This window comes from Sceloporus occidentalis, unplaced genomic scaffold, assembly GCF_023333645.1.
Source record: "Sceloporus occidentalis isolate IW3139 unplaced genomic scaffold, rSceOcc1.0.p SCAF_1, whole genome shotgun sequence".
Classification (NCBI taxonomy): domain Eukaryota; kingdom Metazoa; phylum Chordata; class Lepidosauria; order Squamata; family Phrynosomatidae; genus Sceloporus; species Sceloporus occidentalis.
The window spans coordinates 121,415,842-121,659,634 of NW_028316981.1; the positions used below are offsets into that span (position 1 = coordinate 121,415,842).

General features: G+C 42.3%; 5 protein-coding genes across 16 annotated transcripts; 4 read left to right on the forward strand and 1 right to left on the reverse strand.

The window, feature by feature from the left end:
• Positions 1-21,032: 21,032 nt before the first annotated feature.
• PIRT (phosphoinositide interacting regulator of transient receptor potential channels) lies at positions 21,033-29,921 on the forward strand. The gene is made up of 2 exons (XM_089506948.1): positions 21,033-21,082; positions 29,231-29,921. The coding sequence occupies exon 2, from the start codon at positions 29,266-29,268 to the stop codon at positions 29,707-29,709; it is 444 nt and encodes a 147-aa protein (XP_089363074.1). The 5' UTR covers positions 21,033-21,082; positions 29,231-29,265; the 3' UTR covers positions 29,710-29,921.
• A 21,803-nt stretch (positions 29,922-51,724) lies between these two features.
• LOC149322055 (transmembrane protein 238-like) lies at positions 51,725-52,243 on the forward strand. The gene has a single exon (XM_089522458.1). It carries the CDS (start codon positions 51,725-51,727, stop codon positions 52,241-52,243), a length of 519 nt encoding a protein of 172 aa, XP_089378584.1.
• Positions 52,244-122,683: 70,440 nt separating this feature from the next.
• RNF222 (ring finger protein 222) lies at positions 122,684-200,541 on the reverse strand. Of its 6 annotated transcripts, none has more exons than XM_089533886.1 (9): positions 200,377-200,541; positions 186,073-186,138; positions 185,927-185,980; positions 185,641-185,697; positions 185,487-185,546; positions 185,320-185,379; positions 185,157-185,219; positions 184,981-185,055; positions 180,051-184,797 (listed from the first exon to the last, which is right to left on the reverse strand). In XM_089533886.1, the coding sequence occupies exons 2-9, from the start codon at positions 186,092-186,094 to the stop codon at positions 180,224-180,226; spliced, it is 4,965 nt and encodes a 1,654-aa protein (XP_089390012.1). In that variant the 5' UTR covers positions 186,095-186,138; positions 200,377-200,541; the 3' UTR covers positions 180,051-180,223. The 6 variants fall into 6 exon arrangements, with proteins under 6 accessions (XP_089390021.1, XP_089390012.1, XP_089389990.1 ...); XM_089533864.1 differs by adding an exon at positions 199,273-199,340 and having other exon boundaries at positions 185,487-185,543; positions 185,927-186,138; XM_089533856.1 differs by adding an exon at positions 199,273-199,340 and having other exon boundaries at positions 185,320-185,376; positions 185,927-186,138.
• LOC149322057 (uncharacterized protein F54H12.2-like) lies at positions 175,631-177,762 on the forward strand. The gene is made up of 2 exons (XM_089522596.1): positions 175,631-175,916; positions 176,612-177,762. The coding sequence occupies exons 1-2, from the start codon at positions 175,631-175,633 to the stop codon at positions 177,760-177,762; spliced, it is 1,437 nt and encodes a 478-aa protein (XP_089378722.1).
• Positions 200,542-200,766: 225 nt separating the features above from the next.
• Positions 200,767-242,922, forward strand: NDEL1 (nudE neurodevelopment protein 1 like 1). 7 transcript variants are annotated; one of them, XR_016281988.1, is made up of 11 exons: positions 200,767-200,890; positions 219,149-219,240; positions 220,769-220,922; positions 222,084-222,232; positions 224,388-224,524; positions 226,038-226,211; positions 226,675-226,766; positions 231,395-231,546; positions 234,209-234,341; positions 235,245-235,269; positions 241,747-241,783. XR_016281988.1 is itself a non-coding variant. In XM_089533906.1 (10 exons), the coding sequence occupies exons 2-9, from the start codon at positions 219,155-219,157 to the stop codon at positions 234,306-234,308; spliced, it is 1,044 nt and encodes a 347-aa protein (XP_089390032.1). In that variant the 5' UTR covers positions 200,767-200,890; positions 219,149-219,154; the 3' UTR covers positions 234,309-234,341; positions 241,747-241,833. The 7 variants fall into 7 exon arrangements, 6 of the variants coding, with proteins under 6 accessions (XP_089390032.1, XP_089390077.1, XP_089390071.1 ...); XM_089533906.1 differs by lacking the exon at positions 235,245-235,269 and having other exon boundaries at positions 241,747-241,833; XM_089533951.1 differs by lacking the exon at positions 234,209-234,341 and having other exon boundaries at positions 200,769-200,890; positions 241,747-242,922.
• Positions 242,923-243,793: the final 871 nt, after the last annotated feature.

Genomic DNA, 243,793 nt, shown 5'->3' on the forward strand with positions numbered 1-243,793 from the left:
AGAAATCCCACCCCCAGAAGGCAAAAGTCCCACCCCCAGCACTCGAAGACACCCAGTGTGGGAATGCCACTGAGTTTGAGCACTTGGTCTCTAAAAGGTTCGCCATCACAGGATCTCATCACATGGGCCCTGGGGAATGGGCCCAGCATGGAACAAAAAGGGATGGGAAGAAAGCAGAAACAGGATTATTACCCGTTTACCACACACTGGAACACTGCCGCCGCCACTGAAAGTTCCTGTTCTGTTCCCCATCTGTGCCAGAGAAGCCAATTTTCAGGAACTGTTCTGAACAGTTCCTGAAAATTGGGCTCTCTGGCACAGATGTGGAATGGAATGGGGACTGGCGGCGGCGGCGGCATTCCAGCGTGTGGTAAAATGGGTAATAACCCTGTTCCGCTCCCTTCTCACCCCCTTTCATTCTGTGCCAGGCCCATTCCCCAGGGCCCGTGCGATGAGGTCCACTATTAATCCGTTACACCTTAAAGCATAGGAAATTTTATGCCTTAAAACATTGGTGGACTACAGTCCACTCTGTGCATCTGATGAGGTGATCTGTATTCCAAGAAGGTTTTTGTCATAATAAACTGAATTAGTCTTTGATATCCTAAAAGACGCTTTTTTGGATTTAAGGCAAGATCTTGAGTCCCTCAGTTATCAGCTATCAAGGTTGTGCATGTGGAGTCTTCATGGCAATTGAGTCCTTCCCTCTTTCCTTGCTTATGAGACATTCTGTGTAACACACAAGTCTGCTTAATTCTTTACCAAGAACATTCATAAATCCCCTGCACTGATGATTTCATAAGAGGAAGAGCAGCAGACTGTTTTTCTTTCCTTGACACTGAGTTCTTCTTTGCTGGGAGTCATACTGAAGCTGAAGGACAGCTGGAAGTCATTTAACATCCACTCACTCTGTTGATACTCTGAGAGCATGGAATCACTCTGTTGAAACCAGTCTTTCTCTCCCATGGGACCCTGCAAACTGCCACCTACTTCCCAAAGGCTTTTTTTATGAAACACTTGACAAAGTGACCTCATTAATTAATTAAATGGGCTAACGCTCTGGCCATATACTTTAGTTAATTGCTCTTTTGTCATCTGGGGAGAATTCTTTATGCCTCATTGATTATTCTGGGTTTTGCCTGATCAATAGTGCAATAAAGCATGGTTGCTTTAAAAAGTGATTAAAAAGATAAATACATGGGACACTCTGAAGGAACTGGGAGGCAGCTCAGGAGCTAAATCCAATGGCCAGGAATGACCTCCTTACCCCTGAGACAGGGATCTGCCCTTGGACCTCCAGGAAGCCCAGACTCTTTCAAGAGGACTCACTCTAACCTGACAGTACACACATTTTTCTTTTGGCCAAGGCATCACAACACTTGCGTGCGTGACGAGGCAATGCCTCATGACACAGGGACAGACTTAACTAGTAAGTGATGTCATGTCTGTGCATAATTTGCACATAGACGAATGTGTATGTCTGCTCATTAGATCTGACAATAAATGAAAAACTGTTCTTCCCTTTCTTTCTCAGTTAGCTCATCATGCCAACAATGAGGAGAGAATTTGTAGCTCACACCCACTTCTGTTCCTATCTCAGGGCGAGATAAATTCATCTTTATAGTTTTCATGCTTGGGTTCTCAGCTCGCTGAGTTCTGGGACCCAAACAAACTACCATTCCCAGAATTTCATAGCACTGAGCCATGACAGTTCAATCTGGATTATTTCTGCAGTGTCGATGCAGCTGTAGGTAACTAAATAGCTGATGTATTATTATTATTATTAACCTTTATTTATTAAGCACTGTAAATTTACACAGCGCTGTACATACAATATTTTTAACTGGACGGTTCCCTGCCCTCAGGCTTACAATCTAAAAAGACACAACACAGAAGGAGAAGGGAGTGGTGGTGAGGAAGGGGCCTCCTTAGTAGGATAATACATATAAAATACATAGCAATACAGGAAATGATTCAATAAACCAGACAACAAAAGAACATCAAATAGCAAGTGACAGTTATGCAATGCCTGGGAACACTTCTCTGAACAGGAGAATATCAGCATATTTGTTGTGGTCTTGATTCATCTCCCAGTACTGTAGATTCCAGAATGGTAGCAGGTACAGCTCTTTGGAGTCTCTGGCTAAACATAACCAATTGCTTCTCTATCTTTTCAACAGGAGGTGCTCCAGCTTGAACCTAGTCACCTCTGCATGCAAACCATATGCTTGGCGACTGAGATGCACCCAGTATAGGCACAGTTCAGAAAAGCAATGCCTGCAGCAGAATGGCCTGTCATTTACCACTTCAGAAAAGTGGCTACACCAGTCTCAGTCCAACCCAGCTAGATGATAAACCTTCCCAGTGGAGCAACAATACCACCTAGAGGCTAGGTGAGGTATGCCTATTTCATAACCATATGAATGCATCCATTTCTTTTTCTCCTTTATTCAACTGTCACTTCGCATTTTGTGAGAAAGATGGATTTGCTGCTCCAATTGTTATCAAGCCTTAAATCTTAAAGAGTTAAACCAGTGCCAACACTAAGCCTTTCTGCCTGCTGTTCTGCTGGCTGGTTGTTTACATTCACAGGTCATATTTTGCATTCATAGGTAAATTTGTCCTGCAGAAGAATTGGATGCATCCCAGCTGTGGTACAGAGTCTTCCCATCAAAATGGGAAGCTTTCTTGATGCCCCCATGTCATTGTCATAGCTGTTTTCTGGGTCTTCATTTAGCTGAGTTGTCATGGAAGCTCCTTTATGATGTTATAGTCAGGGTATCCACACTATACAATTATAGCAATTTGATCCCTCTTTGACTGCCATGGCTCCACTCTATGGAATTCAGAAAAAGCCGGGGAAAGCCCAGTATTGAATATACTGTAGTAAATGGGTTTTGAGGCAGCCCACCCTCCCCCCTGCAAACTACACCAAGTGCACTCAGTGCAAGTATAAACACACCATGGAAATAACCTGGGCCCGGTACATGTGGGCGGGAAGCGGAGTGCCGGTGCCAATTCTAGGGTTCGGGAACACACAGCAACCGCACACTCCCAAACCCTAGTCCGTACGGATGCCATCATCATGGCGGCCTCCCATCCATATGGGGGCTGCCATGATGATGTCGCTGCCTTATAGCGAACAGACATCAGTGGCAGGAAGTGGCGTCGTGGTGGTGCCCATTCCTGTTTGTGGTGCTGCCAAAAGAAGCTGTTCTAGGCAGCTTCTTTTTGGCGATGTGTTGGTGCTGCAGCATGCAGCCGCTGCAATAAATAAATAATAATAAATAAAACTTTTATTTATACTCCCCTCTTCTGTAGCAAGACAATCAGAGCAGCTCACACTAAAACGTCCACATACAATATAATAGATAAAATTACATAAAAAAGAATTAAATATATCACAATTAAAAGAGTTTTAAAATCAATTTATAATAAAGATAACATAGGCAGGGAAGTAGTAAATACATGGTGTGAAGGGGTAATCAGTCTGTGGCCAGGGAATTTATTCAGGAAAGACCTTTCGGAACAGATCTGTCTTGGCAGCTTTTTTGAAGCTGCAGCACCAACTCGGGGCAAAGACAGGCAGTGTGGAGCTACCCATCTGTCGAGCCCCCTGGTTTCCACACCGGGTTGTTTTGTGGTGCTCATGGGTTCTTTGTTGTTCACATGCATTTGAATACATCCAATTAATTGGGGGGGGGGGAGCTACTAAAAACCACTTAACCCAGGATAATCGATGTCAGGATGGGTTCTGAGGTTTTTTTTAAAGATTTGGATTCTTGGCTATATAAAGATTTGGATTCTCTGGCTATGTGAAGAAACCCAGTATAAAACGCTGCATGCCTTGAACATCATTCGAATACATTTGCAGCATCGACTCCATCTTTATTCGAATACTGACATGTGCGAGCAACCGAACTCACAGAGATGAGCATAGATGTGGTTCCATAGTGTGAACAACAAACCAGGAATGCATGAGTGGGATTATTCACATAGTCGTGCTAAAAAAAGCAAGGTGTGAATGATCCCTAGACTATGGAAGATTAGAGTTTGAAATCTTACTCAGCTGTGGAAACCCAATGAATGATCATGGGTAAGTCATACTTTGGAGATTATTGCACTACACTCTTATAGTATTGCTATTCCACTTTAACTGCTCTGATGCATTCTGGGGTTTGTAGTTCAATGAGGCCTAAGAGCTCTCTGGCTGAATATTCTAAATGCCCCTCCCTAAATAGCAAATCCCAGAATGCAACAGGAGGCAGCCAGAGCAATTAGGAAGACATGTTACAAAACCACTCTGAAGATATCTTGCCAAGAAAACCCCATGTGAGATTTGCCTTTGAGTTGCCAAATGTCAGAAACAACTTGAAGGCACACAACAACAAAAGGGATGCTTAATAACTGTTCAAGTGACACTAAGCTACAAAGTGGAGCAGGGACGTAGCCAGGATTTTAGGAAGGGGGGGTCCAGACTAAGTGCCAACGTTATAATGGGACTTAGGCGCAATGGCTCAGCAGCACGTGCCATTTGTTTTTCTAATGGAAGGAGGGGGGGTCCGGACCCCTCGGACACCCCCCCCCTTGGCTACGTCCCTAAGGGGAGTTAACATCAATGAAGACAAGATGACTTTCCAGATTCTGACTCATTCTGTGATGCTTGAATAGCTGTTTATCTTGGCAACAGTAGAAGCATAAACTCAAGAAACAAGAGAAGGAAGGCTGAAGGGAGGGAAGAAAGGCTCAGCAGCCCTATCTCACACTACAGTATTAGGCCAAGGAAAGAAAGCAGCCAAAGGCAGGGCCATATGCAGTTAACATGAGTTCATTTGAACTGACAATGGGTTTCCATATCTGAGTGGGGACTTGAACCCTGGTCTCCCAGTGTCCTAGCCCAACACTCAGACCACTACCGCATTGGCTCTCTGACTTCAGTGGAACTTAATTTTAAGCAGTTCATAGGGTTGCTCTGCTTCTCCATCTGAGAATACCAGTAATAAAATAATAAAATATTTATTTCTATCCCGCTTTTTGCCAGGCAATCAAAGCGACGAACAACAAGCTAAAATAATCCATATATATACATAGTGCCCCCTGCCCTTAAAACAAGATTAAACAATATAAGATTAAAACTAACATGCTAAAATCCAGTTAATCCAAATAATAACCATGGGCAGAGTTTGATAGATGGGAAGTCTTATTCATGGCCGAGTATTTTATTCTGGGAAGGCCTGCCAGAAGAGATCCATCTTAAGGGCTTTTTTGAAGCACTCTAGATTGGTAATTTGATAGATCTCGTCCAGCAGGCCATTCCATAAATTGGGAGCGGCTGCAGAAAATGTCCTCTGGGAGGTCTCAGTCAATCTGGTCTTTAAGAGCTGTAGTAAGTTCCTCCCAGAGGACCTGAGTGTTCAGGGCGGATTGTATGGAAGCAGGCGATCCCTTAGATAGGTTGGGCCCAAATCATGTAGGACTTTAAAGGTGATATAACCAACACCTTGTACTGTGCCCAGAAACTAATAGGCAGCCAGTGGAATGACTTCAATATTGGTGTTACATGGTCACTCCTTGCTGTTCCTGTGACCAACCTGGCTGCCATATTCTGTACCAACTGGAGTTTCTGGACTAGGCACAAGGGTAGCCCCATGTAGAGCGCATTGCAAAAATCAAGTCTTGAGGTTACCAATGCATGTACTACGGTTTCAAGGTCACCCTGTTCAAGGAAAGGGCGCAGCTGACATATCAGCCAAAGCTGATAACAGGCGCTTTTGACTGTTGCATTCACCTGATTCCTCATCTGAAGCGACGGATCAAGAAGCACTCCCAGACTGTGAACACAGTCCTTCGAGGAGAGCGTGAGCCCCTCTAGAACTGGAGGTTGCAGCCCAATACCTGGTTTGGGGGCCCATATCATAAATACCTCCATTTTATCTGGATTCAACTTGAGCTTTTCCCCCCCTCATCCAATTCATTACTGCCTGCAGACACAGGTTGAGGGGAGAGATGCCATCTGTCATTGTCGCTGATGACTGGGACATGGAGAAATATATTTAGGTGTCATCAGCATATTGATAACTCTCAGCCCCCTATCCAATGACGATTTCTCCCAGCGGCTTCATATAAATGTTAAATAGCATCGAGGACAGGATGGCACCTTGAGGGACACCTCAATTAAGCTCTGTTTTTGAAGAGCAACTGTCCCCGAGCATCACCCTCTGAAACTTGCCGAAGAGGAAGGAACGGAACCACTGCAACGTAGTGCCTCCAATTCCTAACTCTCTCAGGCGTTCCAGGAGGATGTTGCGGTCTATTGTATCGAATTCTGCTGAGAGGTCTAGCAGCACCAACAGGGTCATGCTCCCTCTGTCAATGCCTAGATGAAGGTCATCAGTTAGAGCAGGGGTAGGCAACCTGCGGCCCGCGGGCCGGATGCGGCCCAGCGAGGCCTTGGGACCGGCCCCAGCCTGGTTCTGCCGCCGATTGCCACCGGGGCCATTGGCGTCTCGTGCGAGGGGCACAGTGGGGCAATTGTCTATAGAAGCCTCAAAAACATGAATTTATCTTAACTTTTTTTAAAAATCAGCAAATTTTTTCGCGTGTCCTCCATTTTTCATTTTAAAAGTGCCCTCCATTTGAAAATTTTGTCCTACATTTGTCCCGGTTTATTTATTTATTTAATTTTTAAAAAATTATTGAATTATTTATTTTTTGGCTTCGGCCCCCCAGTTGTCTGAGGGACAGCAACCCGGCCCCCGGCTCAAAAGGGTTGCCTACCCCTGAGTTAGAGAGACCATGGCAGTCTCCACCCTATACCTGATCCTGAAGCCCGTTTGAAATGGATCAAGAAAATTGGCTTCATCCAAGACCATTTGGAGCTGAAGAGCAACCGCCCTCTCAATCACCTTGTTCAAAAATGGTAGATGAGAAACAGGCCTATAATATTTCATGTCCAGGGGGTCAAGGGAGGGTTTTTTCAAGAGTGGTCTAACAGTCACTTCTTTCAAAGAGGATGGTATATGGCCCTCCCCTAGGGAACCACTGATGATACATCTAAGAAGTGCCATCAATGCCTCACCCCCCCCCCCTGGACAGCCAGCCATGATGGGCAGGGATCAAGAGGGCATGTTGTCTTTTTTACCTTTCCAAGGATCTTGTCCACATCATCAGTACTCACTAGCTCAAACTGATCCAGTTTAATCTCATAAACGGATTTACCGGACACCTCAGTAGTTGGTTTTGCTTCAACATTGGAGTCCAAATGGGCTTTTATTTGAGAGATTTTGCCTGCAAAGTAGTTGTTGAAAGAATCGTAGCAGGCCGTTGTTGGGTTAAGTAGAGGGTTCTGGGTAGATGGCATCACCATCAGTTCCCTCACCACCCTAAACAGTTCTGCCGGACAAGACTTTGCAGACACAATATGGGCAGACGAAGAGAATAATAAATAATAATAAATAAAACTTTTATTTATATCTCACTTTTCTGTGATAAGACAATCAAAGCAGCTACAACATGTTAAAATCCACATTTACAAATTTATGTCCCAAATTCCCCCCCTTAAAACAGGATTAAACAAATTACGATTAAAACAGCTATTAAAAACACAATAAAATTCAGCGAGGACAGAGCGGTGGGCTGATACATGATGTGGGGGGCAGTCATTCTGTGGCCAGGCACTTTTATTCAGGAAAGGCCTGCCAGAAGAGATCCGTCTTGACAGCTTTTTAAAAGCTGTCTAAGCTGTCAATTTGACGGAACGTGTCTGGCAGACCGTTCCATAGTTTGGGAGCAATTGCAGAGAAGGCCCTCTGGGAGGTAGCAGTTAGTCTGTTTTTTAAAGGATGCAATAGATTCCTCCCAGAGGACCTGAGGGTGCGGGGCGGATAATATGGAAGCAGGCGATCCCTCAAATAGGTTGGACCCAAGCCATGTAGGGCTTTAAAGGTTATAACCAACACCTTGTACTGTGCCCGGAAACTAATAGGCAGCCAGTGAAGAGATTTTAAGATGGGTGTTATTTGGTCACTCCTAGTTTTTCCGGTGACCAGCCTGGCTGCCATATTTTGCGCTAGTTGAAGTTTCCGGACTAGGCACAAGTTTCTGGACTAGGCCATGTAGAGCGCATTACAGAAATCAAATCGTGAAGTTACCAGTGAATGTACAACAGTTTCTAGGTCCTTTACTTCCAGGAAAGGGTGCAGCTGGCGTATCAGCCGAAGCTGATAACAGGCGCTCCTGATCACCGCATTCATCTGATTTCTCATGTGAAGCGACAGATCTAGGAGCACCCCCAGACTTCGAACACAGTCCTTTGTGGAGAGCGTGACCCCATCTAGGACTGGAGGTTGCAACCCTATACCTGGTTTGGGGGCCCTTACTGTAAGTACCTCCGTTTTGTCTGGATTCAGCCTGAGTTTGTTTTTCCTCATCCAGCCCATTACCGCTTCAAGACCCTGATTGAGGGGAGAAATGCCATCTGTTGTCATAGCTGCTGATCGGGACATGGAGAAATATATTTGGGTGTCATCAGCGTACTGATAACACCCTGCCCCATGTCTGTGAATGATTTCCCCCAGCGGCTTCATATAAATGTTGAATAGCATTGGGGCAGTATGGCGCCTTGAGGGACGCCACATTTAAGCTCCGTTTTCGAGGAGCGACTGTCCCCAAGCATCACCCTCTGGAATCTACTAGAGAGGAAGGACCGGAACCACTGGAGTGCAGTGCCACTGATTCCTAACTCTCCCAGGCGTTCCAAGAGGATGTCGTGATCTATTGTATCGAAGGCCGCTGAGAGGTCTAGAATCACCAACAGGGTCACGCTTCCTCTGTCAATGCCTAGATGAAGATCGTCAGCCAGAGCAACCATGGCAGTCTCCACCCCATATCCTGTCCTGAAGCCGGTTTGAAATGGGTCTGGATAATCGGTTTCATCCAAGATGACTTGGAGTTGAAGGGCGACAGCCCTCTCGATCACCTTGCTTAAAAATGGCAGATGGGATACAGGCCTGTAGTTCTTCATATCCAGGGGGTCCAGGGAAGGTTTTTTCAGGAGCGGTCTGATAACTGCCTCCTTTAAGCAAGGTGGAACACAACCTTCCCTAAGGGATGCATTGATGACATCTCTGAGAAATGCCATCGAGGCATCACCCCCCTGGATGGCCAGCCATGATGGGCAGGGATTGAGTGGGCATGTCGTCTTCTTCACATTTCCAAGGATCTTGTCCATGTCCTCGGTATTCACAAACTCAAACCGATCCAGTTTAACCTCAACAACGGGTTCACTGGACACCTCATCAGTCAATTCTGCAGCAATCCTGGCATCCAGGTCGGCTCTTATCTGAGAGATTTTATCTGCGAAGTAGTTATTAAAAGCATCACAGCAGGCCGTTGTCAGGTTAAGCAAAGGGTTCTGCACAGCTGGAACCTATGTCAGTTCCCTTACCACCCTAAACAGCTCTGCTGGACGGGACTCCGCAGATGCAATACGTGTAGAGGAGAAAGATCTCTGCACTGCCTGTATCGCCTCTCTATAGGAACGAAGAAATTTCCTATGACGAGTTCTGTCAGATAAGAGTTGAGTGTCACGCCACTTGCGCTCTTGTCGTTGTCCAACCCGCTTCATTTTCCTCAGATCTTTGGTGTACCATGATTTACGAATCAGAGCGGGTTGGAAAGGACGCTTGGGAGCAATTGTGTCGATGGCCTTGGCGATATCGGTGTTCCAGGTATTAACCAAAGCTTCGACAGAATCACCAGCATTACCAACCAAGGAACCCTCTAAGGCTTTCTGGAATCCAGTTGGTTCCATTAACCTTCGAGGGGCGGACCATTCTAATGGGTCCTCCACCCCCGACGGGGCAGACTGTGGTTCTTAGTTCAGCCTTGACCAGGGAATGATCCATCCACGACAGTGCAGTGGTACTAGTTACCTCCGCCCACAGATATTCCTGCTCCGTACTGAAGACCGCATCAAAGGTATGACCTGCGCAATGTGTTGGCCCGGAAACCAATTGGGATAGGCCCATGCCTGTCATGGAATCCATGAACTCCCGAGCCGCACCTGTTAAACTGGTCTCGAGTGGGATGTTGAAGTCGCCCAGAATTATAAGTCTGGGCGACTCCAACAACAACTCCGAGACCAGCTGTGTCAGCTCGGATAGGGAGTCTGTTGGACAACGGAGTGGACGGTATACTAACAGAATCCCTATACTATCCTTGGTTTTCAGGCTGAGGTACATACACTTGAAGTGGTCAGTTTTCCGGATAGGTATCCTGGTCAAGGTGAGATTATCTCTGTGGACCAGAGCCACTCCGCCCCCTCGCCCACTTTCCCTTATCTGCTCACTGACAGAGTACCCGGCTGGGAGGGCTTGATTCCAGGTGAGGGCACTGTCATCCCCCAGCCAGGTATCTGTGAAACAGGCCAGGTCAGCTTCCTCATCCACAAAGAGGTCGTGGATGATGTGGGTCTTATTCTTTACCGACCTGGCATTACAAAGGAGCAAGGTAAGATTCTGTGGCATGGTTGGTAAGCCCCCCAATCTATTCTGGGTAACAGAGTGAGCTGAATGTGGGATCGCTTTTAAACATTGATCCCACCTTCCTTTGTAACATAACCTCACTCTGTTGTCGCCATATTTTCCTTTGCCCCACACAACCTCAATTCTTGCTCCCAGTTTAGTCCCGGTCAACTCATCCCCCTCACATCCCATTGGTCTTACTATTCTCTGATCCCAATGTTCTTAGGGAGAAGAATAGCTGTGCTGCACTCCAGAACCTCTCTTCATAGGCCTGCCTCCAGAGGGACCACACCCTCTGACTGCTGTCCTGCCTCTGCTGCCTTCTTTGCCCCTGGTGGAGTTGGGGAGAGAGAGGAAGCTGCTTCAGGCTTGGCTGCTGGTCTTCCTGAGGGCTGGGGGAGTGGCTTTTAAGCTTACCACTCCTGCCACGCCCTCCTGCTGCTGCCTGGCCTCTGCTGCCTTCTTTGCCTCTGGTGGAGTTGGGGAGAGAGGGAAGGCTTGCTTCAGGCTTGGCTGCTGGTCTTCTCTTTGCTGCTTTAATTGCCTCTCCATAAGAACAAAGGAATTTCTTATGGTGAGTTTTGTCAGATAAGAGTCCAGATTTCCACCAATCACGCTCTAGTCGTTGTCCCACCCGCTTCATATTCTTCAGCTCTCTGGTATACCAGGGCTTCCGATTTGAAGCGGGTCAGAAAGGACGCTCAGGAGCGATTGTGTCAATGGCCTTAGTAAGATCGGTGTTCCACATATTCACCAAGGCTTCAACAGAATCACCGGCATCATCAACCATCAAACCCTCTAGAGCTTTCTGGAATCTGATTGGTTCCATTAGCTTTTGAGGGCGGACCATTCTAATGGGTCCTCCACCCCTGAGGGAGCAGACAGTGGCTCTTAGTTCTGCCCTGACCAGTAAATGATCCATCCATGACAATGCAGAGGTATTAACTACCTCTGCCCATGGATATTCCTGCTCCATACTAAAGACTGCATCAAGAGTATGACCCGCAAAATGTGTTGGCCCATTGACCAATTGGGAAAGGCCCATGGTTGTCATGGATTCCATGAACTCCCGAGCCGCACCTGTTAGACTGGTCTCGAGTGAGATGTTGAAGTCACCCAGGACTAAAAGTCTGGGTGACTCCAACAGCAACTCCTGAGATCAGTTGCATCAGCTCAGATAGGGAGTCTGTTAAACAACGGGGTGGACGGTATACCAACAGAATCCCTATACTGTCCCTGGTCTTCAGGCATAGGTACATACACTCGAAGCAGTCAGTCTTCCGGACAGGTATCCCAAGACCTCTTTGAAACCTGAAGCCTGTCTCGTCCCCCTTAAGGTCAGAGAGTGTCTAGTCCATTGCAGTGTACACCAAGAGAGATGGAAGCAGTGTGGAAGTCACATCTTGTCTTCTTCAACACTCCTCTCTTTCAGTACCTATACGGAGGATGGAGAACATGAGGGGACATATCTACAAGGATGGAGATGTTAGCAGTCTTTTTATTGCTCTGTTTTTATTGCCTTTCCTGTTCTTAGCAGGCCCAGGGCCCTAAAGGTTTGGCTTGACAAATCAAATTTGATAGATTGCAGACCCTTCTTTACTTCTTCTTCTTATTATTATTATTAGTAGTAGTAGTAGTATCTTATATCCCGCCTTTCTCCCAATATAGGTACTCAAGGTGACATGCAGACTACAATGTCACTCCTCCTGGTCTCCTCTACGTGCATTTAACAACAACAACAACAACCCAAAGAAACATATTTGACTCATGAAGAAAGATTGGGTTTTGAAAGCTTGCACAGTGACTTTTGTGCCTCTTCAGTTGGCTTTGTAACAGTGTTACCACTATACAGACTCTGGGGTTTGTTTTATGCTCAGCACAGCTACCTCTCCATTCTGATGGCCTGACTGGAGAAGTCACAGCAGCAAGTAAGCAACACGATGGCTTGGGAGTGTCTTAAGGAACACCCCACCAAGACTCAAGTAGCTGTGTCCTGGCTGGCTCAGGAATGTGTCTGATGACCAATTAAACATATGATGCGGTGTGTGCGCGTGTGCGTTTGTATGTGCAAACGGGGGACAGGAAAGAGACACAACCACATCCTATCTTTAAGACACTTGTCTTACACCCCAGAAGTCTGGGCTGCTTCATATGTGCAAGTATTCCACGTCTCTCTTCTTTCATCTTCCTCTCCTGTGGCTTGCTGCATCCATTGCAAATGCCCATCACCCAAAGGAGAAAAACAAAATTAATAATAATAATTATTATCATTATTATTATTATTAACCTTTATTTATATAGCGCTGTAAATTTACACAGCGCTGTACATACAATCTTTTAGTTAGACGGTTCCCTGCCCTCAGGTTTACAATCTAAGAAATTACAATCTAATAATCTTGTGCTTTTCATTGTAAACTGCATCAGGCATAGCTTGTCCATTTCCCCCAATATTGATGTAATTGGTCATCACTCACATTCCTGAGCCAACCAGGACGCTACTGCTTGACACAGCCCCTCCCTTGCCCTTCCTAAGGAGCCTCAGTATTAAGTTACCCAAACAAGCTGGAGAGAGGGCAGGCAACTGATGATGAGCATCCTGTCTGCTGCCAGCAAACCACTTTTGTGGTACATTCTGGGCATACTGAATGGCAGGAATACATTTGAAAGGAGGTTCACAGTGCTATGAATCTACTTTCTACAAGCTCTCTGTCTGGTGGTATACCTGTCTATAGCAGTTCTGCAAAAATGAATGCTGCTGTGGAGCCCCTAGTTGGCCTCTTAATCACTTTTGTCACCTCACCTCCTCTTCCTTCTTCTCCTCACCTTTGGCCAAGCTGGTTTGGGATGATGGGAGCTGGGGTTTAGTATGATCTGGAGTGAAGGCCATAAATTTCCTTGCCCTAATCTAAGACATTTTGCTGTTGGAATAGGGATGCTTTCTTTCTAAGCAGGAGAGGGAAGAAGTAGCGGGAATGAGAGGGGATGCAAGTAGCAGGGGAAATGGAGTGCCTTAACAACCAAACATGTCTGTCAGCCCATTCATCCTTCTCTCTCTCTCTTAATTACTCATTCCCATGTCCATGGGTTCGCTTTGCTATGTACACGTTTTTAGTACACAACTATCTCTCTCCCCAAGAGTAGCAATCATGTGGCCCTTCAAAAGTTGCTGAACTGGACCTCTGGCATTCCTCCTCACTACTGACTATGCTGGCTCAGGCTGCTGAGAGTTACTGTCCAATAACAAGATCTCTTGTGACATGTTTAAAAGCTTAAAAACAGCAGTGGAAGAGCCTGAACTGATTTTTCCAATTGCCAACTATGGGGGCATAACTTTGCATAAACTTTGCTTGTACTAGCTTGGATGCAAATTTAGAGCTTGCAACTATTATTTAAATAGAATATATATATATATATATATATATATATATATATATATATATATACACACACACACACACACATACACATACACTGTGGTGACCAGTGTGTGGCTGGCTCTGTCTGCCTCTGTCCAGGTGCTAACTGTTGATGGACAACATCAAGGCTCCTATTATTCATCTCATAGTGTAGCCACACTAAGTTGTGGAAGAAAAGCATGTTTCTCTTTCTGTCTCCCCAGGACATCAAACCACTTTCCAGAAATGTGGAAATGTGGGGGAGAGGTATTCATAAAAATGTCCCTTTTGCCAAGCTGGAAAATTCCTTGTGACAAGAGGGTCACTTTTACCACCCTTTCCCTTGTTTTTACAACTGGAAGAGAATGAACAGGCTTCGACATCATTTTGCTAGCTGGGCATTTGTTTGCAATGCTATAAGGCTTTAAGAGGTGGGGAGCAAGTGTGGTGTAGTGGTTTGAGTATACTACTATGACTCTGGAGACCAGGAGGGTTTGAATTCCTGCTCAGCCATGGAAACCAACTGGACAAATCACACTGTCTCATCCTCAGAAGAAGTCAAAGGCAACCCCCCTCTGAACAAATCTTGCCAAGAAAACCCTATGATAGGGTCACCTTAGGGTTATTTAGTTGGAAATGACTTGAAGGTGAGGAGCAACAACAACACTAAGAGCACTTTGATACCATTTTAACTGCCATGATTAGATCCTGTGGAAAATTTAGGTTTGTAGTCTAGTAAAATGTATTTAGCATTTTTTGCTCTAGAAAAGTCTATTTAACTCCCCCTACCCACCCAACTACAGCATGAGGGAGGGAGGGAGGGAGGGAGGGGGAGAGAGAGAGAGAGAGAGAGAGAGAGAGGCTCCTGAGGCTTAGTCATATGGTTTGGGGTGGAGGCTCCCCTTTCTGGATATTCTAGCCCCCACCTCTAAATTTTCAGTTAAAGTGAAACTGCATTTTATAGTAGGTAAGTAATTTTTCACTGCTTTTCTTCTCAAAGGAAGCAATTAGTCATTTTAGCCATTTTTTTCCCAGGGTAGTCTTTGAAAACTGTGCATTTTGGTGGCTATTTGCAGTTCGGGACTTATTCTGCACAAAATTCTCATGTAGTTGTTTTGAATGGAAAATGACATTTTCTGTGCAGAAAACATGAAGCATAGCCCCCCCTACCCCCACCTCCATGGCATCTATCTCCATCTGGCTTGGGAAGGAGTGAAAAGACAGGCCCAGCGCCATCGGGCCTATCCTTAAGAAGAAGAGCCCTCCCTCCATGGCATCTGACTCCATCCAGCCTGGAGGGAATGAAAAGACAGGCCCAGCACCATCGGGCCTATCTTTAAGAAGAAGAGCCCTCCCTCCATGGCATCTGACTCCATCCAGCCTGGAGGGAGTGAAAAGACAGGCCCAATGCCATCAGGCCTATCCGTAAGAAGAAGGACCCTCCCTCCAGTCCATCTGCCTTGGTCCAGGCCTCAGAGGGAGAGAAGAACCGCTGGACCTGATCCCCTTTCCCACCACCATTCCCTTCTCCTTTTGTGTTGTGTCTTTTTAGCTTGTAAGCCTGAGAGCAGGGAACTGTCTAATTAAAAATAATAATTGTAAGCCCCTCTGATAGCCATTTGGGCTGAAGAGTGGGGTATAAATATCATAATAAAAATAAATAAATAACATTTTTCTGCACTGATAATGCAAATTTGAGTAGAATAATCCTGAACTGCAAAGATTCTTGTCAATCCAGGTTGACACCTGACAGATACATTTTCCAATCATTGCTTGAATATTTTGGAATATTTTTCTTATCCCTACTTTGCAGTGGCATGCCCCAAGTCCATGGCACAAGGACAAATGCTCTCTGACCAAATCCAAGTTTCATTTTGTTTCCTTTCTTACCACAAGATGGCAGCAGCACTCCAAACAGCCCCATAAAAACGATGTGTGATTATGGTACAGGCCCATGTTTCTCAGACCCATAACTAAGCAAGTGAATTGAAAGATCCACCATAATATGCAAGTGGTGTATCAAGTGGCCATCATGAGGTAGTACTGTTGTCAGAGGCTCCCATCTCTTTTTCTCTCTTGCACTGCTTGGATGGTTGAACCTTTTCTGTCTGTGATGTCATGGCTGATTTATTACCATATTCCTGGGACATCCCGGGGAGCAGGAGCAGGAGAAGGCTCATGCTTTCATGTCTTCATGGTGGTGACTGGTGTTGCCTATGTCAATGAAGCAGTGAATCCACTCTTGAGTTTTACTTTGAGGTATCTGAATCTTATTTAGAGGATAAGGCTCACCTTCTTGGACAGCTCCTTTAACATTTGGACTAAAATCAGGAGGCAATTCACTGCCCCACTAGCACCAGAACCACAGGTTACACTGCTCCCTTGTGGGCATCCCAGAAGCATCTGGCTAGCCACTGTGGGAAGCAGGATGATAGGCCAGATTGGGCACCCAAAATGAGCCAGGCAGGGATGTTCATATTGCTTGAGCAAGTAAATGTAATAGGAAAAATACAGTGGACCCTCAATATCTGCTGCGATTTGGTTCCAGGACCTTGGATACGAAAATCTGTGTATGCTCAAGTACTATTATATACAATGATGTAATAAAATGTCATCCCCTATACAGTGGGTCCTCGGTATCCATAGATTTGCTATCTATGGGTTTGAGCAACCAGGTATTGAAATGAAAAAACATTTTTTTAAAAAAATCTATGGCCAGGCTAAAACACAATCCCAGGGCAATAGTGGAGGCTGCTGCTGCAGCAAGATCTGGGCAACCTGATATCTCACTCCCGCATGAAAGTCAAACTCCCCCACAAGGCCACAGTCGAAACTTAAACCTCACTCTCTTTCCTACCTTCACAACGGTGATGCCAAAATATAAACTCTTGCTTTACTCTGTTTCCCATTTTCTTGCAAGGAAGCTGAATTCCAGAATTTAAAGCCTTTTTATGCTGATACACCTCTTTGCCCCATTTCTTCCACTGCCCCATCCTGAAGTGGATCAATTGGCAAAGAGGTTTAAAATCTGGCAAAGGCTTTGTTATGGGAAGGTTGAGAAGATGGGAAACAGAGTAAGGAAAGGATTTAAATTCGGGCACAGCCTTTGTGATGGAAGGTGGGAAACAGTGCAGGGAGAATGCCTTCCTAACGCCCAGATCTTGTCACCCAGGTACTGTATATACTCATGTCTAATGAATTTCAACAGGAAGAACTGACCTTATGACAGAAAAATGAAATGATAGGATTGGGGACACCCGGCTTAATGAGACTACGTGTGAAAGGGATCTAGGAGTCCTGGTAGACCACATGTTGAATGTGAGTGAACAGTATGATTGTGTCAGCTAAAAAGGCCAATGCAATTCTAGTCTGCAGCCATAGAAGTACAGTGCTCCCACGTCATGTGCGGGCGCCTTTTACACGGCTTTCAGTTTATGTGGTGTACCATTGCAAACCAGTCAGTGCGGCTTTCAGCAGAAGCTGAAACCCACTGGGTGACCTTGGGTGAATCATATACACTTAGCCCCAGAAAACCACTTAATAGGTTTATCTTAGGGTTGTCATAAGTCAGAAATTACTTGAAGGCACACAAGAACAAGAACAACATCAACAATGACTAGTAGCCACCTTATCTTCCATGAATTATCAACAAGCATTGCACCTTCTCCTGTAATCCACATAAAAGAAATCTTGAAGGGATTGGCTTTGTTTGCTGGAATGAAGGAGGGAAGATTTAGGTGATGTTGGAGGGTGCATTGTGTACCTTGTTCTAATTCCTAGGGCTCCAAATAAGCCACGAGAAATTCAGAGAGGGAGAGAGAGTGCAGAGTGTAGCAAATGATCCAGTGTCTTCCTACATTCTTATCTCCCATACTTCTTTGCAAGCAAAACTCTAGTCAAGCTGCTGATCTCCCTCTCTATTACCCCCACCCTTTTCTACACACCTGGAAAAGAGAACATGTGGCTCTCCAACAATTGCTGAACTACAGCACCTATCATCCCTGACCAATGGCCATTACAGCTAGGGCTGATGAAGTCCAATAACATTGGGAAAACTACATGTTCCGCATCACTGCTACACAGGTAGGCCTGTGTGTATATTCCTTGCTGCTTATAGAGGATGGTTTGGACCACCATCTTAATATAAAACAAAATAAAAAGAGGAGTGAAATTCTGACATTCACAGTACTAACTGTTCACTGTATTAAAGAAGGTGGTATGTGCCACCATCTTCAGGCCATATGAAGATCATGTGTGTTAATACACAAAATGGCAAACTAAATACTGTCTTCCATCCCACTGTCTCCCATTCAGCTTCAGATCCCTGCTTGATTCTAAACAAAATGCTGTTAAATTATGTATCCTAAGCCACCTACTGTCTGAGGTCCAGTAAAGTTCCTCTCCCGCTTATATGATGCAAAAAAAAAGTGGGGAGGAGGAAGAAAAAGAATACCATTGAGGTCTGTCTAACTTCATCAGCAGATACAATCATAGAGTTGGAAGAGATCACAAGGACCATAATATGCAAGTGGTGTATCAAGTGGCCATCATGAGGTAGTACTGTTGTCAGAGGCTCCCATGCAGGAACTCACAATCAATGCACCCCCAACAGATTTCCATCCAGCCTCTGTTTAAAGACCTCCAAAGGAGACTCCACCACTCTCCGAGGGAGAGTGTTCCACTGTCAAACAGCCCTTACTGTCAGGAAGTTCCTCCTAATGTTGCAGTGGAATTTTTTCCCCTGTAACTTGCATCCATTGTTCCAGGTCCTATTCTCTGGAGCAGCAGAAAACAAGCTTGCTCCATCCTCAAGAATAGATGACATCCCTTCTAATATGTAAAATGGGCTATCGTTATCACCTCTTAACCATCTCTGCTCTAGGCTAAACATACCCAGCTCCCTAAGTTGCTGCTCATAGGGCATGGTTCCCAGATCTTAGCATGGACAACCTGGAGCTATTCAACTGCCAACGCTCCTGCAGCAGGTCCCTTTGTAAATTATAGTTATAGAACAGGATAAAAGAGATAGCATGAAGCTAACTCTGGTGTTAAATAGCAGTTGAAATTCAGTTTCTTGCAAAATACCGTTACCTGATGTCTGCTTTTCTCTTCGTTGGTCACAATTATTCCATATGTGTAAACAGGGAGAATTTACATCGCCTTAATGTATAGGGCTACACTCCTATAGTCTCTTACCATTGGCCATGCTGTTTGGAGCTGATGACCAAAGGTTCTCCACCCCTGTATTAGCGTATTGGGGGATATGTGGGAAGGCTTCTCCCCATGCTTTTTTTTTTAAAAAAAGAAAGAAACAAAGAGGAGATGTGCTATTAGAAGACACATATTTCTGACATCAGGTCTAATTTCACCCTTACATGAGAAGCAATACTTAAATTTCAGGTAAATGGCTGCCCATAAAAATAGTTGGACAAAACAATAAAGTACTTAAAGGAGCATATTGTGTTCTCTTCTCTTGATCATAAGATGAGTTTGCTTAATACAGCATTAAATTGTCCAGAGAGAGTGCTGAACACCAATGCAACTGGCCAAATTACAAAGAGCACATTCACTGAGCTTTTTGCAAACACAGGAGAAGCAGAATTACATTTGTTATGGGTTTGCCCGGTAATAGAACTTCATGGCAGGAGGTAATTAAGCATATTAATTTTGTTCTGCACTCAGTTTGTAGCTTCTTATCTCTGTACATCATATTGGCTTAATTCCCAATAATTTGAATTTTCAGGAAATAGAAGGAGTCTGGATGTGTTATACTGTTTTGATGGGTACCATGTGGCTTCCAAGGGATTATAATGTAGAAAATTCTCACATACAGGAGCCTGGCTGAATTAGTTCTTTACATGAAAGGGGAGTCTGGACCATTCATACATATTTCATATTCAATATGTACTTTTCTGAAATGTTTTGACCCATAGGGTTCACTGAGATGCCTGGGGTGTTGCTACCTGCTCAGGTACATTCATATTTCCCTGTTCATTTGACATCTGGTTTCTGTCATAACTCATTCTGGAGTTGGAGGGTTCAGGCAGAGAGGAGGAGGCAGATTGCTAGGAATTTGCAGCTACTAATAACAAGAATCTTGCTGAGTTTGCAGAGCCAGGAGGAGCTGAGGCAGGGGGGATCCTACTCCCCAGCAGGAAGCTGCAAGTGCTAGAGACCTATTGCCATCATTCATGGAGTGACAAAGAGAGATTGCTTCATTCTCAATGTTTGTTAATGCTGGCCTAATGAAGCACCTGGTGTTTTGGAGACAGATGACCATAAATGTTCTAGCAGCTCCTTAGCCTCTCTGTTACTCACAACCATCTTATCTAGGTTACTGACAGTATTCTTGGCATTCCTGATTTCTTAACCTTGGTCTGATTACCCATTTATGACTCTGTTTTACTTCTTGCTAGCTTTGTTTATGTGAATTACTGGGTTTCTGAACGACTCCTGGACCAGCTAACGGCCAGTCTGTTGCTTCTCCCTTCATCCTGCTGGAAAACCTGTGACTGACCTGGACTGAATTAAGCACCTGATTCCAGGAACACTTGCTGACTGGAACAGAGGACAGTTTCTCTGAATCTTTCTATTTATAATCCAAAGAAAATAAAAAGGATTTATCCAGAAATTAGTCAAAATATATTACACATGTGTAATTAAATTGAATAGTAATTGAAAAGTACAATGGTGGTTTCCATAAGGAATAGTCATAACTGCTTGGTTCTAGTATGAAAGATGTGCATTTGGTAAAAGTCAAACTTGTAGGAGAAGGGAGCATTCATGTTTAGATCCCACACTCCTGACTTGACAGAACCACTCCCTGTGCTTCAGCTGCTCTTTCCTTTGTCCCAGGTAGGCTAGCACCACCTGTCCCACCTGTCCTCCTCTGCAGTGCAGGCCAATGGCATTGTTTGCTTTGCTGAATAAAATAACTGGCAGCCCAGCCAGGGAAGGGTTAAGACAATCCATTGGCTGCAGCCTAAGCGGGTGAGCTCATCTGAGCTGGAACAGGGTTTATGAGCCACTCAGTGCAGATGATATCAGAGAAGGATAGCTGAGGCTGGCAGCAAAGCTACTTAGGAAATCAGCAACATCCACTTAGGACACATTCCATGCCTATACAGAACAGCAAGACGACTTCAAGAAGCCTCCAGGCATCATGTGAGTAGAAATACTGGCTATTGTAATTGCAGGCTGGGGTATCAGGGAATCCCTGTGGTGGGCACCAGAATCTGGAGGACCTTGAAACACAAACTATTCCTCTAAATTCTCAAAGTGGACCCTCTAAGAAATAAAGATGGCTTCCATCACTACCACCACCACCCTGGTTGTGATCTTAGCTGATTTCATCTTGTTTTGCTTGAAGCTAATCACTGAACCTTGAAGTTGGCATAACATTCATTCCCTGCATAGGCTGAATGGAGCTGGGCATCGCTAGGAGGTGCTCAGTGTGGAGAAAACTCACACAAGGAAATAAACAGATCCTCTTCAGCCTCTGAGTCCCCTCCCATACATCCCTTGCACAAATGTCATTTTTGATGTGGATTGCAAGCCCCAGCCAGGGCAAAATTGTGCTTGATGGAGTGCCTGTGCTAGTGTTAGCCCACAGTTCAATGCTGAATTCTAGCAACGGATAGCATGGAAAGTTTCCTAGAGAAAGATGAGGGTGCTTTCTCCTATGACACTTGCTCCCCAAGAACAAATGTCAGACTTTGGTAGACTAGTTAGTTACAAGAATAGCAGTGATGTGGGTACTGAGGTGGGGGAGCAGACTTCAGGCTGTTGGGTTTTGTTTTTTTACCTAGAACTGTGAAATTATTATTGTTATTATCGTTATCAGTTTCACAGTCTACCAGGTGTTGCCAACTGGAGTTTTGGACTCTGAGTGATTCAGGTTCTGTCCAAGAAGCTAAGATTCAGGGCAGCAGCATCAGATGATGTGACACATCCCAAACAGTATCACTTTTTGTAACTGTGCTACAATTTTATTCACATGTTTTGTTAGTCAATTTGGAAATGCTTATTGTTCTTGTTATTGCCATTTTTATTACTATTATTAATCCTAATATCACAGTCTACTGGGTGATTATGACTGAGATCTAGAAATGATAATAGTAACAATACTTCTAGAGATTGAGGTGGGGGAAGAGGAGGGGGATGATAACATCCCTGCCAAAGTAGTACAATGTGATAAAAAGGAAATGTGAAGAAAGAAAGGGACTAATACAAGTACAAGAAACAAACAGTCCAGTTACATATAATTTGAATACACAAAATTTTAAAGAAAAATTAAACTGGAGCTCAGAAGACCACAAAAGTTTTAAACTGAGTTTTAAAAACAGTAATTGAAGAAACAGTTTACACCAGAGCTAGATGCAAAAGACAAATACTTTGAATCACAGAATTTGCAACCCAGCTATTTGTTTTGAACACCAGGAGTGAACTGAGTTCACAGTCCTTCCCCACAAAAGTCCATGTCTGGTTGTCTTCAGCAGTATAGCTTAGGGCGTGGAAAGCATCATATTTGTTGCCGTGGTTATTAAACAAATGGGAGTCAGAAATCATTGCCAGTCTACTGCAAACCATCCAGGAAACCTATCAGTCAATCCTAATTAATGACCTGTCCATCCAGTGTAGTCAAGACTGTGTTCTGAACTGTGCAGGGACTGCTTTAATGGAGCTTTGGATGACTCAAGGGTGATTTTTCATGCAATTTCTCTTAATCCAAGGAAAGATCTGAAGGGATGAGGATGCCTGAGGGCTGCATCCGGGGGGGGGGGGGTCCATAGAGGGGGCCACAGTTCACACTTTCCTCACCCCTGACCTGTGGAGACCATAACCAGTGGACAGCTCTGCCTATCTGAACTGCAGAGGCTGGATGTCTCAAACCAGAGATTGTGAGCCCCCAAAATGGACCTTTCTAGGCAAAACTTCACATTACCATCACCTACTGAACTGGGACTGCAGAGTCAGGATAATCCTGTCCAGCCTCTGCTTCTATCCGTGACATTTCACAGTGGATTGAGGAGAATGATGCATCGTGAGCTGGAGAACAGAGGATGGGTGAGTGCAGCTGCTCTCATAGTAAAGGGCAGATAAGATTCCCTAAGTATCAATACCCAGCCTGGGCAGTTCCTCCTTTGGGACCTTTACCAATTGACAGGAAAGTTTCTTGAGAAGATTGTGTGAATATTCAACTCATATTTAAAATTAGTATGGAACCTGAGATTTGCTAAATTATAATTATTGCTAAAAAAATTGTGTGGGATAAACTGGAAGGGAAATATTTGTCCATCTAGGGTTTTAAGCGCTTAATCCTTAAAAGTCTAGAAGTGAGTCATTTTTGAAGAACTGACCAAAATGTGCATTTTTTTTCTTATTTGTCAGAAAAAGAACTTGAGGTTTAAAATACCTGAATGCAGTTTTGAAAGCAAAACTATCAGTTCCCCACCCCTCTTCTGGATTTCTTAAGATCCTAGGTCTTTCAGTCCTGACAGTCTTTGTGCAGTCCATTGACACTTCCCTTTGAAATGAGACCTCAACTGTCTCTTCTCTCACATATGATAGGGAATCAATCATGTGGCCCTCCAAATGCCACTGCACTGTAACTCCCAGCATTTCTCATCACTAGCCATGCTTCCTAGGGTTAATGGTAGTTTCTGTTCTGCAACACAGTCTGGAGGGTCACATTTTGCCAACCCTTTTGCCATTTCCAAGCCATGCATGCCAACAGAGTTAGTGATTGCCAGATTCCAGGGCCTTGCCCTGAGCATCCAGTTTTCATGGGCAATTTCCAAACAGGAGACAAGGGTGCAAATTCTCCATTTTTGATAGCCCAGCTCTGAACAAAAAGAAAGGGCTGTATACAAATTCATCGAGTTCATCAAGTACAGTGCCTGTTTGCTCCAGTTTGCAAGCTTCATTTGTTGATGCAACTTGCAAAGACTCTCTAAGTGATCTCATGTATACTTATTTAATTTGTTAGTCCTTTCCTCGTCTTGGTGCCAGGACCCACTCTCCAGTCTGGTTGGCATCTATCTTCTGGCTAAAAGCAAGTAGGCTAAATTAAATGTTCCTTACCCTATCTCTCTAAGTATGTAAGAAACAACAATCCTTTCATTTCACTTTGATCTGAGACCAGCATCTTTAGCTCAGATTTCTGTCTTAACAGGAAAAGATTGTGTGTGTGTGTGTGTGTGTGTGTGTGTGTGTGTGTGTGTGTGTATTTGACTGACAAGCTGTGAATAGCTATAGTTGTAACTTAATGTATAACATTTACTGACATCACCAGTAGCCATTCCTAGGTTTCAAGTTTTGGCCAGGAATTCTCAAAGCCTGGGATGAACCTGAACTGGCAAATCTATGATTATCAATTTATCTATATATCCTATTGGTCTTTCAGTCCATACATCCATTTGATTTATATCATTCCCTTCCTCATAAGCACTCAGAGTGTCTCGCAAATCTGCACAAAAACATAGCTAAAACAGAAAATGACTAATATCTGAAATCACAGATCAAAAGGTCAGCCAAAATACAGTGCAAACAATACAAATGAGATTGTACATATGAAAGTATGTTCTTTACTGGTACCCAAAACACAAAGATGGAATGAAGTGAGCTTTGCTAGACTTTTGATTTCAAGGAGCCATGGTTCTCACTGGATCACAAGGCTCTGCCTCCCAATTATAGTCACATTCCTCCATGTTTAACTGCATTAAGTCCTAGTCATTAGGACCTAGTCAGAGCTAGTGCCTTGCTGTGGGGCTCTAGAAGTGGAAAACCATGAAGCCCTTTCAATGTCCTTGGAATATTAGTCTTAGCAGCCCTGGACAACATGACCAATGAGGAACACTGGGAGCTGCAAGTTAACATCATTTGGAGGCCTTCATGGGTCCCACCCCTGACTGAGATCTTTGCCTCCTGGTTCCCCAAGAGGTGCGGAACTCATTTCCTATGGTGCATTTAGTCAGGCCACTGGTACCATCCACCACCCTACAGAAACCAACCTTAAGGTAAGGCCAGAAGCACTAATAGTGGGAAGGATAGTTGGAGGGATTAGGCAGTTGCAAGAAGCTAGGCTTTGAAGGAGGGCAGGGAAGTTTAAATAAAAAATTTCAGAAAAGGCTTTCTAACAAGATAAGGAGAGCACATGAAAAACTCTGGCTGTTTTCAATCTCTGCGTGTGCCTGTTGCAATAAGGGGAGTCATCTTCCCCTAGGTGATGTGAAATGTGCCAAGTGGAAAGGGATCAAAGCACTACCCTTGTTCCCACTCTTCCCTGTTGATTAACAAAGCCAAGTTGCAGGAGTTGCTGTCAGTCACTGTTACCAGAAAAGATTTCCACAGCCTTGGCACTGCTGGAAAATTTGCAAATAATCATGGAGACTGTGAAACATCAGTCTAATTCTGAAAGGTGGTGTATTTCCCAGTGTTTTAGGCTCAGTACAGGCATGCATGCAGACACACACACAGGATAAGCCATACTCCTTCAGCCATGTGATTATAGCTGGCAAGAAAATGAGACATTAGGTTTGCCAACCATATACCTTCAGGCAGCACAATACCATAATGCATAAATTTGCCCTTAAGATCAAACTCAGTCTTGGAACTTCCAAGGCTTAACACCAGGTATCTAATTTTGTTATTATTGTGTGCCTTCAAGTCGTTTCTGACTTATGATGACCCTAAGGCAAACACAGGTTTTCTGGGGCTGAGAGTGTGCAACTTGCCCAAAGTCACCCAGTAGGTTTCCATGGTTGAGTAAGGAATCAACCCCTGATCTTCAGAGCAGTGGCATCACTACCTATGGTGACACCTGGTTTGGAAGGCTGCCAGGAGGGGGGTAGTGGTGGCAGCTTGCTAACTCACTTGTCTGCCCCTTCAGCCTCTGTGTCGCCCTGGTTGAGCAAGTGAAGCCGAAGTAGGGGACAGAAGAAGTACATTCACTCCTCCTCACTGAGTAAGCCCAGTGATGGAGAAGCCAGGAAGGGTGAGTGGTCACCCCAGGGAGAAAGCCCAATGACAAAGCATCTGGAAGGGTGAGCATTCACCCCTTCTGTCCCAAAGGGGGAGGAGGGCCTAACCCCAGTGCATCTCACCTCCACCCCCAGTGGTGCCACCTCTCTAGAGTTGTAGTCCAATGCCCAAATCACTGGCTCTCACCATGGATGGAACCACTATGCTGGCTCTTTTCTAGGAGGTAGATGCCTGAGATACACAAAAAGAAAGAAAGAAAGAAAGAAAGAAAGAAAGAAAGACACTTCTTTTTAGCAGCACACTCCTCTCTCCTGCTCACCTTGCTTTTAAATGGATAGATAGAGTGGATAGATAGAGCCCTCCAGTTGTTAGACTGCATCTCCCACCAATCTAGCCAATGGTGTGAAATGAAACACACTGCAGTTCAACAGCACAAGCTGCTCACTCTTACTTCAAGGAAAATTGAGATTGAATCTGAATAGTTTCAGGATGTGCTCCCAAGTGAAGGGTTCTTATCACTCCTTCCAATGGATGCTCTTCTGCTGGACAATAAAAGCAGATCTCCACTGACTGCTCATGCCTCAAGGGCTCTGTGCATGTGTTCATACGCATGTCACTCTGTTCCATCTACACACTGATAGTCAAATGCACAGCATTGCTCCTCCTCTTTCTTAATCCTTACACCCACAAACACTTCTTCTGAAACCCATAGTTTTTGGTAGCATTTTAAAACCAAATTCTGTATGTCTTTCATTATTATATTTTAATTTTTAAAAAGTACCTGCAGCAGCCAAGTGCAATTAAACTGCGGCATTACCTTTCAGCAAATGTGGTTACTGTGGGACAATAACTTTAGACTTTTTAAAAAGACAAACTCAGTTTCAAATTATTTTTCAAAATGAGGGTGGGAAACTGGAGGATGTGGTGATAACTTGTTCCTCCTTGTCCTGATATTTGAGGAGGCTCCTATCTTGACTGTTTCTTTTCTTTCTTTTTCTTCAAAAGGACAATGGAATGATGCATTTAAAACTGGCATGTTATGTGTCAGTTTAGCTACTTGTCTCTTTAAAAATAAAAATAGGCAGGTCTTATGCAGATTTGGAATGCCTTGATCCAGCATAGTGAAATTTTGATATAAATTAAGTGCCAGTAAGAGTTTTGTAAGCTTACAAGCTGGTCCTACAGGTATTTACTCAAAAGCAAATTCTCCCAGGTTTGGTATGGACTTCTCCCTGCTTCATAAGCTCAGAGAAATATCAGGAAAGGGGAAAGGACTTACTTTGCAGGACACGAAATGGCTCTAGAAATAGAACAACACAGTGTGTGACAGAGAAAGAGGGGACATCCCCAACACGTACTCCACCTCACAAAGGGAGATCTACTCTCACTCTGCATCAACATTACACTTTCCTGTCTACACCTCATGAAAAATTTAATTACTGTTGTGTTTTTCGCCTCCTTCTGGGATTTTTTCCTTTTTCCTTTTTCCTTTTTTTTTTTGGTAGGGGGAAGAGACAGAAGACGTGAAGGGAAAATGCAAGCATATTATAAATTGAGGGCAAAGATAGCTGCCCCAAACTCTGAGTAAAATTCTGTGAATGAAGCAAAGGGGACTGCAGAATAAAACCTTGTTAGGAACCACCCCAAAATCCTATCCTAGATGTCACAGTCAGATCTGTTTCTTCCTACCCAAAATCAAGATTGGACTCCACTGTCTGAAAGAAGGATAACAATGAAAACTCTGGGGAAACTGGCAGGGAGGGAAGTGTTAGAACAGTCTACATTTGGTAGTGGATGGGAGTCAGGGTGGGAAGCGGTCCATCCTTGCACAACTTTTACTTCTAAGGAAATCAGATAAGAACAGTTTTGCCAAGAAAAGTTACAGAAAGCAGAGAAACCACTGGTGAATACCACAGCTTTAGACACCATGACTGTCGTGTACAGGATTACTTCTCAAGCTTTAGTGATGAACTGAATTTAGAAATTTAGAAACTGGAATTTAGAAATCTGGTAGAAAGCCCTCGCATTTGCTTATATGCTGGCAAAACTGGAAGAGTTGATAGGGAATGTGTCTGAAAGGGTTCCTGGTGGTGGGAGATAATATTACTGTATTTTCTGGCATATAAGACTACTTTTTAAACCAGGAAAATGTTCTCAAAAGTTGGGGGTCGGCTTATACTCTGGATGTCGTCTTATAGGGCAGGCTCTGAAACTTCTGAGCTGGACTGGAGAATCTGCGGTTGCCATATATGGTGTGGGAACTCAAAAACAGCCACGGCTGCATCTGCACCATATGTGGCAACTGTATGAAAGCAGGAAGGGTGGCGCTGTACAAGTATGGTAGAAGAAAATCCACTCACAAGGATTCGTGGAAAGAAGTGACTTAACACGGTCCTGATGACAAGGTGAGGGGTGCCTCACCGGGAAGGTGTAAGTGAATGGCGGAGCAAGCTGCAGGCTTCTGGAACACCCGGAGTATGGGAAAAAGAGCCATGTTTGCACTACCGCTCTGATAGTCTTGGAGACAGTGAGGGCTGGGCAGGCAGGGAGAGCTGACCAGTCCAAGCAGGCTTTTAATAGAACATGTTTTCCTGCTAAGTACCTGCATGTCATAAGCATTTGAATTAAAATTACCATATTGAAATCGAATCTGATGTTTTTTAAATTTTTATTTGGTGTGCGTTGGAAGAGGGGTAGTCTTATATGGCGAGTATATCCCAAACTCTATATTTTAACTGGAAAAGTTGGGGGTTGTCTTATATGCCCAGTTGTCTTATACGCCGGGAAATACGTAATCTTCTACAGATAAGGAATGGTGGCCCCCTAGATATTGTCGGACTGTGCCTCTTAGGGGTTGTAGCAAGCATGGCCAAGGGAGAGGAATTCTGGGAATTTTAGTTCAACAACATTGGGAGGACTACCTAATTTCCATCCTTTATGTATATTAAAGTACACCCTCCAGGATTAGGTCAAATGGAAGGTCACAAAAGGCAGTTTCGGGAAGCACCAAGGCTTACATGGCCTTGTAATCTATACCTAGGATGTAACAAATATGGCCAGTGTTGGTCACATCATAGCTTTCACTTGCGCAGAAACATCATGGCCCAAAAATATGAATGGGAGTTGAAAGTTAAAAATCTATATAGCAAACATTTGGGGATAGAAGCCAATTTACTCAATATATTTGTATTCTATTTCTGAATATTTCTGGACCTTTTTTTTTTTTTTTTGTCTATGTTGTATTATTTTAAACCAATACAACTATTTAAAAAAAGAAAGTTACAAATATGTCCCTCCATCTAATCTTCACTTTTCTCTCCTCCCCCATAGAGATTTAATGCTGTGAGTCTGTAAACCTGGCAGTCATGGAAATCCAACCAAGAGACATGGAGGAGGGAGATAAGTCCCCTGAGTCCAAGGACCTGCTGACCAGTCAGACAGCCAGCACCCTGTGTATCAGCTCACGCAGTGAGTCTGGATGGAGTGCTCCACCACAGAACAAGTGGGATGTTTACCATAAGCCAGTCATTGTATTGTCAGTGGGTGGAGCAGTGTTCCTCTTTGGTGTGGCTATCACCAGCCTGACCTGCCTCACTATGGACCAAAACAAGACCATGGAGAACAGCACGACAACTGATAAAAAAACAACCAAGGAGATATTTAAACTGTGCGGGCCAGCCTTCCTGTCACTAGGCCTCATGCTGCTTGTGTGTGGGCTCGTCTGGATCCCCATCATCCGCAAAAAGCTGAGACAGAAACAGAAATACCACATCCTTCAGAGCATTAAGTCTTTCTTCCTCAACCGCTGAAGGCAGCCCTCGGCCACAAGGAAGAGGACTATATGTGATCAGCACAAGGCCTGGCCTCCATTCTAGGAATCTACAAGCCCAGTTGTCACTGCCCTGAAAGGGAGTTGACTCTAATCCCCTATTCTTCCTTCTATTTAAAAGGAATTGATAAGCCCAAGCCAGCGGACCTACAGGATCATTTGGGGCCCTTAGTTCAGCAAATAAACTACACATTCCCCACAAGGATATTCTAAGTTAAAGGCACTAACAGTGGCAGAACAGATGCCAGACCAGTTATTTCAACTAACTGGTACTTTATTATATAGAATGTTGTTTTAAAGGTACTTAAAGTTTAGATAGCATTCAATAGAAAGCTGATGCTGGAGCCTGTGGCCAATATTGGCCCCAATGTGACTAGTGAATACTTCTCTGAGAAAGCAGTAAGATATTTCTCTTATATAAAATGGATTTGGGTTTTTAAAAACACACACACCAAAATTACTTGCAGAAATGGTGCTGAGAAGGTTTCCAAGAAAATTCCAATGGCTACTTTTGTTTCATTTTGTTTTGTTTCATGAGAGGAAGCTATTCTGCAAGCAGACAGTTCTATGTGAGTAAAAATATTACTTGTACAATTTCTCAGACCTGGCACAAGAGAACATCGGACATTTCTCAGTGGGTTGTAGGCATACTTATCAAACTCTGAACTCTCAAGTAAAAAACAAATACTCTCAAAAGGAGAGACAATAATGGTTAAAAGTTTCAAAAGACAGGGCCTGGAGGTATACTATTACAGCAAAAATAGCTGATTGTTTGGTAAGGAAATTGGATCTGTCTATAGAATATTTCATGTTGTATGAATCTAGGCTAATGCTGGCTACCAGTTACAAATTCATAACTGTATGAAAAGAGATCTTGTAGCACCTTTGAAACTAGGGAGATTATCGCATGCACCATAGCCTGTCTTTTCCCCAATGGGATACATACACATTTAACTATCAATAATGGATCTTATCATATTCGCCTGAGGATTTTCCTGTCCTTGAAAAGCCACAGGATAAGCTCTGGGTTGCATATGGGCTGTATACAGGCTGTACATTCCTGCCGACAGAAGAATGTGATAAAATCCATTATTGACAGTTAAACATGCATACATCCCATTGGGGAAAAGACGGGATAAGTCAGTCTGCTGAATCCTAATCAGCTCCTGCTGCTCACTGTGACTGATGCCCAGTAAGTCAGGACTGGGCCAGGAGACACTATTTAATTTATCCGTAAAAGTAGCTGATCTAGGATTTCAGACATGGTCTCCAGCAATGATGCAACACAAACCTCTGGTAAACTGAAATAGATCCAAGGAGAACTTGTAAAAATCAGGAACTTGCCAAACAGCCACTTATCCAAGAAATATACTGAAAATTATGACAGTGAAACCAACTTTCCATGGGCATCTGAAAGGATTGAAATGTGCAGGTGTTTAGAATAGTGCAGTCAAAGGCTTTCGTGGCTGGCAGCCATAGATTTTTGTGGGTTTTTGAGGCTATGAGGCCAAGTTCTAGAAGAGTTTATTCCTAATTTTTCACCAGCAGCTGTGGCTGGCATCTTCATTCTCTGAAGATGCCAGCCACAGCTGCTGGCAAAATGTCAGGAATAAACTCTTCTAGGATGTGGCCTCATAGCCCAAAAAACCCACAAAAACTCTAGCTTTCTCCAGCCATTTGCATGGCTTTTCCTCACTCTTTGTGGACAGGTAGAAAGAATATCATTACCAGAGTCTAGTGATCCAGTGAGAACCATGGTTCATTGAAATCAAAAGTCTAGCAGAGCTACTTGAGCTTTTAAGATTCCACAGTACACCTAGACCAAATGCAGAGAGAGGAAAAGAACAGAAAGCGAGCGTAAGAGAGAAATGCTTTGGATTTGACAAATACAAAGGAAATTTAAAGTATTTGTGCTCTGGACAATAGGTAAGCATGGTGAGAGATCTACACAGAGGTCACACTAACATCATCACTGGATATTATCTCAGAAACTGTTTCAAAGGCTATTGAAGTGTTCTGTTTAGACAGCCCTGATAATAAAGCATTAGGATATTTTTAGAACAAATCAGAAGTACATGCCAGAGACTCTAGATGCTACTCCATAAAGAAGCCTTTTCTGTAGCTGCCTTTTAGATATCATTCTGATTCATGGATGATACCAAAGTGCCTCCTTTCAGTGCTGCTTCATGTATTCTATGCCTTCCAAAATGCAGCTCTCATCCATTCCCACTTGCATTAGCTGAGGAAAACAACACATGATTTCCCAGCACTATGTCAGCTGATCCCAACCAACCTACCGATGTTTCCAATCCTTTTTAGACTGTGCATAAGGAAGGGGAAGGCAGTTCTCTTATGGTTCATTTCTGTTCCATTTCTACCACACAACCCAAAGTTAAGTTTTCAAATTCTCCAAGACCTAGTGAGACACAGAAGAGGTGGTCTTGCTGTTTGAACAGATGTCTCTCCAATCCCCATACTCCTACCAATCAACAGGAGGACATGCGGTATACTTAGAGCCTGCAAGGAGGGACATTTGGTGGAAAACTTGATGGAGATGTCTCCAACTCTGGTATCCCCTTTGCTTTGCCTGTAGTGAGCCTGCTCTACTAGCCCCAGTGGGTATCAGTTGCCACTGGTTAAACCATGCTGCTGTCTGTAAATTCTGTCTTACGCCATTAGTCACGGAAGAAATAGAGAAGCCCTTTTCTTACATAACATACCCTCCCCCAACTCAGTAACACACATGCAACCTCCTCTTCCTCCTCCTCCTCCTTCTCCTTCTGTCAGTGCTGAAATCAAGATGGTAGAAAATGAGACACTGATTTACTCATTTCTAGTCTCTAAATAACTCTGAGGTCTATGTTACATTCTCTGTTTAAATCTCCTAAAGTCCTGAGCAGCCAACAGATTCCAAGAGCTATTCCATGCAAGTGGAGAACCCTATCACAGTTATATTTTACACTTCTCATGATACTTCTGCAAACCTAGATTTGCCACCAATAATGGCCACCCTGGACCTGTGAAAGGGTTGACTACTTCCTCGTTACAAACAGATGGCCATGTTGTTGTTTACATTTTAAAAACAATGTGCATGGGGAACCACTGAGTGTCCAGAATAGACAGAATAAGAGTGTGTATAGTTAGTGGAGAAATTACAAAATATAGTTGTAAGGGAGTACAGAGGACAAGATGATAGTCCTTAAAGAATTTTATGTGATATATACCCCATTGCTGAGGTTGCATGGTGTGGAAAGTCGAAGTCAGTCAATGTATGAAAAGGAAATTAAAATAAAAAGTACACAAAATGGCACTGGTTTGCTGACAGTGGTCATTGCATCCAAGACTGGGGCCAAAATGCTCCTGAGGTACTTTCATGCCCTATCTGCACTGGCAGTAAGCCTGCAGCCAGTGCTAGAGCATTGTGCTCCAGAACTGACCCTGGATTGGCCACAATGGTGGCCAGACACACTGAGCCAAACCCGGTGCAGCAGTGCATCATGGTTTACATGGGCCAGCCAGGCTCACACTGCATCAGCATGGCTGGCCCATCCCATATCCCCAAAGTAGCAGCCACCACCTCTGTACCTGCAGGAAATCTGTGGTCCAGTGCACCGCTGCTTCTCCTGAGAGTGGGCTCGCCTGTGTAACCATCCAGAAGTGAGAATAGAGGGATTCCCCTGGTTACATGGTTGAATCCATTGAGTTCCTGTAGGTATGGCAGTAGCATGGCTCCAGGGACAGTTCATCCCCTGTCCCTACACTGCTCAGTGTGGAGAAGGAGGATGGCACAGCACCTGGTGTGCAAATAGTAGGCCGGACTGATTTGGGCCCGATCCAGCTATTCACACACCACAAAAACCCATGCTAATCCCAGGGTTTGGGGAAAACACTTATGCAGACAGGGCTATAGAGTCACAAGATGATGGTCACCATAACACTGCACATGCTATCTGGAGGAAGGATCAAATATGTCTAGAATTAGAGAAATGTAGAATCTCCCTAACAGGATCACAAATCACAATCTGTAGAATTTGTAAGACAGAAGAACAGAAATGAGTATGAAGCATCATACTTTACCATCAAAAAGAAGTAAAAGAGCTGGAACCATTTCTAGTAAACAGGAACAACTAGAGCTGCTTGCTTCCAACTGTATTCTGCCATTGTCACCAGCTCAACACCAGACATACAAAAATCTATATCAGAGCCAAAATGGCAATTAATGAGACTCAGAAATATTAAAAGACTTACTTAGTTAAGTAGAACTCTATGAATTCAGAGGAAAACCTCATTCAGTTCAATTCAATTTACTCTACAGTAAGTGTGTGGGGGATTATATCACACTCTCCTACAATCCCAGTTTGGCAGATAGAATCCAATTAATCCTCTGGTGCCCCACTTCTGCTTTTAAAATATCTCTGGCCCAGTACATACGGACCCTTTGCAACGCCTAGTCACATGCTAGTTTTGCCATCTTGACCACCCCCACTGTTTGTTGGCCATCAATGACCTGATTTTCATCTGTATAATATTTGAGGATATATTATACCAGGGCTAGGCAAAATAGTGCTTGCGGCCAGTTCTCCCACTCATGCACTGTGGGCTGAACCAGTGTAACTGGAAAGTGACATGAAATATATCCTGCTTTACATTTCTATTATACTTGACTCATGTGGGGCCTGTTTACAGTTAAATTGCAAACTGCTTCTCCAAGAGATGAGGTTTATCATTTGAGGTCTTTTTCCACACCCTCCACTTCCTCCCCACAAAAAAAATTCAGTGTCTGGCCACTTTGGGGTATCAGGATCTAGGGGCACAAAGGGATATTGGGGGTTGCATGAAGCCCAGAGACCACATGCTCCCCATCCCTGGATTATAGCCTCAAATGTAGACTGGCTTCATGGTCCAGGCTTTGGGGATAAAGAACAAATTGATAGTTTATATGATTTGTATGGTCAATGTGTCACATGATGCTCTAATAGATCCCTTTGTCTTTTTTTTTAAGTGATTCCATAACTGTGCATAGTTTCTCTTATGCTGCTATCAACATGAGCCTTACTGATGCAATCTCCCCTTAAAAGAGCTGATCTTAGTGGGAAAGGGTGGGGAAGGCTAATGGGAGTATGTGGTGCATTTTCAGTAACTCTCTGGGAAAACATGATGGGATTTGGCACTCAGAGGCAGCAAAATTTCAATTCAGGAGGCTGGCAGCTGCTGAAATCTGAGCACGCTAAGTGTTTCCTGATGCTTACCACCACACAGGCATCACTGCCACTCTCCTGGGAATCAAGGCTTTTGAATTACTGCACTACTTCAGCCTGCATGGTCAGCTATTAAATCAAGCTCAGAAAATCAAGCTCTCTTCTTTTGGGGGCTTCAGAAAGAGCTGGGTCACAACATCATTGCAATGGGAGGGAGCAAACTAGATCCCTTCCCCCGACTCTGATCAGATGGTCAGCCCAAGGTATTTTGCTGCCTGAGGCAAAGGAAAAGGTGGCTTTCCCACCATTTTATGAACATGAACCTTACATTTTATGTCGAGAGATCGTGTAGTACCTTTAAGACTGAAAGAAAGAAGTTGGCAGCATGAGCTTTCATAGATGTCTATGAATGCTGCCAACTTCTTTCTTTCAAGATGTCTCTACATACTGATTCTACAGACTAACACAGCTATATCTTTGAATTATTACATTTTATAAAAGGAATGAGAAAGGATCCTTCATTACACTTCCCTTGTGAGGTACTGGACAGGCTGTTTAGCTATGCAGACCTCTATCTTCCAAAAAGGGGAATGACCAGGGAACTCTCTGAAAGAAGAGCGAAGTCACTGATGCCCTCTTTCCCAGCATCTGCCATCTGAACAACTGCCTCTCAATAGCTAATGGTTCTAATCTGCAGGGCCAGACTACCTATGAAGGTTGGGGCAGCCCTGAAAATAAAACTTATGGACTGTAGGTTTGTCTAGGCTGGTGACAATCAGGAAAATTGGATTAAACAAAACAAAGCTCTGGTTTGAAATAATTAACTGCAATCTCTTTGTTGTTTTTGTGTACTTTCAAGTCATTTCCCACTTATGGCAGCCCTAAGGCCTATCATGGGGTTGTTTTGGCAAGATTTGTTCAGAGGAGATTTGCCATTACCTTCCCCTGAGGCTGAGAGTATGTGGCTTGCCCAAGGCCACTCAATGGGTTTCATGGCCAAGCAGGGAATTGAATTCTGATCTCCAGAGTTATAGTCCAACATTCAAACCACTATGCCATGCTGGTTCTCAACTGCAACCTCTACAGAAGGAGAATTTCAGCTAACTACACCACTCCCCATTAGTGATTCTTTCTAGAAATCCTCAGTTTACCTTTCTAAGATGGAATGCTGCTGGAGCCATGTATTTTTTGACTCCCAAGGCTAGTCCTGCCATTAGACAGAGTGAGGCTATCTGACAGGAAATTTAGAGAACCACAAAACAAGTAGCAAATGGTTATTTATTTTAGTGACTGACTTATTTTTAATGATGGAAGCAGTGACTTGTGCAATATTCTGCCCCATGTTCCATGGAAACGGCTTGGCTGAACTTAGGGAAGGGAGCAAGCTCAGCAATAAAATCTCTTGAGCTTGCTTTGATGATTTTCCTTGGAAGCTCCTTTAGTAGTGCCCCTCCCTTCTCTGTTACACTGTACACTCCCAAAATTAGCAACTCAGTTCCTAGAAAAGAACCAGAAGTGAATAATGGTTTGTTGATTTGCTTGCATTTTCATCCAGACCTTCATAAAATTATAGAATGATCCAGTCTAACCCACTGCTGTGCATGAACATATCATCAAAGCATTCCTGACAGATGAGCATCCAGCCTCTGTTTAAAAACCTCCAAAAATGGAGATTCCCCACATTCCAAGGGAGTGTGTCCCACTGTCAAACAGCTCTTACTATCAGGAAGTTCTTCCTACTGTTTAGGTGAAATCTCTTTTTCTGTAGTTTGAATCCATTGCTCCATGTCCTAGTCTCTGGCGCAGTAGAAAACAAGCTTGCTCCATCCTCAATATATTATCCCTTCAAATATTTAAATTTTCCTCCAAGGAACTCAGGGTGTCATCCAAATTCTGTCCCTACCAATGTTATCTGCACAACCACCTTATGTGGTGGGTTAGGCTGAAAAATACTGACTGGCCCAAGGCCATATAACCAATTTTGTGTCTTGCAGGGATTTAAATCTGGTTTTCCCAGTCTTAATCTGACACTCTAAATGCTACTGTGTCACAGTGTCTCAAGCATGTTTGCCCTTCCAGCCAATCTCTTTTCCTCTAGTTTGAATCCATTGCTCCATTGGGGTGACCTTGTATTTTGGACAACTGAAGGTGCCACACCTCATGAGGTACTCTAAACTGTGCTGCTCTAAAGTTTCCCATTGCTCCCAACAAAAAATGCAAAAGCCTTAAATATGCTACCCCTCTTGAATCTATTTTAGTTGGTGCTTCTGTTGAAAATGTTTGTTTCGTATCGGTGGCAGCAGTTGTACTGAGAAGCTAATAAATCCTTTGCTAATGAACTTTGTACTGTTGGTGCCCATATGGTGTGTCTTCTTGTATTCTTATCTGTACAGGTCATAGTGGCAACAGCCTGAACTATTTAACAGGTCCAAGACAGACAAAGAGAGGATTGGAGACACAAGTTTTATTAGAATTGGTCATGGCAATTCTGCAGGTCCTGACCCAGTGATCTCCATGCTGCTTTTTATCAGGCTTCATATTCTTCTCTGTCATTAATAGTAATAATAGGCAGAAAAGTTAAATATTTCAGGGTAATAATGACCAAAAAAATGCAGATTTGTTTAACAGTAAATACAAGAAATGTTGGGCAAAAATAAAGGAAGATCTAAATAAACGGAGGGAATTAAATTTTTCTTTTCTTGGCAGGATTGCTGCGGTAAAGATGACAATCCTTCCGTGAATATTATTTTTAAACCATTCCTATTATTCAAAATAATTCTGTATTTCAAAATTGGCAAAAAGACATAAATTCTTTTCTTTGGGAGGGGAAAAAACACGAATCAGGCTAAAATATTTGCAAGATTCTAAAGAAAGAGGAGGCTTGGCCCTCCCAAACCTTAAACTTTATTATGAGGAATGCGGTTTATTTTGGTTAAAGGATTGGTTAGATTTACAAAAGGCAAGCCTACTTAAGTTAAAAGGCTCAAATCTTAGGTTTGGTTGGCATATACTCATTCTACAATAAGGTGAAAGCTAATAGGGACTTTAAAAATCATTTTATTAGAAATGCTCTTTATATGATTTGATGTAAATATAAGAAATTAATATGTCCTGTGATCCCATTGTAGTGTTCCCCACATGAAGAGTTGTTAAAGACAGACCCTTGGAGAAATGAAAAATGGTTGAAATATAATGATTTGTTAAGACCATCGCAAGGATCTTTTGATATGAAACCTATAGATTACCTTAAAAAGAGAAGGTAAAGTGAATAATTGATTCTAATATTGGCAACTCAAAGAGAGGTTCAAGGCTGATCTAAAAACAACTGGGATAGGTATCAACAAATCTGAGTTAGAAGACATTCTATGGTCAAAGAAAGGTGTTACAATATCAGCACTTTACAAATGTATATTAAAATATTATACTGAAGATGAAATTGTGAAGGTAAATATGGTGTCATGGGCACAAGATTTCAGTAGATCATTAGATTTAAAACAATGGGAAGATACGTGGCCCAAAAGAATAAGTTATATTAAATTATGTGTCAAGACATAAAAGAAAACTATTACAAAAATATGTTACTGATGGTATTTGACATCAGAAAAAAAAATTGTAAAATATACGGGAACACCAGTAATAAATGCTGGAAGTGTACCAGAAAGAAGGGAACATTATACCATATGTGGTGGACGTGCAGGAAAGCAGCAAAATTTTGTTCTAAAATCCATAGAGTAATTAACAAGATATTGAATATTAAATTAGAAAATAAGCCTGAGATATTTTTGTTAAACATGATAGATTATGATTTGGAAAAAAAATACAGATGTGTTTTATTTTATATGATTTCAACAGCCAGAATTACATATACGAAGTATTGGAAAAATAAGAAGGTCCCGGACACTGAGGAGTGGTTAAGAAAGCTGTATGAGGTACTGGAGCTAGACAAATTAACAAGAAAGCTAAGTGATGAAAAATCGGACAAATTTCTGGAGATATGGGGAAAAGTCATAGATTACTTAGAAAGGATTGGGATCACCTGACCACAAAATTAATCATGGCTTGAAAGATCTGTAGTTTATTATAACGAAAAGAAGGAGACACAGAAAATAGAGGTAGTTTTGCTTGAAAAAATATCGTTGTTGTTTTTTTATGAAGGAAAAAAATTACAGTGTTGGTTACAACATTTTAAACTTTTTATTTTAAAATTAACAAGTATGTAATATAATTGTAAAAGATTTATCAGTACACTGGTAAGACTCAAAAATAGTCAAAATAGACCAAATAGAGAATTAGGCATTATTGTCCTTATTTATTTTTGCTATGTAATATAGCTTACCTTATTACTACTTAATTAAAATGACAATACATTATACTAATGTAGGTGTAAAATGGGTAAATAAAGTAACAGGAAGTAAATTTTCTTTGAAGTAATTTTCAACTTTCAATTTTCTTTGAAACCATTCAGGGTTTTATCAAAAGGTAGATATCATTGAAACATTCTGCTTGTACATGTACTCAGGAAATTTTGTCTACAGTTTTATGTTTTAACGGTTTTGTACAGGGGTAGGCAACCTTATTGAGCCGGGGGCCGGGTTGCTGTCCTTCAGACAACTGGGGGGCCAAAGCCAAAAAATAAATAATTAAATATATAAATAAACCAGGACAAATGTAGGACAAAATTTTCAAATGGAAGACACTTTTTTAAAAAAAAAATGGAGGACACGCAAAAAAATTGGCTGATTTTTTTAAAAATGTTAATATAAATGCATGTTTCTGAGGCTTCTATAGACAATTGCCCCCCAAAGGCCCTGGCGGCAATCGGCGGCAGGACCAGGCTGGGGCTGGTCCCAAGGCCTTGCCGGGCCGCATCAGGCCCGCGGGCCGCAGGTTGCCAACCCCTGGTTTTGTATGTCATGTTTGTCCTGTGTAATGGTCTATGTTGTAAGTGTAAGTCAGATGGTGTAATGTTTTTTTATTCCAATAAAATAAAATAAAAAATAAACAGGTGACCCTGGCTGTGGTAGACACATTGGGTGGCTCAGCAGGTTGTCTGTGCATAGAAATGGAGAACCAGGTAATAGGAAGATTAGGGCAGCTGTGGGGCGTTGCAGACAAGTCTTTGGTCTACCTTCTCAGGTGCAAGATACTGCAGATACTGAAGATGCCCCTTCATGAGAGTGAATCTTAGAAGCTTATCACACTCACAGTTTTCCTGTTAACAAAGTGGACAGATCATGAAATGGGATGAGGACTAATGCTACCTCATCTAGTGTTCTTAGCAATATGTTAATGTGATTAGAACGATTGCTATTGCACACCGTTAAGGGGGAAGATGACCTGTTATCATTCTTGGACCTGGCTATGAACAGATATCACCGCACAGCCAAGTCCCATCCCAAATGCACTCCGTCCTTCACCCTTTTTCTGCCCATGCGTACTTGAGAAATAGAATCTGGCGCAATTTTCAAAGGGAGCTTAGGGCAGTTCCACAGTCCCTGATTATGCAGTATAATAAAATATTTATTTATATCCCGCCTCTCTCTTCTAGGATCTAGGCGGGTAAAAACAGATATACAGGCAATAATAAAATTTCCCTAATCCCCTTAACTCTCCCTGCTTCTGCTAAAATTGCACATAAACATCAAGATACAATACAATATCCCCAATACAGTGTACTTAGTTACAAATTTTGTAACTAAAGATTGACATAGGTCGAATTATTACCATCAGGAGAGATGGTGAAAGAGTGAATGGATCAGTTTGGTTAATTCAGCTGGAGCTTAGTCTGGAAAGGCCCACCGGAATAGATCCGTCTTTATCACCTTTTTAAATGCCTCCAAAGATGTAATATGGTGGATCTCTTCCGGCATGTCATTCCATATTTTAGGAGTGGCAGCTGAAAAGGTCCTCTGGGAAGCCACCACCAGCCTGGTTTTCTTTGGCTGGAGTAGGTTCCTCCCAGAGGACCTGAGTTCACGGGAAGGATTGTATGGGAGGAGGCGTTCCCTCAAGTATGCTGGCCTCAAGCCACGTAGGGCTTTATAGGTAATAACCAACACCTTGTACTGAGCCTGGAAGCTAATAGGCAGCCAATGAAGAGATTTCAATATAGGTGTAATAGGGTCGAATTTAGCTTTACCTACGACCAACCTGGCTGCCATATTCTGAATCAGTTGCAGCTTCTGAGCGTGGCACAAGGGTTGCCTCATGTAGAGTGCATTATAGAAATCAAGACAAGAGGTTACCAGTGAATGTATAATAGTTTCTAGGTCCCTCTGCTCCAGGTAGGGTCACAGCTGGCATATCAGCCGAAGCTGATAACAGGCACTCCTAGCCATCGCATCAACCTGGGAAGCCAGCTGAAGCGACGAATCCAGAAGTACCCCCAAGCTGCAGACACAATCCTTTAGGGGAAGTGTAACCCCGTCCAGGACTGGTGAACAAATCTCCATACCTGGCGCAGGGTTTCCTATAGTGAGTACCTCTGTTTTATTTGGATTCAACTTAAGTCTATTTTCCCTCATCCAATCCATTACTGACCTCAGACAGTCATTCAGAGGGGAGATACCTTCCTTGGTCACTGAAGCAGTCAGAGACATAGAGAAACAAATTTGTGTGTCATCAGCATATTGATAACACCCCGCCCCATGTCTCCGGATGATCTCACCCAGCGGCTTCATGTAAATGTTAAACAGCATTGGGGACAGAATTGAACCCTGAGGGACGCTCAACTTGAGCTCCCTCTTGGATGAATAACTGTCCATAAGCGACACCATCTGGAATCTGCTCGAGAGGTAGGGCCAGAACCACTGCAATGCACAGCCGCAGTTTCATAACTCTCTCAGGCATTCCAGAGGGACACCATGGTTGATGGTATTGAAGGCCACAAGAGGTCCAAGAGCACCAACAGGGTCACACTTCCCCTGTCGATGCCCAGATGGCGATCATCGACGAAGGCAACCAAGGCAGTCTCCCCTCTGTATCCTGACCTGAAGCCAGTTTGAAATGGATCAAGATAATCGGCTTCATCCAAGACTGCTTGGAGTTGGTTTTGCAACTGAGAGTAGACCTGCGAGTGCAGGATGGATTGTATGGAGGAAGGCACTCTTGCAAGTAATCTGGACCCAAGCCATGAAGGGCTTTAAAGGTTATTACCAACACCTTGTACTGTGCTCAGAAACAAATAGGTAGCCAATGAAGAGATTTTAAGATTGGTATTATGTGGTCACCTCTGGATTTGCTGGCAACCAGTCTGGCTGCCATATTCTGAACCAATTAAAGATTCCAAACTCGGCACACGGGCAGCTCCATGTAGAGCATGTTGCAGAAGTTAAGACATGAGGTTACCAGCGTGTGTACCACTGTTTCTAGGTCCTCCAGCTCCAGGTAGGGCTGCAGCTGGTGTATCAGCCAAAGCTGATAACAAGCACTCCTGGCTGTTGCATCTATCTGAGCTGAAGGGACAAGTTCAAGAGTACTCCCAAGCTGCAAACACTGTCCTTCAGGGGAAGTGTGACCCCACCCAGGACCGGTTGACATATCTCCATACGGGTATGTATTAGGGGCCCCTATAGCAAGTACCTCTGTCTTACCTGGATTCAGTTTTAGTCTGTTTTTCCTCACCCAGTCTATTACCGCTTTAAGGCATTCATTCAGAGGAGAGATGCCATCCTTAATCACTGCAGCAGTCTGAGGCATGGAGAAATATATTTGGGTGTCATCAGCATACTGATAACAACCCCCCCCCCCGTGTCTCTGGATGATCCCCCCAGCGGCTTCATGTTAAATAGCATTGGGGACAGAATGGCACCCTGGGGGACACCAGATTTAAACTCCCTCTTACAAGAGGAACTGTCTCCAAGCATCACCATATTGGAGGCAGTTCTGCCTGAGAGATAGGATTGGAACCCCTGCAATGCAGTGCCCCAACTCCCAACTCTTGCAAGCATTTCAGAAGGATACCATGGTCGATGGTATCAAAGGTAACTGAGAAGTCCAAGAGTACCAACAGGGTCACACTTACTCTGTTGATACCCAGACAGATATCATCGACTAAGATGACCATAGCAGTCACAACTCCATCGGGCCTGAAGAGGAAGAGCCCTCCCCTTCCTCCTTCCAACTGTCATCTTCTGGCCTGGGAGGGAGTGAAATGACAGGCCCAACACCATCAGGCCCAGCCTCAATTAAGAAAAAGAGCCCTCCCTCCAGTCCATCTGCCTTGGTCCAGGCCTCAGAGGGAGAGAAGAATGCTGGACCTGATCCCCTCCCCCTCCTCACCATTCCCTTCTCCTTTTGTGTCATGCCTTTTGAGATTGTAAGCCTGAGGGCAGGGAACCATCTATTATCCCCTCTGTTGTAAGCCGCCTGGATTCCCAGTGATTGGGCGGCATATAAATAAATCCTATTATTATTATTATTATTATTATTATTATTATATCCTGACCTAAAGCCGTTTTGAAATGGATCCAGATAATCTGTTTCATCCAAGACTACTTGGAGTTAAATTTCAACAGCTCTCTCTATCAAATTGCTCAGAAATTAAAGGTGAGAGACTGGCCTATAGTTATTTTTGTCCAGGGGGTCTAGGGAAGGCTTTTTTTAAAAAAATAATTTTTATTGAGAATTTTGTATGTACATAAAAAAGAAAAGAAAAACGATAGAGAAAAAGAAAAAAAGGTATATACAGTGTATGTTACAGTATACATATACATTACACAATTTGGGTATACTTATACACTTCACAATTTGAGTGATCTATATCATAGCATTGTCAATCAATTTATTACTATTTAGTACCAATGTCAAAGGCAGATCAAAAGAGATCTGGAAACCTATCCATTCCAACCATCAACCTGCCCAGTCTCAAGTCAAAATTGAAAATGAACTTGGGAGTTGATAGAAGTGAAAAGGTGGCCCTGCCATAACTCATCCAGAAAATAGTCTAGAAAAGAGAGAGAGAGTGGGATCTCTGAGGCACAAGAAAAGATTGGAAAACAGGAGAGGGCAAAGTCACTGCTGTTAAGATTCCTGAAGTTAAAAGAAGAGAAGATCAAAATAAAAGCCAAAGGGGCTTATAGGGTATTAGGTACAGTGCTGGGCAACACCAAATACAATTCAGTTTAAAAACACGAGACAGCTCTTATAAGGGCACTGCCGCTAAGATTCCTGAGGTAGGAAAAAAAGGTGGAATAACAGGAGAGGGTGAAGGATCTTCCAATTAAGAGACCACAGAAAGGTGGGAACATGGAATAGGGCTATTTGAGGTATTGAAATTAAAAATTAAATTAAATTTTAAAAACCCAAAATCAAGGACAGGAGTGAACACAGAGGCCCATGGATTTATTTGTGGCTTTAGGTAGGGGAGCTTGTTTCAGCTAGTACATAAATAACAGCTCACAAGGTGCAAGAATCTGAATGGATCATTGCTTAAGCCCAGCAAAAGGCATGGGTAATTTCCTCTCTCCATTTACTTTTAACAGGCCCCAGAAAAGCTTGTTCTTCATGTTTTCTTGCTAAATGCTAGCCTGCAGGCACCTCAAGGCCCTCAAGGCTAAAAACAAGGGTGAAAGGTGAAATGGCTGCAAGGGGAGGAAGGGGTGGTGTTTGATAGACCAGTTGCACTGGATAGGGACAGATACACACACTTCTGGGAAATGATCGCCACCAGGACAAAATTGCTATAGTAGGATAAGAGAGAGAACCACAGGAAGATCATATTGCATATTTCAGCTGTAAACAATGCTCTTCCTAGCTAAACACAGACCATCTCTGCAGATCCATTAGCAAGGAAGCCACTGAGAGCAAGCAATTCCCTGAGGGACGCTGGCTTGCTTTGCAGTTCTACAAAAGGGGGCAGAGGTTCAATGCGTCACTGACACTTCTCTCAGCTTATCTGTTTACATGCAAGCCTCCTCTGTCTGGAATTTGGTCAGGGGATGAGAGGCTGTCACCTTCTCCAGTACTTTCCAGTGACACCTGGTCAAAGTCGGTCTTCAATAACGCTTCAGAAATAAATACTACCCAAGGTATTTTGATTCCCTGGGGAAAGACATAGAAAGCCATGAAGCTGAAGGACAGGGGGCATTTTATCAAGCTGTTAGTGGGTAATCTGCATTTTCAAATAACACACAGGTATATTAGCTGCCTAAATACCATAAAGGCACTAGATCCTATCTCATCTTGGAACCTAAGCAGGATCAGCCCTGGTTAGTACTTGGATGGGAGACCACCAATGAATCCCAGGTCCTATTAGCTATATTTCAGAGGAAGGATGTGGCAAAATCACTTCTGAGGATTCATTGCCTAAGAAAACCCTATGAAAAATTCATGGGGTCACCATGAGTCAACAAGCGACTTGAAGACACACACACACACACACGTAAATTAATATGACTTTACAAATGTATACAATTAAATTTTGTCTGGCTATTAAAGGATAATGTGCATTTTAAAATAATACACAAGTATATAAGTGTAAACTCTAGTGCTAACCAACATATGCCAACAAATATGAAAACAAAACAATGGCCAACAGATTGGAAGCAATCAATATACATCCTCATCCACAAAAAAGGAGACACAAGAGACTACAGCAACTATAGGACCATTGTTCCTCTGCCTACAAAGAGGCTTGTGGCCTCACAGGAATGGAGACATATTGGATTGCAAAAGAAGAGTCCTTGTTGATATGCAAATGAACTTTAAATTTCCTGGACTTTGAAAATCTCCCTATTGCCACATGGCTAGAGGAGAAGGTGCCAGCCTGCTAAAAAAAATACCCTCCCCGTACAGAAACCACAAAATGCAGGCATCTTAGTCACCTCTCCATTTTTTTTCTCCTGTTTGGTATGTAACATCTTGCCTGATGAAGAAGCCCGTGGGACTTTGAAAGCTTGCAACAAGTATATTGTGCATTTCAGTTAGCCAATAAAGGTATCACTGGGGGATTTTTATAGGACCATAGCACTGATCTCCCACACAAGCAAAATCATGCTCAAAATTCTCAACATAGGCTCCAACCATACATGGAAAGAGAGGTCCCAGAGGTCCAAGCAGTGTTCAGGAAAGGAAGAGGCACTAGGGACCATATCGCAAACATACAATGGTTAATGGAGCACACCAAGGAATTCCAAAAGAAAATCAGCATGTGCTTTACGGACTATAGCAAAGCCTTTGACTGCATAGATCATAAAAGACTATGGAACACCCTTAAAGACATGGGTGTGCCAACACATCTGATAGTCCTGGTGAGGAATCTGTACTCAGGACAAGAGGGTAATGTTAGAACAGAACATGGAGAAACAGAATTGTTCCCAATTGGCAAAGGGATCAGACAAGGCTGCATCTTATCACCCTATCTGTTCAACTTATATGTAGAACATAAAGTAGGGAAACCAGGCTTGGACACAGAAGACAGAGGAGTGAAAATAGGAGGAAGGAATATCAACAATCTGAAATATGCTGATGATACCATAATATTAGCAAAAAACCTCACAGATCTCAAACAACTACTAAGGAACATCAAAGAAGAAAGTGCAAAGGCAGGCTTACTGTTGAATATAAAGAAAATAAAAATAATGACTGGAGAACTTATCATATCTACTCGTCTATAAATCAAAAAAATTAAGCCCAAAATTGGGCTCCAAAATACTGGACCAATATATATATAGGTCAATATGGTAATACTGCTCCGATGCCAAGACCGTGAGCATTTGAAAAGCTTCTGGAAAAGAAAGGGAGGAGAGAGAGAAAGGGAGAGAAATTGGAGGTTTGTGTCACCCTTTTTGCAAGTCTTGATCCATTTCAAACTGGCTTCAGGTCAGGATACAGGAAAGCTGGTGGGGAAGGGAGGGAGGAGAAAGAGAAAGAGAAAGGGAGACAAATTGGAGGTTTGGCTCCCCATTTTCTATGCCAAGACTATGACCCTTGGGAGAGGTCCAAAGAGGTAGAAGGAGGGAGGAAAGTGCTTTTTTGTTTTCCACTTTAGATCCTTTGTTACATGCCCCAGAGTTTGACCCTTGACTTATCCACGATTCATATCAAAATCCATGATTTTGGTCCCTGTCCTTGACTTATATATGAGGTCGATTTATACATATGATACATAAATTCAAACTAGACAATGAGGAAATAGAAGCAGTAAAAGAGTTCTCATATCTGGGCCCGAAAGTATTGCAGCCAGAAAATCAGAAGAATATTAAGAATGGGAAGAGCAGCTATGAAAGAACTAGAAAAAATCCTAAAATACAAAGATATACAACTCAGCAGAAAACTTGGAATCATACAAGTCATTGTGTTCCCCATTACAATGCATTGACGTGAGAGTTGGACAATTAAAAAAGAAGATAGGAAGAAATCAGTTTGTTCAAGATGTGGTGTTGGAGAAGAGTGTCGAGGATCCCACGGATGGCCAAAAAGACAAACAAATGGGTCCTAGAGCAGATCAAGCCAGAAATCTTGCTGAAAGCCAGAATGACAAAACTTACGCTGGTGTACTTTGGACATGTCATGAGAAATCATGAATCATTAGAAAAAACAATAATGCTAGGAAAGGTAGATGGAAGCAGAAAGAGAGAGAAGGCCACATGCTAGATGGATGGACTCTATTAAAGAGATCATGGGTGTGAGTTTCAGGGCAGAGCAGTCGAGGGTAGGGGGTCGTGGAGAAATCTCATCAGCAGGGACGCCATGGGTTGAGATCGACAGTAACAAAAATATAAATGTATATGCTTTTATAAATTTATAGAAATACAAATGAATAATAGACTTGTTTATTGGGGTTCACCTAAAAATACATTTAAAAAAAAAGAAAATGTTTCTTTCACAGTAAAATGTTTCCACACAAAAGGAAGAAAACTTACTTCTTTTACTCCCAGGTTGGCACAATGCTGCAGTTGTGTTATTTCATCGGCAAGGGACCAGAAAGCCTTGGATTCTTAGGATTAAACTGCAGTTGATCCTCTGTATCTTTCGATTTGTTATCCATGGATTTAACTATCCACAATTTGAAAATATTTTTTAAAAAAATACAAATTCCCAAAAGCAAACTGATTTTGCCATTTTATATAAGAGACACCATTTTACCAAGCCATTTAATATAATGGGGCTTAAGCATCCACAGATTTTGGTATCCATGGAGGGACCTGGAACCAAACCCCAACGGATACCAAGGCCCCACTACATATACAATATTAACTGTATGAATTCAATAAATGTTGCAAATTTTTTGTAAAAAAAAATAGTATCAGCCATCAGGATAGCAAGAATCAGGACTGAGACTGTAGCAAACAGAGGGCAAGTTCAACTCCTCTTCCTTTGCTGTAGTCCCAGTAAACATCCTCTTCTAAAGTTACTTTTCATCTTGGAAAGGAGCTTCACATCAATATCAATTGTCAACAGAAGACTCTGTCCTGGTGAAAACAACAACCTTAAGGGAGGCAATTGTCTTTGTGATTGTGGTGGGGCTAGATGAGTGTATTACACTCCCCTGTCTACATAATGCAATTCTGTTCCTAATCTATCCAATCCCATTCTCAAGGCTGATTAATTTTTAAAAAACCTGACACATGTATTAAATTGATACAATCAACATCATATCTAGTTTTAGCATAAGCACAAACTGAAAATAATAATAATAATAATAATAATAATAATAAATTTATTTATATTTCCTGCCTCTTGCTGTAGATCGAGGCAGGATTACAACCAGATAAAATGCAGTCATCAATACCAATAAACAATAATAATTCAACAAAAACCTTAACCATCCCACAATACAATAATAAAATTAACAGTTAACATTCTCATCTTATCTAAATATCCCCATATGTAAGCCTTTGAACACATTCAGAGTGTTTTTATCATCATGAGCCATCTAGCAGGACCAAAGCTTTCAAGCACTTTGTTGTTCAGGCAGGAGAGCAATCCGTGCTGCACGCTCAGTATGCTGCAGCCTTAAACCCAATCTCCATCCCACTTGCGGCTGATATTTACACGTTTAAATCTGTGGATGTTAATAGCAGTTGAATAAACAGCATTATCTCTACTGCGGCCTTTGAAAAAAGCGGCAGATATACCAAAAAGATAACAGTCAATGGAGATGAATTAATAATAATTAGTTATTCATCAACACCCTTTAATTTGGCTCATTAAGAGGGTGATTAAAGAATTACAAAGAGATGTGTTCTACGACCCTTTGGCTGCATGTTGATGAGTGGCCATGAGCTTCTGACTTGTGTTTGGAAACCTTAGCACTGAAGTAGCATGAATTCCAGATTAATTAGTATGGATCACAATGAAGGCATGACTCTGTGTGGGTGGGACATGGGTCAGTGAATAAATGAGGTGCAAACCAGTCTCCCAGTGAATGAGCTATTAGGGCGTGTATGTAAACTAATATTGCAGGGATTCATTATCTGTTCATACCCATTAACCAGCCAGTTGTATTCATAATCATGATAATTAAGCATGACGAAAGCATGGGTTGTTGACTTTTTTTTCTCCTTATTTCTCCCAACTCTTTCCTTGGTATGCACTGAGATAATGAAAGTATCTGAAGTTTCTATTCAAAGTTAACCAGCACCTTCTGTAAAAGAGACCTGGATCTAAGGGTTCCTCCTCTTCTCTCTTTCAATATTGTATATATTCCAATATTTGAATAACCCTACAAACCTGTTCATGTTTTCAGAACCTCTCTCTCTCTCTGTCCTATCACCCTCACATTTGGGAAACACAGAAGGAGGCCGAGTGGCTGCCCCCAAGCTCAGAACTCCCTTCAGTACAACTGTACTTTTAAAGGACAATAATATCATACGCAGAGCCTCAGTGCATTTACCTGCAGGTAGTTTCATGTGGCTGAAGTGAAAATTTGGTAGATGTTTTTAAAAGAAAATGTTAAAATAATAAAAAAAAATATCTAAAATTGTTTTTTTAATTACAGTTGTCCCTGCATATTTGCTAGGGTTAAGGGAACAAGACCCCCATGAATATGGAAAAACCACAAATAACAAAAACACTGTTTTTCCCTGAGAGGACACCCCTCTAGGAATCTCTAGGTCCTCCAGGGCAACTCTGTGGCCAATGTCCAACATACACTGACCACTGAATGGCACTGGAGTAGCTACAAATGGTCTTTCAGTGCAACTTTTAGTTAATGTTGACCACAGAGTTGCACTGGAGGACCTAGACAGTCTAGAGAGAACATATTAATGAAATCCGTGAATAATCAAATCCGCAAATATCAAATCCACAAATATGGAGGGATGACTACATTTTAACTTTTAAAAAATTAATTTAAAAATCCTGATGCCTCCTCTCCTCCCTCCTCCCACTGAGCCTCACTCCACTCCTGCCTTGTCTCCAGCAAACAGGCGAATGCCAGTGCCTGTTTCTGCCCAAAGGCAGATGTCTGAGGAACGCTGGTGTCACCCCACCTTAGGAAGTCACCTGGTGTGGCCTGAACCCCCCACATGCCCTTAGTCTCGCCACTGACTACAACGCTCAGCTAGCCTGGCCATATGCAGGATAAGCCAGAGAGCCTTTGGCTTCCATCTCCTTCATTCTGCAAAGAACACAGCTGGGGTCATTGAACCCAAGGGTGCAGCTCCAGGGCGAGCAAAATAAGGACGTTGCCCCCTCCATATAAGGATTCTTCCCCTCCCAAGTGATACTTTATTTCAGTCTCCAGATTTCCAGAGCCAGGGTAGGGTCATGGTTTGAGCCTTTGAGTAGGACTCTGGAGAAGGGGCGGGTTCCAATCTCTGCTCAGCCAGGGAAACCCAATGGGTAACCTTAGGCAAGTCACACTCTCTCAGCCTCAGAGGAGATGGGAATAAAAAAAGGCTGATCCCCTCTGAACATAAATTGGAAATGACTTGAAGGCACACAACAACAACAACAACAACATCCCCAGATCTCAAGCATGTTCATGACTGTTTTAATGGTTTTAATTATATTTTATTACAGTTATTGTTATGTTGTAATTTTTATGTTGATTTGGTTTCAGGAGGGAGAGGATAGTTGGATTTATTTTTATTGTATTGAATGGATTTCATTATTGATGTAAGACGCCTTGATCTTGTTGGAGAGGCAGGTAGAAATAAATGTTATTATGATTGTGGTTATGATTGCAGTGACTTCCCATTTCAGCCAAGTGTCATGGTCTGAGCCTTGGAACAGGGCTCTGGGGAGAGCAGGGTTCGAATCCCAAGTGGGCCATGCAAAAGACTAATGGGGGAGCTTGGGCAGGTCACACTCTCTCAGCCTCAGAGGATGGCAATGGATGAGGTGATATGATAGCCCTGTTTAAATATTTGAAGGACTGTCATATTGAGGAGGGAGCAAGCTTGTTTTCTGCTGCTCCAGAGAACAGGACCCGGAACAATGGATGCAAGCTCCAGGAAAAGAGATTCCACTCAACATTAGGAAGAACTTCCTGACAGTAAGGGCTGTTCAACAGTGGAACAAACTCCCTCGAAGTGTAGTGGAGTCTCCTTCCTTAGAGGTCTTCAAACAGAGGCTGGATGGCCATCTGTTGGGGATGCTTTGACTGAGATTTCCTGCATGGCAGAAGGGGGTTGGACTGGGTGGCCCTTGGGGTCTCTTCCAACTCTATGATTCTATGATTCTATGACTCTGGTGAAGAGCTGGGTCCCAATCTCTGCTCGGCCAGGGGAAACTAGTAAGTGGCTTTGGGCAGGTGGCACTCTCTCAGCCTGAGAGGAGGAGGAGGAGGAGGAGGTTTTTTGAAAGGGCAGAAGCCTTGTCCGCCAGTGCCAGGGCTGCGGTCCCTGGGGAATGCTGGCGGTCGAGGGCCTTCCCTGGGGCGGGGCGGGGGCGGGGGCGGGGGCTGGCGCCGTGTCCCTGCTTGCCTGTTCGCCTGCTCGCCGGCTCCTGCTGCTGGTGCTGGTGGTGCTAGGGGGCATGGGCCTGTGGTGGGGCGGGCGGTGCGCGGCCTTCTTGGTGGCGGCGCTGGCGCTGGACGCGGCGGGGCTGGGGCTGGTGCTGGCGGGGGCGGTGGGCCACCCGAGGCTGGAGGACGGCGCCTCCTTCGAGGACTTCCTGGTGCTCTCGGGGGCCCTGCTGCTCTTCCTCTCGCTGCTCTGCTGGCTCTTCTGGTACTCGGGCAACCTCCGCGGCATCCCGGAGCCCGGCCAGGAGGCCCCCCTCCGCCCCCCGCCCAGCCTCCTCCGCCTGGCCGCCAAGCTCTCCCAGCGCCTCTCCCAGCGCCAGCCGCCCCGGGCCCCGGGACCCCCGCCCCTGGAGCTCAGCCAGAGGAGCCCCGCGCTCGCCGGACCCCAGGAGCGCCTGGTCTGAAGCAGCAGGTGAGCAGCAGCAGCAGCAGCACGGGCCCCCCGGGGATACTGGCCCCAGAGAACCCTCTGGGCTTGAAAAGCCCCGCGCCTGCCCTCCCTCTGGGCAAGGCAAGGAGCAGGCGCCTGGGCTTCTCCTCTCCTTCTCTCTCTGGGCCAGGATGCTCCACTGACTCTCTGGGGGCTAGCCTGCTCTTCCTAGGGGCAAGCACTGCCAATTCTTTTGAGGATAGCTGGCCCTGGTTTACTTCAAAGGGGTGTTGCCCTGGCCATCTTCTCAGGCTGAGAGCGTGTGACTTGCCCACCAAAGTCCCCCAGTGGTTTTTGTTTTGCTTTGCTTTGCTTTTTGTGCTTGAACAGGGAATCATAAGAACCATAGACTCATAGAGTTGGAAGAGACCCCAAGAAGGGCCACCCAGTCCAACCCCCTTCTGCCATGCAGGAACTCTCAATCAAAGCCCCCCCCCCCCCCCGGGGACAGATGGCCCTCCAGCCTCTGCTTAAAGACCTCCAAGGAGGGAGAGCAGAGGGCAGTGGCAAAAGGGACTGCCCCAACGGAGCTGGGAACTTATAGCACTGGCAGCACAGGGAGACTTGCCTGTACAATTGAGGACTTCTTATATTGCTGCATGCCTCCAAGTCATTGATGATGGTGAGCCTATTTTGGGGTTTTGTTTGCACGTTTCTACCCAGGGAGGTTTGCCATTGCCATCCTCTGAGGCCGAGAGGGTGTGACTTGCCCAAGCTCACCCAATGGCAGGAACCTGGTCTAACTGGGATTCACACTCAAACCACTCAACCATGCGGGCTTTCTACTGGGCCAGGTACTAAACAGGTACTAAGCCAGTTAAGCAGCCCTCCTTTCTCTCTCCCCTCCTTTCCTACTGGTTATGTATGGGAATGGAGCTAGAGCTGCTGCAGAAGTTGAGGAAAGTGATTTGTTGGACTGGTTGGGAGGCTTCCAGGGCTGTATCCACACTGCAGAAATAATACACTTTTGGCACTGCTTTAACTGCCATGGCTCAGTGCAATCTGAGGTTGTGGGGACTGTAGTTTTGTGAGACATTTAGCCTTCTCCAGCAGAGAGCTCTGGTGCCACTTGTTGTTGCTCTTGTGTGCCTTGAAGTCATTGAGGACTTACAGCAGCCCTAAGGTGAAGCTGTCCTGGAGCTTTCTTGCCAAGATTTGTTCCAAGGTTTGCCATTGCCTTCTCCTGAGGCTGAGAGAGTGTGACTTGCCCAAGGTCACCCAGTGGGTTTCATGGCCAAGCAGGGAATCAAACCTTGGTCTCCAGAGTCACAGTCCAACACTCAAACCACTATCATTGGCTGTTTACTACACCATGCTGGCTCTCTACTGGCTCCACAACAACTACAAATCCCAGGATATCATAGGATGGCGCCATGGCAGTTAAGGCAGTGTCAGATTGCATTACTTCTGCAGTGCAGATGCAGCCAGGAAGTTGTCTCTAAAAAGTAGTCTTTCCTAGTTCTACTGAACTCCAGTCAGAAGTGGCTGGGCAGCCAGCACAGTCTGAAAAGATTCCCCTGTGGACTTTTTTTCTTTGTTCCTTACCTTGGCTAGTTTTTAATACACTTGGGATCAAACAGGATGGTTTGATGTACTGGTAGGTCCTAGGAACAGCACCATGACCTCTTCCAACCTCAGTACCGCTCTTGGTAAAGAGGTAAATAATGTGCATTAATAGCCTTTGTCTATAGGCCTTTCTCTGCAGAACAGAATACAGTTGATCTCTGTATCTATATCCGTGGCTTGAAAATATTCAAAAGATATATAAATTCCCAAAAGCAAAATCTTGATTTTGCCATTTTATATCAGGAGCATCATTCTATTGTGCCACTGTATTTAATGGGACTTGAGCATCCATGGATTTTGGTATCCATGGGGAGTCCTGGAACCAAACCAAGGGCCCACTGAAAAGTCACTTCGTTCTCCTTCCTGCTGAATTCAGCAGGGTTGAGAGACCCTGGACATACCTCCACCTTTCTCTGATTTCAGAAATTATTTTAGCTTGGTCCTAGTTGCTACTTGGATGGGAAATCACTGGGGCAACCTCCAGGCAGGTGGAGGAAAAGATCTTTCCTGAAAGCTTCAAGAGCTACTGCCAGTCAGAGTTGACAATACTTGGCAAGATGGACCAATGGTCCGACTCAGTGCAGGGCACTTTCTTAAGCTCCTGTGACCTCCAGAAGCTGATTGCAGCTGAAAGAAAACAAGAGATGCCCCAAGAACATGTGCCAGGGGTTTTTTCTTCCCTGAGTAACCCCAGCTTGTCTGCATACATGCGTAAGATCAGAAGGAAGAAGCAAGAGGAGGAGGATTGTTGGGGGGGAGGGGATGTCCGCAGGTGAATGAAGTCAGTCCCATCATGACAGGGTTCAAGCTTAACATAAAGCCTTACTGATATTTCTTTTCTACATTAAAACCTTTAATCTGTGAATTTTGCCTCAACAGGATGCTTGAGTGTCTTGTCTATGTATAAGATTTCAGTAGCTTTATACTTATTCATTCTTTTCCTCCTAGAAATAAATATTTTTGTATTATTAAATAAACATTGAGAGCTAGCATGTCATAGTGGTTTGAGTGTTGGGCTATGACTCTGGAGACCAAGGTTCGATACCTAGCTTGGCTGTGAGACCTTGAGCAAGTCACACCCTCTCAGCCTCAGGTGAAGACAATGACTAACCTCCCCTGAACAAATCTTGCCAAGAAAACCCCATGATAGGTTTGCCTTAGGTCACCATAAGTTGGAAACAACTAGAAGACAGACAACACACATACCCATTTTATAAAATAAGTCCACTTTCCATTCAAGCATACATTGTTCTTACTGCTTCCTTTTCTGTGACTCAAAACAATCCTGTGAGGTAGGTCAGACTGAGAATGACAGCCCAGATTTCCACTGCTTGTGTCGAAATTTGAACCTGGGCTTTCTCAATTGCAGAGTCTTGTGCCTCATGGCACACTCAGCCACTTCCTTCTCCATGAATGAAGGTTTTCCTTTGCTGTGTTATTCCCTCTGCTTATGTTCTTTGTCCCCACAAACTTTGGAGTGTATGACGGATACAGGTGTGTAGAGAAACCAATGAGGTTGAAGCATGGATGTGTAACAGTGCAGTTGGTACAGTTGGAGGTTGGCACTGCTCAAAAATTGTGAGACCTCTGCAATAATAAAGTACGTACCTGGCCTGGCTTTGGATTCATCGTTCCTGTTGGTCAAGGCCAGCCTTCCTATTAGGGTTAGGCATCTTGGGCAGCAGATTTTGGGGGGTAGCATATAAGGGCTGGAAATGGTTGATTATTTACCGGTAATTTGTTATTTTTAATGCCAGAAAGGGAGGGAGAATCACTTGTAGGAATTTCTGCCATTTGTGCCCCAGTAACTTTGCTGATTTAAAGTACTGTATATACAGTTGGCTGCTGTGACTCATAGCAAAATTTCTTGAGTCATCCATGCTGTTGGTCAGCTTGTCTGTCTTGCATTGCACTATACATTATGCTGGCAAATATCGCAGGGCTTGGCTCGTAAGGAAGACACACTTTCTCTCAAGTAACTTCCCTTCTCCGTTCTGTCTGTGAAAGATTCCATTGCCTCTGGGAAGAAAGCACTAAGCACCTGTTAGCTGAGTGTTGCAAATTGCTTCTTTCCTTGGGCAGCAGTTTCCTACTTATAAATGATTCTCTCTTCTTGCCTTGCCTTGCCTGTTCCTCAGCTGGGTGCTGCTTGGCACAAGTGATGTCACATTTACTTTAAACTGATGTTCCCTTCAAGAACAAGAAGTGACCTTGGACAGGTCACACTGTCTCAGCCCCAGAGGAGGGCAACAAGGGCATACCCTCCTCTGAACAAAGTCTGCCAAGAAAGCCCTGTGATATGTTCGCATTAGGGTTGCCATAGGTCAGAAATGGCTTGAAGACACACAGCAACAAGAGGTCTCTGCCATCTCCAAACCTTTGGTGGCCACCAAAATAGAAATCATAAGGAAAATGGAGACTTATGAAAGGGAGAGGGGAAATCATCGCTGGATGTGTGATTACTTGACCTGTTTACTTTGTTTCACTTGTGCATATTGTTAGTTTTGAATTTTAAAAATTGCTGGGACATTTTGAAGTGCTCTGATTTTTGGTGGTGCAGGAACCTGTCCCTATTCTTTCCATACCTGCATTTGCACAGCAGAAATAATCCAGTTTGACATGACTTTAATAGCTATGGCTCAGTGCTGTGGAATTCTGGGAACTGTAGTTTTGTCAGAGAGTTCTGATGCCACAACTCCTAGAATTACACAGCATTGAGCCATGGCAGCTAAAGTCGTGTCAGACTGGATTATTTCTGCACAGCGGGTGCAGCCCATGTTGTTTCTGCTTCTGATACCAAATTCTCTCTCAAGGAAGTAATGCCCAGGTACACAACTACTTTGTTAATTAGGGCATGCCTTACTTACATTTTTGTTTCCTTCATTTCTCTTTCTTCTCTTTCATTTTTTCAGTATTTGATGTATGGTATCAGTGACACACTGATGAAATAAAGCAAAAGGTCTATTGAGGCATGACTCCCTTTTATCATTTGTGTCACTTGTTGGCAGGTGCCACCCCAAAGATTAAACACTGAGTAAGGGAGTCTGCTATATTTGTTCCCTGTGACCTTCCCTATTCATGGTCTCCCCTCTTCTTTCCTCCTGAACCTCTGTACTCAAAAACATTGAGGCTTGAATTCTTTCATTGTCCTAGCTAAAGTAGAACCATTAAATCAATGGGAGTTTACATAAATATTGACTCAGCATTCAACAATTAATTCAGTGGATCTTTTGCAGTTGAGCCTTTCAATAGGATTCCATTAGAGTCACAAATTCCATTTTCCATGTTGTTGTATGCCGGCAAGCTGTTTTTGACTTAGGGTGACACTAATGTGAACCTATGGCAAGGTTTGTTCAGAGGAAGTTTGCCATTGCCTTCCTCTGGGGCTGAGATAGTGTAACTTGCCCAAGGTCACCCAGTGGGTTTCCATGGCTGAGGATTCGAATCATGGTCTCACGAATCCTAGTCCAATGCTCAAACCACTACATCATGGTGGCTCTCTTTCCATTCCCCATGCCTTTCTACAAAGCATGATTTCAGTGTGGATTTCAAGACTGACAGGCAAAACTGAAATGGCCTCTTCACATTGGTTAAGCTGTGGCCTCCACATGCTTTATCTTTTGGACAATGTATAATCACTACACAAACTGCATTACTCCTCTAAAAGCCCTCTCATTTTGATTTCTATTCTTCTGAGCAAGGGAGAGTTCTACTACACCCGACAATCCTTCCTATATTGTAGCCATCCTCCTGTTTTGTGAGTCACAGGTTCCCTAAGGGAACAAAGTGTATGGGAAGGGGGCCAGATGGATCTTCTCCCTTTCAGAGAGTAAATGCATCTCCCCTCCTTTTGTTCAAGATTCACAGGAGGCAAGCAGAAAATCAAGTCATTTTTTTTTTCAAAGACTTGATGGATTTCAGTAATGGATTTTCAATGGCTTGATGGAGAATTGAAATCCTATTTGCAGTTTACTGCTGAGTGTAATGGGTAATGAGTGGGGATGTACCATCAAACCTTCTGAAAACAGCCTGAATGTCCCTTCACCTTGATCCCTTGAAACAACTTTTCAAAGCTCTAGAGCAATAGGTACAGCTGCAAGAAAGTTTTTCTTGCCAATTTGCAGATGTCAATACTTTATCTAAAATTGTGCTGGCATGGACAACTGTAAATACCTTTTAATGACTCTGCTTTGGTGATGCCAGTCCACTGCTGGGCCTTTTGCTTCTGTCCATTCTAGACATTCTGTCCCATTCTATCTACATCACATTTGTCACTTGCTTCTCTATCCTACGCTACATGCCAGTGTTGCATAACAGAATGAAAGCATTTAGGCAGTGTGCTGTGTGAGGATGTTGTCCCTTGAGGAGCATATGACAGGATCCAAAGAAATTATCCTTGTTCCTTTTGAGATGCACAGCATTTATGGCTCTGCACCCAGCTCCCAAAGGTTGTGTAGAGTGTAACAAAAAGACTGCATGATTCCAAGATGGAGGCAAAAGACAGAGGTTGATGCCAAACTTCTTTTTAGGTTTGCTGCAGATGATTGAAAGATCAGCATGGGTGGTACAAGAAAAGTGAACTAATTACCATATACACCCAACTATAAGTTGACCGCATGTATTAGTTGAAGCCAAGTTTTGGGGCAAAAATTATGGATTTTGGTATGACCTGTGGATAAGATGAGGGTAAAACTTATGGGTATGTAACAAAGGATCTAAATGATGAAGCAAAAGTAAAAAAAAAATGCCAAAAACTCACAGCAGGCATAACTGTTTGTACTCAACCTAAAGGCTGGATGGATGAGAGGTGTCCATGCCCCCAGGACAGATTATGCTGTTGCCCTTTACCAGGGGATGGCTAATTTTTAAATAAGAGTTAAAGTACAGCACTTACATTGTCCTGTAGATAAGTCAACTCAGAGTTTTTGAGGTCAATTTTTGACTAAAATTTCTAGACTTATACATGTGTATATACAGTACTTCTCTCCTTTTCTCCCTCCCTCTCTCTGCTTGCAGTTTCATTTCCAAACCTCTTTGCCCAAGATCTGTCTTTCTTCCAGTGTTTGTTTGTGTTGTGTGTCCAACTTACGACGACCCTAAGGAAAATCTATCCTGAAGTTTTCTCTGCAAGATTTGTTCAGAGGAGGTTTGCCATGACCTTTCCCTAAGGCTGAGAGAGTGGGACTTGTCCAAGATCACCCAGTGGGTTTCATGGCCAAGCTGGGAATCAGACCCTGGTCTCCAGAGTCATAGTCCATGCTGGCTCCTTTCTCAGCCGCACTCCAAAATGTAGTCCTCTCTTCTTTCCTCTTCCTGTCATTATGTGTTAAAAATAAATAAATCTGAAAAGCATTTTGCTGCCTGTTCAATAAGTATCAAGAAGATTTTCTCAGTTGTAAGATAAAGTGACATTTACACAAGAGCAAAGAGATAATTACCTCTGAGGGAAGGGGCATAGACACTGATGGACTGATAAGCTTTTGGCCAAGCTGGTTGCCCAATGTATTAAGTGTTCTCCTTAACTGAACCGCAGCTTCTTTATACTTCTATACCTTCTCCTGTTTTTACTCAGACTTTTCCATAACAAAGGCCTGAACTTGTTTTATGCCTCTTTCTAGATCGTTTTAACACTAGTTTAAGATGTGCAAAGCTGAGGGCGAGAGAAAAGAAATGAAGCTGTATGCTGTGTAAAGCATGCATCTTTTCAGCTGTCAATACCCGAAGGTGGTGTAAATATTTGGGGTTGTCTGCCTAGATTCTATTGATCATATGCTTTTTACTTAGGGTGGGATAAAGTTCTCTAGTTCGTATAAGAAAGTCTCTCTCTTTGGATTAGGCAGTTTATGGTGACTCCTGGTATGCCCCACTCAGGGCAGGCAGTGAAGCAAGAAAAACAAGACAGGGTCCTTGGGAGCCTGTTGACTGAAGCAGTTGTCATGCTACTGAGAGGGAAAGATGATGTGCTCTTTTATTAATATGGGGAGGAGGGAGACTGTGGGCTGATCTGTGCAGTAGAAATAATCCAGCTTGACAGTGTTTTAGCTGCCATGGCTAAATGCTATGGAATCCTGGGATGTGTAGTTTGTTGTGGCACCAGAGATCTCTCTGACAGAGAAAGCTAAATATCTCACAAAACAACAAACTCCAGAATTCCACAGCATTGAGCCATGGCAGTTAAAGCAACATCAAACTACATTATTACTGCAGTGCAGATGAAGCCTGTATTGCCAGCAATTCTCACCTACTAGCATGAGTGGCTCATGGATTGAGTGACAGAGGCATCATGAATTGAGCATTTCAGGGAGATGGCAGCCCCCTGCTTGGTCCATGAGTTTCCCCTGTCTCAAGTGTCCAAGTGAGTGCTCATATTCCAAGTGAGTATGTGGACATACTACAAAACAGTGATGTTTTCTTTTTCCTCCTAGGTCAATGTGTGGCACTGCCTATCCATGTGCCAACCCACAGGACACCATGTTGATATTCATTGGCAGAACTCCTGCCTTGTGCCACAACTGCTGGAAGAACCTGCTATCTTGTATGTCAGGGATTTCTTTTGTTTTGCCAAGGACTCTTCTCTCAAAATATTGTACAGCCCCCTCTTTGAATGACGTTTACACAGAAATCACCTGCAGTAACTTTGGAACTTGTCTGATCAATGGAGTCAGTCACCCTTGAACTGCAGAACGAATTGGTGATGCTGAATTCCCATGAAGGATTGTCACTGTGAGCTTTGCTGCTGTGTTTTCTATAGCACTCTATGGTGATTTCTCTGCCCAGTAGGGCTATGTATTTAAAATCTATTAAGACTCTTGTTGACCTACACTTGTTAAGCTATGCGAGTGAACTGGCATCCCCTTTGGTACCTCTTCTATACAAGATTTCGGGTATGGCCGGTTTGTGCAATGTGTGCTTGTTTACAAGAAAACTGAAGAATATAGTTTTCTTTTATAATAAAATAACTTTTTTATTTTTAACAAAGGTGTATTCTGTCTGGTTTTGGGTGGTCTACATTGGCAAGGTTTTGGTGTAGTGCTTTATCATTGAGCTCCTGACTTGAGGTGAACTTCCTTCAACACGGTAGGTTTTCAGAACTTGGTTTTCTGCTTCTGTTATTCCATTGATATGACATGCATTATCCTTTATCCCTTCATGGTTCAAATTGATCTGAGTGCATAACAATTAGAGCCTAACTATTCTTTTTGCTTTTGCGCCAACCAATCTTTAATGTGAATACTGGCTTAGAATGCACATTTGACTTCAAATGTGTTCTTTTCTAATATATTATTGATGAGTAAACATGGCACAAAGCATGAAAGAGTCAAAGACAATTCATAGATTCATATGTGCAAATTACTGCAGTCCTGAAATTCATTGCACTGGTCATTCATATGGACTATATTATCTGTTACTTGGAATGTACATGAATGGATCACATTTTGTTAAAACATAAAGAAATGGGGACAAGGGGACAATGTTGTTGTTGTACAACAATCTAACAGTCTCTCCCTCTCAGTTTACCCTGTCAGGATTATCTTATCCCCAAATGGCCATTTGCCCCTGCGGAGGAATATTAATGTCACTCAGGGAAAGCAGCAGCTGATTGAAGAAAGGAGGATTTTGATGAGGAAAGCTGCAATTTTTCTTGCTTTGGTTAAACTTACCACTCCAACGCAGTTTTTACTTTTTAAAAAATGAACAGAAAAACTCAGTAGATCAAATCACACATGTGCCACATAATGATTGGCATCTAGCTAATGTGAGATGTTGCACAATATATGAAAGTGCAAATTATTAAGGACAGTGCAACAGATGTATTTTGGTAACAGTGGTAGAAATGGAGTTGAACTTACAACTGCATTGCAGTTCTGCTTTGCACATTGTTTACTGTTTATTTTACAGTGACACACAGTCATCAGTGTTGCTATTCTGCATGGGGGTTACATAGTGCTGGCATAGCACATCTCCACATGCAGATATTTACAGTGCTATGGGGAAGTTGGATTGCAGCCCAGGTTTGCCTTGGCTAGAGCCCCCCTCCCCCAGAGACTTATTCTGTAAATATGGTTTTAGCTCAAAAGCACTGATCACTTTGATTTGATTTAGCATCCATTGCCGTCTCCCTCATGTGATGTTCCATACAGTGTATTTTCTGATGTACCCATTTATCATCTGCATCTGGAACTGCAAAGACAGAGGCCTGTATGACTGACATATGACCTGCCTGCCTGCCTGCCTGCCTGCCTGCCTGACACACACTTCTTCATTGTGCCTTAAGTCAGTGAATCCAGTACATGGGAATAGTTTGCAGTAAAAATTAAGTTTAAAAGAATGGCTTGTAGTGACACAAGGCATCTTGAAGCAAATGGTTCACAGTGCTGCCCATCAAAAGATATTATACAGCTGTTCCATCTCACCCTCTTTCGGTGTGTGTGTGGGTGGGTGGGTGTAGCAAGCAAAATGTACTAGGGACCAGCAACATATTTGTGCTCATTGGCTACAATTGTTTCTTTTTTTCCTGGAAAATTGGTAGCCAGTGGCTCAGGGACCAGCACTGGTCCAGGAGCCACCACTATGGGGTTGTTCTCACTAGGTGAAACCCCGCGTTCTGAATCGAATCCAAGGAGTGGCGTTCCTATTAGGATCCAATTTAAACCTAGAACGGTTCTAGAGCAACCCGCAATCGTCTCCACTACAAATCGAATTGTAGAGCGGAATAAAATTTTGATTCGAGTTTTCCTCATTTAACGCGTGTTAAAAAAACACTAGGGTCTGACCTACGTTTTTCCATTGATTCGATTTAGGAACCGGAGCATTTAAATAGGAACGACAGCCTTTGAAATTGCGTTAGATGAATGGGAGGAGCGGAGTGCGATGGGGCTGTCCTTGGGGGAGTTGCCCTTTCTGTCCCCATCCGTCTGGCTGTCGCCATTTTTGCTTCCCTCACCCCTTTATCCGCTGTGGTCTTTCAATAAGAGATAAGGATTATTTTTATTTTTTATTTTAATGGTTTACAGGCGCTTAATCTCTTCAGTGCTTTAAGCGCCTGAAGTCCCGGCTGCTCAAGCGCCTGCATCTGCCAAAGGAGTACAAGGCTTCCCCCGGTGGATTGCAACCTCCCCTCTGTGTGGGGAGAGCCCATTTCTAACGGAGGAGAAGCAGGAAGGGAAGGCTCCTCTCAAAGAGGCATTCCCTGCCCGCTTGGGCACTGATCTTGCCCAGGCAAGGAAGGGAAGGCTCCTCGCGAGGAGGCATCTGATCTCGCCCAGGCAGGGAAGGGAAGCCTCCTCACGAGGAGGCATCTGATCTCACCCAGGCAGGGAAGGGAAAGCTCCTCGCGAGGAGGCATCTGATCTCGCCCAGGCAAGGAAGGGCTCTGATCAATGGGGGGGGGGGGGATAGAGCCTTTCTCCCTCCATTTCTCAAATGGAATCTGCCTTCTCCTCCAACCCTGGAAAGAGAATCTTTGGGAAGAGTGCTCCCTCCCTGCTTTTCCAGCAGCCTCCTTCATTGATCTCTGTGCTCTCTGAAGGGATTCTCCCTGGCTGTCTTGGGAGACAGGATGCTGCCCTCCAAAACCTATCTCATAGTTCCTCTGGAAAGAGCTTCGCTTTTTGCCAGAAGCCTCTCCCATTGATCTCTGTGCTCTCTGAAGGGATTCTCCCTGGCTGTCTTGGGAGACAGGATGCTGCCCTCCAAAACCTATCCCATAGTTCCTCTGGAAAGAGCTTCGCTTTTTGCCAGAAGCCTCTCCCATTGATCTCTGTGCTCTCTGAAGGGATTCTCCCTGGCTGTCAATGAAATGGAAACGATGCCAAAAGATAAATCGCTTCCAAATATTCCGGATTAACGTTACGTCATTCTGACGTACTATTGATTGACAGCTCCAAATAAGGTATGGAGGAGAAGAATCGCTTTATTTAAACACCGATTTCATGCCAAGTAGGAACGCTTGCAGGTAAAAACTTCGATTTAAACAACCAGATGGGAACGATGAACAAAGCGATTCGGATAGCGGGATAAGAACAGTGTTATTTTGAATCGATTTTATTAAAAACGTTGTATTTTAAATCGTTTCAAATCTTAAGTGGGAACAACCCGTCTGAGAAGCACTGATCTAGGACAGCCATAACATTTTTTGAATGAGGGAGCAATTGCAGAATAAAAGCCTTGCTAGGAAGTACAGTTTCAAAACACAGGTGGAAGACTTTTTAGCAGCAGGATCTCTCCCTCCCCATTGCCTTCTTTCACTGGATGTTTCCAGGCCCATTGCCCAATGTTTGACAATCATATGATTTTTAAAATAGATATATTTGGAATGGATTACTGCTATTGATAAATCCAGGAATGTGGGCAGAATCTAGCCAGAATCCAGCACTTTAATTCCATCAGTTTAAAACAAGCAGACATAAAAGTGCTGAATTTTGGCTGCATCATAATGAGCTTTAAATTTAAAAGAACCATTTGCACACTAACCCATTAAGGCTTCCCATTTGTCACATGTGATACTTAAGTAGTGTATCCTGTTACACACCAGACTTACAAAAGTATATGGAATGTACAAGAACAGATCTCAAAACATATTTTCTTCCTTTTGAGTCATCTGAAGCTGAGATGACATTAGAGCACAAGAAAGAAAACTCATGGCATTGACTGTAGCCAAAATCTAAACTGGATTTTTTTTTCTAAAGGAGGGGCCTGTAGCTGACAGGTTCTGCTCCTTGGAGACTTCCTCTTCCTCCCCTCCTACCTCAATTAGGATAGTGCTGCTGGTTGTTTTTAAAAGTATATCCCAGAGGTTTGTTGCTTCTTTTTGTTCAATTTGCAGCCTGTTTATCTGGTAGCCTGACCCACTGAACCAGATCTTGGCGCCCAAATGCCAGCAACAAGAGGAAATACACAAACTTCTACATGACCTGAAAACTACAAGTTAATGGGCGTTTTTTCCTCTACGCAGAAAAAAACAAGAGGAAAGTGCCTGGGGCTCTTATGCCTAATAAAGAAACGAGAGGATCTAGTGATAAGTATTCGCCAGCTCATCGTCAGCTGACACAAACTGCCTTGTCACACCACACTGTTAAGCACTATATTCCACTTTAACTGCCATGGTAGCATCCTGTGGAACTCTAGCTGTTTGTAGTTTAGTGAGGCTGAAAAGCTCTCTGGTTGAGAATTCTAAATATTCCTCCCTAAATTGCAAATCCCAGGATTCCATAGGACATTCCCATGGCAGTTAATATGGAATATAGCTCTGGTAACAAGTTTGACCCAAATTTTGTCTGCATGGACCAAATAAACTGGCCTCTTCCTGGCCTCTTGGCCTGGAGTCTGGATGATGCAGGGACCAATCTTTATTCTTGTGTACTCTACTATGAAAGAGACTTTGGCCTCATTCCCACTATGTTTTAAACCAGTTTGCAAATAGGCTTGAAGCAGTTTAAATTATCCTGGTTTGCATTTGAACCAAATAGCTGAAGCAGTTCGGAGAGGGGGGGGCATGCACTAGAGCCATTTAACCCACGTCATTTTGACGCTGATTTTTTTTTGATAAATCGATTCCATATAAATGTGAACCAAATGTGGATCAGAATTGATTTGAAGAATGGAATTCATGAATCGATTCAGTGTCAATGTGAATGAGATGCAGATCAGAATCGATTTATTATGACGTGATAACCTATGTCCGCCCACCCTTCTACCCTCCTCCTCTCTCTTGGCCCATTGCCGGAAGTACATAAATGTGATTGCAGTGATGAACAGAGAAAAAAAAAATCTGGCTGAAAACACTTCAAACTGAACCGATTCATTTGCCAATGTGAACTACAAGTGGGTTATTTTGAGAGACTCCTGCAGGAAATGGTTTAAATTGAATTGATTTATTCATCAATGTGAACTGCAAGTAGATTATTTTGTTTTGTTTTACAGCAAGCAAATGCGATCGGGGCAAATGTAGTGTGAACCACATTCCACTGCTGAACCAATCCATCGATTCAGATCACAAAGATTTATTTGTAAGTGGGAATGAGGCCTACTTGTATACATGTGAATGCACCCTCATCCACACCATTTACAGTGCTGACTTGTCGAAGCAGAGCACCACATTGTCCTTATATTTCTTTTCCTTTTCTATCCAAAAGTGCAACCATTACTGAGTTTCTCTCGAGACCATGAACTTGGTTTCATAAGCGTGGAAGTCTTCTTTATGCATCCTGAGCTTTCTCATTTTGTCATTAATCTGTACTCTTGGCTTAAGCTTTTGTTTTGAAAATGTCACCTTTATCAAAGCTAGTCCTGTAGCAGAGTGAGGAATGGTATTAGCTTTGAGCTGGAAATACTGATTCAAAGCCTATGTCAACAATGTACTAAATGGGCCTGTACAAGGCATTATTTTTCTTGGTGTTTAACACAGGGATCTTTATAATGTGTATGAAAACAAGTTTGAATAATAGAAAAGTGAGGATTGGGGTAGTACAAATACTGCACATTGCCATATTTTGTTGCAGGTCCCACTTGTAGAGTCAAAAGGTGCCTTGACAGAGCCCTGGTGACGCAGTGGTTAAATGCCTGTACTGCAGCCACTCACTCACAAACCACAGGGTTGTGAGTTCAGTACCAGCCAGGGGCTCAAGATTGACTTAGCCTGCCATCCTTCTGAGGCCACTAAAATGAATACCCAGCTTGTTGGAGGCAATTAGTTTACACATTGTAAATCGCTTAGGGAGTGTTTAAATGCACTGATAAGCGGTATAGAAATGTACTTGCTATTGCTAATTTTGTGTAATGTCAATCATGCTAGTGGTATAGGTTACATCCTCAGACATGACAATCACAGTCTACTCTTCCCATTTGCAGCTTTGACTTATGTGCATTTGATTATTCATGAATTTAATATGTTCTCTCTAGGAATCTGTAGGTCCTCCAACATGACTCTTTGGCCAACTTTTGCCAGAAACTGCACTGGAGGACCTAGAGATTCCTAGACAGAATACTTCTCTAAGCATTTGTAGGTAACAGAATTCTATGGTCAACCTCAAATAGATATTGACCACAGAGTTGTCCTGGAGGACCTAGAGATTCCTAGAGAAGTGTCTTTCATTGGGGGTCCTATGTCCCTAACCCCAGCAAATGTGGAGGGCCCATTGTATTGCTATGAAAATTAATCAGGTGATCCGCTTGAATAATTCAGAATTAGTTTCTTTTGAACAGTGAATTGACTAGAAGGCCTCTGGAGAAACTCTACAGCTTACAATTAGTATGGTGAAGTGATTAGATGTTGAACTAGGACTCAGGAGACCAGTTTTAAATACACACTTTATCATTAATTTTGCTAGGTAAGCATAGATCAGTCTGTCTGCCTCTTTTTTCTCTGTCCCTCTAACCTACCTTTAAAATTTTTTCCTGAGGAGAGAGTAATGGAAAGAAGATACTTGTGTGTGCCAGGGTGGTCTCCTTGGTGGGAAGGAGATAAAGCTCTAAAATGTAATAAATTAATAATATACCCTGTGTGTTCCAATGACACTCAGGCATGTGTGCTTCATGCTCAGCCCTCCAATTTGGCAAAGTGTGGTGTATGGATCAGGCAACAGATTTAAGATGTCATGAATGCCCAGTACAATTGTTAGGAATTTAAATTTAATCTTATTTTATTTTTACTGCCAGATTTTAGGAGAACTGTTTGTGGAATTTTTTGTGTCATGTACCAGAATACTTTGTCTGGCTTTAGGCTTCCTTACACATATCATGAATTGAATGGGTGGTATTTGCCATTCCTTGTTTTTCCTCAGGCAGCAAAATGCCTTGGGCCAGCCCCCATTTCCTTCATTATAAAAGTGGAAGAGCCGAGGCAGGAAGCTGACTATATTGTCAAACAAATAAAACAAAAACCTGCAAGTGTAGTAGACCCAAGGATACCAGCCTTTTTGCTCAGTGACAAGGAAAGAGAATGCTGCATTTATAGAAAATGTGTAGAGTTAAAATTTGTAGTTTCTAGTTTTTGGATGAATAGTTGTTAACAGTCCTTGAATTGACCCCAACTCATGTTGACCCTGCAAATGAGACATCTCCAAGACTCTGGCACAAAGTTGCCACTGCTCTGCTTAGGTCCTGTAAATTGAAACCTTTGACCTCCTTGATTGATGCCATCTGGCATGAAGACTTCCTCTCTTTCTACTGCCTTCCACTTTTCCTAGTATTATGGACTTTGCTAATGAGTCATGCCTTCTCATGATGTGGCCAAAATATGGATGTTATCAGACAAGGGAAATTGGAAGTATAATCCAATGGCAATCTGAACGCAATCATGGGGTTTAATGTTATTGCGTGATAGACTACCACATGCAAATTCAGGCAATGGGAAGTCTGTCTGAGCACAATCATGGGGTTTCACATTATTGCGTGAGAGGTGATCACACGCAAATTCGGGCAATGGCATGCCATTTTCAGGCAATGGGAAGCCAGTTCAAATGCAATTCACATTCACGTAAGTTCGCCGAACTTGCAAAATTGGCCTGTTTCGCTGCTACCATTTTTGGGAAAGGTGATCGAGAGAGCGGTTGCAATCCAGCTTCAGGCGGTCTTGGATGAAACGGATTATCTAGACCCATTTCAAACTGGCTTCCGGGCGGGCTACGGGGTTGAGACAGCCATGGTCGCCTTGGTCGATGATCTCCGTCTGGGCATTGACAGGGGAAGCGTGTCCCTGTTGGTGCTCTTGGACATCTCAGCGGCTTTCGATACCATAGACCATGGTATCCTTCTGGGACGCCTGGCAGAGGTGGGAATCGGGGGCACTGCGCTGCAGTGGTTCCGGTCCTACCTCTCTGGGAGGTCCCAGATGGTGCAGCTGGGAGACGTGTGCTCCGACGAGAGGCCCCTTAAAACCGGGGTCCCTCAAGGGGCCATTCTGTCTCCCATGCTATTTAACATTTACATGAAACCGCTGGGAGAGATCATCCGGAGACATGGGGCGCGGGGTTATCAGTACCCTGATGACACCCAAATCATTTTCTCTATGTCTCCGACTGATGCAGTGACTGGGGATGGGGTCTCTCCTCTCGTGGCGTGCCTGGAGTCAGTAATGGGCTGGATGAGGGAAAACCGACTCAAATTGAATCCAGAGAAAACGGAGGTACTAGTTATAGGTTCCCCTGGTCCAGGAATGGCGGTGGTTCCACCTGTCCTGAACGGGGTCACGCTCCCTGTGAAGGACTCCGTGCGCAGTCTGGGGGTGCTTCTTGACTCGTCGCTTCACCTGACTGCTCAGGTGAATGCGACGGTCAAGAGCACCTGTTATCAGCTTCGGCTGATTCGCCAGCTGCGCCCATACCTGGCCCAGAGGGACCTAGAAACTGTTGTACATGCTCTGGTAACCTCGAGATTGGATTTCTGCAATGTACTCTACATGGGGCAACCCTTATATGAAACTCGGAAGCTGCAAATGGTTCAGAACATGGCAGCCCGGCTGGTCACTGGTGCTCCCAGGACCAGCCATATAACACCGGTATTGAAAGATCTCCATTGGTTGCCTATCCGCTTCCGGGCCCAATATAAGGCGTTGGTTATTACCTATAAAGCCCTAAATGGCTTGGGTCCAGGTTACCTAAAGGACCGCCTCTCCCCGTACATTCCGCCTCGCACCCTCAGGACATCTGGGCAGCAGCTACTGAAGGTGCCTGGGGCTAGATTGTCCTCCACCACAAGGAGGACATTTTCCACTGCTGCCCCAGCCCTTTGGAATACGCTGCCCACTGAGCTCCGCTCGACTACCACCCTGGCCCAATTCAGGAAGGATTTGAAGACCTTCCTGTTCCAACAGGCATTCCCCGATTAAAAATCCTGTGGGCCTCCCTCCTCTTTCGTGGCCAAGAGGAAGGGCTTTGGGGCTTTTTTGCCTGTATTTTTTATTATTGTTTATATGTGATGTATTTTGGATTTTATTGTATGTATTGTTGTTTGAAATTTTATACTGTAAGCCGCCCTGATCGAAGGAAGGTGCGGGATATAAATAAAAACTTTATTTATTTATTTATTTAAAATTCACGTAAATGCGTTCTGGCCCCACTTTCTTTTCATTCGAAATTAAGAGAAATTCCTCCCATGTGACAAAGTCCAAAACCAGCTTTGGTTTCATTATCTTAGCTTCCTGGAAGAGTTCAGGACTGATTGGTTCAAGCACCCATCTGTTTGTCTCTTTGGCCATTCACAGTATCCTCAACACTCTTCTCCAGCACCACATCTCAAATGTTTTTCTTCACTGTCCAGCTCTCACATCAGTACATGGTAATGGGGAATATAATAGTTTGGATTATTCTAACTTTAGTGCTCAGTTACATATCCTTATCGGATCTTGTCTTGTCTTCTTTCCTAGCTGCTTTCCCATTCCTAGTCTTATTTCTTGACTACAGTTTCCATTCTGATCAATGTGTGATTGAAGTTATGGGAAATCTTTTAACTACTTTGATTTCCTCATTTTCTAGGTTTCAATAAATAAGGTTGTTCATAGTATTACTGGAGCAGCAGCAGCATTACTCCCTTGTAGCTCAACCCCACACTGTTCTAGTAACATTTAGATGACTCATATTATGGGTGTGTCATATTGCAAAATTCCCACGTCACCACTACACTTCCCTAGGACTGGTGACTCTGGTGTGAGCATTTCACGTGGTCTACTCCCATTTAACTGCAGTCATTCAAACACTGCTGGAGCAACATGGGGGTTGTTTTAGCTATGAGAGAGTAGCATTTGCAACATTCTGAAGGTTCCCACAAAATTATTGGATTTGAAGTGAGAATAACACAGGCTTGAGTGCCTTCTCCAGATTTTATGGATTCAAATATGATTCAGCTGTTCAGGAACCAGTCACCACCACTACCACCACCACCACGACCACTACTACTCCATCGATGATGATGATGATGATGATGATGATGATGATGATGATGATGATTTATCCTACTTTCCCCCCAGAATTGGAACTCAAAGTGACTAACAATCTGAAAGAACAATATTTACAAACTTACCAAAAGTGAGCATTAAAATAGAATTAAACTTTTACAGTATTAAAAACATCGCTCATTAAAAGAATAAAACGCAATTTTAAAAGATAAAAAGATAAAAGGGCTTAAAACACTACAGCCCTCCCAGCCCATTCTTTAAAAACTGTCTGTTTTAAAAGCCTGTCTGAATAAAACAGTTTTAGCCTGCCAACAGAAAGCCAATAAGAAAGGGGCATTCTGGCCTCCCTAAGACAGGACTTCCAGAGGACAGCCACCAAAAAGGTCCTTCCCCAACCATCGTGCTTGTGATGGAGGTGGAACTGAGAGAAAGGCCTCTCCTTGATGATTTCAGAACCTGGGCTGGCTCATATATAGCAAGATACGGTCTACCAAACAGTCTGGACCTGAGCCATATAGGGCTATATAGGTCATAACCAGCACTTTGAATTGTACCTGGAAACAAACTGGCAGCCAGTGGAGCTGTTTCAACAGGAGTATTGTGTGATCTATGTAGCCTGCCCCAGTTAACTGACCTGGCGTTACATAGGAGCAGAGAGAGGTTCAGTGGATGGGTTGGTGCAATCTCCAGTACTTTTGGGTTAACAGGATGAGAGGAAGACGGGATGGATTTCAAGCATCGATCACGTCTTCCCCTGTAACGGATGGTCAATTAAGAACAAAACTCATATTTTATATGATTTGTTTTCTGATGAAGATCCTGATCTGGCATGTAAAGCGGAAACCTGGCTGGGGGATGATAGTAATGTAACGTGGACGCAAACTCTCCCAGCTGGATATACCATCAGTGAGCACATCAGGAAAAGTGGGCGGGGGGAGGAGTGGCTATAGTCCATAAGAACAACCGTATCTTGACCAGGATACCTCTCCGAAACTTAAAACACATCGAGGCTATGTACTCTAAAATGAAGGCAAGGGATAGTCTAGGGATCCTGTTGCTATACTGACCACCCTGGTGCTTAACAGATTCCCTAGCCGAGCTGACAGAACTGGTCTCAGAGCTGATGTTGGAAAGTCCCAGGCTTATCATCCTGGGGGATTTCAACATCCCCCTCAAAATCAGTTCTTCAGATATAACAGGTGCAGCTCGGGAGTTCATGTGTGCCATTACCAACATGGGCCTATTCCAGATTGTCTCTGGGTCTACGTATTGTGCAGGTCATACCCTCAGTGCAGTTTTTTGTTTGGAACAGGAACATCCATGGGCGGAGGTCATTTCTATCTCCGCTCTGTCATGGACGGACCATTTCTTGGTCAAGGTTGGACTTAAGGCCACTCTCCAGGGCCCCCCTGGGGGTGGTGGACCTATTAGAATGGTCCGCTCTGGAGGCTCATGAAACCTACTAGGCTCCAGAAAGCCTTAGAGGGTTTAATGGGTGGTAGCAACGGTGATTGTTGAAGCCTTAGTATCCACCTGAAACAACGATCTTACTAAGGCTATAGACACTATCGCTCCTGAGCGTCCTTTCCAGCCCGCTTCTAATAGGAATCCTTGTAATACTGAAGATTTTAGAAGGATGAAACGGGCTGGTGGTTGTACATCCACTGGCAACCTCTCATCTTGATTTCTGTAATGCGCTCTACATGAGGCAACCCTTGTCCCACGCTCAGAAGCTGCAACTGATTCAGAATATGGCAGCCAGGTTGGTCGTAGGTAAAGCTAAATTCGACCCTATTACACCTATATTGAAATCTCTTCATTGGCTGCCTATTAGCTTCCGAGCTCAGTACAAGGTGTTGGTTATTACCTATAAAGCCCTACATGGCTTGGGGCCAGCATACTTGAGGGAACGCCTCCTCCCATACAATCCTTCCCGCGAACTCAGGTCCTCTGGGAGGAAGTAAAAAAAAACAGGCTGGTGGTGACTTCCCAGAGGACTTTTTCAGCTGCCGCTCCTAAAATATGGAATCTTTGGAGACGTTTAAAAAGGCGATAAAGACGTATCTCTTCTGGCGGGTCTTTCCAGACTAAGCTCCAGCTGAATTAACCAAATTGATCCATTCACTCTTTCACCGCCTCTCCTGATGTTTATGTGTATTTTTAGCAGAAGGAGGGAGGGTTAAGGGAATTAGGGAAATTTTATTATTGTCTGTATGTCTGTTTTATTGGACTGTTGTTACCCGCCTAGATCCAGGAAGGGAGAGGCGGGATATAAATAAATATTTTATTATTATTATTATTATTATTATTATTATTATTATTATTTATTAACAGTCTAGCTGAAGCTCTGTCTTCCTCTCACCATTGCCCTAAATTCTTCTTCATGCAATGGATTAACAATAGCTTTGTTTTCAGAAATTACATGACTGATCATTTTCATTTCTGTGCACAAGTGTGAGATTTCATTCCAGTTTAACATTGAAGACAGTTGGTATGGTGTTCAGCAGTTCCCAGTATTTGCAGGCTACTTCCACAGTCTGTAAAAATAGGAATTATTCCCTAAGTCATAAGGTTTTTGCAAGGTTGGGAGGTGGAGTGATTTCAATGTGTTTTGCACTGCTGAAAAAAATATATGAAAAATGAATATTAATTTTAAAAACACAAACCCTTCTTTTCACTTGTAAAAATGTTGGAAGCAAAGAGGCATCAAGGCTTGTATAAAAAGATTAATGAGAGAGTGGTCTAGATACTGCCTGCTCTTTGTTTTCACCTCTCTGTATCTTCCTTTGGTCTATCTACGCTTGCTTTTTACCTACAGATATTACTTTCTCTTTCTTTTAAGGAGTTGGCCTCTTTGTTTTTCCATCATTTGGAAGGAGCATCCTTGGGGTTTCAACCCCAATAATAGATGCTAGCTTACACCCACACAAGACAGGCAGCTTTTAGGGACTCTTCTAACCAAGTATAGGTGAATTTATTTTGATTGTCTTCTTTACTATCCTAAGATGGAATTCCTGAGATAATAAACATATTTTTCTTTTCTCTTGTAACCTTACAAGAGCATACAGAGTCATTTTCCTATTTCTACCACAAGTTCATGTTACATTAGCCCTGCTTGACTCTGCTTAATAGAATATGAACATTCTTACAGAAAACAGGTGCACATATATTTCATGCAGTTTGTGAAAGCTTCCTGGTGATATAGTATCAAGAATAGGTCTCATATTCATTAATCACTTCATTTTACTGCTCATTCTGTCCCATATCTGCCCCACATTATACAGGAATAATCCCAGTGCTGGGCTTTGACCCTTCATCAGTTTTCCACTGACTAATCTACCATTCTCACATAAGAAAATGAACCATTTCACACATCCCTGCCCTGGAGATTTGCACTATTTTTAAAATGGCTTTCTCATTGTAACACATTTTTGCACAAATCTCATGAAGTTTTGAACCCCCCACCCACCCAACATTGTTTTCTTCAAAAGGCAACATTGTTTACTACTGATGAAGATGATGATTATTATGATGTAAGAAATAATGTTTTTTATCCCACTGTTATGTAGAGGTGAACAATCTCATAGTGGTTGACAGCCTCACCACCACTCCTTTGGGGTAACTTGACATGTCTCATCATCTTGGGCTGTCTCACCATCAGTAGTTCTGCAGATACTACAGACTACCAAAAAAGCCTAATACATGCATCTGAGAGCCAATCGAGCCTGAACTCTTCCTAGAATCCAAAATGTAATCTGAGGCTATTACACCTGGGCACATCATGGGATGGCATGGGTCACTGGGGAAAAAGAAAAATGATCAACAAAATGGAAGGCTGTAGGAAAAAAGAAATCCTATAATACACATGGATTGATTCAATCAGTAAAGCCACACTTTACAAGACCTAAACTGGGCTGATGATGGGTTCTTGGAGGTCTCTCATTCACAGCCTCACCTTATGTTGAACTTGACACTGAATAAAAATCTTGACATGCCACTCTGGATAGCGATTAAGCCATACTATTTATGGGGTGCAATTTATATTTTCCAGGGTGTTAACCCTTTTAAAGGGAAACAAAAATAAGCAAGTATGAGAGTCAAACCTGTCAGAGTCTAGCTTTCACTAGCAGTACAGCAGAAGTGTGAGTAAGATTATATTTTAACATGCTTTCCTAAAAATAAAGACTAACTCAAAGAAACAACAAACATGTAGTTTGTGGTTTAAAAACAAATAATAATGGATTTAATAAATATATACATAACAAAACTAAAACCTAATCTAACTAAAGATAATTATACTGTATATAGCAAGAAGATTGAGAGAGAGAGAGAGATGACTAGCAGGCAGGATACAGACACATACCAACTGTAAGATTAACAGTTTAAGATCTTGAGATAAAGACAGTCTTAAAGAGGGGGGTGGGGAGGAAGGCCCTATGTATATAATGAGAGCAAAGAGAATGCACAGGTTTCTTCCAACACTATTCAATTATCTGAATTTTACCCAGGGCACATTTACTCATATTTCTTTCCTCCTTCCATGCTCATTTCTACAATCCCAAATAGCACAGAGCAGTTTCACTTCCTTCCCATCCCTTGCCTGCTGAGTGGTCTGTACTCCTCCTCCTCCTCCTCCTCCTCCTCCTCCTCTTGCTCTTCTTTCTTTCCATTTGAGGATGTGTTTGGGGTGTGTGTGGACTCATGGAGCACTGAGGCAGATTAGTCACTGGTTTGTACTCCTCCAGTTCATATATCTCTATAGGTGGGAATCTTCTGGATGTCCGCATGTTGTTGCACTGCATCTTTCAGCAGTGCAACCAATTGTAAGGAATACTGGTAGCAGCAGTCCAACAATACTTGAAGGCCCATGTGGTTCTCATCAATGGGGTGGGGCAAGGGATAGTTTTGATAATAATGGTCTTAGAGTGCTGCCTCTTTCTGCATAGATGGAATATAGCTCACTTCTCCTCCCCATCCAAGGCATAAATGTGTTCCAAGGCAGACTGTTCATATCCCCCAACTTTTCAAGATGAGCAACAATCAACAAGGATCAAACAAACATAGCCATGGGACAAACAGTCCATGTCCTTGGGCTTGAGCAATTGAAACTTATCCAGTAAAATCAGATAAACTAACAGATTTATCACCTGGAGACTAGATGAGCAGTTGACAATCTCTCCAGACAAACTTTCTAAGGGAGTCCAGCTTTTTCCCCTCTGACATTTATATGGCTTTTTCTTATTCTTTGAAATGTTTTAGGAAAAAGTTCTGGTACTGTTTAAAAAGGTCTATCTCTGTTCTGATAAAAGGTTGTTAAAAAAAACCATCTGGAAAAATGCACAATAGTACAATAGTAAAACATGCATGCCCATCCTAAGCCAACCAGGCCCGAGTCTAAGACCTGGAGAAATGTGGTGCAAGTGCTCTTTGCTGAGTTCTGTGAGGGGAAAAGGAAGGATCTACAATTAAGAGACCTGGATTTATGGTTTGGAAGGAACCAGATAATGAGTAACAGAAAACAACTGATAGTAAGAAAGTAATAAAGAATGACTATTGTATTGAGGGTGTCATGAAGTTACATTTAAAAGAATAACATAACAAGCAGGGACAAAGTTCTTTACTGGTGTAATACGCAACCTTTTCTAGTTAGTTTGTAAAGCTACTTTAAAAGTGCATTTTAGAGACATTTTGAAAGATATATTTCATGCTTTATCCCATTTTTAAAAAATAAATTCCCACCTATGTGTATGTGTATAATGAAAAATATTTTTAAAAACCAACACATAATGTGAGCTTCTTGTTAAACACTGTAAGAGTGATGGAAATGAATTACTTCTGAAACACTGAGAAAAGCAACGAACTTGGAAAATAACTTTCCAAGATCTGTTTACTGTATACTTGACCCCAACTTCAAACCCTGAAAGCATCTCTCATGTGCCTCTTTGCTCTCTCTGGTAGCTGGTTTTTCCTCTGGGAAGGAAAAAAAGATTACATTGGGATTAGAATTATATGGCCTTCTAGATGTTGTTTAACTGCAACTCCCAGCATTCTTTATTATTACTTATTCTGGCAAGGAGTGATTTGAGCTGCATTCCTGGCATATGCAAGAAGAATATGGCTAGCCTAGTGGCCAGAATCTTGACAAGAATCAAGTTAACATTGCGATATTTCATTGCAAGTCCTAAACAGAGAAATGATTGGCTGACAGTTCCCCAATAAGAGGCCAGGAATCTGAGTATCACATACAAGAAACTCTCCTGCTTCCCTATCCCAAGTTATTTTCCATTATAGCTGACACTCTTTCAGTAGCTTTTGGACTGCAAAACCCCCTCCACTTTGCAAAGGTGAAATTCCTCCAGCCAGTGGGTGAGGATTTTCACAGTCTTGACCCAACTTTGCAGTTTTGAATTTAGAGAGAACAGGGAAAAGGTGAGATTTGCAGAGGAGTTCATAAATGTGTGTCATGTCGCAAGAAGACAAGTCACGCTTCATTGATGATCACATCAATGATCTTAACGGGGATTTTGAAAAACAGGTTCCTCGACCTGATTTGTGGTTTTTGAGCCGTGTTTCTACCCCCCCACCCCCCACCCCACCCCATCCCATACGCACACATGCACGCAGTTGCTTTGGAGCCACTTGCTAGTGATGTGACTATTCCATGTAGTTGGAGTAGAGTTTGGACTGTGGCTGTGCTGATCTTATTGGACCACATCTCCCATCATCCCCAGTCCTCAGCTGCACTTGCTAGGGGCAGATAAGAGCTACAGACCAGCAGTATCTTGAGTGCTGCTTTGGTCCCCCACCCCATACTCGATGTGTGAACACCAGAATGGCATGAGTTGGGCTGTTCACATAGAATATTTCCTCTGAGGATGGTACTGGGCTGACAGGGAGTCCGCACAAACCCTGCACAACCCCCTGGATTATTGGTTTGGTGGTCCAGTGGGCCGAGAAACCAAAAGGCAGTTGTTATTCTTATAGGTTTTCATTAAGAAAGAGAAAGAGAGCTGGAGAGGAAAGGAGCTGTGATTTTTCAGAGTAAGAATTAGCCCCTTGTCACTTTGAATTAGGTAATAGTTTCAGTTTATGAGTGTAGAAAGGAATATGGTATTATATTTTTGTATCTGCCCTGTATTTTTATTTAGGGATATAAGGTTTTTACCTTCAAGAACCATTGATCTTTGTATCTTGAACCTTCCTGAAAGCAAGTCCTTCTCTGGGGTCTTAAGGGGATGGAAATATGTATTGGGAAATATGTATAGTCACTTATGGAATGTGTTGATTTTTGACCAGTATTATGAAATGTAGTGGGATTCCCGTGTCTTTAAGTACATTCCATAGCTTTTCATTTTAGAATTGTAGAATCCCAAAAAGAGACTGGTGCATTTAAGTCCTCCCTTGCCTCTACCTAGACCAGGGGTAGGCAACCTTTATGAGCCGGGGGCCGGGTTGCTGTCCCTCAGACAACTGGGGGGCCGAAGCCGGGGGTGGAGCTTCCACCCTCCAGGGGTGGGGTCGTGTGTTGGGGGTGGAGCTTCCACCCTCCAGGGTGGAGCCGCATGCTGGGGGCAGAGCTTTCACCCTCCAGGGGCCAGGCCTCCTCCTCTTTGCCGGCCCCTTACGGGGCCCTAGGCCTTGTCACAGGCCAGGAAAGAGCCAGCGGGGGCCGCCAGCGCTGGAGGCCTCCTCCACTTTGCCGGCCCCTGACGGGGCCCCAGGCCCCGTCAGAGGCTGGCAAAAAAGCTGGCGGGGGCCACCAGTGCTGGAGGCCTTGTCTGGCAAAAAAGCCAGCAGGGGCTGCCAGCTCTGGAGGCCTCCCCCTCTTTGCCGGCCCCTGACGGGGCCCCAGGCCCTGTCAGAGGCTGGCAAAAAAGCCGGCGGGAGCCGCCAGTGCTGGAGGCCTCCCCCTCTTTGCCGGCCCCTGACGGGGCCCCAGGCCCCATCAGAGGCCGGCAAAAAAGCCAGCGGGGGCCGCCAGCACTGGAGGCCTCCTCCTCTTTGCCAGCCCCTAATGGGGCCCCAGGCCCCGTCAGAGGCCGGCAAAAAAGTCCTAGAGGCCCACTGCCACAGCCGGAGCCCACTTGGAGGGCCCCAGCCACCACAACAGGCCTCCCAGAGGCCTGCTGCCACCACCGAAGCCCTCTTGGAGGGCCCCGGCCACCGCAACGGGCCTCCCAGGGGCCCGCTGCCGCCGTTGGAGCCCTGTAGCAGGGCCCCGACGACCGCAACGGGCCTCCTGTTCGAGGGTTCCGGCGGCCGCATGCTAGAGGCCGCCGCCAATGGCAGCGAAGTCTCGCGCGACCTTTCCTGTGGTCGTGCAAGACTTTGCCTCTAGGCTGCCGCCATTTTGTTTTTCAAAATGGCAGTGAAGTCTTGCGCCACCACGGAAAATGTCGCACGAGACTTCGCTGCCGTTTTGAGAAATAAAATGGCGACGCCTAGAGCGGCGAAAAGCCACAATCGGCAGCGGTGGCGGCAGCGGCAGGAGTTAGCAGGGGCCGGTCAAAAGGCCTCCGCGGGCTGCATCTGGCCTGTGGGCCAGAGGTTGCCGACCCCTGACCTAGAGCATGGTGAACATGCTAGGTTCTTCTTTGCTCCTTAGAAACAGCGAGTGTGCAAGAAAACCAATTGGGATGGGTGTTCCCCGCCATCACCAATCCTCAGCCCTGGTTGGCTGCCAAAACCCTAAGTACAGGGACAGTTGGGGTGGATGATCCTCCTTCCTCCTGGCAAGATCCAGGTCATGTGGTCAAGACCTCAAAATCAGCTCTACCCATGTATTTGCATTCATATTCACACACCAAAGCAACAATGGTTGTATTATTGGGGGGCATTTCCCAAGAGTGTATAAAGGAAGGGGATTTCCTGTCCAACTAGCAAGAAAAGTCAGCAGCCAGGCTATTTGGTGCCCTCCCTGGTGGCTATACCTTTCTATGAGAGCCTCGCAACCACCACTACCATTGCCTGTAGAGCTGAAATTCCCTTCACAGTCTTGTTCATGCTCCTCTCATACAAAGCAACATGATCCCAGTGGAGAGTGACTGGCCAACCTGTCTTCATAGGTACTGGAACTCTAGTTTGGTTGGAAAAACCAAGGGCAGGACAGAATGTCACCCTGGTAGGTGACAGTGCGGCTTCTCAGTAACCCAGTGATATGTATAACCATTTAGTCTAGGGGTAGGAATCACGTAGCCCACCCAATGTGGGTGGAAAGCAGTTCCCAGCAGCCATAGACAGTGGTGAGGAATGCTGGGAGGCCACCAACATCTGGAGAGCCATATGATTCCCAGCCCTAATTTAATCAAATCAGTTTCCTGTATTGATGAGCTACCTGGGGCCTTGGGCATATCCACAGGGGTCAGGGTAGATGTGGACACAGAGGAGAAGTGGGTGTCTGGCTGGAAACACTGCTTTTTTGGACTATCACTCCTCCAATCTCTCCAACTTGTTTGGCCATTGCAATAATCCACGATGATTTTTTTTCTGTTTCGAAAGCAATCAAAGGCAGAACAAGCTGGATCTGGGTTGAGCTGGCTATACTGTTGATGAAGAATGTTAGTCGCACACATGATTGGCTGGAGGTGGTTTCCAAGAGGTGATTTCTGTCTGTCAGAAGGAGCATATGGCAGACTGCACTGGGCATCCTGGCTGATTTGTAGCCCAGCAACATATGCATAGGAGATCTTTATTATGCCAGAATTAAAGTGAACATGGAATAAAGGGGTATCCTAATAGAGCAAAAGCAAATCACTGATGTCTGTGGAGAATTGCAATGAAATGCAATTTTATACAAAATGTACCCCAGATAAAACAAAAGACACCCCATTTGTGCTATGCTCTGTTTCAGGGGTGGGAAAAGTATGACTCTGGGTCTGCCTCAGTTCCTCCAGTCTTCCTAACAGAGGAAGATGATGATGGACAGAAGGATAAAGAAAAAAAAGAAGAGGCAGAGGAATTCCATCTCCTGGTTTATTCTTCTGATTTTTTTAAAAAATGTATAAATTGAGGTATGCAAGGTGAGGGGTTTGCAGTATGCTGAAGTTTAAAAGTACAGTACAGGAATTCCATCTTTTGTTTCAAGTGATCACCTTGTTCCTCCGCTGCTATCAGTAGCCAAACACTTTTAAAACTAAATAAAAAAGAAAGTGCTTTTGAAGGCAAAATGGCCACACCCAGCGATGTTATCAACATTCACGTTGCAACCACCTGATTAAATATTGATTCTTCCCATCACCACCCCAACAGTATGCCTTTAAAAGGTTGGCGTACAATAGTTGATAAACACTGTAAAACTACAAATGGAATCTACTTCTGTAGCCATGGTTTATAATTTTACAGCAGGTATGCACACAATGAGTTGCCAACTGACCAGATAAAAGTTCCTTTCAGAACTGCTCTTGTGCCTTTTGTCAGAAGCACAATCTGGGGGAAAAACAGCATGGCGGGAGCAGATGGCTTCCATGTCAGTAGGATGGAGAATCTGCTCTGGGTTCTAGTCCAAAGTTCAAAGGAACTATCCAAAGTGCCAAGCCCTAGCTGTAAAATAGGTTCAGCACCTTGATCAGCTCCTTTAAATTTAAACTAAAACACAGAGTGCATACTTATGTGCTACAGTTGGCTATGAAAAGTTTACAACATTACAAATATGTAATATGATCTTACTGGCAAGTAATACATTCATTGTTACCAGCAATATTTCTGGTTGCTGTTGTCTCAATACTGAGCCTCCTGCAGTATTGCACTAATTTGGAGCCAGGAGTCCAAGGCTCACTAAACAGAATATGCTGGAGATCCTGCTGGCTTGTCACACTCAGAAGCAATTGGATTAGCAAACAGGCACAGTGACTTGGGGACCAAATTTACACTGAGATTTGAAAATCTGAAAATATGATCTTGCCATGTAGAGGCTTGAGCCTCCCATTGACTATCACTGGAAATCCAAAAATTTTCCTCAGCTTTTTTTCTGTGTGTCAAACTTAGATGTATTATGCAGGCATACCAACTCTTTAGGAGGGGATTGAGTCTGGTGAATTACACACAAGTAGGGCAGGATTTTGTGTTATGTACCTTTAACTTTTTTTATACGGAATGACAATATTTGGGGGGGGGAGACTTGGAAAAATTGTAGATATAATTGTTTCCTTTGAGCAAAGCTGCACTACCATTTTTCAGCTGAGTAGATGCAAAGATTTATGTGCATGAGCAACTTTTTCTATTTGGGGGTAACATCCTCCTAGGTTCCTTGCAGACCAGTGTTCTGAAAATGAGAGTGTAAAAGGCTCTCCAAGGAGCAAACCAGAAGGTTTTGAGCAAGAGTCTGTGTGGAAAGAGAATTTGGGGTGTACTCTTCCTTCTCACCATGATTTTGGGGACACTTGTATGAAAACAGAATACTGTATCAAACAGATGTATCTGGACAATGAATCTATAAAGTTTCATAAGGACTGGTAAAAAGCCTAGAGTTATAATGCTTAAAAACTGACAATTTTATGGAATAAAAACTCTTTCAATAAAAAAAACCTGTTGTTGTTGTGTGCCTTCATGTTGTTTCCCACTTATGGTGACTCTAAGGTGAACCTATAATGGGGTTTTCTTGGCAAGTTTCTTTGCCTTTGCTATTCTGTGAGGAGAGTGTGATTTGCCCAAGGTCACCCAATGGGTTTACATAGAGAAGCTGGGATTCAAACCCTGGTCTCTAGAGTCATAGTCCAATGTTCAAAGCACCACACAACACTGGGTCTCCATTTAGAAACTAGATCATGATCATGAAGGTGAGGCTCATCCATTGCACTTTGGGGGTGCTGACCCCTGCGATCTCCCCAAATGTGGGAAGGTCCACTGCATAATTTGTGGTAGTCTTTTTAAAAGCGGCAGTCTTTTAAAATAGCGGTTTCATTCTTGTCTCACCACATACTTCCTTTAAAACAAATTAAAACATTTAAATAAGTCATAGACCTCAGAAGATGATCTTCTGACTTCCAAAAATTCTAATTAAAATAATCCCTCTGGACTGTGCGATTTCCCTACCCAGGAAAGAATTAAAAAGCTGGAATCAAGAGTTTTATCAGAAAACCTTCAAGCAGAGTCTAGCTTCTGTTCTTATAGCTTTAGAAGAAACCCCACTTTGTCTTGGGGAAAAATCTAACTAAACAAGTCATTTGGCTCATGTTTTAGGCTTTGCTTAAATCAGATGTACATTCTTGTTACAAATAAATATTATATAAAGAACATCCATGAGCCAATTAAGCCTAGAGACTAAAATTATCTACTTGCAACACTGCTTTCTTCTTGGCCAGGAACTCTAGGCCTTAATTTGATTTATGCTTCTGAACATACAAAACATTCTGTATTGGCAAATTCTCAGTTTTTCTGGAAAAAGGAAAAAGAAATATAAACAACATATAATCCATGCGGCCTAAGTAAGTCTTTAGTAGGTGCTGTTCATACAACCCACTCAAAGACATTTCCAACAGAGAGTCAAACTCTAGGGCAGATGTTTCTTTGTTATCATTATACTGTAATAAGAAACAAAGATTTCTTATTAAAGTATTAGTGGTGATACAGGACAAGAAGGAGTTAAAATACTGCCCAGGTCTATCTGCCTATTGTTCTGAGAGGTGTGTGTAGACATTTATACTTCCTCCTGGCCTATAAAAGAACCTAGATGTTTGGGCAGATAGTGTGAAAATACTGCAGGACACTGAAACTCAAATGTCCTCTCTGTTGAAGTTCCCCATGAGGAAGACGTTTGCAGTTATCATCTTCTTCGTGGGTCGATGTTATGGGATCTTCATTTTGGCTTTACTATGTGATGTGGTTGGATTCATCTTCCTTTTCCTAGGAATCTGGGACTACCTGGGATCATGGGATTTCTTTGTTTGTTCTGGTGTTCTGCTATTGGCATTTAGCCTGTTATTCTGGCTTTTTTGGTATACATTGAACATTGAGGTCCCCTTGAAGGAATTAGACATTCATTGAGTCACAGCCAGAGAAATAAGCAGATGGTACTATCAAGTCTAACCTTCTGGAGGCATATCAGCATTTTGCTGTCCAGTGAAAGGGAACACTCTGAGAAGAATTGCTGATGTCTTCTCTTTCCATATTAAGGTATGTATTGGTGGTGGGATTTTTGGAAAATAAATATTCCATGTTTAATAGTACTTGCATCTAGGGAGAAACACTTTTAAATGGAATGATTAAATTACCTGAACAATTTTGAAATGGAAAAAGGGTGTGTGAAAGGTCATACAATTTGGGGAGGGGGGAGATTGCTTACTTTTTCTACATGCACACGTACACAAACACACACACACTGTAAATATATTTCACCACCTGAAAATAAGATGGTGTCCACATCTCCAGTCCCATGCCACGTACAAAAAGACAACCAGACTGGCAGTTAAATTTTGCTTCAACAGTGAAAATGGGACCGCTTCTTTCTTTCACTTAAGATGAAGCTTCCTTTACTTAAGCTGAAGACATCTGACTAGCTTCAGAAGTGCAGGATTCTTTCTTCCAGTGCTTTCCTGTCTTCTCCCAGCTGCCATGAAGGTAACACTGGCCCTGCTCACATCTTACTCCTTACTGTGCTTAAATAATCCCTGATAAAGGTTTAGCCTGTATCTTTGTGAAATGAATCACAGATAGCCAATCGTTATGATGTGAACATATTCAATGTGTGATAGAAGTATGTCAACATATATAGAGGTCAACATACATGAAGAACATAAGACTGAGAAAGACTGCATCATTAGGTGGCTGTTCTTTAAACAGAAATTTGATACTTTAAATCCTTCCTGTATATTTTCAGACAACAAAGCCAAGATGGGTGAAGTGGAAACAATACTGAACACTCCATGGACTTATATAAACAAATGGTGGCCTGTAGAAAAAGACAGGGCAATTTCCTGAAGTCTAGGAAATTGTCCCCTGCTGGACCAGAGAGGAATGCACCAAATTTATAGGGTCCTTTTTCCAAAGGTACAGCCGCACCCAGGAGAAAGGGAAGGAAGAAAATAGCCTTGAATTCCTGGCCTTAGAAAGTCCTGGAGGTCAGAAACCTTGCAAAATTGTATCCCACAATCCCTAGAGAAGTCATTGTCATCTTGGTTGCATAGCCTATCAAGGGTTACTGACTGACATTTTGGACCATCAATGATTCTGATTCTATCCAAGAATGCAGAAATCAATGAGATATTATCAGATAATGTGGCACATTCCAAGTCATGTTGCTTTTTGTAATTGTGCCATTGTGATTGCATCAGTGATTTCATTCAGATTTTGTCAGTCTGTTTAGAATTGCTCCCAGAGCATATATCACTGCTGCTGCTCCTCCTGGTGATTAGGTAAGGAACATAGGGACACACTGGGGGCCTATGGGACCCAAATTCAGCAAGTGCTCCATTCTTTGTCTGCACCATGGCAAAGAAAGGCTCTGCACAATTCATATGCATACAGAAACAAGAAAGCACCTTGACATTGCAATCAGAGGACAACAGTACATGCAAAAGGGATCTAGGGGTCTTAGTATAGCAGAAGCTAAACATGAGTCAGCAGTGTGATGCAGCAGCTATAAAAACCTAGTCTGCATCAACAGGAGTGTAGTGTATATAGATCAAGAGAAATAATAGTACCACTCTATTCTGCTTTGGTCAGACCTTGCCTGGAATACTGTGTCCAGTTCTGGGGACCAAAGTTCAAGAGTGATATTGAAAAGCTGGAGTATGTCTAGAGGAGAGCAACCAAAATGATAAAAGGTCTGGAAACAGTGCCCTATGAGGAGCAACTTAGGAAGCTGGGTATGTTTAGTCTGAGTAAAAGAAAGTTAAGAGGTGACATGATACCTATGTTTAAATATTTGAAGGGATGTCATATTGAGGATGAAGCAAATTTGTTTTCTGTGGCTCCAGAGACTAGGAGCAATAGATTCAAGCTAAGGGAAAAGAGATTCCACCTAAACATGAGGAAGAACTTCCTGATGTGAAGTCGAAGGCTTTTATGGCTGGCATTCATAGTTTCTTGTGGAACACCTTGCAACAGAGAGTGGTGGTGTCTCCTTCTTTGGAGGTTTTTAAACCAAGACTGTATGGTCATCTCTTGGGAGTGCCTTGATTATGCATTCCTGCATGGGCAGGGGTTGGACTGGATGGTCCTTGTGATGCCTTCCAACACTGTGATTCTATGATTCTAGCTAACTCCCACTGTGTTAATTATTGTTGAATCCCAGATTTGTGTACATAGGATTAGAGACTTAAAAACAAATTTATTTATCTTATTTAAGGTGTTGTGGGACCTTGTTATTTTTGCTACAGTATGGACTATCTGGAGCATTCCTGATAGGATTGGAGTCTTAAAAACAAATTCATTTGTCTTAGTTAAGGTGTTGTGGGACCTTGTTTTTGCTACAGTATGGATTATCTGCAGCATTCATGATAGGATTGGAGTCTTAAAAATAAATTCATTTATCTTATTTAAGGTGTTGTGAGACCTTGTTGTGTTTGCTACAGTATGGATTATCTGCAGCATTCATTTTAAAGTGTCCCATCCCAATTTTCCCACACTTAGCCCATCCCAGCCTTCCCATTCTTCCACCTTATTCCCAGGGCCTCCTTTCTTGTGTGATGCTCTGTCACAACAAGCAACAAATACATCATCTGTCTTCTAGGAAAGCTTCCCCTGCATCTGCCTTTATTTCTGGCATTTGTCTGGCATCATTCCTGAAATGGCAGGGAGTGCAAATGGAGCATCTGTCCTACTACAACAGGGTGAAGCAACAGGGCAAATTCTAAAATGATTTTGCCAAGGGCTCTGCCTGGCACTATGGTTCAATGTTTAATCATTTACTAGGTGCCATAAAGTTTCCGGATCTGTTGCCAGTCCACTCATTATCTTCCTCATTGCAGCAGCTGCCTGCCAGATAAGTGGCTCATAATGATTTTTCATTGGGCATTTATAAAATGGCCAGTTCACAAAACCCTCCACTATATGTAATTTTATGAAACTTCCAATCACTCCTTATTACAGTGTTGGCACATTTCACAGCACCAATGGTGGAGAATTTATAGGCATGCATAATGAAAATCTAAAACAGATTTTAGCTAAAATGCCTCCAAATCCACACTGGTTGTACAACGAGGGCCCCTGTGAAGTCAATTTCCATTGGCTTCTGCAATAACACTCTATTTTCCATTACAAAACATCTTCAGAGGCATATTTTATATTTGGAATATGATGGGCATCCAAATAGTAGGCACGGTTTAGTCAATTCACAGTATAATCCTACACAGATACTTCTATGTCCCACCGAGTTCAGTATGGCTTGTTTTCTGGTATATGTATATAGAATTGTAATTTAAGTGTCTAACTGTCATCATGTCTTTTTATGCTGTTTTTCTATATGCCACAATGTAGCTCATATATAATACAGTATGCATGGCCAAAATCTGTCATTTCTGTTAATATAATCTGTAATCTATTATCTTTTATGCATTTCCATACATGTTATTTATCAATGTGATCAATATGATTCATATATGATCAATGTGGTAATCTCTAATATTAGTGTTATATAGAATACAAATCCAAATATATATATATATTTTTAAAAAACAAGACCAGGATCCAACTGGATCTTTGTGGTGATAGAAGAAATCCATGCATGGAACTTGGAAATTGCAGTCCCTCTCCTTTTTGCAGCCTCCACATGCCTCTATGGGACACTCTCTCCCTCCCCCACCCCTCAACCCTCAACATGACTTGAAATTCTGGTCTTAAGGGTCTCCTAGTCCTCCAGAACAGATGGTCCTCCAGGACAAGAGGAGGCTGTAGCAGGAAGGGTGGGGGAAAGGAATGGCATCCTCTGAGATTCACCGTTGGACTTAAATCTGTCAACACAAGGGACCAACTGGATTCTGGTCAGCAGATAAAATCTTATTATATATTATTTAATTATATTAGATTATAATTACAAATGTTATTATACCTGGCAATATGGTACCTGTGAGGTGCAGTCAAATTACAGTAAAATGTAAATTTCCCTCCTCTGTCTTATAGGATGTCAAAAAAATCCACTGCTGTCAGAAAACATGTATCTCTTGTTCAGTTACATTATGCAGAAACCTGCAGATTAAGCTTCACTCAATGAGCAGCCTTTCCCTGATCAGGGAACAGGTGTAGGGTGGCAGGAGGATTAGCCTTCCCAATTACCCAGTTGACTAGCATTTCCCCAACTTGGTGTCCTCCAGATATGTTGGACAACAATTCCTATAATCATGGCAGGAATTGTAGTCCAATCTCTCCCATAATCATGATGGGAGTTGTAGTCCAACACCTCTAGATGGATGGCATCAGGTTGAGGAAGGCTGCACCAGACCCTTTCAGCAGTAGTTTGAATGCATCATTATTTTTGTGTGTTTGTTCTCAGGGCACTCAAAAGCTGATGATCAAAGAAGTGATACAAAGGAAGCTGCAGAATCTCTCCAAGAGAGCTAGATGCATGCAGAAACCACAAGCTTTGGACACAACTGTATTGAACGCAGAAAATGGAGCTGAGGTCTCTCTCTTGCTTTGCTTCCTACACTCATTCTGCAGGGCCAGTTTTACCCACTGTGATAAGCTCAGTTGAAGCCATGCTGCCCTGGACCCTCAGGTAGAAACAATGCATAGAACTGAGAGAGAGAGAGAGAGAGAGAGCTCAAGTAAAAAGTAGCCTAGCACTGCAAAGGAGCCACATGTGTACACAGAGGCAGATATGACTCACTGGAAGGCGTTCTTTGCTGAACTCACATGGAGTCTGTAAAATCAGCATGATAATGCTGATAAATGCTGATAAAATCTGTCTTTGCAAATGCTGTCAATTCCAGGATGTTGTGCCATGTAGGGTGAATAAAATGTCATGCTAGGGTGCTGGGAGGAGATTGTGCCAAATGGGTCCACCTCATTTGATTGCTTCCTTAGGTTGCATGGTACACAAGGGAGCATCTCATGCAGCTGAGCAGCACCCTTGGGAGACAGAGTCTGTGCTTCCCTTCAGTCCCTCCAAAACTTTGGCAAGGACTTTACCTAAGGGCTGGTTCCTTCTCAAGGTGACAATGACCACTTTTGAACCAGGATGGTTTTTTCCTCTTGTTGTTTGTCTTCCTGCCCTCTAGATAGTCAAAAGGGAATGAAGCCAAACAGGGCACTCTGGCATCTTGTACATTCTGCCCAACTGGCGGTAGAGCCTGCCCCACCACATTCTGTGTCCCTGAAGATCTGCCTGGTCATTGTAACTGGTAGGGGAGTGCCTCAAGATACACACCTCCTCCACCAACCTGAATAGTGACTAGAAGAGTTCACACACAAGGTAGCTGGGTTGCCACCTCAGCCCAAAGAGCTTCCTAGGTAGCCTATGACATTTTGTTACCTGGCTGAGTGAAGAAGCAAATGTCTTGTCCCACACTGAAGTCAAGACCCATACACCACCCCAGGCACTCAGGGTCTGGAAAATGTCCTTGTTTGGATGACAGCTCCAGTGGCTATAGTGATTGGAGGATTCTGGGAGTTCTCATCCACTCAAGTAACTTTGCTGAGCTTTGCAAACAAGTTGTTTTGGCAGATGAAGTGTGGGGGGGGGGGAGTAAGTGCACAATGACAATTCTAAAATCCCTTCCATTTATACACATTAAGAAAAGTACATATATAAAGGAAAGTAAGAATTTTCCATGCTGGGGACTCATAGGGTCCTTTCCAATTACACAGTTACAGCATCATGAGTCCACTCTAACTGCTATGGTTACATCCTATAGAATCCTGGATTAGCTGTTTACAGGGAGGAACCTTTAACCACGAAACCCTTCTGGGGCCTCTGACCAAACTACAATCCCCAGGAGGATCCCACAGGAAGGATGCACCTATAGCAGTTAAAGTGGGATCATGATGTAGTGTGAAAGGGCCCCTAGAATTAGAGGGTTAGAATAATCTCAGGCACCCTTGTATCTAATGGTGATGTGTGCCTTCATTCGTGGAGATCAAAGGAAGCTTCTTGGAAAGGAAGATCTTTGTTGCAGTCTACTCTGTTGCCATGCTCAAACAAATGTTCAGTCACTGTGCAATGAACAGTGCATATATAACACCTATCCTGAGTCTAGCCTTGTTGTACTTTTATAGCCTTGCACAATGGCTGCTGTCTTTTTCAATAAACTGTGAAGAGTAAATATTAGATTCTGCATTGGAGGGAAAGGAAGCTGACAATCCATTTCTAGGGCCACATAAGGCCCATGCTACCAGCTAGAACTGGATTTGATTCAGAACGCTAGACCTCACAAAGGAATTGACACATATATTAGTCTGCCATGTTGGTTTCTCTCTCCTGGAGTAATGGATAAGAAAGGAGCAACCTTGAGTCCAGGTATTGCAGAGAAAGATGGGACATAAATAAAGCTGATAATGACAAAAAGAGGATCCATACTTTGACCTGTCCTCCATGCTGTGACAGATTAATCTGCTTCAGTGTCAGATTTTTTTAAAAAAATGCTTCTGTAGGGTGGCAGGGATAGTTGAGGAGATGTGTCAAGTTTCAAATACCAGCATACAGCACAGCACTTAACTATATGGTATGTGAAAAAATATCTTGTATTTTGTGTGTCCTCGATACCAGTGAGTCCTTTATCAGGCTCTCCATATTAGTCTGAAGATCTTACATAATACAGTATAGTGAAACTGATAAGACCCAACACTGGGCTTATCCATACTGACCCAAAGCCTCAAGATTTGGTTGGATTTGTACCTGTATTTATTAGGAGTTTCAATATGGGAGTTTAAAGTCCTGTCCCACTCTATTTCTAGTGGACCTCTGGGACTACCAACAATTTTTTTAAAATCCAGGACAAGAAGTGGTTGATTTGTTTTATTTTTCTGTCCAAGGAGTTTGCAATACAGGCAGGGATGTGTTCCCATGTATCCACGTCCACGGTCTCTGTTTTCTTTTCTTTTTTATTATTTTGTTTTTTATATTTCTGGGTAGTCCCACAGATGATGTGTTAAATAGAAGTGTAACCTTTGCCACAGAGATTTTCTTATGACTTCCCTTCCCTTATTGCATTTCTAGTTACCAAACTGAACACTTTTTCTCCACACCACCTCCGCCTTCTTTTACAGTTATAGCATGACTATAACAAACAAAAAATAAAACAGAAATGTGGCTGTTGGGGGAGGACCACAGGAGTGTGTAGAGCTCGTGGAGGGGAGGAAGAGGAGTAAAGAAAACCCCATCCACACCAGTTAACCTGCACCTAAAGCAAACAAGAAAGAATGAACAAAATCCTAGTATATTTGGGTCTTGATTGGATGCAGAAGCAGGAAGAACAATTACAAGACATGGAAGCTGGAAACAAAATAGTCTGACATTTCCTGGAACTATTGTCCACCTAAGGCATCCTCAATATCCCTTTTCCTCTGGTCTGAGCCCAGGGGGCAGGGGAAGAAAGTCCTTTTTAAAACACATCCTTTTCCATGCTGGCTCCTATTCTCTGGTATTCCTTCTTCATAGAGGTTTGCCAGATCAGTTCTGTGGTTACATCTGGAAGTTAGCAATGGCCTAATTCAGGGGATGAGGACAGTTTTAAAGAGTATTTTAAGCTATAGTCTGTGCATGCTTGATTGTATATATGTGCCTTCAAGTCACTTGTCTACTTATGGCGACCTGTACATTTCATAAAGTTTTCTTAGGCAAGTGACTTTTCAGAGATGGCTTTGCTAGATCCTTCCTCTGAAATATTGTCTATGTAAAGGAAGTTACTGGCAAATCCATCTCTGAGTATTCCTTACCTTAAAAAAAACCCTATGAAATTATGCATAATTATTTCTATCACCTTATATGTTCAACTTTTATGCAGAGGATATCATAAGAAGAGCAGGTTTAGATTCAGAAGAAGAACGAATGAAGATAGGAGGAAGGAACATCAATAATCTAAGATATATGGATGACACATACTAGTAGTGGGAAAATATCACAGATTTAGAGCATTTAGTAAGGAAGATAAAAGAAGAAAGTGCAAAGGCAGGCTTACTGTTGAACATAAAGAAAACAAAAATTCAGTCAGTCCTCCATATCTACAGATTCTTTATGCACAGATTCCACAGTTTGAAAATATTCCATAAATATATGAATTCCAAAAGGCAAGCCTTAATTTTCCCATTTTATAGAAAAGACACCTTTTTACTATGCCATTGTATTTAAATGGAACTTGAACATCCACAAATTTTGGTATCAACAGGTGATTATCACAGAGGATCTACATATGTTCAACCTTGATAATGAGGACATAGAAATAGTCAAAAAGTTCCTGTACCTTGGATCAAACATGATCAGAACAGAGACTGCAGTCAAGAAATAAGAAGATGACTAGGAATGGGAAAGGCTAAGACTAAGAATGGGAAAGAACTAAATAAGATCCTAAAGTGTAAAAATATACAAATGAACACCAAAGTTAGAATTGTCCAAACTATTGTATTTCCCATCACCATGTATGGATGTGAGAGCTGGACAATGAAAAAAGCAGATAGGAGGAAAATCTGCTAATTCAAGATGTGGTGCTGGAGAGGAGTGCTGAGGATACTATGGATGGCCCAAAAGATAAACAAATGAGTGAAAGCATCAGTTGAGTTAGAAAGATGGGGTTAGGGGAAATATAAAATATGATAATGCTGTATGATCTATGATGAGATATGATGTATTTTATGTAGAGATGAAATGTTAATAAAAATATTTAATAAAAAAAAGATAAACAAATGAATCCAAGAACAGCTCATCAGAACTCTCCCTGGAAGCCAAGATGACAAAACTGAGGATGTCATACTTTGGTCACATCAGTAATGGTAGGGAAGGTAGAAGATCATAGAAAAAGAAGCACACCACACACCAGACGGATAGATTCAGGGGCTATGCAGACCAACCCTAAAGAGCAGCCTGTAGCCACCTCCATTTTCGGCAGATCAGGGCCGCAGCAACAGCACACTGCAGCCTCAATCTGGTCTTACCAGGGTGTAAAAAGGAGCCGCAAAAAGGGGCTCTTTTTTGCCATAGCCTTGTAGTCCTGTGGATGCAGCACCGCTCGGATTCCCAGTGATTGGGCGGTATATAAATAAAACCTATTATTATTATTATTATTATGTGCGGCACACAGTGTTACACCACCATAGGGGCAGAGTCAGAGCACGCGTCATATGGGCACCAGGCCCTGACTCTGTCCCCAGGTCTGCACAGCCCCTCAGTTGGGAAGGCCACAGGCCTGAATTTACAGGACATGGGCAGAGCAATTGAGGACAGGGGGTCTTAGAGATGTCTCATCCACAGGGTCATCATGAGTCATGGTTGACCCAAGGGCAGTTAACAACATTTGCTAGTAAACATCAGCAAACCCAGTGGGGTGTACCTCTGAATAACTGACATAGGATTGTTCTTCAAGAGTAATTTTACTATTTTTAAATGAAAAAGGTTTTGTTTCTTTAATCAGACTTTTCCCATCTGGTGTTTTAGACATCTTTATTTCTCCATATTATTGTTAATTTTGTTGCAAGCTGTTCTGAGGAAAGATGTGACCATGTTGGTGAAGTATAACTCCAATAGGACAGCCAACAATTTGCATATAACATTAATTTCCACAAATAGTACTCTTCTGAAAATCCACCTTTGAACCTCCCTGTATCTTGAGAGCAAAGCTAAATATGATAATGCAGATATTCAAGGATTAGGTTCTCCTACAATCACATATACACATTGGCCAGCATCCTGTTAGTGATATATGAAAGTATAAGTCCACCTTGTACTATACTTACTTATGTAGCCCTGTTTAAATATTTGAAAGGATGTCATATTGAGGAGGGAGCAAGCTTGTTTTCTGCTGCTCCAGAGAACAGGACCCAGAACAATGGATGCAAGCTACAGGAAAAGAGATTCCACCTCGACATTAGGAAGAACTTCCTGACAGTAAGGGCTGTTCGACAGTGGAACACACTCCCTCGGAGTGTAGTGGAGTCTCCTTCCATGGAGGTCTTTAAACAGAGGCTAGATTGCCATCTGCTGGGGATGCTTTGATTTGGATTTCCTGCATGGCAGGGGGTTGGACTGGATGACCCGTGCGGTCTCTTCCAACTCTATGATTCTATGATTCTATGATTCTATGTATATTATTGGTCATTGAAGAAGCATGTGTTCTATTCCTCCGTCCATAACATCCGAAGTTCCTCGCTCCTAACTCTGTTGTGCTGCGATTGCTCCTTCCCCATGGCCATTTTGCTGGTAGAGAGTAAAGGGGATCAAAGAAGCATCTGGCTATGTCCCCATGCAAACAAATGGCATATACTGAGATCTGTGGAGGTTATTAGTGGATCTTGGTAGAAGAAGTTGTCAGCCTGCCCATAACTAAAAGGTTCCCCAATCCTTCCCTCAGCTCTCCAGCAACAGAATGGCTCTGGGAGGTTCTGGGGGTGGTGAAAGGAGAGCTATAAACCTTGGCCATATGTGACCTCAACCAATGTGACCTCAAGGCTGGCTTGGCTTGAATCTTTACCACTGGAGGAGAGCCTTTAATCTTTTTCTTTGCACCGTTTCCCTTATCCTAATCCATACCTCACTGCTGTCAATGGTCAGGCAGATGCTAGGGCCCTTTGCCAGTGGTGACAGAAGGAGGAAAGCCATGGAGGAGCAGCCATGATAGAAGTGAGATAATGGAGAACTGGACCGGTTGGAGTAGGCAGGTTTTGTGTGCCTTCCCCTGTCACTGCTATACAACTTTGGAAAACTGCAACTTCTAGCACAGTGTGCCAATAAGATTCCAGCATGTTTCTCCTTCTGAAGCAAAGAACAACTTTGGAGAGTGGATGAGATGCAAAAAGAGAGAGAGAGAAAGCACAGGGGGGAAAAAACAGTTAAGTCCTCCTTTGCCATCCATCACTCAGCCCTCTGTCAGATTTTGGCTCCCCACATACACACACTGCTACTCATCTCTGTTTAATATGAATGGATCTTCCCACATCATGTCTAATTTCACCCTGAAACATCCATTAGAAAAGACATGAGAGCTGACTGCTTTTCTAGACCATAGCATGCTCTGGATTGTTTCAAAGCTGAATTTGATCATTTCCACAAAGTGGTGGCACTTTATACCTTCCTGCCCTATCATGGGGGATAGTCCTTACTGGAGAAACAGTGTGTTGGGGTAGAAGTCTTGTGTCCACGTGGTGATTGGCTTAACTGCATATAAACAATTTACACACACACACACACTTCTTCCAGTGTTTTTCTCTCTTTTACACACAATTTTTATTAAAAATATAATTTGGTCCAGTAAAATCAGAACCAATCTGAAAGCAGGCAGGAGCCACCCCTACATGTAAACAGCTGCCTGTTTGCTAATGATTGATTTGATAATCATAGTGATTTTAAACCTCCCTTACACTCCTGCTATGAGAAATCTCCCCATGTGCTGCTCTTGCTGTGAGGAGAGGAAATGCAGTCAAGTGCACAGCATGGCACTTCAATGAGCCCTGCTGGTCTATTTGTCCATCTGTTACTTTGGGAGGGTGCCTTGTAGAGTTTGGTGGAAGCTTTGACAGGTAGAAAACAAATAGCAAGCAGAATTATGCAATTGGAGCCGGGAGTTTGCTAAGGCTAAGCTCCCAGAACTGGGTCAATGCACAGGCTCTGTTCTAGATTCTAAAAAGTGGTCCCAGAGACTAGAAATCTCTGGACATGGACAGAACATGTTTCCCCGACTACTGAGCAAACACTTGCTAATCTCCATATAATGGGGACAGAGTTTGGAAATGTTATCTTTTGGACTGCAGCTCCCAGAATCCTCAGCCAACCTGGCTGGTGATTCTGGGAGTCATAGTCCAAAAGGTACTGTTTCCAATCTGTGCTGGGATTACTGGGTATGGAGGCACTCACAATAAATGTCAGGATCCCAGATATTCTTTATTTGAGATCTTTCTTATGTTTAAAAGGATTTCCTTTTATAGGGAACTCTGCAGCTCCATAATATTTTGTGGCTTTCTGTTCCTGCACCAAAGAAATCTACTTGTTGCTGCTGAATCAGAAGGTTTGGTGAGATTTCAAAGTACTACTTGTCTATCTTCAGTAAGGCCTGCAAAGTAAATGTATGCAAGTATCTTTTACTATAAGAGGCCAGCATGGTGTAATGGTTTGAGAGTAGGACTAGGAGACCAGGCTTTGAATCCCAGCTGAGCCATGGAGACTCACTTGGTGACCTTGGTCAAGTTACACTTTCTCAGCTTCAGAGTATGGCAATGGCAACCCCCTCTGAAGAAACTTACCAAAACCCTATGACAGGCTCATAAATCAGAAATGACTAGAAGGCACACAACAATAACAAGCTGTTGCTATGATGCCTCTAAATATAAAGTTCCATCATCATATATTGTAGACAATCCGGGGAAATGTAGTTACTACTGCTCAACATGGATTCATTTCCTTGTTTTAAAAAATCTGTTTCAGTTTGCAGATAATAAGGAATGGGCGTGTATGGGTGCAAAGTTTGATCTAGCTTTTATTGGCTTTGTCTATAAGGGACAGATTTAAAGATAGAAAGGAATCTCCATGTCTTCAGGTGAACACAAATGGGTTCTGATTGGTTTTGAAAGTCAAGATAGTTATTTCCAAAGGGATAGCCTTATTGGTCAGCTGTAGCACCTTTCAAGGCCTCTGACATCTTAAAGACTAATAAATTTATTATAGCATAGCATAAGCGTTCACAGACTACAGCATACTTGATCAGATGTATGAAATATAAACGAGATTTTCAGGTATATATCAGTACTTGACAGGCGCAGGTAGGCAATGGCAGGAAAGAGGAATTGAATAGAGAAAATACAGTGCTACCCCTCTCCTCCACCCCTTGGGACAACAGATATTCCTTGCCCAGTCCATCTTCACTCTGGACTGCATTTTTCTGTTCCCCTACCCACCTATTCTCAGCAACTGCACAGCTTTCTTACAGCTCTGCTTGGAATACTCTGCTTTTATGGATTGCAACTCCTCAAATCCTTCAGCCAGCATGATCAGTGGCTGGAGATTCTATGTGCTGTAGCTGAAATGCAAGTTTTCCATTACTTTCCTTAGCCCCAATCTAAATATGAAAATCATAGAAAGATGAATCTGAAAACATACACGCCCTTCCACCTGACCAGCTGCTAATCAGCCAGCGGCCCCATGGCAACCATATCTTTTCAAAGCCTGAAAGTGGGTAGGGCCTGCTCTTTCTTCCGTCTATAATTTTTCTTCTTGTTCATACAGCACACACTAGCAGTATCTTCATTCACACACACACACACACACACACACACACACACACACACACACATCTGCATAAGTTGAACTTGCGGACCATACAGTCCTTTCTCTCTTTCTCTTGTCTCTGGACTCTTTCACATGGGAGAATGTCATTCAATCCCGAACAAAGGAAAAAGTGAGCTCAATTCAAAATTTTGTGAAATAACGTGGTTAGTTATCACACACAAAGACTTACACAGTGGCCAATGCGAAGTCAATCCAGCACTAGTTCGCAGGAAAGCATCACATCAATTCCTACACCGCGCTTTCCAGACTTCGAAATAACAAACTTGCGCATGTGCAGAGAGTGCAGGGTCTGTACACTTCCAGGTGAACCCCAAAGCTTCCTTCCTGTCCATTGTTTTGCATTGTTCATTTGGAGTTCACATTTCCCATTTCCCAACATGCAGGTTTCATCCGATCTCAGAACTATCCTTTTCTCTCTTTTTACCTGTATGCTCATATATATACACGCATACACAGAGAGAGAGACACAAAAGTAATAAAGTAATAAATAATCAAAATAAACATCGAGCATGCAAACTGTACAACCACAGCAATGGAAATACATATTTGCACTGTCATGACTGTCATGATTTCAGTCCCTCACAGTTGAATACCTGTGACTGTATATATCAGTGATGGTGAACCTTTTCAAGGCTGAGTGCCCAAATTGCAACCCAAAACCCATTTATTTATTGCCAAGTGCCATGTCCCTCTGGCTTTCTAGTAACAAACTCTGGCAAACTCTGTGCTGGGACAATGGCACATGTGCCCACAGAGAGGGCTCTGAGTGCCACCTCTGGCACGTGTGCCATAGGTTCGCCATCACTGGTATATATGTATATATGTATATGTATAAATATATATATCTGTGTATATGCATATGCATTTGCCTGTATCTATGTATGTATACATACATATGTATGCATACAAACATATAAGCATGTATATATACAGATATGTATGTATATATAGATATGTATACTTACACACACACATATATGTGCATATATACATATACACCTATATACATGTATTTATATTTATACATATATATGTGTGTGTGTGTGTATATACAGACATGTATACATATATATATATATATATACATTCATGTATGTATGTATGTATGTATAAACACACACACATATATATGTATGTATTTATATATGTATATACAGCTATGAACATACATATATATACACGTATGTGCATGTGTGCATATATATGTGCACATATATATGCATATATACATGTATATACAAAAAGTAATAACAATAAACTATAGGCTTGCAAGCAGAGCAACCACAGCAATGGAATTAAACATTTGCACATGACTGGGACAAGAGGTTGTCTGGCAAGATCAAGTGGAGGACCCCCCCCAATGCCCAGTTAGAGGTGGGCAATGGGGGCAAGAGGCATGAGCAGGTTCATCCTTGCCCTTCACCCTTCACTGTTTCCCCCTTCGCAACAGCTTCTGTTCCTCACGGGAGCTGGAGAAGTCCCTAGGTGACCCGGAAGCTGAGCCGCTGTAAAGGATCATGGGAATTGAAGTTTTAAATAATGGGGTTTATCCCAGGACAGAAGTGAAAATGTATTCCATACCAAAGCTAATTCGAACTGACTTTGAATTCGCATGCAAAAAAAGACTTATAACTTTGATGTTTTCCGAATTTACATGATCCTGGAATGACCCTTGGATGCGTCCACATTGGCCCCGCATTGCCTGCGATCTCGTGCGATCGTCTTTCGTGAAATAACGCAAACCTGATGGATAACACCGAATTGGTGCTACTTTAATCTTCCAATTTAACCCCGTTTGAAAGAGTCCTCCATATTAAGAATGTACCCAGAATAGTGTGCTTTCTCAGGCTGCTTCTAGATGGAAGCTTTGTCAACAGAAATCCATTGGGTGACCTTGGGCAAGTCACACCCTCTCAGCCTCAGAGGATGGCAATGGCAGACCCCCTCTGAAGAAACCTGCTAAGAAAACCCTGGGATAGGTTTTTGCCATAAGTCAGAAGTGACTTCAAGGCACACAACAAAACAACAATGAAGGTTTTCAGGTCCCTGGGCCTAGCTAGACCTTCATCTCCAGTCTTCAGGATAAGGAATCTAAGGGTGAGAGCACTGCCTTAAAAGCATATGAGTGTATATATCTCTTCCCCCCCCCCCTCCACTGTTTATTAGAACTGGTATTTTTAGCTGAATGGCATATTCAAAGTAACTGTGATGGACACTTATAGAATCATGCTTAATGACATCACCAGGACCTTATTTTCTGAAATCTCAGAGCCTGGTATAGTCCACAGGTGGCAAACTTAGTCACATGTCTAGTGCCTGGTGATTCAAGGCAATGATGGAAACGGATATGCTGTGTAAAGCAGCGGTGAGGAATGTGTTGTTGATACTTGTCACCACCGGTCAGGGTAGCTGGCAGGAGCACAACTGCCATTGGATGTGCAAGGCCCTTGTTTTTAAGGCAGAGCCAAAATTTCTAAGAAAAAATTGCAAGGTGGATCTAGACATTCTGGCTCCCGATGGGGGGCACCTTGCAAAATTGAAGAACCAGGACTTCCTGGTTACAATGTCAATGTGAGCTATGATCAGCAACCAGGATTTTGAAGGCTAAATGAATACACCCTATTTCACTGGGGAAACATGTTTATTTCATAGAAAAAATAAGTTCTGGTAAAAAGCCAAGAAAATACCTGAAGACCAACATGTTTGCTAACTTGTAAAATAATGCAATGGAATAGGAGTGTGAGTTATTGTGTTTTAGTTAGGGGGCTGTCAGAAATTCATGGACTTCTCCTTGGCTTTTCAGTGTACTGGCTGGGACCGATGTACGGGCTGAACTCTGCTCTTATAGGCCCTGCCTGTGGGTCACCTTTACCACTCTTGTGGGTGTATGCCCATCTTTGCTTTCAGTGTGCCTGGCACTCAAAAGCTGCATTAGAAACATGACAATTTCCATGAAGATTCCTGCTATTTAGAAAACAACAATAAATCAAGACAACAGCTGGAGAGCAGTGGCAGCGGCAGCAGAATATTTCAAAACAGTGACAGTACTGCAGAAAGAAGACAATGTTCTAATTACTACTTTCCTTTAACATAACATTTTTTCAATATTTCCACCACAGATTTATTAATCCAGCAAAGGTCACTATACCTATGTGATTAAATGACACAAGTGCAACCAAGCACCACCATGATGATTGTAGTGTATTAGCATCAAACTCCCAATAGTAATCATTGTCCTTTCATCGTGGTCATGCAGCTTTCATCATCAGGCAGAGACCCCTGCAGATGTAATGGGTGACTTCTTTCCCTGTAAGAGAGGGAACAGCAACAGCCCTCAACCTGGCAGGGATCCAAATGGCTGCTTAGGCAATAGTGCCAGTTGCTAATTGCTGTTCATTTGCAAAAAATATGTAAGACTCATCACTGGACTGCGGGGAAGCATAGCGGATATGATGATGGTTGCCAGACTCTCTGTGACTGGATGGGGAAATGTTAAGAATCAGTAGGCATGATGTTCCAAATGAAATTGGAAAAAAAGAAAGAAAAGAAAAGAGAAGAGAGGCTATGTAGGACAGTAAAAAAAGTATGATGACCACAGGTCAGGACAGGATCTTCAGGTCTGTGACACACTCCTTGTTGATTTCTCAGGAAGAAGACTGTGCTCCTGTGATGATGCTATATATCACATATGTCATGCCAGGGCATTTAGCAAAGACACAGCCTTTTTGTATTTATATGTGTTCCCTGATGACTGACATCAGTAGAATGACTGTCACCTCACTAATACAGATCTTGATCATCTCCTTCTGAAAGCAGAGAGATGGGAGTAATCATATGGAAATTACTTCCCTAAATTTTATCCTACAATTCTCCTATATTTTGGTCTAAATTTTGTCCTACATTTTGTCCCGGTTTTTAGTAGAGAATTATGGCAACCCTACCTCTGATAATTCTTCAGGACGTATCTCATTAAAGAGCTGACACCATATTTGCCTTTTCTGTGACTTAGTTCCTGTGCTGCTGGACCAGTGGGCCTGCTGAGTTCCTGTTCAATTATTCAGTGGCTGAGCTGTAAGGTGGAACAAACTGAGTGGCTCCTAATGGGTCTCTCCGGTACATCTCCTGCCACTGAGCAAACAAGGAAGCAACTTCCAGGCTTCATGCAATTCCCAGACCTGCCATAGCCAGACTAGAAAGCAGCCCTACACACACACACACACACACACCCAATTTCTCTATTATGGATGCTTTCCACTTCTATGGAACAGCAAGTCCATTAGCAATACACGTCTGGATTGTGATCGCATGCACACTGCTGTCCTGAATGATAAAGCCAGAAGGCTTGCATATTCGGCCACACAGAACCCCAGCCCTCCTCTGCTAGTTGCTGAATCATTTCCGACTTATGGTGACCCTAAAGCAAGCCTATCACAGGGTTTTCTTGGCAAAGTTTGTTCAGAAGGCACAGCTAATGCCTGCTGAATCAGTTGACAACTCAGTCAGTTGACAACAGAAGAAATGTAGTTTAGTGGGGGAGGAAAGGAATGAGATGTGAGCGAGACATGATAGAGTTCCACAAGTCATATGTTTACATAAAGAAATTAGCTCAAGCACAGTTTTTCTCTTGCTAGAACTGTCATAACATGGAAAGCCAGTTTTTCAATGAACGAAAATAGTGTGAGATTCAGAACAGATCCTCCCCCCCACACACACACACACACATACACCAGAGCTAATTCTTCATATGTTGCTCCTCCAAATGGGGCAAATTTGTCAGGAGATTTCAGGACATTGTGGTATTTGTTGCTGTTCTACTCAATGTTTTGAGTTTTTTGTTTTGTTGTTTTGTTTTTACAAAAAGTCCAAACAAAGTCCAAACAATGTTTCTTTTTTTCCCCCAGCCAGCAACTGTAATATTTTATTCCCACCCTTAAGAGGCTTTCTTTTTAATTCTAAAACATATAGAGACATCAAATCCCCCCTTCTCCTCCTTTCTTTCATTTCTTCAAAATTATTTAGGGATATAGTGCATCAATTCATCTGTACATCCATAAAATGGCATTTTTTCATTTTAACATTATAGGACCTCCTTAAGAAACCACCCTCTGTATGGAGGGATACACACACACACGTGTGTGTATGTGTATCCAGTTTGGGTCAGGACAGGATCTTCAGGTCTGTGACAACTCCTTGTTGATTTCTCAGGAAGGAGATTGTGCTCATGTGATGATGCTATATATCACATATGTCATGCCAGGGCATTTAGCAAAGATAAAGGCTTTTTGTATTTATATGTGTTCCTTTATGATTGAAGTCAGTAGAATGACTGTCACCTCACTAATACAGATCTTGATCATCTCCTTCTGAAAGCAGAGAGATGGGAGTAATCGTATGGAACTTACTTACTTCCCTTGAAGCAAAATGATTTTTGAGCCCCTCAAAAAGGCAGGATTAAAAGGCAGGCCAATCACCCATTTAGTTCTATTCCCCCTTTCCACACTCCTTTTGTATGTGTGTGCATACACACACACACACACACGTATAGATATATATTTGAAAGGGCCCTAGCATAAAACCATGAAATCACAACCTCCAAAAAATGGAATAGCAACTGGCAAAACCTGGAAAAATCCAAAGACATGCATTGCAAGAATTTACGCTTCTTTATATAAACTTGGAAGCACCACAGTCTACACTTAAAGCATGAACTTTGCTGATGGCTAACTAACATGAGCAGCATTAAGGCACAATTAGACAAATGTGTGGAGGACAAAGCTGTCAAAGCCTTGTAGAACTCATTATAGCAGCTCCAGATGTCCTAACCACAAAGGAGGAAAAGGCACCACAAAATGTAGGACATTCAAGAAAATAAAATACAAAATCAAAATTAAAAACACTCATCTAAATACAAATTCATGCTTCTTCATCATGTTCAAAATGGAGGACCTTATGGAATTCCTCCTGGACAGAAGGATGAAATGTAGGCCATGTCCTGAAAAAGATGACATCTAGTTACCCTGGACAGTTATCCACTCCTGGAATAGACAAAGGGGGGCAAAGTGTAGCCCTGGGGCCTCAGACAGCTGGCTGTATTTGTGGTCTCTGCTCCTCCAGGTTTCTGAACCACACTTCTTCTGTCTGGAAAAAAAGAGTAAATTGCCTGTATCAAAACTTCCAGAAGCAGTAATTCACTTTTAATAGGGTTACGGAACTCTTTGCACCATCAAACTTAAAATTCCCCCCAAAAAATCCAACTTGTTTTCTAAATCCAAGTTTACCTCTGACCACCTACACCCACACAGTGCAGCTTCTGATGGTTCCCAGGGGCAGAAAACTGGTCCCTGGACTTACTGCAATAAATGGCCCCACCACATAGGCAAACTGCAGTTGGGTAAGCATGTGAGCTGAGATGGGTGCTAGGATTCTGCAGCCTCCAGTGGGTCACTGGCCACATCCATGCCATTTTGGCAAATGTGCCCTGAAAGAACTGAGCAGCAGTGTTCTGGGCACCAGGTGTGTGTGGGTCAACTGAGAACAGGAGTCACCCAGCCCATTGTGGCAGATGGCAGATAACCCAATTAGCCTGACTGGGAGAGGCAATTACCAGAAGGTTAATGTTTTTACTGTTTTGGTACATCAGCTAATATTTCCATCAATTGAGTTACATGATACAAATGGGTTTTAAGTAAGCCTAGGCCATTTCCTGGGATTAATGATCTTCTATCAGGGCTCTAATGGTTCAGCATTGTGTCACATACCCATGCTTGTGAACACAGACACACATTTGTTTCATTGGTTCTCTGCCAGAAGGTACAGAGCTAGGATAACAGACCAGGAAGGAGGAGAATGGGGCTTAAGATGAACTAACAACCAGAATGGTGCAGCAGTTGAATGTGTTAGATAATAGTACAGTCCCCACACAGTGCCATGAAACTCACTGGGTGACCCACATGCTCACACAACTTAACCCACCTGTGGTGATAAAATAAGGAGATGGACAGTGATGCATGCCATCTTGAACTCATTAGAAAAATGTGGTACATAAATGTAGTGAACCAGCATGGTATAATGGTTTAAGCATTGGGCTACAATTCTGGAGACCAGTGCCCTGTTCAGCTACGGAAAGCCACTTGGTGACCTTAGGCAGGTCACACATTCTCAGCCTCAGGGTGGGCAAAGGCAAACCTCTTCTGAACAAACCCTATGACAGGTTTGCCTCAGGGTCATCATAAGTCAGAAATGACTTGACGGCACACAACAACAATAAAAAAGCAAGTCTTAGGATCCTTGCTGGTTTGTTAGGGGAGATACAATCTTTCAACTAGTCTGAAAGAGATATGGAGATACAATTGCTCAGACAGGATCACTCCCTTCTTTGCTGCACTCTCCCAGCTTTCCAGGTTCCAGAATAAACTAAAGCAGGCCCAGACAAGACATAACCTTCTCTTGACGGTGATGCCTGTAACGATGCATAAGGCCCTGCCAGGGTCTTCTTGTATCTTCTTTCAAGTTTAAATGAAGAGTGCACATTCCTGTAGTGCTAACTCCCAAAATGACAGACTCATTTTGAAACACACTTGATGTTTGTGATGGTATTGGCCATTAATCCTTTGCTTGCTCCTTCTTGTAGGTGCCAGCCAGTCTGTTAGACCAAGCACCTATGCCAGATATTCAAATGAATCATTCACAACTGTAGCAATTGCTGGAAAACATCAAGTGCCTCAGTGAACAAGTCTGATTATCCAAGATTCAGTAGCATCCATGTGATAACTGATATGAAACAAAGCTATTATCCTACCATAGAAAAATATTTTCCCCAAACAATCAAGATCTGTCTGAGTAATACCAATTGTGAGTCAATATTTGCAGCTCTGTGTGTGTGTGCGTGCATGCGCGCTTTCAAGTCATCTGTCAGCTTATGGTCACCCCATGAATTTTTCATAAAGTTTTCTTAGGCAAAGAATACTTAGAGGTGATTTTGCCTGTTCCTTCCTTTGAAATATAGCTTGATATTCATGTGGGCTCCCATCCAACTAATCAGATCTAACTCCGCTTAGCTTCCAAGATCGGATGTTATCTGGTGCTTTTTGGGTATTTGCAGCTAAGTAGCCTTTAATGTGCCAATTGGCAAGCAAGTCAGGCAAGGCTGCATCTTATCATCCTATCTGTTTAACTTGTATGCTGAAAATATCATATGTACAGTTGGATTAGATTCAGCGGAAGGAGGTATGAAGATTGGAGGAAGAAATATCAACAGTTGAGGATATGTGGATGACACCATACTACTTGCAGAAAATAGTACAGATTTGGAATGATTACTGAAGAAAGTCTAGGAAGAAAGTGCCAAGGAAGATTTAAAGCTGAACATTAAGAAAACAAAAATAATGACCACAAATGGTTTACATAAATTTAATATAGCTGATCAAGACATGGAAAGAAAGGTTTTCCATACCTTGGCTCAGTCATTAATCAGAATGGAAACTGCAACTGAGAAGTCAGAAGAAGATTAGGACTTGGAAGGGCAGTTGCAAAGAAATTAGACAAGATTCTCAAGTGGAAAGGATTTATCATTGAATATTAACGTTAGGATTGCCCATGCTATAGTATTTCCAATGTCCATGTATGGGAGTGAGAGCTGGACTGTGAAGAAAGCTGATAGAAAGAAAATCAACTCATTTGAAATGTGGTGCTGAAGAAGAGTGCTAGGATGCCCTGGACTGCTAAAAAGACATATGAAGGGCCCTAGAGCATATCAAGCCTGAACTGTTCCTAGAATCCAAGATGACTAATCTGAGATTGTTGTACTAAACCAGGGGTAGGCAACCTTTTTGAGCCAGAGGCTGGGTTGCTGTCCCTCAGACAACTGGGGGGCTGAAGCCAAAAAATAAATAATTAAATAAATTTTTAAGAAATTAAATAAATAAATAAACCGGGACAAATGTAGGACAAAATTTTCAAATTGGGGACACTTTTTTATAAAAAATGGAGGACACGCAAAAAAATGTGCTGATTTATAAAAAAATGTTAAGATAAATGCATGTTTCTGAGGCTTCTATAGACAATTGCCCCACCATGCCCCTCCGCAAGAGGCCAAAGGCCCCGGCGGCAATCGGTGGCAAGACCGGGCTGGGGCTGGTCCCAAGGCCTCGCCGGGCCGCATCCGGCCCGCGGGCCACAGGTTACCTACCCCTGTACTAAACTGAGATTGTTGTATTTTGGCCATATACAGTGCACCTGTGTTTTACGCAGGCGTGCCATATGTAGCTTTCAGCATACGCTGAAAGCTGCACCAGAAGGGCCCATTGGACGCCCTGGAAGAGCTAATGGGGCACACGCCCATGGCGCATGCGTGTCACTGCACCACAGTATGCCACGGGTGCGAGCCAAATTACTTCCTATGAGGCTTCAGCATACGCTGATTTCCCCTTATGCAGAGGGATCTGTAATGGACTCCCGCATAAGAGGAAGGCGCACTATAATATGACATGACTTGCTAGAAAAGACAGTAATGCTTGGTAAGGTCGAAGGCAGTAGGAAAAGAGGAAGACAGTTATTTAGAGTCAATCAAGGAAGCTACAGCTACCCTGAGTCTGTAAGACTTGAGCACTTGGAGGTATGTGATTCATAAGGTGGACAGAAGTCAACAAGGCAACAACAAAACCTTTAATAGTATGGTACCAGCCCTGTTTATACCAGAAAGCTTTTAGGAAACTCAACTGATACATCATAATGATGCACTGGTACCCTCTTGTGGCAACATAAAGTACTAGCAGCCAGGCATTATAAAAAAAATTGGTTAAATTAGGCTGAATCGTAAAGATAGGATAGAAAAGGTCTTCATTTCCATGCAGCCATGTGGGAAATGGAAGCTATTCTCTGCACACTGGATTTTAGAAAGTTATTTTAAAAAATAATTGCTATAATAACTTGTTGAAGCTGTCTGTCACAGACCAACAACAGAATGATTCTCTCAGGGACGTAGCCAGGATTTTGGGAAGGGGAGTCCAGACTAAGTGCCACCATTATAATGGGACTTGGGCGCGGTGGTGCAGCAGCACACACCATTCATTGTATCTAACGGGAGGGGGATCCGGACCCCCCCCCCGGCTACGTCCCTGATTCTCTAGGAATGAGAGCATCATCCTGCAACAATTCACTTAAAAATGGCTTCAACACATCATTACATGTGTGCCTAAGTGCCCAAAGCACTGCAACACTGTCAAATATAACCATTAGATTACAGACTTTGGACCTGAAGATAAAAGACAGATAACAGCAACTGGTAGATGAATGACAGGTTATTGGGCTCCATGGTGCACAGCTCTATGACTGATTTCACATTGGCTCCATGCCAGCCTACAATCAGCTCTGATGATTTGCCCAACAAAGCAGGGGCATCCTTCAGTGTAGTATCTTGTGTTTCTAAGATAACATCAGAACTTGTGACTTCCCCCTCTTCTTCTTCTTGTGCAGGAGCTGTGATAGCAGAAGGTGAGTCCTGTCCTTGGCCTTCACCGTCACCTTTGAGTCTCACTCTACAGAACAAACCACAGAATCCATTTGACCATCCACCACAAGCAGATAACAACAACAACAACAACAACAACCTGTCCCTAAGGCTCAAGGCAGGGTACAACGTACTTTTAAATACACAAAACCATTTAAAACACATTAAGTTAAAACACATAAACACAAGACACATTAAAATCATCCCACATAAAATTAAAATATCCCAATTTAAAATACAGTCGTCCCTCTGTTTGTGTGGACTTACTTGTAAGGGGCAAATGGAGGGACTTACAATGGGGCGCGCGCCACCTGCAGGTTCTGGAATGGATCCCCGCAAAAATGGAGGAGTGACTGTACATTGTTTAAAATTGATCTGGGTAGGCCTGCTGGAAGAGATGAACCTTTAATATCATTTTAAATTTAGACATCATGCTTAGCTGTCGAATCTCCCCGAATAGGTCATTCCACAGTCTAAGGGTGACTGATGAAATGTACTCTTGGTGGTAGTCACCAGACTAGTTGTGGCTGGTTTAAGTAAAAGTCCCCCAGGGGACCTGAGTGTATGGGCCAGATTATACAGTAGGCAGCAATCCTGTAGATAACCTAGACCCAAGCCATGTAGGGCTTTAAAGGTAATAAATGGAACATGTATAAGAAATGGAAAAATAGGGAAATCACCAAAGAGTAATTGAAACAAATTGCTAGCACATGTAGGGGTAAAGTCAGAAAAACTAATGCACAGAATGAACTCAGGCTTGCTAGAGAGGTTAAGAACAATAGAAAGGGCTTTTCTGGGGTATGTCCACAGCAAAAAGAAGAAGGAGGAAATGGCAGGGCCACTGTGTGGAGAAGATGGCACAATGCTAACAGGGGACAGAGAAAAGGCAGAATTACTCAATACCTTTTTTGCTTCAGTCTTCTCAGAAAAGGCAAAGAGTGCTCAAGCTGAGGATATTGGAGCAAAGGACAGAAAAGGGGAATTTCAGCACAGAATAAGTAAGGAGATAGTACAGGAATATCTTGTTATCCAAATGAATATAAGTCTCCAGGACCAGATGAACTACATCCAAGGGTACTAAAAGAACTGGCAAAGGCAATATTGGAACCATTGGCAATAATTTTTTAATAAGTTTTATTGGATTAAAACCAGGACAAAGAAAAAAGAAAAAATATCATCCAGTTAGTCTGACATCAATACCAGGAAAGATTCTGGAGCAGATCATTAAACAGAGTCTGTGAACATCTAGAAGGCAATGCCATAATCACAAAAAGTCAACATGGGTTTCAGAGAAACAAGTCATGCCAGACAAACCTTTCTTTGATAAAATTACCAGCTTGGTAGATGAAGGGAATGCTGTGGATATAGTATATCTTGATTTCAGGAAGGCCTTTGACAAGGTTTCCCATGGCATTCTTGCAAACAAGCTTGTAAAATGTGGGCTAGACAAAGGAACTGTTAAATGGATCTGTAATTGGTTGACCGGCCGAACCCAAAGGGTGCTCAACAATGGCTCCTTTTCATCCTGGAGAGAAGTGACCAGTGGGGTCCCACAGGGCTCTGTCCTGGGCCCAGTGCTATTCAACATCTTTATCAATGACCTGGATGGCAGAATTGGGAGCATACTTATCAAATTTGCAGATGACACCAAATTAGGGGGAATAGCTAATACCCCAGAGGACAGGATCAAGATTCAAAATGACCTGAATAGACTAGAAAGCTGGGCCAAAGCTAACAAAATGAAATTCAACACAGAGAAATGTAAGGTATTGCACTTAGGGCGGAAAAATAAAATGCACAGATATAGGATGGGTGACACCTGGCTGAATGAAACTACGTGTGAAAGGGATCTAGGAGTCCAAGTAGACCACAAGTTGAACATGAGTGAACAGTGTGATGCGGCAGCTAAAAAGGCCAATGCTATTTTAGGCTGCATCAATAGAAATATAGTGTCTAGATCAAGAGAAGTAATAGTGCCACTGTATTCTGCTTTGGTCAGGCCCCACCTAGAATATTGTGTCCAGTTCTGGGCACCACAATTCAGAAAGGACATTGAGAAACTGGAGCGTGTCCAAAGGAGGGCGACAAAAATGGTGAAGGGTCTGGAAACCATGCCCTATGAGGAACGACTTAGGGAGCTGGGGATGTTTAGCCTGGAGAAAAGAAGGTTAAGAGGTGATATGATAGCCCTGTTTAAATATTTGAAAGGATGTCATATTGAAGAGGGAGCAAGCTTGTTTTCTGCTGCTCCAGAGAACAGGACCCGGAACAATGGATGCAAGCTACAGGAAAAGAGATTCCACCTCAACATTAGGAGGAACTTCCTGACAGTAAGGGCTGTTCGACAGTGGAATGCACTTCCTCGGAAGGTGATAGAGTCTCCTTCCTTGGAGGTCTTTAAACAGAGGCTGGATGGCCATCTGTCAGGGATGCTTTGATTTGGATTTCCTGCATGGCAGGGGGTTGGACTGGATGGCCCTAGTGGTCTCTTCCAACTCTACGATTCTATGATTCTATGAAACCTGATCTCTTTTTTTGATAAAATTACCATCTTGACAGATGAAGGGAATGCTGTGGATATAGTATATATTGATTTCAGTAAGGCCTTTGACAAGGTTCCCCAGGACATTCTTGCAAACAAGCTGGTAAAATGTGGGTTAGACAAGGTAACTGTTACATGGATTTGTAATTGGTTGACTAGCTGAACCCAAAGGCTGCTCAACAATGGCTCCTTTTCATCCTGGAGAGAAGCGACCAGAGGGATCCCACAGGGGTCTGTCCTGGGCCCAGTGCAATTCAACATCTTTATCAATGACTTGGATGACAGAATTGGGGGTATACTTATCAAATTTGCAGATGACACCAAATTAGGAGGAGTAGCTAATACCCCAGAGGACAGGATCAAAATTCATAATAATAATAATAATAATAATAGTTTATTTTTACCCCGCTTTTCCAATGTGATCAAAGCGGCATACAGAATATCAATAAAATACATTACAATCCATAAAACCAATACACAGGATTAAAAAGAACAATACTCAGCCAGCTGAGTGGGGGAATCCAAAAACATTACAAGAGTCGTGCCAGGTGGAGGGCGAAAACCATATGATCAACAGTCATGGGGGGAAAGCTTGGGAAAAGAAGAAGGTCTTAAGATTCTTCTTAAAAAGATCCAAAGAAGTGGTGGAGCGGAGCTCATCAGGGAGATTGTTCCATATTCTTGGGGCCAAGATGGAGAAGGCCCGTTGTGAGGTCCTCACATAACGTGCATTTGGGACCTCCAGCAAATTTTTCCCTGCCGACCTGAGTGATAGGGAACCTATCACCAGTCCTTCCGTTTTCTCTCGATTCAGACTGAGTTTGTTTTCCCTCATCCAGCCCATTACCGACTCCAAGCAGGCATCCAGAGGAGAGATGCCATCCCTAGTCACTGCATCAGTTGGAGACACAGAGAAGCAGATCTGGGTGTCATCAGCATACTGATAACACTGCGCCCCGTGTCTCTGGATGATCTCTCCCAGCGGTTTCATGTAAATTTCGAATAGCATGAGGGACAGAATGGCTCCTTGAGGAACACCAGATGCAAGCACCCTCTTATTGGAGCACACGTCCCCCAGCTGCACCATCTGGAATCTGCCCGAGAGGTAGGAACGGAACCACTGGAGCGCAGTGCCCCCGATACCCAACTCCCTCAGGCGTTCCAGAAGGATACCATGGTCAATGGTATCGAAAGCCACTGAGATGTCCAAAAGCACTAACAGGGACACGCTTCCCCTATTCATGCTCAGACGGAGATCATCGACTAAGGCGACCATGGCAGTCTCAATTCCATAGCCCGCCCGGAAGCCGGTTTGAAATGGGTCTAGAAAATCTGTTTCATCCAAGATCACTTGGAGTTGGAAGGCAACCGCCCTCTCGATCACCTTACCCAAAAAAGGCAGCAGCGAGACCGGCCGATAGTTATTATAAATCAGGGGGTATAAGGAGGGTTTTTTTAAGCAGAGGTTTTACAACTGCTAATTTCAATTGTGATGGAAATCGTCCCTCTCTTAGAGATGTATTGATTATGCAGTGCAGCATAGATGTCACCGCTGTCCCCCCCTGAGCTGCCAGCCATGAGGGGCAGGGATCGAGAGAGCATGTTGTCTTCCTAACACTTCCAAGAATCTTGTCCACATCCTCGGTACTAACAAACTCGAAATGATCCAGTTTAACGGAGTCCACGGCAGCTCCGGACACCTCTCTTATAGGATCTGAAGAAACACTGGCCGCTGCCTGGGCAAGTGCCACGGGTGGCGCAGCAGCTGCGCAGAAGAAGGAGGAGGAGGGCGGCGCAGCCGAGGAGGAGGAAATGGTTGGCCAGCCAGCGCCAGCTGCATTAGCAGCCGCAGCAATGGCCGCATGAGCAGGCCCAGCCCGGAGACTGGGCCCAAACCCAGGATTTAGTGGGAACCGGGCCGGGGCAGGCCCGGTTCCCCCAAAAGCGTGATTGTCCCGGGAGCCGCTGGGATATGACATCCCTATCCAGAAGGATACCAAGGCTGTTGGTATTGAATGCTGCTGAGAGGTCTGAAAGCACCAACAGGGACACACTCTCCCTGTCAGTGCTAAGACAGAGATCATCCACTAAAGTGACCATAGCAGTCTCAACTCTGTATCCTGCTCTGAAGCCAGTTTGAAAAGGAGCAAGGAAGTGTGTCATCCAAAACCAACTGGACTTGAAAGTAACAAGAGCTTGATAAACCACTGCCTTATACTGAATTAGACTCTTTGTTCAACCAGCTCTATATTGTCTCCTCTAACAGGCAACGGGTCCTAGTCCCTTTCCAAAAATTAAACTATGATGAATCCACAGTATACCACACCAAAAACTTGCTCAACAAGTTTTAGGGCAAATTAGCTTATTGCCAGAGCTTGGAAAAGGTAGATTTTTGGACTACAAGTACCAAAATTTTAGAATTTTGGTTGCTGTCGATCTAAAATGTTAACTTTTCTAAGATTTTTTGTTGTTTGTTTGTTTGTTTGTTTTGCACTATATGTGTTGATTCAGTTACTGTATTTGGGCCACATTTTTTCTCTCTCTGTAGCCTTTCTATTACAGAGATGTGATTTTTTCCAAGAGCCTGTCTGATCTTGGAAGCTAAGCAGAATCAGACCTAGTTATTACTTGGATGAAAGACTGCCAATGAATACCAGGTGATGTAGGCTGTATTTCAAAGGAAGGGATTGGCAAAACCATCTCATAAGTATGCCCTGCCTATGAACTTTATGAGGTCACTATAAGTCGTCAGGTGACTTGAAGGTGCGCACGCATGCACACACACACACAGAGCTAAAGTAGCTAAAGTTCTCAGTATGTAACGAATGTGATTTTAGTGCAAGGGAATGCAACTGTTGTATTTAACAGAATTGATGAATTGGGAGAGACCACACACAACATAATTTCCAAAGGCAAAAATATTACAATAATGTAAACAAGAATTGAGGTATATATGTTTTTAGCTGACCCTAAATAAGGATACAAAAGGCCTGTACAGACCAGCCTAAAAGGCTGGCCTGTGGGCAGAGTTATGGTGCAGCATCCGCATGCTGAGTGCTATAACTCCACCCCTTGGGTGCTATTTTGGTACATGCCAGTCTACATGGTGTGCGCCATAACGCCCCTCCAGTGCTGCATCCACATGATACAACACCGAAGGGGCATCATCAAGCTGTTCTGCGGCTCCATTATGTGCTCTCTGGAGGCTGGATCAGGGCCATAGCATGCGGTGGGCGCAGCCCCAATCCAGTCAGTAGAGGGGCGGTTGCATGCCACCCACCTGTACAGGCCCAAAGCGTGCAACGGTTTGGTTGTAAGCAAATCTAATATGAGATGACAATTTCTAAAATATGGCAAAAGAGGGGTCCCTGTTGAGATGCAAATGGACTTTAAATTTCCTCGATTTTGAAAAGCTCCCTATTGATGCATGACCAGAAGGAGGAGGAGCCTGCCTGCAAAAAGATATCCCCCCCATCATAACAACATCACCAATTGTTTTTCTTCTCCTGTTTGGTTTGTAACATCTTGTGTGATGAAGAAGCCCATGGAGCTTCAAAGGTTTGCAACAAGTATATTGTGCATTTTGGTTGGCCAATAAAAGGTATCACTGATGGGTTTTTGTTTCTAATTGGCCAAATTATGTTTGGAACAAAAGCAAGGGCCTATGACAACAATGGAACTTATTGACGTGCTTAAAAATATTAAATTTGGAAATATTCCAGGTCCAGATTGATTACTGGCAGCATACGAAAACTGAAGATGAACCACTTCAACCATTAAAAATTGTATGTGATTAGTTATTGGGAAAGGGGCAGATTCAAGATTATTGGAGAAATGCCCATATTGCAGTGATTATTCAGGCAATAAAGAAAATACTGATGAGATGTTAAGAAAGAATTATTGACCTATATCACTACTAAATCTTGGCAAGCAGATTGAGAAGACACTTTTCACAGATTTTCCATGAGGATCAAAGTGTATTTGTTTTGTTTTTTGCCAGAAAGATAATTAAGGAATAATGTAAGAACTGTTCACAATATTATTAAATTTTTGAAACCTTGTAATGACAAAAAGGCCATTTTGATTTTTTAGATGCAGAGAACTTGTTTGATAATATTTCTTGGAATTACAATTGGCCCATCCCCTACACAGGGGATCCATTCTGGACCCCGCTGCATAAGGGGAAAAGCCCATAAACTTAAGCTCCATTAGAACTAATGGGACTCGTTCCTGCAGTAATTTAAAAGAAAACCTATATGAAATGATGTATGGATGATATCTAACCCCAAATAAGCTGTTGAAAATGGCCCAGAATTTTTTAAAATCAGTATTGGGGATGTCAAGATAAGGAGGGCTCCTTTTTTCATGTCTAGTGGCATGGTAAGAAGGTGAAAAGTTAATTGCTTCTTCCAGGGCTTGGGAAGTCTTTCCCGCATGGCTTCTAGCGTATGCTGGAAGCCGCATATGGTGTGCCCGTATATGTCACAGGTGCACTGTATTTATTTCAGGTACTGGAGAAAATGGACTTTGGGGCTGTAAAATGAGCCAAAAGAACCCGCCCGCCCACCCTACCCCAACCTGGAGTTGTCCTATTGAGAGGATATAGGCCAACAAGATAGCATAGGAATTGGTAGACCAGATGTCATTTCTGCAGATCTGGCCTGATTCTGGCCCAACTGGCCCTTAGCCTGGTTTTTAAAAATCAGCTGTTTCCAGTGGAATTCCCCAGAAATTCTGAAATGACAGCCAGCAATGCAGACAGCTGTGGACCCTCTTACCAGCTGTCACTGTGACCATTCTATGTGCAGGCCCTATTCCTAGCCTGCAATGCTGGAAGGGGGTGCCTGGTCATGTGGGTAAGGCCAAGTGCCCTGTTTCTGTCCTAATGGGCCATGGTGGAGCCCTGATGGTGTAGTGGTTAAATGCCAGTACTGCAGCCAATATTGCAGCCACAAGGTTGTGAGTTCAATCCCAGGGTTCCAAGATTGACTCAATCTTGCATCCTTCCGTAGGTTGCTAAAATGAGTACCCAGCTTGTTGGGGCAATTAGCTTACAAGTTGTAAACTGCTTAGAGACTACTTAGTTCAGTACAGAGGAGACCAGATGAAGAAGGCTTTCTGCAGCTTTAGTTTCACCTTTGGTGAAAATATTATTCAAGCAATAAGTATCTACTCAGTTCAAAAGGCCTTGATTTTAGTAAATGGCAATGCAAAAGAGTGCCAGACAAGGGTGTCTGCTCTCACCATTGCTGTTTATTTTGGCAATGGGGATTGTATTGAGAGATATTAGACAAGACAACAGAATCTATGGAGTGGAGATTTAAAAACGAACAGTATAAGCTACAGGCATGCAGATGATCTTATGAAAATAATACAAAACCCACTGAACTCAATGATGGCTCTTTTGGAGGGAGGGAATTTTAGGACATGATCCAGTTTTATAGTAATTGTGACAAAACAAAATTACTGATTAAAATATGACTTAAGAAGAGAACAATGAACTAACTTCTTTTTCAAATTTTGAAGTAGAAAAAAGGGGACTAAATATTTGGAAGGTACAGTCATGAAGAACAACAGTTTATTATTTAAAAACAACTATGAAAAGGTCTAGAAAGAAATTAAAGAAGACTTAGAAAAATGGGGGAAATTAAATTTATCCCTTTTGGGTAGAACTACAGTAATAAAGGCAAATGTTTTACCAAGACTTTTATTTACCTTTCTCTGGGGCAGTACAGACCACCCCTTTCAGGGCGGTCTGTAAGTGCCCATTTTTGGTCTGTAATTTTGGTTGCCGTAGCAACCAAACCGCCCGGCAACACTGTGGACCAAAAAAAGGGCTACATCGCAGCCCTTACGTCTCTTCCTTTGCATGCTGCAACACCCACACGTCATGCACACGCCCCCTATGTGGGTGGGGCAATGCTGTAATGGCACTGCCCACATGTAGTAGGGCTCAGAACCGTGCAGTTGGTGCGCAGTCCCAAGCCCTACTATCGCCACCAGGACGTCGCGTCCTGGCAGTGTGTACTGGTCCTCTGTTATAAGAAATGGACTACCTTCTGTGAAATGGCATAAAGAAATTTCTCGATTTGTCTGGTAGGCAAAGAGACTCAGAATAAAATCTAAAACACTGCACAATGCTAAGGAAAGGCCGGTTGTTTTGTATGGTATTAAAAGGCCGGTTGTTTTGTATGGTTGAAGTAATGGATAATGCCTAGCAATATGGGACTCTTGGAATTTGAAGGCCATAATTTATATTTTGGTTGGCATGTTTTGCTTTGGTAAATAAAGATAAGGCACATGCTGAATTTTAAAAATCATTGTATTAGAAAGGCTACAAGTTTGGTATAAGTGTGATGTGTAAGTGTATAAGTGATGTAAAGTGTAAGTATAAACAGAGATGTTTATCACACTATACTCTTAAAGTGCTACTATTCCACGTTGACTCCTCTAGCTGCCTCCTGCTGCATTCTGGGATTGGCAGTTTTAAGGAGGAGTATTTAGAATTCTCAGGCAGAGAAGTTCTGTGCCTGAGAATTCTAAATACCCCTCCTTAAAACTTCCAATACCAGAATGCAGCAGGAGGCAGCTAGAGGAGTCAACGTGGAATAGTAGCACTTTAAGAGTATAGTGTGATAAACATCAGAGAGTTTTTCTTAAGATAACATTAGCTACCTCACCACAAGAAGCCTTTTTAAAAAGAAAGAATTAGTTAAAAATTGGAGATGGTTGCGCTATGATGATCTTTTGTGTTTTTGACAAGATGACTGGAAGCTTAGATCAAGACAGATGATTCTTTTAAAAAGGTAAAAATCTCAATTAGTTTGCTTAGATGCAACAACTAAAGGACAGAGTTAATCAAGTCAAGAGAAATGCAGCCATATAGGTTAGAGAAAATGAATTTTATTTAGAGTTGTGTAAAGTCAATGGCCATATATTTTTATAAAGTATGTAAGTGGCTTCTGAAACTAGAGACAGATGATCAGCCTTTAAAAGAGTACATAAGGTGGCCCCAATTTTGGGGGCTTAATATTCATATGGATATATAAGGAAAATGTGGTCCAAAGATACAAAATTACTTTGTGCAGTAATTTAAAAGAAAACCTATATAAAATGATGTATGGATGATATCTAACCCCAAATAAGCTGTTGAAAATGGCCCAGAATTTTTTAAAATCAGTATTGGGGATGTCAAGATAAGGAGGGCTCCTTTTTTCATGTCTAGTGGCATGGTAAGAAGGTGAAAAGTTAATGGTCCGAGAAATAAATGTTAATTAAAAAAATTACAAAGGTAAATTTTGTAATGTCACCAGAAATGTTTCTGTTGGGCTTTGTGGATAAAGAACTGGAGATTAAATATGGGTCACTTTTACCACACATGACAACAGCAGCAGGAATATTGTTTGCTCAAACTTGTAAATGGACTGAAGCCCCAGTGACAGAAAAATGGATTGCTCCACTGGAAGTCTGATGGAAAAATGGATTATTAAGATTTGTGGAGTTAGCCCAATGGTTAAATTAATGTGGGTTCAAAAGGATAAGACAACTGAAGACTTTCTGAAATATTGGAAACAGTATGTGTACTTTTTGACCAATATGAAATCTAAGAATGTAACAATCTGTGGTTATGTTTATTAGTAATTTTAGCAGGATTATTTAGTTGGATCTGTAATGGTAGAATATTCTTTCTTTTTCTCTCTCTTCCTTTTCAATTACAGTCAAGATACAGAGTTCAGAGCCCAACTGTCTTAGTTGTATGGCTTCTTCATTTTCTTCTTTCTTTTTGCTGCTGCTGCTGCTTTTTCTTCTTCTTTTACCTCCAGTTTCTTTATCTTTGATTGTAGGTTATTTTGATTGTAAATTAGATTGGTTTAAAAAAAACTAATTTTTCACAATCTATTAGATAACATTCCATGTTCACAGTAGTTATATATTTCTTAGTGCAGGAGAGTTTAAAAAACAATATTATTATAGATAGTATATCTAAAATGACATCTTGAAGCAGTGCACTGAAAAAGTAGAAACAATTTTAAAAAACAGAAACAAACATGCTTGTATAAAATGCTTATCTGAAGGCTTTCACATCAAAAGACAGGGAGCTGGGGGCTTAGGAATTGCATAATTTTTGTCCATTGTTTATCTCTACACATGTTTCCCATTAGAAAACTTCAGTTCTTCTCATGCAACAAACAGCAACAGCAAACAGTGTAGATGCAATATTCATCACAATACAATACAGTTTAGGAATGTGTAGCTGCTAATTGTATATTAAAATGGGGTTTAGTGTCAAGAAAGTTGTACCTGTGGTATTTGAGCTGTGAGGCCTGAAGGGACCAGATCCCATTTGGCCTTGGAAGCTAAGCAGAGTCAGGGCTAGTTAGTACTTGGATGGGGGACCACCAAGGAATATTAGGCGCTATAGTTCTGTGCTTTAAAAGAAGGCAAACAATTTCTGAGTATTCCATACTCTCCACATTTTACAAGTATCTGGGTGGGGGGGGGGGGGGGGAAGACTGGCAGAGAATCAATCATAAGACTGTGCCTGCCAAATTGGCAAATTTGGAGGGTATGATATTTTTTGCTTTGGAAATCATGAAGTCTCTATAAGTCAATGGGCAATCTGGAGGCATGTACACAATTGTTGCACTCCTGTCATGCTAGTCATACCCTGATATTTCAGTGATGTTGGACAATAATAGTTATATCACTATTATTCCACTTTTACTGCAATGGCCACCTCCTGTGAAATTCTGGAGTTTTAGTAAGGGCTAAGAGCTCTCTGGCTGAGAATTGTAAATAGCCTTTGCTGAACTGCATTTTCCAGGATTCCATGGGAGGTAGTTGTTGCAGTTAAAGTGGAATAATGGAACTATAATAGCACTAAGAAGTTTTTCTACTCTGCATCTATTGCGTCTGCGAAGTCTCATCCAGTAGAGCTGTTCAGGGTGTCCCCCACTCAAGTGCCCCCCACCCTGAACTCTTTATTAGAACCTACAAAAGCCTGCTGTGATGCTTTTAATAACTACTTCACGGACAAAATCTCTCAGATAAGAGCTGATTTGGATGCCGGCCTTACGACAGAGGCAATAGAAGAGGTATCTAGCACCTCCGCCTATACTGTTATTCTGGATAAGTTTGAGTCGGTTGGTACCGAGGATGTGAACAAGCTCCATGGGAGTATGAAAAAGACAATTTACTCTCTCGATCCTTGCCCATCTTGGCTGGCCGTCCAAGGGGAGATACCATCAAGACGCTGCTAAAAAACATAATGCATCTTTCAGGGAAGGCTGTCTTCCATCTTGCCCCAAAGAGGCAGTGGTTAAACCACTTCTAAAAAAAGCTTTCCCTTGACCCCCTGGACAGAAACAATTACAGGCCAGTTTTTACCATTCTTAGGCAAGGTAATTGAGAGGGCAGTCGCCACTCAACTCCAAGCAGTCTTGGAAGAAACAGATTTTCTAGATCCATTTCAAACTGGATTTAGGACGGGTTACAGAGTTGAGACAGCCATGGTCCCCTTAGTCGATGATCTCCATCTGGGCATTGACAGGGGAAGTGTGACCCTACTGGTGCTCTTGGACCTCTCAGTGACCTTTTTTACCATTGACCACGGTATCCTTCTGGGATGCCTGGAAGAGTTGGGTATTGAGGGCACTGCTTTGCTGTGGTTCTGGAACTACCTCTCAGGCAGATTCCAGATGGTGTCGCTTGGGGACAGTTGTTCGGCCAAGAGGGAGCTCAAGTCGGATGTCCCTCAAGGTGGAATTCTGTCCCCAATGCTGTTCAACATTACATGAAGCCACTGGATGAGCACATCCAGAGACATGGGGCAGGGTGTTATCAGTATGCTGATGATACACAAATATATTTCTCTATGTCTCAGACTGATGCAGTGACTAAGGATGGCATCTGTCCTCTGAATGCCTGTCTTAATGCGGTAATGGACTGGATGAGGAAAAACAAACTCAAATTGAATCCAGGTAAAACAGAGGTACTTGTAATAGGGAGCCTTAATCCAGGAATGGATTACGACAGCCAGTTCTGGATGGGGTCACACTTCCCCTGAAGGATTCTGTCCGCAGTTTGGGGTGCTCCTTGACTCGTCTCTTCAGCTGACAACTCAGGTGGATGCAACAGTCAGGAGAACTTGCTATCAGCTTCAGCTGATACACCACCTGCACTCCTTCTTGGAGCAGGGAGACCTTGAAACAGTAGTACATGCACTGGTAACCTCTTGACTCGACTTCCGTAACACACTCTACATGGGGCTACCCTCGTGCCAAGTTCGGAAACTTCAATTAGTACAAAATATGGCAGCCAGGCTGGTTACTGGCACATCCAGAACTGCCCATATTACACCAGTTCTAAAATCTCTCCACTGGCTGCCTATCAGTTTCCGGGCAAGGTATAAGGAGTTGGTTCTAACTTTCAAAGCCCTACATGGCTTGAGTCCTGACTACTTGCGGAAGTGCCTACTTCCATATAATCCTCCCCGCACACTTTGGTCCTCTGTGAAGAATTTGCTAGAACTCAAAAAAGACCAGACGTTCAGCAGTGACCCAGAGGACCTTCTCATCACTCATGACGTGCTGGACGAGATCCGCCATATTACCACCTTGGAAGCCTTTTAAAAGGCAATTAAGATGGATCTCTTCTGACAGGCCTTTCCAGACTAAGTTAGATCCATTAGACTTGCCTCCCCCCTCTAATGATACCTCTATTGTTCTGATATCAAAATTGATTGATACCATCCCCCCATCCCCCCTAATTTCTTGCGCTAATCTGCCCAATATTTTAGTGTATTCCTATTGGACAGTTTTAAATTTGGATGTTTAATCTTTTTTATGGATTGATCACTGTTTTTATGATGGGGGAGGATTGGGGTTTGGGGGTTTTTAAATTATAATTTTTAATTGATTGATGTTTTAATTATACAGTGGGCCCTCTCCTTACGCACGGGATCCGTTCTGGGTCCCCCCGCATAAGGGAAAATCCGACTATGCTTGAGCCCCATAGGAAATAATGGGGCTCGTGCATGTGGTGGAGTGGCGCACATGCCATGGGTGCACGCAGTATTGTTTCCCTCCCCAAGCAGCTTCTGCATAAGCTGGAAGCTGCATAAAATGTGTCTGCACAAGGCACGGGTGCACTGTACTATTGGAATCCGCCTTGATTCCTTTGTGGAAAAGTGGAATACAAATAATAATAATAATAATAATAATAATAATTAGAATTAGAATCACAGAATCATGGAGTTGGAAGAGACCACAAGGGCCATCCCGTCCAACCCCTGCCATGCAGAAAATTTAAATCAAAGCATCGCCAACAGATGGCCATCCAGCCTCTGTTTAAAAATCTCTAAGGAAGGAGACTCCACTACACTCCGAGGGAGTGTGTTCCACTCTCGAACAGCCCTTGCTGTCTGGAAATTCCTCCTAATGTTGAGGTTGAATCTCTTTTCCTGTAGCTTGCATCCATTGCTCCATGCCCTAGTTTTGGAGCAGCAGAAAACAAGCTAGCTCCCTCCTCAATATGACATCCCTTCAAATATTTAAATAGGGCTATCATATCACCTCTTAACCTTCTCTTCTCTAGGCTAAACATCCCCAGCTCCCTAAGTCGTTCCTCATAGGACATGGTTGCTCGCTCTCCTTTGGACACACTCCAGTTTCTCAACATCCTTTTTAAATTGTGGTGCCCAGAACTGGACACAATATTCCAGGTGGGGCCTGACCAGAGCAGAATAGAGTACTATTATTAGAGTGCAGTATGATATTGTCAGTTTGGGAATGTTATTTTATTGGGTTACAATTTCCAGAATAACCCAGCCTACGTGGCCACTGAAGGATTCTCAGAGTTATCATTTATAAAAGTAACTTTTCCAAACTGTGCATTGAAGTTACACCCACTGTCTGCTTAATCTCATGCCATCACTGCATTTTGACAATTTAACACACCACTGAGCATTTCTATAGACCTTGGCTGGGACACATGCAGCCCTGCAGAAATTGGATTGCAGCTACCAGCATTCCTTACCAAAGGCTAAGGGCTGCTAGGACTTACATTTCAATTGTTTAGTCCTCTAGATGACCATGCAATTCCCACCTAAACTATCCTTCCCAGCCAGTGCCCTCTAGATGTGTTTTCATACCATCCCCATCATACCCAGCCAGCATCTGAAAGGTGTCAGGTTGAGGAAGACTACTGCCCTTAGAGGTTATAAACTGCATAGTCTTCTGATAGCACAAAGAATCCCTGTACATTCAACAACAAGATGCACAAGAACCAGGTAATCCTGTTTAGGCACAAACAAGTAAGGGTAGATTGGGGTGGAGGGAATGTATTAAGCCTGAGAATGAAAAGGCAATCTGGCAAAAACAGTCTTGTAATCTGAGACAGATCATTGACTAAGGATTACAACAGCAATGAAAGATTTTATTAATCTTAGTTTTAAACAATAGCAACAATATCAAAAGTAGAAAAAACACAGAAGTTACAAAAGCAAAATAACAACAAATTTAAAATAAATCATCAGAGACTGATGGTTACATGAAGTACACTGTTAGATGGTCTTCCTGCCACAACATCTGATGAAGGTTAATAACTGTATGGAAAATGCATATTATAAAAGCTGGGGCTGAACTGCAACCCAACTAGGGGTCCTTCTCTCACTTGTGCTGCACTCTGGATAAAAAGCTGGAAGAGCCTTTCCCCCACCAAACAGGAGAAACAGACATCAGTATCTATCCTGGAGTGATGGAGCTCTGTCTGGTGCAGAAGATGGAAATCCTTCTCAGAGCAATGAAGTCAAAAATCTAGAAGCTGTCTGGGCAAGAGGTGTTGGAATTGCCCAGGCTGTCTTTGCCTTCTTTTAAACACTGTCATTTATTTTTATAGTTATTGCCACTGGCATAACAGATGGGATTACATGGAGCTGGCAAGAAATGCTTCTGTCAACACTTCCACCTCCCTAGCAGTTCACCATTTGCTTCCAGAGGTGGCTAGAGGGTTGGATTTGGATATACAGAATGTGGATTCAGATCCCTGGTCATCTGTGGAATTTGACCTGGTGGCCATGGGAAACACCGCCACCACTCTACTTACCCTGTCTAACTCCCCAGGGGAATTGGGAAATGATAATGAAGTCCCTCTGAGTTCCCTGGAGGAAGGGCAAGACTATTCACATAACAAATAAATAATGCTCTTAACAAAATGATTAAACCCTTTCTCTCAGAGTCTTTCCTTGTTCTTCTTAACCATTTCTGAGACACTATTAATCTGGACCAAAGAGGAATGAAATCATCTCCTGCAGTTTCCTTCACAAATCTCCCATTGATCTAAGCCTTGCAAATCTTTGTATTTTCCTGATATTTCACATGGAGCAAGGCAAAAAAGTGGGCCATGAGGTACTGCAGGTCCACATGAGAGAGAGGAGGAACCTGCATATTAGGCCCATATTACAATTTCAATCCATCACATTCATGTTAGGACTCTAGAGCAGTTCTTCCACCATGTTCTTAGACTCCTAGGAAAGTCCATCCACCATATTTGTGTTATACTGCTTATAAAGTTCCTCCACCATGTTTTTAATTGGGCTTATAGTAAGTCCATTTACTATGTTCATATTACATCTGTAAGTAAGTCCATCCCCCAACACCATATTCATTCATTCTTTCTCTCAAGTAGTAGCCATGGGAGGACAGCCCCCAATAATGCAACAGCAGAGACAAGAAAAATGGCCAGCATGATTGGTGATCGGAAACATCCTACTATACCCAGAGACCTTGAAGATGTCACTGATCCTGCAGCTTCCACGTTGTTGTTCTGAGCTATGGCAGCACCATAGTTTTCCTCAATCAGTGGCATACCACACTGAGTGATAATGAAGATGTGGGATTCCCGCTCCAAGCTACCAGGTTGCACTATGCCAGGGCAGCCACACACACTCTGGTGGGTGTCATAACCATACAGTGGTGCTAGGAAATGGCCAGGCACAACTAAAGTGTTTGATGGACTTACGGGGACTCCACAGGCCAGAGATGCAGGTGACAGTGGTAACTCCAAAGCTGGAGGGTTCAGGGCTGGCTTCGGCAGCCAGCGAGCCCTTCTCCTGCAAAGAAAGGTCACGAAACGACAGATGGGACATGTGAGGGTGTTCTGGAGCCGACCTTCATCCCGTGACACCAGAAGGCACTTGACCAAACAGTCATGACAAAAGGTGTGCCCACAGCTCAGTATCCGACGTGAGACCTTTGGTGACTGAAATGGCTCATAACATACAGGGCATTCAGATGAGGTGGCAGTAGGACCATCCTTGCTGAGTTTGTTCTGAGACATCCCCACCCTCTTGATCACATGTGTGGCTGTGGCACCAAGCTGTATGAGAGACAGAACATGTGTTTTTGTTTATAGGAAGGCACTGTGCAAAAGAGAGAGTGGGTGGCTATGACCTCAGACTCCAGTGAGAGAGTGCTGGCACCACACACTGATGGAAACAGCCCCTTCCATTCCCTCCATGGATAAGCAGACATACCATTCAAATGACAGTGATAGCTACAAGACAAAAAATGTCAGTATTAAAACTATGGCCATTTCTCAAAATTGACAAAAATAACATAAGACGTTCAGACCAAAGGCCTCCCAAGTCCAGCATTCTGTTCCCATGATGGCCAATCAATTGTCTATGGGAAGCCAGCAAGAAGGACAAGAGCAGACCTGAGCCCTAGCAACAGATATACACAAACTGTCCAGGATGCTGGAGGTGTTATATAACCATCCTGACTAGTAGCCACTATTCTTTTCCTGTAGTTTTCTCCTCCATGAATTTATCTAATTCTCTTTTAAAGCTGTACAAAGTTGGCAGCTGTTGCTCTTGTGGCAGTCAACTCCACAGCTTAACTGAGCACTGTATGGATGTGGAAAAAGGAATGCATGCTCCACTTTTTTGAAAAAATTGTGAGGTTTTAAAATAGTTAAAGTTTTCCACAAACAAGAGAGGTTTCTTGCATAACGAAATAGTTTCTTATAATTTAGGCTAAACCCACAACCAAGCACACATAACCAAATATACACATGCCTTTTAAATCACACACCTTTTAAATTACGTTTCCTTGATTATATATTCAGTACAATGGTACCTAAGCACCCCAAAGCCACCAGATCCTATCTGATCTTGGAAGCTAAGTAAGGTCAGCCCTGATTATTACCTGGTGGCTGGGGTGAGGGCATAAAGTAATGCTAGGTGCTGTACACTAAATTTCAGTAGAAGGCAATGACAAACCACCTTTGAGTATTGCTTGCCTGAGAAAATTCTATGAAATTCATGGGACCACCATAAATTGACCAGTGACTTGAAGGGACACACACAGACATTTGTTGTTGGAAACAACCTGAAGGCGCACCACAACAACAAATCCTCAAGGTGGCTGATTTTACACACACACACACACACACACACACACCTGGACATTCTCTCTCTCCAACTATAAATATATAGCTATATACAGTCTATAGTAACAAAAGTGAAGCCATTTACAGTGTGAAATGTAAAAGATTTAATCCTATTCCACTCCCATTTGTATCAGTAATTCATCAAGAGACTGAAGTGTTACACAGATACTTACAGATCAATAGATGAGAAGGTATGTCTCATCCAAGAAAGTCATATGAAGTGCACCTTGCCTTCTGGGGCTTCTGAGGTTTCCAAGAAACCCCCTCTAGCATCCCAGCACCTTCCTCCCAAGCACTTTTCCTTCCCAGAGGCAGGGAGCAACCTCCTCTCTATTCACACAGGGTTTCTATGCCTGATCTTCCCAGGCTCCCAGTACCCAAGCCCCGCCTATATAGCAAGGGGTGTTGGATGGGTGGCTCACACTCTATCCATGCCTTTGCCTTGCGTAAGAACTTTAGGGACAGAAAGCAGGTAGGAGGGTGGCTCCCCAGGAGTGAATGTGGAGGAACTAGTTTGTGAATCGAAGGTTTCTTTCTCCTTCCAGATTTCAGATTTGGGGAGGAGTCACTCTGACTGGAAATTTGAATCACATTCTCTCAAAAACACCAGAGGAACTTTGTCAAGCATGGAAATCATGTGTTCTGCCTGTTGAATATGATACTGAAACAGAAATGTAGGTATATTTGGCCCACCTTTCCCATGGATTCCTTGAGAGTGGAGTGCTGTTTGCAATGGCCATAGATGACCAGGGATCTGACATATCACAAGAGAAGGCAACATTTTGCTAGAATTGATCCCAAAGACTATCATGCTGCAGCCCCAGAAATAATACCATTTGCAGATTGAAAACAGCTCCAAAGTTTCTAAACTGTTTAGAAGAGTGTGGTAAAGATGTTGTGCTGGAATCTGAGAAATCCAGGTTCGAATTATTTTACCATGGAATTAACCATGTGACCTTGGGCACTTCATTGCCTCTGGCCTGATCTATTTCCAAAGATTGTTGTGAAGATAAAGTGGGGAAGAGGAGAACCATATATGCTACTATGAGTTTATTGGAAGAATGGTGAAATATAAATATAACTACTGTACCAGTAATAACATATGTACATACACAAATAGCTGTCTGGTTGTTTGCTGGAGTTAAAACACAGAAAAGTGTATTAAGCTCAGTATTTAGGGAACTCTGCATAGGCTACCAAAGCTTATTTTCAAGTATTAATTCAAACTGTTGGATTTTGTTTGGACACTATTATCTTATGCATTTTAATTACCAATCTATTTCAATAACATTAAAGTTATAATCAGAGTATAGAAATTTTACTTTTTTGGATGATAATTCCCATACTCTGCCAGCCATGTTGGCTTGGCTAAGGAATTTCTGAAACTGTAGTCAAAACAGGTGGGGTTTTTTAAAAATATATATAATGTTGTTTTTTCCTTTATAAGAAAGCACAGGTCCATAGTTTGTAAACATCCTGATCCCAGACTGTCTCAAGACATATATAAGCAGCCCCCCACCCCAAACACATACACTTTGTCAGGCCCATCTTAATTTTAAAAGGTTTATCTTCTAGGAATGGGATGTTCTGACCAAAGACAAAAGGAGGGACACAGTGTGACTTCTACAAAGAACCAATTTCAACTGATGCTCAAGATTAAACTTCAAAATGTCCTCTCAAGAGTAGACGTCAGGGGAACAGCATACAATCCCCATCAAATAAGTTGATTTCTTAGTTACATTTAGATTTTTCTTCCAGTAAGCTCAAGGTGACATACATGGATCCACTTCCTCTATACTTTAACCTCATAAGCAATCTTTGTGACATGGGTCAGAATGATAGAAAGAGATACTGGTCCAAGATCTTCAAGTGAGTATGGTGGCTCTGAAGTGTCACCTACACTGCACTGCACTTCAGGACAGATGTGTTCTGAACAACAATTAGGGACTGATACATGACATTACTTCTGTGTATTCAAATGCTTGACATGTAGTCCTTATAAAAATGCAGAGAAGTTGGTGGGTGATAAATAATACCCTGATCTTTCAGGTGGAAAAATTCTCTGATGTCACTTGACTTAACAGTAAAGTAGAGTTCAATGAGGGCATTTCCCAGGTTGCAGTACAAGAAGGTAGCTATCCTATCTCAGCTCTGCCAGCTGTATTGGTTCTGTCAGGGATAGAATAAAGGACAAACTACAGGAAAACAAAGCTGTTTTAAGAGGAAGCAGAACTCAGAAGGTTACTTTTAAAAGAAATTTGTTAGAATTCACAGCTTATTACCATGATAGGGCTGAAACAGACAGCTCTTTTGCACTGCCATCCGGGTGGCTTCAGAGTGTGGCATTTATATGCCATATGTCCTGAAGCTGCCCTGAAGCCACCCTGGCTGTTTACACATGGGCAGCTTCAAGGTGCTCCAGTGGCACAGCATTTATATACCACCCACCACCAGAGCACCTTAGAGCCAGCTTTCAGCCACAACGAAGTGGGACAAGCTGGCTTTTGCCATCCAAAAAGGAGCAGCTCATCGCTGCTCCTTTTTTGGCAGAAGAAAAGGCAGATTGGGGCCATGGTGTGTGTTCACCATGGCCCTAATCAAACTTCAGAAGCCCTTCTGCCAATCTGTTTTGCCCCATAGTTACTGTTTTTTAAAAAGTAAATCTATTTCCCTGTTTCTCAGATAACTGTTTTTCTCAGATAGTTATTTTGGTTACTTTCAAATCTGAATACAAAACACTTCACTCGCTCATACATCTTGCTCTCTCCTCAGCAGCCACAACAGAGCACAAAGAAGTAGTATGAGGCATAGCACTGACCACAAGGCATAGTATGAGCCAACATTTAAAGTATGTGGCATTTGTTCTTACCAATTTAGTGAGGCCACACCACTCTGACTATAATAGCACCCAAAAAAAAAAAAAAATCAGTTACATAGGACTGAAACCTATTGGAGTGCTGTTATTCTTCATTCAATTTTAAGTGTAATGTGGTTATACGTCAATCAGTGGGCTGACAGTAATTAATTAAAAATAACTAGTAGTTTGTAACCAGTTACTTCCAAACTGTGAGGAGGGACATTTCTTGAACATTTTCAATCTGTACATCACTGACCCTTTTCATACCATCATCACACTGCCAGGACTGCCCAGTATGATTCAGGAACGAACAATAACGACAAGAGCAACTTCATATTTTCCAGTAAAACAAGAAAGAAGAGTCATGAAGCACTTTGAAGATTAACAAACATATCACAGTATGGCAGATATACCTGCTTTTTTTTTTGGGGGGGGGGGGTACTTGACCATGGTGGATGGGATCACTGTTCCCACTTCAGTCTTTGAAGGATTCCTTCTAAAACAATTACACAGAGACCTCTAACAAACTCACAAATACACATAGCTTGGTGTTGTAATATTAAGAGCTAAAAACAAGATAGATTTGGTGCATGATGGCATCTCTGGTTAAGTTTATGGATTGAAGGGCAAACTGAGATGTGAAGAAAACACTGCTGAGCTACCTTCTTTTTTGTGGGTGGTGAGGCTATAAAATTACCAGTACCCTTCATTCCACATTAAGCAGCCATTACACACTAAAGAATTTCAGGGCAAGATGAGGACTCACAATCTAGATCAGAGCTATGGTGCTGGAAGAGAAAATTTAATTCTTTCTCTACGTTACATTCCTGATTTACATTATCCAACCACAACCTACAATGTGCTTTTAATCCCACTGGGGAAAACATCTGAGTCTCCATATCATCTTCTGTACACTTTGTGGCTTCATACTACAGAATTATAGAGCCATGATTCCACTTTCATGGCATGGTTTCATCCTGTGGAACCCTGGGATTGGCCTTTTAAGGATAGACCTTTGGGATTCTCTGCTAGGGAGCACCTCTGGTGCCTCTGAACAAACTACAAACCCCAGAATGATCTCACAGGCTACAGCAAGGGCTGTCAAACTGGAATTACAACACTATAATTGTGCAGCTGTAGAGCCAGCATGGTGTAGTGGTTTGAGTATCGGATAAGGGCTCTGGAGACCAGAGTTTGATTCCCCACTTGGCCATGAAATCCACCAGGTAACCTTGGGCAAGACACATCCTCTCAGCCTCAGGGGAAGGCAATGGCAAACCTCCTCTGAACAAATCTTGCCAAGAAAACCTCTTTAATAGGTTCGCCTTCGGGTTGCCATAAATCGGAAACAACTAGAAGGCACACAACAATAACAACAATTGTGCAATGTGAAAGGGCTTTTGGTATCACATTTTCTGCAGCTGATTGTCCACATGCTTCTATATCTGCCTTGCTCAGATGGAATATTTAAGGTCTTTTTATACAGCACTGTGGAGGTTATTGTTCTCTTGGGACAAGCTGACCAAAATTACTCTTTCCTCTGCTAACCTCCATAATGAGGAACCCTAGTCCTTGTGCTCATGTCTTCAAGTATTCACACAGTGTGACCTCTCCTAACTACAATGTGACTCATTCTGACTCCCACCCTTCAGTGTCCCAGTCCCTGCTGGGGAAGACATAGATGTTAATAATCTAATGAAGAAGGTGAGTCACAGGCTGAGTATCTATAATTCTGGTAGGCAAGACTGGGATCTCTCACCACAGGGAGACTAGCTTGGGAAGCCTGGCCATGGGTGCACCTCCACTATAAAAATAATGCAGTTTGACACATCTTTAACTGTCATGGCTACAACCTACAGAATACTGGTGTTTATAGTTTGTGAGGCACCAGTAGTTTTTGACAGAAAAAAATAAAGACCTTGTTACACTACAAAAGCCAGTATTCCATTGCATCCACACAATGTTATCCAGTGGAGCTATCTGGAGAAATCAAGGGCCCTTTACACTTTGGCCCACAAGAAGAGAATAAAGACCACTCAACAGCTCATGGTGAAGAAATTGCAAGACACGTATTTTCAAGAAGTTTTGCAGACAAAATTGCTGACTGGGGGATTATTCAGATGGTGAAAATAATCTGGGTTGAATCATTGTTCAGATGCATTTTGGTTGCATCTAATTAAGTTCTTGGAGGGGAGATTGCCAAAAAGCCCTCTTAACCCAGTATAATCGATATCAGGTTTTTCCCTGAGTTTTTAAAAAAGATTTGCATCATCAGACAGTGTGAATAACCAATGCAAATAGAATGGGATAAACTGGGATAAAACTTTGCATGCCTTGAAACATGCTTAGAACGGATTCACATAGTTGATTCCATCTTTATTTGAATGCTGGCACATGTGAGCACTCGAACTTGCAGAGATAGGCATAGATGTGGTTCTATAGTTCTATATCAACAAACTTGGAATGCATGAGTGAGGTTATTTGCATAGGCGGGTTACAGACCTCCGCTTTGCGGCGGTTTGCCGCTGCCGCCATTTGCCGCACAGCGTCCGATACGTAAATATGGCAGCGGCCGTGTGGAACGGCCGCCGCCATATTGTACGTACAGAATACGTACTAGGGTTAGGGGGGTGCGGAAGCACCGCCCCTTCCTAACCCTAGTACGTATTCATTACGTACTAAATGGCGGTGTGTAACCCGCCATAGTCACGCTCAAAAAAACAATGAATGACCCCTTGGGAGCTATAGTTTAGACAGGTTCAGTGGATGCAATCTTGGTGATTGCTTGTCTTCTATTATTGGATAAATTTCAGTTTTGTACAGCCTGATGTGGACTGGATATGGACTGAAGCATTGGAGAAATGAGAGCCACCACATGTGCACTGGGTCCTTGCCCTCCAGGTTCATGAAAGCAGCCAGAGAGGGATTGGCCAAGTGGGTAAGGGGAGTGGTGAATGCCTCACTGCAGCAAGGAAAGTTTCCATCCTGCCTAAGGGAGGCTGTGGTGAGACCATTACTGAAAAAGACATCCCTGGATCCCATCATTCTGGATAACTATTGGCCAGTCTCTAATATTCCATTCTCAGGCAAGGTTCTGGAGTGAGTGGTGGCCTCTTAGCTGCAGGGATTTCTGGATGAAACTACTATCTAGATCCATTTCAATCTAGCTTCAGGTCTGGTTACAGGACAGAGATAGCATTGGTCACATGGGTGAATGACCTATGCAGAGAACTAGATGGAGGAGTGTGGGCCCGAACATTCAGGCCAAAATAAAGCTGCTTTGGGTCACTTTGGAGGTATGCTGTTTAAGTGATGCATGCATCCTAAGAGACCGGAAGCCACGCCAAAGCCATGCTTCAGTCCTAAGGACTGGAGCACGGCTTTAGCACAGCTTTAGCACAGCACCTCCTGCCTCTTTGGATGAACTCTCTACACTTCTGAACTCTTCCAAACCTGCTACCTGTCCTCTTGATCCAATTCCTACTCGTCTTCTAATTTCTGTAGCTCCCTCTTTTCTGCCCTCGCTTCTCCATATCTTCAATCTCTCTCTCTCTACAGGCTCCTTCTCGTCAGACTTCAAACATGCTCTCATTTCCCCAATTCTGAAAAAACCTTCTCTTGACCCCTCCTCTTTGTCTAGCTATCGTCCGATTTCTCTTCTCCCCTTTCTTTCTAAGGTTTTGGAACGGGTTGTTTATTCATGCTGTCTTGAGTTTCTTGAAGCCAACTCCATCCTTGATCCCTTTCAGTCTGGTTTCCGCCCAAGGCATTCCACAGAGACAGCTATCACTAAGATCTCGAATGACCTTTTACAGGCCAAGGCTAATAGCCTTTACTCTGTTCTCATCCTTCTCGATTTGTCTGCAGCCTTTGACACCGTTGATCACTGTCTCCTAATTGACATACTCTCTGACCTTGGGTTCTCAGACTCTGTTCTCGACTGGTTTAGATCTTACTTGTCTGGCAGATCTTTCGCAGTGGTTGCAGGCGGTCAGACTTCTTCTCCTGTTCCCTTATCTGTTGGAGTTCCCCAGGGCTCTGTTCTGGGTCCCCTTCTGTTTTCTCTCTACACACTGTCCTTAGGTAAACTCATTAGCTCTTTTGGTTTTTCCTACCATCTCTATGCCGATGACACCCAGTTATATCTTTCCACCCCTGACTTTTCTCCAAGGCTTGAACAGCAAGTCTCGATCTGCCTCACAGCCATCTCGCAATGGATGCGCCATCGGTGTTTGAAGCTCAACATGTCCAAGACGGAGCTCCTTGTCTTTCCTCCTAAGCCCACCCTTCAACACTCCTTTTCTGTCTCTGTAGACAATATTTCTATGCAACCAGTCCAGCAAGCCCGCAGTCTTGGTTTTATCTTTGACTCTTCTCTGTCGTGTATCCCTCAGATCCAGGCCACAGCCAAGGCTTGTAGATTCTTTTTGTATAATATTGCCAAAATCCGACCATATCTCTCTGCCTCTACTGCCAAGATCCTGGACCATGCCCTAGTGATCTCACGACTTGATTACTGTAACATCCTCCTGGCTGGGCTTCCTCTTTCTCACCTCCGTCCTTTAATTTCTGTCCAGCATTCAGCTGCACGCATTATCACTTCCACCCACCGCTCTGACCACATCTTCCCTGTGTTGGCATCCCTTCACTGGCTCCCCCTCCCTTTCCGCATTCAGTACAAACTCCTGCTGTCGACGTTTAAAGCCCTCCATGGGCTGGCCCCCCCTTACTTATCAGACCTTATTTCTCCTCACCTTCCCACTAAGGCCCTCTGTTCTGGTAGTCAAGGCCTGCTGTCACAGCCCAGGATTTCCTCTGCCCCATCCCGGATTCGCCCCTTTTCACTCGCTGCCCCTCACTCCTAGAACCTTCTTCCCCCGCGAGCAAGAGCCATCTCTTCTTTAACCAGCTTCAAAACGGAGTTGAAGACCATTCTGTTCAGGGCAGCGTTCCCAGGCATTGCATAATTGTCACTTGCTATTTGACGTTCTTTTCTTGCCTGTTTTATTGAATCATTTCCTGTATTGCTATGTATTTTATATATATTATCCTACTAGAGACGCCCCTTCCCCACCACCACTCCCTTCTCCTTTTGTGTCGTGTCTTTCTAGATTGTAAGCCTGAGGGCAGGGAACCGTCCAATTAAAAAGATTGTATGTACAGCGCTGTGTAAATTTACAGCGCTTTATAAATAAAGGTTAATAATAATAATAATAATGATGATGATGATGATGTATCATTTAAACAGCATACCTCTAAAGTGACCTGAAACAGCTTTATTTTGGTCTATCTGTTCAGGCCCTGTGTCCCTGTTGGTTCTGCTTGCTCTCAGCAGCTTTCAATAGCATCAACCATGGTATTCTTCTGGGCTGCCTCTCCGAGATGGGACTTGGGGGGCACTGTTATGTTGGCGACACTGGTTCTGGTCTTACTTGGAGGGGCGAACTCAAAAGGAAGTGCTGGGAGACTCCTGTTCGACTCCCTGGCCATTAACCTGTGGAGTCCTACAGGGCTCTGTTTTGTTACCTATGTTGTTTAACATCTATATGAAACTATTGGGAGAGGTTATCAGATATTGGGAGTGTGGTGTCACTAGTATACAGATGACACCCAAGTCTATCTTTCCTTTCCATCCGATTCCAAGGAAGTTGACTCCATGCTAAACCAGTCTGCTGTCTTTAATGGACAAACAAATTGAAACTTAATCCATACAAGACAGAGGTGCTCCTGGTCAGTTAAAAGGCAGATCAGGCAATGGGGATTTTGCCTGTGATGGACAGGGTTACACTCCCCCCGAAATCTCAGGCTCATAGCTTGGGTGTGGAATTCATAGTTTTTGGAATATTTTCAATCTGTGGATTCTTGAATCTGTGGTTTAAAAAATGGTGAATATGGATGGCTGACTGTACTCAAACTCTCCCAAGTTAATGCAGGCCCAACTCCCACAAGTGTGTTTCTTTCTCCTTTCCAGAAAAAAATATGATAAAAATGAAGCTGATAATGAACAATTTACTGCCCTTTTATGACTCTCAAAATCTGCTGCTTGTGGCAGTCACTTTGCCCAATAGATGGGCCAGTGCTGGAAGTACTTTATGTTTAAATATGGCACCATATAAAAAGTGGTACACAGAAGACTACATCAAGGACAAGAGTAGTGCAATATTCTTGCCCATGGCATGCTAGTTTCCATTGTGCAGAACATTTTTTTATAGTAGGGAACAACTACATTTTGAACAGGCAGTCTCTCACATGTAATCTGAAGTGGTATAATTCAGCAAGAGCGGTGACTGAAGTAATTTTCCTTAATTTTTTTCCCTCTTATAGTCTGGCCTCCCAGAAATTCTGAAATTAGTAAATGTTTCATCATCCTTTGACCCCATTTACAGAAGAGGAAATTTAAAAAAAAAAAAAACAGGAGGAAATAGGTTAGGAAAGATGCTGGGCTTTCTATACTGACACCAGCTAAGGCACTGGTGACTAAGGGTGTAGCCACACTGTTGAATTAAAGCAGTTTGAAACCACTTTAACTGTCATGACTCTATCCTACAGAATCCTGGGATCTGTAGCATGGTGAGGTATTCAGCCTGGTGTGTCAGAGACTCTGTTGCTTCACCAAAATAAAAATCAGTGGCAATCCTGCACCAGGTGTTACCCGGTGCAGGGGACAGGACTTCCGGCGAGGCTTCCAGGAGTGGGGGTGCATGGGAGTGGCCGTGTGGGCATGAGAAGCACCTGCACAGACCTGGGCAGCACCCGCGTGGCTCTGGGCAATGTCTGTGCGAGCCTGGGAAGTGCCCTTGTGGCAGGGGCCAACTGGATGTCACCTCCCCCCCGCTACTGTGGCATCACCCCTCTTCTGGGGTCTCACCTGCTGCAGCCGGCACCCCTCACACCCTTCCAGTGATGGTACTGCTAAAAGTCCCAGGATTCTGTAGGGTAGAGTCATGATGTCAAACTGTTTTAATTCTACAATGTGGCTATCCATCCCTAAGAGTGCTGGACCTATCAACAGGCAGAGCAAGGTGCTCCCTTTGGCTTTCATGAATTTGGACATTGCAACAGGGGAGCAAAACAAAATCATTTGATATGGCATTTTGGCTGACAGAAGTGAATATAGGTGACTGAAGGAGTTTCTGCCCCACGTGTCAAATAAGGCAGTTATCTTTGGGTATTATGCTGCTTGACTTGAGCATTAGTGCTGGGGAAGCACTGTCCCAGGCAGCAAAATGTCTTCATCTCTGGTCCTTAAAACTTCTGTCATTAATGAAAAGTTGGGTCCCTCATGGCCTGTAAAAATTCCAAGCAAGAGGCCCATTGATCTGAACCAATTTCTTCTCTCATCATGAATGTTGTACTTTGGCAGTACCATTCTTATAATCAAGATCTAATTCATTTTCTAGTCCATGGCTTAGTTCTCATTGCAGCTGCCCTCAGTTGGAAATTCAAAATGGAATATTCCTTCATTTTTGTGGTTGTTTTAAATCTACCCACTCAAGATCAGCGACTGTCCTTGTGATATTCTTATTTTTACTTTCAAGCAACCGCAAGGGGTGGGTCATTCTGGAGTAAAAGCAGAGCAAGAATATAATGGATAGAGTATTGCACTGGGACCAGGTTTGAGTCCCCACTGTCCCATGAAACTATCTGGGTGAACTTGGACCAATCTCTGTCTCTCAATCTCTCTGCCTTGACCAACCTTCAAGTCATACTGATGACGAAGCAAGCTTGTTTTCTGCTGCTCCAGAGAACAGGACCTGGAACAATGGATGTAAACTACAGGAAAAGATATTCCACCTCAACATTAGGAGGAACTTCCTGACACTAAGGGCTGTTTGACAGTGGAACAAACTCCCTCAGAGTGTAGTGGAGTCTCCTTACTTAGAGGTCTTTGAACAGAGGCTGGATGGCCATCTGTCAGGGATGGTTTGATTGTGAGTTCCTGAGTGGAAGGCGGTTAAATTGGATGGCCCTTGTGGTCTCTTTCAACTGTATGATTCTATGACCTTGTAGGATTGCTGGTATGAAAATAAAGACAGGGAAGACCCATTTATGCTGCTCTGAGATCATAGAGGAAAAGGCCAAATATAAATGCAGCTAATAAATACAAATAAAAATGAAAAAAGCATAAGGAAAGAGCTTATCACATGAACTTTAAAACTGGCTCAAGTCTCCCAGGCTGCAGCTGGGACACAGGATGGAGTTGGGGATTATCTCATGCTAAACTGCCACCTAATCGCCAGCTGCCATCAGCCTGGGTCCCAGCCACTCCGCCAGCACTTTTTAGAAGCCAGAAAGCTTCTGAGCCGACCTTGAAAAAGTGCCGGCGGAGTGTGGCTGGGACCCAGCTTGGACCCAGGCTGATGGGTGCCAGAGATTAGGTGGTGATTTAGCATGCGATAATCCCTGCCTCCATCCCATGACCCAGCTGCAGCCTGGGAGGCTTGAGACAGTTTTAAAATTCATGCAATAACCTCCAAAGTTTATTCCTTGTTTCCATGCCCTTTTCCTTCACTTCTTCCTGAACTGTGAATTGCATACACAAACAATTACAGACCGACATGTTAAAGTTGACAGAGGATCCAATCACTAACCTCTCTTGCTTCATAGTAAAAAGAGAGTTTAGGAAGAATTCCCCCTGCCCTGCCCCACTTCTGACATGTCAATTGACTGCTTATGTGGAAACCTATTGTTTTGTTTTGAATGAGGACCTTCCAGTTTGTGAACCTTGCTTGCAGTCTTCAAAGAGGTACAGCCTCAGTGAGAACTAGGCCAAAAAGAAACTATGAGCTCACCCTCAAGCACTATATATAGGCACTAGCTAAACAGGCCTGTCAGCTCCTGTCACTCTGGTAGCAATGGAAACTGAGATGCTTTGGCAGGTCAAGTACATACCTTCTTGCCACAACTGGCTAGTGTGGGTGGTGTCCCCATTCTCCAGGGCAGGTATACACCCCATCTTTTTTTTTCCAGAAGAAATTGAGGGATCTAAGAGGGAGAAATGCATTAGATAAACAAATGGGCTTAGATGCTAACAAAAATGCTCCATAGAATTCACATTTGTTGTTGTGTTTACTCTGGAATATTAGATGATGCCTCCAAATTCTTTAACTTAAAGAGGCAAACATATTGGTGTGTTCAAGCACAGCAAATAGGAATCTTGTGGCACCTTTAAAGCCCACTGATTAACTTTATCATCAGCTTTTGTGTATTATAACAGATGAATATGAGAAAGTGAATTGGAATCCATAAGTAGTCATGCCAAAATAATTCTGTTAATCTTAAAGGGACAACAAAACTCCTTTATTGCTATAGCTTTCTTCATTGGATCTTACCACTGCAGTTATTAAAGCAGAAACTCAGGTTACCTCAAACAGATAAAGGCTGCCTCTACACTGCAGAACTGATGCAGTTTGAGGTTTGTAGTTTAGCCTTCTCCATCAGAGAGCTCTGGTGCCACAAAAAACAAATCCCAAGATTCCAGAGGATGTATCCATGGCAATTAAAGTGGTGTTTAACTGCATTAATTCTGCAGTGTGGCAGCAGCCAAAGTGGACATGAGGAGAGCCACCTTGAAATCAAGGGAAAGAAGAGGGGATATAAAACACCCTGCAACATTTCACAGATGAAAACTGGGATATACATGGTCAAGCAACAGCACAGGGTGATCAAGATGGCAATTAATGAGGAAGAACTCCATAGTTCAGAGAGGCTGTAGAAGTTTGCTTTTGCCTTAGCCTACTGGGAAGGGCAAGTTTTTGACCTCTGCTCTCTCCCCTGTAGAGTTGAGTGCCAACTATGGCCCGGGACAGACCGCCAGAAAACGGTGGTCTGCAGGCACCTATTTTACCTCCGGAGGGATGCCGTAGCTGCCAAACAACATAGCGTCCCTCCATAGTAAAAAGAATCCAGTTCTTCCAGGTTCTTTTTGTGCCTCCCAGGTTATGTCACGAGTGCACCAATGGCGCACTCATGACATAAGCAATGTACAGCAACATGCATATGCTGCATGGCGCGTATGCCAAAATGGTGGCCCCCCTGTGGATGGGAGGCCGCCATTAGGTCGCCGTCCGCAACCCTACTATTGCCACTGCTACACTGCATTTGGGCCGTCTTTCTTGGCCCTACATTCTGAACTCAATTTACAGCAATTGAAGTTAGCCTAGGACAAAGGGTGAAATGCGAGGAGCAGACTGAAACTGGGATAGTTTAAAAACAGCTGAAAAATGGGACAGCAGAGGATTAACTGGAACTATCCCTGATAGATCAGGACAGTTGGAGGGAATGACGTAAATGTAACAAAGAAAGAAAGATTGTATGAGAGATTAACCAATGGTTGTTTTAAAACTGGAATACTTCTTACCAGGTGACAGTGGGACAGTGGAGTGCATTGCCTTCCTGTACTGTATGAACATGTTGCCCACAATGTCTAAGAATATAAAACTCTCTCAGTGCAGAGACTGAGACTAATCTGTGCCTCTCATCAACCACAATTCCACGTAGCATGGAAACTAGTGCACTTAGCTAAATATTTCATCTTTGACAGTGGCAGATAAATTTACGAGAATGCATGTGGGATGATTCAGAGGGCACTTCTAGTTCCAGGACTTTTGCAACATCTAGAGATGGATGACCTTTGATCCACTTAAAAACCAATTTCCAGTTGTCTCAGATGTTTAGTCTGAAAAGAAAGCAAGCAAGGAAGAAATCAGTCACATGCCTTGGACATCTGAGGCTGCTCCAGATTTGCTAGTGGCTCCCTATAGACATTGGAGCTCAGTATTTAATCTTCCCCAGAAGCTAAAACAATTTTAGGTGCCATGTCTTTGAAACACAGCAGTTTTTTTCCAAACAGGTTCCTCTGCCTTAGGAAATCTTGGCTTGCCTTGCACCATCCCTCTCATTTTACTTTCAGACCGCAGGGGTTTCAGTCAACTGACTGAGGTACAGAAGGTAAGATCCAAGTAAGTTAATAAACAACTATAAATTATATAACATATATAGCTTAAGTTGTTACTGCATAACATTAATAATTATCTCAGCTTAGATGTCATCCTTCCTTCCAGATTCTATACGCTAAAGTCTGTATCTCTGACCAAGATGATTACAGGCCAAGCAGAATTTAAGAGCATCATCCCTAGCTCCTCTGTTCCCCTGAAGCTCATAGCTGTGAATTCATTTCATGAGGTTTTGCTTCTCACCATGACAGGTGACAGTGTTTTTCAGAAGCAAGCTCATCCAGTCCAATATGAGGGTGCACCTAAACTGTAGAAATAATGGAGTTTGACACCACTTTAACTGCTCTGGCTCCATCGGACAGAATCCCGGGATTTGTAGTTTTGTGAAATACCAGCACTCTTTGGGCAGAGAAGGCTAAAAAACTTGTAAAACTACAAACCCCAACATTCAGTAATGTAGACTCAAGTCAATCAGCTTGGACTTTAGTCGGACTCAAGTTGCTTCAAGGACTTGACCTGGATTTGATTTGGCAAAAATGACACACTGACTCGATTTTGATTCTATGATTTATTTGAGACTTGTATATTTTTAGTGACTGACTTGCTGGTGCCATTCAATTTAAGCAGCAGGCAAGACCCACCCCTAAAGTGTGGGGCACATTTCTCAGAAGTGAACAGTAAATGCTTTACATAATGAGCTTGAGGCAGACGGAACCTTCTAAAGCTTTTGAAAACTATAGTTTTTTGTGGGTTTTTCGGGCTATGTTTTGCCTGCATCTGTGGCTGACATCTTCAGAGAAACTTTTGAAAACTTCTCTGATTTGCAGTAGGGACAGGTTGCTAAGCAGACCTCAACCCCCACCTCAAGTCTACTGCCTAACACTTGCTGTTTACTCTGAGAAATGTACCCTCCCTCCTTTTTTTCTGTTAAAATTTGGCTCCCAGGCTTGAGACCCAACTTGAGACTTGAAGGTAGAAACTTGAGACTTCACTTGAGACTTGGACTAAAAGACTTGACTACATCACTGCCAGAATTCCATATGGTGGAGCTACAGCATTTAACATGGTGTCTAACTGCATTATTTCTACAATGTAGATGCACCCTGAGTCAAATGCTACCCAGTTCCTAACTCCAAAGTAAAGTGGGGTAGCTCAGAGTAACCTAGCATTTTCTAGTTTGCACTGTTCTTTGCCAACTCTTGGTGATGTGAGTTACCGTATCATCTTACCTCAGGGGGAAAAACTTCTGCTGATACTATACTGTTGGTTATAGAAGTAATATAGCTGATAGAGACAACAGTAAAGATAATGTTATGAAATCTGTAACCAGATGGTCTCCTACAATGTCATTTCTACCTTGTAATTCGCTGATCTTGCAATTAACAAGTTACAAACAACTAATTACTTGTCATTATTTTTCAATAGGCAAGGCACAATTAAGTTACGTCATTAAAATATAACAAGGGTAGCTTCACTCATTTTATGATATAAAAGTAATTTTTAAAAATTAGTTTTATAGTGATATAGTTGTGCAGCCTCACTAAGTGTTGGAAAAGGAGTAGTCCTATGGTTTAAGTATGGTTTGTGGTACGCCTTGTGCTGCTGCCCCATGCTGAGATGGCAATAAATGGACAGGAAGAGAATATGCCAGTGGCTTGTAGCATTTATCCTTTTTTGTAAAACATTTTAATTAAAATTTATTAATGCATTCTAAAACAAAACATGACAACAAACAGTACACCAAAATAACAATAAATAAAGACAATAACCCAGAAAAGTCTCTGAAAATTATAGATAAAAGGTGTATTCAGTGATCCTGAAAGACATCTTTCCATAAAAATTTAGCTAAAATTGGGGGATGTCTAGGGACTAGACATCTAGAATCTTTAGTCTCTAGTCTCTAGCATTTATCCTTTTAAGCAACTAAAAGTAATTATTTAGTTACTTCTCAGATACAGAGGGAAAGCCTGAATTCTATTAACACTGAATACTATTGGAATTCCCATTTAGAGTTTTTATTGTTGTTCTGTACCTTCACGTAATTTCTGACATGACCCTAAGGTGAATCTATCATAGGGCTTTCTTGGCAAGATTTGTTCAGAGGGGGCTTGCCATTCCCTTTCCCTGAGCCTGAGAGAGTGTGACTTGGTCAAGGTCACCCAGTGGGTTTCTGTGGCTTAGCAGGGTTTCAAATCATATTCTCCCATATCCCATCCCACACTCAAACTATTATACCAGGTTGGCTATCACAATCTAGGGTAGACCCATTGAATTAATGGAATGCATATAAATGTTGATTCACCATTCAACAAACAGAGTCTTTTCTTTCAGTGGCACTTGCACTGATATTTGTGTTGATGCCTGGAGATATAGAGAAACATAGCAATTCCCTAAAGCTTCAGCTGGTGCCATTCCTAGGCATGTGAACATTTGACTCCTCAGAAGGCCTAATCAGCATAACTAATAGTATGAGATTATGGTTAATCCAGAAGATCTGGAGGGCCAAAGGTCCCCCAGCCCTGATTGAAGGCAAAACTCATATTGATAGATGTAGTGATGTTTTAAGCAGAGTAACAGGAGGTCCATAGGGATTTTTTACCTTTACTTCCATCCATCCATCCATCCATCCCTTAATTTATATCCCACATTTCTCCAAGGTTGGGATTCAACGGCAGTTTATAAAAAGGCAGAGAATACAATAAAATATATATATTTTCAAACATACAAAATTAAGATTAAAATTAAAACAGTATTAAATTACAGCAGAATTGTTGTTTTTTGTTGTTGATGTTGTTAACAGCCCTCGAGCTGGGCTTAACTCATGGCAACCCTGTGGATGAGACATTTTCAAGATTCCCTGTCCTCCACTGCTCTGCTCAGATCCTGCAGGCTCAAGCCTGTGGTCTCTCTGACTGAGTTCAAGCATCTGGCATGTGGTCTTCCTCTGTACTGCCCTCTACCTTTCCTAGCACTATTGATTTTTCTAATAATTCATTCTTTCTCATGATGTGGCCAAAGTACAACAGCCTGTATTTTATCAAGATGTTGTTGTTCTGGTGGTTAAAGTGTTATGGTTTTTAAATACCTTTTCCTGATGAAGATGCCAGTGAAGCTTCAAAAATTTGCACCATGTATTTTGTGCATTTTGGTTGGTCAATAAAGGGATTACTGTTTTGTGCATTTGGGATGTTATGGTACTTTGCTATATGGCCAACATGGCTACCCAGGATATGTTGTTAGCATGTTACTGTAATCTACCACTGAAAATACAGTGCTCAGTGGATTCTCTCATCTTTGGTCATTCCTCCCCCATCTCTGAAAATCCTAATTCTGAATGTACTCCACTGCCTGGATTCCCAGATGCAAACACTTATGTGCATAACACACTATGCAGCTGCTACATGCATTTCAGACAGATGCTTTGGATGGCTGCAAAGAAACTGTCATTCACTGAACCCCCATGTTTTCCCCATCTTCCTCTCCCCACAAACAGTTGTTTTAAATATTATGTCAGCCCAGTGTTATTCAACATCTGTCTCAATGGCTTGGATGATGGAATAGAGGGCATGCTTATGAAATTTGCAAATGTTACCAAATTAGGAGGAGTAGCTAATGCCCCAGAGGGCAGCATCAAAATTCAAAACAACCTTAACAGATTAGATAGCTGGGCTAAAACTAACAAAATGAACTTCAACAGGGAGAAATGTAAAGTACTTCACTTAGGCAGAATAAATTAAATGCAGGTGTAGGATGGGTGACACTTGGCTTGACAATAACAAATGAAAAAGAGATCTAGGAGTCTTTGTAGACCACAAGCTGAATATTAGCCAACATTGTGATGTGGCAGCTAAAAAAGCCAATGCAGTTCTACTTTGCATCAATAGGAGTACAGTATAGTGTCTACACTGAGGGAGGTAATACAAGATACCACTCTATTCTGCTTTGTTCAGACTTCGCCTGGAATATTGTGTCCAATATTCAAGAAGACATCAAAATTCATGAGGAACATTGATAAGTTGGAACATGTCCAGAGGAGGGCGACCAAAATAGTAAAAGGTCTGGAACCCATGCCCTATGAGGGGTGGCTGAGGAGAAAGGGTACATTTAGCTTGGAGAAGCAAAGGTTAAGAAATGACATGATAGCCACATTTAAACATGTGAAAAGGATTTCATGTTGTGGAAGGAGCAAGCATGTTTTCTGCTGCTACAGAAGCTAGCACACGGAGCAATAGACTCATACTACAGGGAAAGAGATTCCACCAGAACATTAGGAAGGACTTTCTGATGGTAAGAGCTGTTCCACTGCCTTGGAGAGTGGTGGGGGTCCCCTTCTTTGAAGGTTTTTAAACAGAGGTTAGATGGTCACCTGCCAGGAGTGCTTTAATTGTGAATTCCTGCATGGCAGGGGGTGGCCTGGATAACCCTTGTGGTCTCTTCCAATTTTGTGATTCTATGAAACAAAGAGGTTCATAGTCGATATACTTTTCCTAATCCACACACATATACCCCAGAAAAAGAGGGAGCAGTTTTGGGGACATGCAATGTGCAGGGAAAATATTCCATGAAAAACAGATTTAAGAGCTTGAGGAATTACCTCTCCTGTTCCCACAGGACCTGTGAGAAGCTTCAGGCTGGAACAATGCAAGGCAAAAGATGACAACCTGTCCTTTCAAAGCTGGGACTTTGAAAGACAGAAATAAGCTAATAATAAAAGTTTCTCTGGTCAAATTCCCAGATTCTCGGGGTCTGAAAGAAATTTTAGATCAGCAAGAGACCTTCAGAAGGAGGCAGGCACCTTTCTTAGTTCCTGTGGACTCCACCTCAGAACGGACTGTTCTGAATTTGGGTTTTTTTAAAGAAAGCATTTCAGGGTGGGGAAATGAGGATGACAGCAGAATTTCTCTAAAACAAAAGGAAGGGTGTTCACCTGGACTTCCTGAGGCAAAATCTGGGCTAGCCAAAGTTGGTAATGGTTCAAACAAGCACCCACTTAAGAAAGACACTAAAGAAGTGTTAAGTCAATCACCCTTGCCCCAAAAGTGACATTTTTAAATCAGTGTTATTTTCTTTGTGTAATGCATTGTTTGCCAACCCACAAGATGGGAGAGATTGTCCTGGGGGTATTCAATATGGCAATTGTTTAATCAGGAAACCGAAGCAAACTTGATGGTAGACAACAGAATTCAGCAGATGTGCTGGTTACAAAATATAATCAGAAGAGGCCTTTCCAGGTAACCTTTTGCTCTCCTAGATCAAAGGATCAAATGTGGTTCCATTTATGAGCATACACATGTACATCTTGGCAGGAGTACAGGGGCACAGATCTGGCTGTGTCCTTACACCTCTGCTTTCAGCTGCACAACAGGTAGGGGACAAATGCCAGAGCCTTTGTGGTGGTGGTGGCAGCGGCAGCCTCAAAGTCATAGAAAACCTGTTTGGAGGAAAGAATACCTTCTGACCCGATCTTTCTTTGCCTTTGATGGGACTTTAAAAACCTATTTATTTCAGCCAGCTTTTCAGCTGAAGATTTATTTTTTTTAAAAAAAAATAAATATCTAATACAAATACATTTCAAACTGATGGGTTTGTATTTTAGAAGTGCTTATTTGTCGCAGGCGGGATACAAACGGGCAGGGGAAGACGTCTTGGAGGTGTATTCTGCTGAATACGGAGCCTCCAGACCGCCCACCCCGGGGGCGTGGCTCAGGAGATGGGGCTTCCACACGGGGGACAGTGAAGACGCCTCACCTGGGTCCGTTTCTGACCCGCAGTTTCCAAACCGCCACCTCGGAGGACGCTGCAAAGAGAGAGGCAGCTTCCTCACGGGCGGCCAAAAACGGGGCTTTTTTTTTTCCTTTGCCGGCTGGCGGATGCGCAGCTGCGCAGCTGCAGCGCTAAGCAGCGGCGGCAGAAAGCCTATGGGCACATTTAAAGTGCCCAAGCCCCTTTAAAACTTTTTTCCCCGCTCTGCCCAAGAACAATGGTGGTCTCCTGCCAGCTGGTGATCAGCTGGTGTTGGCATCCTTGCCCGCTTGCACTTTGCCAGTGTCACCAGCATCATGGATGCCTCCTCTCCTTTGGTCCCCGCACTCCTGCTGAATCTGCAATGCACAGCTACAGCTGTCTCCGCTGCCACCGCTGTCCCCCTGCCATCCCCCATCACCTCCCTTGTACATATGTAAATATTTACAGTTTTAGGGGTTTTTATTGTTAGGTGAAAATGGCACAGGAATGTGTGTAGGGGCTCACTTTAAAGTCCAAACTTTCCAAGCAGCGCATGCGTACATGTTGCTTTAGGGTTAGGGTTAGGGTTAGGGTTAGGGTTAGGGTTAGGGTTACAAGTCTTAAAATGCGCTGCAGCTGTGCTGCAGCTTCCACACCTGCATGGCAGCTGACGCTGCAATTAAAGCCTGACTGCAAACTGCGCATGTTCCAGGACCCCGACTCATTATGCGTTGCAGCAGACACGGAGCTTTTAAATGGGCAACTTAAATTAGCGGCGTAGCAATTCTGGCGTACCGGTGCAGCAGCTTACAGACGGAGCTACGCAGCTGCGCATCAAACAGAAAAGAAGCGGAGAAAAGCAGCACCTTTTTAATGCCGCCTCTTCCCGCTTGGGGCGTGCGGGGGGCGTGTTCATGGCGGCATTCAGGTAAGGCCCGTCTGAAGGCTCTACCTTCATGACGTCATGAATACACCCCTTTTTGCCCGTCTGTATCCCGCCGCAGTGTTGTTTTAGTACACATTATTTTTTTCAAGTGTTCCTGAACCTACAAATATAGTAAAATAAATAAATAAATACCGTACCTTGACATGCATACATACCAAGTTGATAGCATAGGAAGAAACTGGGGGGAAGTATCTACTATTCCTTTACTAATAAGAATGTGATATTAATGCATCAGGGTATGTAAACTCACTGGGTGACCTTGGGTGAATCACACTCTCTCAGCCTCAGAGAATGCCAGTGCTGGCTACTCTGATCATTTGAAGTTCTCCAGGGTTTCACCTATGGATCTTTCCCAGCTCTGTTCCCTGGGAGTCTTTTAACTGGGATCAGAAAGCTCCTATCCCTGAGCTGCAACACAGGCCCATTCTCCAACTGTAAATATATTTTTTATATTTTAAAACCAGATTATCATTTCAATGTGTAATACATTGTTTTGTTGCTGTGTCTCTTCAAGTCAACTCTGATTTATGATACCCCTATCATAGGGCTTTTCTGGCAAGATTGGTTTGGAAGGGATTTTCCATTGCCTTCCTCTTAGGTTGATGGTACTGTATATGGCTTGCCAAATGGGAATTTGAACCATGATCTCTTGGAGTCCTAATCCAGCCCTCAAATCATAACATTACACTGGCTCTCACTAGGTAGCCCAAAATATATGGTTCTTCCCCACCTACCTCCCACACTTCAAATTCTAACATTATCCAGGGCTCATTCACACTTACATTTTTGCACTGAAGATATTCGGATTGTGCCATCAATGCAACACTGAATAGAAGTTCCAACAATGTTTGCCACAATCAAACCTCTCAGTAGCATTTTATCCCTATTGCCATTCACACTTGGGGGAGGGGTGGCAACAGAGATAAAATGCCATAAGAGATTCAATTTTGGTAGGAGGGGGGAGGAAGAAGAGGAAGGAGGACAAAGGAGGACACTGCAGGTATGGGGAGAGAAGAAGAGGAGGGAGGAGGAGGAGGAAGAAGAAGAAGAAGAGGAAGAGTAGAGGTTGCGGTGAGATGTTCTGAATGGGATCAACAGCACGTTCCCATTGGAGACTCCCTCAAAAAAACTGGTGCTTTTGAAAAGAAGCAGTGTATGCCTTGAATCCAAAAGCACCAGTTTAAGTGGGTTTTGTGCTCCCCCCCACACACATCGTGCCGGAGACAATTGGCGTGAGTATGAATGACCCCCTCCTTCTTTAAACCAGTCTCAAGACCGGTTTATATCGTAGTGTGAATGGGGCCCCAGTAAAGCTGCTCCCTGTGGCCCAAACGAAAGAAAGCTTGTATTCTAGTAAGATAAATTGGTAGGCATGCCCAGGTAGTTCATGCCTAAAGAGTGCAGCCAGGAAGTATGATTCTTATATGAGATTTTTGTAGCCTAGCCTCATTTCTCTCTTTTCTTACCTTTGCTTTCTGACCACAAGTCTCTATGCCTAAAGCACTTCTCTTGTCTTTCTCTGTTAAACACTTTGCAACTTTTCCTTCAAAATGCACTTCTTCAAACAAATGTATATGCTATTGCTATTCATATTATGGGAAAGGTATTGATTAATATCAATCTCCACCTGCTCTCTTTGTCTCTGTGTGTGTGTGTGTGTGTGTGTGTGTTTGAATCTAGATTTCTACAGCACATTGGCCTTTCTCTACAAGCATGAAAAGGCCAATCAAGGATACCAAGGAGATGACAAATTGCTCTCTCAATTTTGGGAGTCATTCCTAAAGCTTTTCCTGAAATAGATATGTGATGGGGGAAAGCCCTACATGTTGTATTTTAGTGTATTATGGGATGGTTAATGGCCTAGAAACATGTTACTCTGCATCAAATGCAGGAACAAAGAAGACCTCAAAGGAAAATCTTGGAAATTTTATTATCTCCCAGTGAATATACTAATTAGAACATGAAATATATTGATTGCATATCTGATCTCCTCACAATTCAAGGCTGATCAATTACTGAAACTGGGATGTGTAAAAGTCTTTGTATGCAGCACATTTTTCTGATGCAAATAATAATGTTGTCAAATCTCTGGCTTTTAATATTATTCTCAGTCATCTTATAAATAGTATCTGTTTCTGCTTTGTTTCTGTATTGTAATTGTGTTGTATACCACTTTGGAAAGTTCTGGTGAGCAAAAAAGAAATTTGTGAATACTTTTAATAAATAAGAAATAAATAAATTGCCTATTCTTGGCCACCCCTGCTGACTTTTGAACACTTCCTTCTAGTCTTTTTATGCTGAAGGTCCACAGGGTGGCACTGTGGAATATAATTTGTGAACCAAGCCAGTCAGTCCATGCATGGTGCACAGACAATTGGAAGTCTTCTGTCTGAGAAGCTGCTGAACAGTGTTTCCACCCAACCATTATAAAAGGTCTCAATATAAAAACACTACCTTCTGCTATATAGCTTGGCCTGTTCTGCTAGGATGGTTTGCAAAAACAATAATTAAACTGTACATTCAAGAAATGAAACTATAGCCACAAAACTATGCCATCTGTGTGAAACAGTCTGCAGAATTCAGGCTGTATCTGAGTGAAGATGAGGGGAAAAAATAAATAAAAAAGGCCTTTGCTCATCATCAAAAGACAATAAAGACATCTCTGGGGAGAGTGTTCCACAATTGGGGCACCACCACCAAGAAACCCTTCTTTCTGTAATACTTTTGTAGAGGTGGAACTTTCAGCATCTTATAACATCTGTGAAGCAAAGACATCACTAGGATTGGCATCACCCAATTTGGTAACTCATGACATCAAACCACCACCCCTAGTGACCTCCTCCCATACTACACCATACATAATTCTTAGTAAGGTTTTGTACTAATGGTACTTGGTAAATTGTAATTCCTGTATATCACTGAATGTAATGGCAACAGCTATGGCATTTTGGAATACCTGTATTTGCATATACATATATAATGAGATATTTTAGAGGTGGAAGCCAAGTCTAAACATGAAATTCATTTATGTTTCATATACACCTTACACATGCAGCCTGAGGGTAATTTTATACAATGTTTTTAATAATTCTGGGCAAAGTTTGTGTACATTAAACCATCAGAAAACAAAGGTGTCACTATCTCAGCCACCCATGAATTTTATTTTATTTTTGGTTTTTTGGAATATTTTGGATGTCAGAATTTAGATATTACTCAACCTGTAATGGCAATTCAAGGGATGCAAGCCATATATACAATTCCTAATCTCAAATGTGAGTTTTATTCATATGCATGGGAAGGAGGGGACATCTAACCAGGCTCAATCTGCAATTGGAACACTGGCCACACTTTACTACACTGTATCCACTGCTCAACACAACAACTTTGCCTAGCATAGTGGTCACTTTGAGACTTGAATACCAGATCATGGGAGGGATGTTTGGGGTAAAAGGGCAAGGTGAGTGGTAAGAGCCCAAAATTTGGAACTATGGGGTCAACCAGGGTAGGGGTTCCATCATAGCATCATTCTACATAGCTCAGTGGCAGAGGCAATGGAAACTTCTGTTTCTCCCAGTCCTTCCTAAGACAAGAGAATTTCCCCTCTTTGTACACCAAGTGCATGAGAGCAACCCAAGGCATGTGGTTTAGTGAAGCACAGCAGAACATGTTTTTCTCTTCTCCAAGTGAAGGTGCAATGCATCCAAGGCTGGCAACTTATTTTGGCACCCAGGCAGAAAATCCTATAGGTGACTGTAGGATGAAAATTCATAAGAAGAAATTGCATAATTAAAAATGGGCTGTTTTTCCATGACACCTCAGGTCTATTGCTTGAGTCTCCTCATTCTGCCTAGTTCTGCTAAGGCCAGCCCTGCTTAGAAGTTCTGTTACCCCACCAATTTCTGCCAAAGCACAGAAGGGCAGAGAAGTCACTAGGGAGTGAGGGACAGAGACAGAGCTGGTAGCCTGGACCAGCAGGGGAGCTGTCCAGCAGACTCCCCAGCTGGTTTAGCAAGGCTATGTGAGGCAGTTCCTCATAGATCAGTGATGGAAAACCTTTTACAGACCGAGTGCCCAAACTGCAACCCGGACCCCACTTATTTATTGCAAAGTGCCATGTACCTCTGGCTTTCTAGTAAGAAACTCTGGCAAACTCTGTGCTAGGGCAATAGCATGTGTGCCCACAGAGAGGGCTCTGAGTGCCACCTCTGGCACGCGGGCCATAGGTTTGCCATCACTGTCATAGATCAATTCAGAACTCAGAACATTACTTTTTAAAAGTAATTCATTTCTGTTACTTACAATACTGCTTGAAAAGTAACCTGTTGCCACTGGCTGTTGCAGTGTTGAAAAAGTAATATGTTATATTACTTGTTGCGTTACCCCTCATTGCTTTTGGAAAGCATGGAGTAGAGGACTTTGGATCAATAAGAGAATGTCATTTAAAAATGTCAAAATGCCTCTAACCTGTTCTTTAAAAGTAACTTTTGCAAATAACTAGAAGTTACTACTTCTTACACCACTGATATTACTTTGTTCCTACTCACTACATCACTTTGAAGTGTAACTTCATTATATATACCTGAAACAGTAACTAGTTTCAGATAACTAGTGTTTATAACTTGTTACTTCCAAGCTCTGGTTCCACGGCACCACCAACTAACAGGCAAAGACTGATGAGTTTTACAACAGACCTGCCCCTTCTTGGAGGCTGCTGTTTGCCTCTTCTGCCCAAGCAGGATGCAGGAGAATGAATCCTTGGGCTGCTAGGGAGGCCTTGTGTCTTCAGTGTTAGGCTATGGCTCTGATCCTGCTGCCATAGGGATGGTAGAAGAAGCTTTGATGCTCAGTTGGTGGTCTCATCAAGGGAGCTAACTTTCTGGATCTCTCCTGGAGCCCACAGTTCAGTTCCTGTTCCTTTTAAAAAGAGATTTCGTCACTCTTTAGGTCAGGACACAAGTATGTCCTAACATATCTTTTTCATCTAGTTGCTCTAAGTTTAAGCTGTGAAACAAAAGCTCTCTGTCTATATGGCCAGCCTTGAGAGAGAGCAAGTCAGCTGCTAGCTGAAGGGAGCACTGAGCTAAATGTGGAGAGTCAGTGTTTGTGGGATATATTTTCTACAGCAAGTTAAGGAAAAGTATTGCATTCAGAATATTTCTGGCACTCATATCCTATTGTTGGATTGTACACACACACACACACACACACACACACACACCTCTTTTCATCTTGTATCAGTGCGGGGAGAGAATAAACAGACTACAAGGCTCTGTTTGTCTATGTGCATGTCTTAATAGCAGTGAGATAGCCCATTCACTGATCAAGCTCACCTGGTTCTCATCACTACACATTACTTAGGTTTGTAAACTGAAAGCAAGATGAAGAAGAGAGGGAAGTCCTTGTTGTTCTTCTATTTGACACCAGGGGTCCTAAGCAGACTGGTTCCCTTCTTCTGCTTGTAAAGAATGCATGAAATCATTGGAGCCTAGTGGCAATTGTGTGCTGCCATATGAATATTTGGGTCCAGCCACCTAAATACCCTGAAGGCTCTAGAATCTATCAGATTGTGGAAGCTAAGCAGGGTGAGGTCTGCTGAATACTTGGATGGGAGATCACCAATGAATACCAGATGCAGTAGGCTATATTTCAGAGGAAGGAATTAGCAAAATTACCTCTGAGAATTCTTTGCCTAAGAAAACCCTATGAAATTCATGAGGTCACCATAAATTGACAGATGACTTAAAGGCACATACATATCCATCAGATTAAAAAAATAAAAGAAAGATGTTGACAGGTCTGGTTCCTCTTCAAAAACTAATGAAAAAGGGAAAAAAACTTTGATATCCTGTTCCAAAACTTCAAATCAGTTTTGAATCAGTTCAAAAAATATAAAAGTTGGGTTTGAAATAAGATTGTGAAGTGTTATCATTGTTGTATGCTTCTTATAACTATGTTATATTACTATGTGATAAATATTTACCTTGAGAAATGTGTGTGTACATGTTCACCCACACACCTAAATGTCACATCCTCTAGCATTTTGACGATCTTATTTGGCAACTGAACGGACCAAATGAATTGCAGTCCTCAGTATATTCTTTCTTTCCTTCTGCCATAGCAACAGCAGAAAACATCATTTTGTTCATTTCAGTTGTTTCACACAATAGCAAGAATAAATACTATTAAATAACTGTTGCTGTACACATCTTGTTTCAACAAGGCTTTAGCCTTGGCTTACCAAAGTGGAATGATCTGCAATTAGATGTGCTGTTTTGGATATGTAATGTGTATTTCAAGTGATTTAGTTGTTCTAATTTTTAATGTCCTAAAAGTAGTGTTTTAAATTGACTATGGTTTCTTTTTACACTTTTCTACTCCATATTGTTTTAGATGTTCTGTTTTAATTTATATCATAAGCCACATTGAATCTTAATAAAAAGAAAAGTAAGATGTAGATCAAATAAATAACTAAATACCACAGCCATGTCTAGTATATTTTATGCTTATTCTGACTTTTTAAATAACTTTAAACTTTTAAAGGATATAGAAAGGCAGATAGATTCTTAACAGGTTTACTCAGAAAAACATCTCACTTTGTTTAATGGGACTTAACTGCAAAGGGTGCAAAGTTTGCAGTCTAAAATAATCTGTAGGTTAGATTACTTTCCTACAAGCAAAATTTAACAAGCTTGAGATTTTGTTCATTTTGAATGATTTTGAACCCATTTTTGTGGTGATAGACATGAGCTTTTGAAAGGATTAGACAAATTAGTGGAGGAATAGACAGATTAATGGAGGGTATTTCTCTTCAGCTAAATGGAGCTTCCACATTCAGTGACAATCTACCCAAATTTTTAGATACATTCACTAAGAATAAAACTATGAATGGCCCTGCACTCCCAGAACAACTGGGAAGAATCTGTTAGACCATCAGTCAACTAGACTTGTATCGACTTCCCAAAGAGCTTTTACTGTAGCTGCTTCGAAATTGTAGAACGGTCTTCTGGAGGAGATCCATCTTATTACCTCTTTGGAGGCATTTAAGAAGGCACTTAAGACGGATCTCTTCTGGCAAGCTTACCCACCTGATCTTGTCTAAGATACATTACTCCACTCCTTGATCATTGTATAATTTTATTGCCACTGTCATGTGATGATGTGTTAGTTTTTAATGGAATTATCACTGTTATTGTATTTTATTGATGTGTTTGTATGTAATTTTTAGATTGGAATCCTGCTTCAATCCATCTGGGAGAGGCAGGGAAATATAAATTGATGATGATGATGATGATGATGATGATGATGATGATGATGATAGCCCAAGGTTATCCAGTGAGTTTCATGATTCAGTGGTGACTTGGACAAACTTAGTATAAACCAGAACTCAGGTAGCTCTAGTTTCTGAAGAACATCTCAGCTGAGAACAGAAGCCCTGTATACTTCTCCTGCCAAGGAGGATACAAAAAGCTGACAATCCGGATGGAATAAGCCTCAAAAGCTTCTTTTCTAAAAAGCTGCTCAGAATTCATCTAAAGGTCCATCCATTGCAAGACAGCTGCACATCCAGCAGCACTTGACACTTCCTGGGCATCAAATAATTTTGAAATAGATACATTTTTATTTTTGGAGTTGGGAAGAGTAATCTTATATTGAAGACACATGACAGATTTTAGGTTTGGGCTCTGTTCTAGTCTACAGGTGATGATTTTGAGTTCAGATTTAGGTTTGGTTTGACTTTCTGACTGAGAAGCTGATGATATTCCCAATGAATATGGCGAGAGAAGAAATTATCCCCACTCCCATTTCTTGGTACATTTCCTGGTAGACTGCATTGTCCCAAAAGGATGACAGGGCTCTAGGGTAGCCAGATGTGATGGGAGTATGTTTTGTGTTCCTTTGTTTATTAGCTGTGCAAAAGAAATCATTTTGGCAACTGTGGCTGCTCATCATGACATAATGCTATGAAGACGAGAAACATCACTTCTCTTGGATTTCTATTCATATAACAATGGAAAAATACAGCAGCTGAGTCCTTTCTCTTATGCCAGATCACATTAGCTCAGGCATGGGGAAATGTGCCCTCTCCAGACATTGTTGTTGTTGATGATGATGATATTGAGGTTGTGGTTTTTGTGGGCCTTCAGTTTCTTTCTGACCTATGGTGAACCTAATATGAATCTATTTTCTGCAGATAGGATCTTCTGCAGTTGCAACTTTCAACAGGATTCCATTTGAGTTGCAAATTCCATTTCTCATGTTGTTGCCTTCAAGTAGTTTCTGACTTAGGGACACCCTAGGCGAACCCATCACAGGGTTTTCTTGGCAAGATTTGTTTGGTGGGAGTTCACCATTGCCTTCCTCCAAAGCTGAGAGAGTGTGACTAGCCCAAGGTCACCAAGTGGCTGAACAGAGATTTGAATCCTGGTCTCGAGTCATAGTCCATTGCTAAAACCACTCCACCATGCTGGTTCTCTCAGACTGATGTCTAATTTTCATCAAGCCCAATTAATGTAGCCAATTCTTAAGGATGATAGGAGCTATAGACCACAAACATCTGAAGACTTATGCTGCAGCTAGTTGCCTCAACATAGCTAGAGAGACAATGCTTTCAATATGGATATTATTTAATGCTTATTAACACCCAGTCCACCCCACCAGCAAGAAATTTGTTCAACTCAGTACTGGATTTGTCAAAACTGGTCACCACATATTGTGTCAAGTGGTTATAGCACTTTTATAATTTAGTGGTTCTTCTCTTATCTTGTTTTCTTCCTATTTTTTGAACCATGCATTTAACACTTGTCATTGGAAGTTTCTTGCCTGCTTTCTCTCCTCCCCCCCATCAGCCATCATTTCTCAAGTTTTGCCCCTAGCCTATGCCACTAACTCACACAGCATTTAATATCATTCATATTGCAATGACACCTTAATATACTCTTTCTCGCTGGATTCACTCTCCTTCCATCTGTACTTTAATCTGTCACTTTTCTGCTTGATTAACTCATCCTGTGAAAAAGAGGAGTTGTGAGAATCTTCCAGACAAAAACACACTGATAAGGTCCACTTGATTGTTAAACATTTTATTTCATTTTGCAACAGTTGGTACAGATAGAGTATGTTGCCAAGTTAAAGGATATTAAGTTGACATGCCAGTTAAAGACAGTAACAAGGGGATCTATTTTAACCAGAGATGTGTATTTCCTATGGATTCCACTACTGAACACAGATCTTGGAATTGAATAGTGTGCTCTGCCAAGCTCACACTGCACAGGAGTGAGTTCAGTGGGATGAAGCCATGGACATTCAACACTGCTTTTTCTGTATATGATGCCAATGATTATAATGCTTCATTCTTTGTAAATAAGCATGCCTTTGTTTAAGTTTCAACATGCATTGCCTTGGGATTCAAGAGGATGTGCCTATCCCTCTTTGTCTGAGACTCTTTGGCCAGATTATTGCATGCTTTACATGAGATTTATGCTTGCAGCTGTCATCTGGGTATTAAACAAGGCACTATGTTTGAGAAGACAGTGGGTCGTTTGTAAATTAACCAGGGCACATGCTCCAGTCAACATGTATTCTGTTGTAAAGTGGGGTGAGAAATCTATGGACCCTCCCCAGAAATAGACAAACACTCTTCACCTCTTCACCTCAGTATTAGCTAGGCTGGCTCAGGATAATGGGAACTGGAATCCAACAATATTTTGAGGGCCAGGAAGTGGAGGCAACATAGATGTCCCTCTGAGCAACACACATAGGCTTGTGCTGGTTTAGTCTCCTTGTGCAAGTCCCAAGTCTGGCTGTCATGACGTCATCTTTTTTTAAATCAGAATAGTTTATTACAATTCAGGAATGCAAGTTCATAACCACAAATTAGAAAATTGTTCCAAGGGGTTTATGGCCTAAGTTCAATTGTCACTGCCAACCAGATCAGGCCCACTGAATTAATTGTTGAATAGTAAGTCAATACTTAGATAAATCCCATTGATTCAATGAGTCTATTCTTTTTGGGACTAGCTAGTGGATTCAGGCTCATGTATGCTAGTCACTTTGGCAGCATGTTATGCTACTAGAAGAGAGTCCATAGAAGAGAGTTAATATGGAGGGACCTAAGACTCCTGGATTACCTGGGATTCAAGCTTCATATGGTTCTTTTCTCTGGAAATGTGAAAGATGATAGATTTTGCTATATAATGGGATAAAATAGCCTAATATGGACATACAGTGCTCCCTTGGTATCCTCTGGGGTTTGGTTCCAGGACCTCCTGTGGATGCTCAAGTCCCATTAAATACAATGGCAGGGTAAATGGTGTCCCCTATATAAAATGGCAAAATCAAGGTTCACCTTTTGGAGTTTATGCATTTTAAAAAACATTTTCAAACTATGGATGCTTGAATCTGTGGATAAAAATCCATTGATACAGAGGACTGACTGTACATTTCTAAGGGGTTGAAATCAAGTAGCACATCCATGGAATCTGCATAAAGGATCAGCAGGGCTCTTGAACCCCATACCTCATGATGGACTGCACTTCTTAAAGCAGCCTTTCCCTAATTATGTTTTCCAAATGTTATAGCTAGTTTCTATTATTCCCCTCCAGCCTTACTATTTGTCATGCTAGCTAGGGGATGGTAGGAGCTGTGGTCCAGGACATCTGGAGACTGCTGGGTAGGGGAAGTCTGTTATTGTACTTTGCTGTTTGGCCAACATGGCTACCCCTGGATATGTTTTCTCAAAGCAAATGGCATGAGTCATTTGGGAAATATAAGCCTATGTCAACAGGCATCTGCCTATTTCCACCTAAAAGTTTCCACAGGTGCTTGCTGGCACTGGGTGCTGGCAAGAAGAGGGAATCCCAGCCTATCTCCATGCTGGACCAGTTCATAAAAAGTGAGAGATGCCAAGATGGATTTTTGTAGGCATCAAGGACCTATGCCTGGTGTTTTTCTTCTGTGTTCCCTTTCTCTCCCTTAGGAAGGAACAGCAGAAAAAACAACAACAGGCATGTCAAAACTTGGCCTTCATCCCTGCATCGCCCAGTGCAGTATTGGCATGCACAGGTTCTTGATGAGCTCACACATGCTATGCTTTGTATTATGTGTCCCCAGGGTCTCTCAGAGTGAGAACTACAAAGGAAGAATTAATACCTTGCAAATGCCAGTAGCTCCAAGCTGTCTTGATTGTATACAAGCCAAGGCAGTAGGGTTAATAGCTCAATTATCCACTTCCCAAAGGCTTATAACAACTGTGTAATCAACCCCAGGGGAGATTTGGTGATGAGTGTGCATTGCACAATCCTTTCAGGTGCCTGTCTGTAGGACAAGGGCTTTCAATTTCCAAGAAAGACACTGCCAATTCATCCAATTCTTACAAGAAATCCATTTTGCTTGTCCATAGATATACAAAGAGATATCCAACAGAAGGTATACACACATCTAATAATCCAAGGATATCTGGAAAAGGTCTACAAATCTGGCAATGTGAGAATCACAAACTGGTGCACCAAGGAGGAAGGACTCAGCATGAGAGAACTGTAGGGCCAGAGACATACATGTGTGTGTATCTCTGCATGTCTCTATCTGTCTGTGTTTTGTGTCTATGTGTGTCTGTGTAGTAAGCTGAGAAAGAGAAGCTGGGGAAATAATGAATACCCTAAAGGCAACAGATCCTGTCTGATCTTGGAAACTAAGCAGGGTCAGCCCTGGTTAGTACTTCAATGGGAAACTGCCAACAAATACCAAATTCTGTAGGGTATATTTCAGAGGAAAGAGTTGGTGAAACCACTTCTGAGTATTCCTTGCCTATGAAAACTCAGTGAAATTCTGGGGTCTCCATAAGTCAAAAGGCAAATTGAAGGAATATGCACATGCAACTCTTCTGATGTATTCCAATGCCATTTTTATGTTAAAAAAACCAACAGTTTTCTAGGCAGTGAGCCCTTCTTAAGAAATGAAGGTGGTCAGCCTGCCTGGAGCAGTAATAGTGAGGCATGGATTTCATTTCTGAGTTTTATTTCTTTATACTGTTAAATCATCAGTCTCTGTCTCCAGGTTAGGAGGAATCCTACAGGCCATTCATGTCTGGAGGGTGCAGCAACACAAGAAAGAAGCAATTGGATTTAGTCATGGGAACTGGGGAAAGGCTCGTGTTTACTTTAAACAGAGATTGCATGATGTGTCAGTGTATATTTTAGACACTGCAGAAATTAGCAAGCCTCTTCAACACAATACAGTGAGGGATGTTGAGAAGGATTATGTTCTGGGCTGTGAGATATAGATTATTGTTTTTGTTATTTACTGTTGTCAGCTTTGATTTATGGTGACCCTATGAATGAGAGACCTCCAAACTCCAAGTCAGCAGCTGTCCTTCTCAGGTCTTGCAAGCTCAGGACTGTGACTTCCTTGATTGAATCAATCTACCTGTAATGCAGTCTTCTTATTTTCCTACTGCTTTTCATTTTCCCCAGCATTATTTTCTTTTCCAATGACTCACATCGTTCCATCAGATGACAGCCAAAGTATGACAGCCTCATTTACTCTTCTTTGCTTCTAGTAAAAGGTCAAGCTTGATCTACTCTAAGACTCATTAAGTTATCTTTTTAGCAACCCACAATGTTCATAGAATACTTTTTCAGAACCACACTTGAAATAAGTTGATAGATGTAGCTCACATTCTCTATTTGAGGGCTGTTGCTCAATGGGAAGAACATACAATTTGCACACAGAAGGTTGTAGGTTCAGTCCCGCCAGGTTGGACTTGGTCATAATTCTGTTGCTGATACACACTCATGTAACCTGGAGTTATGCAAGAGTATGTTGTTTTAATGCAGATGAGCAAAGAAGCATTTAGTACTTCCCTGCACAATGTCTCATTTGAGCACAAAGCACCCCCATAACCATTTAGGACATATGCAGCAGATCTAAGAAAGTGGCATCAGTTCACTAATTCCAGCTGTGCTGGATGCTATCTACCTTCCTCTAGCCACTAAAAGGCTGTGGATAACAGCAGGATATAAGAAATCACCTTGCATGAAGAAGGTGGAAGAAAAGCACTGTAGCTGTCTATACAGAGGCCATATTCTCACTGGGGAATTTGCCTTAGGTGGAACCAGGTCGATTTCAGTAAGCCAGTACCGAATCTCCCCGGAAAGAAGTTCCTACTATCCTTTACCTCGATCGATGCACTTTGCTCCGCTGAAGTTCACATTTGCAGTATCGCTTTAAAATGGAGCTTCCTTTGTTGTCAATCAAATTCACTTCCGCTTTCATCAAAGGTGATGTGTCCTACAACCATTGGGCAACAGAATGGGTGCTTTCCTCCCTCCTTTTAAAAAAAATACTGGCGGCAGCATTCGCATATTCTTTCAATTTGTCAAATTTAAAAACTTCCATGCATGTGTTGTGTGCCTTCAGGTTGTTTCAAATTACCTTCTCTCTGTATCCCTTTTCTTGCCATTCTTTCCAATCTTTCCCTCCGATTGCCACTCCATAATGCCATTTCTCTCCTCCCTTTCTCTCTGCATCCTCTTTCTTGCTTTCCCTCCGATTGCCACCCCAGAATGCCATCTCTGCATCCTCTTTCTTTGCTTTCCCTCCGATTGCCACCCCAGAATGCCATCTCTACATCCTCTTTCTTTGCTTTTCCTCCGATTGCCACCCCAGAACACCATCTCTGCATCCTCTTTCTTTGCTTTCCCTCCGATTGCCACCCCAGAACACCATCTCTGCATCCTCTTTCTTTGCTTTCCCTCCGATTGCCACCCCAGAACACCATCTCTGCATCCTCTTTCTTTGATTTCCTTCCGATTGCCACCCCAGAATGCCATCTCTACATCCTCTTTCTTTGCTTTTCCTCCGATTGCCACCCCAGAACACCATCTCTGCATCCTCTTTCTTTGATTTCCTTCCGATTGCCACCCCAGAATGCCATCTCTACATCCTCTTTCTTTGCTTTTCCTCCGATTGCCACCCCAGAACACCATCTCTGCATCCTCTTTCTTTGATTTCCTTCCGATTGCCACCCCAGAATGCCATCTCTACATCCTCTTTCTTTGCTTTTCCTCCGATTGCCACCCCAGAACACCATCTCTGCATCCTCTTTCTTTGCTTTCCCTCCGATTGCCACCCCAGAACACCATCTCTGCATCCTCTTTCTTTGATTTCCTTCCGATTGCCACCCCAGAATGCCATCTCTACATCCTCTTTCTTTGCTTTTCCTCCGATTGCCACCCCAGAACACCATCTCTGCATCCTCTTTCTTTGCTTTCCCTCCGATTGCCACCCCAGAACACCATCTCTGCATCCTCTTTCTTTGATTTCCTTCCGATTGCCACCCCAGAATGCCATCTTTCCTTACATACACATATGTAGCAAAAGCATTCACACATTGTATCAATTTGCCAAATTTAAAAAGGAAACATATGTAGCACAAGCACTGGCATATTCTGTCTCTCTCACACACACACAAAAATAGTTTTTTTTAAAAAAAAATGCAGCTTGCAAAGCGACTGGTGCGAGAGGGGAGACATGTTCTGCCCACCCTCTGACCTTTATCCCTCCCCCTGAACTTGACCCAATCATAACCAGGGCCAAGTTCACATTTGCAGGCACCCTGGTAGAAGTGGGTTTTCTCAAAAGAAACAGGGGGGAAACTGCTTTCAGAAAAACCACTTTGAGGGGGATTTGCCCCAGATCTAGTGTGCAAAACCCCAATCCTGGTGTGTAAAAATCGGTGCCAGTGGGAACTTCCCACTTTTAATCTGGTTTGAGATTCGGGCTAAAAGGTAGTCTGAACAGCCCCAGAGAATAGCTCTATATAATCTTCAGGTATAAGAAGATGAAACACCCAGCTCCCTGATCCCCCTCTCAACAACATTTAGAGCAGCCTTGCATTTAAGCACTAGCCTTGTAACTAATGTAAATAGGGATGTTGAAGATAGAGATTTTTTCCCTCAGAGTTAGTTTCTGTGTTAGCAGAGAACACTACTCAGTTTCTCAGATCTACCTCACAGGGTTGCTGTGAGGATAAAGTGCAGAAGAGTAAAATCATATATGTTTCCTTGAGCTTGCTACAGCAAAGGTGAGACAGAACCGCAACCAATAAAATTAAAAGATTAAAGAGATCACCCAACCAACAAGACCAAGTATCCCTCTGTTGCGATCAGGGAAGATGGGACCTCTTTTTGTATGTTCTAAAAACAAATGGGAATTTATTTGCTTTCACTACTGTTCCCAATATCTAGAAGCTTGTGCAGACCAGAGGAGCAGGCTCAGCATAAAGTAGTGTAAATCCAACTGTCTGTTTTGTTCGCCTGTTCTGACCAACCTGCTCCCTGCTGATGCTTTATCCTTCCCAGCCTGTCTGTGTGATCCACTATAAGAAAGCACTAAGATAGCACCCAACTGACCTATCTTTGGCTGTCTGGGTAGAAATCCTGCTTCTGACCATCTGGTGGAAGCATCAGGCAGCTTATGTAGATATAGGGATTGTGGGGTGCAAATTAGGCCATCCCTTTGGGATCAAAAGTAGTCACTTTTCACCATTCCCAATTATTTTCTGCAATCCAAGTAAAGGTGCTATAGATTATAGGCCAGATTATGAGAACTGTCTGAGTAAAGTTTAGGCTATGATTTTGCAGAGGAGATCTCTAGGCACACTGAACCTCTGGCTGTAGTCTAATTATCTGAAATTTCCCAAGGCAAAATGTATAACTATCTGCCTCAGAACTACAATAGTCTTTAACATTCCAATAGTTTATAAAGTGGTGGAGACTACCATCCGTGTAAAGTATTTAAAAAAGGCTGCCAAGAGAAATAAAACTATTATTATTATTATTATTATTATTTTACTTTATTTATATAGTGCTGTAGATTTACACAGCACTATACATACAATCAATAAAATCGATAAAAATGAAACCTGCCAAAGGCATACATTCTACAGGATAATAACAAAATACATATAAAACAACAGATAATAATACAAGACAAAATTAGATAAAATAAGCAGGCAACAAGTTAAAAACATCAAATATCAAATATCAAGTCCAATATGAGATAACAATTAGAAAAACAATCATGCAATGCCTGGGAATGCTTCCCTGATCAAGATGGTCTTCAACTCAGTTTTGAAACTGATTAAAGAAGTGATGACCCGTGTTCGTGGGGGAAAGAAGTTCCAGGAGTGAGGGGCAGCAAGTGAGAAGGAACAAATCCAGGACAGCGCAGTGGAAATCCTAGGCTGGGACAGCAGACCTTGACTACCAGAATGGAGGGTACAAGTGGGAATGTGAGGAGAAAGAAGTTCAGATAAATAAGGAGGGGCCAGCCCATGCAGGGCTTTAAAAGTCAACAACAGAGGCTTATACTGAATGCGGAAGGAGAAGGGGAGCCAGGGTAAGGGATGATAATAGAGGAGAAACATGGTCAGAGTGAAGAGCGGATGTAATAATGCGTGCAGCTGAATGCTGGACAGAAATTAAAGGACGGAGGTGAGAGAGAGGAAGCCCTGCCAGAAGGAGGTTACAATAATCTAGTTGTGAGATGACCAGAGCGTGGACCAGAGTCTTGGCAGTAGAAGCTGAGAGAAATGGACAGATTTTAGCAATATTGTAGAGAAAGAATCTACAGGCTTTGGCTGTGGCCTGGATTTGGGGATACACGACAGAGAATAAAAAATGAAACCAAGACTGTGGGCTTCCTGGACCAGTCGAATAGAGATATATTCAACAGAAACAGAAAAGGAGTATTGAAGGGTGGACTTAGGTGGAAAGACAAGAACCTCCATCTTGGACATGTTGAGCTTCAAGTGCCGATGGCACATCCACTGAGAAATGGCTGTAAGACAATATGAAACTTGCTGTTCAAGCCCCAGAGAAAGGTCAGGGGGGAAAGATACAGCTGAGTGTCATCGGCGTACAGATAATAGGAAAAACCAAAAGAACTGATATGTTTTCCTAGGGACAATGTGTAAAGAGAGAAAAGCAGGGGACCCAAAACCGAGCCCTGGGGAATTCTAACAGATAAGGGAACAGAGGACGAAGTCTGACCACTCGTGACCACTGCAAAAGATCTATTGGACAAATAAGATTTAAACCAATCAAGACAGAGTCCGAGAACCTGAGGTCAGAAAGTATATCAACTAGGAGACAGTGATCCACGGTGTTGAAGGCTGCAGACAAATCAAGAAGAACAAGAACAGAGTAAAGGCCATTTGCCTTGGCCTGCAAAAGATCGTTCAAGATCTTTATGAGGGCCTTCTCTGTAGAATGCTGTGGGCAGAAACCAGACTGAAAGAGATCTAGAATGGAGTTGGCTTTGAGAAACTCAAGACAGCGCGAATAAACAATCCGTTCCAAGACCTTAGAGAGAAAAGGAAGAAGAAAAATTGGGCGATAGCTAGACAAAGAAAAGGGGCGAAGAGAAGGTTTTTTCAGAACTGGGAAACAAGAGCATGTTTGAAGACTGAAGGAAAGGAGCCAGTAGAGAGAGAGAGAGAGAGATCAAAGAGATAGAGAATCAAGGGCAGAAGAGAGGGGGCTATAGAGATTAGAAGACGAGAAGGAATTGGATCAAGAGAACAAGTTGCAGGTTTGGAAGAGGTCAGCAAGGCAAAGAGTTCATCCAAAGAAACAGGGGGAAACACAGAATTTTTTTTAGCCAAAGGTGATAGCAGATTAGCAGTAGATGAAAAATGTGGAGGGACTATCTCAGAGCGAATAGTGGTAACATTTGTGATGAAATAGTTAGCGTTAGCGAAATCATTAGGAGAGAATAATGAAGAGACAGGGGGAGAGGAAGATTTTAGCAAAGTGTTGAAGGTGGAGAACAAATGCTGCAGGCACCTCTCATAGGCACAAATCAATGATTTATATTAATTCTGTTTTGCCATGGACAGGGCATGCGAAAAGGAAGAAAGAACTAGTAATGAATAAAATCAGGGCAAAAGGGCATATGGATAGTGACAGTGCTCAGGGAGCTCAATCCTGGGTGTGAATGTGAAAGTCCTGTGCCATGTCTGCATAAAGTTTGTAAGTTGATATCCCAGAACATCATGAAGCAGATTGCTTTAACCTGACCCTATGGATAATACTAAACATGTATAAATACTTGTATACCTACACACAGAAATGTGACACACTCTTGCTGACCAAAACACAGCCTCCTAAAGAGAAAAAAATTGGGGAAAGTCATAATTACCAATTCAGTTATTTAATCACTCAAGATTTGGGATTCCTAGGCCCAACAAGAAAGACTAGAGTCTCTTTTGCACCATGCAATTACATCACCATGATTCCACTTGAACAGTCAAAGCTGCATTCCGTGGAATACTGGGGTTTGTAGTTTGGTCAGAGGTACCAGAGGAGTTTCCTAGATGAGAATTTTAAAGGCTCCTCCCTAAAGTGCCAAGCCCAGAGGATATTGCTAATGCAGGTAGAGTAGAAGCATAGCACTATAACTGTGTGGTGTGAAAGTGACCTAGCTGTCTTCCACCATTCTCTGGCTTCACTGATGCTTATAGTTTACTCCCAGGTCTATACAGCTTATGTGTATTGTGTGCCTTCAAGTTTTTTTGTTTTTTTTTTTTTTTTTTTTACAACCCCAAGGTAAGATAATCATGGGTTTTTCTTGGCAAGATTTGTTCAAAGGAGATTTGCCATTGCCTTACCCTGAGGCTGAGAGCATGTGACTTGCTCAAAGGTCACCCCGAGGGTTTCATGGTTGAGTGGGAATTGAAGCCTGGTCTCCAGAGTCATAGTCCCACACTCAAACCATTATGCCATGCTGTTTCTCAATATACCTTGAGTCTTCCTTATCTGGAATACTGAAATGCAAAATATTCCAAAGACCAAAACATTTTTCCATGGGTGGATGAGATATAACTATCTTTGCCTTCTGATAGTTCAGTGTACACTACCTTTGTTTCATGCACAAATTCATTAAAAACACTGTCTAAAATTACCCTCACACTATGTGTATAAGCTATATATGAAACATAAATAAATTTTGTGTTTAGATATGGGGCCCTTCTCCATGATATGTTACTATATAAGCACATGCAAATACAGGTATTCCAAAATAATTTTTAAAAAAATCTGAAATCCAAAACACTTCTGGTGCTAAACATTTTGGATCAAGGATTGCTGTTGTTGTTAGCTGCCCTCAGTCAGCTTCTACTCATGGTGACCCTGTGTATGAGACACCTCCAAGACCTGGCTACTCAATCTGTATTTGCATGAATAAGGCAGGTGGGAATGTTGTAAAGGAGGAGGAATTTCTGGCGAGATTCTGGGCAAAGAAAGGAGCAGGTAGAGACAAGGTTTAACCCTTTGTGGAGACAGAGCTCTTCCAAAACATGTTGCTGCTTAAAGCAGACAAGTGTTTCCTCCCACTTATTCAATGTACAGAAATTGACAGGACTGGCAGTTGAATCTTACTCTAGCACTGGCAGTGGGGCAGTAACTCCTGAAGGAAATAGACTAGTTTATAGGATGCAGAGCAGAAAACAAGGCACACAGACTGCCCTCCAGCACCATGCTGCTGCACCCGGCCACTGCCCAGAACCTGTCACGTGAAGCAATCACATCTCTGCTAAATGGGAAGGCCAGCCCTGCTTGGAAAGAACTCCATTGTGAGGAAACCACATTTAGATAGGCCAAAGTCAACATTTCTTTAGGCTTCAGAGAAGTAGCAACATCAAAGCATTTCTTTGGGCTTCAGAGGAGTAGTACCCCATCACTACCACCATTTGAAAACAAGAACTCTTGCAAGCATGCAATTCCTGCTTTACTGAATCAGCCTGGGTGATCTCAGGGGCCATTCAGATTACCTTTTACCCTGGTTCAGAAACCGGATTAACCACAGGAAGTTCTTATTGGCCTTGATTCTTCCACAAGCGAAATCGAGGCTTTCATACCCGTTCAGGGGCAAATGCCCCTTGGCGCGGGTCTTTTGAAAGCAGAATTTAACCTCTTTTGAGAAAAATCAGGTCCAACAAATATGAACTTGGCCCCGGTCATGATCGAGGGATTTAGGTCAGAGGGAGGGCAGAGGGCGAAACATGTCTCCCCTTCATCAGGGTGGAGGAGGAGGAGGAGGGAGCCAGAGGAAGGGTGCCATGGAGGGCAGAATCAGGGCGAAGGAGGAGGAAGAGGGGGAAGGATCAGGACGAAGGGTCAAGTTCAGGGAAGGGAATTAGGTCACAGGGAGGGCAGAGAAAGGAATATGCCTTCCTCTCGCAGGCAGCTTTCTCTCTCTCTCTCTTTTGGTATTTTTATTTTTGCAGACTATGCAAATACTTTTTCGACAGGGTGATACATATAGATAGAATGTGTCTGCTTGTGATACATTTCCCTTTCGTTTGCTTGCTCCCAGCAGGGCACCTCACTTTGCATGAGGATTTTTTTTTTAAAAAAAGTGTGTGTAATATGCAAATGCTACAATGTGAATGTTACAAATGTTTTCCTTTCAATTTGGCAAATTGATACAATGTGTAAATGCTTTTTCTACATATGTATATGTGTACATTCTAGGGTTCCAAGGAGGGAAAACAAAGCAAGAGGATGGCATTCTGGGGTGAGGAATTATTATTATTGTTGTTGTTGCTGTTATTGTGATGGGAACAGGATGGTATGGCATGGTGGGGGGGGGGAGGCAAGGGCTGTAGCATTTGGCTGGAAGCGAAGGGGAAGCTAGAGGCTAGGAGGCTGTGGAAACCCATGACTTTGCAAGAGCTTTGGCACTGAGCTTAAAGCGAAGGGAAGGGAAGAGGTTCCAAAGAGGAGGAAATGCTGGGCTGGAAGCAAAGGGGAAGCCAGAGGCTGGCATTCAGAGGGAAGGCTGTGGAAACTCCTGATTTTGGGGGAGTCACACTCTCTCAGCCTCAGGGTAAAGGCAATGGCAAATCTCCTCGGAACCATCTTGCCAAGAAAACCCCAGGATGGAGTCGTTTTAGGGTTGCCATAATCTGTAATGACCCAAATACACATAACACACACACACACACACACACACACCTGGAGGTTTTTAAATTTGACAGAATATGTGTACACTGCTGCCACTTTGGAAGGGGAAAAGCATACATTCCATTGGCCAATGGCTGTAGCATACATCACCTTTGACGAAAGCAGAAGTGAGTTTGATTGACAGCAAAGGAGCCTTCATTTTAAACTGGTACCGCAAATGTGAACTTCAGAGGGGTAAATTACCCCGATCAAGGTAAAGGGTAGTGAGCACTTGTTTCCAGGGAGATTTGAGATGGGAGGACCCAGATCTGCCCAGTTCCATCCAGGGCAAATGGGCGAGTGGGAATGGGGCCTGAGTGGAAATGTCTGGTTTAGTAAGGAAAGAAGCTTAGGAAGATTATGGCTGGTCAGAGGTGGATCAGCTCTCTGTATTGTGGAGGTGTGGGAAATGAGAAGAAAAGGATGAGCCAGGTTTTGGCTTTTTTGATTTCTCATTCTTCCCACCCATCCTTCTACTCCCTCCTCTCATTGCTAATCTAGGAAGTCTCCTATTTGAGTACTTAGAGAAAGGTGGTGGGGCTGAGAGAAGGCCTCCGAAAGCAGGGCTTTGTAACTAGCACTAAAGAAAAGAAAACAGCCTGCTTTGGATTCTTCTTTTTCTTCTTCCCCTCCTTCACCCCCTCCAATAAAATGACAAGAGAATTGCTAATGCATGCATTGGCAACAAGCCCTCTCCCCCTGACACCCAGCATGTGCATTCCATCAGCAGGCAAAGCAGGTTACGGGGTTAATTTCCTTTCATAATCTAGAGCTACGTGCCAACTCAGCAGCACCTCAGCAGTGATGCTCAGGGTGTAAATAAGGAGCCAGGGAAGAAGTAGAATGGAAGCATTATCCATCTCTCTTTCCGCCCACCTTCTCTTGCTGCTAGATTCTCTTTCTCTCCAGGCATCACTCTCTTTCTGCATGTAGGCACATGGAATTTTTTTCAGTATGTCCAATAAACCTAATTTCTTCCCCCAAGATTTAAGTGGTGTTATCCCTGATTATATATCCAGGAGAGGTAATTCCTATTTAACTTGGTAGCCAATTGAACCCTGATGGGAACTCTTCCAGCAGCTCCAGCTCTTTAACTCGCAGGAGAACATTGGATTATTCCTCCTGTTTGTGGAGAAGTCACCTGAGCACGATGTACCCCTTAGAAGCCCTACTAACATGTCTATCTTCCTACCATGATAGGCACATATGCTCTTTCATACCTGTGTGTGCATTCAACATGATACCATGACACCCTTGTCAGCTCATTGTATCAATTTTATTAATTAGTTGCATTTATATCTTTTTCTTCAGTGAGCTCAAGCAAGCATACATGGTTCTCCTTTTTTGTTGTTTCTGACTTATGGTGACCCTACGGTGAACCTATCACAGGGTTGTCTGGGGCTGAGAATGTGTGACTCGCCCAAGTCACACGGTGGGTTTTTATGGCTGAGCAAGGAATTGAACCCTGGTCTCCAGGGTCATAGTCCAATGCACAAACCACTATGCCATGCTGGCTCTCATGGTTCTCTTATCTCACCCCATTTTATCCTCATAACAACACTGTGAGATAGGCCAGGCTGAGGAAGAGCAGCCAGCCTGAAGGCACCCAGTGTGTTTAATGTTTAGGTGGGGACTAGGACTTGAATTCTACCCAGTGCTAGTCTAACCACTACACCACACTGATATGTCCTCCCTCCCTAGTAAATAAATATCCTCAACTATATAGACAACATAAATGTACATAGATAAAGAGTATATGGAACTGGCTTGATCTTTAAGTACAGTATAAGAAAATACCACCACCACCCTCTGCCCTTTTCAGTTCAGAACAGCCTTATATTTAAGCATTAGTCCAGCAGCTATGTAGAATCATAGAATTGTAGAGTTGGAAGAGACCACAAGGGCCATCCAGTCCAACCCCCTGCCATGCAGGAACTCTCAATCAAAGCATCCCCGACAGATGGCCATCTAACCTCTGTTTAAAGACCTCCAAGGAAGGAGACTCCACTACACTCTGAAGGAGTGTGTTCCACTGTCAAACGTAAGATGAAGATGAGTACTGTTATGCTGGACATAGATGTTTTTCCTCTAACAGACCACTTAGTTTTTGTGCTGAACACAAAGGGTCACTCCATCCTCCCTCTGCCAGCCTGTTCATTTGCTTGCATAGATTTCCATGTACCTATCTCTCTGTTACTGCATGAATATAAGACCAGTAAACATTTATGAGCAAATCACTTTGTGAGGGCTTATTTATAAGGCTGGTTTGGGCCAAGTCACAAAGTAGGTGAAATAATAGTGGGTAAGTGTCTGATGGTGAGAGTATGTAGACTTTTGAGATTCATACAGCTCTTTTTTGGGGAATTATTGGAATTGTACAGAAACTTTTCAACAAAGCTGCTAACAAACAATGTGTTCTAAATGTAGACATTTTGAACAGACAGAAATGCTTACACAGAAAGACAGATCCTAACTAGAAAAGGCAAACTGAGCTCCTCAAGTATCACATAGGACCCATACTGGCATGGTAGAGAATTGCTGCCAGTCAGTGCAGGGAAAACTGGTCTTGATGTACCACCAATGTGACTTGACACCAGCTTCTTCCGGAATCTGGATTGTCACTGAATCAGTGGTGTCACTAGGGTTGGCATCACCCAGTGCAGTGACTCCTGTTGTCACACCCACCCACTGACCTTCTACCATACCACACCATACAGAATCCTTAATAATGTTTTTGTACTGTTACTCATAAACCGTAATTCCCATTTATCACTAAATGTAATGGTAATAGCTGTGACATAAACAACTAGCAAAATTTAAATTATACCTTTAAATCACAATCTCATACACATAGCCTAAATATATTTACATGTAATTTCATGCAGCTAAATTAAAAATTTGGTAAGATGTGATGTTTGTAAAGAAAAATTTAAAAAAATCAAATTTATTTATTTATTTATTTATTTATTTTATTAAAATTTAGGGTGCTTTTTTTAAACTGCTGCCTCTCCTTTCTCCTCCCACTGAGCCTCTCACCCACTTACACTGAGGACCTTATCACAAACACTTTTGCCCCCGATCTGGGCATGGGCAAGGGATGCGCTTGGCCAAGTAAAAATGCATTTTATCACATACTGTACCATACTTTCCTCAAGGCGTCCCCATGCCATCGCCCGGCACTAAGCCATCCCCAATTCGGGCTCAGGCGTGTGAATTTTGAAAGACGGAAGCTTTCTTGCTGAGCAAAATCATGTGGCTGAGCCCTGATCGGGAATGGCTTAGTGCCAGACGATGGCATGGGGCCATCTTCAGAAGATGCCAGCCACAGATGCAGGCAAAACATCAGGAATAAACTCTCCTAGAACATGGCCATATAACCTGAAAAAAACACAAAAAACTATGGATGCTGGCCATGAAACCCTTCAACTTCACAAGGTACTGAATCTTCAGCATTTTAAAAGGGCGCAGGCAAATGCCACAGCCTGTATAATAAACAGATTTTGGGGAGCTGTGGTATCATCCCTACCTTAGAGTTTCACCTGGTGAGATCCGTACTCTCTGCACCCCATAGTGACACCCCTGCATAGAATAATTATTTATATGATTAAATCCAGTCTACCGGCACCTCATCAGTTCAGTGGGAGCTGCAATCTATAATGCATTTCTTTCCTGTGGTACTGTCTCACAAAGCATAAGTGCACATGAAACCTACAAAGCTAAAGCAGTTTCAAATAAGTATAATAGCTGTGCTCTCCCTCCAACCTGTTCCACTGAGTACGCTGGGATTTGTAGTCTAACGAGGATTGTGTGAGTTCTATTTTTTATTGCACTATTCTTCTGAGAAGAAACTCATACTGTCCAGATTAATCCTCTGCTGTCCCACTTTTTCATCTGCTTTTAAAATGTCATAGGCCCCATACAGACTGCCCAAACAGAGCTGCTTCGGGTCACTTTGGAGGTATGCTGTTTCAATGATGCATGTGTCCTAAGAGTCCAGAAGCTGCACCAAAGCTACACTCCAGTCATTAGCACTGAATCGTGACATTGGTGCAGTTTCCGGACTCTTAGGACGCATGGATCATTTAAACAGCATACCTCCAAAGTGACCCGAAGCAGCTTTATTTTGGCCTGTCTGTATGGGGCCTTAGTTTCTTTCGCCCTTTGTTCTCAGCTTATTTCAATTGCTGCAAAATAAGTTCATGGTACAAAAATAGTTGGCACTCAATTAACTTCAGCAGGGGAAGGGGGCAGAATCTTTCCCTTCCCAGTAGGCTCAAGCAGAAGCAAACTACTTGCAGCTTCTCTTAGCTTGTGTGTTCGTCCTCATTAACTTTTACCTTTTCAACCACACTCTGATGTTGCTTGGCCATACATGTCTCAGTTTTCATCTGTGAAATGTTGGGAGTTTACAGTTAAACCACTTTAGACTATTACTGATAAGCATTCACTATGGATGGTGATCACTAAACCTATTGCTCATCCCATTTGTCTTACATTAGACCAGTGGTTCTCAACCTTCCTAATGCCGTGACCCTTTAATACAGTTCCTCATGTTGTGGTGACCCCCAACCATACAATTATTTTCATTGCCACATACAAATATGTGTTTTCCGATGGTCTTAGGTGACCCCTGTGAAAGGGTCATTCGACCCCCAAAGGGGTCCTGACCCACAGGTTGGGAACCACTGAATTAGATCATTTGCAATGATAAATTACTGTTTGGGGAGTTACTTTTTTGGATTAAAGCCACTATCCTCCAGGGAATTGTTGGAATAGTAGTACAAATGTAACATTTCCAAGTTTGTTGATACAGTATATGAGAGTGGGGACCATATCCAGAGAGAAGGGCTCAGATGTAAGAAAACACAAAGGCCATCAGACAGCAAAAGAACACTGGAAAAGGCAAAACCTTGGAGTATATCTTTCAGCAGACTTTATCTTTCAGAAGAAAATTGCAAAGTCCCAGCATTGAGCAGTTCCTAGTGTAGATATTGCCACTTTTGTCCTTGTCCAAAGACCCGCCAATAAGTTTACCTCTGTGCAACCAAGAGGGTGCTCCCCTCAGTTTGATTGCTCACATCAGATTCTACAAAAGCACCAGGCCTCTTTCGGTTCCTGAGCTGAGGATTCGGCTGAGTCAACTTTTCCCATTGTGACATCCCCTGGACTGCAACCTACATTGTTCACAGCCATCAAAACCACTAATCAGGATGGCTGAGGATGAGAGCTGCTCTTGTCCAACACATTTGGGTCCCTAGCAGATCTATAGCACATCTGACTAACCCAGCTGCACCTACTGGAGGCTTGTCTTGGCTTGCTGGCCCCCAGTGCTGCAAAGAACAGTCCTGTGTTCTCAATCTCCGTCTCTCTCAAAAGAAAATTGTTACCCAGCAACAGGGAGGCTCATCTCTCTGGCAAAATCCCACGATCATTCCTATAGGGCAATTTGCATGTGAAAAGTGATCTTCCCGCCCCTCCATTGATGGCATATGAATGGCTTTGAATCCATGAGGAAGGGGGTGCATTAAAAAAAAAAAAACAGTGTCTGGGAACTGGCACAGTGTGAGCCTGAGCTAGCCCATTCTTATTGGCTTTCATGAGCCAGCAACACTCCTGCCATATGGTGGCACAGGAACTGCACCAAAGGGTACAATTAAGTGTTTGTGGGTTTTTCCTTTATGCCAGTGCTTCAGAGAGATATGTAATGGCTTCCTCTCTCTTGTGGTCACACACACAGGCCTTGCATCCAAGTGGCCCTAAGCCAGGAGCATTGAGTAGTCTGCATCCTTCCTTTCCCACTGGAAACCACTGGCTAAAAACAGAGGCAGATTGCTATGGCAGAAGCAGAGTGTGCTAGTAGTATATAGGGGTAGCTCCTGTCAAAAAATGATTGATGACCCTTAAGCCCCGCCCCCTTGAATGATTTATGACCCTTTGGCCCCGCCCCTGACCACGCCCCCTTGAATGATTTATGACCCTTTGGCCCCCGCCCCTGACCACGCCCCCTTGAATGATTGATGATCATTTGGCCCCGCCCATGAATACTCCCGCCAAAAATGATTAATGACCCTTTAGCCCCGCCCCTGACCATGCCCCAAGAATGATTTATGACCCTTTGGCCCCGCCCTTGATCCCTCCCCTGACCCAGGGGTTCCCATTCACCCCCGCCCTTGAGATCACGTGACCCCCTGACCAATGGTTTGATCTCAGGAGAGCCACGTGGGCCGCGCTAGCCAACCAGTAGGCTGGCTGAAGAGAGCTCTAGCCCGTATCGAGAAGCGGCCATTCTATGCATGCCCAGACACGTTCTGCGCCGGCAACATGGAGACGCCGAGCACCCCACAGCGTTTGGCTAGACCTTCTACAAGCCGGAGAATCAAACCCACCAGAATACCATCCTGGCCAAACTACCACGGGTCTGCGGGCTTTAGTGACCCTCCCGGAGCGTTGAATATTTGGCCTAGAAAGGAATCCAAAGAGCCCGAAAAGACACCCAACATTATGGATTTCATTTACGATTCCTCAGAACTCGAGTGTGATTGCGGTTGCAATTTAAAATCCGTTCTCCAGAAGAAGGAGAAGAAGGACGTACCCGACACTCCACAGAGCCCTGACGAACCGGATGGCGCAGTACTTTCAAAACCCGCCGCTCAGATGGAAGAGGCCATGGAAGCGGGAGACCGTGACCCACCACAGCCTTCCCATGCGGAAGAAACTATGAATGAAAGCGTGGATTCCGGCTACTACAGTTTAACGGTAAGTTAATAAAATCTTAAAAAAAAAAAAAAAAAAAAAAAAAAAAAAAAAAAAGTTAGTGGACTGGTTATCATTTGGGAGACAAGTGTGTTGTCTGCTAAAAGAATAAAACGTTTCTTATTTCTCTTTATTGGCTTAGGATGAAGACCTACAAGCAGACGGTGCTGAGAACCAGGCTGGAAAGAGTCTACAGCCCCTAAATGTTTCCCCCATCCCTAAGGTGTAGATATGTTTCTAATCTTTCCACCAATAAAATGTTGTTTGTATTACATGAGTGTGTTCATACTTACCTTAGAGTTGAAAATGGGAGGGCATGAAAAAATTCTGGGTGATATATATTATTCTCCAGGGAGAACTGGGAGCTTTGGGGGTGTGAATGCCCTACTTCATGAAGCCAAAATACAGAACAAAAATCTTAAAAGAGAGGAGGTGTCCCAATGGCTTTCTGGCCAAGATGCCTATACGCTACACAGACCTGCAAAAATGCATTTTAAAAGAAACAAGACGATTGTATCTAATGTGGATTCTCAATGGCAGGCTGATCTGGTTGATATGCAACAGTTTTCTAAGTATAACAGAGGTTACAAGTACATTTTAACAGTAATAGATATCCTGTCTAAATTTGCCTGGGCTTTAGCTTTAAAGGACAAAACCGGTAAAGAAGTGGCCGCTGCTTTTAACGCTATTTTTAGCCAAAGCGGCAGAAAGCCTGTCAAATTACAAACGGATCGTGGCCGTGAATTTCTAAACAAATCTGTGAATAGCCTATTGAAACATCATGGGATTCATCATTTTGTCACTAATAATGAAGTCAAAGCAGGGGTTGTGGAACGATTTAATAGAACATTAAAAACAAAAATGTGGAGGTATTTCACAGCAAAAAATACCTTTAGCTATATTGACATGCTTCCCCTGTTTCTAAAAAGTTATAACCAGAGTTTTCATCGAACAATCAAAGCAAGGCCTGCAGACGTCAATGATTCTAATGCTCTTGCTGTGTGGAAAACAGTATATGGGGCCCCTATCAAAACAGAAAAGGAGCATCCGCTCCTTAGAAAAGGAGACCATGTGAGGGTTTCTAAAAGCAAGGGCATATTTGCCAAAGGATATGAACAGAATTTCACCACAGAAGTATTTATTATTGACCAGGTCATCCTAACTGCAAAGAGACCTGTGTACCTGCTGAAAGATTATCTTGAGGAGCCTGTCGTTGGAAGCTTTTACCCTGAAGAGTTACAAAAGGTGAATGTCAAAGAGGATCAAGCCTACAGGATTGAAAAAATACTAGACGCTAAAGGCCGGGGTAGGAGAAAACAATACCTAGTGAAATGGTTAGGCTGGCCTAGCAAATTCAACAGTTGGGTGCTTGCTTCTGAAGTTGGTGAACCTGTGTAGAGGTGGGGAAAAATGGGAGAGAGTGGGTTTTATATCTTGCTCCCTAGTAATAGCAGCGCATCCGTATTTCCACAGAACACAATTTCGTGCTTTACTATCTCTTTAGCAAGAGCCCTGGAACTTCCCGGGGAGTGGGAAGTAGGGCTCGCTGAGATACAGTACCCGCACACTTGGAATAATCTCAATACTAATACACCTTTTGAAATTGCCAATGAGACCAAGAAATGGTCCTTCATTCTGCAACGGGGGTATTATTCTGAGCTCCCTGTACTTCTTGAAGTTATGAATAACCTGATATCAAGAGGTCCTGACCCCCCTGAAGCGCTTCTTCACTATGACCGTGTGACCGGAAAGGTTAGGCTAAAAACAAATGGGCCATACACAATCCAGGCTGGAGGGAGACTAGCTAACATGTTAGGATTAGTACCCAACCGTCATACCAAAACTCCCCCCTTCAAAGCAGACATCACGGCTGGTTTCAACACCTTATATGTGTACACCGATATAGTGGAGCATCAGATCGTGGGAGACTTCTATGTCCCGCTGTTGCGCTGCATCCCTGTACGTGGACAGAGCGACGAATGTGTCAATATTGTTTATGATAAGCCTCACTACATCCCTGTAAGTAAGCATCACATTGACACCATCACCATCGAGATAAAGTCAGACCAGAACAAAAAAGTGCCATTTCGCTCGGGTAAGGTGCTTGTGAAACTACATTTCCGCCCCAGGAGAATACTGAAGCTTTAAAGATGGTATTTGTGAAAACATATGGCGACCCTGCCCTTTATAGAGATTATTACAGGGTCCAAGCCGGTAACGGTCTTCCAGGGTACCATGGAACCCCTGTAATGTACGGATCTGGGCTTGGTGGGATTTTCAGAAGCCTTTTCAGAAAAGCAGGTCCACTTTTGAAAAGAGGTCTGAACATAATGAAACCCCACGTTAAAACAGCCATGCAGAATATTGCTACAGATGTGGTCGGTGAAGTTACTCAGGCAGTTATGAATAAAATGAAACCCACAACTCCACAAGAAGGCTCAGGCCTGATGTATCTTCAAAGAAGGCATCGTCAAAAAAGAAAAGCATCACGGGTGAGGTTAACAGGTCCTCCCCGAGCCCTTAAAAGAAAACGTGTAAGCAGAAAGAAAACTCAGAAGCGGAGAGCTGTAAGGAAGAGGAGGAGTCGGCCTCGCGCACGGTCTAAGAGAGATATATTTTAAACTAAAACCATGGCTTTTATCCACAGCGGATCTGAAGAATGCACAAAATCTGAATTAGACCTGTTTACTATTGGACCTACACAGACAAGTATCGAGAAAAGTTTGTATATTGAGGTGCCCCCCTTGACGGCTCTGACAGAATCTGCGCCGCTAGATTTTTTCATTGCAGGAAATGGTGAAGATTATATGGATCTCAATAATACGCTCTTATATCTAACCTGTAAGATTACTAAGGATGATAATACAAACATTCCTGCAACTGCCGAAGTTGGATTGGTGAACTATCCTATAGCCTCCATTTTTAGTCAGCTGGATGTGGTTTTGGGCGATAGGCTGATCAGCCAGAGCAATAACTGTTACCCTTACCGTGCTTTCATAGAATCTGTGCTGAACTACAGTGAAGACACTCTAGCCACCCAATTCTCTACAGGGTTGTTCTATAAAGATACCGCTGGAGAGCATGAATCGGCAGATCTGGAGGGGAATAATCACGGCTTTATTGAACGAGCAAACCTGACACGTGGAAGCAGAAAACTAGATCTGCTGGGACATCTCCACACAGACCTATTTTTTCAGGAGAAACTGCTTCTAAATGGGGTGGATGTAAAAATCAAACTCACACGCAACAAAGATCCTTTCTGCTTAATGACCGACGATGCAGACAGCAGTTACAAACTGCAAATTTTATCAGCGTCCCTTTTTGTGAAGAAGGTGAGAGTGTCACCGGGAGTACGGCTAGGGCATGCAGAAGCTCTGCTGACATGCAACGCCAAATACCCTGTGGACCGTGTAAGCATGAAAGTGTTTAGTATCCCGAGAGGCAGCCGTGTCACCAACCAGGAGAATCTCTTTTTGGGTCAATTACCCAAGCAGGTGATTATAGGCTTGGTGGACAACGACGCCTTCAGTGGAACTTACAACAAGAACCCCTTTAACTTTAAGCATTACGACATCAATTTTGCTGCGCTGTATTTGGATGGAGAGCAGAACCCCACAAAGCCATTTCAACCCAACTTTGAAGATGGAAACTGTGTCAGGGAATACATGAGTTTGGTGCAGACAGCAGGCAAGCATATGAAAGACCGATCTCTTTTAATCAACCGTGACGAATATGCAAGAGGTTACACGCTTTTTGCATTTGACCTTACCCCAGACCAAGAAGGCGGAGATCATTATTCATTGATCAAAACCGGCAACCTGAGGGCTGAATTCCGGTTCGCCAAACCTCTGCCCACTACCGTGAACATGATCGTATATGGTGTTTTTGACAATGTGATAGAGATAAATCACAGGAGAAACGTCTTGTATGATTATATGTAACATGGACAGCGTGCAATTAACCCGCATCCTTTCTTCAAATCTTTATACTCGAAAGCCGTTCTATGGAGTCTTCCCGTGTGACATGCTCCCTAGAGAGAAGCTGATACAAAGACCTGTTTGTCTAGTCATCAACACTCACCCCCACAATCTCCCTGGAGAACACTGGTTGGCTATCTACTTAACAGAAGAAAATACCGGTGAATTTTTTGACTCCTACGGACACCCTCCCGACCACCCGCTCTTTCCTAAAACCATCGTTAAATTTTTAAGAAAAAACGCCAGCAAAACTATGTTTCAGCCCAGAGCAGTGCAAGCCTCAGACTCTGTGGTGTGTGGTTATCACTGTGTGTTTTTCCTTCAGCATCGCTGTAAAGGCCTGACTTTTAAAAATATTCAAGAATTATATTCTCACGACCTGCAAAGCAATGATGAAATGGTGGTTGAACATGTAAAAACAAAGAGGAACATGCCAAGGCTTGTCTCATACATGCCCAGACTTGTCCCAAACATGTTTCAACCAGCCCAAGGATGTATAACCTGCAACGCTTTTCATAAACGTTCTTGTCAATAAATAGATCCTCTAGGAAGGATTTTAAAGAATTTTTCTTGTTTGTGTTTTTCTTTTAACTAAAATAAAAACATAGACTTAAGTGATAATTTTAACTTATTTATTTCTCTTTATGAAAAAGCATCAGGAGAATCATAAATGGAGCCATTTAGCTGTACTAGACTGTCTCTGTTTTCTCAAAGCCCTGCGGGAGGTCTTGGGGGTGTGAAACAGCACCGGAGTGGCGTCATTGGGGTTCTTTAGATTGTCCAAAAATTCTCTGTTGGCATGGTGCCCAACCACAGACGTTGGGACATTGAGCTCTGCCATGGCCCTCATGAAAACATCCCAGCCTTTTGGAACATGTTTGGCTGGTAAAGCATGGGTCTGAGTGATCCCCTTGACTAAATCCAGCATATTGGACCCAGCCACAGGTTCCCCTTTATAGACAAAGGATCCTTTGTCATTCCATGAAGAAATACTCTTGTGTTGCTTCATTTTGGTTAACAACACCCTTGCTGCATTCTTGTATCTAGCAGGCAGGCTTTCCAGGATTTCTTGAAACAGGGGCTCAGAGGAGTTGGTCAACCCGTTTTCAGGGTGCTGCTGCATTTCAGGCAGAATTAGATTTATATTTTCTTTCTCTGCTTCCTTCTGTCTGACATGAGTCAAATACCTTTGAAGCAAACTGTCATATTGTTTTGCTTTTTCATACTCTGTTAAGTCAGTCCTTTGAAGAATCCTCTGCATCTCAGCATCCAGGGTATATATGGCCTTAGTTCTGATATTTTCATCCTTAGGAGATGAGCCCTTTAACTGTTCTAACTGATGGCTAGGGACCAAATACATCTTTTCGGCATATTCCATTACTGCCTAGTTAAAAGGCTGGTTATCAGGGGTACAGCAAAGCTTAACAGCGGTCCAAGAAAACCCCCAGACTGCTTCACCAAGACTTTTTTCCTTCTCAGCGAGACTCGCTTGTTACCCAGGGTTTTAATAAGATGGCGCCTCTTTCTCAGTACACGCACCTGATGAGGAGATAAGGGAATGTTGCCTTTTAAAGCGTTCAGGGCTATTTCTGAGATGGCTGCAACCAGGTCATTTGAGGCTGTACATAAAAAAGCTTTCCTCTGGGGTGGGGGCATCTTAATGAGCAGTTTTAAGAGAGCAAGGTTTCTTTTCACACGCCCGGACATGTTGACCCGAAGGGGGTGGTGGGAGCAATATGATGTGGGAATTAAAGCTGAAGCCTTTTGTAACCACTGGCACCTTTCTTCATGGTATACACTACAGGCCAGTCTGGAGGAAAAATGCCCGTTCGTAACCTGTAAGATTCTGGGGTGTTAGTCTGCAAATCAATAATCAGGTAACCAAAGGGTTTGCTTGTTGCATCCGCAAAGGCTTCCATGAAGAATTTAGTGTTCCCTGGGTACATCTGACGAGCTAAAGTTGCAATTTGTAATTTATCCCTAGGGTTTTTAAACAGCACCATGTATTTTGCATTTAAGCTGATGGTCCGGAAGCTTTTTCCCTTGCAGAAAATATTTTGTGTGATGAAAAAAACACTTAGGTTCCTGTGATGAACGTGGACTGTAAACAGTCTTTCAATATTTGAAGTATCACAAGACTGCATTAGATCGTCTATCACTAAGAACTTTATTTTTTTCATGGGCAACAAATCTTCATTATCAAAGTTATCAGGCATACCCTCTACAAATTGAATAAAAGGGTATTTACATAGCAGTTCTTGGTACAAAGGTTGCCAGCAGCTATAACACCACAAAATTTTCTCAGGTTGCACTGAAAACAGACTGTGAGCGTTATCCAACATCTTTTTTACAAATACAGTTTTTCCACAGTTGCTCGGTCCTGCTAGAATAGCTGAGAAGGGGTGTTGCCACCGCGTAGACATATTCAATAACCGTAAGGGAGAGTCTTAAACTCTTCAGTAATCACTCTCTTGTCATAAACCACTCTTTGAGTTTTCTTTAGCTCTTTTGTGTGGATAGACCACTGACGTTTATTTCTAACAATCCCTTGTTGCTGCACCACTATTTCATGAGCACCTCCTTTCTCTCTGTCTGAGGTGTAGTCAAACACCAGGTCCTTCAGACTGTCAAAATTAATTTTTTCACAATTAGCGACATTCAGTGTGATCCCTTTGACCTTCAAGCACGCTGTACCCCCCGAAAGCTTGTACCCGTAGGTTTTGGGTCCAGCTGATACATATTCTGTGATACGTTGATCTGGGGGGATTTCACTGGTGAGATCGCCCAGGTAATCCCCAAGAGGGGGGGAAAATTCTCCCTCTCTACTCACAAAGATGACACTATCTGTATCATGGTACAGAACTCTCTCTTGAAGCTTATCTAACAAAGAATAAAGTTCAATTCTAGCATAAGCGGTTGTAAAACAGGCAATGAACTCATTCTTTCTACCTGCGGTTGTTATGCGGTCAGCAGAGTTTTTCCAGGACACACAAACAGCCTCTTCATCAATGAACTCAAACATCGAAACATTGTAAGCATCAGAAAATACAAGATTGAAGAATTCATCAGGATCCCTCACCACCTGTGTGTTAGTCAGGTTCGTTCTCTGGCCAAATTTTCCCCACAAGGAATTTAAAAACAATTTGGCAATCTGCCGCTTTGCAGGATTAACAACGATTTCTTCCCTGCGCAAAAGGACCCCCTCTTTTTCCTCAAAATCAGCTATGTATTTATTTTTGTCTTCTTCAGTAACACACCAGTGGGGAAATCCTGATGCCTCCTGTTTCTGGCGAAGATGTAATTTAATATATTCTTCAAATAAACCCCCTGACCGGCGTTGAAAGTTCCACACTTCATAGATTTTCATCACCTTGTAACCCTTTTCTATAGCTACATTCAGCTCTGTAGTACACCAAGTTCCCAACAAACACCTTTCCTCATCTGTATGATTGCAGGGGTCCTGCTGGCGATGTTCTGCACAAGTTGCACACAGTACAAACATGAGCTTTCCACCGATTCTACTGGGCAAAACAGGAAAGAACAAACCACGAGGGGGCAGTATTTTAAGCTTGGCTAAGCCAAAATACTCTGAGAGCGGTCGAAAATTCTCATAAATGATTTGAGGGTGTCCAAGAGGATATACTTTAGTTTTGTTGACATAGGGGTACAGACTGGTAAAATCATAATACTTAATTTCCTCACCCTCTTTGGGCTTGTAGTACAGACAGATAGCGTTTGTACGACCACCAAAGAGAGCATCCCTGGCCTCTAAGGCAGGTGGAAATTCAGCTTCAGCAAGAAATTGCTTCAGATGCTCATCTGTTTTTTGCTGGGCTGTCCACTGATGTTCCCAGATTGACCGGACCTCATACCCTCTGCTTTTCAGTTCAGCTGCCTTTTGCTGGGTAGCATTGTAAAGAAACTCAAATGTATTCCCCAGAAGCGAGTTCCAGCCGTCTGGAGAATAACATAAAGGGCAACCATGCCAGTAACAGCCGTTAAATTCAAAGGCTGTCTCTTTATTTTCTATGACAGCATAGCCATCAAGATAATAGTTGCCGACTTTTACTTCTCCACCATTTAGGGCATGCTGAATCTGAATGTTCTCTTTGTGTTCAAGGTACGAAAGCCATTGGATTGCAGGGGTTGAGAATCGCTTGCAATAATTATGGTACCTATCAGGCTGGGGAACTGCAATCTGATCTTCCTCTAGAAAATTAAACTTGTACATCGCAAAACACACACTAGCCAGGGTCGGGTACTGTAAAGGGTCTATGGCTACCCATCCTTTCTCCCCTGTTTCTGTCTTCTTGTACACTTTTGTCAGATTAATGATCTCATGTCTATATTTGGCACAAGCTTGTGCCAGAATATTGACATCTTGCTGGCAATAAAAGGCCAGCTCTTTCTGCATGTCAAAGGTTTTTGTTTTGTTGTCTTCATACCATGCTAAAAAAGCCTCCTTTGCCCCAGGCATCATGGTTTCCACACCGTAATCCTCAGGTTTAGGCATAGGGCCGACATAATCCCAGTTTTCAGGGGTGTTGAAAAAATGAGGGAAATATCCCTTACATTCATCAAAGCCCAGGGCCTTTGGGAGTCGTGCTAGAGCCATGGGTAGGTGACTAAGTGAATCAATGAATTTTAGATCTACACCTTTCACTTTTACACATATCAGTTTACCCCCTTGAGCAATAATATCAACGTCCACCTTTTCTTTGACCAATTCTTGGAGGACAAAATAGGAATCATACCCCTTTGAATTGTGGGCTATAAACGTGGTACCCCCAAATTTGCCATCAGTTATGAATGTCTTGATAAACTCAGACATGCAATCCTCCCCCTTAAATTCCCAAGTCTGTCCTGCAGGGCCCCACTCAGGCTGTAACACCTCATTTTCATCACGCAGTTTTGCATGATTAGCTTTTCCTTTCTTACCACCCTTATTCTTCTTTTTACTCATTCCCCCGTCATCCTTTAAACACTCCACAGTTTCCCCCTCAAAGGCTTTGGCAAAACAGTAATTAGGAACATGGACACCTGTACCCTGGTGGGTTTCAATATCGAAAAAGATATACTGGATTGATGTTTTTGGATATTTTATAGGGCGCATGTAGCACAGATGTTTAGTATCCTTTAGGATAGGACCCCAACAAAGTGTGCACAGCACCCCTCTACATTCGCTTTTATCATGGTCAAATGTGACATAACGGCCACACTTCTCACAAAAAGTTTTAGGAACACATCTGACTTTTCCTTCCAAGGCTAGTTTTCTATGCCTCCTTAAGCAGGCCCCGGATCTACAGTTTAACTTACACCTAAAACATCTTTCCATTTCATCTACTTTAGAAGCACAATCACGTTCTTTACACAATCTGCAATAGTAAAGGCATGAATGATTGTGGGTAAATAAAGTATTGCATATTAAACAGAGATTCCTCTTTCCAAACAGACCTTTCACATTGAGGACTCCATAAAAATGATCTTCATGTAGCAAAACCGTGTATGTTTCTGGATATTGGATTTTCTGTGTCTTAAAAAGCCCCCAGCCCTTGTCAGAGTAAAGGGCAACATGGATGTTACACTTTAAATGCTCTTCAACAAATGAAATATCACTAAGGGATACTTTTTTCTGGTCAGACCATCCCAGCTCTTGGTGTAATTTAGCAGCGTCTCTCAGCATTTCTACATCTGTGGGAACCTGCTTAGCCATTACTGCCACAAGGCTTGCAGCAAAACATAAATTAGTGCCTAAGTTAGTAGGATCCACCAGATGCTGCTTCTTTTTAGCAATAATTGAGCTGTAAGGTATAGAATCTATAGATCTGGAACGGCCCCCTCCTTGAGGAGCTCGCACAATAGTGATAACCAATCGGAGTGTTCCCTGTGCACAGATGTCCATATTACTCTGCAGGAGGTTACTTATGTGAGATAAAAAATCCTCAGCATTCATAAGATCCCTGACTCTTTGCACTGAAAACAGAGGGTTTGCTAAACCTGCATCTTGTAGTCTTAGTTGGATAAAATCCCCAGGCCCCGCTCTAAAAATTGCCCGATCCAGAACCTCTTGGATAGCCTGATGGACAGCAGCTATAGCCTCTGAATATGATCTGATATGTTCTAAATTGACAAATCGGAATTCTTCTGCAATATTGATAGCCTGATACCTCCTGTTAAACCATTCCCAACCTCTAACCCTTTCTGCAAAGACATGATTTTCTGGAGGTGGGGGTGGGGGTGGAGGAGTGGGAGGGGCGGGGGGTGGAGGAGTAGGAGGGGCAGGGGGTGGAGGGGTGGGAGGTGCTGGGGGCAGGTCTGGAGATGGAGGAGGTGTTGGAAGTAGATTTTGGTGTTCACCTTGGAGGTTATTTGGAGGCAGGCCTGGAGGGCGTGGCAGTGGCTGAACTGGAGGGGGTGAGGGGGGTGGGGTCGGGGGAAAGGGTGCAGCTTCGGGGCTGTTTGGTGGTGGGGGTGGAGGTGAGCGTGGGCGTGGAGGAGTGGGAGGGGCTGGAGGTGCCCCTACACCTTCAGAATGTTGTACAGCAGCCTGAGAAGCCCTATGTTTACGTTTTTTCTTTGCTCCCTTCCTAGATATAACAAGTGTCTTTCTTGCTCTGTTTAATATTCTAATAGCTCTTTTTCTCCAATACATCATTTCTTTGATAGACTTTTTTCTTTTTCTGCCCTTTTGACAATTAGAACTTCCCCCACCTACTTGAACATTTTCAAAGGGTGTGTCACCACAGACCACATAGTTACAGTATTTTTTAATGGCCTTCACAATAGCCTCCAGATCTGCACGTGTACACTGTGAATTAGCTGCAAGCCTATTCAACGTGTCGCGATGTATCCGCATTTGCTGTGCGGCTCTTTGTAAATGAATAAAACAGTCAGATATTGTCTTGTACTTGAAAGCAAATTCTTCAAGAAGATCCTCATCATGTTTTTGTCTCTTGGGAGGTCTGCTCTCAGGGTCTTCTCCCTTTTGAACTTTATTGTCTAAAGAAGAAGAAGAAAGGTATCAGTAAATAGGGTCCCTACTCCATTTGTAGCACACACTGTATTCAAACATGGAAAGAGCAACCATTTAAATGGTGTTTTTCCCTCATTATATCTTTTCCTGTAAAAGAAATATTGGGCATTTCAAGTACAGTAATAATGATTTTAAATGCACATACTCACCAAAGATCTTTCTTTTCTTTCCACTTGGTGTCAGAGTTTCAATGGAGTTCTTGTCCAGAATCTTAGAGCTGCCTGCTGAAAGAGCAAGGGAAATAAATAATAAGAATAATAATAATATTGCAATGAACTAGACCTTTCAGAGACTATACATGTTATATCCTTAAACCCACACCCACCTGCGTTCTTCAGATCTCTCTGTTCACTTGTCCTTATGGTGTCCTTAAGTTTAGAGCTGCCTGCTGAAAAAGCATGGAAAATAAATAAATAAATAATAATAATAATGCAATTACATAGACCTTTCAGACACTATACATGCTATGTCCTTAAACCCACACCCACCTGCATTCTTCAAATCTCCCTGTTCACTTGCTGTCAAGAACTTGGGCTTAGAGCTGCCTGCTGAAAAAGCATGGAAAATAAATAGATAAATAAATAATAATAATAATAATGCAATTACATAGACCTTTCAGACACTATACATGCTATGTCCTTAAACCCACACCCACCTGCATTCTTCAAATCTCCCTGTTCACTTGCTGTCAAGAACTTGGGCTTAGAGCTGCCTGCTGAAAAAGCATGGAAAATAAATAATAATAATAATGCAATTACATAGACCTTTCAGAGACTATACATGCTATATTCCCAAACGCCCATACTCACAAAAAGCCTTTCTTTGATTTTCAGCCCTCAAGGTCTTGTCCATAACTTCTGAAAGAGCTAAGAAAATAATAATAATAATAATAATAATAATAATAATGTTAACTAAACCTTTAAATGAAATATATGATAGTCTTCAAAAACACGCGCCAGAATCATTTAATTTTCACTTGGTTTCATGGCGTGCTTAGAGGTTTAGAGATGCCCGCTGCAAGAACTGATGCACATTAGTAGGTTCTTCATAATACACCTTAACCATCCTCCTATAAAATATATAAATATAACTTACCGAAATCGGAATCATCACTGTCCACATATTGACAAGCCTTTTCTATGCCCATTCCTAATAGGAAAGGAGGGGTGCAGTTTAGCATCAGGCACATCTTGGAACCTCTGTAATTTTCCAAGGTTAACCCTAAAAGAAAACCTCTTTACCTGTTTGTTTTGATGATGCCATGGCGTTTGTTTCAAAATATATGTCTCAGAAGCTTTGAGATAAATCTGAAAAGCATATACAACATTTTTACCAACAGCAGTGTAAAGACAAATGGGTAGTGCTGCGCTGAATGTACAAGGATAAGCTTGGGGTCATATCCTGGGGAAATGACGCACTCTTATCTTCAGGGTAACATGTTGAGACATGTTAGTACACATCCAGGGATCATGCGCAGTGTCATTTTGTAAAAACAAAGAGTGTGTGTTTGTGGTGAATTTGGCCCGAAAGCCGGTGGTGTGTCTCTCATAAAACCATTGTTCCTTTGCAAAAAAGAAAAACTCTTTGAATGATTAATTTTAAAAGCATCCCTTAAATCAGAAAATAAATGAAAAGAAATATAAATATGCACAGAGTTAATAACAGAACACATTTTACACACAGAATGCAAAATCAGAGAAACAAGAAAAGTTCTGTTACCTAGGCATAACTCAGAGAGAGAGGCAAAAATATCCTTATACAAAATAACACTTAATTTAAATGAAATACATTGCACTTTAAAAGCAACTCTTAAATAAGCAGAGAGTAAAAGAAAATTATTTTTAAACACACACACACACACACACACACACACACACACACACACACAGATGAGGGGAACTTAGATCAGAAGACAATGAATGAATACACCCTAACTATGATTTATTTATCAAACTGTCTAATATTGAATGTGTAAGGGCAATATTTTCATTTCAATCAGCAGGGCCCATGTGATTTAAAACCTTTAAATGAAATATTTAAATAAAATTCATTGCACTTTAAAAGCATTCCTTAAATCAGAAAATAAATGAAAAGAAATATAAATATGCACAGAGTTAATGCATGAACACATTTTATAAAAACTTTGAACAAGAGCAAAGTCACACACACACACACACACACACACATAATAATGATGATGCTTTTTAAATCATAGCAGCACAGAAAGAGAGATTAAAAACCAAAGTTTACACTTTTAAACAGTTAGGCAAATAATAATGATTACACAAACCTGCCTATGGTTTATTATTGATCTGACTAAATTGATAATGCAAGACATATTTTGTTTCATAAAAAACATGTAGGGAGAATGAATGCTTGGAACAGTGTTATTTTAACAGCGGGGTGGGGTGGGGGTGGGGGCATGTGCCTCTGAATAAACCCATGTTTTAAACTTTGAAATTTTAACTTTAACAGAATATATATATATATATATATATATATATATTTATATATGCACAGGGTTATTAGAATAACACGTTTTAGAAAAACTTTTAAGAAGAGCAACACAATAATAATAATGATTTAAACAGAAAGGAGCAAGTTACACAGAGACAAAGAGTCTTTAGCAAAGATGAGAGGAGGAAGGGTTCACTCCTTCACAAACCCCTCTTTTGATATAGACAGATAGACTGTGCTTGTCAGAGAAGGATGCAAAAACAACATTCAAGTGGAGGAAGAGACAAAAAGGTTGAGACAGTGCCACTCTGTCTAAGCACACACAGAGTGTCTGTAGAGCTCAGAAAAGACACACAGAATGCAAAATCAGAGAAACAAGAAAAGTTCTGTTACCTAGGCATAACACACAGAGAGGCAAAAATATCCTTATACAAAATAACACTTAATTTAAATGAAATACATTGCACTTTAAAAACAGCTCTTAAATAAGCAGAGAATAAAAGAAAAATGTTTTTACACACACACACACACACACACACACACACACACACACACACAGAGAGGGGGGGGGGCAAAGTATCTTTGCAGACTTAATTTTTATGAAACACATTAATGAATTTTAGTGAAACACATACATATAGTAGAGAAACACAAACAGGTCCTGTCTATGTTTTAAAGTTACTGCATGGACACCTTTTATAAAACTTAGAATCATAGAATCATAGAGTTGGAAGAGACCACTTTTAACAAAGCAACACAGAGAGAAAGAGAAAAAATAGAGAGAGGGAGAGGGAAAGAGGCAAATATACTCACCCAATTTTCAGATGTATATTTAAGACGAAGCACCTTTCTGCAGACAGTCAAGTGTCGAGGAACTTGCTGTGTTTAAACCCGAAAAGGCCTATCTTTTATAGGATTTTGGACACTATCTGACATACCAGACCTATAACTTAAATTATAGACATCCCTTGTCACGATTCTTTTGAAGTGCCAGAAAACCAGTCGTGCAAAACCAGATACTTTTTGACGTGCCTCTTTGAAAGGCAGGAATTAAGTTATGTTAAAACAGAATTCACACATCACATTTTTTCTTTGCCAGAACACCAATTTCATTTTTCATGAGTTCTAAAGACCAAGACTTAACATTTGGCTGCACTGAAAAACGTTTATTGGCAGATTTCATAGAATATATGACCCTCTCTTTAATTCCTTTAATTAAAAATTAAAGTACTTCGGCAAACTCTAGGCCCCTCCAAAAATTCTTTGCTGTAGGATGAATAGACTGTTATTATGAACATCTGATGGTATTAGCTCCAAGGTTCTTGGAAGGTATTGAAATATGTCTTGTTTTCTAAACATTTAAATGGTTTAGTTTCTAAAAAGGTGTATATATATATATATATATATATACTGTTTTAGAACCATATTTCTTAAAAAGTACAAATTACAAGGAGTATGTAGTTTCCCCCAGTAGGGGTCATCTTTGTGACACAAAGATTGTTCCTTCTGCTGAACTGCTTTTCACAAAATACAGGTGTCCCAAAAAACAGATCTTGCCATAAATTTAAGAGGGTCTGTTCGAAATGGTCAAGATTCTTGCACGTCCTTCCTTACGATTTATCGTACAAACACATACCAGACAGGTCCATTCTGTCTGGAAATCTTATCTCCAAAAACAGATCTGACCACCCATGCCACATACATGAGGCGAAATCGCAATGTGGTTTCAAAAAGGCATTTATTTCAAGACTTTTATTTCAAGACATTGAAATAGGTTTTTATTTCAGATTGTACATATTGTAAAATTGCCTTGTCTGAATGTTTCAACAGACATTTCAAACATAATTTGCGTGTTCAGATTTAGTTAACTTCTGTAATATTTTGCAGATTTGGTACAATATAGTCCATAGTTGCAGGAAGAATGACCCCTTTTCATTAAATTTATGGCTGTTATTATGAACATCTGATGGCATTAGTTCAAAGGCTTTGGAAGTATTGAAATATGTCTTGTTTTCTAAACCTTTAAATGGTTTAGATTTCTAATAATTCTAATTAACAGGCATTCATAAATAGTACTTGTGGGTTAGAAATTATCACCCACACAAAAGCAAAACCATTATTTCATAGGACTAAAGAAATATTCTTTATTTGTGACTCTGATGATTTGCAACCTATGGCCCCCTTCCCTGCAAAACTTAGGGGTCTGTAATAGAGAATTAACAATGCATTCTAAAATGTTCCTAGATATCAATAAAACCAGCTTCCAAAATCATTTTCCAGCCACCTGAGGCTGCTTCTTGCCAGTGAGAAACAATTAGTTCCTAATTTTTAGAAAGATTTTAAATATGTCTTGTTTTACAACCACATTTCTAATAAAGTTATTATTACAGGCATTCATATGCAGTATTTGTGGATTAGAAATTATGAGGCACACAGTCCTCATTGACACCACAAACACACGCAGAGTAGAGAGACAAAATATTTTAACACAGCCAGCAAGAAAGGTGTGGTTCAGCTCAGTTTGTAGAATAACAGTTTTCTTCATAGAGCACAATTCTCTAAGCATTTGACTCTCTGCAAAAGGTTTTATTTGCAGGTTTGCTAGCTTTAATTCTTTTAATTAAAAGGCTTTTGATGCCCTTCTGCTGCTAGCTTTAATTCTTTTAATTAAAAGGCTTTTGATGCCCTTCTGCTGAACTGCTCTTCACAAAAAACTGGTGTCCCAAAAAACAGATCTTGCCATAAATTTAAGAGGGTCTGTTCGAAATGGTCAAGATTCTTGCACGTCCCTCCTTACGATTTATCGTACAAACACATACCAGACAGGTCCATTCTGTCTGGAAATCTTATCTCCAAAAACAGATCTGACCACCCATGCCACAAACATGAGGCGAAATCGCAATGTGGTTTCAAAAAGGCATTTATTTCAAGACTTTTATTTCAAGACATAAGAACAAATCATAGAAAGTTCTCTTTGTTTCATTACAGTTTCAACATATTGTAAAATTTCCTTGTCTGAAGGTTTCAATAATGCTTTTAAGACATCCATAGCATGTTCAGATTTACTTAAAATCAAAACAGTATTTAATATAGAATCAATACCTTTCTTTGTCAAGATCATATGATTTAAACTGTAGGATACTACAATGATCATGTGTATTAAATTTTTAAAGCAGATTTTAGAGCATATCTCTCTCACATATTTAGAAAGAATCTTTTTATCCCTTTTTATACAGGAATGGAATTCTAACGATTGCTGTGCAGTAGATTTACAAGCAGAACAATTTTTTCCTAATTGTGCATCGACTAGTTTTCTTATAACCACAAAAATGACGCTTCTAGAGATAGTTTTCATAGTCCACCATCTTTTGCTGGGCGGTATTGTTGCAGGTTCCAGGCTTTGCATTCTGATGTCTGCAGATTCAGTAGTAGGCTGCAAACTTATATTACAAGGACCTTCGATGTATTTTGCAACGTCTTGACAGCTGTGTCTTCCAGGCCTCTGTAATTTAAAAACAATCATTATTGATTTTGATCTCCATCCATGAAGCCCCAATTTAAAAAAAGGTTTGGGTTTTTACCTGCCTGGTAGCTTTCTCAGAGTCCAAAACAGCATGAAGCCCCTTAGAATCTTCTGGTGCACAATTCTCTTTGTCAGCCATACTCAAGGGTACAGGGGGGTCACGGTCTCCCGCTTCCATGGCCTCTTCCATCTGAGCGGCGGGTTTTGAAAGTACTGCGCCATCCGGTTCGTCAGGGCTCTGTGGAGTGTCGGGTACGTCCTTCTTCTCCTTCTTCTGGAGAACGGATTTTAAATTGCAACCGCAATCACACTCGAGTTCTGAGGAATCGTAAATGAAATCCATAATGTTGGGTGTCTTTTCGGGCTCTTTGGATTCCTTTCTAGGCCAAATATTCAACGCTCCGGGAGGGTCACTAAAGCCCGCAGACCCGTGGTAGTTTGGCCAGGATGGTATTCTGGTGGGTTTGATTCTCCGGCTTGTAGAAGGTCTAGCCAAACGCTGTGGGGTGCTCGGCGTCTCCATGTTGCCGGCGCAGAACGTGTCTGGGCATGCATAGAATGGCCGCTTCTCGATACGGGCTAGAGCTCTCTTCAGCCAGCCTACTGGTTGGCTAGCGCGGCCCACGTGGCTCTCCTGAGATCAAACCATTGGTCAGGGGGTCACGTGATCTCAAGGGCGGGGGTGAATGGGAACCCCTGGGTCAGGGGAGGGATCAAGGGCGGGGCCAAAGGGTCATAAATCATTCTTGGGGCATGGTCAGGGGCGGGGCTAAAGGGTCATTAATCATTTTTGGCGGGAGTATTCATGGGCGGGGCCAAATGATCATCAATCATTCAAGGGGGCGTGGTCAGGGGCGGGGGCCAAAGGGTCATAAATCATTCAAGGGGGCGTGGTCAGGGGCGGGGCCAAAGGGTCATAAATCATTCAAGGGGGCGGGGCTTAAGGGTCATCAATCATTTTTTGACAGGAGCTACCCCTATATACTACTTGTGCTGTGTGGAAGTGGCACAGTGGTTAGTAAGCAGAAAAATCCTATACATATCTACTCAATTGTTAAACCTCATTGAAATCAATGGGGTTTTCTCCCATATAAGTAGGGATAGGATTACAGTCCCTGAAATCCCTAAAAGCTACTCAATGACAGTTTCTTATGATATGTGCTACATTTCGGTACCGGCACCTGTATACACCCATATATGACATCAAGATAAATGGAATGTGCCCAAAGGTCAGCACTTTGCATTGTAAAAAACACATGAGTTGCATGTGGAAAAAAAGACTAGGATCCCTCTTCAATGAATATTAGAGGGAGCGCTGACAATCTACCCATGCTGCACACTTCATGTATTTCACACACTTTGCCAAATGCCTTGAAATAAATTAGCACCTCTTTTGAAAACAACAGCACAAAGCTAGAAGAAATGTGAGAAAATCAATTTGAATTCAAAATCAATTACAGTCGTCCCTCCGTTTTCACGGGGGATCCATTCCAGACCCACCCACCCCCCACAAAAATGGGAAACTGCCAATATTCAAGCCCCATTGGCTTGAATAGCAGCACACACCCCATTTTGACCCCCTCCATTTGCCGCCCACAAACAGGCAAGGGACACGGACTCCAAGTCCACGAAAATGGAGGGCCGACTGTATTTCCGAATGCTGTGAAAAGTTCCTACAATGAAGATGGGTTTTGCCATGAGTACAACTTGAAATCTGCAAACAAATCAGAACAGAACCACCAGTTATGGAAACAGGCTTTCGTCCATTTTACACAATTTTTCTGGACTTGCTACTTCTGAACTAGGAACATTTATCAATGTGTGTATTTTATTTTGGCTTCAAATGTTTTATCTTAACAATTGACCTGATTTGCAACCTGCTTTCTGGACAAAGTAATACGAATTAACTGTAAGCTAGAACTGAATGCTTCTAATCTCCTTCTCTCACGCAGAGGAGGGGAGGAGGGAGCATGTAGGACCAAGCCTCACTAATGTTCACATCCAGTTCTCCTTGGAGGAGAATGCGACCTCTGACTACATCATTTAATTGCACAAATGCCATCTATTCTTGCCATATTAACATTCTCACAAATGTGATCAAACCTCCAGGGTTTGAGCCCATGTTACTTTGTGATTCTGATGTGCACATATACACCAAATTAAGAGACAATATGTTGTACTCAGTGGTGTTTGATGTTGGAATGGTAACTGCAAATGCAAGGAACTCTGCTTTCCACTTCATGTAATTCTCGCTGCCCTGTCTCCATATCTATTTAGAGGATTAGGAGATCCTCTGAAGTATACTTGGAGACATAAAGAAAAAGGCTCTGGGAAGACCACCTGTATGATGCAACACATACTCCAGTGTAAAGGCCCTAAAGAGTCTTATGTGAAACAAACAATAAATATTCTGGAATAAATCCGCTTTCTGGTTCCTGATCAGTGGTGCTCAGAGCATATTTATTTGGGATGATATCAGTGAGTGCCAGCAGCCCACATATCATCAAATGTGGCTCCATTACTATCAAGTCAATGTCATCATATGCATGTAGGTACCTTATGTCAAAGAACTTGAAGTGCTAATAGCAAAATCTGAACATCATCATCATTATTATTTTGACTGAGGAAATAATTATATATCAGTCCTTTGTGTGGACTCTGCCACTAGCATTGGCCTCAACATCTCAGTTCTGGCTAAAAGGTGGGAATACAGATAATGATAAAAACAATTATGATAAGGATGACAATCACACTGGAGCAGCAAAGACAATCTTGTTGTGGAGGCCTGTAGTATGAGCAGGATGGCATTAATTCAAAAAAGGCAAGGTGTAGCACCCCACCTTAGATTATGAAGGGCTGATGTCTCTATGACATCCATGTCTTGTTTGGGATCTTATAACAGTACATCTGAGAAGAGGGCGTGGGAGACTGTGCAGGCATGGCTTAGATTTCACCCTTACTCATTATTTTCAGATGTGATTTATTTATTCCTATTCACAGCCTGTTGACAGCCAATATGGCATAGTGGTTTGAACTCTGGAGACCAGAGTTCGAATCTCAGCTCAGCAACAGAAACTCACTGGGTGACCTTGGGAAGTCACACTCTCTCAGCCTCAGAGGATGGCAATGGCAAACCCCCTCTGAAGAAACTTGCCAAGAAAGCCCCATGATAGGTTAGGGTCACCATGAGTCAGAAACAACTTGAAGCCACACAAGAAAATCAGCCAGTTCCTACCAGACAAGCATGATACTTCCGCTCAGAATGCTCACATACTGTCTGAATTTTTCAAACATTAAATTCGCATAAAATTTAAAGAAGTTACTTTTGCAACTATAACTTTCAGACAGCATGACCTCTAAAGTCCAAATAAAATAACCTTCCAACTGCATTAAAATAGGTCATTGTTTACAACCTAGAAATTACTTTTTTGTTGTCATGCATAGGCACATAATTTCTTTCACGCAGCACTCCAATACCAAAATGCCTTAACACTGGGCTTTTTCAATTCTACTAGAATTTAGCTGCAAGATCCAGTTGCAAATTCAGGTTGGGGTAAAATGGGTATCTTTCTGTACCTGACACACCAAAAGAAAAGCAGGTATCGTACAGAGCCTGCATATGTATAGATGGATAGATTATACTCACAGCAGTGATAGCAGGCTGTGAAAGATGTCTAGTTGTTCATCTTCCCAGACTCATTCATTCCTTGAGATAAAACACCCACCCCATGTGCATTCCCATGTGACTGAAACAGAGAGCGCAAAAGCCTTGTGAGACTTCCTGACCCCAAATTTCATGAGACACTCCTTAGTCTCTGCTCTCAGGCCCCTCCACACCCCCATCGCCCCACCTCCAACCCCATGAGACAAATCTCACTTCAATAGAGTCTATTATGTCTCTTTTCTTCCCTCTTCTTTTCAATGGATGACTTGGTTTTGCCTGGGAAGCACAGCCCCACCACAGCTAAAGGAGAGCACTGGCTGCTGAGTGCATGGAAGAATTAATGCTAAGTGACTGTGCCTTTGTCAGTCTAAGGACTCCAGGCCCATCAAGAATGCCTGGGAACAACTGCAGATTACAACAGGGTGCAAGCAAAAGAAATTAAAAAAAAATACACACATCAAAACAAACATCGACTTTAAATCAGTGTTAACCAGACAGGCAGCCCCTATAATGCAAGTTTGGAAACAGGGGCCCCAACACTGTCTCTTTGTTAATTCCATGAAAGCCCTGTCAGTATTGGACAAAGACAAATTTGCAAGGGATGTTGCCATGTGTCAGGTGCAGCAGCTAAGAAGGGGAATGCAGGGGAAGTGAAGTGAACAGAGGCTCAGCAGAAAGAGACACATGCCATTGGACTATCATTCCCTTGGAGACAGCTCATTCTACAACCACATTCTTTAAGAGTGTTTCAGTCCTACAGTCCCAGCTCTCTGGCAGGCCAGATGGTCAAGTAGAGGAATTTAAGGGCAGCAATGGGCTAAGAAGCATTCAGGAATGCTCCTCTGATCATTACAACATGATGAGCAATCTGTTTCATTGACACCTGTCTTTTCAGACATTCATACTTCTTTGATTTAGCATAAGAGTGGGAAAACTCTCTCATTCCAGGTGTTATTGAACTCTAACTCCCATTAGCCCTAGCCAGCATGGTAAATGCTCAGGGATAATGAGAACTACAGTAGTCTAAAATGTCTGAAGAATCATGCTTTCTCTGTTGTGTATGTTGTTTGCCTTCAAGTTGTTTCTGACTTATGGAGACTCAAAGGTGAAATTATCATAGGGTTTTCTTGGCAAAATTAGAGGAGGTTTGCCCTTGCCATCCTCTGAAGCTGAGAGAATGTGATTTGTCCAAGGTCACACAGTGGGTTTTCATGGCCAAGAGGGGATTTGAACCCTGCTCTTCAGAGTCATAGCCCAATGCTCAAATCACTACACCACACTGTGGCTTAAGGAAATGTAACTATGAACCAGGAGAATTTTAATTAGCTCAGTTACTTGGACTGAGTTATAAGCAGCCCTTTTGGAATAATTTCCCACCTGTATACTGAGATGCAGGGATAGGCAATTCACAGAGGCAGAATTCTTCCTATTAACTGTCTTTTATTTCAAGAGGGAAACACACGTCAATGCAAGCACACTCACATGGGCACACACAAGAACTACAGAATAAACGGTTGAATAGACAAGAGGCTCCACTAATGGTGATACTTACTAAAGTGTGGTGACTCCGGATGGTCCAATTGGATGGTATATCGTTGGATTCGGCTATTTTGTGGAACGCTGAGGAGGATGGCCACAAATAGCCTGAGGCAAAGATACATCAAAGGGACATATATATGCATGGAAAAGATCACTCAAGATAGGGGTATCAAAGGTGGGAATGGGATTTCAATAGTGACTCTCCAGCTTGGATGCAAAACATCCTGCTATAAATCACCTAGCTTTCCTGTCTCAGAAGTGTGAATCTTTCATTGATTGCAGCCCCCAAATTATCTGTTTGATCTATGAAACTGGTACCTTGGTACATGACCTGCTACTTTTGGGCTTATGGCTGATAGCGTCCATCCAAGGCCATAGAATGAAACCCACACCACAAAATTGGAAGACATCCAGTGGTCATAACAGAAATCACAAAGGCTACATGTCAGTAACACAGACCAGCAATGGGTTAGTATCTGGGAAAGAAATTGCTTGAAATTAAGATCACTATAGCTGCTGCTTCCTTTTCTCATTATAAGCAGGTACAGCTCAGGAAAGGTTCTTCGCCTTTGGGGACATTTGATTCTAAATGGTAAAAACTTAATTTGTCTACTTTGAATTGGACACAATCCTCTAGTCAAAGTGTAATCAATATGAGACAAACTTATAAGTGTTAATAGATTGTGTAACATTTAGGGGTGTTTAAAATATTTATCTTGGCTTCAACGGTGATAAAACACAGGACACAATACAGCCAAAGTTTAGCATTTTTATGTGATTGAGATTTCCTGCATGGCAGGGGGTTGGACTGGATGGCCCTTGTGGTCTCATCCAACTCTATGATTCTATGATTCTATGTTCCAGAGATTGCAGCATGCTTAAATGCTTAACACATATTGAAATCAGTGAGACTAAAAGGCCTAAATCTAGTTGCCAGTTCCAATTAGAGCAAACCCACAGAGCTAATTGCTAAATAGTATGTCAATGCATATCTTAAATATCCTAAAGGTACTAAATCCTGTCTGATCTTGAAAACTAAGCAGAGTCATCCCTGGCTGGTAACTGGCTGAGAGACTGTCAATGAATACTAGGTACTGTAAGCTATATTTCAGAGGAAGGAAATGACAAAAGCACCTCTCAGTACTATCTACTCAAGAAACCCTTATGAAATTTATGGGGTCACCATAAGTGAAAGATGACAGGTGATTTGAAGACACATATACATGCATGCATGTTAATACATATGTCAGTCGTGTTGATTCAATAGGTTCCCTTAGTTGGGACTAGCAATTGGATTTAGGCCAATATATTTAGCTTTGGAGAGCCAGAGTGGTGCAGTGATTTGAGCACTGGATGATGACTCTGAAGACCAAGGTTCAGTTTCCTGCTCAGCCATGAAAACACACTGGGAGATTTTGGATTAATCATACACTCTCAGCCACAGAATAGCCTGTGATAGGTTCGTCTTAGGGTCACCATAAATTGTAAACAACAACAATATTTAGCTTTGACTGGATTGCTCCAGCTTCTGCTAATTATTCTGATGGAGCTGAATACACTTATGAACTATGACACTTATTAGAAATCTTTGCTGATATTGTAGAAACAACAGAACAATAACCCCCAAAATGACCCAGGAGTGCTAGAATGAATTTTGTAAGGTGACATTAATAGAAAATAGAAGTGTGTCATTTCAAGGCTAAACAAAACTGGGGAATCTGACCAGGAACTAGAGTACTGATGAGATGGCATGTGGCATATAAGTCAAATAATGTCATGTTGTTTTGGCTGCATATTAACTGGAAAATGAGCTTTGACTGTCTGGTGTATTGAATAGGTTTCAGAAGTAGCTAGGTCCCACTGAAATCAGTGGGTCTGAAGCTATAGTATGTCCTTTGAAATTCCTTACAATGAGACTCAAGTGCAGCTACACTAGTCTGAACTTAAACTGTTAAGTACAGTGGAGACCCCATTAAAAGAGTTACAAATACATATGTAAAATATTTAGAAAGCATCTGACTAAATATTTACAGCAGGGAACTTTTTGCGCTCTAGATGTTCTTGAACTCCAAATGTCAGCACAGTTGACCATGGTGGCTGGGGCTAATAGAGTCCAACACTATCCACAAGAACAGAGGTTCACTATCGCTGAGCTAAAGGAACAGAAGTGCTGAGTTTTTGGTGTTGGTTCCGTCTGCTGAGTACGGACAGTATTCTGGTTGGGAAATTTACATAAGACAGGAAATAGTACAATCACTACATCATTTTGAACCGGGAAGAAAGAACTGGAGAGTGGTGAGTAATGGATATGAAGTAAAAGTTGAAGGGTAACTCAAGAGAGCAGATAAGGAGAATCTCAGACAGTTCAGGAAAGGATTTGTTACAAAAGAGGGCCCTGAGGCAGAAGAAAAAGAAGAGGTCATTTGACAAATAAGGAAACGTAAACAGTACAGCAGAAAGCACAGAAGTGAAGCCAAGAGAAGATAGAAAAATGTATACAAAAGTTACAGGAGTGGTCAAAAAGGAGATGAGAGGAGGCAAGGAGACAGATTATCAAGGGGCATGGAGGGTGGCAAAGCTTTACATGTGAGTGATTAGGGTGATGAATCTGACCTATTTCTCTGGGATCTCAAAATGGACCTGTAAGTAACATGGTCACATAATGGTTTGGAGAAGAACAGGTATAAAACCATAACCAAAAGTGTATTTGATAGAGTAATATGACACAATGAAAATTTCTCTCTGATGGGGCAGAGTACATGAAGAAATTCCACAAAGAAATCACCATGGCTCTTGATAGGCTACAGCAAAGCGTTTGACTATACAGACCATGAAAAACTATGGATGCTCTTAATACCATACTACTAGTGGAAAACACCACAGACTTGGAACAATTACAAAGGAAGGTCAAAGAATAAAACGCAATGGTAGGCCTATTGCTGAACATAAAGAAAACAAAAAATAATGACAATGGAAGAAATACATAAATTCAACCCAGACAATGAAGAAATTGAAATAGTTCAGGAGTTCCAATGCCTAGGATCAAACATTGGTAGAATGGGGACTGCACTCAGAAGATCAGAAAACAACTAAGAATGCAGAGGGCAGCTATGAAAGAACTAGATAAGATCCTAAAGAGCAAAGACATACAACTGAGCACTAAAGTCAGAATTGTCCATGTTATAGTATTTCCCATCACCATGTGTGGATGTGAGAGCTGGACAGTGAAAAAAGCCGATAAGAAAAAAATTAACTCACTTGAGATGTGGTGCTGGAGAAGAGTACTTAGGATACAGCAGGCAGCCAGAAAGACAAACAAATGGATCCTAGAACAGAACAAACCAGAACGCTCATTTGAAGCAAGGATGACGAAACTGAAGCTGTCCTATTTTGGCCACATCATGAGAAAGCACAGCTCATAAGAGAAGATCATAATGATAGGAAAGGTACAAAGCAGGAGAAAGAGAGGAAGACCGCAGACCAGATGGCTAGCCTCAATCAGGCAGGTCATGCGCATGGATCTACAAGACTTAAGCAGAGCAGTGGTGGATGTGGGGTGGGAGGGTGGCTTGGAGAAGTCTCATGCACAGGGTTGCCATGAGTCGGGGCCAGTCTGAGGGCAGTTCACAACAACACCTCTCTTCTGTGAGCAAGAACGCATCCATCCTAAAAAGTTGTTGCCCAGCTGTGATAGGCTATAACCAGATCAAGGCACACAGGACCCTTGGCCTGCTCTCACTCATTTGATGTGCTGTGAAATCCTGCTCTTGTTTCCTTTGCTCCCTGCTCTATCAGCCTACTATTCAGCTTATTTTTCTTGTTACTGCTTTCTTGCATCCTGCCATTTTTAGGTAACAAACACAAAGACACACTAAGCTTGTGCTTCTAATACAGGAGTGGGAATGATGAAAGCTTCCAGTGCCTGGCCCTGGCCTCCTCAGTATTATTACCTATATAAATATTTGATCAAACTACACATCTCAGGATTTCATAGCACTCAGCCGTGGCAGTTAAAGTGGCGTCAACTTGCTCTGTTTCTGCCAGGGTGTGCTATCAAGGCTGGTCTTGATAAGAGCTCTAGGATCCCTTCTGAATCACAGCACTGCCTGGAACTCTGCAGCAAAGTGGGCCCTCTGCACCCACGGTCCTTTCTTCTTTATCCACCGATTCAACCATCCGCAGCTTGAAAATATTCAATATATATATATATATATATATATATACAGTATATACCTTCCAAATAGCAAACCTTGATTTTGCCATTTTATATGAGGAGCACAATTTTTACCACCTGTTGCATGTAATGGGACTTGGGCATCCATAGACTTTGTTATCCATGGGAGACCCACTCACTGACTATACCTTTCCAAACTGCAGATCCCAGAATTCCTTAGAAGGGAGCAAGAGTGAGTCATGTTTGGAGACAGCGAGACTGGCCTAGAAGAAACAGTTCTGGCCTTCCTGCTCCTCACTTCCTGTGAAGAAAACAGACTCTCCCAAGCAGCTTAGCACCAGCCATCACACCACTTCCTGCTACAATGACTGACCTACACTGACGCAGTCAGTTCCATGGAATACTTGGCCATTGGGCGTGTCCACGAGCCGCGCCTCATTTGCATAACCCCGCCCCGGAACGGTCGAGAGGAAAGCGGGGCGGGGTTATGCAAATGAGGCGCGGCTCGTGGACACGCTCCCCTTTAAGGAGGAGGTGGGGCTTATTGAGTAGTGGACCCCGCCCCTTTCCTCTGTGACGTGTCACTGACGGCACCAGCCCCGGATGAGGCAGTGTGTCAGCGACTGGCGGCAGGCGATGTGGCAGCTGCAGAAGGGAGAGGTTCAACAGCGGCGGCCGTGACAGACCCACAACGCCGGGCGGGTAAGGGAAACAACGCCAGGGACAGGGCTTGGGAGAGTGAGGGGTGCGCATGCGCGGGGGGAAAACGGCACACTTCAAGGAACGTAAGCTGGGCTCGAAGCCGGCTTCCCCCCCCCCCCAGAAAAGGACCGTTCCTCTCCTTCCCTCCCCCCTCCCAGTTCGAGCGCGTGACGATTGGCCACGAACTGACAACGGGGCAGAACCCGCCCCTTCGGTGGGCTCTTATTTGCTGGAACGGGAGCCACGGCGTGCCGCTATTGGCTGGAGGCGATACCACTCAAAGAGCAGGGCGGCGGCGGCGGCGGCGGCGTTGAGTCAGCTGGCTCCACCATTCCATTCCAGGTGACCGTTGGTGTGGCGCTCGAGAGAGAGAGAGAGAGAGAGGGGGGCCTCGAGTCCCTTGCTTCCGCGCATGCGCCAACTCCCCTTCCCCGAATTCGGCGACGGATGATTCGGTATGTTTGGCTCTCTCTGGAAGAGTCTCCCAGGGAAGTCTCTCCAGGCGCCAGGGAAGGCAGGGCTTCGGCTTTGTCCCGCTTCCGCCGGCGCAGCCTCCTTTCCTGGCCCCCTACCCCCCTTGGCCTCCTCCTCCTCCTCCTCGGATGGGGCATCGCATCCCTCTGCCCCCCTCCTCCAGGGTTGCCTTGAGTCCCTGCGTTGGGAGAAAGGCGGGATGCAAGGAAATAATAATAACAATTGGTAAAGGTAAAGGTCGTCCCTTGACCTGAGTGTCTAGTAGTAGTCTACTAGTGTGTGTGTGTATGTAATATAGATAGAATATCACACTTGTCCCTCAATGCTCACTAGGGTTAGGGATACAAGACCCCTGTCAATATGGGAAAACCGCAGGTAACAAAACCACCACGTCTTTACCTGAGAGGAGGCCTCTCTAGGAGTCTCTGGGTCCTCCAGTGCCACTCTGGCCAACGTCTGACAGACACTGACCATAGAGCTTCTCTGGAGGAGAGTGTTCTCTCTAGGAATCTCTAGGGCAGTGATGGTGAGCCTTTTAGAGGCCGAGTGCCCAAACTGCAACCCAAAGCCCACTTATTTATTGCAAAGTGTCACTTTGTACTTTCTAGTAACAAACTCTGTGCTGGGGAGATGGCACATGTGCCCACAGAGAGGGCTCTGAGTGCCACCTCTGCCATGCTTGCCATAGGTTCGCCATCACTGCTCTAGGTCTTCCAGTGGCCTGGTACATACCTTCTTGAAGGTCTGGACTGGCGGCAGCATTTTTTCAGCGGGTTTTTTACGCTGCAGTGGCAGCGGCATAACAAATGTGCAACTGGCACACTGGTTACATAAGTGCCGCGTGGCGCTGTGCTGCACAGCACTTACCTAACAGTAGTGGCACCCATGTATACAGGACGCCACCATTGTTACATCGCCATTAATTATTAATTATTACTATTAATATACAATTATTATACTATAATAATGATAATAATAATAATAATAATAATAATATGATTTATTTATATGCCACCCAATCACTGGGAATCCGAGCGGTTTACAACAGAGTGGATAATAGACGGTTCCCTGCCCTCAGGCTTACAATCTAAAAACACACGACACAAAAGGAGAAGGGAATGGTGAGGGGGAGAGGATCAGGTCCAGCATTCTTCTCTCCCTCTGAGGCCTGGACCAAGGCAGATGGACTGGAGGGAGGGCTCTGCTTCTTCTTTAATAAACATAGGACGTTCAAGAAGAATGTGGGATGTGAGCAAATAAAAGCTTAAAACACTGAGAGAAGTATAAGTCCCTGCTTCTTTTACTCAGGCTCCCAATAGAGGACCTTTTGAAACTCCTCCTGTATATTAGGCTTGAAATGTCCAAAGCGGCCAAGAAAGGACAAGGCCCCAGCAAATGGATGATGTTCATGAAAAAAAGTGTGACGTGGCCAAATAAAAGCTCAAAACACTCCAAAGAAATAGAAACCAGTGCTTCCTTGCTTTTAGTCATGCTCCCCCAATGGAGGGCATTTTGAAACTCCTGGACATTAGGCTTGAAATGTGCAGGGTGATTAGGCACATGACAAGGCACTGCAAAATGGAGGACTTGCAAGAAAACTGGAGGTCATGGCTAAATAAAAAGGTAAAAACACTCATATAAACATCAGTTCATGCTTCTTAGTCAGGCTTAAAGTGGATGTCATTTTGAACTTCTTCCTAGACAGAAGGTTGAAATGGAGGACAGGACTTGGAAATGGAGGGCCTCTGGTCACCTGCCCACACTTACCTTGAGCCACCAGGCACTTGAGCAACCTCTCTGGGAGTCAGAGACTCAGGCCTAGGACAGACAGGCTGAAGAGGGGCCACCCTTGACAGCACCCTTCTCTCTCTCACTTACTGGCATTTCCAGTCGATGACACTAAGGCCCGTTCCGCACAGGCGTAAAGTATGTCCCCAGGACGTACTAGGGTTAGGAAAGGGTGTGCTTTACGCATGCGCCTAATCCTAGTACATCCTGGGGATGTACAAAATGGTGGTGCCCGTTCTACACGGGCGCCGCCATCTTAACGTCGTGGACTCTTAGCATCTGCACATCCCGCGATGGAAGTGACATCATGAGTGCGCCATTGGCCACTTGCGGTGCCACTTCCGGGGCCCAAAAAGAAGCTACTTTTTGTGGCTTCTTTTTGGTGCGTCTGGGAACCGCACGGTGGCGGCGGCAGAGCACCCATTTTGGGTGCTCTGTAACGCGCCTAAGTATACCTTCACTTGGTGAATTCTAGAATCTCAGGGTGACCAGGTGCCCTAACTGCGAAGGACAAGGCATTGCAAAATGCAGGAGAGTCACAAAAAATTGGAGGACATGGCCAATAAAAACTAAAAGCACTCATCTAAATATAAATTCAAACTTCTTAGGGCCTGATTAGACAGGCCAAAATAAAGCTGTTTCAGGTCACTTTGGAGGTATGCTGTTTAAATATGTCCTTAGAGGTCGTAAGCTGCGCCAAAGCTACGCTCCAGGCCTAAGGACTAGAGTGCAGCTTTGGTGCAGCTTCTGGCCTCTTAAGATGCGGGTGTCACTTAAACAGCATACCTCCAAAGTGACCCAAAGCAGCTTTAGTTTGGTCTGTCTGTTCAGGCCCAGAGTCATGCTCAAAATGGAGGATGTTTTAGAATTCTTCCTGCCTAGAAGGTGGAAATGTAGGACATGTCTGGGGGAGGGAGAGAGGACATCTCACCCTGTGGTTTTGACTTAGAGCAAGTGAGATCAGGTTGGAAATGGAAAGAGTGGCCTAATTGTGTTTTTATAGAAATCAAAGACAGAGCCATGTTAGGCTGGAAAATCAGTATGCAAAGGACTCTAGTAACACCTTTGAGAGAACAGAAAGAGAAAGTGATTAGGTGCTACAAGATCCCTTTGCATAATGTGTTTTCAGAGTTAACTGGTTTGTAGTTAAGCAACCTGTAGAATGTTAAAAACTGGCTAAAGAGGCTGCTTTCTGCTGTGCTAACTCAGCACAGACATGAGCATCACATGACAAAGTTTGCACACCCCTTTTCATCTTGGTGCTGAGGTCAGTTGCCCAAGTGTTTTAACTCCTTAAAGCCACCCTTGTCTGTCTATTTCAGGCCTGACTCAAAGAGTTTGAGAATGACAGATTTTGTCTGCTGTCATAATAGCTGTTCTGGATCAGTTCAAAGGCCTATCTGACCCTCTGTCTGTTCTTATGTTGGGCAAACAAATGCATATGGAAAACCTGCAAGCAGGACATGGGTGACATACCATCCTCTCCCCACTTCTGCTACCCTATGGCTGGTATACAGAGCGTATGAGCTCTAGTATTGGAGGTATATAGACATCATAACTATTAGCCATTGGCAATTTTAATGTTCCCCAATTTGTCTAATCCTCTATCAAGGCATTTCAAGTTAGTGGCCATCAGTATACCTTCTGATAGTGAATTCTAGAGTTTAGTTATATGTTGTGTGAAGAAATGTCTCCTTACCTGCTCTGCAAAGGACCCACACATGAATACTGTCATCAGTGCTGTCCACAAGTGAAAAGTGATTATGAATGTTCATGTTTTGTGGATTGTGGTGGGATACACTATTAAGTACATTGTTCTCAACCCTCAAATCCCAAAGTGATTGGGACAGCCACATTTATTTGTTTTTATATTTGAGCTGTACAAACTGTGTGTGTTTATATTTTTATATCAAAGGGGAATGTGAGCTGAATTGTCTATTCGTTATTTGCAAACCGTTCTGACTGCTGTATTGGAGCCCAAGGGGGTTATGGGAGAAATCCAATAGTGATGGGACATGGGTAGGTAAGAGGGTTTTTCTTACCTGAACAACCCTCTGGTGATACATGAATAAGGGCCAAAGGAGTCTTAGTAGATCACAATCTTCTTTGGAGGTTTTTAACCTCCTTTGAAGGATTTTAAACAGAGGCTGTCATCAGTGCTTTGAACGCTTTGATTGTGGTTGGACTGGATGATCCTTGAGGTTTCTTCCAACTCGAGGATTCAATGATTCTTTGATCTGAGAACTGGATACACTTTCACCTTTTACTTTGAATGTGAATGGGACAAGCTACAGCTGAACTGAATGCATATTTTTCCTCTGTCATCCTTCTTTGTAGCTTCCTCCTGTGTCACATTTCAGTCTTCTTGGGCTAGGGGTCTGTCTTTATTAGTCTGTAAAACATCATATACATTTGCTCATCATCATCAGCTCTATAACAAGAATTGTTTCTTTATGGGTTATGATATTTTGCTATAGAATCTTCTTAACTGCTAGCCTGTTCAGCTTGGGAAAAGGAAAAGCCTAGGAGGTGTTCAGCTGTCAGATGTTGCTAGGATACACAAATATACTCATGATGTCAGAGCACTGAGTTCCCATGAGTCACTGAAAATATTTTCCTATTGCTGAGTGGAGAAAGTGGAAGGTACGCAAATAAATGTCACATGTTGTGAAGTAGAGATGTCAACTTATTGGAAGGTAATGATTTTGCACCACAAGTATTTGTGATATGAAACCCCAGACCCAAAAATGTAGCCTAAATAAACTCAAACTATTGGGCAGACATTTACCCTTCAAAGCAGGTAGCTTTGGGAGATGAACTGTAGGAATATTTATTTGGGAGAGTAAAAGCCATGGTTGCTGCTTTTTGCATTGTACCATGCCTTATGAGGACTATTTCTCTTGTTGCGTCTTTGAGCACTCAATATATTCAGCTGTTATATGGTTGAATATTAGATATACAGTCAGCCTACCGTACCCACAGATTCTTAATACATGGATTCAGCCATCTATTTCTTGAAAATATTAGAAAATATATATCCATTCCAAAGAGCAAATTCTGATTTTGCTTTTTTATATAAGGGGCACAATTTTACTCTGCCATTTTATTTAATAGACTTAAGCATCCACTGATTTTATTATCCATGGGGATCCTGGAACCAAGGGCCCACTTATTCAACTCTCAACAGTGCTGATTCATTTACAGTGATGGTATTGCTCCATGCAACATTTCAACAGAAAATATATGGCACTGATTGATGAATGAATCAAACCTCAGAAAATAAGCTTCATTGAAAATTCAGTTCTATGCATAAGATGGATGAAAGATTGAAGACTTTGGTTGGGTTGTGCAAAGGTGGGATAATTTCATGCAGATTTTTCAGATGTCTTACGAGCGTGTAGGCTGAAAGCACAGGTATAAAATTTGTGATTCTGTCTGATAATGTAAACTGTCCGAAAGCTAAAATATTGCAGGACTTTGTCATATATTTGCTTTTAATTCCTATGATTTCTCCAAAACTGTAAAAGCTAGAGAAGGTCTGAGTTTCTAATACAGTTTCAGCCCAAATGCTCAGTTGCTCAGAGACAAAATAACCCAGTCACTGGTCCCTGTGTACAGGTTGAACACATCCTGCAGATATTATGGGAAGGACAGATGTGAGTATTTAGATATGAGCAAATAACCAGAGAGCAATAGCAGAATACCTGTTATCTTTGAACCTGTGCAAGACCGGCCATTAAGGTGGGCCTAGATGCGGAGTTGGGGTGTGGTGTCCACATGACGCTCACCCTGTCTCTGCCCCCATTGTGGCATGACACCGCATGCTGCACCACAAGGCACGTGGTGTCATGGCACCCCTCTGCGCTGCACCCACATGATGCTGTAAAGCCACAGCACTGGCATTATGGCACACTTTCCACAGTGCAAAAAGGAGCCACAAAAAGTGGCTCCTTTTTGCGCCCTGAGAAGTCCATATTGGGGCTGCGGTGTGTGATTGTCAAAGATGGAGGCGGCTGCAGGCTGCCCCCTTTTCACCATAACTGTATAAAAAGCTTGGAAACTGAAAACTATCATGGTGTAATAGCAGATGTGGTAGTCGTTCATTATTCTATGGTATGGATGAAAATGTTGATCTTGACGTTAAAATTTCCCTTTTTTGTTTTTACCTTTAAACTAAATAAGAAATGCTACTTGTGAAGGTGATGCTAAGGGCCAAAACACCCTTTCTATGAAATTCAGTGTAACTTTGCTCTAGTAGGACCAGTACATTTGCTCTCACATATCTTTTCTCTGCAAGCTGTTTCCTCCCTGCAAGGGAAAAAAATGTGTCTTGTTCTGTGGTGTCAGGAAAGCAGGAGAGCAAATACGGTTTGCTGGAAAAGAGTTAAGTATTCTCTTTCATCCTGCCTTTTATTTAGTACATTCACATCCCATCTTTCTTCCAACATAAGAAACTTGATTTTTATCCTGGTTTGGTGCTTCTTTTTTTAAAAGAAAGGTTGGAAAAAGATATATTTAATTTTGTGCCATGTGTATTTTGCACAGTGTGCAGTTAAGCTTGTTGTTCTTGTTTGCTTTCAAGTCATTTCTGAGTTATGGTGATCCCAAGATCATGGGGCTTTCTTGTAAAGATTTGTTAAGAGGGGGCTTGCCTTTGTCTTCACCTTCCCCAGAAGCTGACTTGCCCAGGGTCATCCAGTGGGTCTCCATGATTGAGCAGAGGTTTGAATCCTGTCTCCAGAGTCTTAGTCCAGTGATCAAGCTGAGTGCAGTATCCTTTCTTTAAAAGCACAGGACTTTATAGCATCAGAGCTCTTTCCAGGAGATTTACTACTTGGCAATAATTAGAGTAATGAAGAAGGAGTGGCTTACTCACATTTGACGTTTGCCATGGGGAGAGTGAAGCACAGGAGCTCCAAGGACACTATGAACTCTGTCTAAACTTGCATCATTATTGAAATGCATGCAGACTTTGGAAAGTGACAACAGAAAGAAAAAATAATAATGGATAAATAAATTAATGACATGATAGTTTCACTATACCTTAATAACTGTATTGCATGGCATTTGTTTTTCCAAAGAAGGAAACAACAACATACTTCACTTGGATATGAGGCTGGATTATACAATACAGCTGGCCTAAATACCTTAAAGTCACCAGATCTCCTCTCATTTTGGAAGCTAAGCAGGGTTAGCTGTGGTTAGTACTTGGATGGGACACTGCCAGCAAATAGCAATTGCTGTAGGCTATATTTCAGAGGAAGGAACTGGCAAAACTACCTCAGACTATTCTCTGCCTAAGAAAATCTTTTAAATTTATGGGGTCACAATAAATTGACAGATGACTTGAATGCACATATACATACATATGATACAGATTATTGTGTAAGTATGGGGTTCTCTGGACTTTCTCTGTATTTGCGATTAGTTAAGTTAAAAAGCTTTGTTAGAAAGCTCAGTGTACAGTATATGCATTGAACTGTGTGCCTATGTCTATGTATACTATACTGGAAAATTCTACTTGAGAATTTTCAGAAGGCGGTTCCTAACATGAGGTATGTTCTGTTTCCATCTTTTTTTAAAGAAGCAAGTTGTTTCTTGTAATCCAGCTAACGTGGTAGAAATGAGAATATGTAATTCATGACAGGCTAAATCCTGTACTGTGATGTTCTCCTGTATATAGATTACTGATTTAAATGAAAAGTTATTGCACTCAGCATATGATTCACAGTTCTGATGTCAGCTAGATCTTATGGTGGTGTTGAGGAAGATCAATCATTGTTTGCTTTAGTGTTTTGTTTTCCTTAAAGCTAAAATGTTTATTGTCTGGTATTTGAAGTACTTGTGCCCCTCCTTCTACTTAATTGAGCACTACAGTGCTTCCAGTGTGGTTTTTTTAAATGTTAGGGAAGTGGGTGGAAAGTGGTCACAGATGTATATCTGTAGTATGTCTGTGATCAGGGACAAGTCTGAAAGATGTGTCCAGTAGAATTCTTCAAAGTTTCTGCACCACTGATACTTAATGAAAGAGGAGTATGTGTGATTTACCATATATACTTGTCTATAAGTCGACCTCATGTATAAGTCAGGGATAGATTTTGGGGCCAAAATTATGGCTTTTGATATGACCTGTGGATAAGTCTAGGGTAAAACTTAAGGGCACGTAACAAAGGATGTAAAGAATGAAGCAAAGGGAAATGATGCCAAACAACTTACCAAATTCAAGTAGACATCACTGTGCTCGCATTAAAGGCTGGATGGATGAGAGAATAGAGGGGAATTATTGCTTCCAGGACAGATCAAGCTCTTGCCTTTCATCAGAGGCTGGTTCCTTTTTTTTGTAAGAGTCAGAGTAGGCCACTTAAATTGAACCCCGGATAAGTCAAATCAGGTTTTTGGGGTCAATTTTTTGACTAACATTTCTAGACTTATACATGAATATATACAGTATTCTGTTTTCCTTTTTGTATTAGGGATTGGGGTAGTGTTTTTAAATTAAAATGATTTATATCTCTGAGAAAAATAACCTTGTTTCCTGAAGAAACATCCTTACTACCTAGTTGCTATAATAAGCATATTAATGTGATGCTAAATCTACCTAGATCTGTTATTAATAATAATAATAAGTAATAATGCACAAGCCATGAACATAACTCAGAGGTTTGGGTATGTAGTTTGCATACACAAGGTTTATATCTGCTTAGATATATTTGGTTTTCTCTAAATGCCTAGAAGAATACAAGTGAAATCATTTATTTGAACATTAACGTTACAATCCTTTGCAAGCTTATGAGAAGCAAAGCCAAATGAACTAAGTGGGACTTTTGGATATACATTTATAGAAACAGACTGCAAGTGACCAGTTCTTTTCATAAGCAAGACTTGTTAATTGCTGTGTGAAACAGTGAAAGTTCAATATCTGTGGTATGTGATTTATAATGAAAAATACTAATTTGAGAGCTGGGCATGCTGCCAAGTTCAGTTGGCTGGTGTAAAATAAAATAAAAGTTCACCTGTGTGAGGTCCATGGAAAAAGGATACTATACTGTGTTGGGTGACATCTTGTGGATTAAGGCAACTGCAGTGATTTACTAGTCCCCAATTCTAGTAGGAAACGCACAATAATAAATGAAATGTACAGATTATTGCAATAGTATTCAGTTTTAGAAGACTGATGTTTATCTTTGTGATTCCTTTTTCATAGGAGATAAATTTCTAAGCCATTGTGATAACAGTGATTCAGTTCTAAAACATTAAACCTAACATAAATGTAATATATTCATAATAAATTTAACTGCTATTATAAGAGGGATTATTTTAAAGACCTAATATAGCTGATTTTTATTTGAAAGATCTGATTTTAAAAGCATGATAGCTTTGTACTGGTCATGAACTAACATAGATAAGTCATGTTATAGGGAAAGACCTTTGTTTTTTAGATACTGGCAGTTTTTAGGAGGCTACAGGAACTCTCTTGTAAGTAGGGTTGCCATAACCCGGTGGGCCCCGTGCCATTCACGGTTTCGGGGGGCCCCTCCCGGTCCCAGTCCGGTTTGGGCCCCCACCCGTGCCTTGTTCCCGGTTTGGGGGCCCGCTCCGGCCATTGCCGCTGTCGCTAATGCGGCTGCTGTGGCGCCAACCCACCTCCTCCGGCTCCGCCTTCCTCCTCTTCCTCGGCGGGCAGCAGAAGCGCCGCCGCCCCCACGCCCCCCCACTGGGAGGGCTTGCACGCCGCCCAGGCCTCAGCAGGGGCTAGTGGCAGCGCGCGCGCCTGCCCCATTCTTATTTTATTTAATATTTTAATTTTTATTATTGCTTGTTTTTATTTTATTTTGTTAATTTTTATTATTGCTTGTTTTTGTTTTATTTCATTAATTTTTATTATTGCTTGTTTTTGTTTTATTTTGTTAATTTTTATTATTGCTTGTTTTTTATTTTATTACATTAATTTTTATTATTAAATATATACACCCCTGCCTTGTTTTTTATTTATTTTTTCATTATTTTTTATCATTAAATATATGCAAGTGCATTTTCTGTGTATTTATGGCGCTTTGAATGCTAACAAGTCTGCCTTTCTTGCACAATTATAGTGGTGATGATGATGATGATGGTGATGGTGATAGTGATGGTGATATTGATATCAACAAGCCTCTGAGGCATGGCCAATGTAACTTGCTGTGATTTTTACAAACTCATGCGCAGTGAAGAAAAACCACAGTCCCTTGCCCAAGTACACACTTCTGAGAAGTACAGTTGAACCCGAGGGCAAATACATTTCTGCCATCTGTCTAAGAATAATGCCAAAATGTCCTCCATTTTGATCATGCCTAAAAACATACATTTATATTAACATTTTTTTAAAAAAAACCTCAATTTTTCGCGTGTCCTCCATTTTTATTAAAATGTGTCCTACATTTGAAAATGTTGTCCTACATTTGTCCTACATTTGTCCTGGTTTGGAGGTCCTCACTTATGGCAACCCTACTTGTAAGGCCCACACATACATGCCACAGGTTGATGGCATGTTGCCATATGGATTTTGTTCTTGCATGCTGATCAGACATTGTGCTGGGCCAATTAGCAACTATTTCTGTTCCTTTGCCTCCACATACACTCTTTGCTCCTTAGTGGTTAGCATTGTTGGCATTGCTGCATTCTTTAAAGGTGTTTCTGACTTAGGGGGACCCTAAAATGAACCTACAACAGCTTATTGGCTACTCCTGGTTACCAAACTATAGTTTAGTGACTTGACTCAGTATGATGTCTAATTTTTGTTGTGTGTCTTCAAGTCGTTTCTGACTTAAGGCAACGCTAAAGCAAACCTATGATGGGTTTTTCTTGATAAAATTTATTCAGAATGGGGTTTTCATTGCCTCCTCCTGAGGCTGAGAGAGTATGACTTGCCCAAGGTCACTCAGTGGGTTTCCCTGGCTAAGTGGGGATTTGAACCCTGGTGTCCAGTCATAGTCTAATACCACTCTGGCTCTTGACTTTATGGGACCTCAAAATGGCATTGTGTGCAGTTGTTTTTCTACTACACTTGTCCCTCCATATTCGCTAGGGTTAGGGGCAGAAGACCCCCGTGAATATGGAAAAACCACAAATAACAAAAACATGTTTTTACTGAGAGGACACCTCTCTAGGTATCTCTGGGTCCTCCAGTGCAACTCTGTGGTTGATGTCTGACAGACACTGACCCTAGAACTGCCCTGGAGGAGCTACAAAGGCCTAGTAGAGTATTATCTCTAGGAATCTCTAGGGCTTTCAGTGCAACTTTTAGTTACAGTTGACCATAGAGTTGCGCTGGAGGACCTAGATATTCCTAGAGAGAACATATTAATCAAATCCGTGAATAATCAAATCCGCAAATATGGAGGGATGACTGTAGTTTTTTAGTTCTTTAGGGCTGAATTGCCCCTAGTGCTCAATATTGTCAGCTTATCATTTGAATTTTGCATATGATGTAATACTTTCAGAGACAGAATACCTAGGTATCAAAGGCCAAACTAGATTGGGTGGAGGAAATCTCCTGACAACTTTTTCTATGCAAAAAGCAGCTACTTCCCCATTTGGGTTGAAACTGTGGTGCAGACGAGGTATTGTGAAATGTTTGACATCATCTTGTAAAATTTGTTTACCAGTGTGATGTAATGATTTGAGAGCATTGGACTATTACTCTGGAGATCAGACTTCAGATCAACCATGGGGACTCACTGGGTGAATTTGAGCAAGTCACATTTTGCCAGTTCTTTTAAGGAAAAAAAGGAAATGGTCCCACATGTTGCATATGTTTTGGCTCTAGATATTACATCTGATGTAGTAACTGCTTAGTTTCTCAAGGGTTGTTTCAAATGAATAGTTTCTTACATGAAAAATAGTGGCAGTTACTGTGAGCAGGGCGTAACTCCTCAAGTCTGAAGACCTGAGTTAAAAATGTTTTGTTTTTTCTGTTGCATTTGTCAGCTTTTCATTTACAGGAAGTAGATTCTTCCCCTAAAACCCATTACCATTATTGGTCAAGTCTGATTGATGAGAGGGGGAACAGAAGTCAGAAAGACTAAATCATGAACATGACATGGAAGGATTAGGGCTCATAACTTCACTTTGAAATGTATTCTACTACTTTTGTGAGCTAATTTGTTTTATCAGCCTAGTGGTGCGGAATTGCCAAGCTGGGACCAAATGTGTTCCTCGATTCAGCTTCTGGTAAATAGATGGGAACACTACTATGTTCTTCCTGGGCATAGCAACATGGGCATATTATGCCAGGAGTAAGAAAGCCAGTCAGTCTCTGCCAACTGGAGTGCACTGTCCCAGCTGGCTTCTTGAGCCAGCCAGGCTGTTTCTGGTTGGTTGCCTCTCAGTCACCTCATGAAGGAAAACCTGCATATGGACATTGTTTTAGTGCTAGTATATCAAGTATGTTTCTCTCCTTAGCTAAGTTTCATAGTGTGTGACTTAAATAGAAGCAAGTGACTCAGTCAGTATACTATATGACATGCACACTTACTGGAAAAGCCTATGGAGACAAGTATGTGCACTTAAAAATCAAATGATTTTTCTCATGCCTATTGTTTGCCAGTTTTGGAGAGCTTCACTTTGCTATTTAGAGTTAGAAAGTGGCTGCTGTCAGTAACTGACATAATTTACCACTGGAAATGCTTCTCTAAGAGTCAGAGGAAATCTGTCTTAAATTGAATAATGGTTTTGTTCTGGTTTGCTTTGTTTCAGTTGTGAAGCCCATGTGTCCTTGAGAAGAACAAATCACTTAGAGTTTTTTGGCCTGGTGTGTACTACACAAGACATTACACATCAAAACGTGCTTTTGGAGTGGCAGAGGTTAGGTGCCTAAACTCCTACCTAGTTCTGAATCTGTCCTAAGTTGTTCTCAGATCTCTTAGTTGCTTACTTGATCTGTTGTAGGTTGTATATCACCAAAGTGGCTATATTTCATGGGGGATACTTAACATTGATATGTGTGTGTGTGTGTGGTGGGTGGTGGTGGTCTGCTTTGCTTGGCTTTGTCTGCCAAAGAGAGAGAAATAAATCTTTCAAGGTGCTTGAAGATTATAATTTTTCTTTTAATGTTCACTCACTTTGGTATTGTTACTTAGTGTTTGATTCACTGAACTGATTAATTTTATGCAATGGGTAATGCTTGTGGGGTTTTTTTACTTCTTTTTTACTACCATCATGCTTCTGAAGAAGTAAATAGTACTTTTTCCTTGTACTACATGTTTTATTTGCTTCCTTTGCATGTTATTTTTCCTTTGAAATAGGATACAGTACTGTATAGCACAAGAAAACTGTCACTTATATTGAAGAAACTAAAGTAGTCAAGGTTACACAATAGTAAGTTGTCCCCCAACTTAGGCAAAGGGTGCTATACACATTGTAAACAAGTCAACTAACGAATGTTTATTGTTCCTGCGGTTGTTGGAAAGGAAGCTTGTTCTCTATTTGCAGTACTTTTACAAGCCACAGCAGTATTTTCAGCAGCTTAATTTGCTATTTTTCTTGGTGTAATTGGAAGAGAAAAACAATTAGAGATGTGTGAAGTTTGTCAGGTACATAGTTGTTCCACATAGAAACTTGTTCCACACAGACAAGTTGTTTCCTGAGTGAAAGCACACTTTATATTCACTTTAATCACAAACTGCCTCTCACCCTGAATATGCAGAAGGTAGCTGAACCAGGAGGGCTGGGACCCTAAGGCAGGTTAAGAAGTGAGCCCTTCGCCTCTGCTTGTGAGCTCTGTTCTGTGTTTCTTTATTCTGGGCTACTGTTTAACCCTAGCAACACCATGTGCTTGGGAAATGAAATAAACATCTGTAAAAGTGTGTTTGTAATGCTCTGGATTTCCTAATAACCTAGCTGGAGTGCATTCTTCTTGGGTATAAGGCTAAGAATATCAGTCCTTAGGAAGTATCCAGGGGACTGTTAGCTAGTCAAGCTGTATATTAGCTTTGGTTCATGATAAGAGGGATCTCTTTGAAGGAAGGAGTTGTTTTAAGTAAGAATAATATTTTTGGCAAAATGCCTGTAAGTCACAAGCAGCTACGTTTAAAAGAACTTAAGGGCTGTTTGACAATGGAACACACTCCCTCAGAGTGTAGTGGAGTCTCCTTCCTTGGAGGTCATTAAGCAGAGACTGGATGGTCATCTGTTGGGGATGCTTTGATTGAGAGTTCCTGCATGGCAGGAAGTTGGACTGGATGGCCCTTGTGGTCTCTTCTAACTCTGTGATTCTGTGATTCTATTCTCTGATTCAAGGTAATTGCTTATTGTAATATCTGAGCCTTTTTTTTTAAAAAAATCCTCCCTCCAAGAATTTAAGAAATTAACCCACCTTCACTTCAGGTCATACTCATTTAAATCCTTCCCTGGCTACCAAAATCTCCCCTTTCCAAACACTTACCAGTAGACATTAGTAATGTGCTTAATGTTAGGATGGACAGAAAGATGTTACTAGATTGCTGATGATACTACTGTCACATTTATTTGAGTGTAGAAATTGTCCTCATGATCTGAGTGATTGTTATCACAACCCTGTCATTGTTTGCAATCTGTAAATTTGGAAACTGAGAAATAATGGTTTACTTAAGAGCACCATGGCCGAGACAAGATTTGAACTGATAACTACTTGTTCACAGCTTGGTCTCTTACTTTTCCACATTACAAGAACCCTGAAAAATTGAAGAAGCTGTCTGGAGTGAACTCTCCATTCCAGAAAACAAGCCTATTGTGCACATTTAGATCCTCCCCCCCCCCCCATCTTTCCATTAACTGGCAAAAAAGAGCCTCATAGAGTTTCCCAAGTACTAGCACTTGTATTAGATGTACAATAATATCCAAAATCCACAAAACAATTGTAGCTCTATTCAGCCAACCAAAATGCAAACAAAAAAGTGAGCTTTCGAAGCTCCACTGGCTTCTTCATCAGGCAAAGTTGTTAAGAATCACACAGGAGAAAAAAATTATAAAACGATTTTAGTCACAGGCTTGCATTTTCTCAAGGTGTTAGTGTGTTGTTCTTTGAAGGAATATCTATGAAAGCAGGTCCCTCCTCCTTCTGGCCATGTGGCACTGGGAACAAAGCATTCAAAAGTCCGGGAAATAGAATTTGAATTCCATTAGCATTGAATTAGATGTGTTAGTTATATGTCAGTCACTCGTATTGGTGGGTATGATTTTGGGTTCTGTAGCACTTGCTTGGAGGAACTTGAACTTTATCCAGTGACTCCCTTCTGTTTTTGGATGTTAGCCTTATGCCTTTCACTAGCTTCGTCTGGATGTATGTAGCTCCTTTGCCAAGAGTGATTTGTGAAATCAAAGTCTGAATGCATGGGAAGGTTTATTCCTTTGAAATACTTTCTCTGCAATGGCTGCTAATTCCCTTGGTTGAAAACACAGTGTACTCTGTGTTCTGATATTTCCCAAGGTTATTGAAACCCAAGCAATATAGGTCTAACGTGTTTCTGTGTGACACACAGCGATAACTAGCTATATTTTCCAGACCATTGAGTTTTATATGAGGACAAAGTAATGTTGTGCTACATCTATCAAGTCTCTTTAGAGAATCTCACATTAATATTTGTATTCTACCTTTAAATTCCAAATTTAAGTAAAGCTCTTGAGAAAGCAGACTCTGTGGCATAGAAGAATCCACAAATAGCTCATTCCTGGAATGGTGCAGACAGCTTTAAATAGCACTTTGGCACAAGCATTGATATTGCCATGCTAATGGAGAGGCAGGACCTGTCAGGCCCAAAAATGTCACTTAGAAATTTAATCTATTTTAAGTCATTTCCCATGATGGTGTCTGTTTATGTGTAAGGTTCTGTGTTGCAGATGAAGGGGTTTACATTCAGTCATTTTTGTCACATGGCTGTTGGACTGGATCGTACAAGAGGGGGGTCAAGGAGAATAGGGGGAAGTGATGGATCTGTGTTTATATTCCTCTGTTGCCCTTCCTAAAGGCACCACATCCTGTCTGATCTTGGAAACTAAGCAGGGTCAGACCTAGTTAGTACAGGTGTGAGACAGTGAGACAATCCCAGGTGTTGTAGGCTACATTTCAGAAGAAGGAACTGGGAAAACCACCTGAGTATTCATTGCCTAAGAAAAACCGATGCGATTCATAGGGTCACCATAAATCAACAGGCAACTTGAAGGTGTGCAGTGCACACACACACACACACGTGCACACACATACATACATGCTGCCCTTCTTCATGATGCTTGCATTAAGCTGGACTAAAAAGGGTACTGCTTTTTAGGTTGTAGATTGGGATTTTCATGCTATTTTCTTGGTCACTTTTCAGTGCAGAATCAATTGCAATAGAATACTCTCGGTGTGCACGCCCATCTGCATGTGCTCTGAATGCTCAGAACAAAAATGTGGGTCAGAGAGCTGTGAGATGTGCCAGTTGTTATGCCTGGTGGGATGGAAATGGCTACTGATGTTTGTCAGAAAGTAGAGATGCTATTTGTCTGACATCATTAGTGCTTGAGCAGATGGGAAGGATGAGAAATGCATAACTCTTTTCTAAAACACTAGGTTGAGTCTAGTTTACTCTTTCATGTGTGTAGCAGTGGATGAAAAGAGGTGATAAAATAAATATCAGTGTTGTAACAGAAGAGTCTTTATTTTGACCCTTATGCTTGTGCTGATCATCTTTAATAGGGGTGGAAGTTCAGGAAACCTCAGGATAGAGGAAAGTGAATATGCTTTTAATTTTTATTCTTTTTTTTGCAAACTATCCTGAGAATATGAATGAAAAGCCCTATAAAATGCTTAAAATTATAAATGAATTAGAAGTAAGAATTGCTGCTTGGAACCACACACCATAGCTCATCAGACTAGATAAGTTGTGGGAGGTCAATGAATAGGGTTTAATATATATATATTTTAAAAAGTAGTAACAGAGGTGGGGGTGATTTCATTGTAGCCTTTGGGAAGTGAAGTGTTAATCTTTCTCCATACATTTTAAATTTAGAATGCCTCCTAGTAGTTGCTGTTTAGATTGTGAATACAGGTACCATGTGGAGCCAAATAGCAGTTTTGAGGCAGCATGATGAAACCAAGGGGAAAGCATAAGGGGAAAGGATTGGCCCTCCTCTCTCTGGATCTGAGTCTGTTTCCCTCCTCTGAATGTGCACATACCCCTCACCCCATAGGCTACTTTTAAATTTGGTCCATATTGAAACAGAACATTATAGAGTGTCTGTCCTTCCATTAACAGACACATTGATTTTATCTCTGTGTTGATTGAATCCTCTTGGATTATTACTTTCCATTTCAGTAGGCATGCTAAAGTAGTTCTCTAACTGGGTGTTTTGGAACAGATTTGTTTACCCTACTGTACTCTGCCCACTTAAGTTGCATGAGAAGGGTTATTTGAAACATAAAGCTAATGAATGAAACAGCACTGGCAACCTCTGTCTTTCTATACAGAATGGACAAATCTTTGCCGAATTTAAATGGCTTGCAGAACTTAACCTTTGTGTCTGTCCTGTTTACTGCTATGAGTGTTAATCCTATGGACAGCAAGTCTATGCCTTGGTTGAAAAACCACCTTCATTGCTAAGAATATGAATAATCCATGCAGATTCCTTAACCAGATTTCTTGTGCCCTTCTGTGGTTATCACTGTTACGTTTAAGGAGTGTTAGTGGAATCAGAGGTTCTATTTTAAAATGTAAGTGGAATTTATCTAAAATCTAGTGAAATTAATCCTAACAGGACAACTGAGACTCTGATTCAACATAGGGCTATGATTCTTTGCTTGATCACTTTCTGTAAAGTGATAGAAAGGGTATCAGTACAAATGGACCAGAGACCAACATCCACTTCTTTGAGAACAGGAATAGAAGATGAGAAACATTGTCTTTCCTTGCTTGTAGGTGTGGGGCCTGCTTAATTGGAACTAGTACATTGCAGGGGTATGTTGCTAAGTTCTGTTACCTTATTGTTCTGATTTGATATTTGCAGGTGATCATGGACAGTGAGGAAATTCCAAAGTTTTTAAGTCCAGAGGAAGAAACTGCATACTGGAAGGATCTGTCTTTGAAGTATAAACAAAGGTATGATTCTGGTTTTGGCGTATTGTGAGTTTTATCAGCATATAAACCATCAATATATATTTTCTTTGAGGTGATGGGCAGCATGAAAGCTGACTGGAAGCATTTGGAAACCACTTGGCTCTGACACAACTATGAGTTATGAAGCTCTGAGTTGCAGGAATAGAATTTCTTTGTTGGAGTGGCCTTGCTGTTTCAAATGTGTGTTTACAAACAATGACGTCCTTCATCTCAAGAATGCTGCTTGGTAGATTGAGTCTCATGCTCCACTGTTGGACAATATTGTATCTAACTTGCTTTGGAGCATCTTGCTTTTAAAATTCTTTTTTACTGAAGATTAGTTTAGATGCAGGGCTGCCTAGCTTTGGTGTCTAAAGTTATTATTCGGTTGTAGGAGTTGCTGGCTCTCTCTAGCTTAATGGTGATTAAAATGCCATTGGAGTCTTGACCTTTGTATATTGTGAGAGTATGACCCAACACATGCATCATCTAAATGAATTCAGTTTGCTGTTTGAATGCAGAGCATGCCTGATGCAGAGTGAAAGACAAAGACAGCCCTTATAGGTCACTAGAAAGGACAGCTCCTTAGATTCCAGATAGTAAGTTAATTGTTTTTACTTGTAGCATGGCTTTTGTGCAGTCTGTTTGCTGCTTGTCCAGAGCAAAACTCTGTTGTTGTTTTAAGTGGCAAAGATACTGGCTTAATAATTGAGGTACCAGTGTGTGTTTTGTAGGTTTTTTTTTTAGTGGTTTGATACCTTTCAGGGTCTGTAAATAAATGTTTGCTTACAAAGTATAAATGCTTCGCTTAAAGCCTAACCATACTATCCTCTTTTTAAAACCAAATTGGCATGCTTTTTTCCTTATAAATAGTTTACTCATCATCACGCCACAGAACATATTGTTTGGCACCATTATTTTAGGTGTCATAACCAAGTTGATGGAAGTGGCTGGGATTCACAGCGCCGTGGATGTGCTCAGAATTGCCATAGGATGCGTTTCCCGGATACCAAGGGCCGACGTAGTGGTAGGCAGGCACTAAAGGAGCTAAGCCAAAGTGTAGTGTTAATGAGAAATTAGCCCTCACCATCTTCAGTCTCATGTGGCCTTCTTCTATTCTCCACTCAGTGTGGAAAACAGCAAAACGTGTTTTGTAACTAATACTAACTCCCCTGTCATATATAAACTTGGACAGAGAAGTGGATTATCTCTATTAATTTATGAGAGTACAGCATCTAACTGAAGGTGTTATTTTGGACACCCGTATTTTCACATTTTTGTTCTGGAACTGATTTTATGTTTTGCTTCGTGCAAGATACCCATGTAATACGCAACAATTTTGTTAATGTGCTTTCACAGAAAGGCTTTGAATAATATCTAAGCTGCCATCTTCACTTAACTGCTGCAATCATTTCAGTCTTAATGAAGGTTGACTGAATTGGGTGGGGGTAATGATCTTTTGTAATAAACAGAAGAGATGGGGATACAGATGGAGTAATGCCACATTCATCACTATTTTTCTAACTTATAGTTTTCAGGAAGCACGTGAAGAGCTGGCAGAATTTCAGGAGGGCAGCAGAGAACTAGAAGCGGAGTTGGAGGCTCAGTTGGTACAAGCTGAACAGAGGAATCGGGATTTGCAAGCAGATAACCAAAGGTTGAAACAGGAAGTGGAAACTTTAAAGGTACAGCTGAATCAGTAATGATTTTGCTGAAGATAAATTTGGTACAGGAAATAACCTTGCTTGATGATTTCAGCATTGCTCCAAATGCTGTTTGTCTGAAGGAACTATCCTTCCTTCAATGTTTTTTACAGTTTTAGCCAGCTGATTTGTCAAAAGCCAAGGAGAGTGATAACAGAAGGAGCTTAGTTCGTAATGTTCAGTATATATCAAAGGTTTTTGACAGTTAATTCTAATAATTCAGACTGCATATGAAACAGGACTCAGTACTGTGGTATAAGAGACTGTATTGGCAGAGTGCAGTGTTCTCATTTCTTGGCTGCTCTCTGACTGCAGGGCAGTTGTATACATCTTTGGAAATGGACTAATGCCTCTATTTTTCTTTTGCAATAATGATTTTGTGGACAATGACTATATTTAGAATAATGAGAATCAAATGTTTTCAGACATGATGTGAGGGCTTACCACTAGCTCAAAATGTTGACACCCCCCACCCTGCACAAAGACTAGTTCTGGTAACCAGGCTCTCTTACCTGGCATCTCTTCTGTAGCTTTCTATCTCATGTGAATTGAGGAGGAAATGGTAGCAGAGAAGAAAAATCTTTGAGACATAGAGGGTGCTACTTTGTTAGCCTTTATGTTGAGATTAGGGTGGGGAGCCAGATTGGGATGATTATTGAATTCTCACTCCTGCAAGCATTCTTCAGGCCAGATGATGTTAGATGGCATGGTCCCATCCTCTGGAGAGAGCTTTCCCACCTGTGTTTTGGCCTAGGATCCAGCTTCACTTTTCTTCTCAATTTTCCTGGATGGGGATGCAGAAGAGGAGTGAAGTGCTACTATCTATAGATTGCAAACACTGTCAGACATTATAACCAGTTTTGTCCTTTCTATTCCTTTCGCCTGCAGAGAAGACAGAGAAAAAACAAAGCCAGGAAAGCAATCTTTGCTGTTCACATGAGCTGGCTTCTGAGGCTTAGGTAGCAACTTTTTTGGACTAAATGGTAAACCACTGCAAGCTGGTGGTTCCTCTCCTCAATTTAGCTAGTCACTAAATGTATCTGCTAATATGAATCCTTGATTGAAGCAGTGTGGGAGTACCTCTTGAATAGCGTGATCTAATTTCAAAGTGATATAACCCTTCACTGTGTCTTCTTCTTTCAGGAAAAACTTGAGCACCAGTATGCACAAAATTACAAGCAAGTGTCGTTGTTGGAAGATGACTTAAGCCAGACTCGGGCAATCAAAGACCAGTTACATAAATATGTGAGAGAACTAGAGCAAGCCAATGATGACCTTGAACGTGCTAAGAGGTAGGGCTTGTTGTACTGAAGGTAGTCATTTTGTTGCTTGAGGCAGACATAATACGGTGTCTGCTCTTTTCGAGCTCACAAGAGTGGGCAGCATTGGCTAGCATTGCACTTCGCATATGTTCATCTTCTGAACAAAGTGATTAGAAGGGAGGGGGAGTGTGTATATGTGTCTTGCTCTCAGACATTTTTTGCCTCTTTGTAGATAAATACAAAAATAGCATAGCCCCCATTTCTCTGTCTGTTTGATATGTTACTCCATGAAATTACTCTGGTAATCTGTTCATTTGGAAGGACTTTTTTGTTGATATGATGATCACATTGTTGGATTTGGTCCATGCGAATTCATAGTATACATGTTACTGGCAAACAGATCTACCATCCCAGTTTGTATAATGGGATCAGCCTAGATTGTTGACTTCTGCAGTCTTCATACATGTTCCTTTCTTCCTAGAGCTGGGGGATCTAATTATGGTAGTATATATGCTACTAACCTCAAAGCTGGACTTTTGCAGTGCACTGTACATTGGGCTACCTCTGCACTAAGTTTGGAAACATCAATTAATTCAAAACATGGCAGCCAGATTGCTTACTGGCACATCTGTGAGTGATCATATTACACCAATAGTAATATCAATCCACTTGCTTCCAGTTAGTTCCCAGGCAAAGTGCTGGTTGTTACCTTTAAAGCCTTACATGGTTTGGGTGCAGGTTACCTACAGGATTGCCTTCATCCATATAATCTGCCCCATATCTTCAAGTTCTCTGGCAGACTTTTACTTGAATCAGCCAGGACTAGGCTGGTAACTGCTATCCAGAGGTCTTTTTCTTCAGCTGTCTTCAAACTGTGGAATAGCCTGCTGGAAGAGATTTGATAGCTGGATACTCTGAATTTATAATAGCATTAAGGCCCAGTCTCTTCCAGCAGGCTTGTCCACATTATTTTTACATCATGAATTTTAAATTATGGATTTATTGTTTTTAATATAATAATAATAGGATTTATTTATATGCCACCCAATCACTGGGAATCTGGGCAGCTTACAACAGAGGGGATAATAGACGGTTCCCTGCCCTCAGGCTTACAATCTAAAAAGACACGAAACAAAAGGAGAAGGGAACGGTGAGAGGGGGGAGGGGATCAGGTCCAGCATTCTTCTCTCCCTCTGAGGCCTGGACCAAGGCAGATGGACTGGAGGGAGGGCTCTCCTTCTTCAGGCTAGAATATATATTGGTTTTATGTTCTCTGTTTTTAACTGGTTTTACCTGTTATGTAAAATATGGCAGCTAGGTTGGTCATGGGCACATCCAGAACAGCCCATATTACACCAGTTCTAAAATTTCTCCACTGGCTGCCTATCAGTTTCTGGGCAAGGTACAAGGTGTTGGTTCTAACCTTCAGAGCCCTACATGGCTTGAGTCCTGACTACTTGCGGGAGCACCTACTTCCATATAATCCTCCCCGCACACTTTGGTCCTCTGGGAAGAGTCTGCTACAGCCTAAGTAGACCAGACTTTCAGCGGTGACCCAGAGGACCTTCTCATCAGCCGCACCCAGACCTGCCGGATGAGATCCGCCATATTACCCCCTTGGAAGCCTTTAAAAAGATGGATCTCTTCCGACAGGCCTTTCCAGACTAGGTTAGATCTGTTAGATCCATTAGACTTGCCTCCCCCCTCTATTGATACCGATATCAAAATTGGTTGATACCATCACCCCCATCCCCCCTCCTTCATTTCTTTTGCTAATCTGCCCGAAATTTCAGTGTATTCTTATTGGACAGTTTTAAATTTTTTGATGTTTAATCTATTTTTATGGGTTGATCACTGTTTTTATGATTTACGGGAGGGTTGGGTTTTGGGGGTTTTAAATTGTAATTTTTAATTGTTTGACATTTTTTTATACTGTTGGACTCCACTTTGATTCCTTTGTAAAAAAGCGAAATACAAATTATTATTATTATTATTATTATTATTATTATTATTATATCTTAATCTTTTGTTGTTCCTTGCCTTGATTTATAGAAACAATAACAACTACAATAATAATAAGAAATACTTATAAAATATTATGTAATATATATTATTGTTATGTACATCTGTCTCTGTCATTACATATGTATTGAAGATCTGTATTTTATTGATTTTTTTCCCCTAGAGCCACAATTGTTTCCTTGGAAGATTTTGAACAAAGGCTAAATCAGGCCATAGAGCGAAATGCCTTTTTGGAAAGCGAGCTAGATGATAAAGAATCTCTGCTGGTTTCTGTACAGAGGCTGAAGGATGAAGCAAGAGGTACAGCTTGATGAACAACTGCTGTTTTTGTTTTTTCATGAAGATATGGTGTGGCTGTCAGAGGTTGCAGTCCACCTCCTAGTGAAGGGATAAATAAGACCTTTTATGCACTTGTAAACAAGCAATAATGTATTAAATATTTTAGTAAATATTTCATGGAAACAGCAAAATGAGAGTTACTAGATTTTCTCTTACAGTAACTTCAGGCAAGCTTCTGCCTGGGGCACACTATGCAGCAGAATAAGATTTGGACTTCATCATCAAATAGTGTTAACAGTGTTGCTTATCAGAGTCACAGCATCTACATGCAGTATACTCTGCATATTCTGAAAGAGAGTGGAAACTAGAATTGATGTGAAACCCCTGTTTCCTGGCATCTCTGTAATCTTGGGAAATCCTTTGTTTTTGGAACATTTCTCAAAATGAGCTGCAGTATAGAGATCAATGGGTCTGTAGATGGCAGTATTCTGATATTATGCCCAAGAAGTCCAGTGTTAATTCTTAAAGTAGTTTGCCTGAGAAAGTGTGCCTGAATCCCTCTTCAGGATTCATGGATGCCCGTAGGCAGTATGATCAGTCTTTGTCCCCCAAAGTAGGCTGGGGAAATGTGGGAAGAAAAACGCTAGGGTCAGATGAGAAGAGACTTTTCTCCTCACTTTCAGAGCCCCAATTTGAGTCAAACTAAGTGTTATGCTATGTACCTATACCCAGTCAAATGTTTTTGTTATTTTGTAGGGGGAGGGGGAAATGCCAATTAATACCAGGTGCTGTAGGCTATATTCAGAAGAAAGGAATGGCAATACCATCTCTGAGGATGAACCCTATGAAATTCATGGGGGTTGCCATAAGTCAACAGATCATTTGAAGATGTGTGCTCACACACACAGAACTACACAGAGACATAAGACACTAAAAAGACTTTGCTGTAGAATTGTCATTTCTGATAGGGTATGCTGTCTTTGCTTGTAATTTGGGCAGTGTGTGTGTACACACAAGCACATGTGCATGCACACACGTGGGTTTGCTGCATACACTTGAGGTTTCTGACATTTACCGAAATGATGTCTTAGCTACCAAGAAAGTGAAGAGCAGAACCTGAATGTGTGGTTGTATCAGGCAATTTGATTTTTTATTTATAAGATGTGCATTCATTAGGCTTTCTTGATATCAAAACTGGTAGCCTGCTGTATCCATGTTCCTCTACAGAGAAAATGCTGAGTGGGGGCAGATACTTAGAATGTGCTTAAGAGCTACTGATTGTGGCATGTACTGTGCATTGACACATAATGGGGATTTCTTACTGATGACTAACAGCTTTAGGGTAAACTATGGCTATATTTAAGCTATGAGAGTGTGGCATATAGTTTCAGCCGGTATTCTGTTTGTAGCTTATATTTGACCTTGGACATCTGATCTGAGGTGTAGAATTGCTGGGGAACAAGTAGAACTGAAGGATAAATTGGTGTTTGTTTCATGCTAAGTCATGTATATCTGCAATATTTTTTCCGTACAGATTTAAGGCAAGAACTAGCAGTACGGGAAAGACAACAAGAAGTAACAAGGAAGTCAGCTCCTAGTTCTCCAACCCTGGACTGTGAGAAGATGGATTCTGCTGTCCAAGCTTCACTCTCTTTGCCAGCAACACCTGTTGGGAAAAGCTGTGAAAACAGCTTTCCATCTCCGAAAGGTAGAACTCACATGTAAATGTTATGAAAAATAAGTTAAGAACAATTTATTGGATATGAATATAGAACCAGGTTTGATTATTTACACCACTGCTGTATTTTTTTCTTTGCGTAGCTATAGCTTTAGTGTCCTAAAAATATTAGACTAGTCTTAATCATTGTAGAAATTAGTGAACGGTATTTGAGTCACATAAGGAATCATCACCGTCCTTGTGTATTTTCTATGGCTTATTAACCCTTTGTTCATGCTTTTCTTACAAAATCTTGTCTTATATAATGGAAATGCAGACATTGAGAGAATGTGGAATAAGGAATTTGAGGACTGTTGGTCAGAAGTGGGCTTCAGAAATACTATACTAGTAAAATGCTCCCAGAAAGATGCTCTCATAAAAGCTTGATCAGATGGCAGGCTTACAATTGCATTTCTGCTGGCCCCTAATCATGTTATTTTTACATATTTTGCAGCTATTCCCAATGGCTTTGGTACCAGTCCCCTTACTCCTTCTGCCAGGATATCTGCTCTGAACATTGTGGGTGATCTCCTGAGAAAGGTTGGGGTAAGAGCTTTGGCTTGTTAAAGTGTGCAAATTGCAATTTTCACTACTTTTCAAAGATTTTTAGGGATGGTTTTTAGTGAGTGGCAGCTGTTTATGGCAGTGGCACTCAGACTTTGGCCCTCTGGATATATTTGACTTGCTGGGGCTTCTGGTCATTAATATCTAAAACACCTGGAAGATTAGAGTGTGAAAACCATGGGTTTAGGTTTTTACTAAATGTGCTAGAAGTGGAGGGTGATGTCCCACTGCAAATATTTTGACCTTAAGTCATTCTTCAATCTTTTTATTGTGTTGATTCTGCTGATGTTGATTCTGCTTTACCTACTTTTCTGTGGAGAGTGGAGGAACATCTTGAATGTGAGTTGGTCTGCCCCTTTCTATGTATGCAGGAATGAATAAGCCTTCCCAGGGCATCCAATAGATGGTGCAACCCTCCCGCAAAGTCAGTCTTCATTCCTGCCCTTTCTCCATACACACACATTTTTCTTTTGCTCCACTCTGGATGCCATTTTCAGGGGATATTTTCTCTTCCTTTACTTCCTCCTTCTCCTTCAATCTTTTTTTAAAGCAACCTTTGAAACACTCTCCTTTCTGATCTTCTCTAGTTAGTCCAGATCTGCCACCCCTACTTGACAGCCATGTGGAAGGGAAAGGAATCATGAAGAGAAGCGCCCAGAATAGTGATGGAATTCCTCGGCAAACCAGAGAACTGGTGGCCATGAGGAGATCCTCCCTCCCCACTACTGCTGAATTTTCCGTTCAGCTGCTGGATGTCAGAGGCTCAGGGGAGACCAAAACAGCCACTTAAAAATTGAACTCTCTTGCACTCTGCGGCCCAGGAAAGCTCCCCATTCTCAGGCCAGCACTGAATAGGGTCAGAAGTGCAGCTGCAGGTTTTGCAGCCAGAGCAGTGTCGGCCTAGCTCAAACATTGAGCCCCTCCACCATGAATTTCATGTCCTGGCTGAGGGATCTGATCTGTCAGGCCATGATGTGCTTTCCCCCCTCCATCAGTGCACCCTGGGCTGGGGAGCAGCTAGGTGCAAGAGGCTATGTTGTGAATCCCAGGACTTCAGAAACAGGAGGGAACAGGGCAGCCAGTCCTTCCCTCTCTCTCTTCCAGTCTTCCACTGCAACCATTGCTTCTACCGCAACTAACCCTCCAGTAAGCTGAGAGGTAGTCATGTTAAGAAGGCCTCAGAGAGCTAGCATGAATGACATGTATGACTAGTCCCTTGACTAGAGACCACAGTTTATGATGACCAGGGAGACATTTCAGGGGAATTACTACTTCACAAGAGGCATTGGCAGGACACCTCGGCAGTCTTGTTGGGTTTTGAAGAAGACCAAGCTGTAAACTGGTTTTATAGGCAGGAAGACGTACACTGATTCTGAAGAGGAGCAGGATAGCCTCACTTCACCCTCATCCTTTTGCTTATTCCAAATAGAAGATTTCAATATCCTGTTAAAGAAGCAATTAAAACTCTAGGCATCAGCATGCCAGTTAAGACACCCGAATGCCAGGAACCTGACTTGCTCCAGTGCAGCAGAGAATGGTTGCTAATGGCCAGCATGTCCCAGTTGTGGTTGGGAGAAGTTGTGGTTGGAGAAGACTCCCTCAAAGGATAGGTTAGTGGAGATGGCCCTCTTGAGGGCATACCCACTCCCTTCTCTTATGACTTCCACTTCTGTATTTGGGGAGGCTCTGCTATGGGCCAAGGAATTGATCAAGACCATTCTTTCCAAGTAGATAAAGGTAAGTCAGAGTGTTAACAAGCTGCTGATGGTCTCTCCCTGTCCAGTTCAATGCTATGGCTCAATCTTCTGCCATGGCAGTGAAAAATCAGGTGTGGTTGAAGAACTAGTCAAGCTTTTCAGTGAGGTACTGGACCTAGTCCTGGTGGGTTCAAAATGGATGGAAGTCATGATCCACACAAGGAAGAGGGGAAGGCAGGAGACATCTGAGACAAGGCCAGTCTTCCATTCATTCCTCCAGAGAAAATGTCTTTTCTCACTCTGGCTCAAGGACTTTAGAGTTTTACAAGCAGCAGTGGGCGGAACAGAGGCCTCAGCCCAGGCAGCAGCATTACCTGGCAAAACCTCAGGCAGGTTCCTCAGGCAGAGGACAGTGTAAGAACCAACAGGCTAGTAGGGACAGGTTGTAGTATTTCACAAACATATGGAAGCAACTTCTTCAGACCAGTGGGGGCTAGGTACCATCTGTCAGGGCTATAAAATTGACTTTGCTCAAATGCCTCTTAATGGAAACTCATCCAGCTCCAAGAAGCTTCTCAAACATTAACTCCCACTGAAGACCCAGATGGAGTGATAAAGGAAGTGCTGCAATAAAATACTTGAAGGGATGCTACTCCAATATCTTTCTGGTCCCCTAGAAAAACAGCTCATGGCCAGCAATCTTGAACCTGAGAAGGGTGAACAGGTTCATCAAGAAGTAGCAATTCAGGATGGAGAATCTCAAGAGCTTGAATCTTCAAGTGATTCAACCAGGTGACTTCCTGACTTCTTCCTGGCACTGTGAGTCTTCTACTAGACAGGATTAGAAGCATCAGGAAAGCCATCACCTTGATCAGGGGGGCTATTCAGTCAGATGGGTTGCCCTTGGCACTTCTGCAGGGCCTAATGATGACAACGTATATTGTTTACACAAACAACGAGCAGCAAGCTTACACTACAATAGTCAAAAAGAGATGGAAACAACAAATGATATATACAAATGTTTGGAAAAACAGAAACAAGGACGTATCTCATTCATAAAACATATATGTCTATATTCACAATATCGAAACTCAATGGTCACAAACACTCAACAGTATACACATGAATAACATTGTGTTCATTGTGAAAGTCAATAATGAACCAGGTCCATGAAATAAATGTATGCTGTTTTGGCAGTGAAATTTTTCTACTGCTATACCAACAGAATCCAATAAAAGGTCTGGGAAAAAATCATTGAAGATACTTGCAGCACAGTAGCCTGAGGATGTAACATATAGTTTGTACTGGTAGCAAAAGTCCTTTTAAAGTCCTTTTGACGGCTACCTCCGGAGTTCTTTGTGGCCGTTTTGACACTCAAGTAGTCTTCATCAGAATTATAGAGTTTTTCTATGCCGGATTAATATGGTCAAATATATATTCCATGCTTCTGAATGTGCAAAGTTAACAACAATTAGTACAGTGATTTACATAATTAACAAAATACACAATGTGTATGCGATTTTAGGACAAAATCCCTAGACCAAAATGTTATAGCTTACCCATGCCATTACGCAGTATAGCTTGAACTGATAAGAAGATTGCTGGTAAGAATTTACAAGGATTGTATGTTCAAATATACTCTGCCTATACAATAGGCTACAGGTGATTGAATGGTACATTCTGTCTCTTAAAGGTATATCTTCTAAAGTTATAATATCCTATATATCCCACAAGTAAGCCTGAAACACAGCTGAATGTACTGTTATCTTAATATTCTTTTTACAAACCTAATAACATTTGTGATAAATATAAAATAATACACTTATTGTGACTCATTACAGACACATAACAAATGATAATTTCAAATACAGTATGGATACAATTAATAGAGATAGTTATTAACATGGGATGGAGGTCAGTTTTATGATATGAAATTATCATTTGTCAAAAGGACTTTAAAAGGACTTTTCCTACCAGTACAAACTATATGTTACATCCTCATGCTACTGTGCTGCAAGTATCTTCAATGATTTTTTCCCAGACCTTTTATTGGATTCTGTTGGTATAGCAGTAGAAAAATTTCACTGCCAAAACAGCATACATTTATTTCATGGACCTGGTTCATTATTGACTTTCACAATGAACACAGTGTTATTCATGTGTATACTGTTGAGTGTTTGTGACCATTGAGTTTCGATATTGTGAATATAGACATATATGTTTTATGAATGAGATACGTCCTTGTTTCTGTTTTTCCAAACATTTGTGTATATCATTTGTTGTTTCCCTCTCTTTTTGGCTAACGTATATTGTTTCCCTTGCATCAAGTTCCATGCCAACCTTTCCACCTAACTAGATGAGCTTTGGTACATATCCTGTTTAGGTTGTTCCTCCCCTTTCCACAGGGAAAGAACTGTTTGTACTTGCCTGTGAGAGATGACCATTTCCTATGGAAAAAGGGATGAATAGGGAGGCCTGGACAGGGCTGGCTGTCAATTGTGACTTACCTGCTATGTGTGTCTCTTAATTTTTGCCTGCATCTTCCCTATCTTCTTTAGCCAGATAGACTGTCTCTGTCTGATATAGCCTTTGTTCCTAGACAGAAGAAATGGAGGCATATTAGTGAATTTTGAGGAAGTGTTAAATATGTATTAAAGTTACCCCCTTTTAGTAATAAAATACCTTCCTTTTTACTTTCTCTTGCCTCTGGAGCATTGAGCTGCCACACACTGGCCTTGTGGGATGGTTGTATTGAACACTTGCAGAAGGCTTATGTGTTCTTGCCTATGGAGAAAGGAGCAGACCAACCTACATTTACGATGTTTGTCCCCTCTTCCACAGGAAATTATTGTACAAACGGTTCTTTCTTCATCAAGACTTAATAAAGAGCTCTGTTTTTTATTCCTTTCTCAGGCTTTGGAATCCAAATTAGCTGCTTGTAGAAACTTTGCAAAGGATCAGGCATCACGGAAATCTTATGTTTCAGGGAACATAAACAGCAGCATGATCAACAGCAATGGCATGAAGTTCTGTCACTCAGGACATACGACATTCTATGACAAAGCGTAAGTTTGCTTGTGCATGAGGTTCCAAGCAGGTTTGGTTTGCAGAGTTATATTCTTATAAGCAAAAGCTTTATAGCTTTGGCCCATAGCCAGTCTTTCAATACAGACTATTGTCCTTGGGAAGCACATAATCCACTGTTATGTGCTGGGTTTTGTACTGTTAAACCAAAGAATAAGATACATTTTCTCTTCGAGGGTGGAAATCTCAGCTTTCATGGTGTCTACTTTGGTAGTATTGCTAGGAAAGTGTAGAAAATCATAATGGGTCCTTCATAGCTTTATGTTCGTGTTGGGAAATTGTTCTTAGCAAATAGGAGATAAATCACTTTCAAGAATGCAAGGTCAGAATTGCTTGACTTATTGTGGCATTTCAACTTTGCTTTTCTCCCAGGATTAGAGACTTGTAAATGAAGAACTGGGTCTATAGCTGTCATCAGTTAAATATGTGAAGCATTTAGTCTTTGTTTCATTGTACTTCCAATAGTATGTCCAGTTAGAAGCTGTTGGATTGGGAAGAAGGGTTGTGCCTACCTCCTGTGTTTGTAAGATTCTGACTAGAAAGTTATCAGCCATATTGCTATCCTTATTTCTACTTTTTCAATCAGGATGCTTGGTTTCAGTCAGTGTACCTAAGACAAATGTATATATTTATTTGATATTTGAAACATGCCCACACTCTTATATAGTCTCCAACATGACAAGATACTCTAGAAATGGTATAAAAATACATCAACACTGTAAGTACTAATCAACAATAGCATTAAACTGCACAGCAGAAAAAAAGAAGAGTACTGTAATGGAAAGGCCCACTATATGATAGGCTGTGTTGATTTCTCATCCTCAAAGCTAGTTTGAAGTGTGGAAGGGGAATTTCCATAAGAGTCGAATGCTTCACCTTCAAGTGACTGCTCACAGTTCTTTTTTGGGCTAAATTGCAACTTGTTCAATTGGTGGCACTGCAAAGAAGTCGCTGTCCTATATAACCTTACTACTATATTTCAGATGGGGTATGCTTTACAATTCTTAAGGGTCTAAGGGTGATAGCTGTTTGTTTTTTTTCTGAATTAAATTTGTTTATGACAACTTTCTCTAAACTGCTACTGTACTTTTGGACTACTCCCATCATCATCATTTTGAATCATGTTGGTGTGGGCTGAGAGAGTTACACTCTAGCCTTTTGGAAGGCACTGGCTTGGGGGAAGCTAGTTTAATGGTTTGAAGGTCAAAATTAATACTTGTAATTTCTTTCAAGAAAGAATTGGAAGTGAGTCAGTGGAAGATCATATGCTGTATGAGCCTGCACCAGCAATTCTTTCAAGTTGGGATTTTTAGATTTCTGTCAAAGGCAGCCCCTCACACATGGCATAATAGCAGTCTAATCTAGATGGGGGTAATAATTATAGATTAAACACACCAGATAACAACTACCTCATTCTAGAATAAATCAAATTTAGAAGTCTGGAAGGAAAAATTCTCTGTTAACATTGGTTGTTTTATGCCTGGCAGAATAGTGTTTTTGCTCTAGCATGTAGACCCAGCACATCATGGCAATATACACATAATAGGATAGGGAAGTGCTTGTAAAAGCATTTAGGGCCATTGTGAATATCAGCCTTTGTGTAACTTCCAGCTGAGTAGTGCTGCAAGAAAAAACTGGCATGGCTACTTCTTTTTATTCATGATCTTGAATCCCAAGGCAAGCTTCTTAAAACCTATGCTTGCTATCTTGAGGCATGCTGTGACCAGTAAGCAGATTATAAAGTGGGAAATGTCACTCTTTATTAGGTTCTCATGTTTGCTGGACTGCTTTGTGCAGTCATAATTTTTCATCTTCCGTATGTCCTTTGTGTTCTCCATAAATTCCTCTTACGTTGTCCCACATTGTCTTTCACTTTTCTGTCTTTGCTTGTTTCTGTGCTTGCTGCATCCTCTGGAACAGCCTGGCTCTTCTTCCAGTTTCCTCTTACAGGTCCCTAACTAAGGGCACTTTCACTAATGCTTTTCCCAAATTGTTCTCATTCACTTGAACTGCACTTCTGCAACCACCAGGAATCCTTCAATGGATCTTCGTCCTTCATTTGTCAGTTCATAACCTCCCCTTCCATTTGTCATCCCCCATTTAATCTAGATTCCAAGAACTTTGCATAGGAAGTAACAGAGCAAAATAAGTGTTGAAATAGTAGTAGGTAGCTGTATGTTTTATGAAGTTAGATCTCTGCCACCTGTCTCTAGGATAGTATGGCAAATAAGAGTGCTGCCTGGAAGTAGAACAAGTTTTGGTGGAGCCACAGCACTGTGACATACATGGCCTATTTTCTTGGGCTGCAGGGGTGCCCAAGTGATGAAAGAGCATCAAAAGCTGGGTTTATTTTCCAGTTCTTTCTGAGTTTTGACAGTTGTGCTGACCACTGTGCCATCATGTGCCTCTTCCAGTGCTCCTCCCTCTTACCTCCTTTCTTTCCCCCTTCCTATCCCTGCACTGTCCCCTGCTCAAATCAATTTTTGAACAATTTTCATTGAGCAGAGCCCTCCGTTTTGAAGTGGCTATCACCAACTCAGCCATGTTGGTTAGGATTGGGCTGTAGCTTGTCATGGCATGTAAAATAAGCTCAGGCATGCCCTTTCTTCTCTTCCCCCCTTTTCTCTTTTTCTCTCTCTGTAGCCCCTGTAGTCTTCTCCCTGCCCCTAATTGTCGCTGGATCCTGAAGCAGCCTCGTATGCTTGTGAACCCGACCCAATCTGCTGCTGCTGCTGCCTTGTGAACAGCCTGTAGTTGGGTGGTGGGACTGACTGAGGTAACTCACTGCTATACTGCTGGCTTTGCTGCTCTTATACTAGTTGTTGTATGCATTGCTGGTTTTCTTGAGGCATACTGAAGCTGAGTGGCCACCAGAATGTGGTGGGAAGAATACTGTGCTGCTGACTGAGCCCAAAGAACCACCTATTGCTTAAATACTGCTTATACAGGAAGCTGGTATAATATAGCTGTTGAGGGTTGGAACCAAAAAGAACTTCAGTAGAATTGATAGCTTAGGTTGAAAAGAGAGTAAATTTCAGTTGGACAATGTCCTTTACAGCACAGAATTTCACCTCATGAAATGGAGCAGTGGTAAAGATGACATTTCATATCTGTTCTGACTTTTTCCTTTAGATTTGTCAAAAGAGTGCATTTGGATGTGTTCCTTGCTTGTAGTGTTGTTCAGCGCAAGCTTGAATGCGCTCAGTTTTCTCTCAGAAGGGGAATACCATTAGCAGAGCGTTCTTTGGATCCCAGCCCAAGGCAGACGTACATGATGCCTGGATTGCACCTTGCATCAGATTGAAATTAATTATCCACTCTCTCAATTCAAAGCACAATAAATCTTGATAACTTTGTACTTGCTGCTAAAAATCTGTCTATGGTACACCTTCCCCAGATAATGATAGTACCAGAAATATAGCCAGAAAGCATGAATGTGCAAGCACAGCCCTTGTGCACTTTAAGCAAAATGTGAGGTGAAAGATTTTGTTTATATATGTTCCCAAAACATGGCTGATATTTTGATGGCTTGATTTTAGACAACTTTAGCCTTAAAATTACAGTGTGGTGTTTACTAGATCACCACCACACACACACACTCTTTGAGAATTCTTGAAGCCAAACTATAGTGTGTGTGTTTTTTTAATATGAATTGTTTCCATCTCTTCTTTCTGGATAGGTCAGATTCCCTGCATATTTCATGGGTAATGGAAATATTTTGGTGTGGTGCACTTGCCTGATGCTTGAAGATGGGTGTGCTGGCCATCATGACCATGAGGCTGAGATAGTAACCTTATGGCTGTTCTTTGAATTGATTTTTGTTATGTAACTTAACATACAGCTTTATGTAACTAGAGTAGTATTCATCTCTTGGGCTGTCCTTTTTATGCATGCCACTTGAATGGAACAATTGATCTGTCTCAGAGCTGAGCAGTGTCCTAAATAGAGGTTTGCAGGTTCTGGAAACAGGGAAAAATGAAAATTTGGGATAAATAGAAGCCTGTTCAGTTTTAATCTTAAATTAGTAATGTAAAATGTATTGTGTATAAGGTATAAAAAGCATTTTGCTTGTTATGTTAAAATATTTGAAATTATACTCAAGTTACATTCAAGCAGTATTTGGAAATATATCCAGGGGTGGAACTGGTAACCCTTAGGACATTTAATCATATTTTAGTTTTAATGAACATCAGTTGTGTAGTACAGAGAAGGGAATTTTTGTTGTTCCAGTGTTTAAAAAGTGTACGTTCCATAGTTAGCATCATCCAGAAACAATACCAAAAAACAAAACTTGCAGCATCATGAGGTAATTGAACATATCACAAGTGGTTATCACTCTTTCAAACTGTTTTGAACTATTTTAAAATTAAAAGAAGGAATTACTCTTTCTGTTTTAATTGATTATTGTTAAAGATTGTTCCTAAATCTGGCTGTTGTATAAAATGATGTTTACTTTAGTCTTCATCATACAAGCAGCAAGGATCGTGTAACTGAATCCTATGGCACATGGGCTAAAATACCACAAATAAGCAAAGTCAAACCCAGTTTGAACCCTCACATGTATGTGTAAAATACTACTGTCAGAACTAATTTCTGGATGATTAGTAGATTCAGATTCTGAATTTTCTTTTTCCCTCTCTCACTGACTTAAATGAACTGAAAGTTTGCATGGATTGCATGTCAGCCTGTTTCTTGATTTGGTTTGGTGTGTACATTTCCTAATATAGACCGCCATTTTCTTTCACATGGTGCAGAAAATGGAGGAATCTGAAGTTGGCTTTGAAAGTTGAACATACTTGTCTTATGCTGTAAATGAAAAATATATGGAGGGAGTACGATAACAGATGAAGCAGTATTTTAAAGCACTGTGCTCATTCCAAAAGAAAACAGTCCAGTGTTTTCTGTTGTCTTCCAGATGTCAGTATTTCTAGTGGAATACTATGGAAGCTGGGTGGGAGAGGTCTCCACCCTATTATTCCCCCCCCCCACACACACACACTATGGACTTTATTGCACCAACAAAAAACCCAACTTCTCCTCAATGGGATACAGTTGCCTTTCAGGTTGCTACCAGGAATTATCGTACGTAATTTGCTGCTGCTGCTGCCACCAGGTGGCTGCATCCTGGATTCCAGCCGCTCTTCGGAGGCCACTTTTCCAAGCTTGGAAGGTCCCGCTTGGAAAAGCGGCCTCTGAAGTGTGCCTGGGACCCAGAATGCAGGCACGTTGCAATCGCCTGGTGGTATTGGCAGCAAATAATGAGTGATAATTCCCGGTAGCAACCTGAAAAACAACTGTATCCTGATGGGAAGCAGTCAAATTTTTTGTCAGTGCGATAAAGTCCTATGTCTTTTTACTTAAGAACATGGCTGAGAATATGCTAGATATTACCATTTCTGCTTTTTTTTACTGAAAAGTGGTGTACCACAGGGGATGTCAGCATGGGAGAGATCTGGCTTCCATATGTGGATGTAATATTTGCTCAGGTCAGCGTTCTGTGGTATCAAAAAGACAGAGGGAGGTTTTAATGAACTTCCTGCGAGAAGAAGGTGATTTTACTTGAAGCACCCACAGATTAAATCTACTAAAAATGGTTGATCTCAGGAGTTACCTGCTAGGAGCAGATAGTATGTCAAATGAATGGCTTCAATTTGACCCATTTTGTGCCCCAGTTCCTTATACAGCTAGGTTAGTATGGCTCTCATAAGAATGAAACAACTTAAATTGCTTCAGGCTAGCTTCAATGAAGGAAAAACAATTAAGCTTTGTTGTTTGTCAACCATTATTTAGAAAGCATATCCAAGGGTAGCTGTGTTGGGCATATAGCAAAGTACAATGACATCCAAAATCCATAAAACAGTGATAGTTTTATTGGTCACCCACAGTGCATAGAATACACAATGCAAACTTTTGAAGTTTTGCTGCATCTTCATCAGGTCAAGGTGTTATAAATCATACAGGATACAGGGGGAAAATGGTCATGTTAGAGTCATAGGTCTACATTTTGTCAAGATGTTGTTCTCAGTTAAAATGGCACAGAGGGATATCCGTGTAGGCAGAGGCAATTCCTCTTTTTTAGCCTAAAGGCCAGGAAATAAAACTCTATTAGCAACAGAAAAGAAAACTTATTTGAGATCCAGCTTACCTCTGTCCTGTATGAGGCTACCCACCTCTTTCTTAGGGAGACAACATTGAATTTCCAAGAAACCTTGGTTTTGTTGCATTTGAAAACATTTAGTTGTTGTTTACATATAACATGCCAAATGAAGTCCCAATTAGATTTTTTAAAATCTTTGTTTGAAGTAGAAACCTCAAAACTGTTAAGTCTCAGTTCCTTGGCTCACTCTTTAGGATTTGCCTGTTGTGGCTAAGATGCAGTATCTTCAAATCCAGAAAACATAACTGGGATAGCCATGTTGCGCATACAGCAAAGTGCAGTAACATTCAAAATCCACAAAACAGTGATACCTTTATTGGCCCAACCAATTTCCTGGACTTTACAACTTTTTTCTCCCAGAGCCCAAATGCCCCCCCAAAAAACCAAAAAACAAAACAAAACAGTGTGGCCTCTGCCTACATGGATATCTCACTGTGTCATCTTAACTGAGAACAACAATATCCACGTAACAAAATGTAGGCCTGTGAACATTCATCATTTTTCTTTCTTTCTCCTATATGATTTTTAATATCTTTGCCTGATGAAGAAGCCAGTGGAGTTATGAAAGCTTAAAGGTGAAGGTATTCCCCATTGACATGGTTGTCAAGTCGTGTCCAATCAAAAGGGACAGTACTCATCTCTGTTACTAAGCCAAAGAGCCAGCATTGTCAGAGACAATGTGATCATGTGGCCAGCATGGTTGCACAAAACAGTATTCCCTTTCCACTGGAGCAGTACCTATTTATCTACTTGCATTGCATGCTTTCGAACTGCTAGGTTGTCAGAAGCTGGGACTAGTGATGGGAGCTTACCCCATCATGCAGCACCCGGGCCTTGAATTGCCTATCTGCTGATCAAGAGTCAGTGTCTTGACCACTTGAATCACTGTGCCAGATATTTTGTGCATTTTGATTGGCCCAAGGAAGATATTGCTGTTCTGTGGGTTTTGGATGTCGTTGTTCTTAACCATTATTTAGCTGGAAAACTCAGCTTTCCCAGAAGCCAGTTTGGTGTGTGCCTTGAAATCATTTCTGACTGACAACAACCCTAACACAAACCTATCACAAGATTCCTTCAGAGAGCCTTTACCTTTACCTTCCTCTGAGGCTGAGGGTGTATGAGGCTGAGTGGGCTTCTGTGCCTGAGTGGGAATTGGAACTCTGTTCTTCAGAGTCATAGTCCAGTATTCAAACCACTACACCACACTGACTTTTAGGTGACTGTTAAAGCCAGGGAAATGGATTCCAGAAAGGTACCTGTATTGATTTTCTTCTCAGTGCCAAGCAAATTTTGTAATAGTGGTGATGAGGCCTCTATCTAGAGCAATATGGACAAGCATAGCTTGTATCCAACGTGGGACCGGTTACATGGCTGGAATAATCTTTTAACATGAACTCTAGGTATGACATCAGTGGCAGTCTTGTACAGTGCCTTGCAAAAGTGTTCTCCTCTTTTGATTTATCCACAGTTTGTTGCTTTTCAATCTGGAATTAAAATGGATTTAAATTTAATGTTGTAGACCTTCAAGTGATTCCCAACTTATGATGACCCTGAGGTGAATCAATCATGAGGTTTTCTTGGGTAGATAGGTTTGGAGTGAGGTGACATTCCCTTCCTTTGAGGCCGAAAGAACATGTCTGGTCCAGGGTCACCCAGTGAGTTTCTTGGCAGGGAATTCAAATCTTGGTCTCTCAGAGTCCCAGTCCAGCACTCAAACCTAGTACTACACCATACTGGCTCTTGGTATACACAAAGTATTCAGTACCGCAAAGGTGCAAAATAATTTATTTGTGACACAGAAGCTAATAAAAACAAGCTGGTATTTGTTGATTGCCCAAGTGTTCATCTGCTTTGCTGGTGCAGCACACTGCCTTCAGAAGCCGTAGAAGTAGTTGAATGGAGTCTACATGTTCCAGTGCCACTTAACTAAAGATTAAATGCGCCTGTGTCTGGAAGCCTCTCCCCCATTTTTTTTTTTTTTGGGGGGGGGGCAGATCTACACAAATAGCTTAATGAAGACCAAGGAGCTATCAAACCAAGTCTGGGTTAAAGTTGGGCAGAAGCACCCTTAAAGGATGGGACATTATTTTTTAAAATCCCAAACCCTGAAATCTCCATTAGGTCCCTTATTACAAAGTGGAAATAATGTATTTCAGTTGCTACTCTACCTAAAGAAGGGGCATCCACCAAAACTCAGTGATTGGGCAAAGACCAGTGGTAACTGGGGGACCTCAAGAGATCGGCACCTGAGGTGGGAGAAATAATCTGTGGGACAACTATCACATTGTTGCTCCACAAATTTTGGCTGGAAGATCAGTAAAAAGAAAGTCACTGCTGAGACAAATGTATATCAAAGCCTCTTCAGAGTTTGCAAAAACAGAGACATAGGAAAAGGTTTACTGGTCTAATGAGAGCAAAATGGAACTTTATGGCCTTGTAGAGCACACTATATCTCAGAAAGCCAACTGCACTCTGTTCCACGGAGAAGCATGGTAGTGGCAATGTTATATTATGGGGCTGTTTGCTTTGGCAGGGACTGGGAAACTGGTCAGGATTGAGATCAGGATGAAACACACAGGGCAGTTTTAAAGGAAGAACCTGTTTTGATCTGCAAGGAACCTTGGACTGAGACAGAAGTTCATCTTCCTGGTATGACCCTAAACAAACAGCCAGAATATCATTAGTGCAATTTGAAAGCAAGATCCTTGCTTTCCCAGCCCAGTCAGAGTCCAGACCCCTAGCTAAATTGAAAATGTGTAGCAAGACTTGAAAATGGCTTTTAACAATAATCCCACCCAACTAAGCAGAACGGGAGCAGTTTCACCAAGAATGGGCAAAAATTGTAGGATCCGCATACACAAAATGTGACAGACTTATCTAAGAATATTTGCTGCTAAAGGTGTATATACATAACAAGTGTTGGCACAGGAGGGTGAATACTTGTGCAACCATGAAGTGTCGAGAGCAAATATTTTGCTCATATTGTTGAGCACTGTGTGTATCAAATGTTAACAAGTGCCATTAATTTCAAATCCACATTGTAAAACAAGAAAATGTGGAAAACTCAAGGAGATGGATACACCTGCATGGCACAGCATTTTAGCGTCTGCCCAAACCCCAAATATTTTTTAAAGTCTGAGAAGAATCACAAACGATAAGTATCTGGCACTGAAGACTGTACAAAATCTTGAGGATAATGGAAGTTTATGCTAACATTTGATGTAGATAGATTATGCAATGGTTAGGTAATGTGATTTGCAATCTTAATGCACTCCCATGTCCTTTCCAGTAAAGCATGTCCATTCTCTTAGCACAATTGCCATCATACAGATCCTTCTCTATTTCTTTCACTAGAGAAAATCTAGGGGATTTCCAGTTGTAGGAAAGACAATATAAAATATTCACATTAGGTGAATGTATTTCATCAAGTAACATAATCACAACTTTATTTGCAAAATCTGAGTATTAGAAACACTGAGTCATTGTTTTTGATTCATCATGTTCTGACATAACTATCTGGAACAATAAGAAAGAGGTACCTCTGTGAGCCTTCTGGTCTTTCTGTCATTCATCTTCGCTCTTGTTGTCGGTTGCAGCAGGGAGGTTGGACCTGACTTTGGGACATGTGGCAGTGTGTGTTCAGTTCTTCTCTGGCTACTGTATCTAAAAGTTGCCATGATGGAAATAAAAGACTGAGCTGTGTATGTACCTTTATGGCAAAGGTTCTAGAGAGTAAACTGGCATCCTTTCCTTGGGATGAAGTGATGCTTGGTCTGCTCAGACGATGCTTCTTCCAACATCGCATCCAATGGAAGAGTTTGGCAAAATGGGAGATTACTTTGTTCACTCATGCAGTAATGCTGGAATCTTACCAATAATATTTTTGGGGTATCTCTGGATCATCTCCTCACAGTGCTAGTCATAAAGAGGTGCTTGCTATTAAGTTTGTACCTTACCTTTCTGCACTGGAGCAGTCCTGCTTATCTGTACTACTTGTTAACCATTTTCTCTTGTTGTTCTATAGGGCAGTCAACGGCTTTGACCAAGGCGCACCACCAGGTCTAGGAGAATCAAGGCCATCGTCAGCACCAGGCATGCTCCCTCTGATTGTATGAGTGGCTTGTTGTAAGGCCATAATGGAACTTGAGATTAATTCTTGAAAGAACAAGAGAAGAGCTGCTTGCAATACTTTTCCGTTAGTGCCCCCTGCTGGAGTTTAATGGGTGTTGCCACACCCAGAAGCTGTCCAGAGAAGAACCCAGCACACACACAGAGTACTCCTTATGTCAATACAGTCTATTTTCCTCTGTTTCCATAATGGACGTTCTTTAACGTGGTCACCCCTGATGTTTGTCTCACGGGATGCTGGAGTTGCACTTGCCCAGTCACATTTCTTCTCTGTTTTCCCCTCACTCCATCATTTTGCACGGTGGCTAAATTGGGCCTGTTTTGATGCAATGCCCCCACCTCTATTCTGCCCCCCCTTCCTCAAAGAAAAGCACAGCGATCTTGTGTGCCTAAGTGAGATCCTGTTCAAGGGAGTGCAGGGAAGTCCCAAATGTCTCTGGTCAGCTAATGGACTTTGGACACAGAATGAACAGTATGGACCTTCCATACACCTGATGAAACTATGAGATGTCTTGGTACTTGATACAGCACCCCTGCTAAGGCTATGGAAATGTGGCATCTTATCTGTGGAGTACAAGAAATTTAAGTGTTGTGCAGTTAGGTATCTGTTCACCAAAGCTGATTCTTTTTAAAGTGGACAAACACTCACCAGAGTAGCCATTTCTTTCCAGTCAGCTTCATCCTGTGTAGCTGGCTTTACTTATTTTATGAAAGCTGTGGTGTGGGGCTCTGTCTGTTTAGTGAGAATTGCCCAAGAGCAAGGGAAGGAGAAGGGAATCAAAGGCAAGGCAAAGGCAAATTTCCACTCACAGCTTGGATTTTGTCAGCCCCTTTTCTGTATATCCTTTGCTGCATTGACTGTTTACATTTGTTTTACTGTACATAGGTTTGTAAACATAATATCTTTGCCCAAGATACTTGTACATAACTTGGGCTTTGTAGCTTTATTTATTCAGAATCTCTGAGGCATGTTTTCCCTAGGACAGTGTGTCAGATTTCTGTGGTGACTGCCATCCTGTGGTTTAATAAGCGAGATGGTCCAAAAATAAAGATCTTTTAACGTTGGACACGCTGCCTTTTGCAGAGAAAATACTTCTGCTTTTGTTTAATGCATAGTTCTGTTATTTGATTCCCAGTATTTAATGGTTTGTAGTAAGTGTCACTGAACAAAAAGAGCCCAATTTGAGCTCTGTTGGGCTGGTGAGTGTTGCAGATGCCCAGCAGGAACTCCTCTGAGTTGGGTGTCTGAATTTGGCAGGTAATGCACGCCTTTCCCATCTGAAGATTTGATTGGCTGCTTGCTGCAGGGTAGATATGGAAATATGGGGGGAAACAGTTCTCAGAAAAATACTTCTCTTCTTTTCAACAATTTGAAAGTAATGTGACTATGCTGGATGGCTGGAACATTCACCTTATATTAGTTATTCAAGTTCAGCTTAATGTTACTAAGTGCATTTAACACGCCTGTTTTTGTGATCACCTATATCACCATGATTTACTGATCTGGGGGTCCAGTACTGGCACAAATGACATCAATCCAGTACAGTCATTTGTACTGTAGAGTTGAAACGTTTGCCTAAAGCTCTTCAGTAGCCACCATGGTCATCTACATCATCTGAAGGTGGGCGGGCACAGTGCTGCCCTATCTGTTCAATAAGGCATCAGAAGATGGGGAATCTGGTTGAGTAGCATGAAGAAAGTGTGCATCTACTTTCATCTCCCAGGCCAACCAGAGTAAAGTTTGCTCCCTAAATACACTCAAACCTTTCCAAAATGAATGGATGGTTTCCCCTGAAATACTATGGATAAACAGTGGTGGGGGATGATTCATTGCATTCTGCACATTTTCACAAGGGAATAAGGGTAAGAATAGGTTATGTTGCTTCTATGACTTGTGACTGAATTTAATAACTGCTTTGTGTGAGGCAATGAAGAGATTTTCT

Bases quoted from the DNA above. Each gene is read 5' to 3' on its own strand.
- PIRT (XM_089506948.1), top strand. From the start codon at position 29,266: ATGGAAATCCAACCAAGAGACATGGAGGAGGGAGATAAGTCCCCTGAG.
- LOC149322055 (XM_089522458.1), top strand. From the start codon at position 51,725: ATGCTGGCGGTCGAGGGCCTTCCCTGGGGCGGGGCGGGGGCGGGGGCG.
- LOC149322057 (XM_089522596.1), top strand. From the start codon at position 175,631: ATGTTAGGATTAGTACCCAACCGTCATACCAAAACTCCCCCCTTCAAA. The intron at 175,917-176,611 runs GTAAGGTGCTTG...TTTTCATTGCAG, and splicing joins AAAAGTGCCATTTCGCTCGG to GAAATGGTGAAGATTATATG.
- RNF222 (XM_089533846.1), bottom strand. From the start codon at position 186,020: ATGTGCCTGATGCTAAACTGCACCCCTCCTTTCCTATTAGGAATGGGC. The intron at 185,698-185,926 runs GTAAGTTATATT...TTATTTTCTTAG, and splicing joins CAGTGATGATTCCGATTTCG to CTCTTTCAGAAGTTATGGAC. The intron at 184,798-184,980 runs GTGAGTATGTGC...CTTCTTCTTTAG, and splicing joins AAAGAAAAGAAAGATCTTTG to ACAATAAAGTTCAAAAGGGA.
- NDEL1 (XM_089533906.1), top strand. From the start codon at position 219,155: ATGGACAGTGAGGAAATTCCAAAGTTTTTAAGTCCAGAGGAAGAAACT. The intron at 222,233-224,387 runs GTAGGGCTTGTT...TTTTTCCCCTAG, and splicing joins GACCTTGAACGTGCTAAGAG to AGCCACAATTGTTTCCTTGG. The intron at 226,212-226,674 runs GTAGAACTCACA...CATATTTTGCAG, and splicing joins CAGCTTTCCATCTCCGAAAG to CTATTCCCAATGGCTTTGGT.